Source organism: Mobula hypostoma, chromosome 26 (assembly GCF_963921235.1).
Source record: "Mobula hypostoma chromosome 26, sMobHyp1.1, whole genome shotgun sequence".
NCBI classification, from domain to species: Eukaryota; Metazoa; Chordata; class Chondrichthyes; order Myliobatiformes; family Myliobatidae; genus Mobula; species Mobula hypostoma.
Window position 1 is genome coordinate 9,124,000 of NC_086122.1, and position 250,002 is coordinate 9,374,001.

Here is a 250,002-nt window from a genome sequence, read left to right on the forward strand (position 1 = left end):
GTGATGGATTCAAAGTCAAAGTATGTTTATTATCAAAGTTTCCATGCTGTGTGCAACCTTGAGTTTCAACTTCCCACAAAGCAATGAAGCACCATGGAACCCATTCAAAGAAAACATCAAACACACACACGCAGGTTATCGTAAGTCATTTAGGTCCTGAGCTTAAACATCATTCCAGTCCTCTGAGGGACAGATCATGCATTGAACGTGCTTCCTAGATTTGCCTCAGTTTTTGGCATGCCCCCATCCAGGAAAAAGTTTGTCAATGGCAAGTCACACAGGTCCAGCTAAGTGCCTGGCAGCAATTAGATCATATCTGGTACTTGCCTGCCAACAAGCTAACGTGTTCCTAATCTACTAACCCAGAGGCTTTCGGAATTCAGGAACCATTGCAAGATTATTGGCTTCTTAAATGGATATTACTTTAATGCTAAATACTTGGCCACTTTGTTTGCATTGGATCAAGCGGCGTCATGATCAAGTCAGTATTTTTGCAATCTGTGTCTGCATCAAAATGCGTGTTGCCATTTTTTTGGTGTTCTTTATTCGCTAAATCCTTACAATGAAATGAGCCATCATTTTCACCTAATAAAAGGAAAAAGAAATAAAATGCTGTAGCAGCTGTGATTGCCATCAGTAAGGCAGGAAGATCCTGTGGGAATTTCTATGCATTATGATTTTCCCGATCCTGTTTCTCTCACAGTCTGGATGAAGCTCTACTCAAAGCTACAGCTTTTTTTTTCCCAGTTTGTAATACTCCTGCCACTGAGAGAATATTAATCAACTTTCCAGGGATCTGAGTACAAGAACCAGGCAGTACTGAGAGAATGCTACACTGTCAGAAGTTCTGGCTTTTAAATGAGATGTTAAATTGTCCACCAGTACTATGTGAATGGAATAATCCCACAGCGTACCCAGTGGTCACTTTACTAGGGATGCTTGTACACCAGATCATTAATATCTAATCAGCCAATCATGTGGCAGCAGCACAATGCATAAAAGCATGCAGACATGGTCAAGAGGTTCAGTTGTTGTTCAGGCCAAACATTGGAATGGGGAAGAATTGTGAAGTGACTTTGTCCATGGAATGATTGTTGCTGCCTTCGGAGTATTTCAGAAGCTGCTGGGTTTCTCACACACGACAGTGTCCAGAGTTTACAGAGGATTGTACGCAAGACAAAAAAACATCGAGTGAGGGGCAGCTCTGTGGGCAAAAATGGCTTGTTAATGACAGAAGTCGGAGGAGAACGGCCAGACGGGTTCAAGCTGACAGGAAGGTGACAGTAACTCAAAGAAACACGCGTTGCAGCAGTGGTGTGCAGAAGAGCATCTGTGAGTACACAGCACATTGAAATTTGGAAGCGGATGGGCTACAGCAGCAGAAGACCATGAACATGTTGCCTGGATTGGGGAACATGCCCTATGAGAGTAGATTGAGTAAACTCGACCTTTTCTCCTTGGAACGACGGAGGATGAGAGGAGACCTGACAGAGGTGTATAAGATGATGAGAGGCATCGATCATGTGGATAGTCAGAGGCTTTTTCCCAGGGCTGAAATGGCTGCCACAAGAGGGCACAGGTTTAAGGTGCTGGGGGGTAGGTACAGAGGAGATGTCAGGGGTAAGTGTTTTACTCAGAGAGTAGTGAGTGTGTAGAATGTGCTGCTGGCAACGGTGGTGGAGGCAGATACGATAGGGTCTTTTAAGAGACTTTTAGATAGGTACATGGAGCTTAGTGAAATAGAGGGCTATAGGTAAACCTAGTAATTTCTGAGGTAGGGACATGTTTGGCACAACTCTGTGGGCCGAAAGGCCTGTATTGTGCTGTAGGTTTTCTATGTTTCTAACATACACTCAGCGGCCATTTTATTAGGTACAGCAGGAGTCAAGGAGCATTTTAAGACAAAAAACGGAGTTGTCGATAGAGAAACCATTCCTGCGAGGGAAGGGCTTTGATGTAAATGTTGCAGGGTGTTTCTGATTCTGATTCTTATTAAGAATCTCAATAAAGCAACCCATAAAATTTTGTGAAAAATTGACCTCCTTTGAGTATGAATTTTTCTTCTGAGATGCCTCTGCTGGGAATTAATTGTACAGGGATGGGCATAGGGTCACAGAGTGCTACAGCACAAACAACAGGCCCTTCAGCCCTTCTTGTCCATGTTGGACCATTATTCTGCTCAGTCCCATCGACCTTCACCTGGACCATATCCTCCATCCTCCTCCCCTTCATGTATATTTCTTAAATGTTTAATTCTTTCCCAACATTAAGGAGTGTAATTTATTCCTTAACTCTTCCTTATCCAGATTTCTCTTAAATGCTGAAATTGAAACCCTATCTACCACTTCCACTGGCAGTTCATTCCGCAGTCTCACCAGCCACAGAGTGAAGATGTAGGGCAGCACATTGGTGGTGCAAGTTGGGCTGCTGTGGGACCACGAATCCTGATCTCCAGTGCTGTCTGCGAGAAGTTTGCAGGTTCTTTCTGCGATTGCATGGGTTACCCCTGGCTGCTCCGCTTTCCTCCCAAATCCCAAAGACAAACACTAGTCGATGGGTTAACTTACAGTGGTCGCCGCTTCAAATTCCTCCTAGTGCGGTGGCCGGCAGGAGAATAGGGAGGGGGACAAACTCGCATGCAAGAGAGGATAGGTGACAGGGAAATAAGTGGGGAGTGGGACTCCTGGGCATTGACTCAATGGGTTGAATGTTCTCTTCTATGTTGGAAGAAAATTTGAGGAATATATGTCGTGAGAGGTGGAAACAGGTAAGGCCAGCCAACAAGGCACTGGTGAAGCTGTATGGACCAATCCCTTGTACAGTTGATACAATGGATTACAGAGCTCCAACCATGCTATCATCTTTGGACAATGGAGATAGGAGGTAATCGATGACCTTTGTCACACTGCAAGCTAAGAACCCAAGAGGAAGAATGAGGGTAACAGAGAGCTCAATAGAATTCCCAATATTCCAATGAACATTTAAGTTTCTTCAAACCTACCAAAATTAGTTTAACTATCCATTTACCCGGTTTTGTAGGCAGAATATTGCTCAGTACTAATTGACTGCATTGTGACCATTCAACTGTTAATTTTGAGGCATTGTGGAGGATGAAGCATATTTTTTTCGGATACGTAGACTGGTTTGGTGCAACATGTTTGATATACAAGAGGTACTGCTCTCACAATGCAAGCTGTGGTCTTTCTATCTGTAAACATAATTGGAGGGAAACTTTCGATTGTGAGAGTACGCCAACAAAGTGAGGTGGAAACCTGGAGGATTTGGTGCTTTGATAAACAAGAAAACTTTAATTTTCTTAGAATAAAATGATGAACTGTTTAAACAGTTTCTTGGGCTGACTTACAATCTGTCTGGTTGGTGGGTTCTAAGGTGACCAATGAGACCAATGTGGGAGGTACAGGTGGGACAGGTGGGGTAGGTGGTGGGTAGTTAATGAGGTATTACCCCCTCCTTCTCGTTTCACAGAACTTCTGCGTGTTGTTGATTCATGAACTCAAAGTTCTCGGCACCATTTTGCGTGCTCTTTCTTTACCTTCAGATGCCACGGGCTGGTGATTCGCAGGAGTCAGTGGAGCCATTAAATTAGCAACAGACTAATAAGTAGCACCTCTTTGAATGCTAGAGATCAGAAGAATAGCGAAGTTATTCACTGCATTAAGTCACAATGCCAGCAGTACATTATTGAACATTACAGCACATTACAGGCCCTTCGGCCCACAATGTTGGGCCGACTGTGTAACCTACATTAGGCGGAGATGTAAGGATGTTTCATTGACTGATCCTAGCTCTGGCTGGGGTGGGGGTGGGTGGAATTCCTTCTGTAATTGTGCCTTATACTTTTAAAGACTGAAAGATTAAAGATTAGCTTTTATTGGCCACATGTACTGTGTATCAAAACATTGCATATATATCAACAGAAGAAGTATTGTAGGGAAGGCAGATGAGCTCAGCACCCAGAATTATGATATTGTAGCCATTAGTAAAACTTGGCTGCAGGAGGGACAGGACTGGCAGCTCAGTATTCCAGGGTTCAGTTGTTGTAAATATGACAGAATGGGAGGGATTACAGGAGGAGGTGTGGAGTTACAAGCCAGGTAAAATGTCATGGCAGTACTCCATCAGGACAGACTGGAGAACTTAACTAGTGAGGCGTTATGGGTAGAATTGAGAAATTAAAAAGGTATGACTATATTAATGGGGCTATATTACAGACTACCCACAAGCCCCAGGGATTTAAAGGAACAAATCTGTAAAGAGATTGCAGACTGTTGCAAGAAACATAAAGTTGTTTATATTAGGTGATTTTAACTTTCCACGTATTGCCTGGGAATCCCGTACTGTAAAAGGACAGAGTTTGTCAAATGTGTTCTGGAAAGTTTCGTTCATCAGTACGTAGAAGTCCCAATGAGAGAGCGTGCAATATTTCATCTCCCATTAGGGAATGAGACAGGGCAGGTGACAGAAGTTTGTGTTAGGGAACACTTAGCATCCAGTGACCATACGCCTTCAGTTTCAAAGTAAATATCCAAAAAGATAGGTCTGGTCTGCGGGTTGAGATATTAAATTGGCTAAGGAAAACACTTCCGGCTTGCGATGGGTCCAAGTATCTGAGATCCTGAAATCTGAGAGGCTGGGAAATGCATCCACAATGGAAACGGGATGCGGATTTTCCAAGTTACTTCCCTTTTTAACTTCCATCATAAGTTATCCTCTGGGAAGAATCCAAGTCTGCCTTACTCCATTACATTTCCTGAGCGAGGGTGAAGGAATACCTGGTTTTCTCAGGATTACCAAGGACTTTTCGCACTTCATCCCTGGTTTATTGAACAGTAGCTGTCAATTCTATGGACACATAAGTAAGAGTAACATCTCCAGAATACTTCAGCTTTATTCAACAGATACAGAGTCAATTTGACCTAATTCAACGATTTTTTTTTATTAAGCAAAACAAAATATAACGTGAGGCAACATTTGAAATAAGTGTTTTTAAATTGCAACCTGGAAATTCATAGTTCATTCTCCTTCCTGTGTGATATCTAGATGCACAAGAGGAAGGTTAAACCCATTGACACATTCCTGTGCAGATTCTTTGTCTCCCGTTTTAATGAAGACTTTAGATAGTTAAAAAAAATGTAACACCTACGATACAGCAACAGTTTTAATAGAAACAAATTCTAATTCAAAGAGGTATTGTCAACTGATCAACATCTGGTCAGACTATGAGTTAATCCTATGCACCTTTATGCAGTTGAGGCAATGTTAAACTCCAACATGAATACCTTGTTACAAAGGGTGGATCAGCCTAGATCTCAAGCTTTTTCTCCCTTAATGAACACTCTCATGAAGTCCCTGGGACATTCCTCGGTGTTACAGGTGCTATGTAAATACAGGTTGTTGATGTTTTGCGGCCTAGCCAGGAAAACATTCCAGTGATGACTTGGGTCCTCATCAGTGCTCATTATTAATAAAGGATGTTGAGATGCTCCCAAGGGTACGGTGCTTATATTCTTGTTCCTCAGAAGGGTTTTGAATATTTTCTACCAACTAAAGTGATTCTGAGTGTAAAAGAAGAATGCACGGCAGAGCTTGTGTTCTTCAAGGGTGAGATGTTAGAGCTGGTGGATGGGAGAATTTCCATTTAACATAGATTGGACAAGGGAACAGACTAAGATACAAGATTAACAATAGCCTAATTGAGAGTGGGTTTCCTGGGTTTCCCGGCTGTCTCCCACTTCTGTTTCTTCCCTTCCCATGTGGATGGGAGACAAAAAAAGAGGAAAGATCCCTCAATGGTGGGGATAGTCCAGGTTAGATACCAGTGCAGGACTTCACACAGAATGCAAGACCAAGGCTGTGAGACCCAATTTACTTCCTGAAGGGTTCCAGACATGTGGATTAGGTCACAGAGTCTTTTTTTAAACTCCATTTAATGCTTTCAAATTACATGTAATTGCTTTAATCACTCATATCAATTTAAACATATTTTAAATATGCCTGAATGTTTAAAGGTATTAAAATCCATGACAACTCAGACAGCTGACAAAGCTCCACCCATTGTTCTGTTTTTGTCAAAGCCCATCAGGCTGTCCATGGCCTGCTCCAATGTTGGGATGAGGCCACACTCAGGTTGGAGGAACAACACCTTATATTCCATTTGGGTAGCCTCCAACCTGATGGCATGAACATCGACTTCTCTAACTTCCAGCAATGCCTCCACCCCCCTTCACTATTTCCCATCTTCTTGTCCTCCTCTCACATTATCTCCTTGCCTGCCCATCGCCTCCCTCCCCTTCTCCTTTCTTCCATGGCCTTCTGTCTCTTTCACCAATCAACTTCCTAGCTCTTTGCTTCATCCCTCCCCCTCCAAGTTTCACCTATCGCCTGATGTTTCTCTCTCCCCTCCCCCACACCTTTCAAATCTACTCCTCAGCTTTTTTTTCTCCAGTCCTGCCGAAGGGTTTTGGCCCGAAACGTCGACTGTACTTTTTTCCATAGATGCTGCCTGGCCTGCCGAGTTCCTCCAGCATTTTGTGTGTGTTACTAGGATGTGCGTGTGCAGGTCATGTGAAATACATCACTGGAGACCTCATCACCACTGGACCCTGTCACTGGACTCATGCATGTCAAGAGATCATGCGTGTGAAGATCTGTCTTCTGGAACTGGACCAAGTCAGGACAGCAGTGCAGTGAGCAGGGAATGCAAGTCTGGCAAAAAAAATCAATCTGTCAGGATCCCGCTCATAGAATCGGGGGGTTAGAAGCCTGTATGTATCAGCCAGTATTTTGCCCAGTTTTGGATTAATATAGAACATGGGTACAGTACTGTACAGGCCCTTCGGCCCACAATATTGTGCTGACTTGCTAATCTACTCCAAGATCAACCTAACGCTTCCTTCCATTTTGCTTTCATCCATTTGCCTATCTAAGAGTCTCTTAAATGTCGATAATGTATCTGGCTCTACCAACACCCCTGAAAGTGCATTCCACGCACTCACCACTCCCGGTGTAAAAATCCTACCTATACTTTCCTCCAATCAGCTTGAAAGCATGCCCTCTCGCCATTTCCACCCTGTGAAAAAAGGTGCTGACTGTCCTATCAATGGAATAAATGTTTGGCTTAGACTGAATGGGCTGAAGGGCCTACCTGGGTACTGTAGTACTCTATGTCTCTTACCATCTTGTACACCTCAATCAAGCCACCCCTCATCCTCTTTTTCTTCAAAGAGAAATGCCCTAGCTCACTTAACCCAAGATACGCTCCCTAATTCAGGCAGCATCCTGGTGAATCTCCTCTGCACCCTCTCTAAAGCTTCCACATCCTTCCTATAATAAGGTGACCAGACCTGAATACAATATCAAGTGTGGTCCAACCATTGTTTTATAGAAAAACATTATCTATTGCTTTTGACCTCAGTCCCCTAATTAATGAAGGCCAACACACAACATGCCTTAACCAGGCAGAAATAAAGATTTCCCTTTACACTCAGTGGAAATTGTACCTCCTGTTGTTAATAAAGTGGCCCCTGAGTGTATGTTCATGGTCTTCTGCTGCTGTAGCCCATCCACTTCAAGGATTGACGTGTTGTGTGTTCAGAAGATACTCTTCTGCTCAACACTGCTATAATGAGTGTTATTTGAGTTACTGTCGCCTTCCAGTCTGGCCATTCTCCTCTGACCTCTCTCATTAACAAGACATTTCCACCCACAGACCTATCTCTCACTGGATGTTTTTTTTGTTTCTCTGTAAGCTTTTAGAGACTACTGTTTATGAAAATCCCAGGAGATCAGCAGTTTCTGAGATACTCAAACCTCCCGTCTGGCACCAACAATCATTTCACACTCAGAGTCATGTAGGTCACATTTCTTCCCTTTTCTCATGTTTGGTCTGAACAACAACTGAACCTCTTGACCGTATCTGCATGCTTTTATACATTGAGTTGCTGCCACATGATTGGCTGATTTGCATTAACAAGCCGGTGTACAGGTGTACCTAATAAAGTGGCCACTGAATCAATTTCTATTTCCAAAGTTACTATTTAATCTATCTGCCCTACCCTTCCAACACTCAGGCCAACCTTTCCAGCCACATTATAGAAAAATAATCTCACCTCATCAATGCAATTACCTTAAAGTCTGTGATCTTGGTTACCTCTCCCCTTGCCACTGTACTTGTTTACTCTAGCAAACTCATAATTCTGAGCACCTTAGTTAAATCTCCTGTGAATCTTTTTTGCTCCAACCACAGCTTCATTCAATATGGTCACCTGATTAAAATTCATAGCACTGAGCATCACTTGAATAAATCTTCCCTGCAGAACTGAACTTGATGTTTCTAATGGAGCAGTCCAGTGACTAGAAAATGCTAAAAGCTTCTTATAATCAATTATCTCTTTTTATGACTTATTAAGCATTATCCTCGCTATCTTCAAAAATTGATGATTCCTGCACCTGCATTAATTTTCCACTATGCTTCATATTGCCTCCCTCATTCTTCCTAAAAAATTCATCACTTCACACTACCTATGTGTAAATTATGGTTTTTGTGGACATATAATGGACAAACTTAATGTAGAATTCATTACAGTTTACCCTCACTAATACTGAGCTCAGGCTGAAAAAGTGCTTCTGAAGCGTTAAAGCACTCCCCACTGACTTTCATCACCCAGCCAAAGCTAGTTTCTGTTCCTGTTCAATGTTGGATCTCACATAACATTGTGCGGACAGTTTCAAAGTCAGCCGAGTGGTTTAGGGCAGATCTACGCAGGAGGACTAACTTAATGAAGTATGGGCTGAGGTCCTTACTTACGGGTCACACAGAGATAAGATGGTTTGCAATCTGGAGTGGGTTCGAGCTGATCCAAAGCTGAGGATGAAAATGTGATACCCAAATCCTAAAACAACTATAATAAGCTTCCAAAATGTCGACTTAAAATTCCCACCATAGACGCTGCCTGACCTGCTGAGTTCCTCCAGCATTTTGTGTGTGCGTTGCTCTAGATTTCCAGCATCTGCAGGATCTCTTGTGTCTGCAATAAGGTTCCCCCTGTAGTCAGGTGATTATGAGACAAGCACGTTTCAATTACTTCAGTTGTTTTTCTTAGAGAGTAACTTTAGCTTAAGTGCATTCAATGGTGAAGAATCATCCCCTTTCCAAGTATCCAAGGTGAGTTGCTTCTCTCCTTTGGAAATTCAAGACCATGAGTAGAGGCATGAATCTGTACACCCATCAGTAACACTGGGACTAAACTGCTGTACTGGAATCAACCAAGTACAGTCTGGGAAAGAGATTTGGGCTCGTGCTCCCTGTGGTTTTCTCTGACACAGAATTTTCGAAGGGGCACAAAACAAGAACTTGATGCATTGGATCCATTTTCCAACTCAGCTAGAAGGTCATCAACCAAAATAGAAGCAATCCACAAAAGTAAAGGGTTTTTTCAATGACATGTCTATGTTACTAAGAAACCAGTAATAAGGCACTTCTGATAATTACATGTAGCACCTTCATCTTTGCAAGTGGGTCACATTTAACATACTATTTTGCACAATCACAGGGAAAGCACTGACTATATTTGCAAGACGCATATAGGAATGTCACGCCGTAAAATATTGGACTATACAATTAAGCAACATATAACACATTGGTCCCATTTACGGGTAAAACTACCATATCAGTACCGTTGTTCATAAGTGCACTTAAAGAATCAAGCACCTAGACAATGAGATCTCTGCAACCAGATTCAGATCACTGCATTTTTCCATTGCCTGAAACATCAAGCTTTTCAGAGTTTGTCAAAAATACTGCATTAGAATATACAAAGGGATTGGTTTTAAGACAATTGGTTTGGTCCCAGTCTATGTGGGATTAATGAGTTCAAGGAAGATAAGGAATGTTTCCTCTTGAATCACTGGCTATTCCTAGTGAAAACTAAACCCAATGAGCCTGGGAGACTCCGATCAGTAATTAGCTCATTTCTCATCTGAAATTATTGGATTGTCAAGATCTGATGTCGCAGATCCCAAACAGACTTGGGTTTTCTCTGAGGATAAATTCCCTCTTCCTCCCATCTCCCTGTGGAATGATTCTTGGCTGTTCCCCTCACACAGCACCAATGATGGGGCCTTTAGCAACACTAATAGCAGTTCCTTGCAATGCCCGGTGGCTCACAAACCTATTCTGAATATTCTGCAAACGCTTTACTTCCATCGTGCTTCTTTCTGCTTTTTGGTTCAGTTAATTCCATACACATGGTGCAAATATTTAACTACTCATCTTTGGTTATGTGTTTTCTGCATATCCAGAGCTAAATAAAAAAATATATTTTTTTCCATCGGCATTCTCTCTCCTTCTTGCTTCTTAATACTTCCCGTGGGAGTTTGGGCTCCAGGTTCGATGCTCCCTTTGGACCCCATTCGGTAGCATTTCCATTTCGAACTGGTGCCAGCCGCTTCCCAGGATGTCCGGCTGCCCGCTCCGCCAGATCTCACGGATGATCCGCTCGCGCTCCTCCAACAACTGGGCTCGCTCCAGCTCCTCGGCGGAAGTGAAGACGTTCACGCTGGAGCTCGTGTTGGCCTGGTTGTGGCTGGCCAGGGCCAAGTCCGTTGCCGCCGGTGGTCCACTGTCCACTTCCTCATCTTCGTCCTCCTCTTCGTCTTCCTCCTCGCTGCCGTCTTCTTCCTTCCTGCTGATGGGGTCAGCGGTCACCGTCCGAGCATGGCAGGATATTCGGATCACGAGCAGGCAGAGCGTCAGGATGAGGCCAAAGCACACCCCAGTGATGAAGTACAAGGCTGCCTTCTCCGGGTTTGCTGCGAAAAGAAAGCATTGCACAAAGTTAGGCCCAGTCTTTGATGCCACGTTCCTAGCAGGGTCAAGTGAACCCTAAAGAGCATCAACAATTTGCATGAGGACTGTAACTCCATTTTGTCTCATATTGCAAAATTGCTGGGAATACCAAACAAATACCAAAAAAACAGTCGAAAGCCTTTGTCCATTCTGTATGTTCTAATGCAGTAGCCCAAATGGTGGAATCATCCATTATCCACTCAGGTATTACAGACATCCCACCCCTCCCAGAAGTTCTGGGAGTCTCCCGCACATTGATAGTGGCTCCCTGATGCCCGCAAATTATATACAATATCCCGGAAATTATTTTTTTTGAGAGCGAGCGAGAGAGAGAGAGAGAGAGCACGAGAGCGACAGAGAGAGCACGCCATGGCAGAGTGATCCAAAAAAAGAAAATATAAAACGTACGTCACCCCAGACTACATTAAAGTGTACTCCTGCCTAATAGGGGTCAAAATAATGACAGTGTTGCTCACTGCACTGTTTGCAACAGTGACTTTTCTATTGCCCATGGTGGGTTAAGACTGTAAAAGACATGTTGAGATGAGTTTGTTCATTAGCATAGCTAACATTATTTAAACTAGCTGGCTAGCTGCTAAGGAGCTACTCCATTGCAGACATCCCACCTCTCCCGGAAGTTCCGGGAGTCTCCCGGAAGTTCCAATCCTGGAATTTATCATCGAGTCTATATTCTGGACCTGAAGGCCTGCAATGGTTCAAGAAGGCAACTTCTCGAGGGTAATCAGGAATTTACAATAAACACTGGCCTTTGCAGCAATGCCCAGGTGTAATAAGAATGTTATTCACTCTTGACAGCCTCCCTTTCTTAAAGGAGATTTGGAAATTTACTGTTATGGGCAGTTTTTAAGTACTATAAGTGAATTAAAATGCACAGATAGCCAAGTGGGATTTAAGCTTGCATTTTCTGGATCTTTTGCCTGGTAATGTAAGGGCCCCGCTATGTCAATAAACTAAGGGACTCAATGTGTCAGTATGTTAGAATTCTCCACTTCTGTGGGAGTGAGCTGAGAAATGTGCTAGGCATATTTTGAATTGCATGTTGATATGAGAGTTCCTGAAACTGATCACTCTTGAGGAATGCAGTCTGTCCGTTCTACAAGAGGCCGTGATGTGGATAAGAAACAGAATGAAATTCCCCTTGTAAATAAAATACTTTCTAAAGTTTCTGGTCTCTTTTACCAAGATCATGGGAACACGTGAGCAATGTATTATTTCTGTGATTTAACTAGAGTTCCACAAAATGCAGCAAAGTCTTATCCATTCGCTTTTAAGGGCCTTTACAAGCAAGACTGTCATTTTACTGTGAAGTTATGGGCCTTTTATGGTGGCAGCAGTTGAAACATTTAAAGATGACTAGTATCGCTGGTTAATTTTAAAGGGAATTAAATCTGTTTGTTTTTTTCCAGTCTCCTTCCATGCTTTCCTCTAGGAGTCTAAACCTGGTAATCTGAAAAACAGAGAGAGAAGTTCTTCCAATTATCCACAGTGATTTGGCTGGATAATCCATAAACTCTCTGGGGAAGTAGGAATGAGTGCAATGGAATGGTTTGAACTTCAGCAAGCCAAAAATGCCTGAGATTCTGCAGGCTTCTCAAACCAGGGGTTGTGAGTTTCCTCAATCCAGGCATGGATTTAGAGTGTGGACAGAAATGAGGGTAGGGCGTACATGAATGGTAGGACTTTATGTAGTATTGAGGAATAGAGTAATGTTGCAGTCCAAGTCCACAGGTCCTTGAAGGTTGCAATGCAGGCAGACATCATGGTTAGGATGATGTTCCTATCTTGGCCTCTATAAATTTGGACATCAAATACAGAAGTAGAGAGGTGATTTTTCAAAGTTGATAAAAATGTGGTCATACCTCAGATGAAATACTGTTTGCTGGTCCTAATAACCAGAGGTTAGAACTGATGTGATAGCTCCGGAGAAGGTACAGAATAAGACCATGAGACATAGGAGCAGAATTAGGCCATTCAGCCCATCGAGTCTGCTCCACCATTCCATCAAGGTTGATCCTGGATCCCACTCAACCCCACACACCTGCCTTCTCGCCATATCTTTGAATGCTCTGATTAATCATGAAACGATCAACTTCTGCTTTAAATATGCACACGGACTTGGCCTCCACCACAGTCTGTGGCAGAGCATTCCACAGATTTACTACTCTCTGGCTAAAAAAATTCCTCATTACATCTGTTCTGAAAGCTGTGTCCTCTAGTTCTGGATAACCCCACTATAGGAAACATCCTCTCCACATCCACCCTATCGAGTCTTTTCAAGATTTGGTAGGTTTCAATGAGATCCCCCCATATTCTTCCAAATTCCAATGAGTACAGGCCCAAAGCTGCCAAGTGCTCCTCATATGTTAACCCCAACATTTCCGGAATCATCCTCATGAACCTGCTTTGGACTCTCTCCAATGACAACACACGTTGCCTGTGTCACACTGACGGGGGCATTGGGCGCAAGGGTGGACCCAAATGCAAGACACATCTTGTGAGGTTAATTAGATTTAGTTTATTGTACGATACCAGGAGAGCAAGACAGAAGCAGGAATAGCGAACAGGATAAGGACTCAGGACTACGACTAGGCTGGGACCAAGGGTCTGGGCTTGGACTCGGAATCAGATCCCAAAACTAGAGGAGACATGAAGAGGCTAGGGTATGGACTCCGAGTCCGAGACTGGGCAAGGACCCAGTACCTGGGTCTTGCCTTGGGCTCGGACCCCAGAACCAGGCATGGACATGACATGGGCGAGGGAGAGGCGGAACATGGGAACACAGAGCCTCGGTCTCGGGGAGCAGGTACATGGAACCATGGACTCACACACAGAACAGAGAGCCGGGACTCCTCCTTGGGTACAGGACATAGGGCTGGGACTCGCACACAGAACAGAGAGCCGGGACCCCTCCTTGGGTACAGGACATAGGGCCGGGACTCATGACCCTCCGCAGGGCAACAGCAAGACGGCTTGACTTATCCCACGGAGGCGAGGACAAGACATGACAAGACATGACCCCCCACGGGGCAACGGCAAGACAGCCTGATTTACCCCATGGAGGCGAGAACAAGACAAGACAAGACATGACTCCCCGCGGGGCAACGGCAAGACGGCCAGGCTTACCCCCACGGAGGCGAGGACCAGATAAGACAAGACATGACCCCCCGTAGAGCAATGGCAAGACGGCCTGACTTACCCCACGAAGGCAAGACAAGACCAACACGAATGAACACCAGACAATACCTATCTAGCTCCAGTGATGGAACTAGACCTAAGTGCAGGCAGGGGCTGCAGACGAGGGCTAGAGGTGAGAGGGGCAGAGAAGGGATTCAGACAAGGGGGTAGGACAGGAATCACAGACCACCAGGGCCAGGACTTGACTCAGAACTGGGAAGCCGCCAGGGTCAGGACTTGACGGTGCTTGAATGCTGCTAGGGCCAGGACTTGACTTGGTACTTGAATGCCCCCAGAGCCAGGACTTGACTTGGAGCCTCCGGGTAGTGGTGAGCTCTCGACTTGGCCCGGGAACAGTAGACAGCGGTTCTTGGTTCCCTCCGGCGGGTTAACTGACGGACCCACCTCGGTGAGGAAACTTTGCAGGCTCGCTTTGGCGAGGTAATTAGACAGGGTTGCTCCGGTGAGGAGAGGCGAATTACCGGCACTCACTTCGGCAGAGACTAGGCTTGCTCCGGCCAGATGACATTGGCACACCGTGCCTTCGATGACTTTGCAGACGCTCCCACACTGAACGGCTGAAAGCCGGAGACTATAAACTACCGGTTCAGCCGAGTCTAAATTGCCTCTAATCACCATAGTCGAGGGACACGGGAAAACAGGGAATCAACGGTCTGGATCGTAACATAAACAAGGTAAATTTAAAGGGACCCCAATCCGGACCATGACAGCCTGGGAGAAAACAGTTTAGTTATGAGGAGACACAAGAAGTTCTGCAGATGCTGGAAATCTTCAGCAGCACACACACAAAATGTCTGAGGAACTCAGCAGGTCAGGCAGCATCTATGGAGGGAAATAAACAGCCAATGTTTTGGGCTGAAACCCTTCATCAGCAAGTCCTGTTAAAGAACCTGCAGCATCAACTGTTTATTTCCCTTCATAGATGCTGCCTGGCCTGCTGACTTCCTCCAGAATTTTGAGTGTGTTGGTAGTTATGAGGGGAGACTGGAGAAACTTGATCTGTTCAGCTTGGGGAGGAGGAGGTTTAGAAGGAGCATAATTGAGGTGTACATAATTACAAGATGTATAGCTAGCATTGATTGCGGTGGCCTCTTGCATATCGGTGAGACCTGACGTAGATTGGGAGACAGCTTCACCGAGCATCTACGCTCCATCTGCCAGAACAAGTGGGATCTCCCAGTGGCCACCCATTTTAATTCCACTTCCCATTCCCATTCTGATATGTCCATTCATGGCCTCCTCCACTGTTGGGATAAGGCCACACTTAGATTAGAGGAACAACACCTTATATTCCGTTTGGGTAGCCTCCAACCTGATGGCATGAACATAGATTTCTCAAATTTCCAGTAATGCCTCCACCCCTTCCCCCTTCACCATTTCCCATCCCCTCATCCCTCTCTCATATTATCTCCTTGCCTGCTCATCACTTCCCTCTGTGCTTCTTTCCCCACCCCCTTTCTTCTTTCTTCCATGGCCTTCTGCCTCCTTCACCAACTTCATAGTTCTTTGCTTCATCCCTCCCCCTCCAAGTTTCACCTATTGCCTGGTATTTCTCTCTTCCCTCTCCCCACCTTTTAAATCCACTCCTCAGCTTTTTTCTCCAGTCCTGCCAAAGGGTTTCGGCCCGAAACATCGACTGTACTTTTTACCCACAGATGCTGCCTGGCCTGCTGAGTTCTTCCAGCATTTTGTGTGTGTTGCTCGGACTTCCAGCGCCTGCAGGTTTTCTCTTGCTTGTGAATTGACTGCAGTAAACCTTTTCTCGTCTCGGAGGTAGATAAAGCAGAAGATATAGGTTTAGCGTAAGGAGGGAGAGATTTAGGGGGCTGTGAGAGAGACTTTCTTCACACAAGGAGTGGTATGTACCAGCTGAGAAGGTGGTTGAAGCTGGTTTGCTGACAGCATTTAAGAAGCACCTATATGAGCACTTGAACCACTCTGGCACAGAGGCCAATGCACCAAGTGCTGGGTGATAGTGTTAATGAAGAACGGTCTCCACAGGTCAGCATGGACGAGCAGGGCCGAATGGCCATTTCCATGTCAGAAGATTCTACAAAACCAGCCCAGTGGTGGAGAGAGACCTTCCAAAAAAAAAAATCTCCCTTTCTTGGACCAAATTAGTCCTAGGGACACTGGTTTTGAAGTCAGATAAGCACCTTCTTACCCCAAGTCCCAGGTACATTGGTGTGGTGGAGCAAGGACGTAGCCCTACTGGGAGAGGGAGTCCTAGGATTTTCAGAACCCTTGTATTAGAGGTGGTCATGCATATAATCCTGAGAGGATCTGGATTCAACCCAACTCATCTGATCATCACCTCACATCTGAGTAGCGGTGTATTCAGATCAAGGACACCTGCAGAGACTGGAGCTTCTGAGGGAGTGCTCCCTCGGAGTGCCGCTCCCTCAGAGTGCTGCCTCCTCGAAGCGCTGCACCCTCGGAGGGAGTGCTCCCTCGGAGTGCCGCTCCCTCAGAGTGCTGCCTCCTCGAAGCGCTGCACCGTCGGAGGGAGTGCTCCCTCTGAGGGCTGCACCCTTGGAGGGCTGTCTCAGGTGCACATAAATAACATGAACAAAAGCAGAAGCTCACCGAAGTTCCATACATATGCCAATGTCAGTCAGATGGTTTATACAAAGTGACCCCCGCATCAACACCTGTATGTCACTTACAAGAGTAAGGCAAGATTAGCTTTGTTTGTCAGTGAAATGCACTGCTTGCGTCAATGAGCAACACTGTTCAAGAAGCTGTAACTGTCGCCACAGGTCCAGTGCTGACACAGCACACCCACAACTCACTAACCCTAGTCATACGTCCTTTGGAATGTGGGAGCACGGTCCTGACGAGAACTTACAAACTCCTTACAGATGGTGGCGGGAATTGAACCCCCGATCTTACAGCCGGTGCTTTAAAACCGCCACGCTGCTATGCCACTGGGAGAATTGCAGTCTGGGGTGTTCTGAAGCTACAAAACGTTTGCTTCGTTGATTGTTTTTTCCAGCCTGGGTAGATTTGGTTTGACTGCAGAGCTGATTGCTCAGTGTTCTCGGACCATGACATAGCAAGAAGCTTCAGAGAGTAGTGGACGCAGCCCTCCCCATCATTGAAAGTATCTACATGAGGCATTGACTTAGGAAGAAGATGGCTTCTATCATCAAGGTCCCCACCATCCAGGTCATAACACCTTCTCACTCCTATCACCTGAAATCTGAACTCTGAAACCTCAAACTGCCAGGTTCAGGAGCAGCCACACGTTTACAGCTGTTCGGTTCTTGAAACAACCAGTACAACCCCGATCCTACCTCACCAGTGGAACACCCCGGGCTGCCTCTTGCACAAACATGGAATCGTCTCTGTTTTGTTTTGCGCTGATGCCTCGTTCTGCCTGTCTTTCTTGTATCGTTTGCGTGCGATTTGCGTTCCGTGTGTTATCTAAATCTCCATGCCTACAGAGCAGGTTCTTCGCTGTAAATGTACCTCACTGCACCTGTGCATCTGGCAAGAAACATGACTTCACCCACTTTGGCCTAGCTTGAGGGCAAAATACACACTGCACTCTGACCTCCCACTGACCTGCCCAGAGACTTTCACCAGCTGTGCAGAAATGAATATTGCCATAACACAGCCCATTAGGAGTACACAAATATACATACTGTATGTACGTAGCCTGTGTATCTGTCTAGCTCTACGAGTGATGCTCTCTCTGTGCATGACTGTTAATGTCCTTTTATTGACATGTTTTCATTTTCATTTTCTTGCATCCCTGTCACTTTCCTAGGTGCCCACCTCCCCAGACATTCACATCCATGGGCTGGAAACTGGACACAGGATATTGATTCAATAACAGGATGTATTGATATATCAGTGTTACTGCATGAGAGGCGTTAATCGTGTGGATAGTCAGAGGCTTTTTCCCAGGCCTGAAACAGTTGCCACAAGAGGACACAGGTTTGAGGTGCTGGGGAGTAGGTACAGAGGAGATGTCAGGGGTAAGTTTTTCCTCAGAGACTGGTGAGTGCGTGGAATGGGCTGCCGGCAATGGTGATGGAGGCAGATACAATAGGGTCTTTTAAGAGACTTTTGGATAGGTACATGGAGCTTAGAAAAATAGAGGGCTATGGGTAACCCTAGGTAATTTCTCAGGTAAGGACATGTTCGGCACAACTTTATGGGCCGAAGGGCCTGTATTGTGCTGTAGGTTTTCTATGTTTCTATGTTTCTAATAGGGGGTGTAACAAAACAACTATTGACTTCAGAAGAAGAAGATGTCTATCATCAAGGATTCCCACCATCCAGGTAATACCCTCTTCTCACCCCTGTTTAGGAGCAGCTTATCTAAGAAAGGACGTGCTGACATTGGAGAAGGTTCAAAGGAGATTCATGAAAATGATTCCAGGATTGAAAGACCTATCATATGAGAAATGTTTGATGTACTCATTTGAACTGAGAAGAATGAGGGTGATCTCAATGAAACCGATCGATCAAATGTTGAAAGGCCTCGCCAGAGTGGATGTGGAGAAGATGCTTCCTATGAAGGGTAGTCTGGCACCAGAGGCCCCAGTCTCAGAATAGAGGGATGTCCATTTAGAATGGAGGTGAGCGGGAATCTCTTCAGCCAGACAGTGGTGAATCTGTGGAACTTGTTTCCACAGGCGGCTCTGGAGACCAAGTCATTGGATTTTGATAGGTTCTTGATGAGTCAGAGCATGACGGGTTACAGGGAGAAGGCGGGAGATCGGGGTCAGAGAATGGGTCAGCCAAGAAGAAATGGCGTGCCAAATGGCCGAATTCTGCTCCTATATCTTATGGTCTTACGGTGATGGGTGTGGGTTATGGTGATGTGATCTCACGCAATGAGGAGGTACAGGAGTTGGGTACTTACAAGCGATGTGCATATAAGCTTGAATGCTGTTGGTGATGAGGCTCATCTCTGCCTTTGGGATGTCCATTGATGTGACCAGTCCTGCCAGACACGCCAACGCCTCAGCTCCCGGCAAAGTTCAGTCGGCAGATCTGAAAAAAACAGAGCATACTTCAATAGCACCTGATCATCGTGATGTGCTGCCAGATCAGATACGTAGGGAAAACATTTCCATAGCTCATATTGCAACAATAAACAAATACAAATGAGCGGATAAAACTCCTTTCTGTCTCCTCTTCTCTATTCTGGCCAACATGTTGGCAACACGTAGAACATAGATGAAAAGTATAGCACAACACTACACCCAGTAATGAGCATATCTGCTGATCTGTTAGCAAATCATTGTTCTCTCCAACTTACCCCCACAATATTTTACCTAGCCATTATTTTTACAGTAAGCAACCTTGTTTCAATAGAATGCAATTAAAAAGAAGTCCCTAAGCCTGCCAGAATGGGGATTTCTCATGGCACTGACTGCTTGGCTAGTTCACTGTAAATGGATTCTACACATTTACACCTTTTAACCATGACGGCCCAGGATGGACTCCAGGCATCATGGTTGGTGAGGGAATGCGGACCGCATTTACAAGACCAGTCGGGGCACTGTGCGCCTTGACGGGTTGTATGTGGCATGGTAGTATAGTGGTTAGCTTCACATTTTACAGTGCCTGACATCAGAAGATCAGGGTGCAATTCCCTCTGCTATCTGTAATGAGTTTGTACGTTCTCCCTGTGATCGCGTTGGGTTCTTCCTTGTGTTTCAGTTTCCTTCCACAGTGCAAAGGCATACGGGCTGGGGTTGGTACATTATGGGCATGCTACATTGGCACCAGGAGCAGGGTGATGCTTGAGGGCTGCCCTCCAACACACCCCCAACCTGTTGGCTGTTGATGTAAATAGTGTGTTTCACTGTATGTTTCAACATACATGTGACAATAAAGCTGATGCTTCTTTCTTTCTTCCCAGGGAAAGGGCCAAGACTAATGGGGCCTTTGGTCAAAGGGTGGAGAGGTGACATGGGAGATGATGGAAATTTACTTCGGGATACATCGGTCCTTTGAGGCACACTGCCCCAGCAACCCCTGACAAGCCCAATTAACCCTAACCTGATCACAGGACAATTTACAATGATGAATCAACCTACCCAGTACGTCTTTGGAACGTGAGAGTAAACTGGAGGGCCTGGAGAAAACTCACGAACTCCACTGGGAGGACGTACTGACTCCTTACAGACAGCGAGGAGTAGCAGCTGCTTAGTGACACCCCCAACCCTCCACCCATCAGGGTCACGTGAAGCCATGGGAACAAGTAGTGGCTGGTCGTATGAGCAGCTGGTGCATATCACAGCTGGCAGGAGAAGAAGATAGCAGCGCACCGCGCGTGCGCAGCTCTACGGTAAAAATGATATCGTATCCGCTAAATAGAGGCCGTGGACAATTCTGATTTGATGGAGACAGACGTGAAAGCACAGAGGAACATCTGGAGAAATTTCTGAAACGCCGGTTCACTGCCGCTGTTACTGGGCGATCGAGAATCTTCCGGAGGGAAGGCCCCAAAATCCCCAGCTTTGCCTGCTGCTGGCGACTGAGACTGAGGTCGAATCGTTCGGGTCGAGATGGTGCTCGGTACTCGGTGTCGGAGGGCTGATCAGAGCTCAAAGTTTTCGGACGACTCAAGAGTCGGACTGTGGTCGGACATGGCAGGAGAGTTTTCTTCCTTCTCCCATCTGCATGAGATGTGGAACATTCAAAAGACTTTGAACTTTTTTATTGTGCCATGGCCTGTTCTTCATCAAGTTATGGTATTGTTGCACCGTTGTAACTATATGTTATAATTATGTGGTTTTTGTTAGTTTTTCAGTCTTGGTCTGTCCTGTGTTTCTGTGATATTACACCGGAGGAATATTGTATCATTTCTTAATGCATGCATTACTAAATGAGAATAAAAGAGGACTGTAGGTCCTCATAATCTAATCTAATCTAATCTAAATTGATTTGAGCTCTGAACTCTGGAAAGGCCCAAGCTGCAATAGCTTCACACTAACCTCTCCGTTACCATGGCGCCCAAATGGCGGTGGCTTAGGTCTGAGATGCTGAATCTGAGTCAGTTGGAATGAGAACCGAAGACCTAGAAGGTTGTAGGGAGGAGGACTGGGATAACTGGTCTGTTGCAGTGATGGGGGGGTGGGGGTGTTGGTGAGCAGGGTGAGGTTGGAGATCCGGTCTCCTGTAGAGCCTGGGATGGAGACTGGGAGGCACATGAGGGAGGGATAGTGGCAGAGGCTGGGATGAACAGAGGAATCACTGGGGAGGTCAGGAGGTCAGTACAGCTTTTAGGTAGAATGAGAAAGGTCTCAAGGACTCAGGGGATGGGAACGTTTCCAGCTAGAACCATGATATCTGGGTTGTATTGGGAGCAGAGGGTCCTTGGAGCAGCACGTAGAGGCGTTCGAAAGTTAACATAAGGTAAGTAAAGGATTTATTATACAGAGGCTCTAATCCAGTTCTGCAGTGCAAAAACTTAGTTATTCCACAAGAGCCCAAAAGATAACTACTCCTTAGAGAATTTAGTCTAAACTTGCCTGCAACATATCAAAATAATGTCAAGGAAAGAAAACAGAAATGCTGATTTTTTTTTTAATTCATCAGAGACGAGGATATTTTCAGTCAGAAGGTCACAACAGCATGGCTCAGGTATTTGAGCTGACTAAGTTGAATAGCAGAGCAGTCTCAAAGGGCTCAGCTGCCAAACCCTGCTCCGGCCTCTTAGGATTGTCCTTGTGAGATTAACACAGAAATAATGTTTATTTCTAGCGGAATAATGTTTCGGCACAGAATAGAAGGGCCGAATGGCCTGTTTTCTGTGCTGTAGTGTTCTGTGGTTCTATGGTTCTAAATCACTCTGCCGTGACGTAAAACGACGCAGGAACTGCCATCATTACTATTTGGAAAGTACTTTCTATTGCACTGTACTGAACGAAACCAGGTTATGCTGCTGGATTTCAGAACAAACTTTTGTATGTTTGGATGGCTTTTTTCCCTTGGCTCCTAACAGGAGAGGAAGTTTTAATCTCTGGAAACTCCCGAACAACCTTGGAAGATTGCTGACCCCAGTACTGAGCTCTCAACAGTGGGCCTTAGTGTACAGCATAGCTTCCAGATCCAATGTTGCCCGTACAATCGTGTTCTGTAGCAGAATTGCTGGATTGCCAGCTCTTGCTTCTCTCCCTGGAACACAGCCACTGAGGCCAAGCGCAGTAAGTCAATGATTCCATTGGCGAAATAAGTTTACACGGTATGAACTGGAAATGGAACGAAGGACCTGGCTCATAAACAATGCTTGAAATTGCAGGCCGGGGTGCAGTAACTCAGCAAGACACTGCAGACACCCGACTGAGTTGTAGTGAGCTGTGAAATGGCGGCTAAGGAGCTGGAGCAATTATTGAGCAAATTGTGCTCAACCTTTGTGCTGACTTTTTTTTTGTTGGGATGATTTACGTGGGGAGCTAAAGTCAAATAACTTCACGTAAGATCGACCTTAATCAGAGTTTATTCTGTGCCAAAAAAAAATCCGGCCCAGCCAAAGCACTACATCTTCAACAGGTCTGGGAGCCAGGACGATGGAAGGCTTGAACCCCACAGGATCAATCTGTTGGTCCCACTGCTTCACAACTGTTTCCATCAATAGGATGGTAGGCCCATGAACCATTGACTCCATGGAAAAGGTTCTCGCCCACTATGCAAAAGCCAGATGAGTTCCCACTTCCCTCATCTCACAAGCCCAGAGTTACCATCACTGATTTAAACTGAACCATATTTCTGGATTGTTTTCAAATATTTCTGGGCAGTTTCAAAGGCTACAGTTCAGTTTGGGAATATACTCTGTATTTGTTCACAGGAATAGCCAACAGGGACAAACATTTATTCCCCATCCCCCCCCCCCCATGACTCATAACTTCCTCCTACGTTATGGGTAAACACATTTATTGGTTCAGTGTCATACGCAGCTAAAGGTTTGCCTGGAAAAAAATACATTAATGAACCAGATAGATCTCTAACAATGATCTTAATGATCATCCTTACTGATTATAACTTTCCAGTTCCATTTAGATTAGATTATGAAGACACACAGTCCTCTTTTATTGTCATTTAGTAATGCATGCATTAAGAAATGATACAATATTTCCTCCGGTGTGATATCACAAAACACAGGACAGACCAAGACTGAAAAAACTAACAAAACCACATAATTATAACATATAGTTACAACGGTGCAACAATACCATAACTTGATGAAGAAGTCCATGAGCACAGTAAAAAGTTCAAAGTCTCTCAAATGTCCCACATCTCATGCAGACGGGAGAAGGAAGAAAAACTCTCCCTGCCATGCCCGACCAGAGTCTGACTCTGAGTCGTCCGAAAACTTCGAGCCTCTGATCAGCTCTCCGACACCAAGTACCGAGCACCATCTCTGTCCGAACGATTCGACCTCCATCTCGGTTGCCAACAGCAGGCAAAGCCGGGGATTTTGAAGCCTTCCCTCTGGAAGATTCCCGACCGCGCAGTAACAACAGCAGCGAACGGGCGTTTCAGAAATTTCTCCGGATGATCCTCTGTGCTTTCATGTCCATCTCCATCAAATCAGAATTGTCCACAGCCCCTATTTAACGGATACGATATCATTTTCACCGGAGGGCTGCGCACGCGCAGTGCGCTGCTATCTCTCCTCCCGCCATTTAGTTAAATAAATTTAAATTCTTCATTGCCAGATTAAGATTAGGATTGTGCTGGGGGCAGCCCTCAAGTGTCAGCATGCTTCAGGTACCAACATAGCATGCCCACGGCTCACTAGCCTTAACCATATGTCTTTGGAATTTGGGAGGAAACCAGAGCATCTGGAGGAAACCCTTGAGGCCATGGGGAGAACAACACAAACTCCTTACAGACAGTGGAGGGAATTGAACCCCCGATGTTACAGCAAGTCTGTAAAGCATTTTGCTGATCAGTACACCGTTATGATGCAGCTATAAAGGAGGCAAGACAATGGCTATATTTCATTAGGAGTTTGAGGAGATTTGGTTTGTCAACTGAAACATTCAAAAACTTCTACAAATGTGCCGTGGAGAGCATTCTGACTGGCTGCAATCACTGTCTGGGATTGGGGTGGGGGTGGGGGGGTGCAGTCGCACAAGATCAATTGTAAAATTAGTCAGCTCATCATGGTTCGGGCCTCTGTAGTATACAAGACATCGTTAAAGAGCGGTGCCTGAAGAAGGAGGTGTCTATCATCAAGGACCCCCACCACCCAACCACCCAGGACATGCCCTGGTCACACTGATACCATCAGGAAGGAGGTACAGAAGCCTGAAGGCACACACTCAGTGATTCAGGAACAGTTTCTTCCCCCTGCCATCCAATTCCTAAAAGGACATTGAACCCATAAGCAGTACCTCTCTACTTTTTATTTCTACTTTTTTTTGCACCACTTATTTCAATTTAAGTATTATATATATATATATATATAAAGTATATTCCTCTCCATTTGTTTATCATGTATTGCATTGTACTGCTGCTACAAAGTTAACAAACTTCATGACTTATGTTGGTGACATTAAATCTGATTCTGATTTTGCTTCTGACCACTGTGCTGCCCTGGTGAGGTTTGAACCTTCATTTCCCTCAAATAGCTCTGCAGGAACATGACCACAATGATCCCACACCCACACCTTGTGTCTCAGTTGCTTCCTGGGTTACTCCCTTTTCTAATTGACTTGTGCAAGTCTGCCCCATTTGTTTGTTCACTGGGAGACCAGTAGGTTTAAGGCAACCAGGAGACATCCACTGCCGGACTGATATACTCCCAGCAGCATTGGTTATTTCTCTCAGTGCATCTCCAGGAACGAGCTAGAGAGCACAGGCACATGTTCAGTGTTCACCTCGGCAAAGGCTGCGACGTCCCCTTCCAGACTGCACTGGCAGGCTCACATTAAAGGAGGAAATGGCCGACTGTTTCAGCGAAACCACAGCCACCTTGAGGGCAACATGCATCAGGACTGTACGAGGAAGGATCAGACAGGGAGGGACCCCCTCCACCCAGTCAAACAAGATCTTGGTTGTTTGAGCGAGCTGGTGTTTAAGCACTCTGTTAGATGACTCTGCTTGGGAAACCACCCCAACGCTGTCTCCTTTTGCAGGGCGTTGGGGTGGGGGGGGGGGGGTCTGTGCAGAATATAATGTTATGTAACCAGTCAGCAGCACGTCATCCACGAGGACGGGCGTTATTACCGTCATCAAAGCAGACTGGTTTGACGCAAGTCATTAGAAAGTGTCGAACAACCTCATTGCTACATGGGTGTTACAAGATTGCGTCCAAGGTCATTGTGTCATTGGGACAAGTCCGATGGTGGTACACCTGGGTCAGACCTGTGCCATACCCCAGCAGTCTTGCATGACTTTGGAATATGATCACCTACATGCAGGGCAGAGGGAAGAACTTGAACCAGGAGACTACACATCTACCTGATAATGCACCCTCTAAAATGTGGTTTAAGAGAATGTACAATTGTAAACAAACGTCAGCAGTGATGTTCAAATCAATGAGTGGCCAATGGAAATCTTTACAAGCAATCCAGAGATGGGTGGGGCTCCCTCTCGCCTCTGTCTCTCTCACACATATTCTATCAAGGCTTCAATCAAATCTAAACGATACAGAGGTGGGACGATCCCAGACGCAAATGCACGTGGGTCAAGCCTCCCTGTATGTGGATGAGATCACTTCACCATAGGTAGGGGTCTCTGCATCTATTGTTGGTTTATGCTGGGGCTCCTCCAGTATTCAGGAACCATACTCGTTTAGACTTTGGGGGAATTAGAATTAATGGTAAAGGGGACAAAGTTTAGAAAGTAGAAATAGAACATTATAGCACAGTGCAGCACTCTAGTGCCAACCTTTTAACCTACTGTAAGATCAATCTAACCCTTCTCTCCTACATAACACTCCACTTTTATATTATTCATGTGCCTATACAGTATAAGTGTTTCTCAATGAGAAGTATCTGCCTCTACCACAGCCACTGGCAGGGAGTTCCACACATTTGCCTTTGACATCCCCTACATACCTTCCTCCAATCGTCTCAAAATTATGCTAAACACGAGAAAACCTGCAAATGCTGGAAATCCAAAGCAACACACACAAAATGCGGGAGGAACTCAGCAGGCCAGACAGCATCTACGGAAAAGAGTAAACAGTCGACATTTCAGGCCAAGACCTTTCATCTGGCTTGCTGAGTTCCTCAAGCACTTTGTGTGTGTTGTCGAAAATTATGCCCCTTTGTACTTGCTTTGTGAAGTCTCTGGCCATCCTCTCTATCTATGCCTCTTATCTTGTACACCTCTATCAAGTCACCTCTCATCCTCCTTCACTCCAAAGAGAGAAGCCCTAGCTTGCTTAACTTATCCTCATTAGACATGTTCTCTTGTTCAGGTAGTGTTCTGGTAAATCTCCTCCGCACCCGCTCCTAAAGCTTCCATATCTTTCCTAGAATGAGGCAACCAGAACTGAACACAATGTTCCACGTGTGATCTAACTAGGATTTTGCAGAGCTGCAACATTACTTCATGGCTCTTGAACTCAAAGGACATGTTGCCAATGTTCATGCTTCTGAAGCAATTTTAAACTGGTTACAGCTGCTCATCGATTTGTGAACTAACAATTGGCCTAAACTTTGCCTATCTCTTTATGAGAGGTTTGGAACAATCTTTGTTTCACTCCTCTCTCTCCGTTGCTGTCCTACAATCATACAGAGCTTGAAAGTGCCACAGTTTCTACTGCCAATTTCTGTCCCAATCTTGGTCCAAACTCTTTCCTTTCTTAACAGCACAATTCCATCGCAAGGAAACCAGTATTTGAGTACAAGTCTTGAGTCTTAGGGCAGCACGATAGCATGGCAGTTAGCACAACCTCTTTACAGCACCAACAATCTCCGATTGGGATTAGCATGCTGTCTCTGCGATGGTGTGAGTTTCCTCAGCATGGTCCAGGCAGTGGTGGGGGAATTGAAATCCAATCGTTGATTGCTGGCTGGTTGTTTGCAGAACAAGGGTGACCCAAACTTCCAACTGGAGATCACTTTGATCTCCATCCTGCTCTGCCCTCTCTACTCTTACCCCTGTTGATCATTCAATGAGGTCCAATCATAAGCATTGGGAGCAGAACCTCATCTTCCTTTCTTTCTTTTTAAATCTTTTTGTTAATTTTCAAAATTATAAAACAAAATAACAATGTTGATACAAACAGATTGGACCTCATCTTCCAACGAGCTGTGTTATAACCCTCAGGAATAACAGTGAATTCAACAACCAGCTGTTTTAGTTTGTACTAGAACTGGAGGCCCTGACAAAGAATCATCAGTCTGTTCCTCTCTGTTCTGACTTGCTGAATATTCCCAGCATCTATTGTGCTTTGTACCTATTAAAGTATAACATTTTTTCTCATTCCTCTTTTCTCAACCTCTGAGTATTTTTACCTCTTCTAGGCAAATCAGCTGAAGTTATCATGTCTTCACAATGATCATAATTAACACAACTGAGGAGAGGACACAGTAACTTTGGGCTGGCACAGTACTGTAGTCGTTAGTGTAACACTTTATAGCACCAGTGATCCGGGTTCAGTTCCTGCCATTGTCTGTGAAGAATTTGTACTTCCTCCCTGTGACCACGTGGGTTTCCTCCAGGTGCTCTGGTTTCTTGTCACATTTCAAAGGCATAAGGTTAGGGCTAGAGAGTTGTGGGCGTGCTATATTGGCACCAGAAATGTGGCGACACTTACAGGATGCCCCCAGCACAATGACGCAAACAATGTATGTTTTAATGTTTTGATATAGGCGTGACAATTTAACTGATTGGCGATGCATATTAAGCAATAGATGGAAACTAAAAAGAATAGGAGATTGAAATAGAGTGGGACCACAGGGTGGTGATTCATCTCAAGCTGATCCCTGTAGATCTAATCACCACCACTGTTGTAATCATTCCACTCTCATCAATGCACTGTGTAATGACTTGATCTGTATGAACAGCTTGCAAGACAAACTTTTCATTGATTCGTGGTACATGTGCCAATAATTAACCAATCTTCTCAGCCTGTCTCAGCAGGCATCATAACTATTTGTGCCATTTAGTCTCTCTTGATCTCTACTGAATCACAGATGTGCCCCTTTTTCCTCCCCGTCCCTCTCCCTTCTCTACAACTTAAATCATGCAACACTTCTAACTTAGATTATGAGAACACTCAGTCCTCTTTCATTGTCATTTTGAAATGCATACATGCATTAAGAAATGATACAATGTTCCTCCAGAGTGTTATCACAGAAAACAGGACAAACCAAAGACTAACACTGACAGAACCACATAATTATAACATATAGTTACAGCAGTGCTAAACAATACCATAATTTGATAAAGAACAGACCATGGGCACAGTAAAAAAAATGTCTCAAAGTCCCAAGTCAATCGACGCCTGAATACCTGATAGCAGGCGACAAAAGGGAGAAACTCCCTGCCATAAACCTCCAAGGCACTGACAAATGCCGATGCCTTGGAATCAGCCGAACACAGCCGACACTGTGTCCATCCATCCGAAAACTTCGAGCTTCCGACCAGCCTCTCCAGTACAGCTTCCCGAGCGCCATCCTCTGCTGAGCGCCCTCGACCTCGCCCCGGCCGCTGAAACAACCAAAGCCGAGGATTCGGGGCCTTCTGCTCCGTAGATTCCGGTTACCACACAGTAGCAGCGGCAGCGAAGCGGGCATTCCAGAAGTTTCTCCAGATGTTCCTCCATACTCTCACGTCTGTCTCCATCAAATCAGAATTGTGCACGGTACCCTACTTGACAGATTACAGATATCATTCACCGAGAGGCCGCGCGCGTTGCGTCGCGCCGCCATCTTCTCCTCCTCCTCCTTCCAATGAAGGTTGACCAACCTAGAATATACCCTTTGTTTCTCTCTTTGCAGATGCTCTATTATACAGTATATTTCCAGAACCGTCTATTTTCACTTTAGTTTTCAGAAGCTTCAAATTAAGTAGACAGATAATTCAGCTAGCATTCTCACAGCAAACAGGTCATCTTGCCAAAAGAAGTTAACTGCACTGTACAAATGATTATTAATGATCGCCGTCCATTAATGCAACGTTCAGTGGAACAACACAAAACACAATTGTTGTGCCTTCATAGCTGAGTTTAATCTTGATCCCTGTAGCAGTTAAGGCTCTTACAGGGAACAATGTCAACCAGGGCATTGGATCAAGGATTAGAAACCTCGGTCCATGAGCCACGTTCAGCTCTTTTATAGTCAAATGTGACCGTGAGACTCTGCGGTTCATATTCTCTGTATTATTTGCTTACTTTTTAATATTTGCACAACTTGCCCCTTTCGCACACTGGATATTAGTCGGTCTTTGTTGTGTGTGTTACTGTGCGTTCTATTGTGTTTCTTTGTTTGGTGGCTGCCTGCAAGAAGATGAATCTCAAGGTTGTATATGGTATGCATATTTTGATATAAAATTACTATGTACTTGTATTTGTGATATCCAGTGCACAGTTGTCTCCGAGCCTCGACAGACGCCTATCGGTGGGGGCGGTGACTTCTCGCGTGCAATGTCCTTTAAATTCAGCAGTTGTGTACAGTATGGAGTGAGGAGTTGTGATATCCTCTGCACGGTGCCTTCTAACTCCAGCCAGCTGGTCATTAGACAGGCATTGTGTGTATCATGCCAGGGCTTTGAAGCAGGGTGCCAGGAGTTAGGCTGTGGCCAGCTTCTGTACTGAACATGTGGGGAATGAAAAAGAAACCAGTGACACACAGACAAATGGAAAGACGGAGCCTCAATTGTAACACAAAACCCACTCACCACATACTTTGAAATGAATCACTACAAACTTCCATTTAAAGATCCTCCTAGATTAAAATTAGGCATCAATAAAATAACCGCATTAGCCGTGTGCCAAAACACTCTGGTTTCTGTTTTCATTTGGTTGTATCATTTTGGGGGAAAATGCTTGCATTAAATATTACACTCCACTGGAGAACTTGCCAAGAACCATCTTACAGAAGTGACTGCAATCTTCAAGCCAGTCATTACAAAACTCAGCACCTAAGCAAGAAAGTTCCCATTTCCGAAAGATTTATGACGAGAATGTACTGTAAACTCAAGGCTTCCGGCTCAGTCTGTAATTAGCCAGATGGAGCATATATGGGTTTAGTGCTTCTGGAAATATTTTATAAGGTGGAGGGGCAGCAATAAGAACTGACTTTGTGAAAGGTGTACGCAGTTTGGGATGTACTGCATTTAGCTCTGCAGGCTAGTTGGATGGAATTGTGCCTGGACGGCTGAAAGGCAGGGTCTCCTATTGACTGGTCAGAGTTATACATCATGAACTTGGGCCTTTAGTTTATCAGGACCAGAAAACACCCACTCACACTAATCCTCCAAGTACCCCCTAATTCTCAACTCCCACCAGGGACAATTTACAGTTACCAGTTAACCTACCATCTACCTATCTTCGGGTGGTTCTGTAGAAATTCACCAGCAGCTTTCCTCTGGCCATATGCTGCTCTTGGCTAGGAAGAGAGAAGGTTTGCAAGTCCGAAGTATTGGCAGGGGCCTCGCTAACCATAAGAGGCCGGTTCCATCCATATGTCCTCAGCCCGACTCGAAGACTGTTAGAGAAACCTGCCCCTCGCATTTCCCTACTATCATTGGTGTTGGTATCGATTTGTTATGGTCATATATAGTGAGAAGAATGTCTTGCGTACTCATACAGATCAAATCGTTACACAGTGTATTGAGGCAGAACGTGGTAAAGCTAACGATGTTGAATAAAGAGTGGCAGCTACAGAGAAAGTGCAGGGCAGGTAAACAATAAAGGGCAAGATCATATTGAGATAGACAGTGAGGAAAAAAATCCACAGGGTATAAGAGGTCCATTCCGGAGTCCAATAACAATGGGGTAGAAGCTGTTCTTCAGCCCGGTGGTACATGCTTTCAGGCTTTTGGATCTTCTGCCTGATGGGAAAAGGGATGTCTGGGGTGGGGTTGGAGTCTTTGAATATGCTGGCTGGTTTACTGAGGAGGGAACATGGATGGGAGGCTGGTCTTGATAAAGTGCTGAGCTGGGTCTGCATCTCACTGTGGTTTCTCTGATTGGTCCGAGGGAAGTGGTGTCGAATAGCTCCCTTCACTACCACGCGCTTGGCAATGAAGCATTTTCCCAGCTCAGCGATACCACCATTCCCTTTGGCTTATACTTACTGTCACGTCCTTGTCAGGGCGGTTTGTCCTCCTTTGGTTCCCACCTGGCACTCAGCTCTCACCTGTGGCTCCCTGTAGCTGTTTGCATGCGACAGCGGCCACACCCCCGGACAACGGCTTCGACAAGCCAGCTAAACCAGGTGAGGGTAGCCGACGGGTCTCAAACCCTCGGTGAGATAGGGAGTTGTCTATCCCAGCATGTGAAGACAGACTCCGGCGGATTGAGCGGACGAGACCAATGGAAGGTCCGTCGGTCAAGAAGGCGGTCTCTGCAAGTGTTGTGGAACGTTTAGAGCAGGACAAGACACAGAAGACATCCTGGTCATCCACTGCGCCTAGTCCCACCTCCAGCCGTCTCGACTCTGTCTTGCCACTGGATCCAGATGAGAATTGGGAAGAGAGAGTGAGGCTGACGCTGCGCAACTCTCCCTCACTTAAATCCAAGTCACGCGCTAGTCTCGACACCATCAGAATCATCATAATGGTATCGAGGTCTTCATCGGCGATGATGGACGAACAGCAACTTTCCGGTAGTATGGAAGCAGTGGAAAGAGTCCAGGCGAACTCCATAGTAAATGTTACTTGCAGGTGCTACAATGTGAGGCACAGACATCTTGGGGCAATTGACAATGCACCCAGGATTAGCTGGGCTCCCAAGGGCACCATGAAATTAATCTATCTCAGGATCTTCACTAATGGAATCTAATCCTTCTATAGGTGTGTAAACTAACTCCAGTTTCAACCAGCTCCATTAAGCTTATTTGAAATGGTTTAGCTTGTTAGAACAACTGATTCTTTGCAAAGGCGAAGCTGTGCTGTTCAGCAAATTAGTAACAGCCTTGTTACTACCCTCCCCCTCCCCGCCCCCGCCCAAACCGTCTGCCAGCCTGAATCATGTGGGCAGGAAGGGATCAGCCTGTCAACGGTGGGAGGGTCTGAGTTTGTTGTCACAGTGGCTGCTCCTGCAGGAAGATGGAAAAACGAGTGCTCTTTTGCCCGATGAGATCACCCTTCCAGAGTGCCAGGAGAAGCTTGCCAGCCCTTGTTGAACACAGGCGATTGTTAGACAAACAGTGAAAGGGCTTAGCGAAAGTGTGCAGAGGTCCTGAACTGGAGAGCCGTGGAGTCATTTGTAGAAAGGAAATTAATGAAGAAAGCAAGTGAGACGTGAACAGAGCCAGAGTGATAGAGCAGTGAGAAAGCCCTTCAGTCCACTGGTCCATGTGGACCACAGCATCCTCCCTGCTGGACTCATTCAGCCTGTAACTTCCCCTCCCACCCGAGCCCCTCCCCTCCATGTACCCATCCATGTGCCCCTTAAATGTTGCAGCAGTACCCAGCTCAACCATTTACTCTGGCGGCTTCCAAATCCCCACTAACCTCTTTTAAACTTTCCCCCAGCTTACCTCGCGCCTGTGCCCTCTAGTTTTAGGTTCTCCAATCTTGGGCAAAGACCATCCATGTTCACTCCATCCACACCCCTCATGATTTTATCCATTCCAATGAGGTCAATCCTCATTCTCCTGCATTCCCGGGAATGAAGATCCAGCGTGGATGTCCTATTCCTATAACTCATCCCCTCTAGTCCAGGTAGCATCCTGTTAAATCTCTTCTTCACCCTCCCCAGCTTGACCATACCTTACCGATGGCAGAGTGACCGAAAGTGTACACAATACTGAAAGTGTGCTCTCACCAGCAACTTCTATAACCGCAACGTAATTCTCCTGCTCCTAAACCCAATGCTCTGACAGATGAAGGCCGCCATGCTAACTGCTTTCTTCACCATCTTGCCTGCAAGCAGCAAGAAGCTCTTGGGTTGAAACAGAAGGAATGCATTTCTTTGGCAATGAAGAGTAAAAATGTGCAACTGCTGTAATCGTTTCATTTTATAGGGTGTTGCAACATTTAGAGAATTAAGAGTAGCTGAGCTTTATAAACGGAGGTACAGATTTACACTGACTCAACACATCCAATTTTAATCACATGAGGTTTCAGAATTGACCCTGGGATTTTGCAATTTACAGTTTTGTCTGACAACAGAAACCAGAAACCTTGCCTATGAAGAAATCTGAAGATATCTGTTTCACCCAGTGACAGGAAAATGGCTAGCTGAAGGAGTTAAATTCTATTTTTATTAGCTGACATTCCAAGAATTTTAACTGGTGCTTTGGGAAGGGAATTTTAATAATTTCCTTCACTGACAAGTGGTGGTCTTAATTTTGGGGTCAGTGAAGTAAGGGGTGGCCTGTTTGCTTGCTTGTTCCACATTCCTTAGGGAGTAATTGACCAACCACATTAATGGAAGAGATTGGGGCAGCCTAGTTCATTGTCCACTCTTAGTGGGTCTGATAGTGGACAAGGGCTTTCTTCACAAGTCAGAGCTGGTGACGTCATGCTGCGATGGTTGCTAGGTAACGCTGAAGTGTAGTTACAGGTAAAGACACTGGTGACAAACACACAAAGATGCCTTCTAAAGGATAGGAGAGAATTGGTTGGGATCTTGAGAACTTAACTGATCTTCTGTACCTCACTATGTCACCAAAGATATCCCCCTTGTTTACCTTTTTTTCTCTGCTACTTAAACTAATATGTTTCTTCCTTTCCCAGTTCTGATGAAGGATCCCAAACCTGAAACATAAACTCAGTTCCTCTCTCCACAGATGCTGCCTGACCTGCTGAGTCTTATTTTCAGGATTTTTATTTTCATTGATGAAAACTCAACAACCAGGAACCTAATGTACAAGGGATAATCTGGCCATGGTAAATGTTTCCTCCGCACAGGATCCAAGTGGAAAATCTCAATCAAAGGCTTAATGAGGAATTGTTAACGGCAGAAACCGCACACTGGTTGACAGGGTCACATGAAGAAAAACAATGGATGATCGGGATATTTCAGCCAGAACACTCTGGATTGAGTAGGTGGGAAACTGGCTTTGCAAGTGTCCAACTCAGTCTAGCTTGGATTGATTCCAGGATTTTCCTGCTGTCAGACTATTTGGAATCAGGTCCCTGAAACATAGGAGAATGCAATAAAATTCAGGAAAGATTTCCCTGAATAGGAAGAGGCCATTTGTGCCACATTAAAGTTCAAAACTTCTAAGTTCAAAGTACAGTAAATTTTATTATCAAAGTACGTATATGTCACCATATACAACCCTGAGATTCATTTTCTTGTGGGCATACTCAACAAATCTATAGAATAGTGACTATTACAGAATCAATGAAAAACAGCCCAACGAGGGTGTTCAACAAGAGTGCAGAAGACAACAAACTGTGCAAATGCAAATGTAAATAAATATCAAGAACATGAGATGAAGAGTCCTTGAAAGTGATGGACTGGCCATATCCACTACTTTTTGGCCAATTTTCCATTCAAGGGCATTGATTCCATTCAAGCCATATCAGGCTGTGATGCAGCCAGTCAATATACTGTCCACCACACATCTACAGGAGTTTATCAACGTTTTAGATGCCACGCTGAATCTTCGCAAACTCCTAAGGAAGTGGAGGCACTGCTGTGCTCTCGTCATCTTTGCACTCATGTATTAAGTATGAGACTGCACATCTCTGAGAGTCCGCTGGGCAAGTCGAGGCCCGGTGTCTGCAGGCCTAAGTCTGGTCCACTGCAGGCTGTCCTGGGGTTAGAGGACTGGGAGGGAGGAAGGAATGGGGCTTGTTTGCTGTTGTTGCTTTGTTGCATGTTGTTCTATCAGGCATTGTGGGCATGGTTTGTTAGTGCCATTGAGCCTGACATCAGTAGTGGGAAAGTTATTGGAAAGTATTCTAAGGGACCAGATATGTGAGTATTTGGATAGGCAAGGACTGATTAAGAAGAGTCAGCATGGCTTCATGTGTGGTAGGTTGTGTCTAACCAATCTTATAGAGCTTTTCAAGGACGTTACCAGGAAAGATGATGAAGGCAAGGCAGTGGATGTTATCTACGTGGACTTTAGCAAGGCACTTGACAAGGTCCCGCATGGAAGGTTGGTCAAAAAGGTTCAATTACTTGGCATTCAAGATGAGGTAGTAAATTGAATTAGACATTAGGTTTGTGGGAGAAACCAGAGGGTGGTAATAGATGGTTGCCTCTCTGACAAGAAGCTTGTGACTAGTGGAGTGCCACATGGCTCAGTGTTGGGTCCATTGTTATTTGAGATCTATAACAATGATCTGGATAATAAGATGGTTAACTGGATCAGAAGACTGGTTGTTGAAACCAAGATTGTGAGGAAGACCATTGTGGCTTGCAGCAGGATCTGGACCAGCTGAAAAAAAGTGCTGAGAATTGGCAGATGGAATTTAGTGCAGACAAGTGTGAGGCTTTGTACTTTGCTAGGACCAACCAGCGTAGGTCTCATACAGTGAACGTTAGGGCACTGAGGAGTGCAGTAGAACAGAAGTATCTGGGAATACAGATCCATTATTAATTGGAAGTGGTGTCACAAGTTGATAGGGTCATAAAGAAAGCTTTTGGCACATTTGGCCCTCATAAATCAAAGTACTGAGTACAGGAGATGGGATAAGACATTGGCAAGGCCTAATTTGTTTTGATCACCCAGCCACAGGGAAGATGTAAAAAAGGTTGAAAGAGTACAGAGAAAATTCACAAGGATGTTCCGGGACTGGAAGGCCCGAGTTATAAGGAAAGAGTGAATAGGTTAGGACTTTATTCCTTAGAATGTAGAAGATTGAGAGGAGATTTGATGGGGGTGTTTATGAGGAGTATGGATAGGGTGAATGCAAGCAGGCTTTTTTCATGGAGGTTGGGTGGGATTACAACTAGACATCACGTGTTAAGGGTAAAAGGTGAAAAGTTTAAGGGAAACATGAGGGGAAACTTTTTCAGTCGGAGGGTTGGGAGAGTATGGAATGAGCTGCCAGTACAAGTGGTGCATGGAAGCTCGATTTCAATGCTTACGAGAAGTTTGGATAGGTACATAGATGGTAGGGGTATGGAGGGCTATGGTCCCGGTGCAGGTCAATGGGAGTAGGCTGTTTAAATGGCTCAGCACAGACCAGATGGGCCGAAGGGCCTGTTTCTGCACTGTACTTTTTTTATGGTTATAATTTGCAGGCAGCTCCTAGCACAACCTTGGATGTGTTGATTATTAATGCAAATGATGTATTTCACTGTATGTTCCAATGTACATGTGAGAAATTAACTTGCACCTTGAATCAGCTTCCCACAAACATGGGAATGTTATATTCCAAAACAAACTAATTTTGGAGATGTGTGAGGTAGGGATGAGTATACATGCTGGTTTGGAGGTGGGTGTGTTATGTAGGACTAGGTGTCAATATCCCTTATTTGGAATACTAATCATACGAGGACACGTGGACTTGAATCAGGTGGCACATGAAAATGTTAAAACCGTGAAAACCTACCTCAGCCAGTCAGTCCTTGTTTTAACATTTTAACTGTTAGAAGGGATGAAAAAACTAACTTTCTTCCCAGTGGCAAGCTGGTAACTTAAGTACCTCTAACCAAGAAAATGCTTAGAAACACTCAGCACATCGGGCAACGTCTGCGCAAACGGCGAGTGTTGTGATACTGCGGTTTCAACACTTCCCCGTGTCTGCACAACATTAATGGCATGCACTTGTACAGATTGCTCAGCAACAACACGGGCATGGGGTCAGTGCAGGGAAGAGGGACTGACCCCATAGATCAGTCATAATTTACCGAGGGGTGGAGCAAGTTCAAAGGTTAAATGTCCTGCCCCTGCTTCTATTTCCCAATGCTCCTATTACCTCAGACCTCCACACAGTTTGTGTTCAAAGAATCCTAAAACTAGCTGAGGTTTTGCACATAGGATTTTTCCATTTAACAATTCGGTCTGAATTGCAGTTGAGAATTCTGATGAACACTTGTTGGATTCTGCTGAGAATCCACATCTGAAGGATCATTACAGGTAGCCTTACCATAAACTTTTTCCCCCTGTATTTACTCTCTGGGGACGGCAGCAGACTAGCAAAAGTAGCGAATGCCAAGTTGTGGGGAATCTTTGGAACTTAACCAACTAAACCCACACAGCTTTCAAACACAGAATCTTCAATTGTTCCTACACTAAGGAGATAGAATCAAATATTGTTTGAGGAGGAATGTGTGTCATCTGACTTTGAGGACTCACAATTTTGTTTTAAATTCTTTTGAAGAAGTGTAGAGGAAGTTGTACAGAGCTCAATGTTGGATGATGTGAATATCCACGGATTAGTCATTAATGTGTGTGAGACGTGTTTCCATTTGCAGTGTAACTTGGGAATGGGTGCCAGAGGAATATAAAGAAAACAGCTGAGGAATTTGGGGCTGATGAAAAGGAAATCTGGACCGCAGTCAGCGATGTAACTTCACAGCACGTTTGCACCAACTACAAAGTCGGACAGGGAGAATTGGTCAGCATGGTAAAAGGAGACATTTAAAGCAAGCGAACACACCAACCCACACATGCACATACCAAGCTTGTCAACAAACATTTTCCGTCAAATATATTGAAATAAGGATTAAAGAGCTTATAGATTTTTTTGTCACGTGTACATGTGAAACATACAGTGAAATACGTTATTTGCCTCAACAACCAACACAGTCCAAGGATTGTAGTGGTGGGGAGGGGGTTAGTCAACACAGTAAGGCTACAACTTACTAACCCATCTATCTGTCTTTTGGAATGTGAAATTGCAAAAGCCCTCTCATTTTCGGTCAACTCAATACTTATGATGTTGAGTGTTTCTCCGGAGTGCAAGTGCAGGTGCAACTCCAAAAATAAGCCTATCATAGTGATAAAGTGCTTTGTGAGATTTTATGGTGAGAAACACTTTTGTCTCTTTTTCTATCTCCTTCTGTAGGTTGGCCTCAGCTGAGTTCACTTTGCTGAAGTGTTTCCCTCCAGAAAGATTTTCAAAGATACCCTTCTATCCTGGGCAGAGGGTATTGATCAACTTTCAGTACTGGGTTAATGCTGACCTTAAAATCAGTACAGATCCTGACAGATCCAGTCTCCTCAGCTACTGGGAGCACTGGAGTTGCCCATGGGGTCCCCTTAATCTTGGAGAGAATTCCTTCAGCCTCCCATGTGATTTAGCTCACTGGCTACTTTATCGCAATTGGTATAAGGAAACGGGTGGGCTTTGTAAAACTTGGGTGCGGCATTTTCATTTAACACAATTTTACCCTTGATGGGTTTTGAGTTTTCCAATGCTATCCTTGAACACTGCTGAGGCATTATCCAGTAGTTTTCTTAATTTGCTTTCAGTTGATTCTACTTCAGGGAATGTGACTTGCAAATGGTGGTTGATGGATCCCCAATCAAGTTGTAGTTGTCTCAGCCGATATCAGCGCCATAATGCTGGCCCTTCTATTTTAACAACATATTGTATGGTTGTATTTCACTGTAATGAACGCCATTCCCACATGAGCTATCTTTTCTCCAGTACAAGGTCTTAGTTGTATATCTGTAGGCTGCAGTTTATTACCTTTGAAACGCTGTTCAAACTCATTTTGTGGAATGACTGAATCAGCCCAGCCAGTGTCCAATTTCATTTTAACTAATTTTCTGTTCTCTTCTAGTGTACCCAATATTGCTTGTCTATTAACACACATAAAAATTGCTGGTGAACGCAGCAGGCCAGGCAGCATCTCTAGGAAGAGGTACAGTTGACGTTTCAGACCGAGACCCTTCGTCAGGACTAACTGAAGCAAGAGCTAGTAAGAGATTTGAAAGTGGGAAGGGGAGGGGGAGATCCAAAATGATAGGAGAAGACAGGAGGGGGAGGGATAGAGCCAAGAGCTGGACAGATGATTGGCAAAAGGAATATGGGAGGATCATGGGACAGGAGGCCCAGGGAGAAGGAAAAGGGGGAAGGGGGGAAAAATAACCCGGAGGATGGGCAAGGGGTATAGTGAGAGGGACAGAGGGAGAAAAAGGAGAGAGAGAAAAAGAATATATATACAATAAATAAATAAAGAAATCAATAAATAACGGATGGGGTACGAAGGGGAGGTGGAGCATTTAATGTAAGTTAGAGAAGTCAAAGTTCATGCCATCAGGTTGGAGGCTACCCAGACGGAATATAAGGTGTTGTTCCTCCAACCTGGGTGTGGCTTCATCTTTACAGTAGAGGAGGCCGTGGACAGACATATCAGAATAGGAATGGGATGTGGAATTAAAATGTGTGGCCACTGGGAGATCCTGCTTTCTCTGGCGGACAGAGCGTAGGTGTTCAGCCTGTGTGGGGTCTCGCCAATATATAGAAGGTCGCATTGGGAGCACCAGATGCAGTATATCACCCCAGTCGACTCACAGGTGAAGTATCGCCTCACCTGGAAGGACAGTCTGGGGCCCTGAATGTTGGTGAGGGAGGAAGTGTAAGGGCATGTGTAGCACTTGTTCCACTTACAAGCATAAGTGCCGGGAGGGAGATCGGTGGGAAGAGATGGTTGGGATGAATGGACAAGGGAGTCACGTACGGAGCGATTCCTGCAGAAAGCAGGGTGGGGGGAGGGAAAGATGTGCTTAGTGGTGGGATCCTGTTGAAGGTGACGAAAGTTACGGAGAATAATATGTTGGACCCGGAGGCTGGTGGGGTGGTAGGTGAGGACAAGGGGAACCCTATTCCTATTGGGATGGCGGGAGGATGGAGTGAGAGCAGATGTGCGTGAAATGGGGGAGGTGCGTTTGAGAACAGAGTTGATGGTGGAGGAAGGGAAGCCCCTTTCTTTAAAAAAGGAGGACATCTCCCTCCTCCTGGAATGAAAAGCCTCATTCTGAAAGCAGATGTGGCGGAGACCGAGGAATTGCGAGAAGGGGATGGCATTTTTGCAAGAGACAGAGTGAGAAGAGGAATAGTCCAGATAGTTGTGAGAGTCAGTAGGCTTATAGTAGACATCAGTAGATGTCCGCCAGAGAAAGCAGGATCTCCCAGTGGCCACACATTTTAATTCCACGTCCCATTCCCATTCTGATATGTCTATCCACGGCCTCCTCTACTGTCAAGATGAAGCCACACTCAGGTTGGAGGAACAACACTTTATATTCCGTCTGGGTAGCCTCCAACCTGATGGCATGAACATTGACTTCTCAAACTTCCATTAATGCCCCACCTCCCCCTCGTACCGGATCCGTTATTTATTTATTTATTTTTATTATTATTTATTTTTTTCTCTCTCTCCTTTTTCTCCCTCTGTCCCTCTCACTATACTCCTTGTCCATCCTCTGGGCTTCCCCCCTCCCCCTTTTCTTTCTCCCTAGGTCTCCTGTCCCATGATCCTCTCATATCCCTTTTGCCAATCACCTGTCCAGCTCTTGGCTCCATCCCTCCCCCTCCTGTCTTCTCCTATCATTTCGGATCTCCCCCTCACCCTCCCACTTTCAAATCTCTTACTAGATCTTCTTTCAATTAGTCCTGACGAAAGGTCTCGGCCTGAAATGTCGACTGTACCTCTTCCCAGAGATGCTGCCTGGCCTGCTGTGTTCACCAGAAACTTTTATGTGTGTTGCTTGAAATTCCAGCATCTGCAGATGTCCTTGTGTTTGCTTGTCTACTGTTAGTTTTCGCTTGTAAATCTCAAGGGCATCCTGTCCTGTGTCACTTTCATCATTATCAATTTTTCATCAAAGGCAGTAAGATGTGTGCGATTTTTGAAACTGCAGCTTGATTTTTTATCATTTGCTCCTCCCTGTGCAGTCCATTTATTTTTGGCTGCCCGACATGCTATCTGTACATGTCCTATGGAGCCCCTGCAACATCAGTAAGAGAATTTGTCTGGTCAGACCAGTTCCTGTTTAGATGTTGCAGTTTTGTTCATACTCACTTTCATTCCTGACTGCAACTCAGTTGCAGCTCTGACCGCTGTTTCCATTGATACAGCTATTTCAACTGTTCTTTAAAATGTGAGTTGAGCTTCAGTTAGGAGCCATTTTTGAATGTTTTGTTGTAAGGTCCAACAAAATAAACCATGTCGTGGTGCATCACTAAGCCCATCATTGAACTGACAATGCTCAATCTCTTCAATTCGGCCACATACACTGAAATGGTCTTCTTTAACTTCTGATTCCGCTTATGAAACCTAAAATGTTCTGCAACAAACAATGGTGTCAGTTCTAAATATACCTGCATTACTTTCACAATATCAGCAAAACTCAATTCGGCTAATTTGGTTGGAACAGTTAAACTTCGAAGCAAACTACATGCCTTTAAACCCAACAAAACTGGTACTCATTTCTCATTGGTCATTTCATTTGCTTTAAAATCCTACTCAATTTGTTCCATGTGTATATTCTGGTCAACTTTTATGCAATGGAATGCTTCAATCATTCTGATGTAGCCAGACATTTCTACTCTTTTTAAAAAATGCTTATTATCACTCAGTACTCTCCATTAACGAACCCATGAACTCCTCTGTTTTCCTACTTATTTTTAAATTTTTCTTTTATGAAGAAGATGTACTTCTCAAAGGGGAAAAAAGTTCTGTGCTTTTTTTAAAACTCTACCATCTCTCACTGTGCTTTTCTTTTTAACTAGAATGTCTCACTGGGGTTCAGTAGGTTGGTAGTTGTCTTGTGTTCATTTAAAAAATACCTTGTCCCCACTGTTATGTTTGGTAACTCCAAAATAAAATTAAAACTACCGAGTATTTTGTCTTTTGTTTTATAATATGTATTCTCTTGAACTCTGTATTCTTCTATATAGAAATCAATAAAAATATTGAAAAAGAAAACTGCCGAGCTGGGAATGTGAGTCTTAGTTCATTTTTACTGAAGTGAGGCATGCATGTATAACATGGTGTCGTAATGACGGGTGCCATTTACGTACTTTTACAGATAACCTGCAATGCATTATGTAAACAAAGAATGCTTAATCAAATATATTTACAATATTCCTGAAATATTAAATGCACAACAGGGTGCGAAATGAGCCTCCGCATAGTAATGATCACTTATAATTTACGCAAATCAAACGCAGCTCCGGTGTCTCTCTTTTCCAGTTTGAAAAGCAACAACCTCTCACCATAGAGCCAACCCTTGGCATTAAGAACCTGTCCCATTGCATATCTATAGGCCTGGATTCGTGGACCATTATCAGGAGAGCACGCTGACCAGCCCACTGTAGTCAGCGATGAAAAGTAACCTGCTGCTAAACAGAATCCTCTGGCCCCAGGAGGAGTTATCAATTTGGGCCTAGTGGTGAGAAGAGATGATAGCCCAATTATTACTCACTGTACAAAGGGGCAAATCTGTCAGCAGCATCTGGAGTACACACACGTGCCATGCAGTGGAACCAATAGTCCAAGAGTGCGCTGGGGGCAGCCCACAACTGTCACCACACTTCTGGCACTAACATAGCATGCCCGCAATATTTTAACCCTAACCCTCATGTCCTTGCAATGTGGGGAGACACCAGAGCACTGTAGGATCTCCACACAGTCGTGGGGAGAACGTACAAACTTCTTACAGAGAGCGGCAAAAATTGAACCAGGATCGCCGATACTGTAAGTGTTACACTAATTACTTCGGTACTGTGCTGCCCTTCTATACTACCACACCCTTATGTTAGTGTCCTTCGCTATCTGTTGGTATCTAACCTTGTTATCTGAACTGCTGTGGCAGTCCTACATTCCCCATCAATTGCACTTTTGCCTTAGTAGATGCAGTGTTCAGGACTTGCAAATGCTCCAGAGTGATTTCACCAAAACCTTGCTAATTACCCGGTCATAAGTTGCCCTTTGAACTCACTTGAGCAAGTAGTACAGAATTCTCTCAGGCCACTAAACACAGCCCAAATTGCAGACGAGTGACAAGGACTAGGCCTCAAGCCTCGGTGTCACCTTTTGACAGCCGCACAGGAGAGAGGTGTTGGGGTCAGTGCGCTCCACCGGAGGTGGTGTGCCATGGCATGCAAGCTGGCGGGAGTCAGTGCTGCCCCCCAGTGTTCACCCAGCAGAAGTTAAGCTGTATTGTGTTCGACTACTGACTGCTGACTATTCATAGACTCAGGGGCTTGACTACTTTTTTGTGTGACTGCATTTTACTGATATCTTAAATGTGCTATATGTGACTTGTGCTGTGTATGACTGTTAGTACTCTGATTTGTACCATGGCACCAGAGTAATGCTGTTCTGTTTGGCTGTTCTCATGGGTGGTTGAATGACAATTAAACTTGAACTCGACTGCAAACCTCGTGCTCTGAACGACTCAGCATTTTTGAAACTACATCCATTGCCCCAGGAGCCTTTACTGTAACCGTTCCAATAAATTAAATCATCCTTTCAAAAATAGTTCAGAGCAGCATACTGGGAAAATGGGCTGAAAATGGCAGATGGAATTTAATACAGGCAAAAGTAAGATATTGCACTTTGGGAGGATAAACCAGGGTAAGACTCACACAGTGAATAGTAAGGATGCTGAGGTGTGCTGTGAAACGAACGGCCCTGGGCAAACAGATCCATAATTCCGTGAAAGTGGAATCACAGGTAGATAGGGCCACGAAGAAAACTTTTTGGCCCATGGGCGTTGAGCACGAGTTAGTTGGTTATGTTGAAGCTGCACAAGACATTGGTGGGGAAGAATTTAGAGTATTATGTGCATTTCTGCTCAACTACTCACAGGAAAGATAGCAAAAAGCTTGAAAGAATGCAGAGAAAACTTTCTAGCATGTTTGCATTTCCTGAGGATCTGAGTTATAGGGAATGGTTGAATAGGTTAGAACTTTGTTTCCTGGAGTGTAGGAAAATGAGGGGATATCTTATGGAGGGTTACAACATTATGAGGAGTATAGATAGGGTATTTTCTTGCAGGGTTTTCCCCCACCAGATTGAGTGAGACGAGAACTAGAGGTCATACTTTTATGGTGAAAGGTGTAATATTTAAAGGGAACCCGAGGGAGAAGTTCTTCACTCAGAGGGTGATGCAAGTGCAGAGTTGCCAGTGGAAGCTGTAGATGCAGGTTCAATTATAACATTTATGTTTGGATAGGCACATGGATGAGGGAGGTATGGAGGGGTATGTTCCAAGTGCAGGTAGATTGGATTACGCAGAAGACTGGGCTGGCATGGATCATATGGCCCAGTCGGCCTGTCACTGTGGTGCAGAGTTCTATGACTATGACTCCAGATGAGATTACTCACAGGAACAGGAGGTTCAGTGCTGATGAAGTCCACAGAGGAGAAAGTTGGTAATCATCAATTCATATAGTCTATTAAATAATAGACCAGGAATAACACTCCAAACAGTAGGACAAGAAGTCTCTGCTTTCTTTTCACCTTTCCTTGTTCTTCCTCCTACGTTCAGGCTTTAAGAAGAAAGAAGAGCTAATTATAGAACCACACAATACAAAAGAAGGCCATCTTTTGTGCCAACAATTTGAGAGTATTGTCTAATTATTCCCATTCTGTTTCCTGTCTACAGCCTGGCATTCTATTTCCTTTGCAACCTTGTAATTTTCTATTTATAAATTTGCAATTCCCTTTAAAATGTTGTTGTTCAGTCCGGCTCTACAGGGGACAAGTTTATACTAGTTGCAAGACCAGTTCTGTGCTGTATGATGCTATTTCCACTGCCTTTCAAAGTTCAAAGTAAATTTATTATCGAAGTACAGTATGTATACGGAAAACTGCTTCTGTAGATAGATTTGCCAAGAACAATCATGGTTGTGGAATAACAATGACTGGCCATGTCATACAACATGGTACATAATGAATGAAGGATGTACATGTCACCAAATACTGCCCTGAGAATTCATTTTCTTGCAGGCATTCACTGTAGACCAAAGTAATAGAATAGAATCAATGAGCAACAACTCAAAGTCTGACAAACCGTGCAAATACATAAAGGAAAGCGATAACAATAACAACAAATAAATAATATTGAGAACATCCGCTGTAGAGTCCTTGAATGTGTGTTCATAGGTTGTGTTCAATGATCAGTGAGTGTTGTGGTGAATGAAATTACCCACACTGGGTCAGGAGCTTGTTGACTGAAGGGCAGTAAGTGTTCCTGAACCTGGTGGTGTGTGGCCTAAGGCTTCTGTACCTCCTTCCTGTCGGTAATAGAAGAGAGCACAACCTGCATATTTAGGATTCACCATCATCCATGCACCCAAATTACTATAAAATATACTGTGTGAGCAAAAACATCTGGCTATCATTAATTTGCTGTTAAATCTTGACTGATCTAAATCTTTGCAGTGATGACATCATTGTCCAACCACCATTTTCATGCACTCTTACAACAATATTAGTTCCTCCTCATCAAAAAGCCCCGTGGCTAGTCCTCTACCATCAATTTGCAGTCATTGGCCCTTCAACATCGCCGGCGGGCTCGCAGAGATTCCAAGCTCTTTCCTTCAGGCTTTCCAATCGACCTACGGGCTTCAGTCTTCGATATTACTAATGACGATAAATGAGGACCCAAACTCCATTCCTCGAGCTCCAGACTCGCCGATGACAGGACCCTGAACACTAGGCCTCAAACTCCAGTCTTGCTGACTTGCGTACCTGGGGACACTCCACCACCCCCTCCCCCCATCCTAGCTCATCAGCCAACCTGAAATCTGACAACATCCACACCACTACCCTTCAAACACAGAATGGAGGCTTAGCTTCTAGCCTGTCCTCTAATTCAGTATTCCCCAACCTCCGGGCCACGGACCAATGCCGCGAAGCACGCAGTCGTGCAGTGGTAGCCGTGACGCACCCAGCACATCTTTAAGAAAAAAAGCCGAAATAAACAAGCTAATTAATTAGGTGCCACCCGGCACGTAAATGTTGGCCCAGATCGGCAATCGCCTCTGATCTTGGCCGACATTTACGTGCCAGGTGGCACCTAATTAATCAGCTTGTTTATTTTGGCTTTTTTCTTAGAGATGTGCTGGGTGCATCCCGGCTACCACTGCACCCCTCTTCTCCGTGGATTGTCACCTTGTCGCGGTGGAGAAGCTTGTGTGGTCCTGTGATCTCGAGAGTGATTCCGTCTGGAGCTATGCTCCTGGTAGGGTCACCCATGGCGGTAAGGTCGAGGGTGAGGTCCCTGACAAAGAACAATCCAACCAAGACCTCAGTGGTGGAACAGGCGGACGAAGTTACTTCGAACTCAACGGCTGTGAAGGCGGATAAAGGCTGCAACAATCCATCAGCTCCAATCGTCGTGGTTTCCATGCCATTGGAATCAGTTAGTTGATTTGTGAAGTATCGTGTGCTTCTTGGAGTGCAACATCAAGTACACATTAAACAAATACACGCACAGGCGTCTTCACTCTGTGGGCCACTTCTTCAGAACAAAGACCATCATCCTCGACCTCGAGGGATAGCCACGACTGCACCCCTGCATGCTTCGCGGCCCGGAGGTTGGGGACCACTGCTCTAATTCCCTCACACTCCTCCCTAAACCCGAACCTGATCATTAACACCCCTCTCTGTCCCCAAAACCACCTCTACGAATCTTAAATTCTGAGCCATGACCTTGATACAGTTGACACCTTAGTGCCATCTAGACTGCAATCTTAAAATAAGGTACTGTCCTTTCGGATCACGATGAGAAGAAACTTCTTCATCTCAAACATTGTGAAGTTCTGCAGCTCTTAAGAATATTACAAAGGGTCATTTGCTGTGTTTGTTAAAGATCAAGTGAGTCAGGAATTTAAAATCAGCGCAGGAAAGTATCACTGAGCTAAAAGATCAGCTCAGATCTTGGAGAATGGTGGAGCAGGCACAAGGGACCAAATTCCCTACTCCTGTACTGAGAGTAGCTTGGAAGCAAATGGCCTCATGTATAGAACACACAGGAAAAGACTCCAGTAGTGAAAGGTAGTTACAGTGCAATGAGAAAATTGCATAAATTACATCAAAGTGGACGGGTGGCTTGGTAGCACACAGCACCAGCAACCCACTGCTGTCTGTAAGGAGTTTGCACGATCTCTCTGTGGCCACATGGGTTGACACCAGGTGCTCTGGTTTCCGCCCAAACTCCAAAGACACACAGTTCGTTACCGTGAGCAAGTTATGTTGGCACTGACGCATGGCGCCATCCGTGGGTTTCCCCCCAACACACCCTCAATGTGCACCTCCACTCCGTCCGCCACAACAGACAGGATCTCCTGGTAGCCACCCACTTCAATTCTGCTTCCCACTCCCTTTCAGATATGTCCATACATGGCCTCCTCTACTGCCATGATGAGGCTAAACTCAGGTTGGAGGAGCAACAGCTCATATACCGTCAGGTAGTCTCCAGCCCCTTGGCATGAACATTGAATTCTCCAACTTCCGGTAATTCCCTCCCCCTCCCTTCCTCTATCCCTATGTCAGTCTACCCCCTCCCCCAGCTCCCTCATGGTTCCGCCTCCTTCTTCTACTACCCACTGTTTTCAGGGCTATGACGTCAATGCTTTCCCTCCCTCACTCCTTTGTCTTTCAAATTACTGGTCCTTCAACTGACGCTACAAGCATTCTTCAAATCCTTCCCCATCTTTCATTCTTCAGTCCTGACGAAGGGTTCCGGCCCGAGACGTCTTCTCATCGTTTCTAACGGATGCTGCCTGACCTGCTGAGTTCATCCAGCGTACTGAAAGTGTTGCTTTGATCACAGCATCTGCAGATTATTTTGTGCTTACACCCTCATTGTTGACACAAATGACGTATTTCACCGTTTTGATGTAATTGTGACAAATAAAACCGATCTTTGAACAGTTTGACAATGAATAAAAGCTGTTGTGATTCCAGTGGTACTCAAGCATATATAAACGCCCCAAATATCAACAAGGGCCCAACCTACATTACATCAGCAATGTGATGTAGAAATACATTGTATTGAAATTTCTGTTCTGTAGAAACGCCCAGCGCTAATTGCGATATGCAATTCCCTGTCTCCTCGCATCGAGCTTGAAAGACAAACTGCAGATCTCATGCTCAGACAGAAACGCTGCAAGTATTTCCTGCTGTGCCTTTAACCTCTCCACAAAATACTGGAAAGGCTGTACATCCAAGTCAAACAGTTGCCTTTGAATCTCATGGAAGACTGGAGGGAAAGTGTTCAAATGCTGCTCGGAGAAAGGCAGCAAGTGAGCTTGGTAATACTGACTCGATGTTAGCAGTTCAATGCGTGGGGGCATCACTTTCCAAATGGAAGCAGCCTTTAATACCAGTCTTATGACTGAAGGAGAAGGAAGTGGAATAAAATATCTCTGGTGACATTCGGTTCTACAGACACTGGAATTCAGCATATTCTGTTGGTTCAGAGGATTCATCCACCATGGACAAAAGGGGATAGTGAGAGTGAGTCAGTCATCTGTGTTGTGTGGTCACCTGGTCACCTCACTACAGGAAGGATGTGGATACTGTGGAGAGAGTGCAGAGGAGATTTACAAGGATCTGGCCTCTCTTATGAGAATAGGTTGAGTGAACACGGCCTTTTTGGAGCGACGGAGGATGAGAGGTGACCTGATAGAGGTGTATAAGATGATGAGAGGCATTGATCAGAGGCTTTTTCCCAGGACTGAAATGGCTAACACAAGGGGGCATAGTTTTAAGGTGCTTGGAAGCAGTCTCAGGGGGGATGTCCAAGGCAAGTTTTTCATACAGAGAGGGGCGGGTGTGTGGAATGCACTGCCAGTAATGGTGGTGGAGGTGGATACAATAGGGACTCTTAGATGGGAACATGGAGCTTAAACAAAATAGAGGGTAGGGAATTCCTAGGCAGTTTCTAGAGTAGGTTACATGGTTGGCACAATGTTATGGGCTGAAGGGTTTATAATGTGCTCCAGATTTCTCTGTTCTATGACTGGAGTTTCTAGCAAAGAGAGGCAGAATATGGTATATTGTGTACAAGGGTAGATTTACTGATCAAATGAAAACTATTAGCCCAGCCTGTGTCTGTGAACTTAACCAGTTCTACAACCCTGAATTACTGCATCCTATACAAGTTAGGTGAATCTAGAACTGGAGGTGATTGGTGAAATATTCAAGAGAATCAAAAGGAAAACCTCTTCACCCAGGGGTTAGTGTGGGTCTGAACATAGAACAGTATCACACAGTACAGGCCCTTCAGCCCTCAATGTTGTGCCAACCCAAGCAAGCTGCCAGTGGAAGTGGTAGACATGCATTCAGTTGTAAAATTTAAGAGAAGCTTGGATAGGTATGTGGACTCCAGTTCAGATTAATGTGACAAGGCAGAAAATCAGGCCAGCACCAACCTGATGGGCTGAATGGCCTGCTGCTGTGCTGTACCACTAGTTGGTGACGAAGGGTCTCAGTTAAACATCAACTGTTTATTTCCCTCTATGGATGCCGCCTGACCTGCTGAGTTCCTCCACCATTTTCTCTGCGTGTTAATCTCCTTCTAACCGTAATACAGAATCCGTTCAAGCAAATATTCCATCAGCAGTCATTGCCTTTTACTTTTACTTCTTATGTTAGAGATCAATAGACTAAATATTTCAAGCCAATTTAGGCTCGGTATCATTTGCAAGACTGTAAATCCTAAATAGGCCACCAGGGGTCCCAGTGTAAGAGGCTTTCAAACCATCTGAGAGCCATCTTGTAATGGGTATCAGGTGACAGCATTGCCAGTCCTGGTTGGACGAATTCTACTCCTGGAGGTTCCATCACATGACCTCCAAAGGTCCCGCCTCATGCTCCTGCCATTGCTTATCCGACATGTCTGTCATCACAGTGCGCTGCTGCTCTCACCAATGGGAAAGCAAACAGAGCCATAATTATTCTCCATGGCTGGATCATTCTTGACCATCCCATTCAGATATGTCCATACATGGCCTCCTCTACTGCTATGATGAGGCTAAACTCAGGTTGGAGGAGCAACACCTCATATACTGTCTAGGTAGTCTCCAGCCCCTTGGTATGAACATAGAATTCTCCAACTTCCAGTAATTACTTCCCCCTCCCTTCCTCTATCCTTATCTCACATCACCTCCCTCATAGTTCCGCCTCCTTCTACTACTGCGCATTGTTCTCCTGCCAATCACCTCCCTGCTTCCCCTCCCCCACCCCTTTGTCTTTCAAATTACTGTTTTTTTCAACTACCAGCATTCTTCAATCCCTCCCTAAAGCTCTTCCTTCAGTCCTGACGAAGGGTTTCGGCCCGAAATGTCGACTGCACCTCTTCCTACAGATGCTGCGTTCACCAGCAACTTTGATGTGTGTTGATTGATATCTCCTTTAGGATGCTCACAGCAAAGTTTAATCACGTGGTCTCCAGGACAATCTTGCCAGAGACTGCTGACTTCATCTGAACTAATATTCTCCATCTGTTAATAAGTTGCCAGTTTCAACATCTTGTTCCCTCCGGGTGAACAGAATAATTAACACAGTGAAAACATTCTTGCAAAATGGCACATAACAACTAAGGTTATACAGTGGTTTAGATCAGCACAAATCCTAATGAAACATTTTGGCTGAGATTTCATGGGAAGAGTCTTGGCCTTGACATGAACATGGACTTGAAGTGTTCCCAGCTTCCAATCAAATTGTGTTTGTTTCTCAGACTGGGAGCACTCAGCTTACCATGAATAAGCACCCATGGTGGATTTGTGTGTAAAAGATCTTTAGCTAGAGAGTAACTTGGGATCATCTTGCAGGATTGTATCGGCCTGAATCGTGTGAAGAGTGGTGAATTCTCCTTTAATAACCTACTCAACATGGGCTGAATCTTTTGGGACAACACTCAATGTGAAGAAATGTTGGTGATTATTGGCTTTTTCGTGAATTGTTTGCACAGGGCGTGTCACTTCTGTAAGAGGACGGTGGATAAAGCAAACATCTAAAAGTCCATTGAAATGAACCAGTCCCGCCCCACAATCACCAATACTCTGATACGAATAAACAATCCCATCCACGTGGCAGCAAAGGAAATGCGAAATTGCACCAGTGCCATAGTGCCATTGATCTCGAGTCACTTGTTTAGGAGGGATTGTGGAAGCAGCTTCAACGTGGATTGCTGGATACTGCATGACCCAAGAGTGTTTGCTCAGTGATGTAAAATATTTCATCCCTCAGCTTGGCCAAAAATAAGGATCAACTCCTCTGGCAAACAGAACCGACCGAGGGACAGACCCAGAGAAGAGGCAAGACACAAGCCTCGAGCAGTGTCTGAAGCAGGTTAAGGGTGAGGCTGAAGGAAGGAGGTAGACTGGATGCAGAAAGTGGACACCTTGTAGAGAGAAAGACTGGGGATAAGGGTCAGAATAGAGAAATAATTGTAGAGTGCTGAACATTTGCATGGCAGTACTGTTTGGGTTTAAGCAACTATTGGACCCCAGAGTAGACCATGTTCTGAAGAACGTAAATTCTTGTGACTTTATTTTTGTTAAATAAACTGACGTTGCAGCTGTGGTTTTCCAGCTCTGTGGAATGTAACCATTGCAATGTATGGCATTCCTGTTCATGAATAACTCTGCACATACTACTTTGGGAATGTCAGGGTTCACACAGAATAAATATATCCTAAAACAATAATCAAGAAAACCTAAAGAACTTTAATGAGTTTGGTTGTTGCAGTGGCTGATGGAAATTAGCAAAATGGAAAGAGGGAACGTTAACTTGATGCACAGTCCATTCTCACCAGCTAAATCGCACACTTAATGTGAAAGAAAGATTAGCTTTATTCATAACAGGGACATCAAAATTTACAATGAAACGTGTTGGTCAGGTCAAAACCAATCAGCGAAGAATTGATTTGACACAACAATTGTAGGCCGTATCTCAGGTAATGAGTTTGAGTACAGAGAGGAAGTTAAGAACCTGGCGGCATGGTGTGAAGATAATAACCTATCCCTCAATGTCAGCAAGATGAAGGAATTGGTTGTTGACTTCAGAAGGAGTAGCGGACCGCAAGACCTAATTTACATCGGTGGTGCGCAAGTGGAACAGGTCAAAAGCTTTAAGTTCCTCGGGGTCAATATCACAAATGACCTGACTTGGTCCAAATAAGCAGAGTCCACTGCCAAGAAGGCCCACCAGTGCCTTTACTTCCTGAGAAAGCTAAAGAAATTTGGCCTGTCCCCTAAAACCTTCACTATTTTTTATAGATGCACCATAGAAAGCATTCTTCTAGGGTGCATCACAACCTGGTATGGAAGTTGTCCTGTCCAAGACTGGAAGAAGCTGCAGAAGATCGTGAACACAGCGCAGCACATCACACAAACCAATCTTCCATCCTTGGACTCACTTTACACCGCACGCTGTCGGAGCAGTGCTGCCAGGATAATCAAGGACACGACCCACCCAGCCAACACACTTTTCATCCCTCTTCCCTCCGGCAGGAGGCTCAGGAGCTTGAAGACTCATACGGCCAGATTTGAGAACAGCTTCTTTCCAACTGTGATAAGACTGCTGAACGGATCCTGACCCAGATCTGGGCTGTACCCTCCAAATATCCGGACCTGCCTCTCAGTTTTTTTTGCACTACCTTACTTTCCCTTTTCTATTTTCTATTTATGATTTATAATTTAGATTTTAAATATTTACTATCGATTTGTACTCCAGGGAGCAGGAAGCGCAGAATCAAATATTGCTGTGATGATTGTACGTTCTAGTATCAATTGTTTGGCGACAATAAAGTATAAATTAAAGTAAATCCAATGTGATGAGCCATGCTTCCAGCACCAATATAACATGCCCAAAACTCTCAAAGCCTAATCGTACATCTTTGGAATGTGGGAGGAAACCCGAGCACCAGGAGAAAATGCCACACAGTCACGAGGAGAACATACAAACTCCTTACAAACCAGTGGCAGGAATCGAACCCCAACCACTGATCACGGTAAAGCGTTGTGCTAACTGTGACGCAAATGTGGCACCCTTGCTTAGAACCAAGCAGATCTGCATTCCTAGCAAGGAGCTTGAACAGTTTAAACTGCACTGTCTACAATTTTCACCTGGTTGCCGTGGCTACAGAAGGAGCATAAAAAACTGCACACCCGCTTGCTCCCTCATGCACTTCCTGTCTCGTCTACGGACGTATTTGCAGCTCCCACGTTATCATTTTCCACCTCAGAAATCGCAGAACCAGAATAGAAGCAAATCATTTTTGATCTCCAGAAACTGGCTGAGGAGCCAAAAATGCAAAGGAGGCAGCCTCTACTATATCATCGAACTCCTAAATACATGCATAACAACAACCACCTGAATCCCTGGCCAACCAAACTGGGTTTACTTAAACAGAGCCTCTACACACAACGCTGCTGTGTTCAACAAAGTCCACTTGAACAGAATCTTTGTGCACCAGAGCAAATTGTGCCTACACAGAACAAGCAGTCTCCTTAAACTGAGTTTTAATATAAAGCAGCATTGAGTCTGTGCTTGGCAGAATCTATTTTCACAGTCTTCGGACAGTACATCAAACTTAGCCTGTCCTCAGAATATAAATGCAAACACTCTTTACACACTGATATATTGGAACTAAAAGTTTGATCCTGTTTCACCAGCCAACTCTGCCATTCAACAAGCTTGTGTCTGACCTACCCCAATCACCATTTTTTAGCATAGTTCCCACACCCCTTGATTTTTCAATATGTGCAGAAATCTGTTGCTTCCAATTCTGAATGTGATCAATGGCAGAGGCCATGGGGTAGAGAATTCAAATAGTTCACCACGCTCTGATACACTCGGCTACACAGTGTTTGCCATAACGTCATTCACACACACTCCAAAGGACTGAGTCTATTATCAGCAACGTAAGATGAAGTGATCACGGGACTTGTGACTTCCAGTCGGTTCTCCACCCATAGACAGTGAGTGCACAACACTTACCTGTTAGACACATAAAATCATTCTCAATCACAAACAGGACAGGTTGCAAATGGGAATGACAGGGAATTACCAATTCATCTCTACCACGTTAAAGCAAAGGTTCTCCTCCATGCTATAACATTCAAAGTTCATTCATTTTCTCAACATATCTACAGGAGAATAACTATAACAGAATCAATGAAAGACTGCCCAACTAGGGCGTTCAACCAGAGTGCAAGCGAGAACAAACTGAAATACAAAAAGATGAAAAAATAGTAATTAATAAATAAATAAGCAATAAATATCGAGAACATGAGATGAAGAGTCCATTGGATGTGAGAACTTTCTAACAATGGGGCAAGTGAAGTTGAGTGAAGTTATCCCCTTTGGTTCAAGAGCCTGATGGTTGAGGGGTAGTCACTGTTCCTGAACCTGATGGTGAGAGTCCTGAGGCTCCTGTTCCTTCTTCCCTAAGGCCGCAGTGAGAAGGGAGCATGTCCTGGGTGGTGGGGGCCCTCATGACGGGTGCTGCTCTCATGCGACAGCGTTTCATGTAGATGCGTTCAATGGTCAGGAGGGCTTTACCCACAATGGACTGGGCCATATCCACTACTTTTTGCAGGATTTCTGTTCAAGGGATTGGTGTTTCCATATCAGGCTGTGATGCAGCCAGTCAATATTCTCTCTACTACACATCTATAGAAGTTTGTCAAAGTTTTAGGTGTCATGACAAATCTCCACAGACTCCTAAGGAAGTAGAGGTGTTGCCATGTTTTCTTTGCAATTGCACGATGAATAAAGAAGTAAAAATCTATATCAATGACATAGAAATCTCGACATAAATAGAAACATGCACTAAGACAGCACTGTGGGAAGGATTTATACAACATCCAGTGCTGTGGTGATGTACATATGTCATGTACTTGAGCATCACCACTCAAAACCAGCAAAAGAGTAACTAAAATCCAGATTACATGTAACATGAGCCTCAAACTCCCTCAGAATGAATCCACAGCTTCACCAATCTCCTGGCGACATGGATCCCAAGACTCCTGCACTTTCCTCCGACAGCAGCTAAACAGACGGAGGGGGAACCCTGTGTCTGAGGGCGGTCAAACACAGGCAGACGCCGTCGAACACACACCCATCCACTGCTCTCGTCTTCATTGACTTCAACCTTACTCAAAGCCTCAATCAGAGAGAGGCAATGGAGTCAATCATGGGCTCGCGCCCCCGATGCTTCAACCAGAGGGAAGCAATGGAGTCGACCATGGGCTCGTGCCCTAGCTGCAAGCTGCACACTTTGCTCCACACCTTGAACTCCTTTGGGACCAGCAGAGTGCCAGGTCACTCAATGGGCCCCAAATCGCACCATCAAAATGTAAATCACAGATTCCAGCGCACGCAGCTTAGTGATAGAATCATATTTGAAAGAGGTAGTAAAAGAAGTTTCGTGAACTGTCGGCAGGACGTCGCCACTGGTCACGTTGCTCGCTGGCGCCACCTTGTTTGGAAGATGAGCAATTGATTTGATTTCAGTTGAAAGATGTATGAAAAGACAGGCAATGCAATTGATTTGCTAACACCGTAAAGAAGGGCACATCGAAGTTCATCAGCTAGCTATGATTCAAAGCACATTGATTATCAAAGAATGTATAAATTATGCACCTTGAAATTTGTCTGCTTATAGGCAGCCACAAAGCAAGAGACTCAAATAGCGCAATTTTTAAAAAAGCCCAAAAACCATTGTGCAGAGAAGGAGAGAAAGAAGAAAATACACACCGTGCAAGCAATTGAAGCAAGCCAACAGCATCCCGTACCGGTATGCATCAGTGTTCAGCCATCAGGAAAGTTCCTGACTTCCTTCATTCTTCCTGATACTCCCACTACTTATGGTGCATTTCCTCTCCTTGTTTGCTCTGCCTAAATACACACCTCATTTTTTTCCAGCCAAATTCCAACCAGATTCAGATTCATTTATCACACGTACATCAAAACGTACAGTGAAATGTGCCTTTAGCATTAACAACCAATTCCCGCCGTTGTCTGTAAGGAGTTTGTACGTTCTCCCCCTGACCACGTGGGTTTCCTCAGGCTGCTCTGGTTTCCTCCCACAGTCCAAAGACGTACCGGTTGGTAAGTTAATTGGTCATTGTAAATTGTCCTGTGATTAGGTGAGGATTAAATAGGTGTACTGCTGGGCGGCGTGTTTCAAAGGGCAAAAGGGCCTGTCCCACACTGTATCTCAATAAACAATAAACAAACTTCTATCACCAATGTCGGCCTGACTGGCGTGCAGTCACATGGTCTGTTCCCTCCTCCCTTTTTAAACAAGGCTCCGCGCCATCATTCTGCCAGTCTCCCAGCGCCACATCATTTCCAAAGAGCACTGGAAAATTACAGTCAGATCCTGTGCTATTTCCACCCTTGCTTCTGTTGAAGGGCAGGGATACATTTTATACTGGTATAGTAACATACTACATTTTTTAAAAGCTGCACCACTTAACACACGCACAACGCTTCTAATTTCAAATGATTCACATTTTCCCTCCTTCATTACATTGCCTGTATTATGTATCACTTTCACAAAGTTTAATCCAAAGTTTTCATTCAGAACTACACGCGTCTTCCACCTCCACACTCAAACTACCAGTCAGCTCTCAGATAACATCTTCTCTTTCCATTCCTCTTCTGTTTCACTCATTTGCACGTTCCTTTTGGCAGAATCAGGATCAGGTTTAATCTCACAGTTCTGGGTCATGAAACTTGTTGTTTTGTGGCAGCAGTACATAAAAACTATAAGTTACAGCAAGTACCATATATATATCAAAATAAAAAGGTTTTCAAAGCCCTACCAGATACACCATCAGGGCCTGACTGATACCTTGTGAGGGTTCAAAATCTTTTATGCACGCTTTGAAAGGGTAAATAAACTACACGTGCAAATCCCTGCAGCATCTGGTGTTTCTGTGATCTTGGAGGTCACCATCTGCCAAGATTTTTTTTTAAATATTAGGGTTATTTGTCATGTGCATCAAAACATATAGTGGAATGCGTCTTTTGCATCAACTCAGGTGAGCAGGGGTTTTGCCGGGGGCAGCCCACGAGTGTTGCCATGCTTCCGGCACAAAGGTAGCAAGCCCAGGACGTACTAACCCTAACCATACGCCTTTGGAATGTGGGAGGTAACCGGAGCACCTGCAAGAAACCCACGTGGTCACAGTGAGAACGTACAAACTCCTTACAGGCAGAGACGGGATTTGAACCTCAATCAATGACAGCTAGTGCTGAAGAGTGATGTGCTAACCACTACGCTACCATGCCACGGAACATGTCTAGCAGAACATTGGTGTTGCCCTTGATTTTACCTGCCAATTGTTTTTTTTTTAATTTATGTGCTTTGCTTTCCTAAATTCCATTTTAATTTCATTGCTGTCCTTCCAAGACTCCTGCGAGCTTTCAAGGTTATGTAGATAGACATCTGTCATAAACATCCTACCTTGCCTTTTCCCTGCTTTTTCTACTCCTTATCATCCTTCAACATCTGGAATTAGGAGCTGTTCCTTTTCTTTTAATGGGTGTATATTTATCAGTGCTTGATATCCAAGTGCCTTCAAGTCAGTCCATTTTCACCGAAACATATCTCATCTTAGTAAAGTTGGCCTTAACCCAATTCAGACATTTTCCTCTTTGATCTTTCCATAATTCAGTCAGAATTGGCATAGTGATAACTGCCCTCATTAAACTCTTCCACTATCAGCACTCAGATTCAGACTCTGTCTGGAACTGCCCTCTTGTTGAATTTGATACACTGAATGCTTTTCCTGAATTCTGCTCCCATTTGGATTAGTACTGTCCCAGTTAATGTGCAAGTATTTGAAATTGCCTACGGTAACCATTACCCTTACAACCACTGGACTCCTGAACCAGCCACCCGACAACCATCGAGTCCTGAACTGACACCTTGACGACCATCGGGTCCTGAAATGACACCTTGACGACCATCGTGTCCTGAAATGACACCTTGACAACTATCGGGTCCTGAATTGACACCTTGACAACCATCGAGTCCTGAAATGACACCTTGACAACCATCAGGTCCTGAAATGACACCTTGACAACCATCGAGTCCTGAAATGACACCTTGACAACCATCGAGTCCTGAAATGGCACCTTGACAACCATGGGTCCTGAAATGGCACCTTGACAACCATCGAGTCCTGAAATGACACCTTGACAACCATCAGGTCCTGAAATGACACCTTGACAACCATCGAGTCCTGAAATGACACCTTGACAACCATCGAGTCCTGAAATGGCACCTTGACAACCATGGGTCCTGAAATGGCACCTTGACAACCATCGAGTCCTGAAATGACACCTTGACAACCATGGGTCCTGAAATGACACCTTGACAACCATGGGTCCTGAAATGGCACCTTGACAACCATGGGTCCTGAAATGACACCTTGACAACCATGGGTCCTGAAATGGCACCTTGACAACCATGGGTCCTGAAATGGCACCTTGACAACCATTGAGTCCTGAAATGACACCTTGACAACCATGGGTCCTGAAATGACACCTTGACAACCATGGGTCCTGAAATGGCACCTTGACAACCATGGGTCCTGAAATGGCATGGATAACCTCACTCACAACACAATCTACAGACTCATTCTCAAAGATATTTTACAACTCGTTCTTAGTATTTGTACAATTTGCATTTCACACATTGGTTTGTGTGTAGGTCTTTTTATGCACAGTCATAAATTCTACTGTATTTCTTTGTTTTCCTGTAAATGTCTGCAAGAAAATATATATATGGATAACAAATTTTACTTTGACTTGATTTTGATGGACACTCTGTTATCTCAGCACTCCTCAGATATCAGTCAACAGATTTGCTCTCTTGTCTCCCTCTGACTGATTGGGAGCTGAGTGAATTTTTCAATCAGTGTGAATGTCCCCTATGTTTCATTAGTTCAACTCATTGGCCTTATTTCCAGTATAGCATCCTTCCACAGGACTGTGTTTCTTTAGCCATTACTGCTATGCTCCCTCACATCTAACCCACTGCTGATCACATCTGATCTAAAAGCCTTGTAGCAGACACAACTGCCCTGCTTTAAGGTATGCTTCAGTAATGATCAGTACACCATATCCTCACAAATCACTATGTTCTCAGATCAGCATCTTTAGGTCCTAGACCTTTTGCATTAAAGGTCTTTCTAAAAATAAAGCTGCATCTTTGTAGACCACAAGACCACAAGACAAAGTAGCAGAAGTCGGCCATTCGGCCCATCGAGTCTGCTCCACCATTTTATCATGAGCTGATCCATTCTCCCATTTAGTCCCACTCCCCCGCCTTCTCACCATAACCTTTGATGCCCTGGCTACTCAGATACCTATCAATCTCTGCCTTAAATACACCCAATGACTTGGCCTCCACTGCTGCCCATGGCAACAAATTCCATAGATTCACCATCCTCTGACTAAAAAAATTTCTTCGCATTTTTGTTCTGAATGGGTGCCCTTCAATCCTTAAGTCATGCCCTCTCATACTAGACTCCCCCATCATGGGAAACAACTTTGCCACATCCACTCTGTCCATGCCTTTCAATATTCGAAATGTTTCTATGAGGTCTCCCCTCATTCTTCTAAACTCCAAGGAATACAGTCCAAGAGCGGACAAACATTCCTCATATGTTAACTCTCTCATTCCCGGAATCATTCTAGTGAATCTTCTCTGTACCCTCTCCAACGTCAGCACATCCTTTCTTAAATAAGGAGACCAAAACTGCCCACAGTACTCCAAGTGAGGTCTCACCAGCGCCTTATAGAGCCTCAACATCACATCCCTGCTCCTATACTCTATTCCTCTAGAAATGAATGCCAACATTGCATTCGCCTTCTTCACTACTGACTCAACCTGGAGGTTAACTTTAAGGGTATCCTGTACGAGGACTCCCAAGTCCCGTTGCATCTCCGAACTTTGAATTCTTTCCCCATTTAAATAATAGTCTGCCCGTTTATTTTTTCTGCCAAAGTGCATAACCATACACTTTCCAACATTGTACTTCATTTGCCACTTCTCTGCCCATTCTTCCAATCTATCCAAGTCTCTCTGCAGACTCTCCGTTTCCTCAGCACTACTGGCCCCTCCACCTATCTTTGTATCATCAGCAAACTTAGCCGCAAAGCCATATCTATTCCATAATCCAAATCGTTGATGTACAATGTAAAAAGAAGCGGCCCCAACATGGACCCCTCTGGAACACCACTGGTAACCGGCAGCCAACCAGAATAGGATTCCTTTATTCCCACTCTCCGTTTCCTGCCAATCAGCCAACGCTCTATCCACGTATGTAACTTTCCCGTAATTCCATGGGCTCTTATCTTGTTAAGTAGCCTCATATGTGGCACCTTGTCAAAGGCCTTCTGAAAATCCAAATATACAATAATATCCAAATATCCGACTATTCTTGCCCTCGCTAGCATGTGGTACAGGTAGCAGTCCCGAGATTACTACCCTGGAGGTCCTGCTTCTCAGCTTCCTTCCTAACTCCGGGAAATCTCTCTTCAGGACCTCCTCCTTTGTCCTATCTATGTCATTGGTACCAACATGTCCCAAGACAACTGGCTGCTCACCCTCCCCCTTCAGAATATTCAGGACCCGATCCGAGACATCCCGTATCCTGGCACCTGGGAGGCAACACATCATGTGGGTATCTCTGTCAGGCTCAGAGAATCTCCTGTCCATTCCCTTGACTATGGAATCCCCCACGACTACCGCATTTCTCTTCTCCCTCCTTCTCTCCTGCACAACAGCGCCAGGCTCAGTGCCAGAGACCCGGTCACCATGGGCTTCCCCTGTCGGGTCATCCCCCTCAACAGCATCCAGAACAAGATATTTGTTGCTGAGGGGGACAGCCACAGGTGTGCTCTCCAGTATCCGGGCATTTCCCTTCCCTCTCTTGACAGTGACCCGGTTTTCTGACCCCTGTAGCCTAGGGATGACTACCTCCCTGTAGCTTCTGTCTATCACCTCTTCACTTTCCCTGATAACCTTTTAGCCCAACACCTTATATTTCATTTGAGTAGCCTCCAAATTGATGGCATGAATATAGATTTCTATACCTCTTCTCACCTCCCTCTGGGTCCCCTCCTCCTTCCCTTTCTCCTATAGTCCACTCGCCTCTCCTATCGGATTCTTTCTTCTCCAGCGCCTCATTTTTCCTGCCCACCTCCTTCCTCTCCCTGCACTTTTTTACTCTAGCATCTTCCCCCTTCCTCTCCAGTCCCGAGGAAGGGTCCCGGCCTAAAATGACAGCTGCTTATTCATTTCCATAGATGCTGCCTGACCTGCTGAGTTCCTCTGGCAATTTGTGTTTCCTTTTCCCCCAGTATTTGTTTCCTCTGCTTTTCAATGGTTTCTGAATGAACAATAAATCCGTGAACACTGCCTCACTATTTTGTTCCTCTCTCTTTTTCACTAATCACTTAATTTTTTTAATATACATATACTTCTTATAATTTATAGTCTTTTTACTATGTATTGCAATCCACCGCTGCTGCAAAACGACAAAATTTCACGACATATACCAATGATATTAAACTTGATTCTCTTTCAAACTTCTTTACTAAGCCCCTACCTCCACTTCCATCTGAAACCAGTTCCTTTACTTCTTCCATGGTAGTTTAATCCTTCCCCAACAACATGCCAGGCTTCCCCCTGTGCAGATACCAGCTTTCCCAGGAACTGTGCCAAAGCCCCACCCACACATCATCACTTCAGCAACAAAACAAAGCCACAAGCCTGCCACTTCCACAACCTGGCACAGGGCACAAGTGGTAATCCAGAAGTTATTGAGCAATAGCTCCTGTGCTTTAATGTCTTTAGTAGCGCTCTAGGCTCTGCCTGCAGGACCCCATCCATCCTTCTGTCCCCAGGTTGTCCAAATCCATCAAACTAAAAGGTGGAAAAGATCCAGAACGCTGGAAGAACTCAGCGGTCAGGCAGTATCTGTGGAAGCAAAAGGTGTAGGTCGACATCGCAGGACAAGACCCTGCGTTAGGGTCAAGAGGGAATAAGAATGTTTGCCAGTGTATAGCAGTACAAGGGCAGAGTGCCCTAGAAGCTGGCAGCTGATGGGTGAAACTGGGAGTGATGGTGTGCTGTGAAAGGGTATGACTGTGAAATGGAGGCAGAGAGGGAGGGAATGGGGGCAGTGAACAAACGTAGAGAGAACACACTGAAAAGGGAGTACTAAGCAATGCCAGAGATCTGGGATCAATTCCTCTACTGTCTGTAAAAAGCTAGCACACTCTCTGCAAGGGCTTCTTCCCATATTCCAAAAATGTACAGTTTAGTAGGCTAATTGGTCACATGTGTGAAAGTGGGCAGTGCGTGCTTGTTGGGCCAGAAGGCCGCGTTTCTGCTCTGTATTTCTAAATAAGGAAGATAAAGGCTGAAGGAGCTCATTGAGTCCGGTGGCATCTATGGGGCGAAATGATTTGGGCCGAGAGGAAAGGAAGGCGAAACCAGTCAAGGTGAAGGGGGAAGAAACCAGATTCCAGTATCTGCAGTATTGTCAGTATTGTCTTCAAATTAAAATAGCAACTGAAATAAAGAAATTTGCGTACTAACACGGTCAAACACAAGGCCTGTTTATTGTTGCACTCTGCATCTGTCTGGTCTCTATATTACTGTGGGGATATATCAGGTGGTAGAGCTTGTACACAAACGGCGAATCATTAGAACGTTACCAACTCCAAATCCCTGTCAGCATAGAGCCTGCACATGACTGTACAACATTCTGCACCATTGTGTGAACAAGCTGCAGGTTCACTTCATCACCCCTGACATCACGCCACCAAGTTCAGGGTGACCTTATATTAAAAAAACAAAAGAAAATTCTAGTTTCCAAGTCCTGCAGATGAACTAAACTTGGCCAAAGTGTGACCGCAACTTTCACTGATTATGAGCTTATTGCTACCAAATGTGGAGTTAATTTGCTCACCGTACTGCCGCAGATAGACTTGTACAAACAGAGTAAAGTATTAGCTCAAAAAGTCAACCAACTGAGGGAATTTTCCAGATTTTAGTTTTCCTTCTTGACCTCAATTTCTTGTGGGGTCAGGCAGGTACAATGGATTCCATTTCCAGATATTTTGAAGCAAGATTACATCACAATAATTCAGAGACAAATTTGCATTAGAAACTAAAGTAATAGGAGCAGGAATAGGCCATTCAGCCCCTCAAGCATTCAGTATGGTCATGGCTGATGTCCCCTGGACATCATCTCCTCTCCTATGCCAGTTTGCCCACAGCTCTCAATTCCCTGATTGTTCAAAATTTATCTTTCTGCTTTTTAACTTGACTCAAATGATCCACTCTCCATGCTAAAGAATTCCAGAGAGTCCACTTTGACTAAGGGAAGCATCTTAATATCTACTTGTCTTGTCCCCACATAATTTGATAAGATCATCGTTCATTTTTCGAACCACTAAAGAATAGACATCTAATTTTGTAAGCCATTCAGTTCCCTGTTGGAGTTGTGGATAGTGTAAAAAATAGTTGCAGGTTACGATGGATCATAGACAGGATGGGCTGAGAAGTGGCAGATGGAGTTCAAGCCAGAAAAGTGTGAAGTGATTCATTCTGGATGGTCAAAGTTGAAGGCAGAATACAGGGTTAATGGCAGGACTCTTAGCCGTGTGGAGGAACAGAAAGATATTGGGGTCCATGCACATAGATCCCTCAAAGCTGCTATGCAAGTTGATAGGGTGATTAAGAAGGCTATGTTGTGTTGACCTTCATTAGTCAGGAGGATTGAGTTCAAGAGCACCCTTGGTTAGACTACACTTAAAAAATTGTAAATCAGTTCTGGTTGTCTCATTATGGGAAAGCAGTGGAAAATTTAAAGAGTAGGCAGAGAAGATTTACCAGGGTGCTGCCTGGATTAAAGAGCATGCCTTATGAGGATTGGCCCTTGATGAGCTAGGGCTTCTCTCGCTGGAGCGAAGGAAGTTGAGAGGTGAGTGATCGAGGTGTACAAGGTAAGTGCTGTAAATTTGGTTGACAGCCAGACACTTCTTCCCAGGACAGAGCTGACTGATACAGAGGGTGGTGGGTGTGTGGAACGCTCTGCCAGGGGTGGTGGTAGAGGCAGATACATTAGGGGCATTTAAGAACCTCTTAGATAGGCATATAGGTGATAGAAAACTGGAAGACTATGCAGGAGGGGAAGATTAGATCGATCTTTCTGTGGATTAAAATGTCAGTGCAACATTGTGGGCCAAATGGCCTGTACTGTGCTGTAATGTTCTATTGCAGACCATGTCTCCTAAATCCTGACAGCAACTACACTTCCAAAACTCTTCATTAGCACCTACAGGGTTGAGGAGGTACTCGAGAAGTGCAGTCTTTTCTTCCCCCATTCATTCCACAGATGGGATGATCAAGGAGGCTGGTAGTTGCTGCTTTGTCCGCCTTTGGAATATTTGGGTGACCCTTGGCGATGATGCGTGGTCGGCAATGTTTTTTGAACGGTGAGGATGCCACTCAGAGTCAATGATTACCAGACCGACAATTATTGTAGCGTCTTGTGTATTTTTAAAACAATTCTCAAGCAACTTCAGGGTTGACCCCGGTCATAAAATTAACTGCAGTAGAAAATAGCAAAACTGAAGAAATCGTAAATATCTAGGTGACTGGTTCTAAGCCACCAGCTGTCAAGTCCTGCTAAATATAAGATTTCCCCTCCTCATCCGGCAATAGGAAGGATATTCCCTGTATTTTTATGAAGCACCAGACTTTGGAAGTGAATAACAGTCAGTGATTGGTTTGTTTGGCTTTCTTCCCACAACTTCCTTTGTAAAAAAGGTCAGAGCGTAAACTCTGCTTTCAGCCAATACAGAGAAATAGTTTCCACCAAGACATTCGGCTGCAATTCCACTACTTCATACAAGGGCAGGTACCAAATTTTACTTTGCTTTTCTCCGACTTCTGGTCATTTCTTCCCCCCCCCCCCCACTCATTGTCCTCCATTCCCCATCCTGGCTCTCCTCTTACCCTTCTCCTCTCACCTTCCTCTGACGCAACTCCTGCCCTTTCTCCCATCGACCACACTCCTATCAGATTCTTTCTTCTTCAGCGGTTCAACTGTTCCACCAATCACCTCCTGGCTTCTCACTTTGTCACCCCTACCCTCCTACCTTCCCTCCATCACTTTCCAGCTCGTACTTCTTCCTCTCCCCACCCCCCTAACCACCTTATTCACCTTATTCTGGCTCCTTCCCCGTAATTTCTACGAAGGGTCTTGGCCTGAAATGTTGACTATTTAATAAATGCTGTCTGACCTGCTGACTTCGTTCGGCATTCTCTGTGCATTACCTGCATGACCCCCCATTTTTGCAACATCCAGTTTTCACACACTCAACCCAAAAGCGAGCAAACTATCTACAGGTGGGTGGTAACACTCTGAGATGCTGAGAAGTAGGTAGTCATAGCCATACTTTATTGATCCCGGGGGAAATTGGTTAAATTTCCCCTGGGATCAATTTAGTTTAAATAGGTAGAGCAGAAGACAGATAACGGGGGAGGGGAAATTAGCCGCAGGTTGAAAAGCATTTGCATCAATACTGGACTTCTCAAGACTGAACAAATCATGAACACGAGAGCCAAAAATACAACCAAGATGACACCTCCATCCTATTTCTGTTGCCCCTCTAACACTCTTACTCTTGGGCACTTGTATAAAAAAGAAATAGAGGAAAATTATATCTATCCAGGGTGCCTAAAACTTTTGCACAGTACTGTATTTGTCAACGTGGTGTGGAGAGTGAGTTTGTAAATCTGGCAGAAGTTAAGGAGGTTGGGGATAGCGAGGGTGGAGCGCTGCGGGAGGGGTGTGGGACAGGTGGCAGAGAAGGAGTGCTGGGTGTCGGAGGGGGTGGTGTGGGTGTAGACACACACAGCCCTGCGGTACTAGGCAAGGTCATTTGATTCCAAACGATTGGTTTATTGATCATTACAGAACGTCTCTCTGGGGCTTCCTGCTCCCTTCCTTGCCCCTTCCCCTTTTTCCAACCATGACTCCCCTCTCCCTGCCTCCATCTCTCTCTCAGTCCACAATGGAGATCCAGATCAAAATCAGGTTTATCATCGCTCACATTTGTCATGAAATTTGCATTTCTGCAGCACCAGTGCAGTGTGTACTGATCCTCCAAGTTCCTCTGGCTGAGTTCCTGCAGCATTTTGTGTGTATTGCTTGGATTTCCAGCATCTGCAGATTTTCTCTTGTTTGGACAATTTACAGTGATCAATTAACCTACTAATCAAGGTCAAAGTAAATTTTAATACCAAAGTACACCACATACAGCCCTGAGATTCTGTGTGTACAAAATCCTCCAGCATTTTGTGTGTTGGTCTGGGTTCCTAGCACCTGCAGAATCTTGTGTTTATGATTACCAACCCCGATTGATGTATTCCTGGAGATCTCATCCCACAGCTTCCTACACACTACCCTGCCCCATCACAGTAGTGAGCTACCACACTCTACGCTCTTTGCCACACGGAGAGTGAACAGACACATCTTATCTAGTCATACTTAACAGCTTTCTTTTAGCATGTCCCATACCTTCAACAGGTTAAAAGAAATCATAGAAAATGAGAAGGATCTCCCTAAACAAAATCACCCTGTTATCATTCTCCTCAAGAGTCAATTCTGGAAATCCCATTAAAATCTCAGCATTCTCTTAACTATTTATCCAAAGCAGGAGGGGGTTAGTAGGTTACTTTACTTTATTGTCGCCAAACAATTGATACTAGAGCGTACAATCATCACAGCGATATTTGATTCTGTGCTTTGCGCAGTGGCTAGTTGGCCACTCTAAGTTGCTTGTAATGTGTAGTGAGTGATAGAACCTGGGAGGGTTTGATAAGATTGCAGGAGTGGAGGGCGGGGGGGGGGGGCGGGTGGAATAGAATGGGATTAGAGCAAATGAATTCTCATGGGCTCGTGGGTCCAAGACCAGGCAATATGACTATAACTAAATCAAGTTTACTATCACTGATATATCTCCTAACATTTGTTGTTTTGCAGCAGCAGTATAGTACAATATATAAACTATACTATACATTGTATATCTCTGGTCATTTGATGGAAAAGGGTCAGGGTGAATAAGCAGAAACTACAAGAACATTCAGTAAGCAGACACAAGGTACGGAGAGGCAAGAACACGGAACAGAAAGATGATCAGCTTTGAATGTATTGAGCTGCACAGTCTTAGGGAATACATTTCATTCATAAGAACCTAGTAATGGTTACAGAGGCACCAACAGCTTATCTCTGCCCCTTCTTGTATGTTGTTTTTGCGAGAAAGGTCTTCCTGAAACTTTTCCCTGTAGTTTCTTGTGAAGTGTAGAATGCTGATGATGGAAATATTTTAAAACACAGGCCGCCACATGTCCAAAAGCTTTCCTGACAGCCAGCTCTCATCAGGCAGCAGACTCTATAATTATTGTCTAGACTCATACTTCAGAGCACATGGAAAGGTCTGGTTAAACTATATAGTCCACTAGGTGGATATGTGACTAAGGTGCAGAGCACCCACCACTCCCCAGCATGAAGTTTTATCTGTGGAGGTGGATTCCCTAATGAGGATGATTCCAGTGGTTCAGTGATCCAGTGATCCGACCACGGACGGTAATACGGGCAGGGCACTGCCATCCCATGTGCATTCACATACTTCTGACCCCTGGGTACAGCTTGGGGCATCGGTGTTCAGAGTTTAATTCTGGCGACCTCTGTAAGGAGTTTGTACGTCCTCCCCGTGAGCACGTGGGCTTCCTCCAGGTGCTCCAGTTTCCTCCCATAGTCTGAAGACATACCAATACTTATTTATTTATTTATTATTATAATTTCTTCTTTTTGTCTTGCACATTTTGTTGTCTTCTGCATTTTGGTCGAATACCCTAGTTGACCAGTCTTTCACTGATTCTGTTATCGGTTATTACTCTGAAGATTAATCGAGTATACCCACAAGAAAATGAATCTCAGGGTTGTATATGGTGTACTTTGATATTAAAATTTACTTTGACCTTGATTAGTAGGTTAATTGATCAGCGTAAATTGTCCAAACATGAGAAAATCTGCAGACGCTGGAAATCTGAAGCAACACACACAAAATGCTGGAGGAACTCAGCAGGCCAGGCAGCATCTATGGAAAAAAGTACAGTCGATGTTTCGGGCCAAAACCCTTCGGCGGGACTGCCTGGCCTGCTGAGTTCCTCCAGCATTTTGTGTGAGTTATTGTAAATTGTCCTGTGATTAGGCTGGGGTTAAATTGGGTGGGGCAGTTTGTTAGGCCACCCGAAATAAAAAAAATTAAAAAACAAGATGGAAGACCCCCTAACGGAAAACACATATCATAGGTGCTGTATCACTTTGCTGGGCTGTCCCAGTTGCTTGCAATGGTGCTGAAGAGCCGCCTCTGGAAATGCTAAAAGATTAATAGCTGGAGTTGCATATGGGGAGAAGACATGCAAGCTTCCTTCCCTAAAGCGAATCCATTTGAAGCAAAGCTGTTACTTTACAAGTACCAGTTACTTCCATTGAATGAGGCCTTCTCTGCCCATCGAGTCTCTGCTAGCTCACACAACAATCCCATCTGCCCACTGTTTCCTAAACACAGGACATTCTGCAGATGCTGGAAATCTTGAGCAACACCCGGGAAATGCTGGAAGAACTCAGCAATTGAGGCAGCATCTGTGGAGGGGAATCAGCAGTTAACATTCAGGCTAAGACCCTTCATTAGGCCTGGAAAAGAAGGGGAAAGGGTCTCAGACAAAAACGTCAACTGTTTATTCCCCTGCAAAGATGCTACTGAGTTTCTCAAGTGTGTTATCTGTGTCCCTTGCTATTTCTGGTGGTTTTCCTCAACAAACTCAAATTCACACACAGGGATGGTAGGATTTGAACTCATTTTCTTTGGATCATTTGCTGAGGGATCTATGGTGCTATCCAGCAACAGAAAAGCAGCAAGGTAACTCGGCTGTGAGAGAAATCCAAAGAGGACAAAAGCGCACAGTAAAAACAATTCCTCTGGTATTCAATGCTGTCTTCTCACACAGAGTTGTGGTTTAAGTAAAGGAAGAAAGAAAGGGAAAAAAATGAGAATAGTTTAAACTGCAGGACTTTTTGTAACCACATCCTGACCATCAGTATTCAACAGGAGTAACAGTTCAGTGTGAAAGTTTTTAAGGATGTCTTGATGTGAAGCTGTTCTAAAGGAACTGTCTTTCTTTCCCTCTCTGTGGCAGAATGGAAAGGAAAAGTTGAAGAATCAGAAGAGAAAATTTACTTTGAATATAATCTCAGGAACAGAGCCTGTCTGTAAACTCTCCAAAAACCTGGGTGCATCTCTGGATTTCAACACCAGTTCTATGTCAAAGTATATCTTTACGGTCCAGTAGTGTTCTGAAATTCAACTTTACACTGCAACATTACTGGAGCTTCCTAATGACCAGATTTAATTTAAGAAGTCACATGACAGGAAGGGGAGGGAGGGGACTGTGAAAGGCGAGTTACTGACAGAGGTACATGGAGAGAAAGAAAGCACACTGCAATTATTAAAACAAAGCTGACACTGAGAAACACCAAAAGCAGTCCGATTACAGAGCGAGACAAATTACTCACCCAATGACTGAATATCTATAGTTACAACATGGCAATCTCACACAACTGCTCGCTGCTTCGGTGGGAAATCCTGTTCCCAGTTCTCGTGCCCAACCGCATCTTCGGGAAGCACAATTCTGGGAAATTCCACCTAATATGGTGTCCCAGCATAGTAACAAAGGAGGCTGTGAGACGCAAACAGATAATCTGAGGTATGGTACTTGCACTCAAAGGTGTTCTACTGACTTGATGAAGTATTAAGAAGTTTATCAATGTGTCCATAAAGGCCCAAAAATGAAGTCAGGAATACCCCAGGAAATTCTGCCCAGAAACTAAACCTACATATATTTTACGTGAAAATCAGACCACTTCCTCCGCATTTCATCAAATTCTGCAGAAGAAAATTAGGGAGATCAGAGTAAGCCTTAATGGGTAGCACCCCAAAAGAAGGTAAAGCACACAAATGCTGGATGAACTCAACAGGCCAAGCAGCATCCATGGAGGGGAGTGAGCAGTCATTTTGAGCCGAGATCCTTAATCGTCAACTATTATTCCCCTCTATAGATGCTGCCTGGGCTGCTGAGTTCCTGCAGGGGTGTGCGTGTGTGTGTTGCAAAAGACTTAAATGAGTTCCAGGCACCAATCTTTTTCTTCAAAGGAAAATGTGCAGACAATAAAGTTCTCTGGTCATAATGATAGATTTATGCCCAATGAAGTTGGATAAACAGCAATAAAATAATTTTAAAAATCCACTGAGTAATACAGATGCTAGACATGATTGACCTGGACATTGCTTTTAAAATATTGCCAAGAGGGTGTTTCAAATTCACCTCATGTCTCATCCAAAAGATGAATATTTCAACAATGCAACTCATCCTCAGTACTACACAGTAGTAGTAAGACTGTATGTATGCTTCATGTTCAGATCCCCAATAACTCATCCCCAACCCCAATTCATGTCCCCATTGCACAAAACTGAAAGGACACAATAGGGGAACAGGTCTCCCATCTATCGATCGGCCTCCAGAAGCTGAAGGGTAGAACTCCACTATAAGTTAAGTGGTATCCACAATGAAGAACCTTCAGGAAGATGAAGTCAGGTTCAGATCCAGATTTATTTATCACATGTACATCAAAACACAGTGAAATATGCTGCTTGCGTTAACAGCCAACACACACAAGGACGTGCTGGAGGCAGCCCAGAAGTGTTGCTACACATTCTGGTTCCAAAATAGCATACCTATAATGCTCGGCGGAACAACAAATCACAACAAAGCAGAACATACCAAGCGAGCAAGGCACGTAGCAGAACAAGCCCCGTTCCTCCCTCTCTCCAACCACATATACAATTCTCTACCCCCAGAATGGGCCGTGTCGTTAGGCCTCCAGCAGACCTGTGGGTTCACAGTCACTGGGCCTTCGACTTCCCCAGCAGACTCACAGAGATTTGCAGACCTAGGTTCCGGCCATCGGGCCTTGACTCCTGGTCTTCCAATCGACCTTTGGGCTTCGAACTGGTCTTCCAATCGACAATCAGGCTTCGGTCCAAACTATCAATCGACCTTCAGCCAATAATTTTAAACCTGAAGTTTAAGGGGCCCTCAGGAGCACATTGGCCGAGCTCAGCTGTAGAAGGGGATTTTCTAATGTGAAGATCAAACTGATTTTCAGGGCACTGACCTGATTTTCTCAGCTAAATACAGGTTGGATCCTGAAGAGGCAAGCATATGAGTATGTTGGGATAGTACCATCTACTACCTTCCATCACTCACCCTTGTAGGCTTATTGGAAGGTGAACTTGTCTGTACACAGAAGGTGGATTCAAATTTTACCCTTCAACAGAAGACCAGTCATGGGAAGAAAGGTATCCCAGGCCCATCCAACTTCAGACTGATTGTCTCGGTCTTTCTCTATAATAGGTCAGGTACATAATTCACCTACACCCTGATGACTAGGCTCCCAGTACCAGTCGCCATTACACTCTCAGGTCCCTTCTACAGAGATGCAGGAGAAGCCACTGGCTGATGGCACGTCAGCATTGGTCCACTGTTAGCCACGGGTTGGGTGGAGGAATGCTCAGACCCAGAGGGGCAACCTGCAGTCTTGGGAAGTGCCGTGTGTCTGATCTGTACCTTCTCTCATTCACTTCCAGAAGATTCCGGCTACCCAAACCAACAAAGTTACTTTAAATTATATATTTTAAAAAAGAACTCTCAGAACCAGGCAATTTTTCTCAGAACATAAGAAACAAAAGTAGTAATGGGCCATTTGACTCTTGTGGCTGTTCCACCATTCAAGATAAGGGCTGAACTTTGAACTCCCCACCATTTCACTGCACTAACCCTATACCCCTTGGTTCCCTTGATAATTAGAAAACTATCCAACATCTCTGGGGTGCAGAATTCCAGGAATTCAAAACCCTCCAGATGAAGAATTCTTTTCTGACCTCTGTCTTGATTGGCCAACCCCTCACTTTAAGACTAGCTTTAGCCCTAGACAGCAGCCAGTGTAAACATCAGCTCGACACTTGCCCTGCCAAACTCCATTGGAATTTTGGACATTTCCATGATGTTACTTTTCATTCTTTTAAATTCTGGGAAGCAAGGCTCCAAAATGCCCAACGAATGATGCTCAATGCCGGAGAATGGAAAAGTCTGGGAAAAGTGGTGGATATGACCCAGCGCATCTCAGGCAAAGCCCTCCCCATTGTCGAGCACATCTACAAGAAGCCCTGCTACAAGAAAACAACATCCACCATTCAGAACCTCCACCAGCCAGACCATGCTCTCTTCTCACTGCTGCCCTCAGGCAGAAGGGGCAGGAGCCCTAGGTCCCACACCACCAGGTTCAGGAACAGCTATTACCTACAACCATCTGCTGCTGAATCAGCATGGATATCTTCACTCACCACAACTCTGAACTGATTCCTCAGCCTATGAACTCATTTTCTACAACGCACATTCTCAATATTATTTGTCTTTTATTTGCACAGGGTGTCTTCTTTTGAACATTGTTTCTCTGTCAGTCTGTTTATGTATAGTTTTTATTGCTTCTGTTGAATTTCTTTGATTTCATGTGAAAGCCTGCAAGGAAATGAATCTCAGGGTTGTATAGGGTGACATCTATATACTTTGATAAAAAATTTAATTTGATCTTTGAAGTTTGAAAATGTTAAACCTCTTCTCATACGACAACACCACCATATAAGGTTCAGTCCGAAGAACTTTCTCTGAACTCCCTTCATAACAAGGCTATCTTTCCTTAGTTAGGTCGACCAGACCTGTACACAGATGTTATTGCAACAATGCGTGAGAATTGTAGCACGTCAGCTCCTGCACTCCAGATGTCTGCTGATAAAGGCCAGCATACATGACATCTTCCAAATTGTTTGCTGTGCCTGTATGCTAATTTTCAGTCATTCATTTACATTAACGTAGGGCTTCGTCTCATCGCTAACACCTTTCAAGTTCTCACCATTTAAAAAGTGCTTTGTATTCTATCAAAATCTCACATTTTTCCGCATGGTTACCCTTTCACCGGGCCAATCTATAACCTACTGGACTTTGCTGCATCTATGTCATCTACGTTTGTATCTTCAACAGACTTGGATATATGATTTATAATCACATCCAATCATTGATATGTACTGTAAAAAAAAAGTTGATTTTTAACCTTCCAATACTAATCCCAGCAGCAACCCTCTACGCACAGCTTTCCAACCTGAGAGCGACCCAGGAAAGCTCACCACTGCCTTTACTTCCTCGGGAGGCTAAATAAATGCAGCACGTCTCCAATAACTCTTACCAATTTTTATTGGTGCACCATAGAAAGTATTCTGTCCGGAGCGTTAAAAACTTCGGAAAGTTTTGGACACAGCTCAGCACAACCAGCTTCCCTTCCATGGACTTTGGTTATTCTTCTCACTGCCTCGTTAGAGCAGCTAAAATAATCAAAGACCCCGCCCATCTCTTCTCCCCTCTCACATTGAGCAGAGGATACAGAGGTCTGAAAGCACGTCTCACTGGGCTCAAGGACTACTTCTATTCCACTGTTATCGGACTCTTGTACGATAAGATGAATTTTTGACCTCATTATCCACCTCGTCTTGATCTTGAACCTTATCATTTACCTGTTCTGCACATTTTTGATAGCCTCTACCATTTATTCTGCATTATTATTGTTTTTGCCCTATTCTAGCTCAATGCACTGTGTAATGATTTGATCTGGATAAGCAACATACAAGACAAATGTTTCCACTGTAACACGCAACAATAATAAACCAATACCAATGTGTTCCTAATTTATATCCATTAACCAGCCTTCAGTCCATGCCAGTATATTGGCCTAATACAATACAAGTTTGTTTAATAATATCTTGCAACTTGAAGATTTTCTGGAAGTGCATGTACATGACGCCAACTCATTTGCCTTGCAGACACTAAAATCTAGAGCTACAAACAATCTGCATTAGCCCTGATGCCGGGTTCCAATCCAAGACGTCAACAATTCCTTCATCCCCCACAGATATCGTACAACTTGCCGTGCTCTTCCAGCAGACGGATTGCTGCAACTCGTTATTTCTTATTTTAAAGCTAGGTACATCATCAAAAATATCAGGTTTGTCAAAAAGCCCTCCATTTCATAATTCCATGTTGATCTGAGGTATGCAATTTTTTCTTTTATTAACTGTCCTTCCTGATCATGAACCATTTTGTTAGTCCACTCTGCAGTTCTGCTCAGGGATAGGTGCCCATCTACAAAGCATCGGGCAGCATCCAGCATAGCGAGCAAGTGCTGTAACACCGAGAAAACATGGCTGCGTGCAGGGATTCTCCACCAGCATGATATTTGTTATAGCAGCAAGCCTTAAATGCCTTTTCTTTTAGTATGAAGCATTTTGGAACATCAAGTTGTAACACATCAAGGTAAATAAATACCTACATACCTTTACTGCACTGAAGACCTAAGTTGCTTTACTCTGCAATCCAGATGGAACCATGGGTGGAGTCTCGAGCACAATTTTGCAGCGTCAAATGGTTACCTCATGGCACTATGTAATGCCGGAGAGATTTTGGAAAAGGGATGTCTTTACTATTAAATATTCAAATCCCCAATCTCCAAGTCTTTGGCAGCAAATCCGCTGCAATTCCCAAAATAAGGCATGGACTTTATCACTACATTAACATGGCGCTGACCTCTTCTCCTGCACACCAAGCAGTGACCTCACTGATCTCCTTTCTGCTGTAACTGCACTCTGGCCAGAGGCACGTACCATTAGGTGGCTGTACAGTGCAACCTTCACCGAGCAATTCGTGCTTCACATTATCAGCAGTGGAAAATTTCAGCTGGGACGGTGCTTTCAGGAATGTACACTGTACCCCAGGAGTATTGTCCAGGTTTCATAGCAGCACCTTCTTAGGAAGAAAGATACTGAGATTGCAGCTGCTGAAATCTGGAGCAACAAACAATCTGCTGTTGGATGTCAGGGGGCTGAGCAGCATCAGTTGGGGGGATGAAGGAATTTAGATTAGATTATGAGAACACTCACTCCTCTTTTATTGTCATTTAGAAATGCATACATGCATTAAGAAATAATACACTGTTTCTCTGAAGTGATATCACAGAAAACAGGACAAACCAAAGACTAACACTGACAGACCCACATAATGATATCATATAGTTACAGCAGTGCAAAACAATACCGTAATTTGATGAAGAACAAGCCATGGGCACGGTAAAAAAAGTCTCAAAAGTTCCCAAGTCGATCAATTCCTGAGTCCCTGATAGCAGGTGGCAAAAGGGAGATACTCCCTGCCATAAACCTCCAGGCACCGTCAACTTGCTGATGCCTTGGAAGCACCTGACCACAGCCGACACTGAGTCCATCCGCCTGAAAACTTCGAGCCTCCGACCAGCCCCTCCGATACAGCCTCCTGAGCGCCATCCTCTGCCAAGCGCCTTCGACCTCGCCCCGGCCGCTGAAACACACAAAGCCGAGTATTTCGGGGCCTTCAGCTCTGGAGATTCCAGTTACCACACAGTAGCAGCAGCAGCGAAGCGGGCATTTCAGAAGTTTTCCAGATGTTCCGTTTTGCTCTCACGTCTGTCTCCATCAAATTAGAATTGTGCATGGTCCCCTACTTGACAGATAGCAGATATCTTCACCAGAGAGGCCACGTGCGCTGCCGTTGCGCCACCATCTTCTTCTCCTTTCAGTATTTCCTTCACCCCTCTTTGGTCCACCAAGCACCACTGGCTCTCGCCTCCCCCACTCCCCCACTCCTCTGTTGTCCCTAATTTCAGACTTGTGTCCTCTTAACTTTCATGGAATACATGCTGAATGTGTCTGATGTGAGTGACCTCACCACGAGTTTCAGTCGGTCAAGGAGTCAATTCACCCCCAACCTACTCGAGGTGGTTCAGTGTGGCGTTGATGGTGACCATAATCTACATCCCATGAACAATTGCTAACCCTGGATGAATCTGTGGAATAACTGGGCTACTGGGAATCCTCCGGCAGCCCTGAAGGATAACACGTACCTCCGCGTAGGTACTGGATTAATTCTGTAAGGCCCATTGGACTTTGTCTTATTTATTCACTAAATTTGCAGTTCAGGGACTTTCCAGCTCTTTAGTCATACTTCATCTGACACAGCAATACGTTCATGCAGATTCCAGGAAAACCATAAAACCTCAAGCACTTGGATTTTAATTGTGTGTTTATTGGAATGGAGTCAGATCATTGCCGAGTACCGACCATCAATCTACAGTGGGGGCTGATATTCTGTGGAGTTGTCTCCCAGTGCAGGGGAGGTTAAAAGAAAAACCACCAGCTTAACACCACCCAGGAGCATCCTCTGAACTGATTCCTGTAGTTCCACCCCAATCTCATTTTGACCAAAAGACAATCATCTTTAAGGAAAGATAATAGTATTTTGGAAGGTAAGAAGTCCTTCTCTGCAATTCAAAGAAATTAAGGAATGTTCTTTATAAACAGTCACACACTAACTCAACACACTGTGCTTTAAGAATATGTATCACATCTGTAATATCGCATACAGTTTTGGGCGTCCTACTATAGGAAGTATATTGGGGAGGATGCAGAAGAGGTTCACAAGGACGCAACTTGGTTTAGAAGGCATGTGCTATCACGAGAGGCTGGATAAATTTGAGTTGTTCTCTCTAGAGCATCTGGGGCTGAGGGGAGATCTCATCAAGGCTTACAAGATTATGAGAAGCACAGAAAGAGAGGACAGAGAGTATCAGTTTCCCTGGGTTGTAGGTGAGAGGGGAGTAGGTTCAAGCAATATGTGAGAGGTAAGTTTTTTCACTCAGAGAGTTGTGGATGCCTGGACTGAGCTGCCTGGTATGGTGGTGGAGGCAAATACATTAGAGGCTTTGAAGAGATGTTTGGATAGGCACATGGATGTGAGGAGGATGGGGGGATATGGACATGGTGTAGGTGAGAGGGATTAGTGTTTGGGTGTTTTTGATTTGCTTTTTAGCTGGTTCAGCATAACATTGTGGGCCGAACGGCCTATTCCATAAGACCATAAAACAGAGGAGCAGAATTAGGCCATCTGGCCTATCGAGTCTGCTCCACTATTGAATAGTGGAGCAGTTCAATTCAATTCTAGTCAATGAAGCTGATCCTTGTTTCCTATCTCCTCCTCAACCCCAGTTCCTGGCCTTCTCCCCATAACCTTTGATGCCATGTCCAATCAAGAACCTATCAATCTCTGCCATAAAATACACCCAACGACCTGACCTCCACAGCTGCATGTGGCAACACATTCCACAAATTCACCACCCTTTGGCTGAAGAAATTTCTCCGCATCTCTGTTTTGAAAGGGCGCCCCTGTATCTTGAGGCTGTGCCCTCTTGTCCTAGACTCTCCCATCATGGGAAACATCCTTTCCAAATCTACTCTGTCTAGGCCTTTCAACATTCAAAATATTTCAATGATATCCCCCCTCATCCTTCTGAATTCCAGCGAGTACAAACCCAGAGCCATCAAAAACGTTCTTCGTATGATAGCCATTTCATTCCTGGATTCATCCTTGTGAATCTCCTCTGAATTCTCTCCAATGCCAGCACATCTTTTCTTAGATGAGGAGCCCAAAACTGTTCACAATACTCAAGGTGAGGCCTCACCAGTGTCTTATAAAGCCTCAGCTTCACATCCTTGCTCTTGTATTCTAGACCTCTTGAAATGAATGCTAACATGGCATTAGCCTTCCTCACCACTGACTCTACCTGCAAGTTAACCTTTAGACCATAGACCATAAGACAAAGGAGCAGAAGTCGGCCATTCGGCCCATCGAGTCTGCTCCACCATTTTATCCTGAGCTGATCCATTCTCCCATTTAGTCCCACTCCCCTGCCTTCTCACCATAACCTTTGATGCCCTGGCTACTCAGATACCTATCAATCTCTGCCTTAAATACACCCAATGACTTGGCCTCCACTGCTGCCCGTGGCAACAAATTCCATAGATTCACCACCCTCTGACTAAAAAAATTTCTTCGCATTTCTGTTCTGAATGGGCGCCCTTCAATCCTTAAGTCATGCCCTCTCCTACTAGACTGAGGGGGTGTTCTGCACAAGGACTCCCAAGTCCCTTTGCATCTCAGATTTTTAGATTTTCTCCGTTTAGAAAATAGTCTGCACGTTTATTTCTACTACTAAAATGCATGACCATGCATTTTCCTACATTGTATTTCATTTGCCACTTTCTTGCCCATTCTCCTAATCTGTCTAAGTCCTTCTGTAGCCTACCTATTTCCTCAACTCTATCTGCCCCTCCACCAATCTTTGTATCATTTGCAATTTTGGCAACATCATCATCTAAATCATTGACATACAGCATAAAAAGAAGTGGTCCCAACACCGATCCACGTGGAACACCACTAGTTAATAGCAGCCAACCAGAAAAGGATCTTTTTACTCCTACTCACTGCCTCCTACCAATCAACTAATGCTCTAACCATGTTAGGAACTTTTGTGTAATACCATGGGCTCTTAACTTGGTAAGCAGCCTCATGTGTGGCACCTTGTCAAAGGCCTTCTGAAAGTCCAGATATACAACATCCACTGCATCCCCTTTATCTATCCTACTTGTAATCCTCCCTTAGAATTCCAACAATTTCATCAGGCAGGGTTTTCCCTAAAGGAAACCATGCTGACTTTGTACTATCTTGGCTAAGTAATCCATCACCCCATCCTTAACAATTGACTCTAATATCTTCCCAACCACTGAGGTCAGGCTAACTGGTCTATAATTTCCTTTCTGCTGCCTTCCTCCTTTCTTAAAGAGTGGAGTAACATTTGCAATTTTCCAGTCCTCTGGCACCATGCCAGAGTCCAATGATTTTTGAAAGATCATTTCTAATGTCACCACAATCTCTAACGCTACCTCTTTCAGAGCACTAGGGTGCAGTTCCTTTGGTTCGAGTGACTTTCAGCTTTTTGAGCACCTTCTCTCTTGTAACAGTAACTGCACCCACTTCTCTTCCTTCACACACGACAACATCAGGCACACTGCTAGTGTCTTCCACAGTGAAGACTGATGCAGAATACTTATTTAGTTTATCAGTCATCTCCTTGTCCCTGTTATTATTTCTCCTGCCTCATTTTCTAGCGGTCCTATATCCACTCTCATTTCTCTTGTATTTTTAACATACTTGAAAAACACTTTTACTATCCACTTTGATATTATTTGCTAGCTTGCTTTCATACTTCATCTTTTGCCTTCTAATGATTTTTTTTTAGTTGCTCTCTGTAGGTTTTTAAAAACTTCCCGATCCTCTATCTTCCCACTAATTTTTGCTTTGTTGTATGTCCTTTCTTTCACTTTTACGTTAGCTTTGACTTCCGTTGTTAGCCATGGTTGTACAGCACGGCTGTTCCTGTGCTGTACTCTTCCATGTTCTAAGTTTTATATAAATTTATTCCTAATGTTTTATATATATATATATACACACACATATGCACACACATATACTGTGCATACACACGTACATACTGTATACATACATCTATATACATAATTATCAGATAGTAAACCTGATTCTGATTCTTAATGAATTTGCTAACATCAAGCAAATTTCGGATGCAAGTTCAGAAAAAACTATCTAAGTTAGTTGACAGCAAGAATTCAACGTCTACCCTGTAAAGAGATCTGCAAGTACCTTCACTGACTGTTAGCCAAACTGCGGCAGTCACAGTTAAAAGTCATTGCTTCAAAGGTGGTGAAAAGAATAAATTCGACTGGCCTTTGTCCACGCAGATCTGCCTATTGCACATGCATCTGTCTACGTCTGCATTGGGAGGGATGACCTCTTTGAAGTCGCAGTGGAGACAAAGTTGCATCTTCAAGCTGATGCCGCCCACCGATGAGTAATGCAATAGCACTGCGTTGGTAATTGAGAACGGTGCAGAGCCCATCCAGCTGCTCAAAGGCACCACTGACTCACTCACACCAGCAGAACAAGCAGCGGGTAACTGGATCATTAATGTACAGACATGCCCAGAGGTAGTACGGCAAAAACAAGGTGAAAACTGGTCAAAGGTACAATACCGGACTACTTATACAAAATAGCAAAAGCAGAATAGAGCACTACAGATACAGGGTCTTCAGTCCATCTAGTTCATGCTGAGCTCTTTTTCTGCTTAATTCCATCAACCAGCACCTGGACCATAGCTCTCCTACCCCACCACTCCAAAATGGACAGAACTAAATGGGAACAACAGGAATTCTGCAGATGCTGGAAATTCAAGCAACACACATGGAAGTTGCTGGTGAAAGCAGCAGGCCAGGCCGTCCTGACGAAGGGTCTCGGCCTGAAACGTCGACTGTAACTCTTCCTAGAGATGCTGCCAGAACTAAATGGGCCCAGTTTTATGGATAATTTCTGCACCTTTGAGTGATATTTAAAAACTGGGATTATAAACTAACATGACAACGTTAATGCTTTATAAAAATATTAATTAAAGAAGTTGCTTAGGACGCTAATTTTAAACAGCAGTTCACCTCCTTTTACAGCTTACGAACAGGTGCGCACCCTGCTCGAATCGCTGTGGGCTAACTTGGAGCCCTGAGAGAGTTATTTTCTCAAGTGTGACAAGCAGCAATCAGAAATAACGGATAAGCACTTCCATCCTATTTTGTTGGGATGCTTCTGCCCCCAGCAAGTCAGTAGCAACTGAGCAGCCCTCTGCCCTGCTCCAAACATGGAGATAAGATAGAGACAGGAAAGGCAATCCGGGAATTAAAATTTCATGTGGACTGCTCACTTGGCCTTGGAAACCCAGGACTCAGGAGGCCTGCTGATTACACTAAATAGAATACTAATGAATTGCATGTTTAACATTTTGCACTACTCTGAAATGGGAAGTAGTGTTGATTGAATTGGGTCCTGATGAAGAAACAGACAACTTACAGCACAATACAGGCCCTTTGGCTCACAAAACTGTGCTGAACATGTCCTTACCTTAGAACTACCTAGGTTTACCCATAGCGCTCTATTTTTCTCAGCTCCATGTATCCATCCAGGAGTCTCTTAAAAGACCCTATTGTTTCCGCTTCCACCACCGCCGCCAGCAGCCCATTCCACGCACTCACTACTCTCTGCGTAAAAAAACTTACCCCTGACATCTCCTCTGTACCTGCTTCCAACCACCTTAAAACTATGCTCTCTCATGCTAGCCATTTCGGCCCTGCGTAAAAGCCTCTGACTATCCACACGATCAATGCCTCTCATCATCTTGTACACCTCTATCAGGTCACCTCTCATTCTTCGTCGCTCCAAGGGAAAAAGGCCGAGTTCACTCAACCTATTCTTATAAGACATGCTCCCCTATCCAGACAACATCCTTGTTGAGTTTTTCCAGCATTTTGAGCACGTTGTTCAAGATTTCCTGCATCTGAAGAATCTCTTGTGTTTATGAGTCTAATCATTCACTGTTTCTCTTTTTTCAGTTCCTGCCAGCCTAATAAAGCCTTGAGATTCTTCCTTGCCTCCTCTCACTAAAGCCAACGGTCAAACTGATGACAGATCATTCATGGGCAATGTGTGGGGAGCAGTCTATTCAGCCTGCATAACATGGTATTATCCATGCCACTAGTACATGACGGGCAGTGTGTGGTTCAAGGTAACTGAATCTGTTTGCACCTTGAACTGTGGAAGGAATCTATCTTATTTCGTTGGTACTTCGAGCAATTACTCATCTTACACTACTGTGCCTATTCTGTGTGTCACCGGGCATTCACGGGGAAAAAAAGGTCAGCCCACATATGGAGTTCGAAAATGAGGCAAATTTACGTTACACGTAAAGCTTTGTCTTTCCCTGGGGTACGTGACTTGGCAGAAGTCGTGTCAGTATCTGGCCCTGGGCTAACTTATTCTGAAAGAACAGGAATTCTGCAGATGCTGGAAATTCAAGCAACACACATCAAAGTTGCTGGTGAACGCAGCAGGCCAGGCAGCATCTATAGGAAGAGGCACAGTCGACGTTTCAGGCGAGGTCCTGATGAAGGGTCTCGGCCTGAAACGTCGACTGCGCCTCTTCCTATAGATGCTGTCTGGCCTTATTCTGAAAGATGTTCTTCTCAGAATGTGTGGTACAGATAAAGACCATTCAGCCCAGTTGTATCTATGTTCCACTTGAGCTTCCACCCACCTGAACATTATGGGCACTGCAACGTTTTATTCTGCACTCTTTTATTGTTTTACCTTGTACAACCTCAATGCATTACTGGATGAAATTGACCTGTATGACCAGTATACAATTTTTTCACTGTACCTCAGTACACATGATAATAATAAACCAATTTACCTCAACTTCTCAATAATACTTCCAACTTCAAACAGATTTCTCCAGAATCCCCGGCAGATATTGAAGCACCCAATTTACAGTAATAGCCCATAATATTCCCTCCCTTGCCCACATCAAGGGCAACTTTTCCACATCTATCTTAGTAAATCTCTTCCTAATTTTAAAAGGAGTCATCTGTTTTCTGTTTTCTAGCTCTGACCTCATCTGTTCAGAGAGTTTCATCTACTCAATTCTCCTATATTGTTTATAAACTTTATTTTTCAATTTTATATAATTTTGTTCCATGGAACCAAATTGATTATAATATTCAAAGTATGGTTGAAACCAAAGGAACTATACAAGGTAAATGTGACCTTTGCTTTATCACTTAAATCTACTCCTCTAGAAATAACTTCAAATAAACACTGGCCTAAGCTACTATCCTAAACACTTGTTCTCCATTTTTGATGTTGTAGTCAGATTGCTATCTGTTTGGTTACATAACAACATACAAACGAGATGCAGGAGTCCCTTGCTCCTATACATATAAAAGGGATGTCTTACATTGCTTTTAAAATCCATATATCCTCTCTGTTGGAGTTGTTTTTTGTCCCCTGAGTTTGATGAAGTAGGTGAAGGATAGCATCCTCATTTTTATATCTGTGCCAATAGGTATAATGTATTTTCAGATGCTTTCCTATTGCATATTTGAGAAATATTTCATTATTTTCTCTTAAAATGTGTGTTAAGATCACCAGGGCATTTGTTTACTGAACCCGTTACATCCGCATCTTCAGATATACAGATAATTTGTTACCTTACCAGTCCTCTAACTTAATTAGGGTGGCACGGTAGTGTGATGGTTAGCACAATGCTTTACAGTACCACTGACCCGGGTTCAATTCCCACTGCTGTCTATAAGGAGTTGTATGTGAATTATGAAAGGAAGCTGGTGACTAATATCAAAGAAGATACTAAAAGCTTTTTTTAAGTATGTAAACGGTGAAAGAGAGTCGAGGGTTGATATAGGACTAGTACAAAATGATGCTGGAGATATTATAATGAGAGATGCAGAGATGGCAGAGGAACTGAATGCGTATTTTGCATCAGTCTTCACAGTGGAAGACGTCTACAGTATACCGGACATTCAAGAGTGTCAGAGAAGTGAAGTCTGTGCTGTCAAAATTACGACCGAGAAGGTGCTCAGGAAGCTTAATGGTCTGAGGATGGATGAATCTCCTGGAGCTGATGGGTTGCACCTTTTGGTTCTGAAGGAAGTAGCTGGAGAGATTGCAGAGGCATTAATGACGATCTTTCAAGAATCGATAGATTTTGGCATTGTACCGGAAGATTGAAAAATTGCAAATGTTACTCCGCTATTTAAGAAGGGTGGAAGGCAGCAGAAAGGAAGCTATAGACCTGTTAGCCTGACATCAGTGGTTGGGAAGTTGTTGGAATCGATTGTTAGGGATGAGATTACAGCGTACCTGGAAGCACATGACAAGATAGGCCAAAGCCAGCATGGTTTTCTGAAAGGAAAATCCTGCCTGACTAACCTACTGCAATTCTTTGAGGAAAACACAAGCAGGGTAGACAAAGAAGATGCAGTAGACGTGTTGTACTTGGATTTTCAGAAGGCCTTTGGCAAGGTGCCGCACATGAGGCTGCTTAGCAAGATAAGAGCCCATGGAATTACAAGGAAGTTACTAGTATGGTGGAGCATTGGCTGGTCAGCAGAAAAAAGAGAGTGGGAATAAAGGGATCCTATTCTGGCTGGCTGCTGGTTACCAGTGGAGTTCCACAAGGGTCAGTGTTGGGACTGTTGCTTTTTACGATGTTTGTCAATGATTTGGACAATGGGATTAATGGATTTGTGGCTAAATTTGCCGATGATACAAAGGTAGGTGGAGGAGCAGGTAGTGTTGAGGAAACACAAAGCCTGCAGAGAGACTTAGATAGTTTAGGGGAATGGACAAAGAAGAGGCAAATGAAGTACAATGTTGAAAAAGTGTATTTGGTGGAAGAAATAAACAGGCAGGTTATTATTTAGATGGGGAGAGAATTCGAAATGCAGAGATGCAAAGGGTCTTGGGAGTCCTTGTGCAGGATACCCTAAAGGTTAACCTCCAGGTTGAGTTGGTTGTGAAGAAGGTGAATGCAATGTTGGCATTCATTTCTAGAGGTATAGAATATGAGAGCAGGGATGTGATGTTGAGGCTCTATAAGCCACTCGTGAGACAACGCTTGGAGTATTGTGTGCAATTTTGGGCTCCTGGTTTTAGAAAGGATATACTGACATTGGAGAGGGTTCAGAGAAGATTCACAAGAATGATTCCAGGAATAAAAGGGTTACTGTATGAGGAACGTCTGGCAGCTCTTGGGCTGTATTCCCTGGAGTTCAGGAGAATGAAGGGGATCTCATAGAAACATTCTGAATGTTAAAAGGCCTGGACAGATTAGATATGGCAAAGTTATTTCCCATGGTAGGGGATTCTAGGACGAGAGGGCATGACTTCAGGATTGAAGGACATCCTTTTAGAACTGAGATGCGGATAAATTACTTTAGTCAGAGGGTGGTAAATCTGTGGAATTTGTTGCCATGAGTGGCTGTGGAGGCCAAGTCATTGGATGCACTTAAGGCAGAGTTCTTGATTATGTTCTTGATTAGCCAGGGGCATCAAAGGGTATGGGGAGAAGGCAGGGAAGTGGGGATGACTGGAAGAATTGGATCAGCTCATGACTGAATGGCAGAGCGGACTCGATGGGCCAAATGGCCTACTTCTGCTCCTATATCTCCCCTTGACCATGTGGTTTTCCTCCAGGCGCTCCAGTTTCCTCACACAGTCTGAAGACATATTAGTCAGTAGGCTAATTGGGCAGTGTAAATTGTCCCGTGATTAGGTTAGGATTAAATCAGGGGATCGCTATGTGGTGAGGCTCAAAGGGCCAGAAAGGCCTACTCTGCACTGAATCTCAATAAATAGATACAAAATAAATAATTCCATTTTTTTTCCTAAGGTTTTTATCCTCTTAAGTTTCAGTTACTGATGAATTATCTCTTTCTTTCACATCTTAAATGCTTTAGTAATCTTTGCAATCCCTTTAAATATCATTACAACTTTGTTGGTTTCTCTGGTAAATACAGAGGCAGAATAATGGTTCAGTTATTTCAGTCTTTCAGGACTAACAAAAAGTGCTGAGACTGAAACATTAAAACCATAGCTTCTTAGAAGAATGGCATATTCTCACAGTTATCACAAAAATGGTCATGTACTGGGTTTGTGTCTACAATATTCGAAGTGAGTAGGATTATCAGGATTAAGGAAATCTGTATTAAGAGAGAACAAAGTGCTTTCAGGCACCAATGAAATAGACCAGTAACTCCACTCGATCTGCAGCTCACAGCAAGACAGCAGCTGACAGCACAGCGGGGACAATTAGCAGAATACCACTGGTTCAGAAAGATTTACAGTCATATAATGCCCTTTCAAGGAACTTGGTTATTCCATGGTATTTCACCAGATGGACAGTTTTGAACATTGGTGTCTGATATACAGTGGAAAAGCAACTTTTCTTCAGCATCTCACGGAAACCAGCTTCCCTCTATTCTGCTTGCTGTCTCAGTAAAGCAGGCAGCGTAATGAAAGATCCCACCCACTCAAGACGTTTTGTTTTCTCCACCCCGACCCCCCCCAAGTTGGGCAGAGATACAAAATCCTGAAAGTACATGCCACCAGGGCCATGGATAGCTTGTATCTTACTGTTGCCTCGTACAATAAAATGGACTAGAAACCTGACAATCTAATTCATTATGGCCTTGCACTTTATTGTCAATCTGCATTGCACTTTCTATGTAGTTGTAACAGTTCATTGTGCATCATATTGGTTTACCTTGTATTATGTCAATGGACTATATAACAAATTGATCTGTATGGGCAGTGTGCAAGACAACTTTTTGACTTTACAATAATAAATCAATTCCAATTCCACCAATCCCCAAAGCAACATCCTACAATCCTTTGCAATACACACAAAATGTTGAAAGAACTCAGCAAGCAAGGCAGCATCAACGTTGTCTACATCTCAGGCAGAGAACCTTCATCTTCCTCACTTACTGAGTTCCTCTATCCAGCATTTTGAGTTTATTGCTCAAGATTTCCAGCATCTGCAGAATCTCTCGTGTTTATGACCAGAATCCTTTAGTGTGTGTGTGTGATATTGGCTAAGGAATAGTTACCAGGAGAACTCCTCTTTGTGGTGGGACCTTTTATAGCCATCTAAGCATACAGCTGGAACCTGACCTGAAAGACTACATCTCAAACAACACAACCCAGCATCAAATGCCCTGAAGTGTCAACTTGAGCTTATGATTCTGGAGCGCGTCCAAACCCAAAACATCTGATGCAAAGGTGAGTGGGCAGCCACTGAGCCAAGGCTGATCACAGAAACATGCTCCTACTTTGAACCTCTCGTTAACAAATTCTGGCAACCACTGCAGATCATTTAAGCCCTAAGAAGATTCCAAGAACAAAGTACTTCAAACCATTTCTTGGCAGAAGTGAGTAGGCAAGGACGTGCGTGCTGAATCTGGGTCTATTACCTCTCAGGAGTGACAATACCAAGGCAACGATTCTTTGCAGTGATAACACTGGACAACATTTTTTTTTAATGTTGCTTCCTCAGAATTTTTTTTTGTTTATGGAAGACTTCTTGAAGCTGAACACAAATATAATTTCAGACTACTTGTATCAAGTATGAATTTGGAGAGACAAGAAAGTAAGTTTTATTAAATATAATGCATTTAATTACATAACAGTGTTGACGCTTTAAGACCATTAGGACACAGGACCAGAATTAGGCCATTTGGCCCATTGAGTCTGCTCTGCTATTTCATCATGGCTGATCCATTCCCCTCTCAACCCTATTCTCTCGCCTTCCCCCCACTTTGCAACAGTTCAAATAAGCTAAAAATGTTTTTGTTGATGATTTTTGTTTGGACTCAGTGTCTGAGGCTTCTCACTTAAGTGTCCAACAATAATCAGCTAGCATTGATGGATTCCAGTTGCCCTGATACAGTTTTTTCATGACCGCAATGTCCTGGTGAAACCTGTCACTACGCTTGTCACTGACAGCGCTAAGGTTTGCTGGGAAGAAATCTAAATGGGAAAGCAGAAAATGATTCTTTAGTGACATGTTGCACTTCATGATTTTGTATGCTTGAAGCACGTTGATCACCACTGGCATGTAGTTCGGTGCTCTGTAGTTGCCAAGGAAATTTTCAGCAACATCCTTGAATGTCTTCCATGTGATTTGCTCCAGTCCCACTGGAAGTTCTTCAAATTGCCTGCTATTGATGACCTGTTTGATTTGCGGACCAACAAAAATGCCTTCCTTAATCTTGTAATCAGTTACTCTGGGAACTGCCTGTCTCAAATATCAGAATCCTCCATAGAAATTTGTAGCCTTTCTAAAACCCGTCCTGCCATGCAGCATCTGCCCTGTCTAAGCATGCCTGGACAAGATTTTAAAAAAATGTTCAGCCTACATTGTGGGCAACATTTTAATTGACTTGAATTATGAATTGAAATAACAATTATGTGATTTTAAAAATAAAAGGAAAATTTCAAGGTGATTTTCATGATCAGCAACCCAAAACCCATAGGGTACACCCAAAAATATTCAGGAAGCAAAATCTTTGCTGTCTGGTGTGACTATTCATGTGCTAGGGCATAGATCATCCCGGGAGCCAATTTACAGCTCAAGTCCTGATTCAAAGTCAAGGTCAAAGTAAATTTATTATCAAAGTGTGTACATGCTACTATTTAGTACCTTGTGGTTCATTTTCTTGCAGGTATTAACAAGAAAATAAAAGAAACACAAGAGAATTTATGATATATGGACAATGATTTCCATTCCTGTGAACTATGAAGGCTATTTAGAACAGAAAATGTGAACTTTCCATATCCATAACACATCAGCCACAAATCATCTTAAAACAATGACAGTGCACTTGAGAAAAAGAGATGTTTAAGCACTCAGTGCAATGGCCAAGACATAAGCTTTGCACAATGGATGCTACTCGCTAATATTCACCGTAATACGGGCACCCATAGGCCCCTGTGTATGTCAATCTTTTGGCTGACGCTGTTAATTCCAGTGGAGCAAATGCAGCAGACCACGGTGCAAGAGGAGGGCAGAGGGTAGATAGGCCATGATCTGCAGGGGAAGGGTTAGGTGCTCAATGCCCGAGAGGTTGAAAACAATGCTGCCCATTTCGTGACAACAGGCGGCATTAGGATTCACATCAGCCGTCTCCATCCAGGGTCAGGGTGAAGGTCAGATGCAGCCTGCGGTTTTGGCTCTTTCTGTACCAAAAAGGAGGAATACTTCCCAGAGTATGCACCACAGCAGCCGCAGTCAACTTCATCTGTCAAGACCCCAGTGTCTTACTCGCTCTGCTTTACCATTCTCCCAGACCCCGAACTTTCTGATAAGGGGAACTGGAATGTTCTTATTTGTACTGTTTAAACAACTCATTTTATTAACGCTGGACTGAGTAACACTCAGTTCTACAGGCTGATACACTGTGCTTTAGGGACAGAGACTGGTAGTAGTATGCAGCGTGAAGCCGGCCCTTCAGCCCATTCAATCAAAGTAGCTGTTTACCCTAATCCCAACTCATTCTCTGCATATCCCCGTCGATATTCATTGATTACATGGGCGCAATTGAGCAGTATGGGCTCTTTAAACCAAGACGGCATGCCGAACCTCCTCCCAGATTCTGCCCCCTCTCCCACACACTAGGGGCAACTTACAAAAGCCAGACCGCACACCTCTGGGACGTGGAAGGAGACCAGAGCCTGCGGTGAAACTTCACGCGTTCACGGGGAGAGCATGCAGACTCCGAGGTCAGGACCAAACCTACGCAACCGGAGCCGAGAGGCAGGGGCCCCACCACCAAGTCTGCCATTCATTTGCCCTGGTGTTCCCCTCATTCCGCCAGAGCCCTTTGCAAGTACCCCTCTCCCTTCGGCCAGATCACATGAGCTTCCCTCGGGCAGTGGCGAAAACAGAAACGGCCACTAAATCATAATCCTTGCCTCTCCGGAGGTCACGCAGATTTCACACGCGTTGCCTTTAAAGCCATGTCCTCTGACTCCATTCCTTTAAACCAGTTTTTGGCAGAGTCGTCCTCCCGCAAACCCAATGTCAGTTTCCCAGGCCATTTCAGTTTCTGACACGGAGCTCTTTATAAATCCAGTTTCTTAACCCTTTAACTACAGAGCCTGAGACTCTCTCCCGCCCCCCCCCCCTTCTCCCTCCTATTTCAATTCCAAAAAGCCTCTCCCTTCAGCTCTTATGGACCATGTTCCCTTGAAAGTATTCATGTGCCTTCTCTGTGGGTCTACCTGGCCCTCTTCTCCCAGTGCGAACTCCGATGCGTTAAGAGTCCAGGATGAAGAGTTAACTCCCTTACTGTATAAATAATGACTCGCCGTTACCGCCTCAGCTCCTTTCGGTTTTGTTGCACCCAGGTTTGGAACGGTGGCTTAACTTCATAAGACAACTCCCCCGCCGCCCCCCATTTCTCAGATTTCCCGGTGTCTTACGGCTCGCGGTTACAATCCATGAAAGTATAACACTGCATTTAAAACAGCCAGCTTGTCCACCGTAAAAAAAATATTCGTCAGGCTGCTCTGAAACTACAAAGAGCTTCCTGTCAGATGTCAATCCATAGATGGGACCTCTGCCCGATCGGAGGAGAGCCGCAGGAAGTAAATAGTGACCCTGAAAATCCCGCGGCTACCTCTCTCAGTCACCCCTGTCTCCCTCCCTCCCTCCCTCCCTCTCTCTCTCCCAGCAACCAGCCCGCAAATCCAATGTCCCCCCACTTCCTTCCAGATGTTCCCTGTCACACGTTGGCTAAATGCAGAGACGGTGTGTTTGTGTGTGTGTGTGGGGGGGGGGGGGAGAGATTGAAAGAAAACGGGGAAACCTCCTTTCACTCCTTCCCCTAAAAAAGAGGTACAGAAAGACTTACCAAGACAGCGGTTCCCCGGAGCGTAGTGTCTCACTCTTTCCTCCCATCCAGCTCCTGCAGCTTTGGCAGTGCTGAGGAAATCCTTTGACAGGAGTCGGGAACTCTCTGGATGGATTGGGGAGAGAGCAGATCTGTTTAGCATTAAGGCCGGAGCAACAGGAAATTCTTACCAAGGGGGCTGCTGTTATTCCCCCCCCCCCCCCTCCCCTCCCCTCCCCTCCCCTCCCTGGGCTGAACGCGGCTCTTACTGTGGTCTGTTTAATAAATTCCCAAATCCAGGCAGGAACTTGACTGGGTGAAATTACGTCCACTTCAGACAAACATAGAGCGGTAATTTGGCAAATTGTGGGAGGGGCTGTGAAGGGGAGGTGGGAGGAGTCATAGAGAAAGGTGTGAAGGTTGGAAACTTGTTGGCATATTCTTTTTGGACACTAGCTACTAACTACAGCTGTATGAGTGAGCTGAACTTTAAGCAGTTTTCCCAAGTGGTTTAGCTCAACAACAGTGTGACATACAAACAAGAGAAAGTCAGCAGAGGCTGGAAATCCAAGCAACAGACACACAAAATGCCTGAGGAACTCAGCAGGGCAGGCAGCATCTATGGAAAAGAGTACAGTCGACGTTTCGGGTCGAAACCCTTAGGCAGGACTGGAGAAAAAAAAGTTGAGGAGTAGATTTGAAAGGGGGTAGGTGAAACTTGGAGGGAAAGGGATGAAGCAAAGAGCTAGGAATTTGATTGGAGAAAGAGACAGAAGGCCATGGAAGAAAGAAGATTATTACAGTGAAAAATCTCCGGTCTGAATTCCCTGGGACCCAGCAGTAAAACGAATACAGATACATTCGGAATATAGACAATATTTCTTAAGAATGATGGTTCTCCTTATGCAACAGCATTTAAATAATTCTGTATGGTTAGCTAATAGACCAGTTAACCAGTACACGATATGTTAAACCGTTTGACCAAACACACGGGATCCAATAGCACACAATCCCTTTTAGTGACAAACCTGAACCACAGGATTCAGATTTGCAGTATTTTTTCGGACTAGATACTTGGACAATATCTGATGTACCGTTATACGTCGCTCGTTCTGCCCGCTCTGATATTGAAGTGTGTCCAGACTGATGAAAGCATCACGCACAAAATGCTGGAGGAAACCCAGCAGGCCAGCCAGCATCTATGGGAAAGAGTGCAGTCGACGTTTCGGGCCGAGGCCCTTCAGCAGGACTGGAAGAGAAACACATGAGGAGTCAGATTGAGAAGGTGAGGGGAGGGGAGGAAGATCCACGAAGTGAGAGGTGAAACCGGGAGGGGAGGGAGGGGAGAAGTAAAGAGCTGGGAAGTTGATTGCTGAAAGAGATAAAGGGCTGGAGAAGGGGGAGTCTGATTGAAGAAGACAGAAGGCCATGGAAGAAAGAAAAGGAGGAGGAGCACCAGAGGGAGGTGATGGGCAGATAAGGAGATAAGGTGAGAAAGGAAAATGGGAATGGGGAATGGTAAGGAGCATTTCCAGAAGTTCAAGAAATTGAGGTTCATGCTATCAGGTTGGGGATTACCTGGACAGAATATAAGGTGCTACTCCCCCAACCTGACTGTCGTGATGAGGCCACACTCGGGTTGGAGGACTAACACCGTATATTCTGTCTGGGTAACCTCCAACCTGATACCATGAACATCGATTTCTGGAACTTCCAGGGGTTGTTTCCCAACCCCTCCAACCCTCATTTCCTTCACCATTCCCATTTCTCTGTACGTCAGCTGTACTCTTTTCTATCGATGCTGCCCTGGCCTGCTAAGTTCCTCCAGAATTTTGTGTGCGTTGCTTGGATTTCCAGCATCTGCAGATTTTCTCTTGGCTCCAGAGTGATGAAATGTAAGTTTCCTTTTGTTTGACATCATTTGGAGACTTTGAGGAGATTAAGTCATTTCCCAGAGGACATAGTTACACAGAATTTAGTAATGCGCCTTGATTTAGAGCAGTTGTCTATCTCAGTACAATGTTGATATAGATAATGGAATTCTGATAAATCTTTGTTGTGAGGTGACTTTAGGAATGAGTTCAATCCTACTGTTACTAATGCGCTCTTGTGAATGAGTACACAAAATAAGAATGGCCTCATGCAGACTTCACATGTTTTAACTATTAATTAATATTACTTAATGTTGAAATACTTACAAGATATGATAATGAGCAATACAGATGAAAATGCTTTTAGGAGTTAGTGTTACTTGCATTCAGTGAAGTATAATTTTATGAGGTTCATCACATTTTTATTCACACATTCTTTTTTGCATTTGCACCCGTTACATCAAGCATATTCAATAGGTACATTTAATGTCAGAGAAATGTATACAATATACATCCCGAATTTCTTTTTCTTCACAAGCAACCACGAAAACAGAGGAGTGTCCCAAAGAATGAATGAGAGTTAAATGTTAGAACACCAAAACCTCCTCCCAACTTCCTCCCACACATTAGCATCAGCAAAGCAACGACCCCCACCCACCCCACCAGCAAAAAAGCATCGGAGCCCCCACTGAGCAGCAAAGCATCAATAAAGACACAAACTTGCAGCACCCCAAAGACTACTTGTTCACCTGGTAATTCGACATACCCTCTCCCCAATAAGGGAAAAAAGGTGTCCCCGTTTCACCCCCATAATTAGTATCCTTAAGTTTTTTAATAGTTCAATTATCTCATGGTTGATTGAACTATTAGTTCAAAATATAGAAAGAGAGCAACACTTTGTTGCTGTAAATGACATTGTGCAGACAAGAGAAATTCCTTTGGCTCTTATCTGTTATTACAAGTATCAAATTTCAAAGTAAATTTATCATCAAAGTGCGTCTATGTCACCATATACAACCCCGAGATTCATTTTCTTGCGGGCATTTGCAGTGGAATAAAGAAATACAATGGAATCAATGGAAAACTACACAGAAACAATAACTGACAAATAATGTGCAAAAGAACAGAAACTGTGCAAATATTAATAATAAATAAATAATACTGAAAACATGAGTTGTGGAGTTCTTAAAAGTGAGTCCATGGGTTTTGAAATCAGGTCAGTGTTGTGGTGAGTGAAGTTATCCACGCTGTTTAATAGACAGATGCAAACTTTGCTGGCTGCAGCCAAGCTAGGAGACAAGTGATTCGTGGAGTTAAACCAGTTGAAAATATAGGTCTCACACCTCTGGTCTTACAGGTCAAATGGAAAAGTTTAACAGCTGGAACCAGCATCCAGGTGAAACTGTTGCAGATGTTGATTTGGATATGAGATGGATTGATGGAATTTGTAGGTATAGTACAAATCTGAAAGCGGTGTTGCAGGAGGGAGCGATTTCTAAAATCTATCACATAGATAGATTATATCACATTTGGGCCATCTGGTGGTGTAATGGTATCAGCACTGGACTTCAAGGCAGATGGTCGTGAGTTCAAACCCAGCCGGGTCCCAACCTGGCCAGCAGCAGTATCTGTGTGGAAGAAAAGCCTGGCAATATACTTCCGTATCTTGGACCCTGTGGTCCATTACAAAGAGTCGGACTCAACTTAATGACTGAACAACAACAAATCACATAGTTAATCAAAAGACGCTGCTAAATAGGAAGACTTTCATTTCAATCTGAACGTTCCATCTTAGGGAAAAGCAGGAAGCAGCTGAAGGAACAATCCTTCTGTGCCAGTAGCCCTTATGTTGAGTACAGACTCTCTGGGTTTGTTAGCTCTAATTGTACTTACTAAAGGACTTCAGTCAACAACTTGCTTCAAAGCAAAGCAAAGACCACAGCAAACTCAAGCACCCAGGCAGTAGAGGAAAAATAAAGGGAATTAGATGAATATTGCAAGCCAAATGTAAAATGTTCATAGTGTCAAAGAGTAAACTTTTCCATATATTATCTTACATTGAAGGAAAGAAAATATCAGTTTAACGTTGATGCTAAAGTATCAGTGATGTGCGTCCTGGAGTTTCAACGATATCAGCCAAATGATGCGGTGAAGCTGGATGATTCATTTGCCTTCCATATAAGAACATAAAACAGACGAGCAAAATTAGGACGTTCGACCCTTTCATTCTGCTCTGCCACAAATCAACACTGAACTGATCCCAGAACCTATAGACTCACTTTCAAGGACATTACAGCTCATGTTCTCAGAATTATTTATTTGCTTTTCTTTCATTTGCCCAGCTGTCTTCTTTTGCACATTGGTTCTTTGTCGGTCTTTGTCTGTGTGTAGCTTTTCAATGATTTTATTCTAGTTCCCCATTCTACTGTGAATGCCCGCAAGAAAATGATCCTCAGGGCAGTACATGGTGACATATACGTATGTACTCTGATAGTAAATTTACTTTAAACTTTGAACTTTGAACCTTTACCAATTACATATCTTGCAACATCTGCTTTAAATATACAGACCCATTGCCTCCATAGATTCTGTTAACCTGCTGCATTCAACCATAAACCACAGGAGCAGGCCTAAGCCTTTTGACTCATTAAGCCTGCTCTACCATTCTATCACAGCTGATTTATTTTCCCTCCCAACCCCGTTCTCTTGCCTTCTTCTGATAACCTTTGACGCCCTTGCTAATCAGGAACCTATCAACCTCCACTTTAAATATACCCAATGACTTGGACTCCATAGTCCGTCTGTGACAATGAATTCCACAGATTCACCACCCTCTGGCTAAAGAAATTCCTCCTTATCTCTGCTTCAAAGGGATGTCCTTGTATAATGAGGCTCTGGACCTAGACTTCCCTACTGTTGGAAATATCCAGCCTCTCTGGTGAAATGATATCGTATTTGTTAAATAGGGGCCATGCACAATCCTGATTTGATGGAGATAGAGGAACATCTGGAGAAGCTTCTGAAATGCCCGGTTCACTGCCGCTGCTAATGTGCGATCGAGAATCTCCGGAGGGGAAGGCCCCAAATCCTCAGCTTTGCCTGTCACTGGCAGCCGGGGCTGGGGTCAAAGCGCCCGGCAAAGATGGTGCTCGGTGCTCGGTGTCGGAGGGCTGGTCGGAGGCTCGAAGTTTTCGGACGGACTGAGTCGGACTGTGGTCGGGTGCTTCCAGGGTGCTGCCTCGGCAAGTTTGCGGCGCTGGAAGCTCATGGCAGGGAGAGTTTTCTTCGTTCTACCATCTGTGTGAGATGTTGGGACTTTCGAGAGACTGAGGTTTTTTTTTACCATGCCCATGGTCTGTTCTTCTATCAAATTACAGTATTGCTTGCACTGTTGTAACTATATGTTATAACCATATGGTTTTCGTCATTTTTTTCAGTCTTGGTCTGTCTTATGTTTCTGTGATATCACACTGGAGGAATATTGTATCATTTCTTAATGCATGCATTACTAAATGACAATAAAAGAGGACTGTGTATCCTCATAATCTAATAATCTAATCTTCTGCATATCCACTCTCTCTAGGCCTTTCACTGTACATTATTTTATCTAGCCTGTAAAAGAGTAAGATGGTATGGCTGGTTAAAGCTACAATGAGAAGTGGTGAAAGTGAAGCATTCACTTTGCAATTCTGTGAATGTAATAGCAGTCAGGGTGTGGACCCCAATAATCGCCGGAGCTACATCTCAGTTATGGAAGGCACAAACAGAACTGCCGGAAGAACTCAGCCAGTCAGCCAGCAGATGCGGAAAGAAAAACTAGTCAATGTTTCAGGTCCAAGACCCTCCATCAGAACTGAGAAAGAGAATCTGTCTAAGTAATAGTGGGGTGCGGTGGATGGTGGAGATACGTCTCCACCAAAGGAGGTATAAGACACCCCTTCCCTCTGCTAACCTGCAGGTCATCCTTGGGCAAGGTGTAGCACCTGCTTAGCCCCTCTCTTCCCCCCCACCACCGATCAGGGTCATGTGAAGCCATGGGAGCAGGTGGTGGATGGTCATGTGAGCAGCTGGTGTATATCACAAGTCCTGGTTATGCAACCACTGATGCCAGGCGGACAACCTCTGAAGAGTATTGACATTGGCTGCGGTCACCCGTCCAGTAAAGACACTGCCCAGAAGAAGGCATTGGCAAACCACTTCTGTAGAAAAGTTTGCCAATAGCAATCATGGTCATGGAAAGACCATGGTTGCCTACCTTACATAGCAAGGTACATAATGAACAACTGAATAGTGGGGTCATCATCATAGCTTGTCACACCAGACAGCCAGCCACTCCAGTGTTGTTTGGTTGATGTTAAGCAGGTCAGTATAAGCTAAATCAGGTGAGAGTGGGCAGTTGCGCAGAACATGTTCAATGTTCTGCACCCTTTCACCACACTCACAGGATTCACTGGTCTTTAAACCCCACTTCACCATATTGTCTCCCGTCCTACAAACTCCCGCTCTCGCTCTGTTGAGAGTGCACGTCTTCCGTCTGTCAAGCAGTGCCCCGTCTGGCAACATTTCTGTGTGGTCTTGCACTGTATTGTTTGGTGGGGCTCTGACTTCCATTTGTTGCCAGAGGTCAACCCTGTATGTTTGGGAGGATGTTCCGTGCGGTACTTCCTCCACTGTAGCAAAGCCTTTCCTCGGTTTTAGCCGGTTGGCAACTGGCACATGATGGTGTAGTGGGTGCCGTGGATCTGAGTTCTGTTTACTTTTTTCAAATTTTGTTGTAGTATGTCTTTGGATCTCTGGGGCAGCATGCCTGCAAGTCTGTAAATGATGTTAGTGGGTGTGGGGCGCAGAGTGCCCGTGATTATTCAGCAGGCTTCGTTAAGCAACGGGTCTATTTTCTTCACATGGGCTGATCTGCCCCACACAGGTGCACAGTATTCTGCAGGTGCATAGCAGAGTGCTAGGGCAGTTGATCTAAGTGTGCAAGCATTAGCTCCCCATTTCGTGCCTGCTAATTTTTTCAAGAGAGAATTGCGGGAGCCAACTTTCCCTCGGAGTTTTTGGATGCGGGTGGCAAATGAAAGCGTCCTATCCAATGTCACCCCCAGGTAAATTGGAGTTGGATGGTGTTCAAGCTCCTTCCCACACCAGGGGATCTTGAGTTTCCAAGCTGCTTCTCGATTCCTCGGGGGGAGTGCCCACACTTGAGTTTTTGATGGGTTTGGGTTCAGAGACCATTTTTCATAATACTGCGTCATTGCTTCGAGGACACCGGGGTAAGGCAATGGTTGGAACAATGTCTGAAATAGGGTAAAACGATGGACAGTTAAACTCCTTTAAGCATCTATTGTGCAGCTAATGTTGTGACGGCTGGGTCGTGGTGTATGTTGGACCTACTGAGCTGCACAAAGCAGGCCAAGATACATAAATGAAAGAAAAAAAGTAGGGGTCAGAGGAAGAGCAGGGACAAATATCCAGCCCTGATGCAAACAGAAAGAAGGAGCAAGTCGGCCAATGTTGGAGAACTCAGTATCGTGTCCTACAAGCTGTAAAACGTCCAGACAAGAAATGGAGTGTTGTTCCTTGAACTATCTTCCGGCCTCAGTGTAACAGGGGGTCAGTACCGAGAGGTCAGAGTAAGACTGGGAGAGGGAGTTTAATGGGAAGCTTAGGGTCAATAAGTGCAGATGTTCTGCAGAGCGATCAGCCAATCTGTGTGTTTTCTCCCTCTCTAATGCAGAGGACTCCATGTGGTGCACAGCAGATCCAGTGGACTAGAATGGAAGAAGTCCAAGCAAACCACTGCTTCACCTGAGTGATTGCTCGGATCGTGGATGGTGAGAAGGGAAGATTTTGAAAGGACTGGTGTTGTATAGGAAGGTGCAGTGGGTCTGAATGGACGAACAGACCAGAGAGCCACCAGAGGGAAGGTGCACTGGGTCTGAATAGACCAACAGACCAGGGAGCCGCCAAAGTGTGTGATCCATGTAAAATGCAGGGTGTGGAGGAGAAAGGAAGATGTCACATGGTGGGATTATGTTGGAGCTGGTGGAAATTTTGAAGGATAATTGCTGAATGTGAAGGCTGGGGAGGTGGTGAGTGAGTACTGTGGAGCTCCTTCTTTGTTCTATGTTAGGGGAGAGGCGGTAAGAGAAGATTACAGTAACTAGAGAATGTGCAACTGAGATGTCCAGCCACCGTGCAGAGGGGAAGCCACAGTTTTGGAAGGAGGAGGATGATTTAGGGACATCACAGTGAAGGTCTCGTCTTGGAATAAATGTGATGGTGATTAAGAAACTGGGAAACGGGAATAACATCCTTACAGGAGACAGGGTGAGAGGACGTGCCATCTATGGACTTGTCAAAGATGTTAATGGCAATGCTTTCTCCTGAGATGGAGTCAGAAAGATCCAGAAACGAAAGGGGAGTGCCAGAGATGGGCCACATAAATGTCAGTTACTCACAGTGTGGTTTGCACATTATGGTCTGTGAGAAAAGGTTGGAGAAGATTACAGGGATCAGGACTCATTGAATTGACTGTTTTGCCAATTGACCATCCTAGCTGTTTCTATGGTGAAGGCACACAACTTTATTAGAGCCTGTGGAGAGAAGATAACAATCAATATTGAAGCAGAGAGTCTGTAGAAGGACTTCGACAGATCTGGAGAATGTGCAAAGATGTGGCAGATGGAATATGGAGTATGGAAGTGTGTGGTCATGCACTTTGGTAGAAGAAATAAAGGCATAGACTATTTTCTAAATATAGCAAAATTTTGAAATCAGAGATGCAAAGGGGATTGGGAGTCCTTGTGCAAGATTCCTCAAAGGTTAATTTGCAGATTCATTTGGTGGTAAGGAAGGCAAAGGCAATGTTAGCATTAATTTCAAAAGGACTAGAATATAAAAGCAAGGATATAATACTGAAGCTTTATAAGGCATTTGGAGTATTATGAGCAGTTTTGGGCCCTTTATCTAAGAAAGGATATACTGGCATTGAAGAGGTTCCAGAGGAGGTTCAAAAGAGTGATCCTTTTATGTATGGGGAGCATTTGGTGCCTCTGGGCCTGTCCTCACTGATATTTAGAAGAATGAGGGGGAAATCTCATTGAAACCTACTGAATATTGAAAGGCCTAGATACAGTAGATGTGAAAAGAATATTTCCTGAAGTGGGTGAGTCTAGGACCAGAAGGCACAGTCTCAGAATAGAAGGACATCCCCTTTGAATGGAGATGAGGAGGAATTTCTTTAGCCAGAGGGTGGAAAATCTGTGGAATTCTTTGCCACTGATGGCTGTGGAGGCCAAGTCATTGGATCTATTTAAAGCAGAGATTGATAGGTTCTTGATTAAAGCTTATGGGAATAGACAAGAAAATGGGGTCAAGAGAGGCAATAAATGAGCCATGATTGAATGGTGGAGCAGACTCAATGTCCTGAATAAACTAATTATGTTCTTACATCTTATGGTCTTATGGAGACAGATACTGACTGATGTCTGATAGCCATTACTGGGTGATCACTGTGGACAGTAGATCTGTCACAATGCGACAGTTTGCTGTCTTAAGGAGAGATAACTCTGCTTCTGAAATGCATAATGCATTCAGAATAGCAAGGCACTTGTGTAACAGTCCCACCATGAGAAGCAGCAGCCAATCTACGGCAATTCTTTCAGACATACAGGAATATCTTACAGCAACTGAGAACCCAGTCCTGATGAAGGGTCTCGGCCCGAAACGTCGACTAGAGATGCTGCCTGGCCTGCTGCGTTCACCAGCAACTTTGATGTGTGTTGCTTGAATTTCCAGCATCTGCAGAATTCCTCGTGTTTGCATTTTTAAAGCAACTGAGAATGCCTGGAAGACCAAATGTGGAAAGACAACATTTTGGGTCATAAACACAAGAGATTCTGCAGGTACTGGAAATGCTGAAAATCACACACAAAATGCTGGCAGAACTCAGCAGGTCAGGCAATATCTACGGAAAGGAATAAACAGTCAATATTTCAGGCAGAAGTCTTTCATTGTGATGCCCTGAAGAAGGGTTTCTGCCCAAAACGTTGACCAGTTATTCCCTTCCGTAGGTGCTGCCTGACCAGCTGAGTTGTTCCAGCATTTTGTGTGAGTTCCTCAACATCTTGCGTCTGTGGCTCATTGCCTGATCCTCATCGGGTCTGGTGAATGGTCCCTCGTCTGAAACATTGCCCCTTTGGCTTTCCATGGGAGCTGCCTGAGCTACTTCTCCAGCATTTAAAATTTAAAATCTTTATTTCATATCACTTCAGTGTTTCTTATCCTGCTTGTACAAGTCGCTCCTGCTGAAACACCAGTCCCTTTACCCAATCCCCTTGTCTCCATCACAATTTTTTTTTCCAGTGATGAGGCATGCAGAAAACATGCAAACTCCACACCAACTGCACCTGAGGTCACCACTGGATTTCAGTATCCGGCTCTGTGAGGCAGCAGCTCTGCTAGAGAAACATAATTCAGTGGATTGAATTCAATGAATTCAACTGAGGATACTATGCTAAAACAAAACTTATGAAGTGATGGGCAGCAGAGAAAATATGGAAGTAAATGTGAATTAAATGGGTGATTTTAAATGGGGATACACTGCAGACTTGGGATCCTGTGTATAAAACTTGACACTTCAGGCTACTGAAAGTTGTATATCTTGATGTTAAGTAAGTATTCAAGAACATGCATGGTATTCTTATATAGAGGATATGCAGGCATAGTGATTGGGTAATATCTAAAATTAAGGACACCACAGTACCAAATTTAAAAGAAATCAATGGACCTGGGGAGATCTTTCACAAAACTCAACACACTGCAAGAGGATTCGAATACAGGAGCAGGGAGGTACTACTGCAGTTGTACAAGGCCTTGGTGAGACCACACCTGGAGTATTGTGTGCAGTTTTGGTCCCCTAATCTGAGGAAAGACATCCGTGCCATAGAGGGAGTACAAAGAAGGTTCACCAGATTGATTCCTGGGATGGCAGGACTTTCATATAATGAAAGACTGGATCGACTAGGCTTATACTTGCTGGAATTTAGAAGATTGAGGGGGGATCTGATTGACACATATAAAATCCTAAAGGGATTGGACAGGCTAAATGCAGGAAGATTGTTCCCGATGTTGGGGAAGCCCAGAACGAGGGGTCATAGTTTAAGGATGAAGGGGAAGCCTTTTAGGACCGAGATTAGGAAAAACTTCTTCACACAGAGCATGGTGAATCTGTGGAATTCTCTGCCACAGGAAACAGTTGAGGCCAGTTCATTGGCTATATGTAAGAGGGAGTTAGATATGGCCCTTGTGGCTAAAGGGATCAGCGGGTATGGAGAGAAGGCAGGTACAGGGTTCTGAGTTGGACGATCAGCCATGATCATACTGAATGGCAGTGCAGGCTCGAAGGGCCGAATGGCCTACTCCTGCACCTATTTTCTATGTTTCTATGTTTCTATTTGTTCAACACACTTTACTAAAACTACTCAAACCCTTCACTTCTGTTTTTGCTAAAAGATATTTGTAAGCTTTCTGTTTAAGTGATGATTTCAGCCCCTGATCCCATGACTGATTATTTTCTGAAGCTTCAGCAATATCTTTGGAGTTCAACACATTGACCTCTCTATATTTCTTTCAAGCTTTTCGTTTCCATCTGACCCTTACTGTTAAATCCTGACTTGGCTCTCATGTGTGTACTTCCACTCCATTGTTTACATTTCATACCGGAAAGTCTCAGAAATAATTTGGTGAAAGGTCATTTGAAAATCTTTTTTTGAGTGTACTCCTATGCCAACTGCCGGTGTGCCTTTAGAGGAATTCACCCTGATCGTCGCAGCTCACTTCGATAAGGATCAGCCTCGCTCATCCTGTATGAGGGTATACTCCACCACATCTCAAGGCTGAGATATATCTTATCATGGGATCAAGGAGTTGCAAAGTAAAATCCTAGCAGCAGCTGTTAAAGAGGCAACCAAAATCAGAGGCAAGATCATCAGGGTTTCAAGTCACTCTAGCATGAACAAAAATACAGTTCTGGTTCACTTTAGTGCATTTGATAAGAAGTACGAGGTGTGCATCGCACCCAAGATTTCTGTTGGTCCTGTACCATTTATTAGAGAATTGTGAATGAAATAATAGCCAGGCACCAGTTCTTTTCTCCCTTTTGTTTGAATAAGAAAACGTAGAACTTCAGTGTGAGGGACCTTGACAAATGTGCGATCGGTGTAATACAGGCTGATAGGCTGGAACATGTCGATGGTGAGAAAGAAGAGGTACTGGAACTTTTGAAAAACGTTAGGATAAATAAGTCCCAGGGGCCTGATGGGATATAAAGCAGGTTACTACGGGAAATGAGGGAAGAGATCACTGCACCTTTTGCGGTGATCTTCGCAACCTTGCTGGCCAAAGGAGTAGTGCCAGAGGACCGGAGGGTGGCAAATGTTATCTCCTTGTTCAAGGAAAGTAATAGGGACAGCCCTTGGAATGATAGACCAGTTCGCCCTACATCAGCGGTGGGCAAACTGTTGGCGAGGAATCTTACAGACAGGATTTAGGAGAAGCACAGCTGGAGTGAGGGTAATTAACAAGGCTTTTTGAGCAGGAGGTCTTGCCTCGCAAGCCTGATCGAAATCTTTGAGCAGATGACAAATCAAATTGATGAAGGTAGAGCAGTGGATGTGGTGTGTATGGATTTTAGTAAGGCATAGAGTCTGCAGAAGGACTTAGATTTAGCTTTATTTGTCACCTGTACATTGAAACATCAAAATGTACCGTGGAATGTATAACCTGTGTGAATCAAATCAGCGAGGGTTGTGCTGAGCAGCCGGAAAGTGCCGGCACATTTCCAGAGCCAGTGTAACATGTCCTCAGCCCACTAACCCCCACCATAGGTCTTTGGAATGTGAGACGAAAGCAGAGCACCCGGGGGAACACATGCGGTCACGGGTAGAACATATAAACTCCTTATAGGCAGCAGGTGGAATTGAACCTCAATTGCTGGTCGCTGGCATCCTAATAATATTACGCTAACTACTACGTTACTGTCTATCTGTCTGTCTAGGTACCATATCCGATGCGGACTTTGGTGACCATGGTTTTCCATATAGATCTATCCCTCATTCTTTGGATGACTTCCATTTCCTCGACATGTAGCCACCTGGCTAGACTTTTGATGTACATAAGCCGAGGTCTTCCTCTAGGTTTATTCCCCTTGATCTTTCCAGAGAGTATGAGTTTTTCTAGTTCATCTTTCCACATGATGTGTCCTAGAAATCTGAGTTGTCTTTCTCTTATTGTTAGTATGAGTGATCGAACTGCTTGGGCTCTTCTGAGAACTTCTTCATTTGATGTGTGTGTGGTCCATGATATTTTTAACATTCTCCTGTAGAACCACAATTCAGCTGCTTCTAGTCTCTTTTCCATTGCTGGGGAAATGGTCCAGCATTCACTTCCATAAGTCAGGACAGAATAAGTGTATTCTGTTTTTAGTGTACGTGCTCATCTTTCTGTCTGTTAATATGGTCTTCGTTGTTTGGAAAGCTTCTTTCGCCATTGCTATTCTGTATTTGTTATCTGTGTCGCACCTGCCATTATTTGTTATTAGGTTGCCAAGATATCTGAATTTGTTGACTTGTTTGATGTTTGTATTTCCAATCTTGATCATACATTGTGGGATGTTTGTCTTTCTGGAGATGACCATGCTTTCTGTCTTCTTGGTGTTGATTGAGAGGCCTCTGCAATTACTTTCTGCTGCCACTATAGTGAGTAGTTCTTGAAGTTTTGTTTCTGAGTCGCTATTAGTACGATGTCATCAGCATATCTGGTGTTATTTATATTATGGCCTCCAATTGTGAATCCTGTGATGTCTTTGATACTTCTCAAGATATTTTCACGTTACTGTGCCCCTTTCATTTTCTTCCTCTGCTTGATCAACAAATTTAGCAACCGTATCTTCCCAAATTTAGTCTTAATTTAGAGATACAGAACAGTAACAGGCCCTGCTGGCCCAACAAGCCTCTGCCGCCCAGTTACACCCCCTATGCGAAAAATTAGCCTACTAACTTGTACGTCTTTGGGAGGTGGAAGGAAACTGGAACCCCCGGAAAAAGCTCACACAGTTATGGGGAGAAGCTACAAACTCCTTGCAGACAGCGGCAGGAATTGAACCCTGACTCTGTAAGGCGATGTGCTACACTCCCATACTACCCCACCTAAGTCATCCAAGCCCTCTATCTAAGTTGTAGGAGTTGGAATTCTCTATGGCGCCCCACTCATTACATTTTGTCATCCAGCGAAAGGCCAGTTTATGCCCACACTCTATTTCCTGTAGGAAACCAACCCTAAATATTATCTCCTCCATGGGCTTTTATTTCCCACGGTAATCCTAGAGGCAAAAGTTTATTACTTGCCTTCTGGAAATCGAGCTATAGTACACCCACCAGTTCCCCTTCATCCAGAGCACACAACAATTCTTCAAGGAAATTTAATAGATTGAATCAAAAATAGCATCCCTCTAACAAGTACACCTCACCTGATTACTTTGAATTTCTCTCAGTGCCCTGCAATCACTTCAAGTTATATAAGTTTCTAACATTAATAGTTTCTAGCATTTTTTGATGGCAAATCAACTGGCCTACAGTTTCATACTATCTGGCTCCCATCCTAGTTCAGTATTTTCTATTTTCAAAACTAATAGTACCTTCCCTACATCTTTCATTATTTCCAAACTTGGATGAAATTATAGAGTAATAGAGTACCTCAGCACAGAAGCAGACTCGTTAGCCTATCTGGTCCATGCTGATCTGTTTTTCTGTGTAGTTCCACTGAGCTCCTCCTGGACCATAGCCCTCCATACCCCTTCCATCCATGTACTTATCCAAACTTCTCTTCCATGTTTCCATTGAACTTGCATCCATCACTTCAGTTGGCAGCTCGTTCCACACTTTCACCACCTTCTGAGTAAAGAAGTTCCCCTTCAGTTTCCTCATAAACATTTCACTTTACACCAGTAAGCTATGGCCTCTAGTTCTAGTCTCACCCAACCTCAGTGCAAAAAGCTTGGTTATACCTAGAACAGTATACTCTTATAATTTTGTATACCTCTGACAAATCTCCCCTCATTTTCCTATGAATAACGTATTCAACTTATTCAAGTCCTCAATCTGGCAACATCTTTGTAGATTTTCTCTGTGTTCCTTCAATCTTATTGATACCTTTCCTATAGGCACGTGGCCAAGTGGTTAAGGCATTCGTCTAGTTATCGCGAGGTCGCTAGTTCGAGCCTCAGCTGTGGCAGCGTGTTTGTGCCCTTGAGCAAGGCACTTAACCACACATTGCTCTAGTCTGTGCGAGGAGTGGCGCCCCACACAGACTTCCAATCTGCGCCTTGTAAGGCATGAAAATGCCCGACACAGGCCTCTCATGGTCTGAGTCGACGTTCCCTCCCTCCTGTAGGCAGGTGAGCAGAACTTCACACAATACTCTAAATTAGGTCTCACCAACTTCTTATACAGCTTCAACAAAACACCTAACTCCTGAACTCAATACTTTGATTTTTGAAGGCCAATGAGCCAAAAGCTCCCTTTATGAGCCTATCAGAGCCTTGGAGACTTGTCAGTCTTCAGCTCCAGTGACTGGCTCAATGCCACTGTCCTTTGTGATTCTGATTTTCCTCACTTCTCCCGCCCCCTCCAATTCCTGATTTGTAGATACTTCAGGAATGTTACCTGCACCCTCTATAATGCAGCCAGCTGTCAAAGTTGCCAAAGCATTCCAAAACTTAACTATACAAAACAGAAAACAAAGGCCTGCCAAATAAGGATGCTGAAATATTAAAAATATTTGAAAAATCAAAAATTTAGTAGGAAAATGTGAGTAAGCTGAGTGTGATCCCTAGCTGGCCATTCTGCACTGCAACCAGCAGAGGAGTGACGCCTCCAGCTGATCTAATCTGATTCAGTTCCTTGACGGACTAATGCAGAACACAGGCGGTTGTGGTGAAGTCGGTGATGCACACTGATGCACAGAAGTATGGAGATCCCAAACTTGCTGGAGTTCATGAGGAAACATGAGAAGTCCATATGGAAACCGACACATTCCAGTCTGATATAGTCTCTTCTCTGAATTTCCAGTAGAACAGACGGAAGGGAGATCTCAAACACGACTGGAATTCTAACAGGAGAAGCAGACAGCCTACACAGGCAGGCTTGAAACTTTCATTCCAAACCTCGGATTGCCAGTTCTCCTGGGAAGGGGGACTCTTTCCCGACACATGCAAAATCAATTTACAGACATCACAGACTCTTTGAAGAATCACATTAATCTTCCAGGAACAAGCACGAACACAATAGGTGGACCAAAGGCCTGAAATCACAGTGCTACTTTAGACTGCTTGGATTTATTAGAGTTGTAACCTGCAATTAAATAAAATTGCTGTTCTTAAGTATTTCTTTCCCCAGGTATTATTATCCATGTGAGCAGATGGTGCCATGTAAACTTCAAACACTATGCCTTAAGAGAGGGGAAAAAACCAGACCTAACTTGGAGCAAGTCTTGAAGAAGGATCTCGGCCCGGAATGCCAGCTGTTTATTCATTTCCATAGATGCTGCCTGAGCTTCTGAATTCCTCTGGCATTCTGTACGTGTTGCTCTGGATTTCCAACATCTCTTGTGTTGATATCTTGGACTGTATTTATTTAACTGTCTTCATCTTACAGAGCACCTTTACTGCAGAATAATCACTAACCAAGTGTCCGTGGATGAATTACAGAGCGGCTGCAGGTACGGAGGGAGTGCTGTGCTCACATGTGGAAAATGACGGGGGAAGTGGTGCAAACGGATTAAATCAGCAACGTCAGCGAAGTGACCAAACCAGCGGCGAGCCGGAGAGGACTCCAGGGCTGGAAACCTGGAGCAACACACGCGAAAGCTTTTAATCCACAGTATGTCATTCATAGACGTTGTGAACAGTTCAGTGGTGATGTCGCCAGTACCACTCTGAGAAAAAGAGCATGATCTATTGATCCCCATTGTTTTCTATTAACCATTGCTCGGTCCATACATATGTTATCCCATCCCCGTGACCCTCAATTCCTTGCTTTTGCATTCTATATACAGAATTCTGCTCAGCCCTTTGGGCTTCTCCAGCACTTTGCTGCCCCAGATCCCAGCATCTGCAGTCTATTGTGTCCTTTAAGTGAATAAGAGGTCCAGAATGTCATAAGCAAATATACAGGTGGGTAGGGGGCAGATGGTCATGTAACCGGAAGCTTGGGACTCCATTCTCCAGGGCACTTTTCTAACCATAGCCACAAGACCCGGATGCAGGTACAACTAGAGCTGTACAAGTGACAGGACAGTGGTGAGGCAGACTCACAGCCTCATCAAGGGCAGACGCCAGTCGAGGGCAGGGGTCCGCTTGCTTAATGGTCTTGTTCCATGGCATAAAAATGGTCAGGAGCCCGTGTTCTAGGGGCATCTGCGGTCCACACCAATCGGACGTGTAGGCTCCATTATTACGGGCCCAAGAGCACTGGAGCCCAATGGTCATAAGATAGAGCTGGCGAACAGGAATGGAGGAAGACGGCAGCTGCCAGTAGGAGGTCCCTGGAGAGGAGGAGGGAGATAGTAACTGGAATCACTGGGTAAAGAGACACCCCTCTCAGGGCGCCTGCAGGGTCATGCCCAGTGCTGTCCAAGTCACGCTGTCCACACTCCAAACAAACGTTAGCAGCCACACGTTACAGCAATAACCGGGTGGAACCCAGGTGAGACATAAAAGTCACCCACATCCTGCCCCACAGGTCCAGCTGCACAGATTTTAGCAGATGACTGAATGAATCCCAGCTGTAATTAGTTTTAATAGCTAGCTACAACATGTTCATGCTGCAGGTAAATGGCATCCCACATAAAGAACTCAGACCTCCACATAAGGCACATCATGAAGTTTCCCGCTCTGCTGCTGAGGAGGGGGGAGAAGATGGCGGTGTGACGAAGCGCGCGCGGCCGCTCTGAATTGATATCGTATTTGTGAAGTAGGATGCTGTGCACAATCCTGATTTGATGGAGACAGACGTGAGAGCACGGAGGAACATCTGGAGAAACTTCTGAAATGCCCGCTTTGCTGCCGCTGCTACTGTGCGATCGAGAATCTCCGGAGGGGAAGGCCCCAAATCCTTGGCTTTGCCTATTGTTGGGGCCGGGGGCCGGGGTCGAAGCACTCGGCAGAGATGGTCAGTGTCGGAGAGCTGATTGGAGGCTTGAAGTTTTCGGACGGACTCTGAGTCGGTCTATGGTCGGGTGCTTCCAGGATGCTGCATCGGCAAGTTTGCGAGGCTGGAAGCTCATGGCAGGAAGAGTTTCCTTCCTTCAACCGTCTGCGTGAGATGATGGGACTTCCGAGAGACTTTGAGACTTTTTTTATCGTGCCCATGGTCTGTTCTTCTATCAAATCACAGTATTGCTTGCACTGTTGTAACTATATGTTATAATTATGTGGTTTTTGTCAGTTTTTTTTAAGTCTTGGTTTGTCTTGTGTTTCTGTGATATCATTCTGGAGGAACAAATTGTATCATTTCTTAATGCATGCATTACTAAATGACAATAAAAGAGGACTGTTTGTCCTCATAATCTAATAGTTATCTTGAACTCTCGAGAAGGACGTGACAAGTTCCCCTTCGTTCAGGGATTCTCCTGGTGGAGACAAGTGAAGGCACCCTCTGCAAGTTCTTTCTAAGGTGGGGCAGGCCCTTTGGAGCCGACACCCTGCTCCTGGCATGCGTGGTCGAACCCGCATTTCCCTCTGATGGAGAAGCTGAGCTCTCGCACCCCTGCCTGCTCCACGCCAGACCACATCTTCCTGGTGTCCGGCTACGAGGAGGAGCTGACCTCCTGCGCTGGTTCCTGTGGAGGAAAGTGTCAGCACAACCACACCAGCTCGGGTGAAGTCCTGCTCAGTACTGCATAAGTCTGGCATTATTACTTTGTCCCAGGTGTAAATCACCCTGTTGGATTGGGGTGTAGAATCGTTACCTTCCTTGCATTTTCCTACTTGTTTAACTTTCCTATGCTTTTTATACAATCACTACTACACAAGTAATTGTTCAGTGGATTTTCCTACAATTATGGTACAGAGATTTCTATATTTTTCTAGATGCGTCTTCGTTTTCCATAGCAGGTGTCCTACCACTTGAATCTGACTATTTTATAGGTTAATTATTATCACTGGAATTCTTTTGTGTTATCTTTAGTTTGATTTTGAGATGACCATGACTGCTTTTTCCTTTGTCTCTCTTTGTTCCCTCAGCTCCTTTTTTTTTGTTCTTAATAAAATTGCCTGCCAATAGAATTTTTTTTGCCTCATTCTTGACTTCCAAAGAGCCTTTGGATCATGAAAGCGTTGGATCCAACAATCCTGACACTATTCTGAGTGTGCTTTGACCACAACATTTTACTGGGAGCTTAAAATGGGTTTCCCCATTGAGCTTAACCATGACGTATGCAGATCACACACCATCCAATATCAACGCAGCAGAACTGAAAGAAGTTAAACAAGAGACCAGGAACTGGCAGCTGGAGTGAAGTGTGGGAAGAGTGAGGTCACAAACTTGACAAGTTGAACTAAGAAAAGGTTTCTTTAAATGATGAGGGCAGTAATGGTTGGGATAGTGTGGAATTGTAGGCACACACAAACCTCCAGTTAGAGCAAGTGATTGTGAAGGCCAGTGAAGGGTTGGCTTTCGTTCCCCTGGAGCTGGAAGACCAAAGTGCCAGTGTTTTGTAATTCTAGAAACTAACATAGAACATAGAACATAGAATAGTACAGCACAGTACAGGCCCTTCGGCCCACAATGTTGTGCCGACCCTCAAACCCTGCCTCCCATATAAGCCCCCACCTTAAATTCCTCCACATACCTGTCCAGTAGTCTCTTAAACTTCACTAGTGTATCTGCCTCCACCACTGACTCAGGCAGTGCATTCACGCACCAACCACTCTCTGAGTAAAAAACCTTCCTCTAATATCCCCCTTGAATTTCCCACCACTTACCTTAAAGCCATGTCCTCTTGTATTGAGCAGTGGTGCCCTGGGGAAGAGGCGCTGGCTATCCACTCTATCTATTCCTCTTATTATCTTGTACACCTCTATCATGTCTCCTGTCATCCTCCTTCTCTCCAGAGTAAAGCCCTAGCTCCCTTAATCTCTGATCATAATGCATACTCTCTAAATCAGGCAGCATCCTGGTAAATCTCCTCTGTACCCTTTCCAATGCTTCCACATCCTTCCTATAGTGAGGCGACCAGAACTAATTAAAAGAAAAAAGCACGTGAGCCTGGAAAAAGCTGACTACTTCATCATAATTTGAGTGAAACATGCACATATGACGTGGTGGTGTAATGACATGTGCCATTCACATACTTTTACATATAACCCGTAATGAATTATGCAAACAAAAAATGCTTAGTCAAACATTATATTTATAATATTACTGAAATATTAAATACACTACTATAAACTCCAACTCAATATAAAATGCAATACACTCTACATTCCCCCACCTCCCTCCCCAGGCGGACGTGGAGTGTGCTCTGAACATACTGTACGCCAACATCAGTGAACTTGAGACCAGGTATCCGGAGGCTTTGCTCATTACAGCCGGGGACTTTAACCAGGCCAACCTCAGAAAAGCACAGCCAAAGTTATACCAACATGTCTCCTGCCCCACTAGAGGCCCGAATATACTCGACCACCGCCACACAGCAGTCAAGGATACCTACCGTTCCGTCCCACGACCTCACTTCAGAAAATCGGACCATCAGGCCGTACTCCTCCTCCTGGCTTACAAACAGAAACTGAAGCGGGAGGTCACGGTGTCGAAAGTAGTGTCGCGTTGGAGGGAGGAAACAGATGAGGTCCTCCGTGACTGCTTTGAATCGGTGGACTGGTTAGTATTCAAGGACTCGGCAGCTAACCTCGATGAGTATGCCTCAGCTGTCACGGACTTTATTTGGAAATGCACAGAGGACCGTGTGTCTCGCAAGACGATCCGAGTATTCCCTAACCAGAAACCTTGGATGAATTATGAGGTCAAGTCCCTCTTAAAGGCTAGAGCTGCGGCTTTTAGGTCCGGGAATACCAGTCGCTACACGGAATCCAGGCGTGAACTCCGGAAAGCCATTAAAAGTGCCAAGAGGCAATATCGAGCCAAGTTGGAAGCCCAGGCTAACCAGAGGGATGCCAGTAGACTATGGCAGGGTCTAAATGAGATCACTGGGCGCAGGAAAAGGCTGGGAATATCAATAACTGTGGCGCTTCTCTTCCTGACGAACTTAATGTATTCTACGCAAGATTCTAACGGAAGAGGAGTGTCCCGCTCCCTCCGGATGAACTGGACCTGGTGGCATCGAGATTCATCATCACTGAGCAGGACGTTAGAAGGGCCTTCCTGAAGATAAATCCAAGGAAGGCGACGGGCTCAGATGGCGTCCCGGGACGGGTTCTCCGGGCCTGTGCAAGCGAGCTAGCTGGAGTGTTTGCTGACATCTTCAACTACTCCTTGCTTCAGTCTAAGATCCCCTCGTGTTTTAAGAAGGAAACGATAATCCCAGTGCCGAAGAAGAGCAAGGTGGCATGTCTGAATGACTATCGACCTGTGGCTCTGACATCAATTGGTATGAAGTGCTTCGAGAGATTGGTTATGGCACACATCAACCACAGCCTACCGGTCAACCTCGACGCTTTGCAATTTGCCTACCGGAGCAACAGGTCAACGGCAGATGCCATCTCTCTGGCCCTACATTCCTCCTTAGAACACCTGGAGGATAAAGACGCATACGTAAGGCTCCTTTTCATTGACTACAGCTCTGCCTTTAATACCATCATTCCAGATAAACTGATTCTTAAGCTCCGGAACCTGGGCCTTAGCACTCAGATCTGCAGCTGGATCTTCAATTTCCTCACAGACAGGATCCAGGCTGTAAAAATAGGGGACAAGCTCTCCTCTACAATCACTCTGAGCACTGGTGCCCCACAAGGCTGTGTACTCAGCCCCCTGCTGTAATCACTGTGCACCCATGATTGTGTAGCCAAGTTTCCATCAAACTCAATATATAAGTTTACTGATAACACAACAATTGTAGGCCGTATCTCGGGTAATGATGAGTTTGAGTACAGAGAGGAAATTAAGAACCTGGTGGCATGGTGCGAAGACAATAACCTATCCCTCAACGTCAGCAAGACGAAGGAATTGGTTGTTGACTTCAGAAGGAGTAGCGGACCGCACAACCCAATTTACATCGGTGGTGAGCAAGTGGAACAGGTCAAAAGCTTTAAATTCCTCAGGGTCAATATCACAAATGATCTGACTTGGTCCAACCAAGCAGAGTCCACTGCCAAGAAGGCCCACCAGCGCCTTTACTTCCTGAGAAAGCTAAAGAAATTTGGCCTGTCCCCTAAAACCCTTACTAATTTTTATAGATGCACCATAGAAAGCATTCTTCTGGGGTGCATCACAACCTGGTATGGAAGTTGTCCTATCCAAGACTGGAAGAAGCTGCAGAAGATCGTGAACACAGCGCAGCACATCACACAAACCAATCTTCCGTCCTTGGACTCACTTTACACCGTACGCTGTCGGAGCAGTGTTGCCAGGATAATCAAGTACACGACCCACCCAGCCAACACACTTTTCATCCCTTTTCCCTTGGGAAGAAGGCTCAGGAGCTTGAAGACTCGTACGGCCAGATTTGGGAACAGCTTCTTTCCAACTGTGATAAGACTGCTGAACGGATCCTGACCCGGATCTGGGCCGTACCCTCCAAATATCCCGACCTGCCTCTCGGTTTTTTTTTTGCACTGCCTTACTTTCCCTTTTCTATTTTCTATTTATGATCTATAATTTAAAATTGTAATATTTACTATCGATTTGTAATCCAGGGAGCACGAAGCGCAGGATCAAATATTGCTGTGATGATTGTATGCTATAGTATCAATTGTTTGGCGATAATAAACTAAAGTAAATTGGGTTGAAGTATACACATAGGTAATATAGAAATGAGACAGTATGGGGTTTCCCTTTAATTCATCTCTGCTGTAATAGGGAGATTTTTGATTTGAGTTAGGGAGAATTTCCTTTTCCAAGGGTAATCCATCAGCATTTCTATCATTAGTTGTCCTCTTGGATTCACAACCTTTTGGTGGGAGCCCAAATGTGTTTCTCCATTGAATCTAACCATGTCTTATGCAAGCCGCACACAACTCTTGCTGAGATTGTACGGGATGTTGGCAAGACTGCACTTAGAGCACTTCTCTGTACTGAAAGGATGTACTGACCTTGAAAAGTGTGTTTAGATTCACTGGACTGTAATGGGCAAAGAGGTGAAGCTATGATCAGGAATTAACTCAGTAGGGGATTACGGGATTAGGAAGCAGAGGTTACAGAAGAGAAGAATTGGCAAGGATAGACGGTGCAAGGTGATGTGACATGCCTGTGAGGTGAAATTGATGGGTTACTGCTATGAGGGCTGGGGGTGAGGAAAGGAACACAGTGACAGGAACAGCTTCCCCAATACCAAAATCACAATTTGCAAATTGAAGAAAACAGTATAGGGTCTCCAAAGGTGGAACGAATCAGGATTTGAGGAGACAATTGGTCTGGAGGAGCAAAAATTTTGTCTTCCAGTTAGACTCCTCTTTATGTAACTGCAGGGTTCAGCTGAGGATTCAAAGGTCAAGGTAATGTTTGACAGACTCAGAGTAAAGTATTCAATAAGTAGGCCAGCTATGCAAGAATTTGAAGCTTTCTGGTTTAAGACAGGAGTTAATGAGTGATTTAGTCAGAGGGACGGGCGAAGTGGAGAAAATTAACTTGCAACTTACTTGAATGAAGAGCTCGCCCATTAGCAGTATATTCCACACTCCAGATACTTGTTGATAGGTTTTCCATATTAGCCGTCCTATCATTAAACATCATCTCTACCATCCCAATAGTCTGCCTGCTGAAGGGCAAAATCATGGGTCTGGAACGTTTGGACTAAAGGAAGGCTCTGCGAAGAGAGTTTTACCATACACCTCTCACGGTAAATATTAATTAAAGTACAATGGGGCCTCAAGGCCATTTAGCAGGAAGGTGTAAAGTCTCACCAGGTTGATTTTACAGCGGCATTTGGTAACTGATGATAAAAATCACAGGCATGTGGCCCACAGTTAAACAACACAGAACACGTTCAAGGTCAGTAGAAGATTTCAGATCGTCAACCTTCCAGTGATGTTTACCGGTGGAGGTTTTTCTCATCCATGTTCCCAATTTCCTGTTGCTCCATTACAGAATCCCGCTCCTGTGTTTACTGGAAACCTATAGGTAGGATACGAAAGCTTTGGAGAGCGTGCAGAGATTTACCAGCATGCTGCCTTGAATAAAACGACATGTCTTATGAAGATAGGTTGAGTGAGCTAGGGCTTTGTAATCTTGGAGTGAAGGAGAATGAGAGATAACCTGATAGAGGAGTACAAGATGATAAGAGGCACAGAAAGAGTGGATAGCTAGAGACTTTTTCCTCAGGGTGGAAATGGCTAAAACAAGGGGGCATAATTTAAGGTGATTAGAGGAGAGTTTAGGGGGTTGTCTGAGGTAAGTTCTTCACACAGAGAGTGCATGGAAGCAGCAAGTATGTTAGGGGCATTTATGAAACTCTTAGAAAGGCACATGGATGATAGAATAATGGTTTTGTTGGAGGGAAGGGTTAGATTGATCTTAGAGTAGGTTAAAAGGTCGGCACACATCGTGGGTCAAAGTACCTGAATTATGTTCTATGTTCTATGTTCTACGGCCTAGCACATCCAGCGCAAAAGTGAGGTAACTTACTCCTGAAACAGCTTCGGTGCTTGTCTCCCTCCCCCTTAATGGCTGACTCTCTGCATGAATAGTGGCAAGCAGACTAGCTCTTCACCGGCAGTTCATCCAATTAGCCGTGCTTCATGGGTTGATTGACTCCAGGAAGTACAGGGCCAGCTGAGGTCCACAGGCTCTTCTTGAAGGCAGGCATTCTGCAGCAAAAAAAAGCTCCTGCCTTTCTGAACTCCAGGAGGTATAGAAGCCTGAAGCCCCATAGCAGAACAGCTATTTTCCTTCAACCGTTCAATTCTGGAAGCCGCACAATCCTAATCATTACCCCAGTATAGCAATACTGTGACCACTTTTCATGGCAGCAGACAATTTTTTGTTGTACACGTACAGTGAAAATTTACAAGGCATTGGTCAGGATTTGAGGACCTGAGTCGTAGGGAGAGGTTGGATGGGTTAAGATTTCATTCCCTGGAGCGCAGGAGAATGAGGGGAGATTTGATGGAGGTATGTAAAATTATCAGGGGCATAGATAGAGTAATTGCAAACAGGCTTTTTCCACTGTGGGTAGGTGAGACTAAAACTAGAGGTCATAGGCTAAGGGTGAAAGGTGAACTATTTAGATTAGGTTAGATTATGAGGACATGCAGTCCTCTTTTATTGTCATTTAGTAATGCATGCATTAAGAAATGATACAATATTCCTCCGGTGTGATATCACAGAAACACAGGACAGACCAAGACTGAAAAAACTAACAAAAACTACATAATTATAACATATAGTTACAACAGTGCAACAATACCATAACTTGATGAAGAAGTCCATGAGCACAGTAAAAAGTTCCAAGTCTCTCGAATGTCCCACATCTTATGCAGATGGGAGAAGGAAGGAAACTCTCCCTGCCATGCCCGACCACAGTCCGACTCTGAGTCGTCCGAAAACTTCAAGCCTCCGATCAGCCCTCCGACACCAAGTACCGAGCACCATCTCTATCCAAGCGCTCCGACCTCAGCCTCGGTCACCAGCAGCAGGCAAAGCCGGGGATTTTGGGGCCTTCCCTCTGGAAGATTCTCGATCATACAGTAACAACGGCAGCGAACCAGCGTTTCAGAAATTTCTCCAGATGTTCCTCTGTGCTTTCACATCTGTCTCCATCAAATCAGAATTGTCCACGGCCCCTATTTAACAGATACGATATCATTTCATCGGAGAGCTGCGCGCGCTGCGTCGCGCTGCCACCTCCTCCTCCCACCATTTAGGGGGGATCTTCTTCACTTCGAGGATGGTGAGAGTGTGGAACAAGCTGCCAGCAGAAGTGGTGGATGTGAGTTCTATTTCACCATCTAAGAGAAGTTTGGTTAAGTACATAGATGAGAGGGGTATGGAGGGCAATGGGTCCTGATACAGGTCAGTAGGACTAGGCAGAATAATAGTTCAGCATGGACAGGATGTGCTCTGGTGTTTTCTGACTCTATGTATTCTCTTATATAGTTCTGTAGGATTTATGTTTTTCTTGTGAATGTTGCATCTCTGATGCTGTTGAAAGTGAAATTCTCACTAATTTTTCATTGTACCAGTGTGTGCGTATACTTGCGCACATGACAATAAACTCCATTTTGACTAACCCTACACAGTGAGGCAAACTTGCTATACCTTGAAGTGGTTAATATTGTCCAGTTCAGCCCAGAAGGAGAGCTGAACCTAGAAATCTGGTGTGCTTACAAGACAAAATCCTCCAGCCTATCCCATCACACACATGCTGAGTACTATGTGTCACAAATTCGATATTCCTGCTTTAACCAGACCTTTCATCACCTGGAAACAGAATAATACAGATAAAAGCTTCCTCCACTCAGAATGAGAAAATACATTGCACTCTCCTTAGACTTCTGCAGAATGGAGTCTAGAAGAACCCTTTACTGTGATACAGTTGGCATGGTTCAGTGCCTGAATGGGGTAGTACTCTGAACCAGGGTGCCATCAGGCCCACATTCCCAATCTAGTTGGAAGTGATGAAGAAACTGTGGCGTTCTTCACCTCCCACCCCTCGGTGGCGCTGTGACTCAGATGACAGCAGTTTTCTTTCAGAGTCAGAACTTGCATTTTCCACTTCAGGTCTGGGCACTTAAATCTGGGCCAGCGCCCCCCCAAAGTTCTGCATTGTCAGAGGTGCCTTCTTTAAAATGAGATCTGCACAGAGCCAAACCTGCTTTTCAGGTGGATTCTGTGGCACTATGTTAAGGAAGAGAAGGAAATCTTCCCCGGTGTCCAGGACAATGTTTATGCCTCAACCAATGCCATGAAAACAGATTATCTGGCCCTAGTCACTCTGCAGTGGTGAAGGACAGTTAAATACAGTTACATTTCCTACATTACAATAGTGGCTTCTCTTAAATACCCAAGTGTCTGAAAAGCATGTTGGACCATCCCTGATGTCAAATTGGTGTTGCTGAGGTATTTTTTACTGCCTGCATAATTCCTCTTCACTCATTGGCTCGTTGACTTTCAACAGCAACAGCCAACTTCCTTAGAGTGAATTGAGTAAATGCCACAATGGCATTGCTGCCAATCTCTCCCATCATTTCACTGATAATTAATAATAGACTGTCGGGTGATCATTAGCCAGACTGATTCTGAATTACCAATGGGAAAGGACAATGACTGCAGCTGTTCATTTATGGATCTTTTCAGAAGTTTTCAAAACATTGCAAAGTTTTAAAATACTAAATCTAAAACTTGGACAGACTTCTAAGGTGTGCGGTGGAGAGTATATTGACTGATTGCATTATGGAAACACCAATACCCTTGAACGGAAACTCCTACGAAAAGTAGCAGATATGACCCAGTCCGTCATGGGTAAATCCCTCACCAGCATTGAGGCCATCTACGTGGAGCGATGTTGCAGGAAAGCAGCATCCATCACCAAAGATCCCCACCAATCGGGCCATACCCTCTTCTCGTTGCTGCTATCAGAAGGAAGGTACAGGCGCTGCAGTCCCACACAAACAGGAACACTTATTACCCCTCAACCATCATGCTCTCGAACCAGAGGGAATAACTTCACTCAATTTCACACGACCTATCACTGACTGTTCCTATAACCTATGGGCTCACTTTCAAGGACTCTTCATCCCATGTTCTCCATAGTTACAGCTTATTTATTTTTTACTACTTTTTCTTTTTTCTCCTTTGCAGTTGCACAGTTTTTTGTCTTTCACCCATTGGTTGTTTGTTCTGTTGGGTGCGGTCTTTCATTGATTCAAAAGTGTTTCTTAGATTCACCGTGGATGCCCGTATAAGAATCTTAGAGTTGTATATGGTGACTAGAATAAAGTCCAGTGAGGATTAAAGAGGTAAATTTTTGACACAGGAAGTGGTGTGTGCTTGGAATGCCCTGCCTGGCGTGGTTGTAGAGGCAGATACATTAGGGACGTTTAAGAAACTCCTAGATAGGCACATGGATGATAGAAAAAAATGGAGGGCTATGTAGGAGGGAAGGGTCAGATTGATCTTAGAGTAGGCTAAAAGGTCAGCACAACATCGTGGGCCGAAGGGCCTGTACTGCCGTATAATGTTCTATAGTGTTCTATGTTCTGTGTAAGAATATTCATCATGTGCCGTCTTCTCTAACAGACAGATGAACCTACTCACTGGGTATTAACTTGATCATGTAACAGAAAAACAGCACCGGAAAAACTTGAAATATATCACATAGACATTATTTATTTATTTAGTGATACGGCGTGTAATAGGCCCTTCTGGCCCTTCGCACCACACCACCCAGTAACCCTTGACAACCCCAGTTTAACCCTAAACTAATCGCAGGACAATTTACAATGACCAATTAACCCTGTACACCTTTGGGCCGTGGGAAGAAACCGGAGGTCCCAGAGAAAACCCATACATTCGACAGGGAGGACATGTAGAGACTTCTTACAGAGGGCACCATGATTGAACTCTGCCCAGAGCTATAACAGTGTCCCCCTAACCTCTACTCTACCATGAACAATACCTGCCTACTTTCACAATATAAGCCTCAGTTTTGCAAAACTACAACGGTTAACTATTTCAGATGGCGATTGAGGAAGACAAAAGAGACCATGCAAGATTACCTTGTGTGGGTAGATCAGGGTTCACAACCTTTTTTATGCCATAGACCGAAGGTGTCTGTGGACCCCTGGTTGGGAACTGCTGGTGTAGGGCAATACACAAAGAGCTGGAGGAACTCAGGGGTCAGGCAACGTCTGTGCAGGGAAATGGAGCGTCGAAGTTTCAGATTGAGTCCCCTCATCTGGACGGAAAGAAAGGGGGAGATAGCCAGAATGAAAAGGTGTGGGGAAGTGGTGGAGCAAGAACCGGCGGGTGAGAGGGGGTTCCAGGTGAGGGGTTGACGGACGGTAGAAGTCAGATGCTGGGAGGCGAGAGGTGGACGTGACAAAGGACTGAAAACGGTGGGAGAAGGAATGGAACGTGGAACATATGGAGGGGAGTGGGGAGAGGAATCAATAGAATGAGTGCGTGGGTGATGGGCAGATGGAGAATGTGGCAGAGGGAAAAGTGATAGGATGGTGGGGGGAGAGAGAAAAGGAACAGAGGGGGGAACAATTGCCATAAGCTTGATAATACACGGTGCACCAATGCATAGAGTCTGAAAACGCTGCAAAGGGTCCATCCCTCAAGAAGGTGACCTCCACCATTAAATACCCTCGCCACCCGGGACATTACTGCTTCTTATTCCTACTGTTAGGGAGGAGGTACAGAAGTCCTAAGGCACCCTCTATGATTTAGGGACAGTTCTTCCTCCTCCACCGTCAGATTTCTGAACGGACCGTAACACTACTTCACTTTTATGCTTCTTTTTCACACAACTTATTTATTTTTATATTTCTTGTTGTAACTCATAGTAATTTTTTTATCTGCTGCAAAACAACAAATTTCATGACCTGTGCCAATGATAATAAACCTGATTCCGATTCTGATCCAGTGTTTGTTCAAGCTGCCACGTTGGAGTCTGCCCAGGTGAAACATGAGGAAGGCCAAATGTGTGATGAAACACAACAGCCTGTTTTTATATGCCATGCCGGCATTACCAAACACCTAATGATCCTCACAGGATTGTAACGAGACAAAAAGAAACCTCTACACAGAGGGAGAACAGGCAAGACAACAGGGATAATAAGTTGTGGTTTTGGATTTCTGACTCCATTCTGGGCAAACAAGTCAGGGCTTTCACATCACCACAGGGGCATTGTTTTACTGTGATAATTGTAACTGCTGTGGTTCATTTCTTGCACTATTATCAACAGATCCAATCTAGTGACGTTTCTTTCCATAATCACAATAAATCAGATGGAAAGCAATACACACACAAAATGCTGGTGGAATTCAGCAGGTCAGGCAGCATCCAAGGAAATAAATAAGACAGTTGACTCTTCTTCGGGAAATTGGATTGGAAGCCAGTCGTCAATCTATTTGCCTTATGCCTCTGGCCAGTGTGGAGTGGGAATTCACTCTGTAGTCATTCAGGCACTGAGACAGAGCTTAAGTAATGACCAGAAGAAACAATGTCAGGGTTCCAAACCAGCGCACAGGACCTTGACTTTGCTCTCATTGCATTTGCTAATTCCACATCTAATTGAGCCGGTACTTTGCAAGAACCGAACGCTGATAAACCATGGGTTGGCCCCTGACTGCTTGGCTCTTCTCTGCATGTTCTCATTGCGTAAGAGCTGCAAACCTGCTCTCTCAGGGAAGGCTAAACATTCCGTGGTATCACGTTGAAGACAGGGAAGATTCTCTGGTCAATATTTATGCTTCAGATAATGACAATAAAACAGGTTATTGCTTCATTATAAATACTGATTGATTCCTGGGATGAGGAGATCGATGTAGGAAGCATTCTTCTAGGATGCATCACAACCTGGTATGGAAGTTGTCCTGTCCAAGACCGGAAGAAGCTGCAGAAGATGGTGAACACGGCGCAGCACATCACACAAACCAATCTTCCGTCCATGGACTCACTTTACACCGCACGCTGTAGGAGCAGTGCTGCCAGGATAATCAAGGACACGACGCACCCAGCCAACACACTTTTCATCCCTCTTCCCTCCGGGAGAAGGCTCAGAAGCCTGAAGACTCGTACGGCCAGATTTGGGAACAGCTTCTTTCCAACTGTGATAAGACTGCTGAACAGATCCTGACCCAGATCTGGGCCGTACCCTCCAAATATCCAGACCTGCCTCTCGGTTTCTTTGCACTACCTTACTTTCCCTTTTCTATTTTCTATTTATGACTTATAATTTAAATTTTTAATATTTACAATTGATTTGTACTCCAGGGAGCGGGAAGCGCAGGATCAAATATCGCTGTGATGATTGTACGTTCTAGTATCAATTGTTTGGCGACAATAAAGTATAAAGTAAGTAAGTATAAATTAAAGTAAGGAGGTACGTTCTTGTTTAGAACGTAGAACACAGAGCAGTACTGTACAGTACAGGAAGATGCCCTTTGGGACAAAGAGATGACTTCGTTGAGACATGTCATTGGCGTACCGAGAGACATGCCCTCTTCTTATTACTGCCATCAGAGAAGAGGTACAGGAGCGTGAAGACACACACTCAGCTTTTTACGGTCTGCCATCAGATTTCTGAATGGACAATGAACCCATGAATACTACCTCAAGCAACACACATCAAAGTTGCTGGTAAACGCAGCAGGCCAGGCAGCATCTCTAGGAAGAGGTACAGTCGACGTTTCAGGCCGAGACCCAGGGTCTCGGTCTGAAACGTTGACTGTACCTCTTCCTAGAGATGCAGGGTCTCGGCCTGAAACATCGACTGTACCTCTTCCTAGAGATGCTGCCTGGCCTGTTGCGTTAACCAGCAACTTTGATGTGTGTTGCTTGAATTTCCAGCATCTGCAGAATTCCTGTTGTTTGCATTTAAAAATACTACCTCAAAATGTTTTGCTCTTTTTGCACTACTTAATCTTTATATACGTTGTGTGTTTTATATTCATTAGCAAGGGAAAAGGAAAATAAGGCGGGAGCAAGCAGATCGACCTTGGTTGGAGTGGACAGTGTTAGAGTGGAGATTTGAGGCCTTCACTCTTCAAGGCTTCAGTGAGGAAAGGCTCGTGTGAGGGAAGGTGAAAAGCTGTAGATGGATTTTTTTTTCAGCACTTATAGAAACATATAAGATTATGAAAGGGGTAGATCAGATAGAGGTAGGAAAGTTGTTTCCACTGGTAGGTGAGAATAGAACTAAGGGACATAGCCTCAAGATTCGGGGGAGTAGATTTAGGACAGAGATGAGGAGGAACTGCTTTTCCCAAATCTGTGGAATTCTCTACCCAATGAAGGCTACCTCAGTAAATATATTTAAGGCAAGGTTGGATAGATTTTTGCATAGTAGGGAATTCAGGGTTATGAACAAAAGGCAGGTAGATGAAGGTGAGTCCATAGCCAGATCAGCTAAGATCTTATTGAATGGCGGAGCAGACTCGACGGGCCAGATGGCCGACTCCTGCTCCTATTTCTTATATTCTTATGTTTAGTTTATTTATTGGTTCTTTCTTTATAGTTGCACAATTAGAGCATTATGGATGTCAGGCAGGATAGTGGAATGCTCCTTTTGCGGGATATGAGAAGGCAAGCAGAACTCCAGTGTCCCTGATGATCTCACCTGCTAGAAGTGCATCCAGCTGCAGCTTCTAACACTCCACGTTAAGGAGCTGGAGCTCAGAGGGCGACGGGTGATAGACAGGACCTATAGAGAGGTAGGTGCTCCCAAGGTCCAGGGCACGGGGTACTGGAGGAGCGTCAGGAGGTATTCCACCTTGGATACTGCTGGGGGAGGTGACCTGGCAGAGAAAGGTCATAGCCATCAGATCTCTGGCACTAAGTCTGGCTCTGTGGCTCAGACGGGAAGTTTTGGGGGAGAAGAGGTGAGCTTTGGTATTAGGGGACTCATTGGTTAGAGAACAGAAAGGAGGTTCCGTGGATGAGAACAAGATACCCAGATGGTGTGTGCCTCCCGGGTTCGGGACATGTTGCAACGAGTCCTCAGCATTCTTAGAGGGCAGGTGAGCAGCCAGAGGTAATGGTCCTTATAGGTATCAATGACATAGGTAGGAAGAGGGACGAGGTTCTGCAAAGTGAGTTCAGGGAGTTAGGTGGTCAGTTAAAGGACAGGACCTCCAGGGGTTGTGATCTCAGGGTTGCTACCCATGCCACGTGCTAGCGAGGCCAGAAGTAGGAAGATCATGCAGCTTAACGTGAGGCTAAGGAATAAGAGTATGAGGGAGGGCTTCAGATTTTTGCATCATTGGGCTCTCTTCCAGGGGAGATGGGACCTGTAGGGAAGCGATGGTTTGTGTCACAAGCCCTGCAACCCTGTGAACCTGTATTTATTAATTGTTGCCCTAGCTAGAGTCATTAAGCCCTTGTGCTTTCTGTTTAATCTTGTCAAGTTTATTTTGACTGGCACGGGTTTTCTGCGTACTGTGATATAAAGCAGACTCCGAATTAGCATTTATCACGGAGTCTTCTCACTGTGTAACTCAGTCAAGCCATCAATGTTCTGTTGGAACTCTCAGGACTAAACTCTCGTTTCTGTCTCAACATGGGAGCCTGTCGTTCCTCTGCTCCGGGTCCAGTCGTCTGCCAGCGCACAGCGTGACTGGCTTGCACCTAAACCGGAGGGGGACTAATATCCTAGCGGGAAGGTTCGCAGTGCTGTACAGAGAGTTTAAACTGGAGTTGCAGGGGATTGAGAAACAGAGTGCCAGAACAGATAGTGGAGTGGTCGTGGAGACAGATTTTGTTAAGACCACAGACAAAGTCAGGAGCCAAAAGGTTGAGCGTGGTGTGACTGGTGTTCTGAGCTGCATATACTTCAATGCAAGAATATTGTGGGTGAGCTCAGGGCATGGATCAACACATGGAATTATGATGTTGTAGCCATTAGTGAGACCTGGCTGCAGGAGGGGCAGGAGTGGTAGCTCAGTATTCTGGGCTTCTGTTGTTTCAGACGTGATGGAGCAGGAGGGATAAAAGAGGTGAAGCTAATTAGGGAAAATGTCACGGCAGTGCTCAATCAGATCAGACTGACGCACTCACCTGGTGAGGCTTTACGTGTGGAACTGAAGAGTAAGAAAGGTATGACCACGTTAATGGGGCTATATTACAGACCTTTCAACAGTCCCATGGATCTAGAGGAACAAATTTGTAGAGAAATCACAGACTGCTGCAAGAAACACAAGATTGTTATATTAGGTTTCTACATATTGACTGGGTCTCCTCTCTGTAAAAGGACTAGATGGGATAGAGTTGGTCAAATGTGTTCTGGAAAGTATTACAGATTATAGAGGAGGAGGTGTTTGCTGTCTTGAGGCAAATTAGGGTGGACAAATCCCTCAAACCCTGTAAGAGACAAGTGCAGAAATTGCAGGAGCCCTAGCAGAGAATAGTGACAAGTGAGGACCAGAAGATTGGAGGATAGCTAATGTTAGTTTGCCGTTTAAGAAAGTCTCCAGAGCCAGGAAATTATAGGCCGGTGAGCCTGCTATCAGTAGTAGGAAAGGTACTGGAAGGCATTCTCAGGGTCCAGATTTGTGAGTATTTGGATAGAAAGGGACTGTTTAGGGGTAGTCAGCATGGCTTTCTGCATGATAGGTTGCGTCTAAGCAATCTTAGAGTTTTTCAAGGAAGTTACCAGCAAAGTTGATGAGACCAAGGCAATGGATGTTATCTACATAAACTTCAGCAAGGTATTTTGCAAGGTCCCACATGGGTGGTTGGTCAAGAAGAGCCAATCACTTGGCATTCAAGATGAGGTGGTAAATTGGATTAGACATTGGCTTTGCGGAAGAAACCAGAGATGGTTGTAAATGGTTGCCTCTCTGACTGGAGGCCTGTGACTGGTAGAGTACTACAGGGATCCATTGTTGTTTGTCATCTATATTGATGATCTGGATGATAATGTGGTTAACCGGATCAGCAAACTGGCAGAGGACACCACGTTTGGGTGGTGCAGTGGACAGTGAGGAAGGCTATCAGAGCTTTCAGTGGAATCTGGACCAGCTGGAAAAAAGGGCTAAAAATGGCAGATGGAATTTAAATGCCGACAAGTGTGAGGTGTTGCACTTTGGGAGGACAAACCAGAGCAGGTCTTACATGGTGAATGGTAGGGCACTGAGGAGCATGGTAAAACAAAGGGAACTGGGAATAGAGGTCTATATTTCATTGAAAGTGGCATCACAGGTAGATAGGGTCATAAAGAAAGCTTTTGGCACAATGGCCTTCATAGACCAAAATATTGAGTACAGAAGATGGGATGCTACGTTGAAATTGGTTACCTACTGTACCTACAGGAAAGATGTAAATATTGAGAAAGTATAAAATTTACAAGGATATTGCTGATACTGGAGGACCTGAGTTATAAGACAAGATTGAATATATTGGAAATTTATTCCCTAGTATGTAGAAGATTGAGGGGAGATTGATAGAGGCGTACAAAATTATGAGGGGTATAGATAGGGTAAATGCAAGCAGGCTTTTTCTGCTGAGGTTGGGTGAGAATACAACTAGAGGTCATGGGTGAAGGATGAAAGGTGAAATATTTAAGGGGAGCATGAGAGGAGACCTCTTCACTCAGGGGGTGTTGGGAGTCTGGAACAAGCTGCAGCCCAGGTGGCAGATGTGAGTTTGATTTCAATGTTTAAGAGAAGCTTGAATCAGTACATGGATGGGTGGTGTATGGAGGGCTATGGTCTGGGTGCAGGTCGATGGGACTAGGCAGATTAAATAATTGAGCATGGACTAGATGAGCTGAAGGGCCTGTTTCTATGCTGTAGCTTTCTATGACTCTACGATTCTATATACAGTACTGTAGATATTTATTATTATAACTTATGGTATATTTACTGCAAATGTTGCACTGTACTGCTTCTGCAACACAACAAATTTTCAAGACATATCCATACGTCAGTGACAAATAAACCTGATTTAGATTCTGATGTAGTCACCCCACTTGTGGCTAGACTAATGGATTACAGCCTCAAAGTGTGGACTCAGCCATTGGCGGCTGAGGTGAGGAGTAATGTCATTATCATGAAGTCAGCAAATCTTGGGAATTCTCTACCCAACAGACTTTGGAGGGGTTTTTTTTTTGGGAAGGAGGATATGGGTGAGTTTAGGGAAGTAACACTGGGGTAAAGAATGTGGACATTTTTGGCAAGAGTTTAGTGGAGTTACGTTAGGAAATATGGCTCTGGGAGCAAAGCAAATCTCGGGCTAAATTTCCGCCATGCATCACTAATATGAATGCGTTCTGATCATGTCCTGTTCTTACCTTATCCAGGGCAAAAATTTCTTGCTACCTGCTGCGTGCTTAAAGATGGAATACCCATCAGTACTCACAGGTTATGCATCTCACTAACAGATGGCTGTTTCTACAAGATCTGGAAGGATATTTATTTTCTTTGTTCTGTCAATGAAAGTAACTGTGAATTGCTGGAGAATGGAGTAATGAATCAGGCTTAACATTAACATGTTTATACAAGGTTTCCTCTTGCACAATTTCACTGATAAATTTACTTTTAATTTAAAGTATGTGATTATTTTCATAACAAACGCAAGTTGTCAAAGAACTCCCTGCCTCTCCCCAACTGCCATGTAAAGACACAGGAGCAGAATTAGGCCATTCGACTCATTGAGTCTGCTCCACCCTTCCATCATGGCTAATTTATTTTCCCTTTCAAACCCACTCTCCTGCCTTCTCCCCGTAATCTTTGATGCCCTTATTAATCAAGAGCCTATCAACCTCGGGTTTAAATATTCAATCCAATTCAAGTTTAATTGACTTTCAACCATGTACAAATACCCATGAATATAGCCAAATGTGACAGAGTTACTCTGGGCTCAAGGTACAAAACACAACACCAACAGTCACACACGGCACAAAGCACACATAGCATGTACAAGATAGCAAGTACATGTAAGATATCAGTAAAATACAGCCACACAAACAATAATAGTCCAGACCCTGAGTCCATGAGTACCGCAGAAATCTGCAGTCAACCACAACACAGCTTGACTTCTGTCGAGAGAGAACTGGGGGACAGCACTGACTTCAGCCTTGACCCATGCCCCACTGCCCCCAGTGGAGGGCACTGGTTCTGATGCCTCACTCCTAGCAGCTGCAAACAGGTGACACCACAGCTTGAGATCCTGAGTTCATAAATGCTGCAGAAATCTGCAGTCGACCAGTATGCCCAGTGACCTGGCCTCCACAATTCATTTCCATAGATTCACCATACTCTGGACAAAGAATTTACCTCTAATCTCTTTTTTAAAGGAACATCCTTCAGAGGCTCTGTCCTCTCATCCTAAACTCTCCCACTATTGGAAATATCCTCTCCAGGTCCACTCTATGTAGGCCTTTCAATATTCAATAGGTTTAAATGAGACCCTCCCTTGTCCCTCGAGACTCCAGTGAAGACAGGCTCAGAGCCAACATTATGGGCTAAAAAGTCAGAACTAAGCTGCACATTTTATGTTCTATGTTCTCATCTGCTGCTCACCTGGCTGTTTTCTATTCTTTTGTCAAGCTGTGTCTCGCAGTAACTGGAACCAGCTTCGTGAGGCAGTCGGCTCCGAATATTAATGGTTCAACAATCATACCTGAGGGTCTTTGTTCTCCACCTGGTGCTGGCTTGTTCAGGAGTGCAAAATTTACCAGCTGCTGTTCTCACTTAGGGTACCAGAAACGACACTGGGCTCACTAGAACTGACCAGAACAGCTACCATCTCACAGAGTCGACATTCTGAAGCTTTGATATCATTGCCAGCATCATATCAAATTTCTGGTAAATGATTAATCAAACTCAGAGTGTCACGTTCCCGCCACAAGTTCAACGCTCTGTGTTTTCCATGTGAGAGAGTGACACAACTGAATCCTTATCAACGGCAAATTGCCTGCAGATCGTACCAATTTGAGTAAAGGCAAAGGGAGTACTGTTGCAATGGACTGACTATGTTAACTCGAAGTAAAGAAACAGCAAAAGCTACTGAGAGGAATTCAATCCATTTAAAGGGACCACCTCATTTACTAAATGTTTTCAAGATGGAAGACAGTAGAAATGATACATTAAAACATCATGTGCAAATGATAATCTGTTTACATCACTTAGACCAAATGTGGTGTGTGTTTACATAAAGTGCAGTGCTGTTCCTGAAGTTATTCTCTCGTTGAAAGTGACGAGTTTCAGTGCTTCTAGACAGTCCCGTGCCGCAATCAATTAGATTATAAGAACACTCAGTCCTCTTTTATTGTCATTTAGAAATGCATACATGCATTAAGAAATGATACAATGTTTCTCCAGAGTGATATCACAGAAAACAGGACAGATCAAAGATAACACTGACAGAACCACATAATTATAACATAAAGTTACAGCACTGCAAAGCAATACCATAATTTGATGAAGAGCAGATCATAGGCACAGTAAAAAAAAGTCTCAAAGTCCTGAGTCGATTGACTCCCGAGTCCCGGATAGCAGGCAGCAAATGGAGAAACTCCCTGCCATAAACCTCCAGGAACCATCAACTTGCCGATACCTTGGAAGCAGCCGACCACAGCCAACACTGAGTCCATCCATCAGAAAACTCAGAGCTTCCAACCAGCCCCTCCGATATAGCCTCCTGAGCGCCAGCCTTTGCCGAGCGTCTTTGACCTCTCCCCGGCCACCGAAACACGCAAAGCCAAGGATTTCGGGGGCCTTCTGCTCCAGAGATTCCGGTTACCACACAGAAGCAGCAGCAGCCAAGCGGGCATTTCAGAAATTTTCCAGATGTTCCTCCGTACTCTCATGTCTATCTCCATCAAATCAGAATTGTGCACGGTCCCCTAATTGACAGATAACAGATATCATCACCAAAGTGGCCGCGCGTGCTGCCGTCGCGCCGCCATCTTCTCCCCCCTCCCGGGAGGTCTTTTCCTGAATAGTTTATTCTGAATATTTATTTATTGAGATATAGGCCTTTCTGGTTTTTCAAGTCATGCCGCTAGAATTAGGCTGTAATTCTAGCCTAATCATGGAACAATTTATAATGCCCAAATGACCTACCAATTGGTATAGAAACATAGAAACATAGAAAATAGGTGCAGGAGTAGGCCATTCGGCCCTTCAAGCCTGCACCGCCATTTATTATGATCATGGCTGATCATCCAACTCAGAACCCCGCCCCAGCCTTCCCTCCATACCCCCTGACCCCCGTAGCCACAAGGGCCATATCTAACTCCTTCTTAAATATAGCCAATGAACTGGCCTCAACTGTTTCCTGTGGCAGAGAATTCCACAGATTCACCACTCTCTGTGTGAAGAAGTTTTTCCTAATCTCGGTCCTAAAAGACTTCCCCTCTATCCTCAAACTGTGGCCCCTCGTTCTGGACTTCCCCAACATCGGGAACAATCTTCCTGCATCTAGCCTGTCCAATCCCTTTAGGATCTTATACGTTTCAATCAGATCCCCCCTCAATCTTCTAAATTCCAACGAGTACAAGCCCAGTTCATCCAGTCTTTCTTCATATGAAAGTCCTGCCATCCCAGGAATCAATCTGGTGAACCTTCTTTGTACTCCCTCTATGGCAAGGATGTCTTTCCTCAGATTAGGGGACCAAAACTGCACACAATACTCCAGGTGTGGTCTCACCAAGGCCTTGTACAACTGCAGTAGTACGTCCCTGCTCCTGTACTCGAATCCTCTCGCTATAAATGCCAGCATACCATTCGCCTTTTTCACCGCCTGCTGTACCTGCATGCCCACTTTCAATGACTGGTGTATTACGACACCCAGGTCTCCTTGCACCTCCCCTTTTCCTAACCGGCCACCATTCAGATAATAATCTGTTTTCCTATTTTTGCCACCAAAGTGGATAACTTCACATTTATCCACATTAAATTGCATCTGCCATGAATTTGCCCACTCACCCAACCTATCCAAGTCACCCTGCATCCTCTTAGCATCCTCCTCACTGCTAACACTGCCACCCAGCTTCGTGTCATCCGCAAACTTGGAGATGCTGCATTTAATTCCCTCATCCAAGTCATTAATATATATTGTAAACAACTGGGGTCCCAGCACTGAGCCTTGCGGTACCCCACTAGTCACCGCCTGCCATTCTGAAAGGGTCTCGTTTATTCCCACTCTTTGCTTCCTGTCTGCTAACCAATTCTCTACCCACACCAATACCTTACCCCCAATACCGTGTGCTTTAAGTTTGCACACTAATCTCATGTGTGGGACCTTGTCAAAAGCCTTTTGAAAATCCAAATATACCACATCCACTGGTTCTCCCCTATCCACTCTACTAGTTACATCCTCAAAAAATTCTATGAGATTCGTCAGACATGATTTTCCTTTCACAAATCCATGCTGACTTTGTCCGATCATTTCACCGCTTTCCAAATGTGCTGTTATCACATCCTTGATAACTGACTCCAGCAGTTTCCCCACCACCGACGTTAGGCTAACCGGTCTATTGCATGCTGGTGGCAGCCCGTAAATGTCACCATGTTTCCAGCCTAACATAGCATGCCCACAACACACTAACTAACCCCTTAACCATACATCTTTAGACTGTAGGAGGAGACCAGAGCACCCGACAGAAACTCATGCGGTCACGGGGAGAACGTACCAACTCCTTCCAGACAGCAGCCTGAATTGAACGCAGGTTGCTAGTGTGGTAAAGCGTTGTGCTAACCACTACACTACTGCGCCACACGATTACTCAGCCATCCAGTGCCCTATAACCAGGGAGTCACCGCGTGTTTTAGGAACAGCTTCTTCCCGACTGCCCTCGGATTTCTGAATGATCCAAGAATTCTACCTCAACCACTTCTTTTTTGCACTATTTGTCGATCTAGCTAGTTATTGTAGCTCATAGCAATTTTTATATCTGCCATAAAACAACAGATTTCCCAACATATATTGGTGATAATAGGTCTGATTCTGATTCTGTAACTGGGATTGGCCATGGTTAATTTCCGATCACAATGTCCAAGCCTTGTACCTCAGTAAAGTTTCACTTTTAAAGTTTAGCCATTGGAGGCACTAACAGAGTCCACCTACACCCAGCACAGTCCCGTGACAGCAAACCGGTAATGACAAATTACTCCCACTGTTAAAATGATAAATATAGGCCATGGTACTTGTTGTAACATGAACAAAGTTACCAGAGAGACACTGAAGCTGGTGGATACAGAAGTGTTTTATTCAACAAGATGAGACACCCTCAGAGGAAGAGCCTTGCTGGACCCAATATTACATGCTAACGATCAAAGGTAGCAGCAGGACCATTCTACAGTTACACTGTACAGTATCTACAATGCTTCCTTCGATTTACATATAATCTTCACACCGATACTCCAGACACCCAAAACGAAGGTTAATCAGCATTGACGAGGGAATCCGCAGATGCTGGAAATTCAAGCAACACAAGCAAAATGCTGGTGAACACAGCAGGCCAAGCAGCATCTATAGGAAGAGGTACAGTCGACGTTTTGGGCCGAGACCCTTAGTCAGGACTAACGGAAAAAAGAGATGGTATGAGATTTGAATGTGGGAGGGGGAGGGGGAGACCTGAAATGATAGGAGAAGAGAGGAGGGGGAGATATGAAGCTAAGAGCTGGTAAGTTGATTGGCAAAAGGGATACAAGGCTGGAGAAGGGGGAGTATCATAAGACGGAAGGCCTAGGGAGAAAGAAAGGAGCAGGGGAGCACTAGAGGAAGATGGAGAACAGGCAAGGAGTTATTGTGAGAGGGACAGAGAGCAAAAAAAAAGCATTGTCAGCATAATCAGCATTGTCTGGTTTTCAATTAGCTGATGTCCACAGCTCCAGGAAACTATTGTTCGGAGCTGCATTTTAAATTTAATCTACAGTACATGATGGAGGCAGTGGTGAAAGCACAGAGAAACATCTGGAGAAATTTCTGAAACGCCAGTTCGCTGCTGTCGTTACTGCACAGTCAGGAATCTTCCGGAGGGAAGGTCTCAAAAGCCCCGGCTTTACCTTCTGTTGGTGACCGAGATTGAGGTCGAATCGTTCAGATAGAGGTGGTGCTCAGTACTCAGTGTCGAGCTGATCGGAGGCTCAAAGTTTTTGGATGACTCAGAGTCGGACTGTGGTCGGGGCATGGCAGGGAGAGTTTTTCTTCCTTCTCCCGTCTGCGGGAGATGTGGGACATTTGAGAGACTTTGAACTTTTTACTGTGCTCATGGACTTCTTCATCAAGTTATGGTATTGTTGCACTGTTGTAACTATATGTTATAATTATGTGGTCTTGTTAGTTTTTTCAGTCTTGGTCTGTCCTGTGTTTTGTGATATCACACCGGAGGAAATAATGTTTCATTTCTTAATGCATGCATTATTAAATGACAATAAAAGAGGACTGTGTGTCTTCATAATCTAAAAAAAATGTTGAGGTCTAAAGATTGGTTGCTGAAGTTAATATTTGCTATATAGCCCAATTCCAGAATTTGCCCTAACTAGGAAATCAGGAGGAGTTTTTTTACTCATACCCTTCCACCCCCACTGCACCACAGACATCCACATGATACAGTGAATCTTTCATCCTGATCAGTGATACCAAACTAACTAATACTTCACCCGAGTGGAATCATTTCTGACAGTAGAGTATTCCCTCTCAAACGCACTAGGTTTTCAGCACAGAATTTTGCATGCCCAAGTCCCCAGAGCGGAACTTGAACCTTCTGCCATCTGGGTCAGAGGTGGAAATGAAACTGATCAGCCACTGCTGTCAGCTTCACATCGAAGAGTCGCCCTTGGATTGACTGGGCACCCCCATGAACTGAAAATACTGAGGAAGAAAGGCAGCAATATATCCAGAATATATAGCTATGACGTATGAGTCTGATCAGTTTTGTTTATATTTTTTGTGCAAGAGGACAGATTTGAGGATTGACGTGGCTGATCCATTTTGTTCACTTTTTTGTGCAGAAGGAGGGATTTGGAGGTTAATGTACCTGATCTGGTTTTGTCTGTTTTTTTGTGCAGAAGATGGGATTTGAGGGTTGATGTGCGTATCCCATTTTTGTTTGTTTCTTTTTGCAGGGAGGTGGGTTTTAGGGGTTGGTGATTGTGCTGCCTTTCTCTTTTTCTTTGTTTCACGGCTACCCAGAGAATTGAAGAATTTCAGAGTTGTATACTCTGATCATATAAGAAACCTTTGGACTTTTGAACTTTTGATTGCATATCCCATCACAACTGTATCATTTTCAGCATTTCACATCAAATTTTAATGTTTCACCGGTATGGTGCGGAAGGGACTTCAAGATGGTCACATTGATTCCGCTGGGGGCTGGATGAAGTTTCTCGCACAAGTAACACTGTCTTGTCAAAGGTGGGTTTACGCGATAGAGGGAGAACTCAGTCAGTGCCCCTTATCTGCCAGAAAGCCATGGCTGAAAACCCTGAGCTACAATAGTTCAAAATGCCCAGCGCTCTAAACCAGGCCTCCTGCCTCTGTGATATGCAAAATGACACAGAGCTGAACACTCCTGTGCCATTTATTTATTGGCATCGATTGTGCCCAAATCATCCATTCTCAGCAAACCATATGTAGCCCCCTGGGTAAGCCTCAGGCTCACTCAGCTCGCTTCCGTCTGGGGGGAGCAGCCTTCGGCCCCACCAAACTGGGTAATCAAGTTTGGGTGGATGCTGTGTGTTGTGTCCCCCGTATAACATCAGTACCCCGAAATAACATTCAGTCCACAACGTGCGGTTAAATGATTAAGATTTTATATTTAAGTATGGGGTTAGTAGAGAAACAAAAGAAAAGGAAAACAAATAAAAGGCGCCAATAATCTCATCAACATGTCCAGTGCACAAACGTTGGAGCTCATGGATTCCCTTTTGCTGATCCTCCTCCGCTCATCGTCGACCCCTGGGCTCCCGCCACGAGCCCAGGCCCAGCGGGTCTGGCAACCATCTCCTCAAGCCACGTCTTCTCTCTTCATCCTCCTCGCGCCTTCTCCCAAAGCTCGCACAAGCTAACAGCTTTCACACAGACAGAAAGAATAACATCTCTCCCAGTTGGTTAGCAAATGAATACAAGTCCCGTTATCACTAATTATAATCCAAACATACTGCTATAGAGAACCACGGTCTCAGCAGTTAACAGTGCAGAGAAGCCATTTTATTCACCTTAGCAGTAACATATGTTACGAGAATACACATAAAATTAAGATGTTTGCTGGCCTGGGCTAGCATCAGTGGCATCAGCAGTTGGTCTGCCACCTGCCCTCAGGGGAAGGAGAGATAAGGAACAATGGAGCAGCGTCTGGAGATGTGTAATGAAGGGATGTGGGAGGAAGAGCTGTCTGGAGCGGCTCCCCCCTTTGAACCCTGAACTGTTTGAAGTGATGGACAGGCGATACCCCAGCAGGGGGATAAAAAGGGACAGGTTCGCTAAGACAGACACACACGCCACCCGAGGTAACGAGACCCTGGAAGCGGTACGCTTCTCACGAGTGGGTGAGAAGTGCCAGACAACGACCAGGGTGGAAAGGTACGATCAGCGGGAACCCGGTGTGTGTCCGCCCTTGCCTGGGTGCCGGGTTCACTGCAGAGGATCGACCGCATCTGGAGGAGGGGTCACAGTCGGTGACCTCAGGTGACATCACCAAGGACCCGCCCAAAAGCTGTTTGTGAGCCATCTCGCTGGTCTGTGAGCCATCTTGCTGGTCTGTGAGTGAAGCCGTTCTGAATGATGAGTTGTTCCTATTCTATCTCTCTCTTCCCCCACGTTGTCCACCGCCATGGCAACGATTACTGCGAACTGAACTACTAAACTGGACTGAACTTTGAGTCATTTTGAAATTGGTCATTTACCCCTAGACAACGATAGAGCTTGATTGATGCTGTTATCTTAATTCTGTGCACATGTGTGTTTATCATCACTGAACTGTTGCATTTATTATCCTTTCGATTACTGTGTTGCTTGTTTCTTTAATAAAACTTTCTTAGTTCTAGTACTCCAGACTCCAACTGAGTGATCCATTTCTGCTGGTTTGGCAACCCAGTTACGGGGTACGTAACACATAAAAGAAGAAACCCGTACACATACTGAAGCACAACGATGCTTCTGGCCGAATCCCTATCTCACGGTGCTAGAGACACGGGCTCAGCCCGACCCCTGGTGCAGTTTGTGTTAGTTTGCGCGTTCTCCTGTCACTGTGTGGGTCTCCTCTGGGTGCTCCAGTTTCTCGTTCACATCCTACAGATGTGTGGCTCGGCAGGCTCATTTGCCACTTTAAATTGTCCCAAATGTGTAGGTGAGTGTTAGAATCCGGGGTGGGGGTGCAGAGTTATGAGAACATAGGGAGAATAAAATGGGAAGGACAGGTATAGAACAAGTGTGAGTGGTCACCACGGACTCTGAAGTAAAGAACCTGCTTCTGTTTCTCATTATAACTTTATGACTCGTCGGTTATCAGTTCGTGATATTATCATCCTCTGAATGCCTACCAACATTTACTCATTCTGGCTTAACTATTTCCCAACTAAAACCATCACTAAGGAAAAATTAGGAGCATGAGGTTTATACTCCCATGTAGCAAGTGGTCTCTTCTAACTCCCATTTCTCATTTGTGATTGAGCAGGGTATTAAAATGGATTATAGGGAATTAAAACAAATAAAAATAAACTGTGGGTTTATTTTAATATCTTTTGTCACTGTTGGACAGGAGATACACAAGCCTGAGAGTCAAGCTCAAGGACAGTTTCCACGGTTACAACATGTTTATTTATTTATTGAGATACCGCATGGAATAGACCCCCCAGCCCTTCCAGCCGCGCGTCACAGCATCTCTCGATTTAACCCCAGCCTGTTCACGGCACAGTTTCCAATGACCAATTAACCCACTAGCCAGTATGTCTTTGGACTGTGGGAGGAAACCGGAACACCCAGAGGGAATCTACATGGTCACAGGGAGATCGTACCAACTCCTGACTGGGAGCGGTGGGAGTTGAATCTGGGTCGCCGTTACTGTAAGGCGTTGTGTTAACCATTACGCTACCGTGCCATCCCCAAAGACTACTGAACGGTCCCCTAGTACAATAAAATGGACTCTTGACTTCACAATCTACCTGATTGTGAGCTTGCAGCTTATCATCTAACTACACTGCAACTATTGTACTTTATCCTGCATTCTGTATTAGCAACATAGAAACATAGAAAACCTACAGCACAATACAGGCCCTTCAGCCCACAATGCTGTGCTGAACATGTACATACCCATAGCCCTCTATTTTTCTAAGCTCCATGTACCTATCCAGACCCTATCGTATCTGCCTCCACCAACATTGCCGGCAGCCCATTCCACACACTCATCTCTCTCTGCATAAAAAACTTACCCTTGACATCTCCTCTGTACCTACTTCCAAGCACCATAAAAATTGTGCCCTCTCATGCTAGCCTTTCCAGCCCTGGGAAAAAGCCTCTGACTATCCACATGATCAATGCCTCTCATCATCTTATACAGCTCTATCAGGTCACCTCTCATCCTCCGTCGTTCCAAGGAGAAAAGGCCGAGTTCACTCAACCTATTCTCAAAAGGCATGCTCCCCAATCCGGGCAACATCATTGTAAATCTCCTCTGCACCCTTTCTGTGGTTTCCACGTCCTTCCTATAGTGAGGCGACCAGAATCGAGCACAGTACTCCAAGTGGGGCCTGACCAGGGTCCTATATAGCTGCAAAATTATCTCTCGGCTCCTAAACTCAGTCCCACGGTTGATGAAGGCCTATGCATTGTATGCCTTCTTAACCAGAGAGTCAAACTGTGCAGCAGCTTTGAGTGTCCTGTGTATTGTTTTACCTTGTACGACCTCAATGCACTGTGTAATGAATTGATCTGCATGAACAATATGCAAGCTAAGCTTTTCACCATACCTGGGTGCACATGACAACAATACATTAATAATAATAAACCAGTAAAATTTAAATCTAGAGCCCTGATTGATACATTAAAAAAGCAGTAGGGAAGCAGCCCAGCTAATGGTCAATGAATCGAGGGGGTTTTCAATATAGTTTGTTTTCCTTTACTTCCTTTATTTTTTCAATTTAGTGTTAATTATTCTGCCCCTCTATCCAAAGTCGTGGCCATGGAGGGAAATCACAGACGCCAGCAGACAAATCAATCTTCACCCGAGCGATCAACCTCGGTTGTGAGCATCGATAGGCTTTTCATTCATGGAAACATGGGCACAAAAATGCAGTCCACTGGAGGACTCAATGGGTCGAGCAGTCTCTGTGGGGGAGGAAGGAATTGTCAAAACCCTGATATGGGTCTCTGTCGTGGACTGAGAGTGGGAAGGGGAATGGTGGGGGGGGAAGGAGACATTCTGTAATGATCAATAAACCCATTGTTTGGAATCACATGGCCTTGCCTGGTTTCTCAGGGCTGGGTGTGTCTGCACCCATGCCATCTCCTGCCATTGGCACTCCTGTGCTACCTATCCCACACTCCTCCTATGGTGTTCCATTCCACTGGCATTCCCAACATTCCCAACATCCTTCCCATTCCCCATATCCTTTGCTCCCGCCATATTTACAATCTCACTCTCTGCTCCTCGTTGACAAATACAGTACTGAGTAAAAATCTTTTATATATATACAGGTACACATGCTGAGTTTTGCACAGTACTGTACGTATACTGATAGCCCCTTACTTCATGTGCCTAATCCCTCTGTGGCCTCTTTACATGCTCCCCTCAGTTTATTTTCTTGCTTATCAGTAAATTTAATGATCATAACTTTGCTGTTTTCATCTCAGTAATTTATACAAATTACAAAACATTGAGACCCCAGGATAATCACTATAGCATACCACTCTGTACATCTTGCCAAGCAGACTCATTTTTGTCCAGTCTCTGTTTCATGTGAGTCTTCCGTCCATGCCAATATATTATCAGCTACACCATAATCTTTTCTCAAAGTTTAAAGTTCAAAGAAAATTTATTATCTGAGTTCATACACATAATACCCTGAGATTCTTTTTTCCCTGCAGGCATACTTAGCAAATCTATACAACAGTAACTAAGCATCAGGATGTGTGAACTGTAAACAAACTGTGCAAATGAAGATGATAAATAAACAGCAAAAAATAATGAACAAGATAAAAGAATCCTTAAATGAGCGTAGTTAGCTGCTTTTGTTCAAATGCCTGATGGTTGAGGGGGAGTAACTGTTCTTGAACCTGGTGGTGTGAGTCCTGAGGCACCTATACCTTCTACCTGATGGCAGGAGCGAGGAAAGAACGTGGCCTGGGTGGTGAGGATTATTGATGCTGGATGCTGCTTTCCTACAACAGTGTTTCATGTAGGTGTGCTCAATGGTTGGGAGGGGTTTACCTGTGATGTACTGGGCCAGATCCACTACCTTTTGTAGGATTTTCCGCTCAAAGACATTTTGCAGGCAGTAATGCAGCCAGTCAGCACACATCTATAGGAATTTGCCAAGGTTTTTGACGACATGCTGAATCTCTGCCGACTCCTGAGGAAGTAGAGTCGCTCTCATGTTTTCTTTGCAATTATATTTATCTGATGGGTCCAGGACTTGTCCTCTGAGATAGTGAGACACAGGAAATTAAAGTTATCGACCCTTTCCACCTCTGATCCCATGATGATTACTGGCTCGTAAACCTCTGGTTTCCCTTTCCTGAAGTCTACAATCAATTCCCTGGTCTTATTGACATTGAGTGAGAGGTTGTTGTTATTACACCACTCAGCCGAATTTTCAACCTCCCTCCTGAGTGCTGAATCATCACCCCCGTAGGTGCAGTCCACAAACTAGTATGTGGTGTTGGAGCTGGGCTTAGCCGCACAGCCATAGGTGTAAAGCGAGTAGAGCAGGGGGCTAAGCTCACATCCCTGTGCCGATGGAGATGTTCTTGCCAATCTGAACTGACTGGGATCTACAAGTGAGGAAATCCAGGATTGCAGAAGGGGGTATTGGGTCCCAAGTCTTGGAGTTTACCGATTAGTTTAGAGGGGTCAGAGGTGTTAAATGCCGAGCTGTAGTCAATGAAGAACATCCTGATGCATGCACCTTTGCTGTCCAGATGTCCCAATGAGGTGGCGTTTGCTGTAGACCAGTTTTATTTTCAAATATTAATTCTTTTACAGAATCATGAATAATTTCCCTCAAAATTTCTCGCTGCCCTGCTGTAACAACCTTAATGCAGCTTCTAACTTTTCCCCTATCAGGGATGTCAAGTCAACTAGCCTGTCTATTCCTGCTTTCTCTCCCTTTTTGAATGAAGGGCCACATCTTCTATTACTAATCTAATGTGATCTTCCCTCTGTCTAGGGAAGTTTGGAAAATTGAAACCATTGCATCAACTATCTCTCTGTGGTGAGTTCAAGGACAGTTTTCCATCACTGTCCCAACTTATGACAACTTATGATGGTGGAAAAAATTTTTGGAGTATCAGGAAGTGAGTCATTTACCACAGCAAGCTCAGACTCTGAGCCAGAGCTAGGTGGACAGACTCTCTCCAGTTGCAAAAGGCCATTGCCTGGCACATTTGTGGATTGGACAGTACCTTATCAGACCCATCCTGGACATTGGCATGGTCCTGCTCTATGCAATTAAGTCCACCTCATTTCCTGATGAGTTGACGATTGTTTGATCATCAAAGAAGATCTCGGAAAGAAGGAAGGCCATTAGTGAAGTAGCTGAAGATTATTGAGCAGGAAATTAATCTGAGAAACTCCTACACTGTTGGCTGGCTGGGCTGATTGACTTCAAACAAACACGGCCATCTTTTGTGATCTGTCTGCTACCACTGGAGTGGTTTTCCCATAAGACCTATTGACCTCAATATGACATCATCAGTGATGGCTTCCTCTGCGTAGCCTGGTATTATAAATATTTGATTGCCTCTGTTACTTTTGGAATAGATTCATTGACTAATGGTGTTTCTATATTTCTACATTCATTTGACCATTTGTAAAGGAATAAAGCCAATGGGAATCCTTCACAGGAGGGAAAGGAATAAAAATAAATCAGATAAATTGGGGCAAAATGATCAGGTCATACAAAGTTTAACATTTTAAAGCTATAAGGGTGTTTGCATCTAGTCATGAAGTTAAGAAAATAATAAACTAGAATGAGATAAACTTTGATCAAAATAAATTTTATAGAGAGCTGAAAATTCCAAAGTCATTATTCATTCATTTTGACGTCACCACTGTGTCTGAATGAAATGCCTTAGCAACCATGGTTTTTGTAACTTAATCTCGCTGTATCACTTCTCTTCAATTAAAAAGATTTGAAATATAATGACATCTGGTTCTGGGAGCTTTGTCAAGTAAACCACATCAATTAGCTAATCAGATTGCCCAGACTTGTTTCTCCCCTCTGTGAAGTCTCACATTCGACCACTCCGCATGAGAAAAATATCCGATGGGTGGTGATAAGTGGATACATATTCAACAATTCCAGTGCAGCTCAGGAATTCCAGCTCCACTGTCGATGGAGGAATTTGTATCTTCCATCTGGTCTTGTGTATAAGTCAAACTGGAGCTAGCCAGCTAACAATTTTAATTAAGAGTAATGAGGATTCCTGAAATTCTTAGGAGTCACAAGGTTAAGCACTCTGCTCACTTCAATGTGGCTCAGGACAAACAAAAAAGTGCAGCAGAGATGTGGCTCGGAGATTATACTGAATGATCAGGAGGTGGCTCTTGAATTAACACACCAATAAAACTAACAGCAGCAGACACAAGTTGAAACAAGAACATGATATTTCTGTTGCCGGGTCATGCAAACTGCAATATAATAACATTTGCGATTCACAGACGGGATACATTCATCCTTGCAAAATGATCCTGGACAGTGACAGGCGTCAGGAATTTCCAAGGAAGTCTGTTATTCCTATTTTGTCAGTGGTGGAGAATGTCACCCTTCAAAGTTCTAGAGCAGCTTTGTAAATAACTGGTTTTAAATCGTGGGATTATCCAGCTTTCATAACAGTTATACCTTCCACAATGAGTTGACTGATGCAGATGGAAAAGTACATTGATGTGTTTAGGGTTCCTGCAAAAATTTATTCCAGATTATAACAGGAGCACCTTTATGTTATGTAGAACTACATGTCCTTAAGTTATCTGATTAATCTGCTTCCAAACACTCTCATACACATTTTGGAATATTTTCTTTTGAATGATTTTTGGGCATGATGGCACCATGCTTTAAACTAATGTCTATGAGGCTGAAGTCTGTCCTGAGCCTTGTGGCCCATCAGGCCGGTGCTTATGCCAGTTTCCGTGGCGTGAAGCGACTGAGAGTACGAGACTCCCCCACCACCCCCCCACCCCTGGATAGGATGCCAGTCTATCGTGAGGTTAACCCCCAGCATTGTTGCCGGTACCCATTCTCAGCTGGGTAGACTGGAGCATTGTGTGGTTAAGTGCCTTGCGCAAGGACACACACACGCTGCCCCGGCCGAGGCTCAAACCCATGACCTTCAGGTCGCTAGTCCAAGGCCCTAACCACTTGGCAACACCACTGCTGTTGGCCAAATCAAAGTTAGTGATGAATTGGGATCTAGGAGGGAGATTGAAAATCTGGTTGAGTAGTTGCGTGAGGCATGTGGCAGCTGAATCGAGGCAGCAGGGGATGAGCCAATTCCTGGAGCAGAGTTGGAGGTGTCTGGATGTGGCAGAGGGGAGGCGAGGCAGAGTTGATGCGGTGGTGCCTGGGTCAGGGCCCGGAAGCATTGAAAAATCTGCGGTGTGACCGATTTAAGCACCGAGCTGACCTAGCGAGGTCAGCTACTGTCTGAATTGGGCAGTGGGGCCCCAGGCCCGAGAGAGCGCATCGAAACAGCAGGGTCTGGGTCCGAGAGTGAGGAACAAGCCAGGGTTTGGCACCAGGCCAGATTGAAAAGATCAGGTTTTCAGGGCCGGAAGGGAGGGACAACCCGGTGTACATCTCACTGCTCCACCTGGTTTACTCGTCTCTGCGCTGAAATGAGGCCGTGGCCTCCAACTAATGGGCTCCTGAATCGGCTGCAGCGACGACCGACTTCATGGCTGTGGACTCACTTTCGCGAACTTCAGTTCTGAATGCTGTTTGCCCTCTTTTATTGTCTGTATATATATTTTTTCTCTGCATATTGGCTGTTCGACAGTTTTTTTAATGGGTTCTAATGGTGTTCTTTGTTTTGTGACTGCCTGTAAGGAGATGAATCTCAAGATTCGATACAGTATACCTACTTTGACAATACATGTACAATGACAAAATCTCACTCAGCGTCAGCAGAACCAAAGAGCTGAGTACTGACTGAAGGAGAAGGAAATGAGAGGTCCATGAACCAGTCCTCATCAGGGGATCGGAGATAGAGAGAGAGTCAGCAACTTTACATTCCCTGACGTTACCATTTCAGAGGGTTTGTCCTGGGACCAGTATGTAAGCACTATTACAAAGAAGGCACTGCAGCACCTCTACTTTCTTAGAAGTTTGTATAGAGTTGGTATGTCACCTAACACTTTGACAAACTCCTAAAGATGCACAGTGGGGGGGTATCCTGACTGATTGCATCATAGCCTCGTGCGGAAACACCGATGCCCAGGAATGGAAAAGCCTGCAAAAAGTATTGGATACAGCGCAGTCCAACACAGGAAAATCCCTCCCCAGCACTGAGCACATCTACAAGAAAGCAGTATCCATCAAAGAGAACCCCCACCATGCGGGCCATGCTGTCTACTCACTACCTCCATCGGGCAGAAGTAACAGGAGCCTTAGGTCCTATGTCACCAGGTTCAGGAACAGCTATTACCCTACAACCATCAGGTTCCTGAACCAACATGGATAACTTCACTCTGAACTGATTCCTCAACCTATGGGCTTGCTTTCAAGGACTCAACAGCTCATGGTCTCAATATTTTTATTATTTATTATCACTATTATTTTTGCATTTAGCTCCAAAGGTAGTCATAGCTGAAGGGTGGTAGTGGGGACGAGCCCCCACTGCTAAACAAATGCTCTTCATGGCGTGCGTCTCAAACAGCCTCTGACAACCAAGTCCAGCTCCTGGCCTTCACGTGTGGCATGGTTCTTATGCCCAGCGGAGCTGTTCTCACTGACAGGAGAAGGGGCAAAGGCGGGCCACTGGCGCTTTAAAACCAGTTGCTCCGGGCAGTTGGGGCTCATTTACCACGGATGGTTGCTCATCTAGGAGAGGGAAAACTCCGATTTCAAACCTCCGCTGCCTTGCGGCTATACCCGCTCACAGGAAAGGTTTTGGGAGTAAATTCTGAGGAAAAATCCAGAGTCAGAGTCCCGAAGGCGGCTGACTGCTGTACCCAGCACCGGCACGGCAACTCCTGTCATCCTGCTGGCGCCAAACTGTATCGACTTTCGTCGTTCCTTTGGACCTGTCATCAGCATGGAGAGGCGTGTCCCACTACATGGGCAACAGACGGATCTCCATATCAACTCTGCCTTGGCTTGCACCCCGGAGAGGCCACTCCCAGTGACTACCAGAGACACAGTACCCATGGTCGACAACGACCGACGGAGGCCACACACACACACACACACACACACGCACACATTTTTGTATTTGCACAACACACATCAAAGTTGCTGGTGAACGCAGCAGGCCAGGCAGCATCTCTAGGAAGAGGTACAGTCGACATTTCGGGCCGAGACCCTTCGTCAGGACTGTCCGCCCGAAACATCGACTGTACCTCCTCCTAGAGATGCTGCCTGGCCTGCTGCGTTCCACCAGCAACTTTGATGTGTGTTGCTTGAAATTCCAGCATCTGCAGAATTCCTGTTGTTTGTGTTTGTATTTGCACATTTTGTCTTCTTTTAGTTTGTTCGCCTTTGTTGTGTGTAGCTTTTCACTGATTCTTCTGTATTTCTTTGTTCTACTGTAAATGCCCACAAGAAAATGAATCTCAGGGTGGTATCTGGTGACATATCTGTACTTTGAATAATAAGTTTACTTTGAACTTTGAATGCTAAGGCCAACGCATATTGCCCACCTTTGGCTACACAGGAAGCTGGTATGTTGCAGTAGCAGGCTCCAGGATGTTGACCAAGTGACAATGAAGGAACAGTAAAACCATTGGCGTTCAACAGCACTGCTAGTATACCAGTGATTGAAATTTAACTGAGGCAGCCACAAAGATATTGTGCCAGCAACAGCAGAGCAGACTCTGTGTTCATTTTAAACTCACAGGAGACAGCAGAAGATGAAATCTGGAACAAGAGAAAATCAAACTGCTGGAAGAACTCAGCAGGCTGAGTGGCATCTGTGAGGGGGGAAGGAAGTCCCAATACAGAACCTTGACCCAAAACTTAGACAATTCCTTCTCCCCCACTTAGCCCCTCCCACCAAACTGATCGCACGAACATTGATTTCTCTAACTCCTCCTCAGTTTTCCCCCTTCTCTTCTAGCATTCCCTACTCAGCCTCTTATCTCTTCTCTTATCCTCACCTGCCTATCAATTTCCCCTAGTGACCCTCCTCGCTCCCTTTCTCCCACAGTCCACTCTCCTCTCCTAAAAGATTCCTACTTCTTCAGCCTTTTACCTTATCCACCTGTAGCCTCCTGGTAAGCCTCAGGGTCACTCAGCTCGTTTTCGTCTGGGGGGGGCAGCCTTCGGCCCCACCAAACTGGATAATCAAGTTGGTGTAGATGCTGTGTGATGTACCCCACCCTGCCAAATAACAGACAGTACACCATATGCGATTAAATTATCACACTTTATCAGTATTTCTTGGTGATGGGTTAGTAGAAACAAATACAATAAAGGTGCCAAGTCAGTAACTCTATCAGTTCTGTGCACAAATATTTCGTTGGAGCTCTTACAGAACCGGGTCTCCCTTTCCTCCAGTCGATGTCCTCCAAACTCCGCCAACCCTCAAATGGGACCACCGTCAGTGGCCAACCAAACGCTCCACACGAGTCTGTCCTCATCTCCTCTTCTCGCCAAAGACCCTGGGCCTCGGACTCCCACTTGGATCCGTTCCGTCACCCAGCTTACAGCATCGCGTCTCCTCTCTCTGTCCCCATCGCACCTTCTGACAAAAGCCCATGAAAACCATAGTTTACAGACAAACGAGAAAGAATAACATCTATCCCATTTGGTTAGCAAATGAATACAATTCTCGTTATCAGTAATTATAACCCAAACAAGCTGCTACTGTTAACCCAGCAGTTAACATTACAGAGAAGCCATTTTATTATTACATAACAAAGAAGCCATTTTATTAGCCTTAGCAGTAACATAAAAGAAGAAACCCCTTACACACCTATCATCTTGCAGCTTCTCACTTCAACCTCCTCCCCCACCCAGCCACCTTCCCCCTCACGTGGCTTCACCTATCACATGCCAGCTTGTACTCCTTCCCCTCCCCACCTTCTTATTCTGGTTTCTTCCCCTTTCCTTTCCAGTTCTGAAGAAGGGCCTCAGCCTGAAACATCAAATATTTATTCCCCTCCATAGATGCTGCCTGCCCTGCTGAGCTCCTCCAGCATTTTGTGCGAGTGTGTGTGCTGATTTCCGGCATCTGCAGAATCTCTTGTGTTTCTGAGTTCCTCCAGCAGTTTGATCTGTTATTCATTTCATTGATCATTTAAATACTAATAGATTTGTATTAAAATGATCCCTAATCACCGAGGGCAGCTTGGACAAAAGTAAAAGTGAAGCGATTGGGATCATAGAGTGACCCTTCCTGTCCATGCCAGCCAAGATCTACTTTATATTCAAGCTAATCGCCTTCCCCAGCATTTGGCCCATGTCTCTCTAAACTCTTGTCATCTGCATACCCCATAGGTATATCTAATGTACCTTCCCCAACCGCTTCCTCTGACAGTTCCATACATCTTCCACCTCCTTCTTTCGGTAATGGCCAAGTGGTTGAAATGTTGGCAATAGTTCGTTACTTGTCAGACCACGGCTGCAAGGTTAATTTCAGTGAAATTAATCAGACTCAAGGAGTCCCAGTGATCTTAGGAGCTGTTAATCAGCGAGGTAATCGAGTGACTGTGGGAATTTAAGATTAACTACATGGTTGATATAATGATAAGTCACTTTGTCCATCTTGGCGATCCCAATGCTAATACGTGCGAAGGAAGCGTTTAGAGCTCTGAGGCAAGTCTGAGACTGTCAGGGCTGAGTGGTCCCTTCTCCTTGAGAAAGGCTCTTGGTGTGGACGGAGTTGGGAATCTCTGCAAATCCACTGGGAAAGTCGAAATCCAGTGTCTGTGAGCCCACGTCCGAGCCTGAGGCCAAAGGAGGCAGCGTGTCCTGGGGTTAGAGGGCTGTGCACATGCATGGGCAGGGGGAGAGGACAGGGCTCGTTTTGTCTGTTTGTTGCTTTGTTGCCTGTTGTGTTCTGTGCTGTTTCTGCTGAGCACCGTGGGCACGCTGCGTTGGAGCTAGAATAAGTGGCAAATCCTGCGGGCTGCACCCAGTACACGCTCAGGTTGGGTTGGTTGTTAATATAAAGGAAACCATGTTTCGGTGTACTTGGAGAAATAAGCTTGAACCTTGAATATTGAACATATAACGAAAAGGTACCTCTTCAAATTGGAAATGACAGGGATCTGCTTTCCTCAAAATGTTTACTTACAGGAATTAATTGGGAGACAAATACATATATGAACATTAAAAATCACCAGTTTCTCTGAGAGAACAGTCTAAGTCAAACATAGACAGTTAAACAGTCCTTCCAGGTGAGGCGACACTTCACCTGTAAGCCTGTTGGAGTCATCTACTGGATTCCTCCTGTATATCAATGAAACCCGCTGTAGATTGGGAGATCACTTTACTAAGCATCTACGCACTGTCTACCAGATCTCCCAGTGGCCACCTTTTTTAATTCCACTTCCCATTCCCGTTCCCATTCTCTACTGTCGCAATCAGGTTGGAGGAGCAGCACCTTATATTCTGACTGGGTAGCCTCCAACATGATGGCTTGAACATCGATTTCTCAACCTTCTGGTTATGCCTGCCCCCATCCTTCACCATTCCCCATTCACATTTCCCTCTCTCATATTATCTCCTTACCAGCCTATCACCACCCTCTGGTGCTCCTCCCCCTTTTCATTCTTCCATGGCCTTCTGTCCTCTTCAATCAGACTCCCCCTTCTCCAGCCCTGTATCTCTTTCACCAATCAACTTTCCAGCTCTTTACTTCACCCCTCCCAGTTTCACCTCTCACCTCGTGGCTCTTCCTCCCCTCCCCCCACCTTCTCACTCTGACTCCTCATGTGTTTTCCAGTCCTGAAGGCTCTCAGCCTGAAACTTTGACTGTTTACTCTTCTCCATAGACGCTGCCTGGCCTGCTGAGTTCCTCCAACAGTTTGTGTGCGTGTTGCTTAGATTTCCAGCATCTGCAGATTTTCACTTGTTTTTAAGTTAAACATTGCCTCTGATCAGCAGCAGGAAAGTATATTTAGGTTTAGGGATTCCTGAAGAAGGGTCTCAGCCCGAAATGTCGACTATTTATTCTTTTCCATGGATGCTGCCTGACCTACTGAGTTCCTCCAGGATTTTGTGTGAATTGCATGGGGATTCCATAGTTACAAAACTTCCACCTTAACTATGAATGATATCCTAAATATCCTCAGCTGAAAATATCAATGGACGCAGTAGTCAACTCTGATTGTTGCTTCAACATGAAATTAAGATGCTTGGAGAGATATTGGAAGTTGATGTTGGCTGTAAAGCAGGTCATTAGGAACCTAAGAAATGCAACAGCCACTTCCACCGTTCATTGAGAACTACTGGTCGTGATCTTTATTTTCTCCCAACTTTCCTCCACGTCTCCTAACAGTTTGGATTTACAGAAAACTGTCATTGTCAAGTCTTGATTTTCATGTTGACCATGAGCAATCTGCCATTCGTGGTGGAGCTTTCTAAACTTCTACCAACATTTGAGTTGTAGATGTGTTTCCTAAAATTATTTATAGAGCATTGAACACCACAGCACTGTACAGGCCCTTCAGCCCATGATGTTGTGCTGACTGCTAAGATCAATCTGAACCCTTCCGCTGATTTAGCCCTCCAGTTTTCTATCAAAGTGCCTATAGAAACATAGAAAATAGGTGCAGGAGTGGGCCATTCGGCCCTTCGAGCCTGCACCGCCATTCAGTATGATCATGGCTGATCATCCAACTCAGAACCCTGCCCCAGCCTTCCCTCCATACCCCCTGACCCCCGTAGCCACAAGGGCCATATCTCACTCCCTCTTAAATATAGCCAATGAACTGGCCTCAACTGTTTCCTGTGGCAGAGAATTCCACAGATTCACCACTCTCTGTGTGAAGAAGTTTTTCCTAATCTCGGTCCTAAAAGGCTTCCCCTCTATCCTCAAACTGTGGCCCCTCGTTCTGGACTTCCCCAACATCGGGAACAATCTTCCTGCATCTAGCCTGTCCAATCCCTTTAGGATTTTATACGTTTCAATCAGATCCTCCCTCAATCTTCTAAATTCCAACAAGTATAAGCCCAGTTCATCCAGTCTTTCTTCATATGAAAGACCTGCCATCCCAGGAATCAATCTGGTGAACCTTCTTTGTACTCCCTCTATGGCAAGGATGTCTTTCCTCAGATTAGGGGACCAAAACTGCACACAATACTCCAGGTGTGGTCTCACCAAGGCCTCGTACAACTGCAGTAGTACCTCCCTGCTCCTGTACTCAAATCCTCTTGCTATAAATGCCAGCATACCATTCGCCTTTTTCACCGCCTGCTGTACCTACATGCCCACTTTCAATGACTGGTGTACAATGACACCCAGGTCTCGTTGCACCTCCCCTTTTCCTAATCGGCCACCATTCAGATAATAACCTGTTTTCCTATTTTTGCCACCAATCTAAGAGTTTCTTAAATGTCCAATATGTTTCTGCTTGAACCACCCCCACTGGCAGGGCAGCCTATGCACCCTCAACACTCTATGTGAAAAAATTACCTCTGACATCCTGTCAAGCTTAACTTAATGATATACCTCTCCACCCCCTCCTTGTTAACCATTTCCAGTCTCTGGTTGTCCACTTGATCTGTGCCTTTTATCGTCTTGTACACCTCTATCAAGTCACCTCACATTCTCCTTCACACCACGGAGAAAAGCGCTAGCTGACTTCACTTGTTCCTGAAAGGATTTCCACTAGATTTTAGATTCTTCTGTCCCTAAATATTGTAAAGTCTTTTATTATTGTCCCATCGGCTCATAGGATTGTCGTGATTAAAAAGTCACTTACCAGCACCATAAGATATAGGAGCAAAGTTAAGTCATTCAGCCCATTAAGTCTGGTCTTCATTTGATCGCGGGCAATTTTTTTTATTAACTACATTCTCCCATCTTTTCCCCATATCTCTTAACCGCCTTAATAACCAAAAACCTGTCAACCTCCGCCTTAAATTCACACAATAATTTGGCCACCACAGATTTATGTGGCAACGAATTCCACAGATTCCCCTTCCTCTGGCTGAAGAAAGTACTCCTCATCTCAGATTTAAAGGGGCATCGCTTTTTTCTGAGTCTGTGCCCTTGGATCCTGGATTCCCCGACTAAAGGAAACATGCTCTCCACATCCACTCTATCTAGGCCTTTCACTATCTGGTAAGTTGCAATGAAATTTCTCCTACCCCCACCCCCCACCCTAACCACCAGCTTTATCCTTCTGAATATCATTGAGTTCCGGCCCAGGGACATCAAATGCACCTAATATGTTAGGCCTTTCATTCCTGGGATCATTCAACTTACCTTAGATTTTACATATAGGCATCCATTAGTCTCATGAGACCATGGATTTGCATCTTGGAAGGTTTCCAGGGCGCAGGTCTGGGCAAGGTTGTATGGAAGACCAGCAGTTGCCCATGCTGCAAGTCTCCCCTCTCCACGCCACCGATGTTGTCCAAGGGAAGGGCATTAGGACCCATACAGCTTGGCTCTGGTGTCGTCGCAGAGCAATGTGTGGTTAAGTGCCTTGCTCAAGGACACGCACGCTGCCTCAGCCAAGGCTCGAGCTCATGACCTTCAGATCACTAGACGAACGCCTTAACTACTTGACCACGCACCAACACTTACCTTAGATACAGGGCCAAAAATTGCTCATAATATTCCAGATGCAGTCTGACTAATGCTTCATAAAGCCCCAGCAAGGCTTTTATATTCTCGTCTTCTCAAAATGAATGTTAACAGTGCATTTACCTTCCTTTCTATCAACTTACCTGCAAGTTATCCCTCAGGGAATACTGATTCCCAAATCCCTTTTACACCTCCAATTTCTGAATTTTCTCCCCATTTTGAAAATCGTTTTCACCTTATTCTTCCTAATGAGGTGCATTAACCCACACTGTATTATACCTGCTGTATTCAGTCTCATAAATTCCACAAGGCCATAAGATATAGGAGCAGAATAGGCCAGTCTCTTGCCTTCTCCCCGTGTCCCTTCAGGCCCTGACCAATCAAGAATCTAACAACTTCTGCCTTAAGTATAAAGACTTGGCCTCCACAGCTGCCTGTTGCAAAGAATTCCACAGATTCACCACTCTCTAGCTAAAGAAATTCTTCCTCATCTCCATTCTAAAAGGGTTACCCCTGGTTTCGGAGGCAGTGTCCTCTGGTCTTGAACTCTCCCACCGTTGGAAACACCCTCTCCACATCTACTCTATCAGGGCCTTTCACCATTTGATAGATTTCAATGAGGTCACCCCTCATTCCTCTGAAATCCACTGAATACAGGCCCAGAGCCAACAAACATTCTTCGTATGACAAACCATTCAGTCCTGGAATCATTTTCATGAACCTCCTTTGAACCCTCTCCAGATTCAGCACATCCATTCTAAGATAAGGGGCATGAAACTGATCACAGTGCTCCAAGTGAGGCCTCACCATTGCTTTATGAAGTCTCAACATTACATCCTTGCTTTTATATTCGAGTCCTCTTGCAATGAACGCTAACATTGCATTTGCCTTCCTCAGCACCAACTCAACCTGCAAATTTACCTTTCAGGAATCCCGCACAAGGACTCCTAAGTCCCTTTGAGCCTCAGTTTATTGTATCTCCAAGGGAGGTTCAAAGTTCAAAGCAACATTATGGTTGGCACTCCATTCACATCAACTCTTGAAGTTCAGATATATCCGAGAGAACTCTACTCAGCACAGTTTCTAAACCCGAGGTGTGTTATTACAATACTCCAAGTGGGAAATCATTAGGGCTTTGTATAACTGAATCAGAACATTTATCCCTTTTTAGATGTAAGGGTCAGCATTCCAATAATATTATCAATTACTTTCTGCACTATGAATATCACTTTGATGTTTGATCTGCACGCATTCACCCAGAATTCCTTTGGCCATCCACTCTTTCTGGCTTTTGAACAAACAATCTGGCAGAGGAACACAGAAGGTTGAGCAGTACCTGATGGGGGAAAGGAATCGCTGATGCTTTGGGTGAAACCCTGAAGCAGACTGAGAATGAAAAGGGAAGTTGGCCAGTGGAGAGGGGATTGGTGAGACGAAGGCTGGGAGGGTGATTGGTGGAATGAGGAGGTTTGAAGGAGGATGGGCAAATGGAGACAGTTTTGTGGGGGGGGGTGCGTTGTAGTTGGGAGACTGAGGCAAGTGGATGATTGGTAGAGGCAGATGAAGAAAAGGCTGATAGAGTCAGGCAGAGGGAGGGGAGGGTGAAGATGGAGATTGCTGACTTCCACCAGATTGGTTCTCCAGATTCCAGTGACTGCAGTCTCTCTCATTTCCTTTCTAGCTTTCCACTGATTCTAAAGTTCAGTGATTTACTGAGATCCAAACTGGATGGCCTCAAGTGCTAACAGCAAAATCTATTGAGAACACTTGGAACGTCTTTTACTACAATGCCTATTTCAAGAATTCATGGAATAATACTGGACTGAGGGCTCATTAGTCAGCTTATCTCTGATCTTTGAATGAAACACAATCAAGTCATATTGTCTAATATGGGCGACACAGTGGCCTAGCTCCTACTGTAATGCCTTACATGTATGTAAGAAGTTTGTAAGTTCTCCCAGTAACTGTATGAGCTTCCTTTGGGTTCTCCAATTACCTCCCACATTCCAAAGACATGCGAGTTAGGGTGAGTAAGTTGTGGGCATGCTATGTTGCCATTGGAAGCTTGGAGACATTTACAAGCTGTCCCTAGCACACCCTGGGACTGTATCAGTCATTGACGCAAACGATGAATTTCTTGTTTCAATGTTTTGAAGCACATGTGACAAAGCTAATCTTTAATATTTCCTGTTTCATCCTGGTTTTTTTTTCTGTTCTGTTTAGCTATTTTGAAAATGGCCTCTTTTGGACAGTTTTAGAACCCAGTTGTATCTCAGTGAAGTCTTTCCAAATGCCAAGCACCGTACACTTCTTAAAATGGGACATTTTCCCTCAAAACTGGAACTGTCTGTGGAGGTGAATAGGAAAGTAGATAAATGGAAAAGGAACGAATGCAGGAAAGGTTGAACTCTGTGATTGAATGGGATGCAGTCTCCTCCAATGGCACTCTATTCCTACAATAGTTATATCTTTTTTATCAGATGTCTACTGCACATTGCACAGACATCTCTCACATCGAGTGATTTCAGACTCATCACAATTAGTCTGCTGAATCAGAGGGTGCGCAGGCCTGGCACCAACACAGCTCAATTTTCCCTCCAGTCTGTGGATCCACCCTACTTCGATAAGATCAGGTATGGAGCCAGATTGGCACCCCTCCTAATTACACCGAGCCAGTCAACTTTTCTGTATTCCTGGTACAAAGATCGAGATAGCTCAGTGCATGACTGAGCAATCTTATCTTTAACTCCTTCACGTCTACCTAACTCCTTTGATTTTAATCATGTCTTTAGATGAATAAGCATCCTTATTGGTATTGTAAGATACTAGATTCATACACACACACACACACACACACAGGTCAGTTGATCCAGCTAGCGTGTGTTTAAGTGTTTATGGTTCATATTATCCTTCCCTGTTCACCATCGTGTTTTCCAGACAGTTTATCTTTCTGGCCTTCCCAGTTTCAGTTAATATTTGTCAGAGAATCTGAACAGCAACAGCAAAGACAATTGTGTTTACCGTACAATTTTAGCCAATAAAAGATTTAACAACAGGATCGTCAGATCAAATGTAATAGTTAAAATATGCAAGATATCAGGACAAGTGAACAAAAGCTTCATGAAAGAAGTAGGTTTGGAGGGATTTGGGCCAAATGCAGCCAAACTGGACTAACTTTGGACTGGCACCGTGGTCGGCTGAGACGCATTGAGCCAAAGGACCTGCTTCCATGCTATGTCGATCCCCGTCTCTGTGACTCTCACACACCTGACATCTCAAGCACCCCGAGCAAACAGCTGAACCATGGTGCCCAGGCCACTCTGCTGTGCTGAGAAAGACCCCACGAGGCGGCACAGTGACGTGACGAGTAGAGCTGCCACCTTGCAGCACCAGGGTCCCTGGTTCAACCCTGAGCTCCGGCACTGTCCATGTGGAGTCGATGAAAAAGTGCGGGGTGGGGGGGGGGGATGAAAGAACTTGACTAATGCGAGACTAGCTCAGTGGCAGGAGTCACAAGAAGGTTCACCAGATTGATTCCTGGGATAGCAGGACTTTCATATGAGGAAAGACTGGATCGACTAGGCTTATACTTGTTGGAATTTAGAAGATTGAGGGAGGATCTGATTGAAACGTATAAAATCCTAAAGGGATTGGACAGGCTAGATGCAGGAAGATTGTTCCCGATGTTGGGGAAGTCCAGAACGAGGGGTCACAGTTTAAGGATAAAGGGGAAGCCTTTTAGGACCGAGATGAGGAAAAACTTCTTCACACAGAGAGTGGTGAATCTGTGGAATTCTCTGCCACAGGAAACAGTTGAGGCCAGTTCATTGGCTGTATTTAAGAGGGAGTTAGATATGGCCCTTGTGGCTAAAGGGATCAGCGGGTATGGGGGGAAGGCAGGTACAGGGTTCTGAGTTGGATGATCAGCGATGATCATACTGAATGGCGGTGCAGGCTCGAAGGGCCAAATGGCCTACTCCTGCACCTATTTTCTATGTTTCTATCACCATGAATCCTGGGAGCCCTGACTCAGCGTCTTTCAGCTAACGCTGTCCGTCAGCTATTACTTACATCACCTGCCTCAGAGTCAAATGTCCGCACTTTCAAATATTATTTCAGCCCATGTGCATCCCAGGTTTATGGAGGTGTTGCCCCTCAGCCTGAATACTAAATATCTTCTTTTGAAGAAGCTCTACGGATTTTTCCAGGACAACATCGCTCATCTTTATACTCCAACCAATGTCACTAAAACAAAATCAAATTATCAGCAGTTTCTAGCTGCGAAAGGTTTGTGGGATTTTTCTGTGTGAAAATGAACTGCCACCATGATTGTGTTTACTGCATTACTGTGGAAACTTTAACTGCAGCGAGTTGCCGTGTTGCTGGACTGTCTGTGACTAGTTAACTCACCGTTGACTGATCGTAACACCGTAAGACATAGGAGCAGCATTAGGCCATTCAGCCCATTGAGACTGCTTTACCATTCAATCATGGCTGACTTATTATTACCTCTCAACCTCATTCTCCTGTTTTTTTCCCCGTAACGTTTGATGCCATTACTGACCAAAAACTTATCAATCCCTGCTCTAAGTATATCCAATGACTTAGCCTCCACAGCCACCTCCAGCAATTAATTACGCAGATCCACTACCGTCTGCCTAAGAAAATTCCTTCTCATCTCTGTTCTAAATGAACACCCCTCTATTCTAAGACTGTGCCCTCTGGTCCAGGATTTTCCTACACTTAGAAACATTCTTTTCGTATCCACTCTATCCAGACTTTTCAATATATCTATCCAATGAATCTTTGGGAAAATGTGGACCATCCTGTTTCCTTGATTAATTGAAAATTAAAACAAACAACAGATTAAATAAAAACATTAAGTATTGGAAATACTCCCTAAACAACCTTGACTGTTATCTCTGTTTGTCTTCCCACAGTTGTGGTCTAACCTGCTGAGTGTTTTCCCTTTATTCCAGTTTTCCTTAATTAACAAGTCACGAAAGATGTACTGTACTTGTCTTGAAAGAATGACTATCAAGTTGTTCATAACTAAAAAGTCATGTAGGTGATGCCTTTTTCCTGTTTGCACATTCTTATCATGCGCACATTCACATTGTAGCAGTGTGTGTGTACACAGAAATGTTGGCCTAGTAATTGGGATGACTTCTCCAGGCAAGGAATGAGAACGAGGGCAATCTCTGCAGGTTGAACACTCCTTAGCACCTCAGTCTGTTGGACCTAACCCAGTGGCTTGCGATAGCCTTTTTAATAATCATCTGATAGGCCCCACGGGCAAGGATGTTCTGACCACAGATCATGGTGCCTGCTTTAGGTCAATGGAGTTCAGTCGTGGAAAAATGTGACCCCTTACTACACGAGAAAATCACCAGACACTCTGTATAAAGAGTGGACCTGAGGTAATGATGTATTTGGCTGCTTCCAGTCTGGAAAGGGCCAAATTGGTTCCTGGGGATATGGCTTTGCCTGACTGAATTTCTAGCCCTCTGTGCTTGGGTTCACCGTGCCTAGGGATGGGGTAGAATATTTTGTGGGGATGTGTAGAATCAGGGTTCTCTTTCTCTCTGGTCTCCATCCTGCTGCTGGCTTTCTGCATTGGAGTCTGTTTCTGTTGGGTAAGCTCTCCACAGGATCGTTCCTATGATCCTGATCGCAGTGGGGGAAGAGAAGTTCTTGTAAATTTTTTAATAACCTCAGTAAGGCTGTTCAAACACAGGAAGCTTGTTAGGAGGAATATTACAGGAAATGGACAAGAGTTTATGAAAACATAGCGTTCATCGTCTGTGATCTGTGTGCGTGCCGAGAGGGAGGAATGTGCTCCTTCTAGTCCAAAAATAGTCTCTGACCCTTTTCCTGCTGTAAATCCAAACTATGCTCTTTGCCACTGACCTTCTAGAGGCTGCAAAAGAGGAACAGTAATTGCTTGGGGGATCGAACATCTGGTTCGCATCTTTCAAATGTAACCAAACTCAAAACAGTTCGGTGAGAAATGAGAGCTCGCAGTGTGGAGCCAAGTATTTTTGCATTAAACTATTTACAGATTTCTTTTTTTATTTTCTCGCCAGCTGAAGTTTCCATATAAGGTGATGCCAGATAAGAATTCAAAAGTCAAGTGAATGATGGAACATAATGTGAGTAGAATTGAGAGAGGCACAAACGCAGACAGACACCAGCTGGGTAAAATCCTAGCCCTATTACTAGAAACGCATGATAGCCTTTCCTTACAGTAGACCAATCATTGTTCTCTTTTAATAGGGGTGTAGTGTGATGCATGCACTTCATCCACTACCTCTCCACTATTTCCCCTCTCCCCCTTCAACCAACTTTAAGAGCCAGTTAGGCCATGGAAGGAAAGTTTATCTCACCTGCATCTAGGTGAACTTCCCATCCCCATGAATGGTTTTAGCTGATTCCTTTAGGAGGAGGATTTGAACCTGCATCCCTACTGCCATCAGCACTGGTAAGGAAGGGGGTAGGGTGCAGAAGAAGCCAGAACAAGAAGGTGTGGGGAGGGGAAGGATTACAACTGGACAGGTGATAGGGAATCCAGGTGAGGGTGAAGATAGGTGGCTCGGGGGGGGGGGGAGATGAGGTGAGAAGCTGGCAGGGGATAGGTGGAAGAGATAAAAGGGATGAGGAAGAAGAAATTTGATCGGAGATGACAGTGGACCATGGGAGAACGGAAAGGAGGAGGACAACCAGAGAGAGGAGATGGACAAGTGAGGAGAAGGTCCTGAACTCAAATCGAGGACACCACCCGTTATATTTTGTGACTGAGCTGAATAGCATAGACTTGGAACCAACCTAGCAGCTCAAAACTATGGACGTGTGAGGTTATGTGGGCTATCAGCAGCACTGTCCCAACCCGTAATTGTATGGCCTGGTACATCTTTCACTCCGCTGTTCAATCAAGTCAGGGGTTCAACTCTTGTTCCAGTGAGGAGTCAGAGAGTAATACAGTGTGGGAACAACAGTGCAGAGTCTTGGAACATCTAGACATGAGGTGCCAACCCACTGAGGGTCAAACACAGGACAACATGTGTGCTAAACAGATTCAACAGCTTTCAATAGATGGAGTTAAATATTCCATACCAGTAGATCAGGTCAAAGATCTCCAGCCCATTGTGAATAGGGGGTAGATAATAAAATGGTGAATGGAGGAGGGGGAGGCTTCTAGAATAGCCTCGAACCTTATCCTCAATGATGGTAGGACCCTGCATGCCCTGGGCCCTTCCATTGCCCTCAGTCAACCTCAGCCATACTTCATTCATAAGGCAAGTTTCCGACCAACATATCATAGGATCAAATGTGATTCTGTCTACGTGTTATCAAGAACAGCAGAGAATACCGGATTCAGCAAAGCCTATAGACCATCCGACGTTTCTCTTCTCATTGCTACCATCAATGAAGAAGTACAGGACCCACATTCATCATTTTAGACACAGCTTCCTCCCCTCCACTGTCAGATTCCTGTACAGTCCTCTTTTGCACTAGTTGTTTAATTTTTTATTGCAACTTGCAGTAATTTCCAAATGTTTGGCACTGCACTGCTGTGACAAAACAAAATATTTCATGACATATGGTGTATTCTCACTTGGAGTATTGTGAGCAGTTTTGGTCTCCTTATTTAAGAAAGGATGTGCTGACATTGGAGAGAGTTCTGAGGAGGCTCGCGAGAACGATTCTTGGAAAGAAAGGTTTATCGAAAAGGAGTGTTTGATGGCTCTGGGCCTTTATTCGCTGGAACTCAGAAAAATGAGGGGAGATCTCATTAAACCTATTGAATGTTGAAAGGCCTTGATTGAGTTGACATGGAGAGGATGTTTCCTATGGTAGGGGAGTCTAAGACCAGAGGACACAGCCTGAGAATAGGGAGACGTTCATTTAGAATGGAGATGAGGGGGAATTGCTTTAGCCAGAGGAAGTGGAATTGGTTGCCACAGTCAGCTGTGGAGGTCAGGTCACTGCGTATAATTGAGGCAGAAGATGGTGGGTTCTTAATCAATCAGGCCATGAAAGGAGAAGGCAGGGAAATGGGGTTGAAAAGGAAATGGATCAGCCACCATGAAGTGGTAGGGCAGGCTCGATGGGCTGAATGGCCTGATTCTGCTCCTGTGTCTTATGGTCTGATATGTCGGTGATAATGAACCTGATCCAGATTCTGATTCAGATGGTGAACTGAAAGTCTCTGGTCCCGAACGAGTTTCACCATGGGCCATGATGTTCTAGTACATGTACAACACAGACTAGGTACTGCCATGACGTTGTGCTTTCTCACCAACAACCTGGGCACTGGGACGTCTCAGTCCAGATCTTATCATATTCCCGGTTCAGGCTGAATAAAGACGCAAATTCCAGTGGTGAGGTGAGAGTAATTGTGCTCGATATCATGGCAGCATTTGTCTGAATTACATAGAGGAGCCCTGGTAAAGCTGAAGGTAATCTAAAGGAAAATATTTTAATGGTCAGCATCTTCCCCCTCACTCAGCCCCAGGACATCAGTGCCAGAGTTTCTCAAAGGAGTATCCTCCATCTAACCATCTTCAGCCGATTGTTCAGACACCTTCCTTCCATCATTGGGTCCAAAGTAAGGATTTTTGCTGGTGACTGCTCCATTTTGAATTCCATTTGCAACCCCTCATCAAATAAAACGGCCCACACTTGAAAGACCTTCTCAAAATTAAAGCAAGGGCTGATGTGGGAAGTAAGATTCTTGCAGGAGTTCCACATAATGATTGTCCTTACACAGGAGTTCCATCGTCTACCTGAGATATTCATTTTTATTTTGCCATTGCCAAGACTCCCTCCATCCTGGAGGGAGGGTCCAGCATCACCAATGATCCCTCAGCTCTATGCCTCTTCCTCTTTTCTCCCACCTCCTTAAAACCTACTTCTTTCTGAAGCTTTTGTTCCCATAGGAATATCTTCCAAAAACTGACAGGAATGTGGAAATATTAAAATGAGATCGGTGCTAGATTAGTCCAAATGGCTACCGGATGATCCTGACTAAACGGGCTGAAGGGCCTGATCTGGGCAGTGACTCTACATTTCCATGCCGCCCTGGCTGACTTTGAACAGCCATTCCCCATTCTCTCAGCTGAAACCTGTGCAAGCTATCAGTTCAGGTCTCCACTGACCACCTGCAACCTATGAAGTGGCCCGTCTAAGGGTCACCTCTCTAATGTCTAAGGCCAGCTTTGAAGTTCACCGTGAACACCAGAAGGCTGTCGATGGAATGTCACTACATACTGTCAATAAAGATGACCTTTGTTCGCACTAGGATAGCTTTCCTCACTATCGGCAGTCTTCCAATCTGCAAGTTGATGATAGCTGATCACTTTGGTATGCTCCGATCTGTTATCAGAGTCTCCTGTGGCAGGGTTAATTTGATTGTTGAAAGCTCCAGTACGAACCTGTCAGCAGCTAATGAAATAACACAACAAGATGTCTTGAGAAAACTTCAAGTCAAATTCAGAGTTCAGCCCAGATATCTTCATTCTGTCTGCAATCCAACCTGTTTACAGCTTTTCTACAATGAGAGTCAATCTATCCCTCCTCTGTCGTTAACCCTTGAGATCTTCCTATAAACAAACATTAATCTCATCTTCAAGTAATCATTTATGCCCAATAGTTTTTGTTCAAGGGAAAAATGCAAGACTGCAATACTAGTACCAGACCAGTAGCCCAAGACGTAAATTTAAATTCAGGTTAATAATCAGGAATTATTTTAAATCATCATTGGTACCGGCAAACGTCAAAACCACCACATTATTGTTAAAAACCTCTCAGGTTCACCCACTTACTCAGTTGATCAAGATTCCCTTATATGTTTGATAACCTTCTTCATTGTCCACAATATCACCTATTTCAGCGTCATCTGCTAAGGTATTAACCATGACTTGTACATTTTTATCCAAGTGGTTGACTTAGATGGCCCTGCACTGTCCTCTGAGGAATACCACTAGTTATGGACCTCTAGTCATGGAAACAACCTTCCACCATCTCCCTCTGCTTTCTACCATCCAAGCCAAATGCATCTCCAATTAGCCACATTTCCCTGGATTCCATTCCATCAAATCTTCCTGTGCAGCCTACAATGTCAAACTTTAGCAAAAGCCATTCTGAAGTCGATTTAAAACCCTGCCTACCATCCTGCATCAAGTTTCTTGCTCATCTTATCAAAAAATCCCAGCCTAGATGGTAGGACATGATTTCCCATGCACAAAGCCAAGCTGATCAAGCCCTGTCTTTCCAGATGCACGTATATCTTATCCTTTCCAGTAACTTACCTACCACAGATGTTCAACTTAGCAGGTTCCATTTTTTTCTTTGCCAGTTTTCTTATGTAAAGGAACAATATTTGCTACCTTCCCGTCTACTGGCACGTCACCCGTGGCTAACTATCATGAAAATATCTCAGCCAGGCTTCCCACAAGGACATCTATCTCTAGCCTTCAACAGTGTTCTTGGATACACCCAGTCAGGTCCTGGAGTTAGCTATCTTGATACCATTTAAGACACTCAGCACCTCCTCTACTGAAAAAAAAGATTTTCTCCAGTATCTCCCCATTTACTTTTCCTAGTTCCAAAGTAATTGTGTACCTCTGAAAAAATGGATCTTGCCCATCTCCTGTGATCCCACACAAATGTGACACTCTCTCCCTCCCGTTACTCTTTTTCTCTTAATATATTTATAAAATCTCTTTGAATTTTCCCTAATCTTCTCTGCCAAAGTTACATCAAGCCCCCTTTTTTCCTGTGTGATTTCCTTCTTGAGTATATGTCTGCAGCCCCTATAATCCTCCAGGGATTTAGTTGATCCTGATGCCTGTACCTCACCCATGCCTCCTTTTTCTTCCTGACCAGAACCTCACTATCTCTTATCTTCCCTACCCCTGCCAGCCTTGTCCTTCACTTAACAGCAACACGCAGACGTGGAGCTCTCAGTATCCCACTTGCCTGTGGTCCCTTTGCACACAAACAAACTACTCCATTTAACATTTACAAGCTCCTATCTCATACATTAAAAATTCGCCACCAATAGAACGATGGTCACTGGTCCCAAAGTCATCTCAGTCACCTTTTCCCACCCTATCACCTAGGAGAAAGCCGAGCTTCGACCTCTTCATGGTATAGCCCTCTATTTACTGTCCAAAGAAACTTTCCTGAACACACTTAATAAATTCCACACCAGCTATGCCCTTAACAGTTTGGCAGTCCCAGCCTATGTTAGGAAAGTCAAAGTCCCCTGCTATGACAACCCTATTATTCTCTGCACAATTTTCCAGTATTCTTGTTGTAATTTCTGTTGACCTTTTGGGGGCCTATAGTACAATCTCAAAAATGTGATTATCTCATTTCTCAGCTCCACTTAGAGAGTCACCTATTATAAAGCTTCACTGGATGATCCTTTGGTAATTTCAGTTCTTGCATTCTCCTTTATCAAAAATGCAACACCACTTCCTCTCTTTGATCTGTCTCTATCCTGCCTAAAGTACCCAGACATACACACCAGAATATTAAACAGCCCGTCCTGTCCCACCCTCAAGTCTTGGGCCCATAGTGGCTATAATATCCCAGTCCCACACAGCTACCCAAGCTCTAAGCTCATCCACTTTACCTGTCAGACCTTTTGCATTGAAATAGATGCTATTTTATCCAATAGTCTTTCTTCATTCCTGCCTCTCATTTTTATTCAACTAGTAGTCACTGACTTCCGCATCACTTTACAGCTTCTCCTTTGCTTCCCTGAAGCTTGGAATTCCATTCCCCTCCCCCCCCACCAGTTTAAACCCGCCCTAGCACCAGCAAATCTGCCTGACAGGATACTGGTCTGCCTCCAGTTCAGGTATTGGGTTATCTCTGTCCCAGAGGCTCAAAAACCTGAATCCCTGCCCCCTACACCAAATTGTCATCCACACATTCATCTGCCCTACCTATTCATTACCCTCACTGTCACGTGACGCTGGGAGTAACCCAGAGGTCACGGCCCTCGAGGTCCTACTTTTAAACTTCTTCTATAGCTCCTGATATTCACCCCACACTCCCTATTGAGAATGTTCTGCAGCTCTTCTGTGACATCTTGGACCTTGGCAACATACCATTCAAATCCCTTCTGTGGCTGCAGAATCTCCTGTCCACCCCCTAACTATCAAATCCTCCATTACAACAGTCCTATCTTCTCTACTTATCGTAAGCATCTCATCTGGATTCATCTTTAATCTTTTCACTCAAGGCAATTCCACTGATCCACTCAACCTCCTCTCTCCCACCACCCACCCCCATAAGCTGAAACCAGGGTAGGGTGTAAATGGGTGGATGTATACAAGTTGAGAGATATTTTATTCCCTTGAGCACAGAAGGACCTGAAAGGTGTAGGAGTGGTACAGGTTAGAAGTCACGGGTATCACATTAGAGCTGCTTGAGGTTTGGTAGTAGGTCAATCAGTTAATTGACCACTGGCTTCATCCTTATCTCTGAATTAAGAACTGGAAAGGCTTAGCAAGTCGGACAGCATCTCTAGAGAGAGAAACAGAGACTTTAACTCGAGGAAATCTGCAGATGCTGGAATTTCAAGCAACACACATAAAAGTTTCTGCCATTCACGGCCCCAGACAGTCCTTCCAGGTGAGGCGACACTTTACCTGTGAGTCGGCTGGGGTGATGTACTGTGTCCGGTGCTCCCGATGCAGCCTTCTATATATTGGCGAGACCCGACGCAGACTGAGAGATCATTTCGCTGAACACCTACGCTCTGTCCGCCAGAGAAAGCAGTGGCCACACATTTTAATTCCACATCCCATTCCCATTCTGGTATGTCTTTCCACGGCCTCCTCTACTGTAAAGATGAAGTCACACTCAGGTTGGAGGAACAACACCTTATATTCCGTCTGGGTAGCCTCCAACCTGATGGCATGAACATTGACTTCTCAAACTTCCGCTAATGCCCCACCAATCCCTCGTACCCCATCCGTTATTTATTTATATACACACATTCTTTCTCTCACTCTCCTTTTTCTCCCTCTGTCCCTCTCACCATACCCCTTGCCCATCCTCTGGGTTTCCCCCCCTCCCACTTTTCCTTCTCCCTGGGCCTCCTGTCCCATGATCCTCTCATATCCCTTTTGCCAATCACCTGTCCAGCTCTTGGCTCCATCCCTCCCCCTCCTGTCTTCTCCTATCATTTTGGATCTCCCCCTCCCCTTCCCACTTTCAAATCTCTTACTAGCTCTTCTTTCAGTTAGTCCTGACGAAGGGTCTCGGCCCGAAATGTCGACTGTACCTCTTCCTAGAGAAACAGAGACTTTGCCGCCTTTTTCTCTTTTCCCCCACAGACACTGCCTGCCCCTGCTGAGTACCAGGCAGTGCAGTAGCAAGGAGGGTGACGCTTTAGAGTGCCAGCAATCCGGGTCCAAATTCTGCTGCTCCATGTAAAGATAATGTACATTCTCCCCGTGACCGTGTAAGTTTTCTTCAGATTCTTTGCACATTCCAAAGATATACGGGTTAAGGGTAGCAAGTTGTGGGCATGCTGCATTGGTGCTGGGAGAATGGTGCCACTTGCGACCCGTCCCCCAGCCTTTCCCCGGACTGGCATTAATGCAAGCAAAGCATTACACTGTAGGCTGCAATGTTTCAATGTACGTGTGACAAACGTAGCTAATCTTTATCTTTATTTCTAACGTGTTCTGCTTTTACATTCCCAGCAACTTCGTTTCGTTCTGCAGCAGTGGGACCTCTGATCTCAGTCACACTGGGGTTAGGCATCTCCGCCAGCTTCATCGGTACGTCCGCTGACAGGGTCACTGGACAGCTCCTGGTGGAACAACTTCTGACCAGGGCCTGTGCCTCAACCAGTAAAATACCCCAGCACAGTTGATGCAAATAAAAAGAAATCTGTAGATGATATCAGCTCTACCGAGCGAGGCAATTAAACCTATCCCTATCACGAGAAACAAAAATTATGAAGCTGCAAATATGATAAAGATTCTGGAAGAGATACGGGGATTCCAAAAGGATATGAAACAGCAACTCAATGATATCAAGCCAGAGCTTATCAACGTCAATCAGAAAATAGCGGTGGCAGAGACTCGAATTGAGAAGGTGGAAGATCGCGTGCAAACCGTGGAACGGATACTAAGTAAGACGATAAAAATATTAGATCAACAAGAAAGTAAACTGATTGACCAGGAGGGAGGATCACGATGGAAAAATACCGGGATATCCCATGTTCCCGAAGGAGCGGGAGGGTCTGTCTCTGATGGAGTTTATAGGAAAGTTGCTGCGGGACGCGCTGAAGTTTCCCTCCACTATGGAGCTTGGAATTGAGAGGGTGCATGGTGCGCTCGATCTAAGACCTACTGGAGACAGAGAAGATAAGCTACGCTCAATAGTAATTAGATTCCTTCGATACAATACCAAGGCGGAGATTCTACGAAGGGCCTGGGCTAAGAAGAGGGTGTTTCTGGACGGGAAATTAATATATTTCGATCAAGATTACCCCCCGGCGGTCCTGCAGAAACGTAAAGAATACCCTGCAGTAAAGCAAATATTAAAGCAAGGAAAGATTAGATTCCAAACTCCGTACCCTGCTAAACTGCGGGTGTTTTATGAAGATGGTATGCAACTGTATTAGACAGTGGAAGGGGTGACTACAGACATGAGGAACAGAGAGCTGCCCGTCAGCATGATCAAACCAAGGGAAAGCCTGGCTGAGCAGTTATCCCAATCCGCTTGGGAAATAGTAAGAGAGCCGAGAAAGCGGGGGACGGGGGGAGGGCGACAGAATATCAGGAAGAGACTGTGAGTTTTCCAAAGACAGCCCTCACCCCCTCCAGAAGAGCCATAAGGTTTGGCTAACTTTAAAAGTGTTGATAAGAGAAACGGAAGCAAAAATAGACGGTGCTACACCTATTTCAAGAAATACTTTTTATAATGTGGATTTTATATGACACAATTTTTTTAATTCATTCATTCACTCCTTTTTCCCCACCTAAATGAAAAAATATATATGGGAGGAATACACAGGGAAATCTTTTCTGTGTAATGGACATAGACTTGTTCACTTACTTTTATGGGTACTGTAATGGGGGCCTCCAACTCACAGGGAGGAGGGACTACTCCCACGGCTAGACGTTTCCTCTAGCTCAACCCAGGGTCATCTACTAGAGAGCTCAGCCTTGGAATTACACCTTCATTGCCTTTTTTTTATTATTCGTGTTTCTTGGTTCTTATTTGTTCAGGGAGTAGGTCAATTAAGTTTTATTCTGCTAATTTCAATGATATATGGACAGATAAATATACATGGCTAAGGACAAAGTAAAATTCATTTCTTTTAATGTCAGTGGGCTGTTAAATTCAATCAAACACAGTAAAATTCTATCCAAAATGAAAAAAGAACAAGCCCATGTAGTATATTTACAGGAAACTCACTTAAGTGATAATGATTTAATTTGTTTTTCTCCTCATATAAATCAGGACATAGAAGAGGAGTTGCTATTCTCATCTCAAGCAAGCTAAATTTTGAAAAAGTATTCAAAATGGGAGATAAGGAGGGCAGATAAATTCTGGTAAGGAGGAATATAGATGGAAATTCAGTTACTCTATTGAATATATACACACCCCCAGTAAGTGATTAGTTTCTTTCAGAAAATTACCAATATTATGGTAAGGGAAACAGAAGATCTCCTGATATCTGGGGGAGACAAATTTACAATTACAACCAAAGTTAGATTCTTCCAATAGAAAAACCTATGAAACAAAATCCTTACATAAGAGAGTTAATACACTTTTTGAGAACGTTGGTTTAATTGATATATGGAGGGACCTTTTCCCTGACACTCATTACACTCATTATTCTGCCCCCACCCCCCATTCTGTATATACAAGAATAGACTATTTCATAACATTTGGAAAAGACAAAGACAAAATAATCACCTGTGGAATTGGGACAATAGATGTAAGTGACCTTGCACCTATATATTTAATCTGTTGATTTTGACCTACAACCAAAGAATACTATTTGGAAACTAAATTCAAGTCTACTCAATGATCCCTACTTTAAGGAACAAATTAAAAAAGAAATTGGTCTTTACTTAGAATTCAATGATAATGGAGAGGTTTCACCTCCCATTCTACGGGATACTCTGAAGGCTGTCTTAAGAGAGAAAATTATAGCGATGTCTTCATATAAGAAAAATTAAGGAATAAAACATTAGAGGAATTACAAAATAGGCTGAAGTAACTAGAAAAAAAACACAAATACATTAAAGGAAATTAAAAAAATAGGAATGAAATTAATAGTTTGGATACTCAAGAAATCAGGAAAAATTTAATGTTTCTGAAACAGAGACATTATGAAAGTGGATCTATGTCTATGAAAATACTGGCGTGGAAACTGAAGAAAAAGATAGCAAAAAATACAATTCATAGAATTAAGGATCCAAGAACAAAAATGATAAAAAAAAATAAGCTAAGTGAAATTCAAGAAGCTTTTGAAGTGTTTTACAAAACTCTATATTCCAAAGTTCCAGGGGGAAGCATAACCCAAATTGACACCTTCCTGAATTCTTTAGAGTTACCCACTTTAAGCAAAGAACAAAATAGAACGATCACTGCTGACATAACTGAAGCTGAACTAAAAATTGCAATTAGAAGGCTTAAATTAAGCAAGTCACCAGGATCAAATGGATATATGGCAGAGTGGTATAAAGAGTTTAGAAGTGAGTTAATTCCTATTTTACTCCCCACACTGAACTGGGCCCTAAGAAAGGTGCAAATACCACCCAGCTGGAAGGAGGTGATAATCTCAGCTATACCGAAAGAAGGCAAGGATAAAATGGAATGTGCGTCATTTGGACCAATATCTGTTCTTAATGTAGATTATAGAATATTTACCTCCATCATGGCCAAACGATTAGAAGAGTTTCTACCCACACTGATACATAATGATCAGACAGGTTTTATACAACAACGCCAAACACAAGACAATATACAAAGGACATTTCACATTATGGATCATATAAAAAAATAAAACTGAAGCAATAGTGATAAGCGTGGACGCTGAAAAGGCATTTGATTCAGTTAATTGGAATTTTCTTTACAGAGTTATACATAGATTTGGTTTCCATGACACAATTATTAAAACTATACAGACACTATATGACAACACTACTGCTAGGATTAAAATCAATGGATATTTACCAAATAGTTTTACCCTAGAAAGGGGCACGAGACAGGGTTGTGCATGGTCACCGCTACTCTTCGCATTATATCTGGAACCATTAGCTCAACACTTCAGACAAAATGTAGATATCAGGGGAATTACTATTAAAGGGACAGAGCATAAATTGGCCTGTTACACGGATGACAGTTTGATCTACCTAGGGCAACCAACGTACTCTTTACTTAAATTGATGCAATCCTTTGAACAATGTGGTCAATTATTAGGATACAAGATCAACATAGAGAAAACCCACTAAGGGAAATTGAAAGTAGATATCCCTGGGCATGGTAAACAAAGTCTTTCAAATATTTGGGCATCATTATGACAAAAGATTTGTCAAAATTATCAGAATGCAATTATCAGCTTATCTATAAAAAATTAAGGAAGATATAACAAGATGGAACCTAATTCCTTTTTTCAGTCTCAGTTCAAGGATTGAATCTATTAAAATGAATATATTGCCCAGACTGTTGTATCTCTTTCAGATCCTACCAATTGAGATTAATCAGAATCAATTCAATGAATGGAACAAAATGTTATCATGATATATATGGCAAGGTAAAAGGCTTAGAATTCATCTCAAACTTTGCAATCAGCCAGGGAAAAGGGGGGATGGGGCTGACCTTCTCTCAGAGATTATTATTTTGCAGCACAGTTGAGAGCTGTGATATGCTGGTGCAACCCCTCATATGATGCTTAATGGAAAAACATTGAGGAGGGGATACTTCCCAGCCCCATACAGGCAATTTTGGCTGAAAACAACCTACAAAGGTAAATAAATACTATTGATAATCTATGGGTGAAATGGACTCTTAAAATATGGAAAACTATTTGTCGTGTTCTCGTGCAGTGTATTGAAACTCACACCACTAAGCACCAAGTTAAGCTGGAGCCAATGAAGACGTAGTCGTAGTAAGGTTAACCATTTACTGTTCACTCTTCCACAATAACATCGTATGGTGAAAACTGTTGATTAAAAAATACAAACATATACAGCGTCTGTTTCATTCTGGAGACCACCCGCGCTCTCTTCCTTTAGCGAGTGTCTCCAGCCGCCCCGAGTAGCGGGCAAGGAGGGTTCCGTCAAACCACCGCCAGGCCCGAGCCCACCCCGCGTTTGAAATTGAAAAGCCGACACGCGCGCCACCCAAACCGTCGCTTCCTTAACAGAAACCGCATTAATATTTTTACTTCAAATACTTTCATAGGACTTACGGCGTTGCTTCTATAACGTTTCTTTGTGCGTAGACACGGAGCTCTTCACGATCATGCTGCACGCATGGCCCCCACCCTTTACACCTTCCCAAACCAGAGCTTACACATAAAACGCGGCGAAACCGGAGGTGACGTCATCACATGCCGCGATATACCATAGACAATAAATTTACCTTTGTTAGACTGTAACATAATTATCAACCTTTAACTTTATCTAGAAAATAGTTACAAACAAATCATTTAAAGCGTAGACCCAACAAAGTCAAATAAATGCCTTAAGAGCGACACACTATTATAAAAGAATATAAACTAGAGGGAGATATTACAATTCTTAAATGGTGTGCATATGACTCAGATTTTACGCCGAATAAACTGGATGCTAGATTTAAGGACTGGACAGCTAAAGGAATAACAGTTCTTTGCAAGATAATGAAAGAAGGAACACTGTTCAGTTTTGAAATGCTTAAAGAGAAGCGCTTATTAGAAAAACAAGACTTTAATCAGTATCTACAGACACGACAGTATGTTAATAGGGGGGTTAAAAATGTAACCAAGGCAAGTACATGTTTGATAGAGCTATTTAGAAAAGCATATAATTCAGATAACGGTAGTAGAATCATTTCAAGCATGTATAAAGGTTTGTCAAATCTTAAAACACATTGGACTTCATACATTAAAACAAAATGGGAGAAGGAAGGAGGGATAATTATATCTGAGGAAGAATGGACAATAATATGGAGATATCAATGGAAGTGTACCAGTTCACAGAAATGGAGGGAGTTTGGATGGAAAAACTTGATATTTTATTACACCCTCTCAGAAGCCCCATTATGATAGTAACCTCCCTGTTTGCTGGAGAAATTGTGGAAATCAAAACGCAAACTATTACCATATTTTCTGGGAATGCCTCGTTATCAAAGACTATTGGAGTAGGATACACAATGCCCTACAAGACATTTTTAAGTGTGAAATACCCTTAGGAAGTAAGACCATATATTTTGGGTAGGTACCTCAAGAATGGTTGAGAAGAGATAAATATTTAATGAATATACTGCTGGAGGCTGGTAAAAAGACCCTTACCAGGAAATGGTTATCACAGGAGAGCCCAACTTTAAACACATGGATGGAAATTACAATGGACATTTACAAAATGGAGAAGATAACAGCATCTGTTAATCATAAATTGGAACAATTTAATATGTATTTTATATGTAATATGTATTTTAATATGTATTAATAGTATTTCCAATACTGGGAAAAATGGTTTAACTACATAACACTTCATAGGCCTGATTTTATTCTCACAAGTCAATGAATATGTTGTAAAAAAAAGATCTCTCCCTACTCGTATGTAGTTTTCTCCTTTTCCTTGTTCTTTCTTTCCTCTCTTTTCTATAGGTGTATACCTCAGATAAATATAATGTGGAGATTTGTGACAAACATGATTATATGATATATATGTACAGTATCTGAAATACATCTTATGGAAATGTTTGTTTGATGATGAACTTCAATAAAAAAATCAATTACAAAAAAAAAAGAAACAAAAATTACGCAGTTACTAGGAGGGCATGCCAATGGCTACACTTCATTAGGAGTTTGAGGAGATTCAGTGTATAACCAAAGACTCTAGCAAATTTCTATAGATGTACTGTAAAGAGCATTCTGACCAGTTGTATCACTGGTGTTGAGGCTCTAACACAAAGGACAGAAAGAGCTCCATCATGGGTGTAAGCCTCCCCACCTATAAGGACATCCTTAAAATGTGGAAGACTGCGTCAATCACTGAGTTCCCTCATCACCTGGGAGATGCCCTCTTCTCACTGCTACCATCTGGGAGGAGGTACAGGAGCCTGAAACCTAATGCTCAGCATTTTAGGAACGGAATTTTCTGTTAGCAGATTTCTGAATGATCCATGAGCCAATGAGCACTACTTTCGCACTCGTAACTCATTTATACTACTGCGTCTTATAGTAACTGTTTATGTCTTGCACTGTCCCGCTGCCAGGATACACATTTCATGACGCATGTCCATGATAACAAACTTGGTTCCGAATTTAATTCTGAAAGCTAGGCAAACTATTATAGCTAAAGGCTGATACATCCTCTTGACAAGATAGCCTGTGCCCCAGAGTCTTTAAGGGTATAGAGAGCAATGCATTGTTTGCAATCTGCCAGGTGCATCACAGTGGCCCTGCTAGTAGAACCACTTACAGTATTGGTTCAATCCTGACTTTGGGTGCTGTCTGTGTGGAGTTTGCATGTTCTCCCTGTGAACATGTGGACTTTTTTGGGGTGCTCTGATTTGCTCCCACATCTGAATGACAAGCTGCCTGGTAGAGTACTTGGCTACTGTAAACTTCTCCCAGTTTGTAGGTTGAACATGGAGGCAGTTGACGAGCATGGGTGTAATTGTTTTTTAATTGGGATTAACATGAGATTTGAGTCAGTTGTTGCTCAGTGCAGACTTTGTTTCTGTGTTGTATCTCCCCACCATTTCTTACATTCTGAAGAGGTCCTAGTGGAATGGACAAGCAAAATGTAACATCGTTATTCAACAAAGGAAGGAGACTTACAAAAATATTTAAGTAATTTTCCTTACATACTGGAGGCTGACCTGTTAGATACTATTATGAGTATGAATCCTTCGATCAAGGGTTCTACTGGAAGAATTTATAATTTATTATTACAATGGGATAAGCATCCTTTATCTAAGATTAAACAGGATTGGGAAAAGGAACTCAATTTGACTTTTATGACGGAGGATTGGATGCGGATTTTGAAGTTGGTTAACTCTTCTTCAATTTGTGCTAGCCATTTATTGATTCAATTTAAAATTGTACATCGTTATCATTTGACAAAGGAGAGACTTTCTAAAATCTTTTCTAATGTTGATAGTTACTGTGCTAGCTGTAAAACTGAGATAGCTACACTGCCACATATGTTTTGGTCTTGTTCTATATTGGAACAGTTTTGGAAGTCAGTTTTTTCAACAATTTCTAAAACACTTAAAATTAATTTACAACGTAATAAATTAACTGTGCTTTTTGGAATAATTCCTCAAAATATTCATGGTATTTCTGTGTCTGACCAACATGTTGTTGCATTTGTTACATTGATAGCTAGGAGGGCCATTTTGTTGAAGTGGAAGGATACATCAGCTCCCACTTTGTCACAATGGTTCTCTCAAGTGATGCTATGTCTTAGTTTGGAGAAAATTAGAAGTCGAACCTTTGAACCTTTATTTGATTTTGAGAAAAGATGGGGCTCATTTGCTCATTATTATCATTTGAGCTAATTGATAGATTTTTTCCAAGATCTAATTGTAAATTTTTTGGTAATATTTTCTTTTCTTGCTGGCGGTTTGATGTTTATTTTTAGAAGCTTTTTGTATGACGCATGGCTCCAGGGTTGTACACCTAATGGGGGTTTTTTTTCTCACTTTTTCTGCTTAGTAGGTTTTTTTTTGTTATCACAATTTTTTTTCAATCTTTAAGATAATGTCTTTTTTGAGACATTGTAAGTGTTGTTACTTCAATGTAGTTGTGTTATTTCTTTTGTATAATATAACAATGAAAAGATTTGGAAAGAAAGAAAGAAAAGGAGGGAGGCAGTAAGCAGGAAAGTATAACAGCTGTTCTTGGGGAAATGTTGGAATCAAATATTAAGAGGACCAGCAGGACATTTAGAAAATTAAAGGACAACAAAGCTGAGCCACATAGTTTTATGCAAGAAAATCATGTTTGATAAGCTTACTAGGGATCTTTGAGGATGTAACAGAGGGAATATAGATTGAGTGATTGAAATGCATTCAGATTTCCAGAAGGTGCTCTATTCCAGGCCACGGGAAAGGATACGGAATAATTGAAGACCACAGGGACTGGTGGCAAAATACTGGCCTGGACAGAGCAATTAAGAGGCGGGGGAAAGACTCGAGATAAATGGGTTAATTTTTGGATTATAGGAAAGATCTGTCATCAGAGCAACTGATGAAGTGTGCTTAACTTGAAACATTAACTCTGTCTTTCCTGTCCTGAACTTTCCATTTTTTTAAGAATTATTTTCCAAAGCATCTGATGTTTCTAAACATCCTGCAGGGAATGGCGGTATATGGCTCACATGCAGGCAGATGTGGAATTTTAAGTTGACATCATGGTCGGCACTTAAGGGTCTTTTCCTGCCCTGTACTGTTGTATATTCTCTAGGCTTTCTCAATTTTCCAGCTCCTGTAGTTCTTTTCATTAGTTTTTAGTTATAAACTGTATTTTTTGATGTACAAGTCATAAATATATGAACCTGAATCTACATCAAAACTCGCAGTGAAACCCATCCAGGGAATGTGAGAAAGGAACGAGTTCAGCACTGTCCATGTGTCCATACACTTCAAACCTCCTTCTCTAGACGGGCCTGAAGAGATGGGGCACTGGAAGTTTACATTGTAGAGAAATTCCATCAAGCTCACATCGACCTAGTCGGCAACATCCAGGAGAACAGAAAGGACAGCTTGAGACCGAGAATGTAGCATCAGGTGCTGTTGAAGAGGAATCAGCATGTGATATTTCTAACCAGAGGCAAAGTGAGGCAATGGCTCAGTCTAGTGTTGGGTGATAACCCCAATGCGCCCTGGTGTTTCTACATTCTCAACACAATGACAAGCACCCTTGCCGCGGCGATTCTGGTGTCCACAACTGGTTAACCGGTTCAATTAGTCAACTTCCTGAATATGTAACATCGGCTTTCTTACATAATAAAGTCAGCATTGAAGAAGGTACTCTGCTCACCAAGTATTTCTCTTCCTGTCACCTTTGGTTCATTTGTCAATCACTTCAATTCCCTAAATCTAGTTCTTGGCCCTTCCACCAATGACATCCACTTTCATGATTTCCAAAGCCAAATCTCCCTTCTGGGAAGCACTGCAGGGCTATTAAAACAAAAACTATGCCATCTTAAAAGCTTCTTCCCCCGGGTAGTTTATCTGATCAACCATTCTATTTATCCCCCCACTCCCCACTCCCCACTCATTACCCATCACTGCACTGTAAACACTTCTTATAATGCTCTTTACATTGTAAATTCATACTGGTATTTTTGTATTTATGCACTTTTTGTTCCGTATTCATGCTTTAATCTCTGACTTTATTTGTTATGTAAGTGTTCTCAACATTTCTGAATGTTTCTGTTTTTGGTTGCATGTCACACCCTGATCAACAGCACCACAGCAAATTCCTAATACATGTACGTATATGGTGAATAAAGCTGATCCTTGGTCCTTGATTTTAGCTATCTGACCTGACCCACCCTCCTCTGTTCTAAGTGAAACAAAGCCTGGCGTTTCTAGTCTTTCCCCATAGCAACACTCCCCAACCGTTGGAATCAATCCTGCACCCTCTCCAAAGCCTAAGCTAGTGTGGTCCCCAGACCTGGACAGGGATCTGCCATGTGGCTAAATGAGTGCTCTATAAAAGTTCTTCATGACTTCCTTGTTCTCATTATATCTGCCTCTCTTTATAAACCCGGATATTTTACAACCGCTCCCTTGTGCTGCCCTGAGATCTTCTGTGTCATCAGCACGTTGCACCCATATCTCTCTGTTTCTGTTCCCCCTTTTAAAATTGTGCCCTCTACGTTGCCTCCTTGTATTCTTCCTACCAACACTTCCTCACTGGACTTCATCTGCCATCAGCTTGCCCATTCCAGCAGTTCGTTTATTTCTCTCTGGAGTTTGTTACTATCATGATCCCGGCAGGCCTGACGAAGAGCATTGGGCTTCAGGGTTTCTCGAGCACCTGTATTTGCTATTAGTTAGAGCTGTTAAGCCTAGTTGGTTTTGGTTTAATCTTGTCAAGTTAATTGTCACTGGCTCATGTTTCCTGCATTCTACGATTATTTAGATGATAATTCTCATTGTGCTTTGTGAGCAGAGTCCTAACTGTGTGTTGGAGAATGATTTGTCTCGCAGTGCTGCTCGGTCGTGCCTCCGATGCTCTGTTGGTGTTCCTACGTCTAACCCCTTGCTTCTGTCTCTTCCATCTGTTCCTCTGCTCCTGGGCTGAGTCGTCGCTAGAGGTCACCATGACAAAGTCTGCCATCCTCCACTGCCGTGCTGATCCGGTTACCGTGACCACTGTGACAGGGTGAGTCTGCCGTTCCTCTGCGATTCAGAACGGTTCCGTGAGCGTACACCATGACGGTTACATCCATTGCACTACGCCTCCAGGTTGTGCGACGTCTGTAAATTCTGTCTTCTTCCCCCTTCCTTCCCAGCCCCGATGAAGGTCCTCAGCCCAAAACGTCAACTGTTTACTCCTCTCCATAGATGTGCCTGACCTGCCGAGTTCCTCCGGTATTTTGTGTGTATGGTATCTGCAAAAATGGAAATTTTGACTGCGTACCCGAGTCAGGTGCTTAGTATAGGTTAAGGAAAGCAATGGCCACAGTACTAAACTTGAAAAAAACCTACTATACAGTTCTTTTAAAATTAAAAGGGAACAATACGTTATTGGTTGTGAGCAATGATTGTAGCTTTAAGACAAATCACCTTTAAGGATTGTGTCATGCGACTATGCCCATTTGCTCCATAACCACAAGGGTGGCCCGCCATCTAATTCGGATTTCTCCCCACTGACCAAGCACTTGCCGATAGACAGACCATTGACTGGCCCCAGTGTAAGTGGCTGCAGGAGAATCAGGGGTGGGGCAGGTTTTGAAAAGTGAGAGAGAATGGGTAACACAGATTGAGTGGGGCAAAGGGACTGAGGGAGAAACAAAAGACTGTGGATGCTGGGAATCTGGAGCTACCCAGAAAATGGTGGGTCAGGCAGCATCTATGGAGCAAAATGAACAGTCAGTGTTCCGTGTTGAGGTCCAGAACAAGGCTCTCAAAACAAGACCTCAACCATCCATTTCCCCTGCCTAGGTATTGCCTGACCCGCTCAGTTCTTCCAACCCTCAGCCTCCTGTATCATTGGTAGATACATGAAGTATATGTGACAGACTGTGATCTGGATTGTAACAGAGGTTGTAGAACATTCAGGAGATAGTTTAGCTGTTCACATTTCCATATGTCTGAGTATTTGGAAATGACATGGGTAGAGATTACTGAAGACATAAACAAACTCACTCTAAAACAAATTGCAATGTTAATCCTTTTGAGAACCAGAAAGATTCCTTTTGCCCAAGAGATTAGTGATAACCACCATTTTAAAACACATTTTTCACTTTCTCTCCTGAGTCTGAGGTTATGTGCCAGTTCCCCATATTAACACTTTCAGGCCTGTCTGTGTCGCTGGCCAATATACCATCCTCTGTGAGAGGCACTGAAGATTCAGAGGGAGAGGAGAGGAATGTCCAAGCAAACATTTCTCTCCAGTGCCCCCCTGTGTTCACCAGCATGTGTGGGTCCTGTGCTTCCAAACTAAAACCAGTTTTTTATGGAATTTTGTTGATCAGAGCATTAAGACTTGTGATCATTTAACAAAATGTCAGCTATGGTAGCTCTATAACAAAGCCACTGATGGCTGGTGGAGGCTGAGTTTTTAGCGTGGACATAGGAATTTCTGCAGATGCTAGAAATCTTGAACTACGTTGCCGAGGTATGACACAGATCGGGGACCGCTTTGTCGAGCACCTTTGCTCTGACTGCCGCAACAGCCAATATCTCCCAGTGGTCACCCATTTCAAATCCACTTCTCATTTCTCACTGACATCTCATTCCATGGCCTCCTCTACTGCCAAGAGGCCAGGTGTCTGTTGGAGGAGAACTACCTCATATTCCATTCAGGGAACCTCTAACCAGACAGGATGAACATCAACTTCTCTAATTTCTGGTATCCAGTCCCCTCAATATCCCTCTCCCTTTGTTTTCCCTCATTCTGGTTACCCTCTCACCCCCCCTCCCCTGACCCCATGACCCTGCCCTCTGGATCTCTACTTCCTCTTTATTCTGGAGTCTACTGTCCTCTCCTATCAGATTCCTTCTTCTTCAGCCCGTTACCTCTTCCAGTTATCACCTCCCAGCTTCTCACCAATCCCCCCCCCCCCACCTTCCCCCTCACCTGGTCTCACCTATCACCTGCAGTTTGAAATCCTTCCTCTCCTCCCCCGACCTTCTTATTCTGGCTCCTGACAGTCCTGATGAAAGCTGCTGGCCCGAAATATCGACTGTTCATTTCCCTCTGTAAGTGTTGCCGCACCTGCTGAGCTCCAGCAGCATTTTGTGTGTACTCAGTGATTAGCATGCCTTTTCGCAATTTGTCTCTGAGACCATATTTTACACCTGAGGGACCCTAAGCACCTTCACCAAACACAGCCTGCTCAGTCTGGGCTGAGGCATGCCTGATCCTCGCAGAGGCGCCTGGCCTCAGGGAAACACCGAGAGCAGGAGCCACCTGCACACAGATGACAACCCCTCACGTCAAATTTACGAGCTTCCGAGAGCTTGGAATACAGATCCAACCTTGCAGAAGTCTGTTCCTTCGCCACAGATCATTCATCACCTTGTATGAACTGAGGACTCCTACTCAATGGGAATCTATGCACAAGTGTAGAGCTGCAGGCTCACAGGTCCAGTGGTACTAGTTTGATCCTGACCTCCAGTGCTATATGGAGCCAGTGACCAATGGTGACATTTTGCAGACTGCTTACTAAACTACTAGATACTCTTCTTCTTAATATACTCCTTCCTCTAAACTGCGATTGATTGCAGCCTGTAATTTCCCTTTCAAGAACGTATTTTTGGGCCGACTGAATGATCTGGCGCTTCTGCAGTCTACTGGGGGATTTGCTATGGATGAGATTCTATGTCGATTCATAATGGCGGGACACGAACCTGTGGTCGACTCCATTGCCACACTGATTTAAGCATCGAGCAAGGTAAGAGTGGAAAACGAACAGGGGTTCAGTGCCATCTGCACGCATTTGTCCGATCTCTGGCACTGCAGCCTGCGAGCAGGTGCTGGAGCCCTGGGTCCCACGCCCCTGGGGTCGGGAGTGAAGTTGTCCTGCAAACATCGGGCTTCCTGACGCATTCCGCCGTTGTGGACTCACTTCAGGGACTCTGCAGTTCACGCTCCTTGCGTTTGCGTTTACTTCTCTTTCGCCATTTGCGCGGTTTGATCGGGGCACGTCCTCACTGAACTGACTCGGCCGCTGGGGCCTGCGACCAACAGCAAGGACTCATTTTTGGGGATTCTGCAGTTAATGTTAGTCGTTTACTTCTTATTGTTCGCGTGATTCGTTCTTCTTTCGGACATTGGGTGTGTGGAGGTCTTGCATGGGTTTCTTTCTTTGAACGGGGTCTGTTGTGTTTCTTTGTTTTGTGGCTGCCTGCAAGATGAATCTCAAGGTTGTATATGGTATAGGCACTTTGATAGGTGTGGAGTTTGCACATCTCCAGTTCCTCACCCATCCCAAAGTTGTGGGATAACGGGCTACTCTGTACATAGTGCCAAGTGTAGGTGAAAAGTGGAATCTGGGGGCAACTTGATGGCAAGGAGGGCACAGCCCTCGCCCCCATCCCCCCCTCCCTGCCATCAAGGACATCTTCAACGTGATCAATATTCAAGACAAGGCTATTTAATGTCATTTAAGTGTAAAGGAGAATGAAATAATTGCTGCTCTGGATCCGATACAGCACAAAAAGGAACACAATAAGGTAAAGACTTCAATAAAGAAAAAACACAGTAAATATAAATACATAAAATAATTGATGTGCATAGATTGATTGTATGTCCATAAAGTGACACTAGGCACAGGAGTGTCTGTATGTAAGGTGAATCGGACAGGAAATGATAAGGCGGCGTGGTGTGTGGAGGGATGAAGGTTCGAATCAGCCCTTGCATTTTGCATCTGGTGGTCCTGGCGTGGATGCTACGTAAACTCCTCCTGCCTGATGAGAGTGGGACAAGCGGTCCGTGAGTAGGGTGGGTGGAATCCTTAATAATGTTACTGGCCTGTGATAAATAAATGAATCCCCCCCCGTGGCCAACCATTTTAATTCCCATGCCCATTCCCGTTCCACCATGTTGGTCCGTGGCCTCCTCTTCTGCCATAATGAGAATGTAATCAGGGTGGAGGAGCGCTACCTCCAATTGGCCTATGTAGCCTCCAACCTGATGGCATGAACATCGATTTCTCCTTGTTAACTTTTCCCCTCACCCTTTCCCTCTCCTCCTATACCCAAGTCGGACCTCTTACGACTTCTTGTCACCTGCCCTCCACCTTCAGCTGGTGCCCCTCCTCCTTCCCTCTCTCCCATGGTCCACTCCCCTCTCCTATCAGATTGCTTCTTCTTCAGCCCTTCGTCTTTGCCACCTATCGCCTCCCAGCTTCTTACTTCATCCCACCTGGCTTCACCTATCACTTTCTAGTTTGTCCTCCTCCACCTTTATATCCCAGCATCTTACCCTTTCCTTTCCAGTCCGGATGAAAGTTCTTGGCCGGAAACATCAACTGTTTATTAATTTCTATAGATGCCACCCGACCTGCTGATTTCCTCCAGGATTTTGTGTGAGTTGCAATGAATAAATTAGGCTGACTCTGAATCAGAAACTCAGTTGATTGACTGGGTGGCAGTCTAAGACCATCGTTCACCATTGACAAGGAATCCGCTTCGAAAACAGGAAGGCCCAGTCTCCATCTTATCAGCGAATTGCTTCCAACATGAAATCACTGCCAATTATTTTATTTTAACAGTTCTGCCCGTTAATAATAGATCAGACTGCACAATATCAGTCGCAATATCCGGGATGAAACCAAGGTGTCCGTTGGGTGACTCACCAAGAAATGAAGACATTTCTTTCAGAAAGGAGGGCAACAACAGATCCTTGGGGCACATGGGAAGGCAGAGCCCCCGAAGGCTGGGAGATCTTCAACAACGATGAGCTGATCAGCAGCTGGAAGCTTCCCTCAGCAAAAGGAAACTACAAAGCGAGTCATGAGAATTTCTGTCCCCGCCACGACCAGATCAAAGGCAATTACTTGTGTTCTGTGGAGTGTTTATAGAGCACGGAACATTCAGGAACTTTCTCCTAGAGCCAAAGATGACAGATTAGCCCTATTTGACACATGTGACGCGTACTGTGAAATGCATCGTTTGCATCAACAACCAACATGGTCTGGGGACAGATCACAAGCATCGCCACACTTCCAGCGCTGACATAGCGTGCTCACAGCTTACTGACCCTAACCTGTACGTCTTCGGAATGTGGGAAGAAACTGGAGCACCTGGAGAAAATCCACCTGTTTAGGGGGAGAATGTGCAAACTCCTTAAAGACAGGAGTGGGAATTGGACCCTCATCACTGATGCTGTGACAGCATTACACTAACTGCTATGCAACTGCGCCTCCCCAAGACGCGGGAAACGGAGTTAGTAACGGTGTAGTCGGCACCCTGCACGCCATGCTTCGCGTCCGCCCCAAGCCCCGGTGGTCGAGTGAGAACTTCGGGGGAGATCTCAGCCTTCGCACTTCGGGCAGACCTCCCTCTGCCAGGCTGCCCTGAAGAAGGTCTGCAAGATCTACCACTCCCGATCTGGCTTTCGCGTCTTTCCCAGGTGTACGCCAGGGCTGAAGCTGTCCTCACCTGAACTATGCAGATGCCCCCGAAGAAGAACCCTCTACCCTTTTTATTCCAAAGATTAGCCTGTGAAGGTCTCCTCTTCGCCTGAGGGCCTTTGGACTTCACCACCACGTCAATAATAAAAACCATCAAAGAACCGGGGCTGAATGTGGTATTGAGGTGGAAGGCATACTTTCTAAGTGCTATACAAAGGAAAAACAGCTCCAACTTTCTCTTCAGCTCCTCTCCAGACAGAACCCATCCTGATCCAATGGTGATGTAAAGAAAGCATTCTTCTAGGGTGCATCACAACCTCTAATGGAAATTGTCTTGTCCAAGACCGGAAGAAGCTGCAGGAGATCGTGAACACAGTGCAGCACATCACACAAACCAATCTTCCGTCCTTGGACTCACCTTACACCGCACACTGTCGGAGCAGTGCTGCCAGGATAATCAAGGACACGACCCACCCAGCCAACACACTTTTCATCCCTCTCCCCTCCGGGAGAAGGCTCAGGAGCTTGAAGACTCGTACGGCCAGATTTGGGAGCAGCTTCTTTCCAACTGTGATAAGACTGCTGAACGGATCCTGACCCGGATCTGGGCCGTACCCTCCAAATATCCGGACCTACCTCTCGGTTTTATTTTGCACTACCTTACTTCCCATTTTTCTATTTTCTATTTATGATTTATAATTTAAATTTTTAATATTTACTGTCGATTTGTACTCCAGGGAGCACGAAGAGCAGAATCAAATATGGCTGTGATGATTGTACATTCTAGTATCAATTGTTTGGCGACAATAAAGTATAAAGTATTGGGTTCATGGAGTCTCATAATAACTTGAATCCACTCAGTACCAAACACCCTACTGAAACTCCATCAACTATCAAACACCCATTTACTCCATTCCTGCCCCGTATTCCATCACTCACCTCCACACTAGGAGCGATTAAGCAAACAACACACAAATCTATGAAATGAAGGGGAGACCAAGCTCACTAGCAGAGCCAGAAGTCGAGACTGAACCGGGGTCACTGGGGCCGCGGGGCTGCGAGCCTGCGGTCCTACAGCTGCGCTGCATCTGCTGCCGTCAGCTGCAGTTCTGGACGGCTGGCGCAGAGGAGGCTGATACCGCCGCGTTGCAGCCACGCCAGTTCCAGCTCGAGCCAGTGGACAGAGATCAGTTTAATGGGGAAGTCTTCATCGGACCAGAGATATCAATGAAATGTGGATGGCAGTGGGGGAATTTCTCTGACAGAGTGAATGCGTGACATTGTTCAGGGCAGCAGAATGTGACAGGTACTAGCTGTGGACAACTCATAGGGGTCTATTTATCATGGATGCGGACACGAGCGGAGTATTGTGATGCGAACACGGCCCCGTCTCTTCAGTGTTTCTCTCTGTCCTTTGCATCAGGCTCACGTGTGACCCAAGTTTCTCCCTTTACCAGAGGGCTCCTTAAAGCAGCACCCTCCTGAGGGCCGAGGGCATCTCCGGCACTCAGAGTCATTGGCTTGTGTGGCTGGCAAGGCAGGAGAGCAGGGAATAAAATAGTGACAGTTTCTCCCTTCTGTGGACGGGCAAGCTGTGCAGAGAAAGGGATTACCTGTAGGGTTAGAACAAGAGGAGCCGTGTTTCAGACATACCGCCACCCATAGGTTGGGCCGGAATTATACCAACCTTTCACAACAGCTCCTCATTGTGCGAGGGGTGATTGAGAAGTTCATGGCCTAAGGTAGGAGTCAATTTTAGAAAACCTAGCACATTTATTTTTCAACATAGTCCCCTCCTACATTTACACACTTAGTCCAGCGGTCGTGGAGCATACGGATCATGGACCTCCAGAAAGTGTCCACAGCAGGGGTGCTTGATAAGTTCGTGACCTAAGGTAGAAGGAGATGAGTTATTAACTTCAAACTTTCTGCATAATCACTCAAAGAGTTGAACCGCACATGCATGTAACGAGAGCTGTATAACTCATCTCCTTCCACCTTAGGCCACAAACTTATCAATCACCCCTGCTGTGGACACTTTCTAGAGGTCCAAGATCCGTATGCTCCACGACCGCTGGACTAAGTGTGTAAATGTAGGAGGGGACTATGTTGAAAAATAAATGTGCTAAGTTTTCTAGAATTGACTCCTTCTACTTTAGGCCACAAACTTATCAATCACCCCTCATATCTGCAGGCTTCATGTTACTGCTCCTGCCAATAGACCAGGGGTTCCCAATCTTTTTTATGCCATGGACCAATATTATTAAGCAAGGGGTCTGTGGACTTCAAATTGGACCCCTGCACTAGAGAGACACTGATGTTACATTCTAAAGCACATCCCCGAAGTACATGGTAACTACCCCCACTGCACAACAAGAATCTCATTGCCCATGGATTTGACCCAAAGCCTTTGACCCTCTGAAGATTATGTCAGGAATGTGATGGAATTGTCACTACCTACCACCTGTTTGTCGGTCTTTGCTATTTATAGTTTTCCAATAAATTCTACTGTCTGTCTTTATTTTCCTACAAATACCTGCAAGAAAACAAATCTCAGGGTAGTATGGTACTTTGATAATAAATTTACTTTGAAACTGCCGGGAATGGTGCAGCTACAACAGTACGTGGATAATCCAGGAGCAGCCACCATGAAGATAAGAGAGCCTGCAGATGCTGGAAACTCAAAGCAACGCACACAGAATGCTGGAGGAACTCAGCAGGTCGGGCGGCGTCTATGGAGGGGAATACATAGACAAGGTTTCTGGCTGAGACCCTGCTTCAGGACTGGGAAGGAGGGGGATGGTGCCAGAATGAACCAGCACGATAAGAATACACCCTCTCCAGTGCCAGAACACCCTGGCCGCTGTGCATACCACCCACAAAGTGGACAGCAGCAACTCGCCAAGGCTATTCCCAATGCTCCTCCCAAACCCTCAGCTCAGAGAGGCAGGAGGGTGGCAGACACATGAGAGTGGCACCATCTACTGGCTCTTTGGGGCCCCCACTTCCCTGGCTCAGGATTATCTTCTCTGTCGTTGGAACTTCCACTCCCACGTCTACTGTGGGAGTCATGTCTCAAGATGGACACAGCAGCGTACCACCACCTTCTCAAGCCCAATTAAAAATGGCCCATAGACACCAACTCCCTGTAAACCGATTTAAAAAAACCCGTGGGAGGCAGCCTCCTTTAGTAACTGGTTTGGTTCCCAAGTGTAGCTTCCCAGTTCGCCTTTCTCCTGCTCAGTGCTGCCCACTTGTGGCGCTCTACCGCTGATCACTTCCTGCACAACGCTGCTAATTAGAGTTCATGTCCCCTTCATCTGCACTGTCTTCTGAGCGTTCTAACAGGTCAATGAGTCAAGTCCGCTCTCCAAAAATTAGCGAACAGCTTTTTAATATACAATGGATTCCAGTTAATCGGGATACATCATGACAAGTACATTTTGGCCCAATTAAGCAGATGTCCCAATAAGCCAAAATTTCATGGAACTAGTTAAGAAGATATAAATAAAATTCAAAATACTGTTTAACTGAATAATAAATTATGTACTGTATTTAAATGAAATACAAAACAAATTAGAGTGCTAGCAATGCTACAACAGTACTGTAACACACATAAAAGTTGCTGGTGAACGCAGCAGGCCAGGCAGCATCTCTAGGAAGAGGTGCAGTCGACGTTTCAGGCCGAGACCCTTCGTCAACGTCGACTGCACCTCTTCCTAGAGATGCTGCCTGGCCTGCTGCGTTCACCAGCAACTTTTATGTGTGTTGCTTGAATATCCAGCATCTGCAGAATTCCTGTTGTTTGCGTTTTTAAAAACAGTACTGTAAAACTGGGTATTAGTTCCTAATAGTTGACAAAGGAGGAATTCATCCGGTGTACACTGCTGTAGATGGGGTGTCCAGGAGGGGCAGCTCTGCTGGTGAAGAAGCTCGTCTGTATGCGTTCTGGGGCAGCTCACTCACTTAAGGTCCCCACCGGACGCTCAGCTCTCACCAGCTGCTCCAAGTAGCTGTTTGCATACGGCAGTGGCCTCACCCCGGTACATCGCTTCAACAGGCGGGTCTTGTACCTTGGTGAAATAGGAACACGCCTGTCCCAGCATCTGAAGCCAGCTCCGGTGGATTGGGTGGATGAGATCCAGCAGCCAAGAAGTCGGTTCTGCAACGTGTTGTGGAGAGTGAAGGGCAGGATAAAGTACAGAAGCAGTCATGGGTACCCACAACAACAAAGATGACTCCAGTCTGTGCTGACTACTCGTACCACTGGACCTGGACTTTCAAGGTTCAAGAGAGAAGAACAATGGCTTTTCCACTTTAAATACGCCCCAGCAGGTGGTGAAAACTGCCCAGCGGATTATCGGCACCCAATTGCCCACCATTGAGAACATCTACCATAAACGCTGCCTGGGCATCTCACCCTAGCCATAGACATTTTACTCTCCTCCCATCCAGTAGGTGCTACAGGAGCCTCCGCTCCCACACCAGCAGGCACAGGAAGAGCTTCTTCCCTGAAGCTGTGACCCTGCTGAACCTCTCATCACAGCGCTAAGCAGTACTTTATACTTTATTGTCGCCAAACAATTGATACTAGAACGTACAATCATCACAGCGATATTTGATTCTGCGCTTTCTGCTCCCTGGATTACAAATCGATATTAAATATTAAAAATTTAAATTATAAATCATAAATAGAAAATAGAAAAATGGAAAGTAAGGTAGTGCAAAAAAACCGAGAGGCAGGTCCGGATACTTGGAGGGTACGGCCCAGATCCAGGTCAGGATCCGTTCAGCAGTCTTATCACAGATGGAAAGAAGCTGTTCCCAAATCTGGCCATATGAGTCTTCAAGCTCCTGAGCCTTCTCCTGGAGGGAAGAGGGATGAAAAGTGTGTTGGCTGGGTGGGTCGTGTCCTTGATTATCCTGGCAGCACTGCTCCGACAGCGTGCGGTGTAAAGTGAGTCCAAGGACGGAAGATTGGTTTGTGTGATGTGCTGCGCCGTGTTCACGATCTTCTGCAGCTTCTTTTGGTCTTGGACAGGACAAGTTCCATACCAAGTTGTGATGCACCCTAGAAGAATGCTTCCTACGGTGCATCTATAAAAATTAGTGAAGGTTTTAGGGTTCAGGCCAAATTTCTTTAGTATTGCACCCATATTGTACTGTCTCAGTACTTTTATATTTGTGTGCTGTAGCACTTACTTTTTATTCGCAGTTATTTTGTAAGTAACACTATTCTTTGCATTTCTGGTTAGATGCTAACTGCATTTCATTGGCTTTGTATCCGTACTCGGCACAATGACAATAAAGTTGAACCTAATCTAATCTAAAAAATTCTCACGATATGACAGACAACTAACATGTTGCCATTTTCTTTCGATTGACTGTAAATATACAAAATCAGTGCTGACACCTAATGCAGATAATGGCTGACTTCTTACAATGCTTCTGATGATTGCATCCTCCAAATCTTCATTTTCATTGTAACATTCAAGATGATTGTTGATACTTTCAAATTCTTTGTAGTTCCTAACTTGTAGCAAAATCATTTCATTTTCACCCTCAGCCATTCTGGCAACTCCAAGCCTGAGTGCTTGAAACCACAGTGAGCAAAACTGTTCCAAATTGTCTGATTGCTTATTTCTCACCAACTACCAACGACAAAAATTACTGTTTTTTTTAGCACATTAACTGATTAATCAATGGACCTGTAAACCAGAATCCACTATGTAACATTTTTTAAGCATTTAATTGAAGTTTGGATAAGCTCATGGATGGGAAGGGGTAGGGAAGGCTATCGCCTAGGTATAGCCAATGTGAATTGACAAAATGATAAGACTATAAAACACAGGAGCAGAATTAGACCATTTGGACATTTCAGTCTGCTTTACCATTTCATCATGGCTAATTAATTATCCTTCTCAACCCCATTCTCCTGCCTTCTCCCCATAATATCTGATGTCCTGACTAATGAAGAACCTTTCAAATTCCTCCTTGAGCATACCCAATGACTTGGCCTCCACAACTGTCTGTGGCAATGAATTCCACAAATTCACTGTCCTCTGGTTAAAGAAATTCCTCCCCGTTCAAAATAAATATCCCTCTATTCCAAGACTCCACAACTACAGGAAACATCCTCACAACATCCACTCTGTCTAGGCCCTTCAGGTTTCAAAAGGCTTCATTTTGAACTCCAGTGAGGACAGACACAGAGCCACCAAACACTCCTCATTCATTAACCCTTTCATTTCCAGAATCATTCTCGTGAACTTCCTCCAGCGCCTCTCTAATGCCAGCGCATCTTTTCTTAAATAGAACTGCTCACAATATTCCAAGTGCAGCCTGGCCAATGCTATATAAAGCCTCAGTACCACATCCTTGCTTTTATATTCTAATCCTCTCCAAATGAATGGTAGCATTGCCTTTGCTTTCCTTACCACTGCCTCAACTTGCAAGTTAACCTTTAGGGAATCCTGCAAGAGCACACCCAAGTCCCTTTGCACCTATGATTTTTGAATTTTCTCCCCACTTATAAAACAGTCTACATCTTTATTCCTTCTTTCAAAGTGCATGACTATACACTTCCCTACACTATATTCCATCTGCCACTTCTTTGCTCCTTCTCCTAGTCTGCCTACTGTATGTCCTTCTGCAAATTCCTTGCTTCCTCAGCACAACCTATCTTCATATTGTGCACAAACCTGGCCATAAAGCCATCAATTGATGTGCTAACGTTGGAGAGGGTACAGAGAAGATTCACTAGAAGGATTCCGGGAATGAGAGGGTTAACATATGAGGAACGTTTGTCCGCTCTTGGACTGTATTCCTTTACAGGAAGTAAAGAAGAACAGGAGTTTAGAAGAATGAGGGGAGACCTCATAGAAACATTTCGAATGTTGAAAGGCATGGACAGAGTGGATGTGGCAAAGTTGTTTCCCATGATGGGGGAGTCTAGTACAAGAGGGCATGACTTAAGGATTGAAGGGCACCCATTCAGAACAGAAATGTGAAGAAATTTTTTTAGTCAGAGGGTGGTGAATCTATGGAATTTGTTGCCACGGGCAGCAGTGGAGACCAAGTCATTGGGTGTATTTAAGGCAGAGATTGATAGGTATCTGAGTAGCCAGGGCATCAAAGGTTATGGTGAGAAGGCGGGGCAGTGGGACTAAATGGGAGAATGGATCAGCTCATGATAAAATGGCAGAGCAGACTCGATGGGCCTAACGGCCGACTTCTGCTCCTTTGTCTTATGGTCTAATTCCATCATCCAAATCATTGACATACAACATGGAAAGAATCGCTTCCAACAAAGACCCCTGCGGAACACCACTAGTCTCCAGCAGCAAACGAGAAAAGGCCCCCTTGATTCCTACTCTTTACCTCACGTTAGTCAGCCAATCTTCCATCCATGCTAGTTTATATCCTTTAATACCATAGGTTCCTGTTAAGATGCCTCATATGTGGTATTGTGTCAAAAGCCTTTTGAAAATCTAAGTAAACTATATCTCCTTTGTCTAACCTGTTTTGAATTTTCCTCAAAAAGAATACCAACAGATTTGTCGGGGCAAGATTTCCCCCTTAGAAATTCATGCTGACTTTGGCCTATTTTATCATGTGTCTCCGATTACCGTGAAACCTCATCCTTATTAATGGACTCCAATGTCTTTCCAGCCACTGAATTCAGGCTAACTGGTCTATCATTTCCTTTCATCTACCTCCCTCCCTTCTTAAAGAGTTGAGGGGCATTTGCAATTCTCCATTCTTCCTGAATTCTAGTGATTCTTGAAAGACTATTACCAAGGCCTCCACAATCCGTTCAGCTTCCTCTTTCAGAACCATGGGGTGTAGTGCATCTCGTCCCCGTTACTTATCTACCTTCAGCTTCCCAAACACCTTCTCCTCAGTCATATCAACTACACTCTCAAATTTCTGGCATGCTGTTGGTGTCTTCCACAGTGAAGACTGATACAAAATTCATTGGCCATTTCTTTGTCCCCCATTCCTACTTCTGTAGTATCATTTTCCACAGTCCAATATACACTCTTGTCTCCCTTTTACTCTTTATATATCTGAAAAATCTTTTGATATCCTCTTTGTTATTATTGGTTAGCTTACGTTCCTATTTCATCTTTCTCTCCTTAGGACTTTGTTGTTGTTTTCTGTTGGTTTTCAAAAGCTTCCCAATCCTCTACCTTCCCACTAACATTTGCTATATTACATACCCACACTTTTGCTTTTAAGCTGTCTTTGATTTCCCTTGTCAGTCATGGTTGCCTCAACCTCCCTATAGAATACTTCATCTTTGAGGTGTATCTATCTGTGCCTTCTGAATTGCCCTCAGAAACTCAAGCCATTGCTGCTTTGCTGTCATCTCTACTAGTGTCCCCTTCTGATCAACTTTGGCCAACTCTTCTTTCATGCCTCTGTAATTCCCTTTACACCACTGTAATACTGATACATCTGACTTCAGCTACTCCCTCCCAAACTGTAGGCTGAATTCTAGCATGATTACTACCTGCTAAGCATTCCTTTACTTTAAGGTCCCTAATCAAATCTGGTTCATTACACACCTGAATCCAGAATTGTCTTTCCCCCAGTGGGCGTAACCACAAGCTGCTCCAAAAAGCATCTCATAGTCACTCGACACAATTCCTTCTATTGGGATCCGGCACCAACCTGATTTTCACAATCTACCTGCATATTGAAATCCCCCATGGCATTCATAACATGGCCCTTTTTACATGCTTTTTCTATCTCCTGTTGTATCCCTCATCCTGGCTACATTTTGGAGGCCTGCATATAACTCCCATCAGGGTCTTTTTATCCTTGCTGTTTCTTAACTCTATCCACAAGGATTCGACATCTTCCAGTGTTATGTCCCCTCTTCCTAAAGATTTCATTTAATTTTTTACCAACAGAACTAGCCCTCTCCTTCTGCCTACCTGCCTGTCCTTATGACATGATATGTATCCTTGGCTGATAAGGTCCCAACTATGATGTTTTTAGCCATGACTCTGTGATGCCCACACATCACAGTTGCCAATCTCCAACTGTCATCTGCCTTATTCTGTATAATGTGTGCATTCAAATATAACACCTACAGACCTGTATTCATCACCCTTTTCCATTTTGTCCCCATGTAACACTTCAATTCATCTCACTGACTGCAATTTTACACCATCATTTACCTGTCCATTCTCACTGTCGCACCACACACGACATCTAATTGTCTACCAACTGCCCCATCCTCAGCCCTATCACCCCAGTTCCCATCTCCTTCCCAAATTCGTCTAAACCCTCCCCAACAACTCTAGCAAACCTGCCCACAAGAATATTGGTCAGCCTTAGGTTCAGGTGTAACCCATCCTTTTTGTACAGGTCATACCTTCCCCAGAAGCGATCCAATGACCCAGAATTCTGAAACCTTGCCTCCTACACCAATTCCTCAGCCACACATTCATCTGTTTAATTGTACTGTTCCTATTCTTACTGATGTGTGGAACTGACAGCAATCCAGAGATTACTACCCTGTAGGTTCTGCTTTTCATCTTTCTGTCTAACGTCTAACTCTCTATATTCTCTCTCCAGGACCTCTTCTCTTTTTCTGCCTATGTCGTTTGTCCCACAACCTCTGGCTGCTCAGTCTCCCCCTTCAGAATGCTGTTAGCCTGTCTTGAGACATCCCTGATGCTGTTATCTAGGAGGCCACAGACCATCTGGGTGTCTCTTTTATGTCCACAGAATCTCCTGTCTGCTCCTCTATGGAATCCCCTATCACTATTTCACTCTTCTCAACCCCTTCCCTTCTGAGGTACAGAGCCAGACTGTGGCTGCCTATGGTAGGTTCGCCCCACCCCAATAGTATCCAAAGTGGTACACAGGTACTTATTATGGAGAGGGACAGCCACAAGCTTCTCTGCATTGACTGCCTATTCCCTTTCCCTCTCCTAACAAGTAGCCAGAAATCTGCCTCCTGCAACTTAGGGATGACTACATCCCTGTAGCTCCTACCTATTACCTCCGCACTCTCCTATACAAGCTGGAGGTCATCAAGCTGCAGCCCCAGTTCCTTAAGTCTCTAAGAAACTGCAGCTTGATGCATTTCATGCAGGTGTAGTTGTCAGGAAGACTGTCTGTCTCCCGGCGTTCCCTCAACTCACACGAAGAACATACCACAGACCCTAGACCCTGGACCCATTCTCTCTACACTAGCCATGTACTGATAGGCAAATAAATCTTACTAGGAACTTACTTAGAGCCTCTGCCTGTTCTTGCCGAAGCCTGAGCACTCTAACCCGGGCCCACTCCAACAATGGCCACTCAGCGCACATTTCGCTTTTTTTTAATTGGCCTTTGCCGAATGCCTGATAGATTGCTAAGATTGAACTGAGCTCATTTTAAACCTCATACTGCCTCAGCCAAACAAGCGACTTGACTACTCACCATGTTTGCAGCCTGGCATAATAGTATGGCACAGACAAAATGGGCTGAAGGGCCTGTTTCTGTGCTGTAGGCATTTACTGTGCATCACTTTAACCATCGTTTTAAATACGTTCAGTCAAGTTGTACACGACAAGATCGACGATGCGGTGAACAGCTGAAATGTTTCAAGATGTTTTGCTACTTCATCTGTAATGGCAAACGCTGGTAATTTGCTGCCAACAGATGTTAGGCTAACAAGATCATAATTTCCTGTTTGTCTCCTTTCACAGTAGCCATGATGTGCTCAACTTTTCAATCTAAAGAAGCAGCTCAAGATACAATTAGAGTTGGGGTACATGCAAAGCTCTCATGAACTTTCTTTCAAATTTTAAGATGAAAAAACATCTGGTCCTGAAGATTTCTCACCAAGCTGTACATTATTTTCTATTTACCATTAATGTGATTATATTAGTCATTGTGAGAACTGTTCTGAGTTCAGTAATAGTCCCTCCGGATGTTTAGCAGGCTCTTCCCTTCCTGTTCTGCGAATACAGATGTAAATAAATTATTCAGAATGTTTATCATTTCCTTGTTTTCATTTACAATAATCATGGACACAGATTTGTCCCAAAGACTTTCCGCTTTCAAAGTAGCTTAAAACTTTGAAATGCTTCAAGGTGCATATTTCCCCAGATCCCAACTCACGCGTAGTTTTGTGCTAAATAAATGAAAACACAACACTGAATGGCTGAATTATACATCATGCATTGGCCAAACTATAGACAATTATGTATTAAAATAATAGCATAATTTTACAAAGCACTGGTCCAGCAGCAGCTGGATGGAGTTTTGTGCAGGACATGATCGGACTGGAGAGGGTGCAGAGGAGATTCACCTGGATGGAGCGTTTCAGTTACGAGGAGAGATTGAACAGGCTGCATTTATTTAGCGATAGTGTGGAGTAAACCCTTCGGCCCTTTGAGTTGTGCTGCCCAGCAACCCCTGATGGGACCCTTAGCCTAATCACGGAACAACTTACAAAGACCAATTAACCTTTGGACCGCGGGAGTAAACTGAAGGACCATGAGAAAACCTATTCATTCCACAGAGAGGACGTGGAAAGACTCCCTACCGGACAGAACGGCGCTGGAATTGAATTTCCAACTCAGGAACACCACGCACCCCCCCCCCCAGGAGCAGGGGAGGGAGGCTGAAGCAAGCCCATCGGAAGGCGAGAACCCATCAGAGATATCTGAAACTAGAGGGCATAACTTGGAAGGAAAGGGACAGGAGATTCTGAGGGGGGTTGGAATCTTGAACACACTGCTGAAAGGATGGTATCAACATGAGCACGTGAATCAAAGGCAGAGCACGACAAGGACGAAGTACTGGAAAAGGGAATTAGTATAGATAGTTACTGTTCACTTGTCATTTATGGGCCTAATGGGGCAAAGGGTTCCTTTCCTGTGCTGTATGACTCAGAATACACAATATATAGCAAATAATATAAGCGAAAACTATCTTGTTATTAGATTGGTTTCTTCATTTAAACAACTAGATAATAATTACATGAAACCAGAATGGGGGAAGAAATCCTGATGAACACTTTGACTTGATTAAGCACAACACTGCCACTGTGTGGTGAATTGTGGTAGAACAAATGCCAGCATTGTAAAAACCCTAGACAAAATTTTTAAAAAAGGGCAGGAATAACTCGGTCACATGCCCGCTCCACCATTCATTAAAATCATGGTTGGTGTGATACTGAATTGACGGAACTATTGTTACACAAACTTTAGAAAATATATTTTGATATAGCTGTCGACACAAGAAACTGTAGATGCTGGAATCAGGAGGAGTTTTGACTTGGAAATCCTGGCACTTTTTTCACCCAACACTTGCTGTTTGACCCACCAAGCTCCTCCAGCGGATTACTTTTATGTAGATATACAGTCACTTGCTTTGGACTTCAAAAGAACAGAAGAGCACTTTGCAATATTGGTGATTCAAGGTAACTTAAGAGATCCACGTTAATGATCGGCAGTTCATTGACATGTGCAGCATATACTCAAGGGGATGAAATCTTCTCATCTGGAGACATTTCTTTCCCATCGATATTGGTCCATCCTTTCCCGTACTAATTAAATTCCTCAAAAGTGACTGGCCATCAGTTTAGACCAAAGACTGGGGTCTCAGGTTATTGCTCAGATAGCAGTAGAATTAGATACAATCTCCTAAAGTGCAAATTGGGTTCCTTTATCATAGATAGGTGCGCTACCTTGTTGTGAAAGGTTTAATGATAGGCATGTTCTTTACTATAACTGGTGCTCTCATTAGAGAAGGAGCACTCTTAATAGCCTAAAATAGGCTCTTGGACTTGTTCTCGGAGGGTTTCTCCAAGCCAATTGTGCATTCCACATCAAGAAGGTTTGTTTCAAAACTATTCACAAAAAAGACAAGCTTGAGAATATTAACGTTGACCAAAAGACATCTCAATGGGAGAAGGCAGCCAGATCTAGAGGGATCACTGGGTTGAAGCTGAAGAGGTGCCAGTGACAGGAAAGTCTCCCATGTTGTAAACTAGAATTGGAGCTGATGCCTGAAATCAAGGGGAGCTGTTCTTAGACAATCCTAAAGAGCAGCAATGCAGTTCATTTTTCTAACTTTGGTTCACTTCCTTGACAAAAAGTGACAACACAGTAGTGTAGCAGTTAGCGCAAAGCTATTACAGTGCCATCTGTAACATTGGGATTCAATTTCTGCTGGTCTGTAAGGAACTCGTATATTCTCGCCTTGACCACATGGATTTTCCCTGGGTGTTCCTGTTTCCTCCCACATTCCAAAGGTGCACATTTAGGGCTAGTGAGTTGCGTGCATGCTATTTCTGTGCTGAAAGCATGGCAACACTTGGTCCAGCATAACCTTCATTGATTTGGTTTGACGCAAGTGATGCATTTCACTGCATGTTTCCATCGACATATGACAAATAAAGCTAATCTTTAGCTTTCTTGGTAAAATGTAGCGGATGACCTCTGTGCACAGAAGTACGGCTAATTTTTAGACGTTGAAGGAACTAACCAGAGGAAATGAAATTGCATGCACCCATGGCTGGTAAATTAATCACGATATAGGGAATTGCTGGGTCATTTGTAGCACACATTAAGATGCGGCTTCACTTAAATATTTCCATTCAGCTTTGCATGTCAAAAAAATCATGAGCCTAGGGGGCACTTTTGCACCTAAAATTTCATTGAAACTGCATTGAGCAGCTGCAGATTCACATTCCTCTGAGTACCAACTTCTCATTCAGCAAAATAAACTGAGGGGGATGATCAAAGTTTGCAATGAATATTACACAAAAAAGGCAATTTAGTAGTTTTGAAATATTGTAACTGTTGCACGTGAGACAGCAAATGCGGGTATTGCAATGTTTCATGTTGGGTAACTACTAGAAGTTCTTAAAGCAACAGACCATAAGACATAGGAACAGCAGAATTAGGCCATTCAGCCCATCAAGTCTGCTCCGCCATTCCATCAAGGCTGATTTACTAACCCCCTCAAACGCATTCTTTTGCCTTCTCCTCATAACCTTTGACAGCTTTACTAATCAAGAACCAATACACCTTTGCTCTGAATATACCCAATGACTAGGCCTCCACAACCATCTGTGGCAAAGAATTCCATAGATTTACCACCCTCTGCCTAAGAATTTCCTCTTCATCTCTGTTCTAAATGGACACCGCTATGTTGAAGCTATACCCTCCGATCCTAGACTCCTCCACTTTAGGAAACATCCTCTCCACATCCATTCCGTCTAGGCCTTTCAATATTCAATAGGTTTCAATGAGATCCCCCTCCTACATCATTCTTCTAAACTCCAGTGAGTACAAGCCCAGGTGTTGTCAACTAGGAAACTGCGATAAAAAAGAAAGCCCAGAGAAGTTTTATAAATACATACGTGCAAGTTAAAGAGTTAAGCCCAGCTGAAGACCTGATGGGATCTTGTCTCTTCAATCAACCTTGAGGCATGCTAGATCATTTGAAAACTTGACCAATATAAAAGTCAAGTCAATGTAAATTTATTATCAAAGTATGCATATGTCACTATATACCATCTTGAGATTCACTTTCTTGCAGGCCTTCACAATAAAATAACATTTATTAAAAGTTATAGATAGACTGACCAACAACCAATGTGCAAGACAAATTATGCAAATAATAAACTGAGAGCACGAGTTGTTGAAAGTGAGCCTATAGGTTGCAGTGCTGTGGTGCGTGAAGTTGTCCATTCCAATTCAGGAGCCTGATGCTGCTAGTTGGAGGGTAATAAGAGTTTCTGAACTTGATGGTGTAGGACTTAAGGCTCCTGTACCTCCTGCCCAATGGTGGTAGTAAGAAGAGACCATGGCCTGGATGTTGGGGGTCCTTGATGAGGGATACAGCTTTCTTGTAATGTCCTCAGTGGTGGGGATGGCTTTGCCTGTGTTAGATTGGGCTGTATCCACCACTTTTCCATACCTGGATATAGAAGTTTCCATTCAAAGCCATGTTACAGCTGGACAGGATTCTCTCCACTGTACATCTATAGAAGTTTGTCAAACGTTTTAGATGGCATGCTCAATCTATACAAACTTCCAAGTGGATTCGCTGTCTTAGAGATACTAAGAAGGGGTCAAAGAACACTTAAAGATGTTAGTGTTTAAGTGCAGCTTTTACAGTGGCCAACTAACTTTCCAGTACATATTAGGGACCTGAAGGAAACAGAGGGGTGGTGGGGGTGGAAGACGTGGAACCCCATTACTTCTGGGAGACTGTGCAAACTCCATACACTGGAGGTTAGGATCACACCCAGGTAGCTGGAGTTAAGAGGCAACGCAGTAAGTTAGGCAGCAGAGTTTTATAAGATACAAGAACTCCGAGGACCTACCCCACTCAGCAGAAAGGCCGACAGCTGCACATTCATTTAAGAGTTGAAGAAAGCTTCCTTACACACAGTAAATATAGGGGCCTTCATCTCACTGGAAGGGCAGTACAAGTATACTGAAGAACCCAAATCCCACCTAACGTGCCAAACCCTACAAATTAAAAAGAACAGTGGCATGGGTACAACAGGCTGAACAGTCTCCTACGAAAAGTTGGGTTTCTACATTTGCTGCCTGGATTAGAGAGCATGGATACGAGTACAGGTTGACAGAACTAGCATTTTGCTCCTTGGAGCAAAGGAGGATGACAGGTGACTTGTTGGAGATGTAAAATCAAAGAGGCATAGATAAGAGTGAATAGCCAGAAACATTTTCCCAGGGGGAAAATGGTCAATATCAAGGGGCCTAATGTTAAGGTGATTGGAGGAAACTATACCATCAAGAGAACCACAACCTTGTCGTGGTTTGGAGGCTTGTATGCTTCAATGACCTGGAGAGATACGCTGGCTTGAGTCGGGGCTTTATGCTTTGGCTCTTGGTAGGGTCACCCATGCCAAACAGGTCAATAGGTAGAGGGCAGACTAAGAGTGGTCCACTGATCCTCCAGGTTCAGCTCAGGGCCAACAACCAAATCTGTTGTTACAGAAACAGCAATGAAGATCCTTCTACATCTGTGTATGAAGGTATTCCTGTGTCACACCTGGGACCTGCATGACCGAGAGGAAGCCACCGACACAATGAAGGAGCCGTGAATGCCGCCAGAGATGGAAGACCATCATTGCTGCCCTAAACTCCAGCAGCGTAATAGGCAAAAGAAGAAAGAATAAGGAAACTATAGGGGGATGTGAGGTAAGTTCGTCCATTTCCTTTTTCTCCCCCCATATAAACACAGAGTGTTGAGTGCATGGAATGCCCCGCAGGGGTGGTGGCGAGGGAGATGCATACACATTGGGGACATTTAAGAAACTTGTATACACACATGGATGGTAGGAAAATGGAGGTAATCTAGGGAGGAAGGGTTAGATTGATCTTGAGTAGGTTAAAATGTCAGAACATTGAGGGCTGAAGGCTAATGTCCTATACTTAATCGTAGCATGGGGTCAATTATACAGGACTTCAGTCCAACATCTCTGCTGAAAGATGGTGCTTCTGACGTGCAGATGATGGGTCAACCTGAAACGTCGACCATTTCCTTTTACAGATGCTGCATAACCCACTGAGTTCCTCCAGCTCCTTTGTGTTTTGCTTCAGATTTCTAGCATTTGCAGTCTCCCATTGTCAAATACCTTCCAGAGGTCATTTATCACGGGGGGGTGGGATGGAGGGGATCACATGACCATGTTATGATAATTTTGGATTCAACGATTTTAAATGTCAGGTAACTAGATACAAACCCATTTAACCACACATCAGTATGAGCTTTTCTACAGTATGAAATTTATTGCTGACATGCAAGTAGATTTAATGAAGTACAAAAATATGTCATCTTTATTTTATATAAATTTGTATACAATGATCACAATTCCTTTCTACTGACATCTCATACAACCTACTTCAATTGGTACATCCAGAGGCAGCTTAAACACACAAATCATTCTCATGCACAGGCTGCTGCGCTGTTCCAGTCTGATTAGACAATCACTTATACCATAAACACATAATTAAAGGGAATAAAGGAAAACTTGCTCAATAATATAGCAGATTCTGCAGGATGAACTAAAATCCATGGCTTTAATTGTGACAGATGGTTAACTGTCTTCACAAAATTAGTTTTCTTTTAATTATGTACAAGTTACAACCAAAAAAAAAAATCTGGAGCAGCCAAACTAGAGTAAGGCTCAGAAAACTCAGTCAAGAAGGAGAAACATTTGAAAGGCAGATTTATTTTTTTAAGTTGTGTTGCTCTCAGCTGAACATTGGAGATGGCAAGGAAGTTGCCCTTCAGCTGAAATACTTGTATAGGACTGGGGGAGAAGAGGTATAGAAAACAGTTCAAGATTATAATGGGCAGGAGTGCTCCATTAAGCTGTTGTTTACTAATGAACAAGATCCAAGAGAAACAGTCAGCCTGCATTCTGTAGCAGGGTCTTCGGCAAGTTCCTGCTCCCCATTCAGCTCTACTCAGGTTGACATATTTATACCAAAATATTCTTCATAGGAGCTGTCGTGCTTTACCATGGCAATAGCCCATTACAAAGCACAATTCCACACAGCTGACACGTTCAGAACTAACTGCTATAGATCCTGAGAGTTATAGTTGTAGCTGGCTGCATCACCAATTCCAAACACAGGGCTCCAACCGGCCCAAAGAAATAGTGACATGTTACATTAAAGAGAAATGGTGAACAAAGCTCATTAGTTAAGACCTCCATTTGAACACCAACAACCACACTATCTTTAGATGCAGTGTTAATTGGCCAGCAGATGTCAATCCTTATTTCAACAAACCTCACATTCACCATTTATAAAGCTACCTTGGCCATAGAAGACCATTTCAATTTTTTAAAAAAAATTATTTTAAAAACCTTGTGCACTTTAACCCATCCATTCTTGAGTTTCATCACAGATTGCTGCTTTATATTCCACTTCAATTTATTAGCTCACAGGTATACATGGGATATATCCACTCAACCAACAGGATCCCAGTACATTGGGGAAATTGCACCTACAAACTCATCCTCATGTGCAACTGAATGGACAGGTTTGATTCCACTGAAAGCTCAACTTGCTAATACAAGAAAACCCCTACACAGAGTTAAGTATTTCCAACTTAGCACATGTTTGCCACATCAGAAAGCACCTAGACACCAAACAAGTCCCATAACACTAATCCCTGAGGGCCCAAAAGTCTTGAAAATATTGCAAATCTTCAATCCAAACCTAAGTGAGTACATTGCCCTTGCTATCCCTTACCAACCCAAACACCTATGGATTGGGTTAATCAACCGGATACGGCATAACAGCTTATTTCAGTTTAATATATATTATAGAAATAGTTCCATCACACAAAAACCAAATATTTCCATAATACATATTAAAATTTAAAGTATTTGGATCAGTTTGATTCCTTTTATACAACTTTTCCCAGTTAATAAACATTTAAATGAACTCATATTGAAGATTTCTCAATTTGATGCTCAACAAAGGCTTTGCTCACTACTACAAAGGTTAAGAAACTATCTTTCAAACACAGGTTCAAGAAAATTAGAAACAGTTAGCAAACTTTTAGACTGGCAGAAGGAGGCAGAGAAGAGTCCACAAAAGTTATTCAAAAGTGTGAAAAAACCTCAGACACCTGTACTCTTCCATTGGGCAACAATACATTTTCAATGAATGACTTGCATGCTTCAGTTCCTCAAAATAAGTACAACTCGCTCCTTTATTTATCCCAAACTTACAGGAAAAACAAGGACTAGCCTTACTTTTTTCCCCCACCATCCAGAGCAACTGGCATTGCCTGTTGAAGGTGTACAGTACCTCCTGCTACACAACTTTTTGCACAAACAAAAGGTTCTGCAGGAACATTCTCTCTCCAAGAACTGTATTTTCACAGGTTAACTATATTTAGGCAAGATAGGCATTTATTTAGGGTGTTACTACCAAATTAAATTCAAAACAGTATTAAAATCCAATGAAGCCCAAAACCTACCACAAAAAATATATGTACACACAAGATTTCAACATCATTGGTGACCACATCAGAGTAATTTTACATACCCTATTGAAATTAGGCCTAAGATAACTAAAGCCATACTGAGGCAATATCTGGCTGGCATGATTGTGCTACAGTTGAACTACACTCCAAAGACGTCTTTAATATAAATCCTAGGATATTAGATTATCAAACAGCATCCAAATCTAGGTCTTGAGAGGGTTAGCAATGTAACAGTCTCAACTGTCCTTCAAAAGGAAAAAATGGTGGAGAATCCCATGTTTGATGGAATCTATTGCCCGTTTTAGAGTCAATGGATATTCATCACTGGTAATGATGCTGCAGCTAGCAGGCTATGCTTAAAAAACATATGCCAGATTGCCACATCACAGAAGAGTTTGATACATCCTCAACTAACCAAGCTGGAAGCATTTTATTTAAGCAAGACCAACAAGGGGGTTAGCTGTTGCCCAAAGTGTCACCAAAAGGAGTTATGCTAAATGCCATTGCCAGTAGCTAGTCACAGCCTTTATGTTACTAGATTCACAAGTCCATTGCTGCAGGGAAAAAAATCTGCCCCACCAAAGGAAATGCTACAAACTGAAGTACACAGCAGTACATGATTACAACCAGACATAACTTCCCTACTATCCATGTTCCACCTCACTGCCCTATCAACTTCACTGAAGAACATTTCAAAGTTGAAAATTCTGTGCATCGCCAGGTAGCAGGAGGGCAAAACTGAAGGGGTCGATAGACTCACTAAACACACTATTGCAGCAAAGTCATGGTTGCTACTAGATTCGTAGATACCAAATCAACGAAGTGCTACAACCAGTATACTGGGAACTATTATGGCCAGTTTACCTCAAATTTCTGCCAGCATCAACATGGGGTCTTCAAACACTCTGCCTGGACAAGTGGCGCATTGTTAAGCGCAGAAACACTGACAAAATTTTCTATGCATCACTGAAATCCATGTGAAGACTCTAAATGTTGTCCCTGAGCTTGTTTAGAAATATAGAAAGGACACTAGTGTTTTGCAGCTCAGTGAACTTAAACCTCCTGTGGCCGTGGAATACAAACTGCTGTTGAAGTACTGTAGTTTTAAAAACATACGAAACTCCAAATTAAAAACTTTCAATCCCACAATAAAAATAAAAGCAAAGCAAAAAAAGATGGGGAAGGTTCATTGAACCTGCAGATGCACACAGTATAAACAATTTTTCTGGGAATTAATCACATTAGTTTTCTTTCCTTCACATTTTTTTTTGATGGGCATTTTGTACCACACTGAATTTGACAAAAATAATTAACAAATGGGGAGGGGTAGGCAGGTAGAAAAACAAAGTAAGATTATTAGTTGATGGGTAATGCCGGCAAATTGGAACTCCACAGCAATGAACTCGCCCAATTCTTAATGCTCTTACAATCCCTCGCAGTACAAGTTCTTTACAGAGTCAAAACATAGGACAAATACCTCGACCTAGTCTCTCAATATACAGTTCTGAGAAGTGTCATGATTAAATGAATAAAGAGGTAGATTATATAAAGTAAAACTAAAATCTACTACTATCCCAGAAGATGCTGCAATATTGTCCTTTTCAAAGAGCCATCTTCAGTTGTCTCAAACTACAGCTATCCTTTGAGGAGGTGGTATCCAATGCTACATATCTGTCACAGAATACTGTATTGCTCAGGATTGGTAGTACGTGGCACGATGAGTATTACTGTGCTGTTAAATTGGCACGCGGAGATTCCTGTCCTGTGTCTGCCCATCATTTCCGCAGGTAGCGCTGAGCAAGAATTGCTGCATCAAGAGGATTTATGGGCTGGGCATCATGGCCCAATCGCCTCACTGGCGGGATGTTGCTAAACTGTCTCTTCTGTGCAAAACTCTTCACCTCATGCATAGTGTTTCCCTCAGCCAGCATTAACTGCTGCCGCATGTAGTTTTCAAATTCATACTGTGACGACTCTTCTGTGACTTTTGCCTGGATGAGAGAGAGAAAGAGAAAAAAAATGGAGAACATAGTTAGAGAGATAATACCTTAGTCTTTCACCATTTTCGGTCAAGCTTCAGTGCATTTTCTAGCAATTCAAAATTAATGCACCAAATTTTTAAAAAATGTCAGTACACCACATTTCTTCTCAATGCATTTAGGGCGAAGATGTAAATACTATCACCATAAAAAGTGTGATGGCCATTTTAAATTGTTGTAACAACAAATCCAAGGCTATATCACAATACAACTCAAGATCCTCATTTTTGAACTCGCTTTAATTAGGTTGCATGGTAAAAACATGCAACTGAAATACTCTTAGTCCCTGAAAGAAGCACTTACTTGATCACAACCACAACTCTTCATACCACAGACAGCACAGGTCAGAAAGTAGTGAAGGCCAGTTGTGTGCTGAAATTTTTGCCCAAAGCAAATTGAGTCTTGCAAGTAGAATGCTTTTTCCATTTTGCTACTCAGTCATTCCCACCGAGTACAGTACAGGTAGTACATGTGGAATCTTCTACTACTCTTCTTGATGTGCCTAAACGCTAGTACTCTGGGTGAGCCGATAATGTCCTCTTTGCAAAGGATCTTATGCCTCTCTAAATAAAAAAGCGAGTGAATCTAGTGAACAGAAACTATCTACAATCTTGCTACATCAGAACTTTTACTGCTAGGGGGAGGCAGCCTCAAACTGTAGCACTTGGCAATGCCAAATGGAACTGGCCAGAGATGAGAAGGCTATTTATTTGTACATTGAGAATGCATGATTCTTGCTGACAGTTCACCAATTATATTACTGCCTTACAATATTCTCCATAGCATCATGAAATAAATGGCTAATTGTCAAATCTTCTGCCTCGCATCAATCTGCCAAGCACCGACATTAATGTGACCAGACATGCTGCCTAACAGTTGCATCAAAGTAACATGTAATGAGTATGAGCAAAGTCAATGGCAAAGCAGTTTAGAGTGTACAAACCTTTGCTGCTTATTTTTAGGATAGCCAATGAGAAACAGTAACAAAAGTCAAGGCAACTATGACTAGTGCACAGAATCGGGTTTCATGAATTTTTTGTGGTTAACAAATAAAACGGCAAGTTCAATAAGAGTTCAGCACTGAACAACCAACTCTGACACTTTTATGGCATAAATAACTGCAGCAAATGACTGTTAATGCCATACCTGAAGCATAAATGCATAACGAAAGTTGAACAGCAATTCAGTAATAATAAATTTGCCCTTTTCCCCCCATAAAGTAACAGTTCTCTTGGGATCTCTGCTGGGGATTGTTAATCATGAAGAAACAGAGATAGAGATCTATGTCAAGAGGGACCAAGTGGATGGGGTCACAGAAATGAACAGTCAAAAGGAGCTGGTAAAAATAATGACAGATTAATATGGCAACGTATTGTGCTGGGTCAATACAAATCCAAATATTCACTTCATGACAGTGTATTAGTATCATTGAGAACAATCATTTAGAAGTTAATTAAAACAGTCCAAAGGCATCGAACATCATCATTCATAATCGTCAGTCCTTACTTCAAGGGGGTTAAAAATCAAAAGTATTAAGATAAATTCAATTTAAGAAAAAAAAAATCTGAAGAGAAACACTCAGCTTTAGGCACCAATTCATCGAAATGAATTAGTCACAAGGGTGAAAAAATCCACAGAATAATGTTGGTGCCTGTAGCAGTCTTAAACTGACAGATTATTATATTCATATAGAGATCATATGAAAAGAAAGGTCAACAATGTGCCACAACAGTTGGTGCTACAAACAAGAGAAAATCTGCAGATGCTGGAAATCAAAGTAATACACATGAAATTAGGAATCCAGGCAGCATCTATAGAAAGAGTAAATGGTCAACATTTCGGCCCGAGACCCTTCATCAGGACTGGTGCTACAGTCTCACATCTGTAGGGACCTGAATGCCACCTGTATGGAGGTTGTATGAATGTGTGATCAACACAAGTGATTGATGAGCAAAAGGACCTGATTCCATGTCATATCCTTCATGACTGCTTTGTGTGTTGTGGAATGACTTAATGTTTACAGATTAACTGGATTACATGACTCTGTAGGTTCCCTGGCGGTTCTAGTTTGCTGGCAAGTTAGCCAAGATAAATTATTCCTTGTTTAGGTCAATGGGGGAAAAAAGAATCAAAGGATAGTTAACAGGTGTACATGAGAGAGAATAATTTACAAGGAAATAAGGATAGGGATATGGGGCTAACAAGAATGGTCCACTGCAAGTCAGCATTAATCAAAGGGACTACAGTGTCATGTAAGAATTTGACTGAGATGAAGGGAGTGAATGACAGTGGAATGGAAGTGAACTACATAACCCTCTGTGTTCAAGCAGAAAGTGGCTGTCCTGTACCTCAGCTCCATTTTACTGCCTTCTTTCTTAGTCAAGACAAAAGCTTAATGACACCGTTTCAGTGTACTGAGGTATGATATAAATGTAGATAAACAGTTTTCTTTGGTCAGGTCAGATTCCAGAACAGAGGGATAGAATCTTAAAATTAGACCAGGCCACTCGTGAGTGGAACCACAAAGGAGCTCTCCACACAAACACCAGTGGGAAATATGCAACAAACTCTAAATTGTGGATTCTTAGAGACCAATTCAAAGATTTCAAGACCAAGATTAAAAGTTTTATTTTTGTTGACCAATGGGAAGGCAGAAAAACTGAGGTGGGGAATGGACATAATCTACTTGAAAACACAAAAGTTAAATAGTTCACTCCCATGTTAATGTTCTTCTTTCTTTATTTTCAACTATAGGGACAGCACAATGCTATAGCTAGCAAGAGTCGCTGTTTCATAGTCTCAGAAAGCAAGGTTAAATCCTGACCTCAGGGTGTTACCTGCATGGAGTCTGCAAGTCAAGGTTGAGTTTTCTGTAATATGTACAGGTACATGTTAGCACAGGTACAATGCAAAACTGTCATTCTTGTAACTGCTTGGGTTTCCTCCTACATGCCAAAGGCTTGCAGAGTTAAGGACATCAGGCACTGGACAAAAAATTAAAGACATACTCTTTGGTCTCTGCTGAATTCCATGTGGTGCCATCACTGGCCTTACTAGTTAATCTAGTACGGAAGAAAGAGACTCCACACTGCCACATGTGAATGCCTGTTGATGTGTGTGCATGAATGCAAGATGACACAAGCACTGGCTTGATTATAACGCGCACCACAGGGTTGGTTGTGAAACCCTGTGAACAACAGTATTTTGAACAGGTTGTCTGAACAAACCAGTTTCAGGAGATGCAAAACCAAAACTCAGCAGTCACCTCGAGTGTAGTGACATCAACTCCGTAGCCAAAGCTGTTTTCCAAGTGATACTGCGAGGCATGCTGGCCACACAGTCATTTGGGTGTACAAGCTGGCCAATTCCCAGTGCCAAAAAGCTTGCATGATTCATTGAATCTGAAGCCAGGCATACAATGTTTAATTAATAGTTGAAACAGCAGCATAATAAATGGAAAACAAGACTTTGAGAGCAAGTGAGTCATTTTCCTGCACTGCTTCTTTAAAGTTCAATCTAGTTAACAAAGCCAAATAAATATATTTGGATTATTGCACAAATATCAGTTGGGTGCTTCAAATCAGTGTAGCTATGTTGCTGAGACGCAAAGATGAGGTCGCTATATGTTTATACAACAGTACAATTCCAAAGACAACTCTCTTATGGATTTAAACTGTACTTAACTAAATTATTGCATTTATGCAAATTGATTTTTAATTCTACTGACAATAAACTGAACGATATATGCATTATCAGCACAGAATTAACTTTCCAGCTTTCATACCTCCTGTAAGATTTCTGGATTGTTGACTTGGTCATCAATATCTGGCACCACCTGTAAAGGACCACTAAGTGACGAAAGAGACTGCCTGCAAAAAGATCAAAGCATTTTGACCAAAATAAAACCCACAATTTTTCCCCAAACAATATAGCAACATTATCCAGCTAATACACTGGCAAATATTTGGCAACATTAATTGCATTTTGAAAATAAATGCAAGCAAAGTTCTTAAACAGAGGATCCAATTCACTTTTTCTATCTGTTTCAGTACTTCACAGTTCTCAGTAATTATCTACCTGTAATAATTAGTCAACTGTTTTTTCTCTTCATTAACATTACCTGATCTGTTGAGCATGTCTTACTACTCTAACCTGCCCAACAACTTTCATAACTTTGTTTTCTCCAGCTGCCTTCACTACGCCATCAAGTGGTGTTGTCAACAATTTGTCATTATTGTAATCCCTGCTCCAACTTACAAGATACAGTGGCATGCAAAAGTTTGAAATTCTGCACCCTTTTTTCTCCAAACATAACTTTGCTCACGTGGCCAAAAAGTTCTATTTTAACTTCATCAGTCCACAGGACTTGTTTCCAAAATGCATCAGGCTTGTTCAGATGAATAGAACTTTGAATAGAACTTTTTGGCCGTAATGAGCAAAGGTATGCTTGGAGCAGAAAGGGTGCAGAATTTCATGAAAAGAACCCCTCTCCAACTGTTAAGCACAGGGGTGGATCGATCATGCTTTGGACTTGTGTTGCAGCCAGTGGCACGGGGAACATTTACTGGTAGAGGGAAGAATGAATTCAATTAAATACAAGCAAATTCTGGAAGCAAACATCACAGCGTCTGTAAAAAAGTCGAAGATGAAAAGAGGACGGCTTCTACAACAGGATAATGAACCTAAACACACGTCAAAATCCACAATGGACTACCTCAAGAGGCGCAAGCTGAAGGTTTTGCCATGGCCCTCACAGTCCCCTGACCTAAACATCATCGAGAATCTGTGGATAGACCTCAAAAGAGCAGTGCATGCAAGACGGCCCAAGAATCTCACAGAACTGGAAGCCTTTTGCACGGAAGAATGGGCGAAAATCCCCCAAACAAGAACTGAAAGACTCTTAGCCGGCTACAAGAAGCATTAACAAGCTGTGATACTTACCGAAGGGGGTATTACTAAGTACTGACCATGCACGGTGCCCAAACTTTTGCTTCGGGCCCTTTTCCTTTTTTTGTTATTTTGAAATTGTAGAAGGTGGAAATAAGTAAATTTTCTTGCTTAAAATATTAAAGAAATGTGTCATCTTTAACTTTATGCCTTTTGGAAATCAGTTCATCTTTTACTTGCTTAGCTATTCCCAGTAACAGAGATTTTGATCGGGGTGCCTGAACTTTTGCATGCCACTATATATCTGTCCCAAAAATTCTCGCTCCATCTTCCTGAAACAATTTGCTTTCTCTTTTCTCCCCAAATTCTGATGAAAGGTATTTAACCGAGAACAAAAACTCTTTCTTTTTCCATAGATGCTGCCTGACCCGGTTCAGTGTTTGTTTTCGGTTATGATTTCCAGCATCTGCCATTAGTTGATTTCCAGGATTTAAAACAATGTGGCCAGGGGCAAAAGTCAGAGCAGAGCATTTTCCTTCTACTGAATCATCATGGAAGACTGAATCATGTGCAATAAATAGATTGCCAAGGCAACAAGATCTTTAAAGAGAAAAAAAGCAACCAATATTTGTGAAAGGGAAAAACTGAAAATGAAATGTCAAAGTGCTCTTTGGCTTAGATGACATTTTGAAACTAAAAATGCATGTATTATTCCAGCTTGTAAATAAACATAACTAAATTTGTAATGTTTCCAAGATTCTTGAAAAACATTCATAATTATATTTAAATAATACGGTAACAGGAGTAGCAGAATTTTTGGAAATGCATAAACACTGTTTTACTTAAGTTTATAACAGAGCTAACAGAAGATCAGGGATAGCAGATGATACTAACATTCACACTGAGGAAGAATGTGATCCTGGAAGTGATCAACAAAAATATCTAGCATTCTAAAAAGTGGATGTAAAGGGATTTATAATTTTATTTTATAAATTATACAACCTGATTTATAATTTTTGCAAACTTCACCTTGAGGCACAATGCTGGGGAAAGACAAGTGTTTATAAGAGAAGGGGATCGACCAAGTAACTGCAGAGCACTCAGCTCCGAACAAATTACTGGAAATAATTTCTGAGGCACATAAACGATAATGACAAACAAATAATAATGAATAAATACACAACTAATGATGATAATAAATGAAAATGTAGCAAGTTTATTTAATTTAATTTTATTTTATTTAGAGATACACACCACTCCAGCCCAACAAGCTGTGCTGCTGAATGTTAAATGTAACACTAGCCTAATCACAGGACAATTTACAATGACCAATTAACTTAGTAACTAGTAGGTCTTTGGACTGTGGGAAGAAACTGGAGGAACCAGAGGAAACCCATGTGTACATGGGAAGAATGTGCAAACTTTCTAACAGAGGACACCAGAACTGAACTGTGAACTTTGCCACCCTGAGCTATAATACCAGCTGAGGTCCAAGCACACATACCCGTGGTGCCCCATCAGTCATAGCCTGCCAACCCAAGAAGGATCAGTTTATTCCTTCTCTGTTTCCACTTTAATAACCAAATCTCAGTCCATCATCACATCACCCCCATGTATAAGGGAGACTAAGATGACTTGGGTGTTCTCTCTAAAAAAAACTATCTTTCATTTCCTTTAAATTACAAGAGGAATGGACTAGACAAAGAGTGATGACCTATTTCCTCTGGCAGGTCAATAACTAAAGGTATATACTGAAGCAACTGAAATAATTTTCCTCCAGAAGGCACCACTGAAGCAATTACTAGACCTACTAAAGCGAAATGATAAACAGATTTACAGAAAATTGATTTAACAAAAATCAAGCAAAGCACCTAGGGTCTGAAACGCAAAGCCTGAAAAGATGACAGAGGCTGGTGGTGGAACAACGCATTTTGGAAGGTGTCTGGGTCAACACCTGCAGAACATTTACTTACAGAGAGCTGGCAGATCAGCGTAACTGGAACTGTTCAATTTTTGTCCACATTACTTTTACAAAGCAATATATGACCTCTGGTGCCCACTTCTTTATACTCATTTCCTAGCCCTAGAATTTATACTTGATTGTCTAAGTAAAGGCTTGTGTGAAATTTTACAGAATGCACAGTTCCAAAATGTTAATGAACAACGTAACTTTAGTAAGAATAAATAGTAGAACCAAATGTTTCTTTATAGACATGAGGTTATATGAATTTGAGGAGATTGGGTACGTCACCAAAGACTAACAAATTTCTACAGATGTACCATGGAGAGCATTCTAATGGGTTGCATCACCAATTGATATGGAGGCTCCAAATGCACATGATCAAAAAAAGCTGCAGGGGGTTGCAAAATTAGTTAGCTCCATCTACGGACACTAGTACCCCAGCAGAGGACATCTTCAAAAGGTGTCACCTCAAAATAGTAGCAACCATTATTATGGACCCCCACCATCTGGGACATGCCTTCTTCTCATTACTACCATCAGGGAAGATGTACAGGAACCTCAGGGGACACAATCAGCTTTTTAGGGACAGCTTCTTCCTCTCTGTCATCCAATTTCTGAACAGACAATAAACCCATGAATACTACCTCAGTATTTTCTTCCTCTTTTTATTGCACTACTTAGTGTTTATTTACTAATAGTGTATAACACTATTTAGTGTTTTTTTTTCAAATATACAGTGGATTCCAGTTAATTGGGGCAGCTGCTTATTTGGGGCAACTCTTAAAGAACAAAAGCTAATTAAGAAAATAGTCAGGATTCTTTTTGTTAATTTGGGACACTATGCCACTTAAGCGGGGCAGGAGACTGTGGCCAAATAGATTCTAATTAACATCAGTCATTCACACTTGAGTAGCCATTCGACGGTACACCATGCTTAGAGTGAGCAGTTTGAAATAGCGTCAGTTGTATATGCTGGTCTTCAAAAAACAGTGACTTTTGGCACTGATAGTTGGTGAGAAATAAATAGCAAGACAATTCGGAACTGTTTTGCACACTGCGGTTTCGAGCATTCAGGTGAAAATGAAATGATTCCACTACTTCAACAAGGAACTATGAAGTATTTGAAGGTACCTACAATCATCTTGATGTTATAATGAAAATTTGGAGGACGCAATCGTCGATAGCCTTCTATGAAAGCAGTCCATCATCAGCACTCAGTGACCCTGCTGATTTTGTTCATTGCGTACACTGGATGAATTCCCGTCAATAACTATTAGGAACTAATACAGTTTTATTGTACTGCAGTACTATTGGTAGCATTCTGTATTTATTACTCAGTTTGTCTTTACACCTTTTTAACTACTTTCGTGAAACTTCGGCTAATTGGGTGCCTGCCTAATTGGCTCAAAATGTACTGGTCCCAATTAACTGGAATCCTCTGTATATTTCTTATAAATTATAGTATGTTTTATGCATTGCACTGCTGCTATTAAACAGTGATATTAAACTTGATTCATCCTTTTCCAGCTGGTGTTCTCAAACTGACCCCATAAAAAGATTAAAAGTTTGTGGTGGTGGCATAGGGAAGGAACAGAAAATCTGAAGGTTTATTGATGCAAATTTAGGGCAGTAGGGAATATGAAGCATGTCTTTACTGCACAGTGGACTTACCATGTAGCTATGATGGAGCTCAATGAATCCAGCACTTCAGTTGCTGTTAGCCTTTGCTGTGGGTCCAGAAGTAGCAATTTCTGAATCAAGCAAACTGTGTTTTCTGATACACGGCAGTCTCTGGCAGAAAGGGAAAAAATATTAATACCATTGAATGGCGCCTTTGCAAAAGAAACATGCACTGAACCCATAACACCAGACCAGCTGCACAATAAAAGTCTATTTCACAAAGCAATGCAAGCCCATGAGTCAGAAAGCAGCACACCCAATACCTTAGGCATAGGACAAGCAACAAGAAACTAGTGACTAATACTCACACAAAAACAAAACTAATCCAACAGATTTGAGCAGCAGTAAGACTCAAAAACAAAGATTAAAAAGCTCAATGTAGATTGTTAATGGAAACTAATTCTTAAACACTGAAAGCTGTTTCTTTGCAAAGCAAAAACTCAAAAGATATCCTGCAGATGCTGGAAATCTAGAGTAGCACATTAAATGCTGGACAAATTGAGCAGATCAGGTAGTATCTCTGGACCCCGTCTTGTGCCTGAAACATCGACTGTTTACTCCTCTCCATGGATGCTGCCAGAACTGACGAGTTCCTTCAGCACTTCCATGTTTCTTTGCAAAACAGTATTTGCAAAATGAACACAACAGGAAGGGAGAAGCAAATCAAGGATCAACAGACTACACACTGTCTACCAAGAACCCAATTCTTTTGATTATATAGTGGACTAGGATTGACCCACTTCCACAGAGTTTGGGTTGTAAAAATAAATTGCAAATGGTTTATTTCTTGAAACAAAACGGCAAGTCCTTGGGATTAAACTCCCACTCAACTCAGTCAATTTGAAAATTCTCTTAAAGGTACTACAACATTAAACACGCTTTCAAATCTGAGTGCAACTAACATGCTCATCTGTCCTTTCTCCACGCATTACATTTTTCCCAAGTTCTGATTACAGACCCATGCTACCCAAGAGAATGATCACAACTGTAAGTATGTTGAATCACCCTGAAAGGGTCACACTCAGTTACACGCCTCAGTCACGCTCACTCATTCTCACTAAAAAAAGGTCAGAACAGGTTAACAATGGTTTAACCAAAAAAAAAATAAATCACAATTCTCAGTAAGTTTTGCTTTCTTCTCAAACAAGTCTAATTGCTCTCAGATCATAAACTGTTAGTATAAGCCAGTGATTCTGGCTTCTTGCCCCTTCCTTTCCAGTCCTGATAAAGGGTCTCAACCTGAAACATCGACTGTTTATTCCTTTCCATAGATGCTGCCTGACCTGCTGAGTTCCTCCTGCATTTTGCATGCTGCTAAGCCCAACTCTGGAACTTAGCTGAAATCTACAGATTATACTAGGTTAACCTCTGACTGACTTTGAAAACTTTTCATGCTCAAATATTTGTGTTATTTTTTCATCCCTAAAAGCCAACTGATTCTAGTAATGGGCAGGCAAAAGATGAGATCCCAGTAAACACATTATGTTACAGTAAAGTCACAATGGACCAAAGTCTCTAAATTTTAAGGAACTTGTCTACAGAATGCTTCTCATGTTGTCTATAAAATAAAGGTTTTAAAAGTAATGCTAACAGCAAGTAACAAGTAGAATGCCCCAGGTATATCACCAACAGCAACATCACACAAAACACAGGAGGACCTGAGCAGGTCAAGTAGCATCTATTGAGGAAACAGACAGTCAACATTTCAAACTGAGACCCTTCAGCAGAACTGGCAAGGAAATGGACAGAAGCCAGAATAAAAGAGTGGGGAGTTTACAAACTGTAAATTGAGGGGAGGAGACAGGAATATTGGGGAGGGAAAAATGGAATGACATGTGAATCTGGGAGGTGATAAGTTTTGCATTTTTCTCAATCAAGTCTAATTGCTCTCAGATCAGTGCCTGTCAGTATACTTTGCCTCTTCCAAGAAGCAGAGTTGAAAAGGGAATCTGAAGGAGAGGACAGTTGACCATGGGATAAATGGAAGGAGATAGGGTAACAGAGGCAGGCTGTGAGGGTGGGAAAGGAGAGAAAGAGAAGGGGTAATGGGGTCATGGGGATAGGGGAAAACTGGTGGAGTGGGGTGAGCGGTTACTGGGATTTCAAGTTGAACTCTGGACAGAATATGAGGTGTTGCTCCACCAACTTTATCTAACCTCAGCACAGTAGTAGAGGAGGCCATCTGCACAGTGTTGTACTGGGATATGGAATTAAAATGATTGATTGTCAGGAAATGCTGACTGACATGTCCTTTTATCTCCTTCCACCACCTTCTAGCCTTACCTACCCCTCACCTGGATTTACCTGTCACCTGCCACATTGTGCTCCTTCCCTCCCCTATCTTTTTATTCTAGCTTCCGTCCTCTTCCGCTTCAGTCCCAATGAAGGGACTTGGCCTTAAACATTGACTGTACAGTGCCTCCAAGGATGCTTAATGAACTGCTGAGTTCTTCCAGTATTTTGTGTGCCTTCTTCCAGATTTCCAGCATCTGGATTCTGTTCAGTGTACTGCACAAATTCGAATTTGCCTTTCCTTGTGCCCAAGTATGCTGGAATACAGGTGATTATATGAAACAGTCCATATGGTAACTCTCAAGATGTCAACCATGGAACAATGCAGTCTGCACATTGGACTCCTTGGGTATATTCTGCTATTGAACACATTCATGGCTGATCTGCTACCCCAATCACTAACTTCCTGTCCTATCCCAATATCCAAAATTCCACCCATTGCTATTAAGAACATAATCAATAATTTGAGTCACCAGAGCTCTTCAGTAGAGAAATCCAAAGATTCACCATCTCATGAAAAACTTCGCATCTCCACTATTTCAAACGTGTAATCCTTGAGACAGGTAAACACCAAAGCAAGAAAAATATCCTACAGACCTCAAGCTCTAAGAACTTTCCATGTTTCACAGAAGTCACCGCACTTATTCCTCTAATCTCTAGAAAATTGAGGCTTAAACTAATTGGTCTTTCCTCATACGAGGGACCACTCTGGCCAGTATTTGTTGAATTACATCTATGGCAAATATATCCCCTTTCCAATAAGACCACTAAAACTGCAGAAAATACTCCAGCTATGATCTTGGTAATACCCCATATAATTAAAGAAAGACATCTTTACTACTGTACTCAAATCTTCTTGCAATAAAACCCAACATATAATTACTAGTGGTACCTGGCTGTAAGTTTTCAGTGACTGCGTATTGGAAAATCTAGGTCCCTTTGAGCATGGTTTCAGAATCAGAATTAATATCACTGGCATATGTCATGAAATTTGTTAACTTTATGGCAGCAGTACAATGAAATACATGATAAACAAAAATTAAAGAAATAGTTACATTAGATATATGACTATTAAATAGTCAAATTAAAATAAGTAATGCAAAATAACAAATTTAAAAAAGTAGTGAGGCAATGTTCATGGGCTCAATGTCCACTGAGAAATCTGACAGCATAGGGGAAAAAGCTATTCCTGAATCAGCATGTGTGCTTTCAGGCTTCGGACCTCCTTCACAATGGTAACAGTGTAAAGAGGACATGTCCTGGATGGTGGGGATCTTTAATGATGGAAGCTGCTGTCCTAATCTTGGATACTACAGAGGCTGGTATCCATGACAGAGCTGACTAATTTTACAAGCTTCTGCAACTTATTTTGATCTTGTGCAGTAGCCCACCTCCCCCACCATACCAGGTGATGTAGCCTGTCAGAATGGCGCATTTGTAGAAGTTTGAGTGTTTTAGTTACAAACCAAATCTTAAGCTCCTAATGAAATATACCCCCTGTACAGCTACATCAATATGCTGCGTCCAGGTTAGGTCCTCAAACGAGGGGCGATTGATAAGTTCGTAGCCTAAGGTAGAAGGAGTCAATTTTAGAAAACCTAGCACATTTATTTTTCAGCATAGACCCCTCCCACATTTACACACTTACTCCAGTGGTCGTGGAGCATATGGATCCCTTCTTTGTAGAAGTGGTGGCCTAAGGTAGAAGGAGAAAAGTTATTAACTTCAAACTTTCTGCATTATCACTCAAAGAGTTGAACTGCACGTGCATGTTACGAGAGCGCCTTGGACCTCCAGGTGGTCCACAGCAGGGATGATTGATAAGTTTGTGGCCTAAGGTAGAAGGAGATGAGTTATACAGCTCTCGTTACATGCACGTGCAGTTCAACCCTTTGAGTGAAAATGCAGAAAGTTGGAAGTTAATAACTCATCTCCTTTTACCTTAGGCCATGAACTTCTTATCAGTCATCCTTGCTGTGCACCACTTTCTGGAGGTCCCAGACGCCAACTTCTACAAAGAAGGGATCCGTATGCTCTACGACTGCTGGACTAAGTGTGTAAATGTAGGAAAATGTGCTGGGTTTTCTAAAATTGACTCCTTCTGCCTTAGGTCACGAACTTATCAATCACTCATCATATATTGGCACTCTGGAACATGAAATTGCCCACTCTCTCCACTTCTGATCCCCCTATGAGGATTGGTTTATGTTCCTTCATCTTACCCTTCCTAAAGTCCACAATCAACTCTTTTGGTCTTGCTGTTGCTGCAACACCACTTAACCAGCTGGTATATCTCACTCCTGTACGCCCTTTCATCACCATCTGAAATTCTGCCAACAGTAGTTATATCATCAGCAAATTTATAAATGGCATCTCAGCTATGCCTAGCTACATAATCATGGGTGTAAAGACAGTAAAACAGCGGACTAAGCACACATCCCTGCGGAGCACACATCCGATGTGAAGTTATCAGCGATGTGAAGGTGTCATTTCCAATCTGCACTGATTATGGTCTTCCAATTAGGAAGTCAAGGAGCCAGTTGCAGAGGGAGGCACAGAGGCCTAGGTTTTGTAGCTATTCGATCAGGACTATAGGAATTATGGTGTTAAATGCTGACTTATAGTCAATATTAACAGACCCTGACATAGATATTTGCATTGTCCAGGTGGTCCAAGGCTGCACAGAGAGCCATTGAGACTACATCTGCTGTAGACCTATTGTGGCAATAGGCAAACTGCAGTAGGTCCAGGTCCTTCCTGAGACAGGTATTGATTCTAGCCATAACCAACCTCTCAAAGCATTTCATCACCACAGATACGAGGGCTACTGGACAATAATCAAAGAGCAGTGTGAGCTGCCTCAACTTGGGCACTGGTATAATTGTTACCTTTTTGAAGGTGGGAACTTCTGACTGTAGCAGTGAGAGATTGAAAATGTCTTTGAGTACTCCAATCAGTTGGTTGGCACAGGTTTTCAGAGCCTTACCAGGTACTCCATCGGGCCCTGCTGCCTTGTGAGGGTTCACCCTCTTGAAAGACAGCCTGACGTCAGCCTCCAAGTCAGAGATCACAGGGTTATCGGATGCTACATGGATCCTCATAGCTGTGGTTTTATTCTTGCTTTTAAAGCGAGCATAAAGGACGTTGAGCTCACCTGGTAGTGAATGCATCACTGCCATTCATGATGTTGGGGTTTGCTTTGTACGAACTAATGCCCTGCAAACCCCACCAGAGTTGACGTGTATCCAATATCACCTCTAACCACTCTCAGAATTGTTTCTTGGCTCTTGAAATAGCCCTCCACATGTCTGGATCGCCAGACTTAAATGCCATAGATCTAGCCCACAGCAAACTATGAACCTCCTGGTTGATCCACAGCTTTTGGTTTGGGAATGTAAAATTTTTGTAGGCACACACTCATCCACACAGATTTTTAATAAAGTCAGAGACAACTGTAGCATACCCATCCAGGCATGAAGATGGCTCCCTGAAGATAGTTCAGTCCACCGATTCAAAGCAGTCCTTCAAGCACTACTGTGCTCCCTTTGTCCATACCTTCTTGGTCTTCACTACTGGTGCTGTAGTCTTCAGTCTCTGCCAATGCTCAGAGTAAAAGTACAGCCAGGTGATCAGACTTACCGAAGTGTGGATAGCACCTTAGGTACTCCTGAACTTAGTGTAACAGTGGTCCAGTGTGTTATTTTCTCTGGTATTACAGATGATTTGTTGATAATTATTTAGTGACTTTATCAAGTAGGCCTGGTTAAAATCCCCCAGAATGATGGAGAAATCATCAGGATGTGCTGTTTCACATCTGTGGATTACATCACTCAGTTCATCTGCAGCCTGTTTGACATTAGCCTGGAGGAATGCACACTGCTACCAAAATTATCGCTAAAATCTCTTGCGATGTCACCGACACATTGGTACACCAGGAGGAGTTGATCATGAGCCATACACCTCCACGTCTGTTTTTGAAAGACTCAACCTCTTGACGATAGATTGTCAACCTGTCTATTCAAATTGCTGTGCCTGGCATGGTTTCCCAATTTCTTAGCATTTAAAATGGTTTCAGGGTTTCCATTTAAACTGGTGGATAACATCATATTTTTTCCAGACTGCATTTCATTGGCCACATTCCCTTCCATCTGTTTATCCTTCCTCTCCTTTACATCCTTGGCACTGATCTCATTCTCACTCCGTTTTGTATTATCAGCATTATTCGGAAATATTAGTACATTTATAAATAACCTAAGGCCACACTGCCAGTCTGAGAAAGACCCGCTTATTTCCATTTTTTTTTTATAAATCAGTTGGCCAATGCTCAGTCCACTTGAGTAATTAACTCTCAGATTCATTAGCTTTAACTTTGATCCTGTGATGAGTAATTTGTGCCATGTCATCTGTACATTTGTGCTCATGCTGCCTGGATCTGAGCTGATCAACACGTCCTCCACTGCCGAGACTGCCAACCCCGTACCACATTGCTGCAGCATAGTCACGATGGAGTCTTCTGCTGGGAGCCAGTTGCTAGCAGTGCAGCGGTCGACTGCCGTGCAATGGATATCTCAGCACAGCTGGCCCGGAGGACTCATGAAACCACTGACAGTGGTCAGGTCTTCATACTCCAGACTTCACAGCTATTAACGCTGTCAGTGTGACAGGGGTCATTGAAAATAGGTGATGGGAAAAAATATTGACTGGGGAAAAAAAAAGCTTTTCAATAACTGTTTTCAAGCAGTAAAATGAAACACTACAAGGTAAAACATTAACTACGAACTAAATAATAACTATTTGTCTTCTTCACAGCATCCAATTCCTCCCAAATAAAGACGACTGTTCAGATGGGAGATTCTCAGCATGGGAACTGGCAAGCCTGCAGATCACCCACAGGAGCAGCTCAGGGAAGCTGCTGCTGGCGATGCAAGGGCAAAGGGCAAAAGATGCCACTGCTGGCCGAGGCCATCATCCGAATTCTACACTAGGAATTCTGTGCAGATCGCCACACAACTTACAGTACAAGGCTAGCATCCAATGTCTCCTGAACAAGTCATTTATCATCCTGCTAAACAGACAGTAGCAAATCAATCTTAACTGACAATTCCAATACAGGTAAATTCGCTTTTTTTTGCCTTTTATATTAGGACACTTTAAATTTGACTAGCTTTGTACTTTTCTTAATTTATGCTGGTTTAAATACCAAATCATAAACAGAAAGCTGATAAAAAGCTGTTGAGCCCAGCCCATTCACCAGGGCAGTTACAGTTACCAACCCAACTTCCAGATAATTCAGCAAATTTACTTAGTTCAGCTTCCTCAAATGTCAAGTTCAGCAAAAATCTCCACATTACAAATCAGCATTTCACTTAATTTAGAATATTTGAACAATGAGTACATTTCATAAAAGCAATCAAAAGGGAAGAAGATTTGTTCTTCCATGTGATGCTGAGTCAATGGTTGATTAACACTGTACAAAGTAGTTCATAACTGAATGAACAATGCATGCCAGGCACACTGTAATCAGTGAAATGGTAATGGACTGAGACGCATGAGACCAGGGAATCTCTGCAAACTTGATACTAACAGTCAAATGAAATCAAAGGTGAACAGGTCTCATACTCAAATGACTGAGTCTATGATCAAAAACTACATCCAGTTCTGGTTAATAACATACTTCAATCCTGGGCATGTCACAACAGTTCTTCAGTTAATCTGCCCAACCAAACCCTCACCTCTGAGCTCGTAGCCCATGAAAAGATCCTCACTCTTGTGCTCTGATACAGCCCTCACCTTGGCTTTCAAGTCCATGGTACATAGACTCAGAATATTGTGGCAAACAATCGATTTATTGAATCACCACCTGATCTCGCTGGAACACCATTGGCTCTGCTCCCATCTGCTGAAACAATTATGCCAGGAATTATCCATAAATAAATGCCTAGCATTGTACTCTACGGCTTGAAGTTTTAAAACCCTCTGCACTTCTGCAATCTCAAACTTAAACTTTGCCAAAACTCAGCTTACTCAATAGTAAGGCATTTCCTGAATCAAATGGTAAAATGTTAAGGTTCACGCACTAGCTCTAGCTCTGAACCTTCTCCAATTTTTCCTCATTCACACCAGCCCACCCCACCCCTTGTCTTTGTATAAAGACTAATACTTATTCCTTTGACACTCTAACCATTAAAACTGATGGAACACACAACTTCTTTCCACATCTCCCAAGTATAATGATATTTACCTTCTCCACTCCATAGTACCACACCCTCCCAAATACAACAGAAGACCATTCTCTAGACACTACTCTCACCAGCAATCACCGACCCTGATTAAGTACAGTCAGTGTGGAAGTTAGTACTTAAACTACCTTGAATATATGTGGTTGGCAGGAACATAGTGGGAGGTGAGACAGGGTAAGTTATAGGGAAATAGTGAACAAATTATAATGTTGGATTACTCTGACAGCTGGTATGGAGGTTGATGGGCCAAATATCACATGGAAATGAAATAAGAAACTGTCTCTCCAAAATCCTTCAAGTATATTGGCAGCCCCCCAAATGGGTGCCCAACTCTCTCAGAACTCTGCTTAGCTCAATACAATCAAATTTCAACCTTCTTACCTAAATAAAGCAATTCAAAGTCACAAATGACATCTGGTATGATTGTGATTGATCATCTGTGGTTACTTTCCCTTTCCATTCCAGAAGAGATATCCCTCAACTAATTACTACATTCTTCTCTATCAATTTGTAAAGTGAATAGTGAACAATAGCTTCAAAATTACCACTGAGAAACCCTAAGAGAATTTACCTTCAGCTCCTTGTATGCATCATCCACACTGCCTTCCCATCTTTCACAATTACAATGGCACATTCTACATGTAAACCTGTGATACTGAGCTCCCTCAAAATCCACATCTCCCTCATTGACCAACTATTTCTGAATTGTAACATTACTTGTCCGACTGCAAATACTGGATGAGCAGAAACTTTTTCCTACTGAACAGGGAAGAAGTCTCATCTGTGATGAAATACAGGAAAGACCAAAAAGCTCCATTATTCTCAGTTTTCACCACAAACTACTTTTCCTAGCAACTGACTCTCTCTACTCCTTAGCAACTGGCAGAAACAGAACTTCCAGATGCCAAGGCATCAAGTTCTAAAAATCCCTTTTAAAACCTCTCTCCTTGCCTTTGCATATTAAAGACTCTCTGAGAAATCCCAGCAATTTGAGCAAGATTCTAGTCATTTACCCTAATAGGTCACAGCTTCCACTGATATCCATGATAGATTTGTGGATATCGGTAGAAGTGTGCAATTTCAGTCCAAAGGTTGCAGCCCAATAGAGCGCTGGCCATTAAGGTTGAATGGTATGATCTGTACTCCTTACAGAATATAATCAGACAGTTCCATAGATCTCCCAACCCTGAGGGAGGGAAATCCATATACTCAACACTTACCAAAGTAACCCATCAAAAATACTGCCGTTCCATTATAATGAATTGGAGAAATCAGTTTCCATGAGCAAGGCAATAATTTAGTTTAAATGCTTGTACCTGTTGTGTGCATGTGCTTTCAAAAATGTTAAGTATTTTGATTGGTCCTGAGTCAATGAGATTTGTAAACATAGTTAAATGCCAGGTTTAACAGTCAGAAAAATGAGATGCTGGCAACATTATTCTTACCAGTAAAACCAGTTTATATGGTCTCATCATTGTACTGGGAGCCAGACCCCCAATGGAAGACTGCAATGGGATCCAAGATGCAGTCAACCAGCAATCTATCTAAAATTTCCACTATTTTGGGAAAGCAGCCAAATCGAGGATACTCTACACCCCGGTCATTCTCTCTTCACCACCCCCAACCACCACCCATCCAGCAGAAGATAAAAGTTTGAGAATACATAACACTGGGCTAAAGGAGAGCCCCTTGTGCATTTAAATGTAACTCGATCTCCCAATCTACCGCTATGGTCCTGGCACTTTGTCTGCCTACATTTTCTTCTGTAACTATCACTCTGTATTAGACCTTTTTCCCCCTTTTATACTACCTCGATATACTTGTATATGGAATGATCGGACCGGACGGTATGCAAAGCAAAGTTTTTCACTCTATCTCAGTGTATGTGACAGTAAGAAACCAACAGCCAATCTCCAGGGTAGGAGAAGATTTTCCTTTTGTTTTTTTATTTAAATGACTGTCAAGCTTTCAGATCATTTTACTACATTATAAAAGATATAAAAATAGTTCAAAACTGTAAATTATAATACAACTATACATCTAATCCTACACAGTATTAATCAGTCATTCCTACAAAGCCAACATATGAATACCTTAAAAAATACACAGAAATCTCTTTTTAACTGTTTTTAATGGAGGTCGGGTTTGAGGACGTGATTATTTTAAGTTGTTTAACTCTACTTGATACCTAGTGAGCCCATTGCTTTGCTTTTTAGATTAGTTGCACGGTGGGTCTTTTTCTTTTCCTTATTGACATGTATGAAAATTAGTATACTATTATATTACCCTGTTATTTTATATCTAAACTGCACTGTTTGTACTAACTTCTTTTTGTGTATTAATATCTCTTGTAAAGTTATATTGCAACAGTGTATTAGTGCCTACATGGTTTACTTTTTGTGTACTAATTCAAAAAAAAGATTTAAAAAGAAATCCAATGCACGATCCTTACGTGACTTCCAACCTTTCCTTGATTAATTGATATCCAAGGTTAAAGATTTAAAGATTGAAGATTAGCTTTATTTGTCACGACATATTTAACTGTGTTTCAATCTATATATTTATATCAAACCAAACCAGCGAGTTATCATTCTGGGGGCAGCCTACAAATGTCACCACGCTTCAAGTGCCAACATAGCATGCCCACAACTTACCAACGTAACCCATACGCCTTTGGAATGTAGGAGGAGACCACTACCCAGGCAGTCTTGTGGACAATGCAAAAAAAAAACCTCCCGGTAGACAGCAGCAGGAATCAAACTCCAATCAGTGATGCTGTAAAGTGATTGCTCTAACGGTTCCACTACTGTGCAGCCCCAGGAATCAGAAAAAAGCTACAATTTAATGACCACAAACTATAATATTACATGTCTCAAGATATGCCTGAAGAGGAGGACGATCCTGTAAAAGAAACACACAAACTTACTCAGGGATGGTATATTCTGCTGCTTTGATTTTCCTGAAAAGCTCCTGAGGTATGCTGTCATAAAATGGAAATTGCCCATAAAGCATTGTGAAGAGCACCACACCTAGTGCCCACATGTCACTGGGTTTGCCCCTATATGGCCGGCCTGGAAAACAAGACAAAACAATTTAGGTAAAGCTATTGATTCAATGGTATAAAACCTGTTGAAATATGCAACAGTAACATTAAAATGTCTTTCATGCAAATAGATGATCCAAAAAATCTGCTCAGATCCATCATCTTGAAGGTATAAAGGCAGAGAACACTTTTTCTAATGATTTAGTCTCTCTCTGAAAATCACCTTCAATTCCACCTAAGGACAGTCTCATAAAATCAGTGCAACCCATAAACACTTTATCAGCTCTCAGTTGTTAGGCATGGTTTAAAGTTCCAGACTATTCACTGCATTACCTGCCCTTATGTATACATTGCTAAAGTGCAACATGAAAATACACCAAGAATGAAATATTTGCATTCAACAATATGATTTATTACAATATTAAATAATCTCACAGCACCTCATACATCGTTTGAGAATGTGGATGGAAACACTAAATTTCTCCACACTTAGGTAAACATACCCATGAGCAATGTTGTTAGAACACTTTTGCCGTCAGGCAAATAGCAAAATGAACGTGCATTCTACCAATAAAACAGTAGACAAGCCAAATCAATTTGTGGTTAGGTAGCCCCAAAATATAGAATAATGAATTGAGAGGAGCAAGAAATCCCAGTACTTTAAGAACCTGGGAAAGAAGTCATAGCCAATGTAACGAGGCTTGGCGAACAGAATGATTAAACAGAGGAGTAATACAGAAAGTAGGACTGCACATTTCCTGCTTGAGTAAAAAGGAAGTAAAGAATTATGAAACTTGGAAGAAGGTACTAAGGCAGTCCTACATCCCATTACATTAGTGCCAGACCAAAATTGTTGTTCATGCTAATATAAATTTCCAACGTAGTCGAAGGGCTTGCAGTTTTAAGCATTTCAAATGCAAGGAAGGCATTTAGGTAGTTAGTTCCAAAATACTGTCTGGAGGCAAAAAAATTACTGTGAAAACTTGCTTCTGTATAAGTCACTTCAAAGCCATGGCCGCTGGGTGTCGACCTCCCACATATATAGGTCTGCCCACACTCTACTTGGGCCTGATATATTTATAAATTTTAAAACTCACTAAGCCTTTGAAAACAATCCAACAGTTTGTTGAAGCTTTTCAATCCCACCAATATCTCACCAAATCTGTACTATCTCTAATACAATCACATCCTTTCTGTGGAAACCAGAACAGTAGACTACACTGTCACCAAAACTGTTTTGTAAAATAACTTCTTTGCTTTTAAATTTAATGCCTTGACTAATAAAACATCCCACGTATTTTCTTAGCCACCCAAGTGGGATGTTTTATTAGTCAAGGCACTGGATTTAAAAGTAAAAGATATTATGCTATCATTTTACAAAATAGCTCGGGATGTTGGAGTTCAATTCCAACGCTGTATGCAATTTGAATCCTCTCCATAAACATGTGGATTTCCTCTGGGTGCTCCAGTTTCCCCTCACATTCCAAAGACGTACTAGTTAGTAGTTTAACTGGTCATTGTAAATTGTCCTGTGATTAGGCTAGGGTTACATAGGAGGATTGTGAGGGGTGTGGCTCACTGGGGTGGTAGAGCTTGTTCCACTCTGCACCTCTAAGTAAAATAAATAGAATGAAATAAAACTGTCTGTCTCGTTTCCTTTAGTGTTGAGTGGACACATACTCAAGGCTCTGTCCAATCCTCAAGCCTTCCTATCATTTATTCTATGTTGTGTTATAGTGCTGATAGAAGGATTGATGAAAGAAAAGTCAAAGTTAAAGAAAAGCCAAGTAACTTCTACAAGTACCCTTGTACTTCAGGGGTCATGATCGGAAACATATTTACACACACATCAAGCAAACTAAAGAAAATGTAAAAATTAAAATAGTTACCTTTTGACCAGGATGATGGTAATGAAATTGATTGTTAACTTACTTCTGAGATAGCCCAATGTGCTTCTCAGTTGCAACATGACCACAATGTTAAAAGCAAGAAAAGAAAGCTGGAAGGAGTGAGCTCGACAGGGATCTGACACAGCAAATAACACTCCTAACCAAATCAACCTTGCAAAGTCCTCACACAAACATTGGGAGATTGATGTCAAAATTCAGAGGAACTCCACAGGCTACCAAGTATATTTGAAGAAAGACACAAAAGACTCTGGATACACCTTCTCCCTCTGGCAAAACAAGGGTGAGAAAACAGTGGTTCATAGACAAATGCACCCTTGAAATCCCATGGAGTCAAATAGCATCAGGCCAAAAATCAGCAAGGAAACCTTCTCTGATACTTAGATGAATCAAGTCTCTCCACATTAAATAATGCATCACAGAAGGTCTGAAAGTATCAAAAATCACAACGTACATTCAGTGGGCATCACCAACACGTATCAAGATGGACAAAGTTTGAATCTGCTGCAGATACCTCGTGATTCAACAAGCCAGATAAACATTACTGGCTTCACCAACTGACGTGTGGCACACCAGTGGAAATCAAAGTTCAAAGTAAATTTATTGTCAAAGTACATACATGTCACTATGTACTACCCTGAGGTTCATTTTCTTGCGAACATTTGCAGTAAATACAAAGAAACAACAGAATCAATAAAAAATGCACACAAATAACCAATGCACAAAAAACACTGAAAATACAAAATATAATAATAAAAATTAGCAAAAAATATCAAAAACATGAGTTGTAAAGTCCTTGAATGGGAGCCCATAGGCTGTAGAATCAGTTCAGTGTTGGGTGAGTGAAGTTATCCCCTCTGGTTTAAGACTCTATTGGTTGAGGGGAAATCACTAGTGCATCGTCCACCCTGAATCAAAAAGCGGTGCCTCGAGGAGGTGCCATCTGTCATTAAGGATCCTGACCAGCTGGAACATGCCCCCCTTCTCATTACTACCATCAGGGAAAAGGTACAGGAGCCTGAAGAGTCATGCTGGACAATTTAGGCAGCCTCTTACTCTCCACCATCGGATTTCTGAACGGTCCCTGAACCAATGAACACTGCTTCATTATTAGCAAGAGAAAATCTGCACAGACGTTGGAAGAATACAGTCAACATTCAGGGCCGAGACCCTTCATCAGGACCGGAGAGAAAAAGAAAGATGAGGAGTCAGTAAGAAGGTGGGGGGAGGCTCTCGGTCCAAAATGTTGACTGTACTCTTTTCCACAGATGCTGCCCGACCTGCTGACTTCCTCCAGCTCTTTGTGTGTGTTGACTGCTTCATTATTACATCTTTTTCCACTAGTTATTCCGTAATTTATAGTGATTTTTAATGTCTTTGAGCTGTGCTGCTGCTGCAAAACAAATATATCATAAAAGTTAGTGATAATTAATCTGATTCAGACACAAAGTCAGGGAGGACACAGTTCATGTGGAGTACAAATAACAAAGGAAATCAGCTAAACCAAGCCCATTCCTGCACAGCAACCTTCATATAGTTAAATCCTCATCTATTCTTAGGTGGTAAATTCCTTTTTTTTTAAAAAAAAATGGCTACTGGAGTAGTAGTTGCTCTCTGATCAACTGAGCTTCTTGAAATACAGCTAGAAAACAAAGCTGTTCTTTTTACTGCAAGGAGCAAAAGATGACCTCTTGCTTACCAACATCATTCAATACTAGGGAGTAACTAAAATTTCCTTCACTCCAACCCACAAGTGCAATGTCCTGACTTGAACCTTAGCTGGTATGTATTAAGCATACCACAAAATCAATCTTGAATCAGGTTAACATTTTTTTTACATTAAAAAAATTTCTGCACCAAGGGGAAACTACAAATGAAGTCAAAAATATTTCTAACCACAAACATTTGCTTATTCAATATTTGTCACAATCATCAAAAATCCTCACCACCCAAGCCATGCACTTCCATTAAAAATCCTCACCACCCAAGCCATGCACTTCCATCAAAGATTCCCATCACACAGGCTTTGCTTTTCCAAAGATCCTCACTGCCCAGTCCGTGCTCTTCTATCAAAGATCCACAGCACCCAGGCCGTGCTCTTCCATCAAAGATCCACACTGCCCAGGCCGTGCTCTTCCATCAAAGATCCACACTGCCCAGGCCGTGCTCTTCCATCAGAGATCCACAGCGCCCAGGCCGTGCTCTTCCATCAGAGACCCTCATCACCCAGGCCATGCTCTTTCTCGCTACTGCCACCAGGTAGAAGATACAAGAGCCTCAGGACTCACACCACCAGGTTCAAGAACAGTTACTACCCCTCAACCATCAGGCTCTTGAACCTCCTCATCTATTGATATATTCCTACTACCAATGATCGCACTTTAAGGACTCCATCTTGTAATTTCATATTTCCATTATATTTGCATTTGCACAGCTTATCATCTTTTGCACTCTACTTGATCTTTCATTGCCTCTTTTATAGTTACTTTTCTATGATTTGCTGAGTATGCCCACAGGAAAAAGAATCTCAGGGTTGTATTGTAGTGACAAATATGTACTCTAATAATAATACTTACTTTGAAAAATGCACAAGGAGTTTGAGGGCAGAGGGATGGAGAATAATGTTCAGCAACTTTGTCAGAAATGAGCCAGATTCACACAATTTGCAAAGGAGTTTCTCCAGCTATTTTTTCATTCCCTCCCCCCCACCCTTCAGCAAACACCTGTTCAGATATCAGTTGGATTTAAGTACTTATGTGTAAAGTCCTAAGATGTTTCAGAGATCTGATAAAATTTCATTAACTCAAATTCCTAAGTGTCTCACCATACCTGCTCTCTAACCTGCTGAATATTTCCTGCATATATTTTTAAGGACAATATTAATCATTCTGTGCAATAAAGGTGAATAATCATTTCTACGTGCTTGCTAAATACTGCTCATGTGACCTTGATTGTTCAGAGCTTGTTAACATTCCAGCTACCAAGAATACATTGCTAAACTTTGTTCTAGTTTGAGAATACTTTTCTGACTTTCAGCAGGATTTTGTTCTTTAATGAAATTTCCCATTATACATCAGAAGTCCAGGTTAAAATACTGAGGGGTATCTTGCAACCAGTTTCTGACACACAAATGAATACAAGCTGATCACTGTTGAGAAAAAAAATAGCAACCAATGACTAATGTGCAAGGTGCTCATGTTGCATATTTTCCATTACAGGTGGATTCCAATCAAGAACAGAGAGCAGGAACTAAAACAAAAAGAGCACAAACATTTCCACAAATCACTTCAGTTGAGAAAAGCAGTTGTGTTTTATTTTTAAAAAGAGCTTCTCCACATCAGACATTTTAATTGAAATTTCACATTTGAAAAAACAGACTCACAGTACTCAACCTTTAATGAGGTGTTTCTTTAGCCAGCTCAGCTAGCCTAAACAATAATGACCTTCAAGGCACAGAAAGCAGGGAACCCTATCCTGAAGCCAATGAAGTAGGGAGTTTGTTTATTGTTGGAGATCATTCTGTTTGCAGATGACAAGGTTGGAGTTGTGGGTTGTGTGAAGGTTGTTGCAGATTGCAGTGGACATTGACAGGAAGCAGAGCTGAGCTAAGAAATGGCAGGTAGAGTTCAACCCAGAAAGTATGTAGGATATATTTTTGGAAGGTCAAATTTGAAGGCAGAAGACTGGGTTAATGGCAGGATTCATAGTAGTGCAGAGGGACAGAGGGACCTTTAGGATCTGACATCCATAGACACCTCAAAGTTGCCATGCAAGTTTATAGAGTGCTTACGGTGGTATTGGTGTTGTTGGCCTTCAATAGTCGAGCAATTGAGTTCAAGAGCTGCAATGTAATGCTATATAAAATGCTGGTTAGACCACACTGAGAATATTGTGTTCGGTCCTGGTCACCTCATTATATAAAGGATGTGGAAGTTTTAGAGAGGGTGCAGAGAAAATTTACCAGGATGCTGCCTGGATTAGACAGCACGTCTTATGAAGATAGCGTGAGAGAGCGATAGGTTGAACTTTTGTCTTTGAGTGAAGGATGAAGACAGGTGATTTGACAAAGGTGTACAATATGATTTAAAGCATAGATTGAATGCATAACCAAAGACTTCTTTCCCCAGGGCTGAAATAGCTAATATAATATAATTGTACAGTGATTTGAGGAAAGCAGGCTGGGAGAGGGGATGGCAGAGGCAAGATCCTTACACATGGTGGATGCATGGAACACCCTGCCAGGGATGGTGGTGAAGGCGGATGCATTAGGAACATTTTTGAAAGTCTTATATAGGCACATGCATGATAGAAAATGAAGGCCTATGTAGGATGGAAGGATTAGATTGGTCATAGAGTAGATTAAAAGGTCAGAACAACATCATGGCATTAAGAGCCTGTATTGTACCGTAACCTTCTACGTTCTTTTCCTACAGAACCTGGCATGGTAGATTTCAGAATTTCAACTTAAATGCATCAACAAATAATCACGCAAACACGAGGAATTCAGCAGATGCTGGAAATTCAAGCAACACACATCAAAGTTGCTGGTGAACGAAGGGTCTCGGCCTGAAGCATCGACTGTACCTCTTCCTAGAGATGCTGCTTGGCCTGCTGCGTTCACCAGCAACTTTGATGTGTGTTGCTGCAACAAATAATCACACTTTCCAAAGAATAGTTACAGTATGCGATGACTATTTGACACATCTCTCTTGCAGCTCTCTATTAAGCAACTCATCAGTTCATTCCCTGCCCCCCTTGGTATTGCCTTACATATTTTTCCTCATCAATATACTCATTCGTTTTCCCTCTTTGACCATTAAGACCATAACACATAGGAGCAGAGTTAGCCCATTTGGCCCATCAAGTCTAATTCACTATTTCATCATAGCTGATCCATTTCCCTCTCAGCCCCAATTTCCTGCCTTCTCCCTGACTAATCAAGAATCTATCATCCTCTGTCTTAATGCCTTAAATATACCCATGACTTGGGTTTCCACAGCCACTTGCAGCAACAATTCTGCAGGTTCACCGCTCTCTGGCTAAAGAAATTCCTCGTTACCTCTGTTCTAAATGGACGTCTCTCTAATCTGAGACTGTGTCCTCTGGTCCTACACTCCCCACCATAGGAAACATACTCTCCACATCCACTCTATCAAGGCCTTTCAACATTTGATCAATTTCAGTGAGATCTTTCTCCACCCCTCCCCCTCCCATTCCTCTGAATTCCAGTGAATACAGGCTCAGAGCCATCAAACGCTCCTCATAAAATAAACCTTTCAATCCCGGAATCATTTTCATGAAAACCTTTTTGAACTCTCTCAAATGTCAGCAAATCCTTTCCTAGATAAGGGGCCAAAAACTGCTCACAATACTCCAAGTCAGGCCTCTCCAGTGCTTTATAAAGCCTCAACATTACATCTTTGCTTTTATATTCTAGCCCTCTCGAAATGAATGCTAACATTGCATTTGTCTTCCTCACCAGCCAGTCAACCTGCAAATTAATCTCTTTGGCCTTCAAATTTCTTGAAGGCCATAATAGAATCTCTAACTACCTACCGCCTTGCACGCATATTGCCAATACACAGAGCATGAACTTCAAATCGCTCTTCAGCCTTTTCCCTAAAGAAAGCAGTACTTGTGTCACTAACCTTTCCTTTTCACTGTAGCACTTGACTACAGGAACGATTTTAGTAAATCTCCTCAGGATTCACTCTAGCATCTAGTAGGAAGGTTTATTAAATCAATATGTAGATAGTCCAATAAAAGGAGGGGCTATACTGGTCGTGGTGTTGAAAAATAAACCTGGCCAGGTGACTGACCTGTCAATGGAGAACAGTTAGGGAACAGTGATCACACCCCCTTAAGTTGCAAAACAGCTATATAGATAAATATGAATCTTGCTTATTCATATGGACCGTAAGTATTGGAGCAGGGCAAGCTACAAGAGTATTAGGCAGGAATTGGGAAGAGTTGACGGGAAACAGCTGTTTTTGGGCCAGTCCACATCTGACATGTGGACAGTGTCTAATGACTAACTGCACATAATACAGGGAAGGTATGTTCTGGTAAGAAGGACAGACAAGGATGGCAAGATAAAGGAACCCTGGATGTCGAGAAAGTGATGAATTTAATCAAATAAAAGGAAACATACAAGATTCAGGAAGCACTCAGGATTATAAAGAACCCAAAAAAGATTTAGAAAAGACAGGTGAGTGCTATGAAGAGCTCTTGGCAAGTAAGATTAAAGACATTCAATGTCTTCATGGCATTTGATACACACAAAAGCAAGAGGATAACTAGGGTATGGGCAGGACCACTCAAAGATAAAGGCCAGAACATATGCCTGAGGCAGATGTTTCATCAGTCCTAATGAGCAGTTTGCATCAGTAATTTCAGAAGATGAGGAGGTAACCATCTCCAGACTTGTGCTTTTCAATAACCTTTATGCAGAGTTGCTTGGTGTGTTCTTTTGTCTTCATGGTGTAGTTTTTGCCAGGATACAGGATACAGGATACAGCCTCACCAGCAGTTGGACCTTCCAGGGACAGGTGTATTTTTGCTACAATCAATTGAAACACATTCACTGCACACAGGAGATTCTCCATTTAACTAATTATGTGACCTATAAAACTAAATGGCTACACCAGCGATGATTTGGGTGTAATATTAAAGGAGGTGAATACTTATGCAGCCAAATATTTTGTGTTTTATATTTATAATTAATTTAGATCACATTGTAGAGATTTGTTTTCACTTTGATACAAAAGTCTTTTTCTGTTGATTAGTGTCAAAAAGCCAAATTAAATCCACTGTGGTTCAAAGTTGTAAAACAATAAAACATGAAAATTTCTGAAGAGGTGAATACCTTCTATAATATACAGATACTGTATATTCTATGTTCTATTATTCCCTCAATAAACTCAAATATAAGCATCATCTTCCTTAGCTGAAGTTGCAGGTCCAGCCAGTGAAGGTGATCCCTTTCATCTCTCCTACCCCAGAAGTTATCAGGATCACTGAGCCCAAGATGGTTTGGATGTTGAGGATGCTACTCTCAATACCATTTATTTGCTGTACCCCACAGATTCCAAGACTTCTCCAAGGCCAAAACAGCATGTTTTATCCATTTTCACCACCATCGTCAACATTAGCAAACTTAAGCGCACGCCTCCATATACTGGCATATTCAATGACTATCAGTACAAATTTGCACAATACTCTTCTGTGAGTTTAAAAAAAATCAGATAATGATTCTCTGCACTCAAGTGACATCACCACCAGATTGGTATCTTGTTTCTTTGCATAACCAATCATGAATCTATTTCATCATCCTGGAAGATAACATTGTCCAAAATCTTTAACAACGATGAAGTTCTTGCTCCAAGAACGAACTGGAACTCAATTGGAAACAAGTGGGAGAATGGAAACCTGACTGGATGAGAACTAACCAGTTAGGAGGGACAGACCATGGGGTTACAAATACCACTGGACTAGACTTGCCCAGGCATTATCCCTGATGAAGGTGCAGAGTTTGTCATCGAAACATCAGTTATAATCGATACTTGTACCTAGCTAGAAACCTGAGAAGGGTTTATTCATCATTGTCCAGAAACCTAAAAACTTACAACATAAAACACAATGGCTATAAAAGTCTTTCGACCATTTTGGAAACAAAAGTTAAGAATATTCTTCGTTGCCTGCATAAAATAAATCCTTATTTTGTAAACATATTAAAATAGAAACTACTCTCCAAACTTGTAATCTAGACCAAAAACACAGCTTTTCCCTCATCATTCTCCCCAAGGTAGCTGACTAATTTCTTACAGCAGATACATTATTAGATATAGTCAAGATGCTCATGGATTTCACAAGGAGCTGAATGAAACAGACAATGCAAGAATAGTGTAGAAACTGGGAAAACCTTGTTGGTCTCACATGAACATACTCAGCAAGAAATAAAATAGGATTAAATAGTGATTTTGCCCATGCCTTTGCCAACAGTCTTAAATAATAAGGAATGGGAACTCACCACTCAGCACATCAGGGCTGATGTAGGCTGGGCTTCCACGCTGATCTTTGAGTAAATCATCCTCGCTAACTAGATGTTTTCCTAGGCAGAAGTTCGTGATGGTGATCCGATGGGTCCTGCAGGAAAACAAACACAAAAGCACACACCTCAATATTTATTAGGCACTTGGGACGGAGAGTAGAAACTGCAGAAATAAAGGAAATTCATTTTTCCACTGAAGGTGTTGACATTAAACATTGTTAGCTTTTAACAATTTGTACAGTTATTCCATGCATTGCTGACTCAATTCTTATTCCAGAAACCTGGGTCATTAAATAAATGAAAGTACAGTGCACTTTCCAGCTTATATTATGCATCATAACAACCTTCATGCTGCACCACACAAGTACAGAACTGAAAAGCTGGGAAGGTGCTGAATTCCTGAGCTTCTAAATTAACAAGACTTCATTCTGTTGGAGCCAGCTCCCTCCCAGGATATAGAGTGCCCAAAAGTGAAACTGTGCAAACAATAATTCTCTGAAGAGAATTTTTCTTAAAATATTCAAAAATACCAGCATACATTGCCAATCACCTGATCTTCATAAAGACACGCTCCAGACCCACCACTAAGCATTGGATTTCATCATGACAAAAAGAGCTGTGCTTGCAATTAGCACCTCAAAGGATACTGGAAGTTATCAACAGATCGACAGGAAACCATTTATTCTTGTACATCCTGGGTAAATAACAGCAGGTCACTTCAAAAGTTAAAGTGTACAGGATCCATTCATAAATGAAAAGTTTCCATTCCCAGAAATTATCAGAATCAGATTTATTATCACTGGCACATGACGTGAAATTTGTTAACTGAGCAGCAGTTCAATGCAATAAATATAGAAGAGAAAAAAAAATAAAAATAATAAATCAATTACAGTGTACATATATTGAATAGATTAAAAAACTTGGTCTGTGAGTTGTAGCAAAGTAGTGTTACAATAACAACGGATATTGGCTGAAATGTCCTTGATGTTAACCTGATGCCCAGAAACATTGTCAATAATAAGCAAGGATCTATTGGTGTTGGATATTTATTTTTACACAACGTTGTTGATCTTAGAGGTACTGCAATGCCACCCACCCAGATCTCCTTTTTGTTAGATCACCACATCAGCTGAATGCACCTGACCATCACCAGAATCCTCAGATTCTCCAAAAGACTAAGAATTTTAACTTCCATCATTACCTCCTGGACCAAAAACAAAATAATCTATAGCCACCCTGAAATCTGGAGCAGATTTTTCATTCCTCAAGATGACCCTTAATGAGGCCATCCTTCTCCAAAAAAAAAGGGTCATCTCATCAAAACATCACAGAGAATATTTCCTGTCACTAAAGTACGTGCCTTTGCTGACTTCCTTCACAACGGATATTTGCCAGGTTTGCACTTTTTCGAAATATTCAAGTGAACAATGGCAGTTCATTTGACATTCTACCATATTTGAGACTCATCATCTTCCTCACATTCTTGCAAGTCTTGCCAAAAAAGATCATTTTTTCCAGATCAACACCATGTTGAATCTGATTACACATTTAACCCTTTTTCCATTCTTTGCATTACATAACAGATGCTGCAGCCAGATGTCTCTGTAGTCAAGAGATCGCTCTCTTTCTTTTGAAGGTGGGGAGAATTTGCTGCCGATTCTCAAGTTGGAGAATCTTGGAATAAAACGTGATGTGGTAGAGTGTAACATTATAAAAGCAACTGTTTGTTAGTCTCCCCTTTTGCTGTGAAATGGGTGATATCCCTGGGTCCCTTGTTAATGAGAGACTGCCTGTAGCATATCTAACTGTTGGGTAAACAGTTTTTGTTGACTGCAGATCATGGTGTCTCTGTGGAGGCTTAGCTGTTGCTTGGTGGTTGGTGGGCACTGATGCTTTCTGTTGAAATAGGTGGGGGTTGATGCTTTGCTGCTGTCTGTGCAAGGGCGTAGGGAAAGGGGGCTTTGAGGCTCTAACATTTTTCTGTTGTTCTTTTGGCTTCTCCTGGTCTTCATGGATGTGTGCAAAGAATAAGCATTTCAGGTTGTATACTCTGATAATAAATGGAACAATTTTCTTTCTTAGGGATTCCCTCAAGACTGAAAATTACTTACTTCAACTCCATTTACTTCTCACTTGTTTAATCAGACCACTGTGGGAACCACAGATGGGTCGGATGGCAGCAAGGAAAAAGGAAAAGCAATAAAATTGTTCTGCTGGGATGGGAAGAACAAAGGAAATATCTGCACGAGGGAAAAGAACCAAAAAGACTAAATGCTAGTAATGCAGGATCATTAATTGTATTTGACCTGTCTGGATGAGGTAAATGGATGGTAATAAGAACAGTCAAGGGAAGGGAAATATTGCTAAAATATTTTGGATCTGCTTAAAATCTGAAGTTAAAAAATGCTAGAGAAAAAAGTCAGGCAGCATCTATGGAGATAGAAAAATCAAGACCGTAAGATATAGGAGCAGAGTGAGACCACCTGGCCCATCGAGTCTGCTCCGCCATTCAACCATGGCTGATCCTTTTTTTCCTCCCCTCTTTAACCCCAGTCCCCGGCCTTCTCCTCGTAACCTTTGATGCCATGTGCAATCAAGAACCTATCAAACCCTGCCTTAAATATACCCAATGACCTGGCCTCCACAGCTGCACATGGCAACAAATTCCACAAATACACCACCCTCTGGCTAAAGAAATTTCTCCACATCTCTGTTTTGAAAGGGGCCCCTCTTAACCTGAGGCTGTGCCCTCTTGTCTGAGACTCTCCTATCATGGGAAACATCCTTTCCACATCTACTCTGTCTAGGCCTTTCAACATTCAAAAGGTTTCAATAAGATTCCCCATCATCCTTCTAAATTCTAGTGAGTACAGACCCAGAGCCATCAAACATTCCTAGTATGATAACCATTTCATTCATGGAATCATCCTTGTGAACCTACTCTGGACCCTCTCCAATGCCAGTACATCTCTTCTAAGATGAAGAGCCCAAAACTGTACTCAATACTCAAGGTGAGGCCTCACCAGTGCCTTATAAAGCCTCAACATCACATCCTTGCTCTTGTATTCTAGACCTCTTGAAATGAGTGCTAACATCAAGCCAAAATTCCAGGTCATTTTGAATAACCTTTCATCATGCAGATTTTAACACCTTTTTGCAGTTCATGAATAATCAGGAACTAAGTAACATCAACTCGGAAATAGGAATGTTGAGAACTGAGTACATGCAGGAATTAATAAATTTGCGACATGAAATAGATCTGCTATAACTGATGTACTAGACAAATAGGGAAAAGAGCAAAGCCAAGCATGGACTACATTACAGCGGGAAACAGAAAGCAGAACAACGAAATATTAAATACTTGTTTAAGGTCTTCAAAAAAAAACTGCTGCTCAATGCACAGCCACATTGACATGCATGGTATAAAAACAGGTTATAAAGAACCTCAGTTGATCAAAGTTTGGTGACAAAAGACACAACAATGAGGCAGTCATTGAGAAATACCACAAATTTTGGCAAGGAGAAACCACTGACATGTTGGCATTCATCCAGAATCATCCGGTCAACACTCAGGGAGAAGTACCCAAGCTGGAATGAATAACAGAACATTCTTTTCCATCGTTTGATAATTGAAATCCAACCCATTTCCAAATACATTAATAGGATTAACAAACTGGTTGGGATAGTCAGTCAAACTAAGAAATTGCCCAAGAACTCAAAGGGATCACCTATTCCCTATTTTAGCTCTGATTTCTGAAAACCGCTGACAATTTGTACAAGTATGATTCCTGTTAAAAATACAGGTTTTCAATTGTCACAATCCACAAGAAACAGATTAAACACTTGTACGCTTGCTTATTGCCCTTACAAGAATGAAAACCTCGAAGTCTTTTCAGGTCTTTTCAATCTTTCTCAATTCTCCGCTAAAGTACCACTGCAAAGACAATCTTAACAGTGACTTCTCTAGCATGACTTCTGAATCAATGTATTCATAATAGCATTTATAAAGTGACAACTGTAATAAAGTAAAATAATATGCAGTACTATTATATTGAGTGTGTGGTTTTCTGGCACCTAACTAACCGGCATTTGAAGGAAAAAGCCGACATTAGGCTAACTGGAATATTTGAGTTACTGGTATCTGTCACATTTGGTATGCGTCAGATAACAGAGTTTTCACTATAACACATCATAATGCAGCAGTTGCACAAATTCCACAAAGATCCTGCTTTAAGCCAGTTTCCCTCTTCAATTGTTGGCCACTTGCCTGTTCAAGTTCCCTGTTAACAGGAGAAATCTTTTGGGGGAAATGTCAATTACTGGGCCTGAAGAAATACAAGTTTAAAAACAATGCATTAAAGTGAAAGAGGAAATGAGGCCATGGATGTTGCGCCCTAGCTGTCTAGATACACAAGCGAGGGCAGTACAACACGGAGAGCAAGCTGTTGCCAATGTAGCAAGCTCTTCCTCTCCATGCATCTGATGAACCCAAAGGACGGGAGAGACCGTTACAGTTTGGCACCAGCAGCATCACTGAAAGAGAAAATAATTATTCAAATACACAACACTGTAAAATGCTTCAATTAGAAAAACATTTTCAAAGAAAGCAGACGTAATGACCCCTTTGTAAACACTTATGGGGGATATGTTATTGGGCTAGATCCAGACTCAAGATTTTAAATCCCACCAAGGCAACAAAGGAACTTAAACTCGTTAAATATGGAGGAAAAAAATCTATTAGCAGTAATAACACAAACTTTCTTTAGAGAAAGTGTTTAATTTCAAATCTAGCCTGACCTCTCAAGCAACGTCAAGTCCACTGCAATGCAGTTGACTCACTGTCTCTGAAATGACATGGAAAACTACTCAGTTTGAGGACCATAAGGGATGGCAACAATATAATCACTTCCAACGTTGGCCATATTACAAACTAATGAAAAACTTAACTCCTTTCAAATCTGGTTGCACTGATAGGTGGTATTAAGAACTAATGACTATAGCCACAAAGTTTTAAAGGGGAAAAATCATTCTCCACCCAAAATATTGACTCTTTATTCTTTACCAAAGATGCTGCCTGATCTGCTGAATACCTCCAGCATTTTGTGTACATTAGTCAGGATTTCCAGCATCTGCAAAATCTCATGTCTTTTGTTCATTTTTATTCTTTTTCTACCACGTCATTTATTGCATACTAAATGACCCTCCTGATATCAGTTCAAAGCTCAAAAAATTATCCAAGTATATATACATTATACAGCCTTGAGATCCATCTCCTTACATCAGCCACAAAACAAAGAAACCCAATAGAACCCATAAAACAGGGGTCCCCAACCTTTTTTGTACCGTGAACCAGTTTAATATTGACAATATTCTTGCGGACCGGCCAACTGGGGGGGGGGGGGGGGGTAATCACGACCAGAAGAAAGGTGATAAGTCAACTATAAGTCACGACACAAAACCGCCTCTGATCTGGGCCGACATTTACGTGTCCAGCGGCACCTAATCAATTAGCTTGCTTATTTCGGCTATTTGCTTAAAGATGTGCTGGGTGCGTTCCGGCCACCGCTGTACTGCTGCATTCTTCGCAGCCCGGAGGTTGGGGATTACTGAATTATAAGTCACTTACAAGTCAATAGCATCATAACATTTTAAGTAACGTTTGGATATTAAACACACAGCACGTATTTTCCCCATATGAACATATAAAATCATTGCAACACACCAATATCGCTGAATCAGTGGGAGCCCTGGGCTTGTTTTCCTGCAACAAGACGGTCCCATCGAGGGGTGATAGGAGACGGCGATACTCGAAAGGGGTTCCTTATGTCCAGTCTATTCCGCAATTTGGTTTTCGTTGCATTCATCGCAGAAAACTCCACTTCGCAGCGATATGATGTTGGAAATGGAAGCAACGTTTTCAGTGCTTTCGTGGCTATCTCAGGATATTCAGCCTTGACTTTGATCCAGAATGCCGGCAGAGATGTTATGTCACACATACTTTTCAGCCCACCGTCATTTGCAAGCTCGAGGAGTTGATCTTTTTCCCGTGCTGACATGGATGTCATTCTTTTGTACGTCTTGGGTCACTGATGACCTCACGTGCGTTAAAGTTCAACAGTGGGCGTGACAGGGAATGAGGAAAGGTGCAGCTGACTCATCGTTTCATATTGCCAAATCATATTGTTTCCTCGCAGCCCGGTGGTTGGGGACCGCTGCCATAAAAGACCAAACAGCCAATGTGCAGATAAAAAACAAATTGCACAAATAATAAAAATAAGCAAATACCTTTGTGAACTTCATTTCTGAATGTTGAGTCCACAGCCTCAGTTCAGTGCAGCAATGAATAAACCTCATGGCACAGCGAGCTAAACCGGCCCATCCCCCAGACCCTGACATTTTCCAGTTTAAAAATACCTCCTGATCTCTTTCATGAAAAATAGAGATCCATTGTTTTTTCAATGTTAAATGTATTGTACACTCTCTTATATGCTCTGACCACTTCACAATTTCCACAAGTAAAAGTGGAACTTTGGGGAAAATCCAAGATATGCTGAAAAGCCGGGGATAAAGTGAGCAAAGTAAAACAGCAATAAAATATTTTCCAACAAAGAGCCCAGCCTGCAACATTGACTACATCAAAATCACCAAGACAAATTCAGTACGTGAAACATTTTGAAATGTATCAACGAGGCTCTGACAGGAAACTTCACATTCAAGGTCCACCCAAAAAAAAACCCACAACAGAAACACATTCGATAAAAATTGCTGTGTCAAGAAAAAAAAGCATGTCACTAGGGTAACTTGGTGAATCATTAATGGAAACAGAACACTTTTTGCTTTTGAAACTTACACTTGAATCCATGCCAGTTTTCTTTAAATTTTTAATGGAAATCAACTGAGGCATTTTCAAATACCGGCCCCAGACTGTGGTGCAATTTAAAACAAAAGGTTTCTTATACAGCTTCTTAGCCAGTGACCTACTTTGAACACTAGCTACTTGTGACAGGAACTAGCTATTCCCTCATGCTTTTCAGTGCAAAGTGAGAAACAGTTTGCGATTCTTCATGAATTGAGGAATATTATGAGCCATGTCTTGTTGGCATATGAAGCCATATCATCCAACACCTTCACTGGCAAAAAGGACACTTACAGTATTTGCTTATCATCTGATCAGCTTCCCACCTCTCCAATCACAGCTTCTGCTGCAATGTGGAACTTTCCATATTAAATGCCCCAGTAAAATCTCACACTCCTAATCTTAAATGGTTCCCACCACCAGTAATTCAGGCAGCACCAATCTGTGGAATGAAAGGTGAGCATGTATTTGGTATATAAAAATGCTAAGATCCTGGATTCTAATCTGCATCTCAGTCACATGGGTAAAAGGGAGCTCTGCCCTTGACAAATTGTAGTCATCAAAATTTCCAATGCTTTTCCTGCATTCTTGATGGAAACTTTTTGCCCCCAAATCAATAAATGTCACCAGAGACCAAATTCAGTGGCCAGAGATCAAGGGCAGGATTACAAGGGCTGTTTTTACTTTGCATTTACCCCCAAAAGAGTGGCCATTTTCTGTACCTTCTGCAGAAGATACAAATTGACCAAAATTTCCTTATTCAATTGAACAATTGATTACTCAGGCTGGTTTAGGAGTGTACTGGAGGCTGAAGTAAGCAGAGAAATGAGGGACAACACAATTGATGTTATGTAACAAACTATATCAATGTGGATTAAGGACAGCAGGGAAAAAAATAAGAGCACTTTCTTTATAAATGAATAACAAACAAGATGTTTTTTTAATACAAAAAGGAAAGTTGGAGTTTACAAAAGTCACCTGTAATCTTGTCAAAACAAATCTAGTTTAATTATCATTCAAACCATGCATGGATACAGTCAAACAAAACAGTGTTCCTCTGGGTCCAAGGTGCATTACGTACATTCAAGAGAGCGAGAGCGAGAGAGAGAGAGAGAGAGAGAGAGAGAGAACAAAAAACACATTGTGACACAAGAAAACACATGCATAGTCCAAGTTCCTCAGCAACATGCAAATTGATGGTGCAGCTCCCAGAAATCCAGCTTGTTGTCCCACCGAGGGCAACACTGATGAGAGAGCCCAGCTCCTGAGCATAGACTGTGCTACACCGCCTCCAGCATCGTCTCACTTGGACTGCAGCAGCAGGCAAGCCCGCTTGAGGCCTAGTCCTTGCTACAACTAAGGCCGCAGTGCAGCTTCATCATCTGTCTCACCACCAAACAAGGGAAACAGGCCTGCAGCATCTCACATTACCAATGTCCAACACAGTCTTGCGATTGCAAGGGAAACTTACAAGACAGTCACTCACGGTTACACTACAAGCTGCTTTTGTGCAACAACTCCGATGCCTTTGAGTAGCTAGCAGCAACACGGTCTGCACCCAGGTCAGCTCCTCTGAACCCAATATGACCTGTGTGAGCTTTGCCTTCACCTAATCCGAGACTGGCGCTAGCTTCTCCTTCTCTGACTCGGCCGGCTGCTCCAAACAACAAACAGCTCACTGATGTGGTAGACTGGCTATACCCATTGTTGTTGATATTCAGTACAGTCTTACAATCATTAAAAAAAACACATTTTAATAAGCAAGGTGCACCTTTGGTTGGCTCCCGAGAGGTCACCGCTTTGAATCTTGCCACCATATTACCGGAAGTACCGTAACCTACTTTTGTAGGTTCAAAAGTCTCCAGAATGTAGTAAGGAACAGAAATCATCACAATGGCACAGAGAAGTTTTCCTCCTCTGAAGAAACTGTTTCCTCCTAAAGTAGGCATAAAAGTATAGCACTGAAAGTTCCCATTACTATTATGCAAATAAAACACCTACACTACTTTCTGTCAAGGCAGGATGTAGCCACAGCTTAAGAGTTTTAAAGTACAGAAAGGTATCAAAGATATCAGCCAGGCTAATTTCAAATAATATGGTAGAACTTATAAAGATCTCAAGGACAAGGGATAAAAGTGTTAGGAGAAAATCTGGGAGGCAAATGTAGACAAATTGTCAGGACCTAATGGGAAATGGCCACAGAGATACTTGACCCATTGATTGAACGTTTTCCTAACATAGTAAACTGGGTGCCATAAGATTGGAACACCAATGTGACTTCCTTGCTCAAAAAAATAATCAAGGAGGAAATAGCTGATCATTTAGGAAAGCTGAATATAATTAAACCTAGTCAGCATGTTTTTTTTGTGAAAGGTAAATAATATTGACCCTTTCTTGGAGAATGCAACTGGAAGATTTGGGCAAAAGGAACTTGTAGAGGTAGTATTCAAATTTCCAAAAGGCATTTGACAAAGCATCACATAGGAGCCAGTATGTAAATTAAAAGCCCATTGTATCAGAAGAAGTGTTAGAACGGAGTGAAAACAGCTGAATTAAATGGATTCTTTTCAGACTGGGAGATGGTAATTAGTGCAACACTGCAGGGATTAGTTGTTTACCTGCAATTTACACTAACGACCAGCATGCAATGTTTCTAAATTTGCAAATGATACAAAAACAGGTAAAAGAGCATGTTTCCAGAAAGAAGAGCATGTTTGATAGGACACTGCAAAATTTCCATTACCTGGGCAGTCACAATGCAGGAGCTACCTGTAATAATGGTGGCCAAACAAAGGAGACTTACCAGGCTAATTCCTACGATGAGAGAGCATCCCACCAAGAGGGACTAAATAGTTCGGGTCTTTAGTTCCTTGGAGGTAAAATGAGAGATGACCACATTCAGCCTACATGTTGCATGAGAGATGACCACATTCAGCCTACATGTTGCGATGTCTTCGCTAGGGAGAGAGTATCAAACAAGGAACCATAACTACAAGAGGCATATCATTTAAAACAGAGCTACATGGAATTTCTTCTTGCAGAAGGGGACAAATCTCTAGAATGCTTTAGAAATATTTTAAGTAAGGTAGATGGTCAAAAGATATAGAGAAATGTCAGATCAGTAGAAACCAGTATTGATCGGCCACTATCATATTGAATGGTAGGGTAGGCTTGAAGGACGTGATGACCCACTTCCGCTCCAATATTCGTATTCGAGTGTACAGCAAAATGGGCTAGCTATTGAAAGAATGGAATCTCCCCCAAAGCCACTGCACCCTTCCCGATATGCTTAAAACCATCTTTGACATCGAGGATGCAAATTACTTTGTTTCTGCATCCCACACAGTTATTGTAACTGAAGGTTGTAGTTACATTATGGGGAAAAAAATGGCACAAACATGACCTATATTATGGTACACACCAGACACACTACTACTTTAATTATTCTGAACGCCACATTATCTAGAATTTTAACTTACAAGCAGGCCTCGTCATGTCATGCACTTTTACTCCAAGTCACCCAAGTATGGTTTCTTCATCAAATCCTATTGCCTATATACAAGACAGACTTCCGCAGGAGGCATTCCTTTTACACAACAGTATGAACTGCAATTTCAGCACTTCCTAATGAAAAAAGCATTTTCTTTCCTTACTTTCTCGAGCCACCTTACTGCACAATAGTGCAATGCCATAGCAAACAACAACAATAAATTATAGAGTGGAACAATTACAAACTCCATTCCATGTTGATCAAAAGATCATAGGCCTCCTACAATCTTATGAAATACAATGAATTTGTGCCAAGTTGAAATGGGTTGCAATAAACCATTCAAATTTATTCGATTAAAAGCTGCATAACACTCATCTTTGCACATAGTTTTCAATCTTTATGAATAAAATGTTTCCCTTTGTAAGACAAAACTGGCGTGCACAGCAAGCAATTACTATCTACATAGAAATGTCAAAAGCAGAACTATTAATCCAGCTTTTCATTATGTGTTCATTCAAAAATGACAATATGCTTAAAATCAGTTATGCTTTAGGTATATGAATAAGTATTTAAAAGTCAAGGTGTCAGTAATATTCACTAAGCACTTAACTGCTCCAAATGCAGCAGATTCTTCATTCCAATCAAACCTGGCAATTTGAATACCTTATTAAGCAGCATCTCTAGCAAGAAAGAGAAGCTGCAGTTGGTCATTTGGACCTTTCTGCCTGCTCTGCAATGGATGATTGTTGGTTCAAAAAATAAATAAATCTCATTCTTTCCCGCACTATTCCCATATACTTTAACCTCCAAAAATCTGATGTCTTAACTGCAGAAGATTTCCATCATTCAGGTTCAATGTGTTTTAACCACACAAAAATATGTTCAATACATGCCCTTTAGACACTTACAAGGATTTGCTGTCTGGTATATGAAGTAGCAAAAATTTCATTTTCTTCCTATGGTATAATTGGGAGTGCCAGATAAAGAGTGGGAGGGAAGAATATCTGCCAAAATATCATTCAAAGAAATTCTATACACAAAGTATAAAGTACATCTTTATTATCAGGTTGAATTTGGTAATATATCAACATATGAAAAAGTGATAAATGGTGAACAGTTTCAACTACAATTAACATACCAAGCTCTGTGATGGAACATCATACAACTTGTTTCCTCATTTTCCTTCTGCAATACAAATATGAGCAAGCAGCACGTAGTTAGCAACAACCTGCTCACAGAAGCTCAGTTGGGTTTCATCCATGTCACTTAGTTCCTGACATCATTACAGGCTTAATCCAAAAATGGACAAAGGAACTGAAACCTCAGGTCAAGTGAGAGCAATTCCCCAATACCAAAGGAGCATTTGATCAACTATGCCCCACGGAACCCTACAAATTGGGAGTCAATGGGAATTACAGAAAATCCCTCCACTGGCTGAAATCATACCTAGCACAAAGAAAGATGGCTAAGGTTAGATCAGAGGCCAATGTTTTCAGCCACTGGACATCTATGCAGGAGTTCCTAAGGGTAGTGTCCTAGGTCCAACCATCCTCAACTACTTCTGGAATGACCTGCCTTCCTTCACTCATATGAAGTTCAGCACCATCTGCAACTCCTTAAATCATAAAGCAGTCCACACCAAAAGCAGCAAGACCTGGATAACATGCAGACCTGGACTGATAGGTGGCAAGTAAAATTCATGTGGCACAATGATGTCCAACTAAATCCAGGATTAATGCCTGATATTTTATGATACTGCCTGCCATGACTGATTTCCTCACCATCAATGTCCTAAGGAGTTACCATCGATCAAAATAGGACGGAAATAGCACATACACAGTATAGCTCAAAGAATAAGTCAGAGGCAAGGAATCTTGCAAAGAGTAACTCACCTTCTAGCTCCCCAAGCATACCCACTATCTACATGGCCCAAATCAAGAATGCTGTTGAAATATCATCCACTTGCTTAGATGAGGGCAGCTTCCACAAAACTCAAGTAGCTCGAGGTCCATTTGACTGACACCCACTCACAACCATTCATCCCACAGTGACAGTAGGGCTGTAGGATCTACATGATACAGTGCAGGATCTCATCAAGACTCGTTAGACAGCACCTTCTAACTCAAACTAGAAGGACAAAGGCAGCAACCCTTGCTATTGTTAGGGTGCCATGGAAGAATAGCAATTGTCATGATGCTATTACAGCTCGTGGTGCTCCAAACTTGAGCTCAATTCGAGCACCATCTGTAAGGAGTTTGTACCTTCTCCCCTTGAGTGCAGGAGTTTTTTTTGAGTGCCCTGGTTTCCTCCCACAGTCCAAAGACGCACCAGTTAGGTTAACTGGTCATTGTAAATTGTTTTTTTGATGAGCCTAGTGTTCAATATATGAGTTGCTAGGCAGCGCAGCTCATTGGACCAGAAAGGCCTGTTCCACGTTGTATCACTAAATGAATAAATAAATAAATAATGAATACCCTTGCCTGGATTTTGCTCTGGCCAATACATACACCATCCTGACATGGAAGTCCAGCACCGTTGCTAGGTCAAAATCTTGGAACTTTGCCCCTAGTGGTACTCTTGGTATATCTACATCTCAAAGACTGCAACAGTTCAAGAAGGATCTTATCACTACCTTCTGAGGAGTAACTAAGGGCAGGCGATTAAATGGTAGCTTAGTCTATGAAGCTCGTGTCCCTTAAATGAATACAAAATGAAAAAATGTCCATTATAAATACAGCAAAAAATATAGTGCTCAAAATGATTTCCTGTCATTAACACTAAAATTAGAACCCAAATAACTGGAGCTATGCAGCAGTAGCTACACTATCTATACCACTTTACTTTAGATTTTATTTAATTTTTAATTGTCAGGGCATCTCGTTGGAAAGGAAATGTACAGTACAGGCAAACTATTAATAATTTACAGTATAGGCATACTACAAATGTAACCCTGTGATGTAATCTGTAATAGTGTGTGGGTCACCCAAGATAAAAATGGATGGATTAGAGGGTAACCACACAAAAAATACTAACCCAACCAACAAAATAAAAATCAGAAATGCTGTTAATACTCAGGTCAAGCCGTATCTGTGCAAATACAAGTAGAATTAGCATTTCAGGTCAATGACCTTCTGTCAAAATGTATTGATTATCTCAACCAATGTTTATTGTATGGTATGAGAGAGCTGATAGTGCTGTGGCATGTTGCATTCTAGTAAATAAAATCAAGCAACATTTCCAGCATCCACCCTTGGCTCCAAACCTACAATTCTTCAAAAGTCTTATTCTTGTTGACACCATAAAATCTGAGAAGCAAATTTTCCTGGTGCTGAATTTTAAATAGAGAAATTAAGCAAAATGCATCTTAAGTGTGATTTCTTTGTTAAACTTATTCATAATAATCAAGTAAAACAAAACAGAAGTGTTACACCCTGATTTTATTAACTGAATTTATATAAACAAAAGTGTTATAATCCTATACAGGATTTATGAAACCTTAAGCTACAATAACCGTGCTGGACAATTTCTAATGATTCCACAGATTACAAAAAAAAAATGGCTAGGCTTGTTTGTCATCACACTTTCAAGTGTAAAAAATTTCACAAGGTATCAGGTCCTGTAGTACAATCTCCACTTCATTTTCCCCCTTCCCTCCCTCACAAGTGGGCGAGGTGCTGTCACTGAGAAGCTAATAATTGCTCACTTTTGCAACATTCAGCTATACAGCAGCAATGTTACTTTATTTAACTCAGATTATTCAAATCCTTTCTGAGCATGTAGCACAGCTCAGCACATTGCAGAACCAGCCTCCTCTCCATGGCCTCCATCTACATTTCTCACTGCCTCAATAAACCAGCTAGCATAATCAAAGATCCCACCCACCCTAGACATTCTCTCTTCTCCTCTCCCACCAGAATTCATGAAAGGTTCTGGCCCAAAACACTGACTGTTTATCCCCCTCCATTGATGAGGCCTGACTTACTGAGTTCCTCCAGCATTTTGTGTGTGTTGATCTGAATGGACAATGTGCAACACAGGTTTTTCCACTGTACCTCGATACATGTAACCAGAACAAACCAACAATCTACATAACTCAAATTACTGTATCGTACAAAATTTCACTTCCAAGTTTCTGCTTACAGCTTGATAATCAGGAACTATAACATTGCCAAGTGATGAGTTGCTAATGCCTACTGGATGACTCAAACCATTTCTGGTGCAACTGGTTATTTTTTTCTGAGGAAATGCTTTAATTAAATACCTGAGCAATACAGTGTTGTGCATGAACTGTGCGATTGGATCGAAATGTAAATGACGTCCAGATTAAGAGAATCAAAGTTTGTTCAACAGTACTGTGAATTATTTTACTTAACTGTATATCAATGAGCTTGGTGTATTAGCCTACAGTACAAAGCTGACTGAATCTGTAGTTGAGTTAGTAATGACAAACAGAAAGACTGTGGGTACAAGATTAGTGGGGGAACATGTGCATTCTTCTGAGACCATATGCGTTGATGGATGAGAGGAAACAGCATAGCTCTACTATAATTAGTTCAGAACACCAAAGCTGATATAAAGTTTCAGTCCTCTGGATTAATAATGAACCGGAAAAGTACACAACATAATGTCAATAACTGAGATAAATACATCTCAGCATACCTTTTATTTAGCACCATGTTCCCGAGCTTCAGATCCCTATGCACAATATTCTTCTGCAGAAAAAAAAACAGAAATAGATTACTTTTTATGATTGAGCTACTTTATGCAGACACTGAACTAAAGTTTATGACTGACAATACATTAGTTTTATTTTGCAGTGCAAAAGAAACGTAAACTGAAAAAAGATTTCTCGAAGACTCATTAAAATCAGATGGACATGTCAGAGATGTGAATTGAATAGTAGAAGAACCCTTCAAGATTCCTCTTCATTACATAGCTTTTTGGTGAAGATGCTGGTCATGTGACAAAGTGACAAGCAGTATGGGAATCAGAATAGTAAAATTTGCACAAAACTCAAATACCAAATGATCTAACATACATATTTTACAACTCTGGAAAACTTAATAGCATTGCTTTAATTAATAAGTACTTTTTACTAGGCTAGAAGTGTCTGCTCAAACCCTGTAGCTGGCTCAAATGAACAAAATTTCCTTTGTTACCTGATTTCTAAACAGAAAAAGTCTATGTACAATCCATTTGTCATACTGCTACACATCAAATTAGAGTGGGTGAGCACATACTGAACAACTGCATTCTGAAATATATGATGAATTGTTTTAACTGAATTATCACTGAACCTTTCCCACTTATTCTGGAGAAAAAGAAATAAAACAAATAGATGCAGAAGGAAAGCATAAGCAAATTAAACATTATATCCTAATACGATAAACAATATCATTTTTGTAAGTAGGATGTCATGCACAATTCTGATTTGATGGATACAGACGTGAGAAGCACAGAGGAACATCTGGAGAAACTTCTGAGATGCCCAGTTCGCTGCCGCTGCTACTGTGCGATCAAGAACCTCCAGAGGGAAGGCCCCAAAATTCCCAGCTTTGCCTGTTGCTGGCGACCGAGGCTGGGGTCAAAGCGTTCGGCAGAGATGGCGCTCGGTACTCAGTGTCGGAGGGCTGATCAGAGCTCGGAGTTTTCAGACGACTCAGAGTCGGACTGTGCTCGGGCATGGCAGGGAGAGTTTTCTTCCTTCTCCCGTCTACGTGAGATGTGGGACTTTAGAGAAACTTTGAACTCTTTTTTTTTACTGTGCCCATGGCCTGTTCTTCATCAAGTTATAGTATTGTTGCACTGTGGTAACTATATGTTATAATTATGTGGTTTTTTGTTAGTTTTTCAGTCTTGGTCTGTCCTGTGTTTCTGTGTTATCACACCAGAGGAATATTGTATCATTTCTTAATGCATGCATTACTAAATGACAATAAAAGAGGACTGCTTGTCCTCATAATCTAATCTAATGTTTCCACTTGTCTATGCTGGATCTTTGGGTACAATTAAAAGACCTACTGCAAGTTTTCAATCCATAGCAAAAGATCAACTTGGCTCAACTGTTTGCATTAGAAGCCATCTGCCCATCCTCAACATCAAATTCGTAATTGTTGAAAGTTTCTGCTGATTTGCAAATTTACAGCCTTTAAAAAGGTTATCAAAATCAACACTTTTATGGTGAATACTGACAGGCAAATTTTAAAGAGGGGCTCCCACCTGGGATCCATGGACCCCTCTGTGAATAGGGTAGGGTCCATGGCATTTAGAAGTTTGGGAACCAGTTTTAAAATATTGTTGTGATGACACTTTTCCCACCCAGAAATGATCAAATCAATGAAATATAGTTATTTACTACAAATGACAAATAGGTTTTACACATTTAAGATAAGTAGTTGTTTCACTGTTAATCTGTAGAGTTAAGCACACTTTTCTCAGGCCATTAACTGGTCAGAACTGTTTGTTGATACATTTCAAACAACAGGAATTCTGCAGATGCTGGAAATTCAAGCAGCACACATCAAAGCTGTCCTGACGAAGGGTCTCGGCCTGAAACATGGACTGTACCTCTTCCTAGAGATGCTGCCTGGCCTGTTGCGTTCACCAGCAACTTTGATGCGTGTTGTTGATACATTTCACCTGCTTTCAGCTCATTGACAGTAATTGACAAAAGTATGAATACTTTTGAAGTAATTCACTTTACTAAGAACTAGGTACTAACACCCAAGGTGCTAAGAAATATTCGACATGGCTTAAATACCTTCCATTACTATAATAAAAGGTTACTTTGATGACATTATTTTCTGCTGTAGAAATGAAACTGCAACTTTATCAGTATATCAATTATTTTCATAAAGCAAATTTCATGAAGCAAAAATTCAGTTCCAGAACACTGTGGTCATACTGGTTTGTGAAATTTTATGTGCTTACTGATATGCAAATCCATTTATGCAAAGTAAGGAGAAACATCTCTGAAATCTCACAATTTTGGATTGAAACACCAACCATCTTGAAAGTGGAAACAATTTCTGCTGACGCAAGCAGATTTGTTTACTCTTATTTGTGAGTCAACTGACCCCTCTTCTTTTAAATACTCAAAACTTGAATAAAAACCTTAACTTTTGTCAGGTAATTAAAAATGTTGAATGATGTGTTAAGTCATATAGGGAATTAAAGAGATAAAGGAAGCTCATGGAATACAGGAGATATCATTCAATACTTAAGCAGGTAAAATGGTGGTCTGAACTTGATGGACCAAATGTTACCGCTATAAACAGTTCTAGGAGTTGATATCCACACAAAAGGTTATTAATACAGTAGAAAGTTAGAAACTTAAATTACTGCCATCAAAATTCTGACTGTGAAATAGATATTTAAGTTGGATTAATAGTTGCTCCACAATAGTTCTCTTAGAAAAAAAATGGACTCGTTTATATTTAATTAAATTTGAAGCTATTATTTTAAGTTGCATCATGATAAAGAGGGTAAGATACAAAGTTATCTCCTCTACTGATAGGTTGTAAAAATAGACAATGTAAAAATTAAACCTGTGCCATTTGGCAATGAATTGAGGAAACTAGTTTTACATGCAAAGCAACTGAAAGCTTTTGAATTCTGTATCTCAGATAGTGAAGGAAAGCATCCAAGTACCTTCCTATCCTGACAATCTGTGTACATGTATTCTTTGTTCATGTATTGATTATCCCTCCAGATACCCCACAATTCAATGTGCATTTACATTCTGTTTGCCTTCCTTCGCACTTGCCTAAACAAATCCCTAAGCCATCTTTCAACATTATCAGTCAATTTACACTCAGTGGCCACTTTATTAGCTCCTTGGTAATCAATTATTGGCAGCAACTCAATACATAAAAGCTCAAAGACATGGTCAAGAGGTTCAGTTGTTGTTTAGACTAAACATCAGAATGGGGAAGAAATGTGATCCAAGTAACTTTCACCACGGAATAATTACTGGTGCCAGACAGGGTGGTTTGTGTATCTCAGAAACTGATTTCCTGGGATTTTCATGCACAGTCTCAAGAGTTTACAGAGAATGGTGCGAGAAACAAAAAGTATGCAATGAGCAGCAGTTCTGTGGGCAAAATCGTCTTATTAATGAGAGAGGTCTGAGGAGAATGGC

General features: G+C 43.3%; 2 protein-coding genes across 15 annotated transcripts in view; both read right to left on the reverse strand.

Annotated features, from left to right (window-relative positions):
- Positions 1-4,899: 4,899 nt before the first annotated feature.
- On the reverse strand, positions 4,900-128,148 carry eva1ba (eva-1 homolog Ba (C. elegans)). Of its 11 annotated transcripts, none has more exons than XM_063033547.1 (6): positions 127,846-128,148; positions 90,579-90,683; positions 44,430-44,593; positions 41,118-41,382; positions 18,960-19,090; positions 4,900-10,830 (listed from the first exon to the last, which is right to left on the reverse strand). In XM_063033547.1, the coding sequence occupies exons 5-6, from the start codon at positions 19,024-19,026 to the stop codon at positions 10,376-10,378; spliced, it is 522 nt and encodes a 173-aa protein (XP_062889617.1). In that variant the 5' UTR covers positions 19,027-19,090; positions 41,118-41,382; positions 44,430-44,593; positions 90,579-90,683; positions 127,846-128,148; the 3' UTR covers positions 4,900-10,375. The 11 variants fall into 11 exon arrangements, with proteins under 11 accessions (XP_062889617.1, XP_062889612.1, XP_062889616.1 ...); XM_063033542.1 differs by lacking the exon at positions 41,118-41,382 and adding an exon at positions 91,652-91,806 and having other exon boundaries at positions 127,846-128,146; XM_063033546.1 differs by lacking the exon at positions 41,118-41,382 and having other exon boundaries at positions 127,946-128,146.
- Positions 128,149-197,176: 69,028 nt separating this feature from the next.
- Positions 197,177-250,002, reverse strand: part of stk40 (serine/threonine kinase 40) — a 92,898-nt gene continuing 40,072 nt past the window's right edge. For all 4 annotated transcript variants that reach the window (XM_063034026.1, XM_063034025.1, XM_063034024.1 and 1 more), the window contains 6 exons: positions 246,522-246,574; positions 231,496-231,611; positions 221,443-221,587; positions 209,977-210,096; positions 205,240-205,324; positions 197,177-201,407 (listed from right to left, as the gene is read on the reverse strand). In XM_063034026.1, the coding sequence (XP_062890096.1) occupies positions 201,192-201,407; positions 205,240-205,324; positions 209,977-210,096; positions 221,443-221,587; positions 231,496-231,611; positions 246,522-246,574 (735 nt within the window). In that variant the 3' untranslated portion in view covers positions 197,177-201,191. The remainder of the gene's footprint in view (positions 201,408-205,239; positions 205,325-209,976; positions 210,097-221,442; positions 221,588-231,495; positions 231,612-246,521; positions 246,575-250,002) is intronic.

What these genes read in the sequence shown, in the direction of transcription:
- eva1ba (XM_063033547.1), bottom strand. Translation starts at nt 19,026, where the DNA reads ATGGACATCCCAAAGGCAGAGATGAGCCTCATCACCAACAGCATTCAA. An exon ending in AGCTTATATGCACATCGCTT is followed by an intron (nt 10,831 to 18,959) that starts GTAAGTACCCAA and finishes TTCTTTTCGCAG; the next exon opens with CAAACCCGGAGAAGGCAGCC.